This window comes from Phyllostomus discolor, chromosome 3 (assembly GCF_004126475.2).
Source record: "Phyllostomus discolor isolate MPI-MPIP mPhyDis1 chromosome 3, mPhyDis1.pri.v3, whole genome shotgun sequence".
Classification (NCBI taxonomy): Eukaryota; Metazoa; Chordata; class Mammalia; order Chiroptera; family Phyllostomidae; genus Phyllostomus; species Phyllostomus discolor.
The window spans coordinates 123,797,876-124,086,233 of record NC_040905.2 but is presented as its reverse complement, the minus strand read 5'-3'; the positions used below and the strand labels follow the sequence as shown (position 1 = coordinate 124,086,233).

The window sequence follows — 288,358 nt, the reverse complement described above, 5'->3', positions numbered from 1 at the left end:
GCTGTGGACCCAAGTGCTGATAACATTCTTCTCCTTTTATTGCACCTTTCTTTAAAAATTTAAAATAAAAGCTTGGTGACAGGTACAGTCAGCTCTAGGCTATGGGTTCACCTTGCGAACTGCCTGGCAGTGGACCCAGAGCACTGTCTGTCTCTGTTTTCTCCCTGCCCAGATTGGCCTGTGCTCAGTGACCTCGATAACAAGGCTCCCCGATATCATGACCATCTGGACAACCACCGGGTGAGTGGAGAGGGAAGAAAGGGCAGGGCAGGTAGGAGTGCACTTAGTCTGGTGGTAACTGAGGGTGAATGTGCAGGTACAGAGGTGGGAAGCCCAGGTCTGCTCCAGGCACTGCCAAGAGGACATGGGGAGGAGTTGGGGGATACAGGTAAATCTCAGCCTCCTGCCCAAGGCAGCAGTATTTTTGGAAAGAGCTGGATCCATTCCCCTTCCTGGAGGTGGTTAGAGAGGAGGGAATCCAAGTCAACAACAGTGTGACCTTCTGGTAACTGCCGGGCTCAGCCCTGAGCTGGTTTGGCCACCTATATGTGGACAGTTATGTTGGGGGGAAGGGGCTATGCCATGTTCAGACTTGTCACTGACAGCACAATCAGCTGCGATGCTCTCAGGTTGGATAAACAGAACAGGTTCTTGGAGCTTCTGGGTGACCCAGTGGTAAGAAACTGAAAGCGTCATATTTGCATTCAGGCAAATACATCATGGTGTCAAGTTTAAAATTCTTGGGAATTTTAAAAACAGACTTTATAGAAATGTCACACTTGCCTAGACCATAAGTGCATCATCAGATGGTCCCAAAGGTTCAAGTTTACTCTTGATTACTTTGCAGAATTCTTAAGGGGAAGGAAAAAATAATAGTATTATTGTGGGCAAATGCTATATTGAAGGTTTGATATTCTCAGTTTATCCTGACAATAACCTACAACCTATAAGGTAGTTTTTTTTTTTTTAAGATTTTATTTATTTATTTATTTTCAGAGAGATAGGAAGGGAGGGAGAAAGAGAGGAAGAGAAACATCAATGTGTGGTTGCCTCTCATGTTGCCCCCACACCAGGGACCTGGCCTGCAACCCAGGCATGTGCCCTGACTGGAATTGAACCAGTGACCTTTTGGTTCACAGGCCAGCGCTCAATCCACTGAGCCATACCAGCCAGGGCCTAGGAGGTAGATTTTTAAAATTCCTTTCATAGTAAATTTATTCTAGAATTAGAATTTATTCTAGAATTAGAATAAATTTAAGAATTTCAGGATAGCTCATCCATTCTTATAGTTGAAAAGAAAAGGTACAAAGGATTGGCACAACAAAATGTCTCGCTCTTGCCTGTCCCTCAGCCACTGGCTCCTTCTCCCCAATATTACCACTTATGGGGCAGGACTCGTATTATTCGTGATTTAGAGATGAGGACACTGAGGCACACAGAGGTTGAGCCACTTGCTCCTGGTCCCTTAGTGATGGAGCCAAGATTCAAGCCCACCCTCTGACTGCTGCCCTTTGCTTCTGTTCCCCACCTCTGAGTGGGTAGTCCCCCCATTACTCAGATGGGGAGAACGAGGCTTGGAAAGGTTGGCTGCCTCGCCCAGGGACCCAGAGCTGGGGGTTGTATGAAACCCTCTGTTGCTCAGCTTGGTCTTGATTCCAGAGGGAGGGATGGGGTGGGGGAGGGTGGCTCAAGGTCTTGCAGTAGGGGAGGTGCAAGGATCAGGCTGTCTGGAGCTTCTGAGTAAAGCCTGCAGTCCATTTTCAAAAACAGCCTTTCATTCCACTCCCCGAACAGTTGGGTGATCTATAAATAATACCTCAGTTTTAAAAATTGAAAAAAAAATCAAATAATAGCCTTTCAGCTCACATAGAGTAAAGGCCTTGGGGAAGGCTGGGAGGGGAGTTTGTAGGGCTTGTAGGGTGGAGGATCCCACCAAAACAGGGACCAGGGATTCCATTGTGTATGGTTACAGTGACCCAGGTTTCACTTTTAAGCTAGTGATCCCAAGCTTCTTTTAAAAAGTATTTATATAAGTAGCCCTGGCTGGTGTGGCTCAGTGGATTGAGTGCCAGCTGTGAACCAAAAAGGTTGCCAGTTGGATTCCCCATCAGGGCACATGCCTGGGTTATGGGCCAGGTCCCTGGTTGGGAGTGCATGAGAGGCAACCAGTTGGTGTATCTCTTGTCTTATTTGCATGTTTGAAATACTTCTTAGTAGAATAAGGAAGGAAAATACTGAAAGTATTAGCTGAATAATGATGTAGGTGACATGCAGATATGGCCAGAACTCAACATTGGTAGACAAGTGATTGTAGTTTTAGAGGTTGTAAATTATATCACTTTTCCTTTCTAAACAGATCTCAGTTATAGAACAATAAAAAAATGCCCAGGTGACCTATGCAGTTTTGAGAAAGGGCTTAGTTATAGTAAATATCATTCCCAGTGCTGCATTTTTATCTATGGCTTATATCCCTTAAATCAGCCTTTTGTTTTTCTGCCCGTGCATTGTTGAGCTACACTTAACAATAGTGCCTACTGTGATCCCCACTATCACTTTCATCCTCATAGCCTTTGATGTAGGTGCTATAATGAATCCCCATAGCTAAGGAAACTGAAGCTCAGAGAGGGTGAGCAGCTGACGAATCACAGAGCTCAGATTTGAACCTGGGCACTCTGGCTCCCAAGCCCAAGCTCTTCATCACTACTTTCTACTGCTCCCTTGTCACCCAGCCAGCAAGGGCAAAAAGAGGAGAATATTAAATGAGATGATGGGACAAAGGAGAGAAAGCACATGGCTGGGATGTCCAGATGTCACCACCACCAGGTACTCAGAAGACCACTGAGACCCTCAGGCCATCTTTTCTCCACAGGACTCTGAGAAGAGTGGGGATAGCGGATACCCCAGTGAAAAGCGGGGTGAGCTGGATGACCCAGAGCCACATGAACACGTAAGAAACTCCTAGGAAACAAGACCAGAGTTTTCTGTCCCTCATTGTCTAGAAGATAGAGAGGTAGGGAAAATGAGAGTGGGTCATGAGAACGTGACAAGAAAAGATCACTTCAAATAAAGGTGAATGCACGGCAGGAGAAAAAGCAGGGTAATGGGGATCAGTAAGTGTAGTGGGGGAGGGAGTGGCTCCAACACAAGATTGAAAGTGGTTAAGCAGAGAGGATGCTGGGTAATAAGCCAGAATACTGCTGGTATGGGTGGGAGGGCCAGCTCTGGCTCAGGATCTGGCATTCTTAGGAGGACCCCCAAGATTTCTGAGGCACCTCCCACAGCATCCTGGTAAGGGTGGCCAAAGGCAGTGTCATAGCTATTTGAAGGTTTAGCCCTATGCCAAGTCAGTATCAAGGCCAGTCTTGCTGGAGTCCTCTGGTCTCAGCTTTGTTACTGCAAATAAAGACATGCGATGGGAGCTTTGGCTAGAGGAAGCACTTGGCCCAGTTTTCTGGGATCCTGTGCCTTTGAGTCAGTTCCACCTGTGCACACAGGGAGAGCAAGAGGAGAGCTATGGTTGCCCCAGCACATCAGGCCTGCCTATTACCCAGAATCCTCTCTGCTTGGCAGGCAGGGTTCCCCCTTTCCCTGGTGGGGGTCGGGCTGGTTACCTGAGAGGAGGGTCCGTGGGAGGCTGGATCAGTTTCCCAGGAGGAGGTTCTCGGCCAGACCAGTTTTGGGGAGGAAGAGATGCTCTTTGGGTCACTCTATTCTCTTTGTCTGTCAGGGCCACTCAAGTGGTAACCGGAGGTATGAGTTGGATGAAGACAGCCTGGGAAGCTCCGGACAGGTAGTGCTCCTGAGGAACCCTTGTAATGCTTTGTGCTTGCCTCTCCAGGCTGCTTTTGTTTCTCCTCCCTCATGTCTGCACCCTATCCATATGCTTCACATCTCCAAAAGGAAGATTTCTTAAAGGAGCCAATCCCCTTGGCAAATAATTTTTGAGCCTTTGCCCTGGGTGGGAAGATGGGGGACCTTTGGGGAGGATTAGGGATGTCAAGATCACCTGTCTTGCAGGGGAGATTAAAACAACCATAGCTCACATGTTAAAGTCCTGCCAATGTAGGTACCTTGTAATATTAACTTACTTCTGACAGCCACCCAATGAGATAGGCTAATGTTACTCACCCCCATTTTACATAGGAGAAAATGGGGGTCTTGAGCAACTTTCCCCAGGTTACCAGTTAGTATTTCCAACAAGCATCTCAGGTGATCATCACCACCTCCCAGGTGTGGGAAGAACCAGCCCTTAGGAACACTGTATTCTTCTCTAGTTGGTTCTGACACACAGCTGCACCTCTCACCTTCCAGCCTGCGCTAAAGCAAGTTGCTTTCCCGCCTGCAATGTCCTTCCTCCCACTATGGTCATATCTCCTCCAAGCCTGCCTACTCTCCTGGACTGGATCCCAGTTGCACCTCCAGCACGTGCTCTTCTTTGATCACCTCAGTAGGCTTGACTCCAGCTCCCTTAGAATGGACTATGTGTCACGTGTTATTCCTCGGCTGGGTCAAGGGCTCAGCGTGGAATGGGGCAGGGTTGTTCAACCGTCAACATCCTGAGCTGGGCCATCTTTTGCTGTGGGGGCTACCTTGTGTGTTGTAGGAGGTTTGGGGCACACACAGCTGCCTGGCCCTGTCCTGTGAGAGCCTTTAAATAGGGGTGTGTATCTGGGAGACATTTCTTAAAGCACACAATTGATGCCCAGAGGAAAGCAAATGGACTTGTTGTAAGGTCTAAAGTCAGACATTTTGTGCCTTGTGAAGAGTTGGCCAATGGACAGCTTAGGGTCCAACCTCCCCAACCACATCCAGATTGATAAATGAGGGAAACACTTCTTTGAACTGCTGTGGTCTGTTCTGCTAGCTTTTGTGTCCTGTTGCTGTCATTGTCCCTCAGCAACATGAGCTGATAGAATTTGACACCATAGGGTTCACTGCCCACCTTGCTAACCAGGCTTGTGTAGTAGAACTTACTGACAGCTGGTGACAGTATGACCATCCCCAGCCCCTGGCTTCTCTGGCCTGGAAACTCACCATGCCTGGTTCTCTCCCTTCAGGTCTGTGTGGAGAAGTGGAATCTTCTCAACTCTTCCCGTCTCCACCTGCCGAGGCCTTCGGCTGTGGCCCTGGAAGTGCAAAGGCTTAACGCTCTGGACCTTGAAAAGAAAATTGGGAAGTCCATTTTGGGGAAGGTATCAGTGATGTCTGTTTCAGAGCCCTTTCTGCGTTAACCCAGCTCTCACCTCCTCCACTCATTGCTTTCTCCTGCAGGCTGGGTGGGGGCCCTTGAGTGCAACTTTGGTCTCCCAGACTGCCCAACCAACACCCAAGTTTATGTGGCAGGTCCATCTGGCCATGGTGCGCTACCATGAGGGTGGGCGCTTCTGTGAGAAGGACGAAGACTGGGACCGAGAGTCGGCCATCTTCCACTTGGAGCGTGCAGCTGACCTGGGCGAGCTAGAGGCCATAGTGGGCCTGGGACTCATGTACTCACAGCTGCCCCACCACATCCTGGCTGATGTCTCTCTGAAGGTGAGGGGGGCCTGGCACCCAGCCAGGTGGCCTTCGTCAGCCCACCATTCCCCCAGTCCTGGGGGGTTTATGCTTGTCACAGACAGTTCCTGTAGGGGCCAGGTACTCCTAAGTGAGGTGAAATTGGTAGAATTGGTCTCTGCCTTTGGGGAATGAGTGGAAGGCGACAGTCCCATTTCTATGTAATTATGACAGTTGTAATGGAAGAAGCAGAAGAGGTGATGGAAATGAATGAGGGAGGGCCCTAACTGGGGTTTCCATTGAAGAAACAATGCCTGCTTCTTCAAAGCTGGTTTCGGTGGTATCCTTAAGGACTAAAAAAAAGCCCAGCACACAGTAGGTGCTCAGTATTTATTAGTGAAATCAATGAATAAAGAGATGTCTAAGTTAGACATAAAGGCTGAATGGTATTGTGAGAAGGGAACAGTTCAGGCAGAGGGAACAGCATGTGTTTAGTCCCAGAGGCGACAGATAGGATGGCTGATCTGAGGACAGGAGGCGATCAGATCAGTGTGACCAGTACCACTAGAGCACAGGGCATATGGTGGTGGTGTAGGAGATGAGGCTGAATCTGGGTCTGAAACAGCAGGATGTGGATGTGTGGGGAAATCCCTGGTCCATGCACACAGTGAGGAAAGGACTGAGTCCACAGGTCCTGGCTGGGCCTGTGAAATATGATCTTCCCCTTAGAGAAGCTGAGAGGCCCTCCCAAGCATGTAGCCCCAGTGTATCTGTTCCCATCCTCTGTATCACATGGGCCAGGGTCGTGGATGGACAGGTGGCTGGGCAAGGCTGGGCTCAGCCTGGGCCCAGGGTACCAGCACTCCTCAGTGGGCCAGTGGGTAGGGGTCTTGGATCAGAAGAAGGTGAAGACACTCCAAAGTACTTTATTTAACTTTTTAAACAAGTATCACATTTATGTGATTATACTTTTTTTTTTTCTTTAAAAGCTTAGTTTGTTGTATAGAATTCCAAAGTCTATTAGTTTCCTAGGGCTTCCTTAACAAATGACCACAAACTGGGTGGCTTAAAACAACAGAAATTTATTCCCTCACAGTTCTGGAAACTAAAAGTCCAAACTAAGGTGTCTGCAGGGCTGTGCTCCCTCCTTCTCTCTTCTGGCTTCTAGGGTGTGCTGACAGCTGCAGTGTCCCTTGGCTTTTATTGGTTTGGCCAAAAAGTCCGTATTTTTTTTTTCATAAAATATGACACATTTTCTATTTTCTGAATAATTTTATAGATTGGGATATTTTGAGTAGGTCAACTATCTCCAGTGTGGTATAACTTTTGATTGTTCTCAGTCAATGTCTCAGTTTGATCACTATCAACTTCAACTGGTCTACCCAACTGTGGAGCATCGTCCAGTGAGAAATCTCTAGTACAAAACTCCTCAAACCACTTTTGACCCATTGGATCAGTCATAGCACCTTCTCTATATATTGCACAAATCTTTTTTGCATTTCAGTTGCGTTTTTACCTTTTGTGAAATAGTAAAGCATAATATGCCAAAAATATTGCTTATTCCATCTTCAATATTAAAATGGCTACACAAAAATTTACCAATTTTGATGTTTTTTTTTTTAAATGCATGCTAACATGACAGCTGTTACAGTAAGTTAAAGACAACTAAGTGCTACTAAAGCAATTTTATAGAAAAAAAACAAATGAACTTTTGGCCAACCCAACAGATTTCATCTCTCCAATCTCCATATCTGCCTTCACATGGCCTCTGTCCATTCCCATCTCTGTCTCTTCTCCTCTTATAAAGACACCAGTCATGTGGGGTTTAGGAACCTCTGTACTCCAGGGTGAGCTCATCTTAATTATTAACATCTTAACATCTGAAAATATCCTATTTCCAAATCAGGTCCAATTTTGAAGTTCTGGGTGGGCATGAATTGGGAGGGATACTGTTTAACTCAGTACAAAGAGTTTCCTTACAAGCAAAATATAACCAAAGACACTGAAATAGAGAACAGGCTGACAGTGACCACAGGGGAGAGAAGAGGGAATTTCAGGGGACAATGGGAAGGGTTCACGGGAACAAATTTAAAGGACACATGGACAAAAACTAGGGGGAGGGTGGTAATGGGAGGGAAGTGGGGAGGGTTGGGAGGGTGAGCTGGATTGGGAGTAAAAGGGAGAAAACTGTACTTGAACAATGATTAAAATAAAATTAAAAAAAGAAAAAAGAAATTGTATTCATACAATATTCATGAAAGTACACAAATCTTGTTAATCAGGTAGCAATGCAGTCTTCTCTACATTTATCCAAAAAAATCGAAAACTATGCTCCCTCAAAAAATGTATGAGTACACAAATCGTTACAGCAGCTTTATTCCTAATCACCAAAACTTGCAAACAACCCAAATGTCCTACAGCTAGCTATTGAATGAGATACATCCATACAGTGGAATACTATTCAAACATAAAGAGAAAGTAGCAAAGTACTGATATATGAAGCAACATGGATGACTCTCAAGTGCATTATGCTAAGTGGAAGGAACTAGATTCAAAAGCATGCATATTGTCTGGTTCCATTTATATGATAAACACAAAACAAAAACAAACAAACAAAAAAAAAGAGTTTCCTTACACCAGCACAGAGTATTTTCACCCTGTTTTTTTCTTTAGTTAGCATACCACACACACTCACCTGGACCTAGGTTTTCTCACTGGACAGCATCCGTGGACATTTTTCCTCAGTACTATAAAGCATCCTCATTCTTTTCAACAGCGGTATAATGTCCCATTACATGGGTGCCACCTGCTTTATTTAACCTTTGCTCTGTTGATGGACACTTGGGTTTGTTCCATTCTTTGGATATCACAGAAACTGCTGCAGTGATTAGCCTTGTGCACATGAAGTTGAACTTCATAAAACTACTATTTTTGTAGGTCAGGAAAAGTAGATTATTGACAGTGTCATATGATTTAGTCATGTAGATTATTTGGCATGTGGGCAAGAGATAATCCACAGCCATTTTTTTTCCTGTTTTAGATGGTGAGGGGTAGGCTTGGTTCTGGGAGGGGATTTTGAGACTGATGACTTGTCTATCTCCTACCTCCTTGCTCCTTGACAACAGTAATGAATATTGCTTATTCAACCAGTGGTGTGCCAATAAGTGTTTACCAGTTGACTCTTGGGGGTGGGGAGGAAATGCATGCACATATATATACACTAAATTTATTATAAATTTTACTGATATAAAGAATGTGGAGCACTAGGGTGGTGAACATACAATACAATATACAGATGATGTATTATAGAATTGTACACCTGAAACTTACATAATTTTATTAACCAGTGTCACCCCAGTAAATTCAATTTAAAAAAGACTGGAGCGGCCCTGGCTGGCGAATCTCAGTGGATTGAGCATGGGCTGCAAACCAAAGTGTCGCAGGTTCGATTCCCAGTCAGGGTACATGCCTGGGTTGCAGGCCATGACCCCCAGCAACTGCACATTGATGTTTCTCTCTCTCTTTCTCCCTCCCTCCCCTCTCTGAGAATAAATAAAATCTTTTAAAAAAAGACCGGAGCATACAATTTACAAACAATGATAAATATACTCTTTATTGTAAATTCCATATAGTCAGTTGATTCTCACAGATTGCTTTCACTACTTACTGTGGGACTTTATATCTGTTACCCACTTATGGCTGCAATTGTTGGAGGTGTGATGTTTTGACATAAATATTGGTCATTGTAAATATTGGTTGATACTTTCATTTACTTGAGTAAGATGGAGGTGAAATAAGGAAGACCTCTGTCAGAACTGGAACTTCATTTATTTGCCACTGATGTGAGCAATTTCATTGCTGGTAATACCAAAAAACCTTTCTTCAATTTCCTGTGTTAATCACAGTATAATGGCTACAGACACAACATACTTTTAAGTTAATCTGCATTAGGAATATTTTTTCATCTCTTTTTCAACAAAGACAATCAAATCTCGATCTGTAGCATTTTCTGCTTTCTGTGGTGTAAGGCTCCTGCTGTGGCCATTTTCACAGTACCAATATGACATCACTGAACATGGAATTGGGAAAAGACCAGTGGTTCTCAACTAATCATTTCTCCCTTTCTGTCTCCAGGGAACACTTAGCAATATCTGGAGACATTTTTGGTTGTCACAACTCTGGGAGTACAACTGGCATCTAATGGGTAGAGACCAGGGAGGCTGCTAACACCCTGCAAGGCTCAGGACTGCCCCACAGCACAGAATAATCTGATTTAAAACGTCAGTGGTACTGAGGCTGAGAAGCCCTGCAGAGGGTAGAATTAATCTCAAGAGTATAGGTAATAAGTAACAAAGAGTAAAATATTTAGAAAGTGGTGAGCTTTGAGTAATTGTTACCATTCCTATAATTTTAAGTTATCAAAATTTCATTTTTAATAATAGCTTGTGGAATTCCTGGAAATTTCAGTCGGTTCTCTTGACCTGTAGAGCCAGCTCCAGCAGGCCACTGCACCTGTCACAGAGCTCGGCCCAGTGAGGACGCTCAGAGGCTTTGAGGCCTGAATGAAGGAAATCTGGGCCCAGGGTGAGTGGTAGGGCCAGGACCAGCAGATACCCCTCTCTCAGAGGCCCCTGGTAGATCTCCTTGTGATCTCAGACTGTATATACCACTGCAGCCTAGGACCTACTTTGTAAGGAGACTCGGAAGCAATTCCGGTTTCCTCAACTGCAGGCATCCCACAGGCCTTGCTGTTGTGTACAGACTGTGGCAGCTTCCCCTAGCAGGAATGTGGTTGGATAGAATGTTGCGGCTAGGGCAGGGCAGACAGGAAAGAAGTGAACCGAGTTCCAGCAGGCTTATGGCTTAGCAAGGAAAACAGTGGCCTTGTGTCCTGAGAAGCTGCTGTGCTCTAGAAAGCTTATCTCCCACTTTCCCCGATGCCTTCATTTTGGGGGCCTTTTCTGTTGTTTTGTGAAGACATGCATCCCTCTCATGTTTGTTGACTATCTTCTATACTCTGGACACTGTCCTAGCTCCTTATTCATGACAGCAAGCTTTTCAGGCGGGGAAGGGTATAGTACAGGTAACAACAAATGAAAATGTCCAGCAAAATTAAAATAACTAACCTTTACAGAGCACGTCCTGTGCCAAGTATTATTCAGAACTGCTGAGAAGAAAATATGACAGGGAATGTGATCACTAGTGACTGGACAGAGTTTGTATTAGGACATAGTTTCCAGCTGCAGGGAAGGCTGGGAAATGTAGTCTCTTGCTTGTCAGCCATGTGCCAATGAAGTATGGTGGGCAAGAATGGATATGGGGGACAGCTGGTAGTCTTTGCCACACTTCTCAAAGGTTGAAAAGGAACTAATAGGCTGATGTGAGGGCTTTGGATTGGTCTCTGAGTAAGATAGGATGTCTTGGAGCTACTTTGACAGAGTAATATGACCTGACTGGGGCTTCAGAGGCATCTTTCTGGCTGCTGCTATGGAATAGGTCTTGGTGGAACAATGGAAGCTGGTGGGAATGCAGCCACTATGGAAAATAGCCGGGCAGCTCTCAACTTACATATGACCCAGCAGTTCTACTCCAAGGTGTACACCCAAGAGAATAAAAACATACATCCCCACAAAAAAAACCTGTACATAAATTTTCACAGCAGCATAAATCTAAAAAGCAGAAAAAACAAATGTCCATCAACTGATAACTGATGATTGGATAAAGGAAATGTGGTATAGCCACATAACGGAATGTTATTTGGCCATAAAAAGAATGAAGCACCGATATATGCTACAACATAAATGAACCTTGAAAACTTTATGGTGGGTAAAAGAAGCCAGCCACATTTTGTATGACTACATTTATGTTCAATGTCCACAATAGGGAAATCCCTAGAAACAGATAGTAGATGAGTGGTTGCCTAGGGTTGTGTCGGATGGAGCAATTTGGAGGTGACAATTAAGGAGTATGGTGTTTTGGTTGTTTGAAATTATTACAGTGATGATTGCACATTTTGTGAATATATACTAAAAACTATTGAATTGTACACTTTCAAGGTCGTGAATTATATGGTATGTGAATTATATCTCAATAAAACTACTAAATTTTTTTTAAAGAGTGGATATAGAAAGCCTCCAACTGTTGGAGGCAGAAGATGATGTGGCTCTTTGGAAGAATCAGAGTAGACAGAGGACAATGAGCAAGAGAGAGCTAAGCTTTCCATTTCCCCCTCCTGATGGGAATCCAAGGAACTCATTGCACGAAATGCAATTCTACAGTAGTCCCAGTCTAGAGCTCTCCAAACAATTCAAGAAAAGGGGAGAAGATTTATCAGTGAGACCTCACAGCCCCTCCAACCTCATTCCCTTTTCTTTTCTCCTCTCTGGTTCATATTGACAGGAGACAGAAGAAAATAAAATCAAAGGATTTGATTACTTACTGAAGGCAGCTGAAGCTGGCGACAGGCAGTCCATGATCCATGTGGCACGAGCTTTTGACACTGGCAAGAACCTCAGTCCAGACAGGTACTGTGGCCTCCACTCATGTGGAGCTGGTGGGAACCTGGGCTGCAGGTGGGAGCTTCCCCCTCCAGTATCAGTACTGACCTGGGTTTCAGGCTGGGCTCCCCACTGAGTTCCAGTCCAGTGACCATGGGCAAATTATTTTTACCTCCATGGCCTCAGTTTCTTCATTGTGTAAAATGGGAATAACAGAACCTGCATCCTAGGATTGTTGTGTGACGGTTAAATGAGGTGATGCCTGTAATTCTCACTGTGCCTGACATGTAAGTCACAAAATACATGGCAGCCACCTTTCAGCATTGGGTAGAGAGTGGTTGTTCCTAGATATTAGGGTAATGGGTGATTAGAATTTACTCTTCCTACTTTTATTTTTGTTATTTTTCACTTCCGTGGGGGAGAGGAGGGAAGGAAGCAAGCTCTGGGGTGAGCCCAGGCCTGGTGTGAGTTTTCCAGAGTGGCTTTGGGACACCTGAAGGCTCTGCAAGTACTAACTCTTTTCCAGTTATCGCTCAGTCTGAAATGCCAGGAGTGGGAGGAGGAGTGGGAGTGGGAGGAGGAGAGGATGGCCCAACCTCATCTCATCTCCTTGGCTTGGTAGTGGGATATCCCAGAAGTCCAGACTGAGCAGAGGACAGTTGGGGGAATTGACCCATTGCTGACCCTCTTTGGTTCCCCTTAGATCTCAGCTACCCACTGCTGTCCTCAGGAGTTTGTGGCTTTCTAGAAGGGAGCAGGGTGAGCACATTCATCATCTAAACCTCCAGGGTTGGAGCAGCCTGGCAGTTCTCTCCTTTGGGTCAGGATCTCACCTTCCTCTCACTGGGTTTAGAAGGAAAGTCAAGATAGTGGCTCTGTCATATCAAGCTTTTAGGGTCTAAAACATATGGACATGTGACATCCTGCCTGTACGTATCATGCAAAAGGTATCAGACACTTACTGTACCATTCCCTTATATTTGGACCACTCTTTCACTGAGAATAAGAATTGGGACTTCTGTGTATCTGTAGTCCAGAGCTTCACATAGGGCCTGTCTCAGTATTGTTGGCTGAATGAACCAACACATGTCTTTGGACAGGCAGGGCAGGAATGTTTGGCCCCTATTTTATGGATGAGTAAACTAGTTCTGAGAAGTGAAGGGACATGCCCATGGTCAAAGATCTGGTAGTGGCAAAGCTAAAACCTAGGTCTTCTCACCTCACCTCCAGTGGACTATTTACATGGCCGGCTTCATAGTGGACTCAGAATTATACTGGTACAGAGGGGAGGTAAACAACAAAGACACAATGTGATTGTGTCAGATCAAATGCCAGAGTAGATGGTTCCCACGGAGTGTAGTGGGGAAGCACAGCGTGGGCAGGGGTTGCTGGACCTAGGCACCTAAAAATCTTTGCTCTGTGTGTTTCCATGTACTTTGTCTCCTTTTTCTTTGACATGATAATTTCTTATTGATTTGTAAGAATTTTTAACATATTAATGCTAAGAACTATTTGGCATATGAGTTGCCTTAAAACATTTTTTTAAAGATAACTACCATAGATGTGGGGGGACAGGGGATGGCACATGTGCCACTCAATGACAGTTGTTCACCAGGTTTGGAGATACATTGATTTTTAATATTTATGTAGTTAAATCTATCAAAGATTTTTTTAAAGATTTTATTTATTTACTTCTTAGAGAGAGGGAAGAGAAGGAGAGAGGGAGAGAAACATCAGTGTGGGAGAGATACTATGTGCAAGAGTCAATGTGTGAAGTTGCCTCAGGCACACCTCCAACTGGGGAACTGGCCCACAACCCAGGCATGTGCCCTGACTGGGAATCGAACCTGTGACCTTTTGGTTCACAGGCTGTTGCTCAATGCACTGAGCCACACCAGCCAGGGCTATCAAAGTTTTTCCTTTTTTTTTTTTTTAAGTTTCTACTATAGTCGTTTTCTTATTCTTCTTCCTCATTCCAAGCAGCTCCAGCTTCTTCCATTCAGGGAGTATTGAGGGCCACTCCGGGTAAGGCAGGGCCCCAGGTAGACCCAAACTTGCATGTAAGGGGTTTCCACCTTCTCAGAAGTTACCACCTAGTAGGGCAAGGAAAAGTCATTGCAAATTCCAAAGCAGGGATGGGCACCCTAACTACTGGTTGTGGAGTCAATTGGGGTTGGCAGTGGGTGGGAGAGACTAGGCCCTTCCCCTCTTTTCCACTTAATAGTTTCAGGGCAGTTCTGTTTTGCCCTTCAAGACCAGGAAGGGTCAGAGGTAAAAGGGGTAAAATCTAGTTTAGTGGCTTCCGGACAAAGGTTAAAACCTTAGTTTATTAGGTGTGCCACCAAAAATTTTCAAAAGATCTTGTCTTCTATTAAAAAAAAAAAAATGGAATTAGAGTTAGCCCCTCAAGGCTTTCACAACTGCCTATGTGTTTACTCTCATTGGTCCCTGCCTTCCTGGGGCTTTCATTCTCTTTGGGGGGACTGTAATCAACAGTGAAGAAGAAAACAGAATTACAAATTAAAGCAATTGTAAGAAATCGGATATTTGGGGATGGCTTCTCTGAAGAGGTGACATATGAGCAGAGGTTGGAGGGATGAGGAGCCAGGTATGGAAAGAGGGGGAAAGAACATTCCAAGCAGACAGAGCAGCAGCAAAGGCCCAGGAGCAGACAGTAGCTGACATGTCTGGGAACGGAGAGCCTAGCATGGGGGGAGATTAGCAGGAGCTAGGACCAAGGGCTGAGGTGGGTTAGGTAGGGCCTTGGAGGAGAGGACAGCAAGTCAGTGTAGCTGTGTGCCCTGGAATACCTTCATGAGATCCATTCTTATCTGCATCTCTCTTTGCTCTTTCCTGATGTACTGTAAATACTTACATTCCTGGTAATGGAGTCAGCATATACCCAAAGAGAAAGAGCCGCTGCCCTGTTTGTTTTATATTGTGTGTTTACCTTTGGTTGGAACCTGTGTGTGTCCTTGGTGGTTTGGCCTTTCACATGCTATAGCAGGAAAAAGAGGAGGGGCTAGAGGGGCAGAGCCAGAGAGGGAGCCAGCTCTTCCTGGGGAAGCCCCGCATTGTGCTAGAGATACCCAGAGCCTACTGTATGGGCCTAGCATGAGATGGGGTACAAGATTGCTATTCCTTCAGCTGATTCTGGAAGCCTTGTCACAGCCCACCACTGCTGCCCACCCTTCCCCACCCTGGCTACCCCTGCCACCTCCTCTCTTATCCAAGTCAGAGGATGGATTGACCGGGATACCAGCTACTGCTAATGCTGGCCCACAGGGTGCTATCTTGTTCAAACTGGGAAAATGCCTCTCTTCCTCAAAATGCTCTGTTTTCATAATTGGAAAATTGTTGTAATATACCAATTTTATTAGGTAAAGCTAAAGACTGCTATCTCAGTAAATGTAAAAATATACAGTGTAAACAATGACCCCTAGCTGTGGTGGCATTGGGTGCTGTGGGTCGTGTTTCATAGGTAGTGGTCTCCTGGGATTGCTGACTTGCTCCTCCTGATGGTGGGTCTTTTCTCTCCTGCCCAGTTGTCATGGTAGCCTCCTTCTTTCCTCTTTATCTCTTGCTAAGGTCCCAAGACTGGCCAGAGGCTCTGCACTGGTATAACACCGCCCTGGACACAACAGACTGTGATGAGGGCGGTGAGTATGATGGGATGCAAGATGAGCCCCGGTACGTGCTGCTGGCCAGGGAAGCTGCGATGCTGTCTGAGGGCGGCTTTGGGCTGGAGAAGGACCCACAGAGATCAGGTAGGGCCCGGCAGACCTGCCCCTGCTGTGGAATAGGGCTGGACAGGGAGGAACATAATTCCTATCCCACTGGGAATTATGACAAAAGGGGGAAAGATTCATATGGACCATGTATTTTGCCAGGCAGGATACCCATATGGTGCTGGCTTAGTAAGGGGCTTCATGGAGCTAGTGTGCAGATGAACATTTTTATTTTAATGGTTATATATTAGGGGCTTGGGTTTTGGGTGTTTTTTTTTAATAAAAAAACTTGAGGACTGCCAGTCAAGATGGAGGTATAGCTAAACAAGGCTTTCCTCCTCTCACAACCTCAGCAAAAATCACAACTAGACTACAAAACAACTATTTCACAGAATCATCAGAAAATTGGAAGTCTGACAACTGAGGAATTAAAGAAGTCACATTCATCCAGACCGGTAGGAAGGGCAGAGACACAAACAGATGCGGAGATGCGGGACAGGCAGTCCCAAACCTACATGTGGTGGATAAAAATCAGGAGGGGTACCTCGAGAGTGAGGGATACCAACCCACACCAGACCACCCAGCCCAAGGTTCCAGTGCCATGAAGATAAGTCTCCATAACTTCTGCCTGTAAAAACCAGTGAGGGTTGGGAAAGCAGAAGAAACTGCGGGATTCTCAAGGATGTCCTCTTAAAGGGCCTTCAATGGGCTTAGAACTTATGCAGACTCACTTTCTTTGGGCTCTAGCACAGGGGCAGCAGCTGGAAGGGCACCAGTGGCATACAGGGAGAAATTGAGCTTGGTATCAGGGCAAGTTCTGGGGGACAACTTCCTCCTGTACAAAATTCCAGAGGCCAACCAGTGGCATTGTCTCCATTCTGAGCACTCCCTCACACAGAGCCACAGAGTGGGGATACCACGTTGGCGACTCTAGCAATCTGATTGACACAGGTTTCCCTGCCCAAGCAATTACCTAAGATTCCCCCATCCAACTTACCATTGCACTGTTCTACAATAGGCCACACTACTAAGACAGGGAGTGAAAGCTCTATCTAATACATAGGAAAAAAACCACAGAGAGGATGCCAAAATGAAGAGACAAAGAAATATGGCCCAAATGATCAAAACTCCAGAAAAAGAATTAAATAAAATGGAGATAAGTAATCTAACAGATGCAGAGTTCAAAACACTAGTTATTAGAATGCTCAAGGAACTCATTGGGTACTTCAACAGCATAAAAAAGACCCAGGCTGAAATGAAGCTTAAACTAAGTGAAATAAAGAAAAAATTACAGGGAACAAACAGTGGAATGTATTAGGCCAAGAATCAAATCAATGATTTGTAACATAAGGAAGAAAAAAATATTCAATCAGAAAAGCAAGAAGAAAAAAGAATCCAAAAATATGAGGATAGTGTGAGCAGCCTCAGGGACAATTTCAAGTATTCCAACATTTGCATCATAGGGGTACCAGAAGGAGAAGAAGAAGAGCAACAAATTAAAAACTTATTTGAAAAATAATGAAAGAAAACTTTCCTAATTTGGTGAAGGAAATAGACATATAAGTCCAGGAAGCACCAAGAGTCCCAAACAAGATGGACCCAAAGAGGACCACCCCAAGGCACATCATAATTAAAATGTCAAAGGTTAAAGATAAAGAGAGGATCTTAAAAGCAGCAGCAAAAGAAAAGGAGTTCCCATAAGACTATCGGCAGATTTTTCAAAAGAATCCTTACCAGCAAGAAGGGATTGGCAGGAAATATTCAAAGTGATGAAAAGCAAGGGCCTACAACCTAGATTACTCTATTCAGCAAAGCTGTTGTTTAGAGTGGAAGGGCAGATAAAGTGTTTCCCAAACAAGGTAAAGCTAAAGTTCATCATCACCAAACCATTAATACATGAAAAGTTGAAGAGACTTATTTAAGAAAAAGAAGATCAAAACAATGATCATTAATATTATAATAAATTCACAACTATCAACAACTGAATCTAAAAAAACAAAGTAAGCAAACAAGCAGAACAGGAACTGACTCATAGATATGGAGATCATTTGGAGGGTTATTAGTCGGGAGGCAGAAGAGGAAGAATAGGGGAAAAGATGCAGGGTTTAAGTACAAATTGGTAGGTACAGAATGGACAGGAGATGTTAAGAACAGTGTAGGAAATGGAGTATCTAAAGAACTTCCTGTATTTTGCCTTGAGTAGTGCTCACTTTTTTTGCTCAAATATTTGAGTGAAAAATGAGGATGTGCATTATGCATAGGTAGTGCTAATTCCACACTATATTAATGGTTTTAACTCTTTTACTTATGCTTATGTATTAAAAGTATAAGTCTAGAAAGCAATAACAATATCCGTATGTTAAAAATAAATGCTAAAATTTCTTTATATGCAAAAACAAGTATCTAAATATAAATACAAACTAATTGAATTAAAAAATTAAATGAAGTTTTTTCCCTGAAAGTTTGGGCCAAAAACATGGGTGTGTATTACACATGGCAAAGTGCAGTCTATTCGTGACCCATGGACATGAACTAAGTGGAGGATTGCTGGAGGGAATGGGGAGTACTGGGTGGAGGGAGGGAAAGGGGGGGAAATTGGGGCAACTGTAATAGCATAATCAATAAAATATATTTAAAAAATGATAAAATATTCTCCAGTGGAAAAAAATGAGCTTACATATTTTTAAATATTTAATTTTTTTTAGAGAAAGGGAGGGAGAAAGAAAGCGAGAGAAACATCAATGTGTGGTTGCTTCTCAAGCGCCACCAACTGGGGATCTGGCCCACAACTCAGGCATGTGCCCTGTCTGGGAATTGAACCAGTTACTCTTTGGTTTGCAGGCCAGCGTTCAGTCCACTGAGCCACACCAGCCAGGGCTTGAGCTTACATTTTCATAACCTAAAATTCACTATTTTAAAATGTACAAGTTCAGTGGTGTTTAGCATCTTCACAATGTTGCCTAACCATCACCATTATCTCATTGCAGAATATTTTACCACACCAGAAAGAAAACCAGTCCTTTTTAGCAATGATTTCTTATTTCACCCCTCTTCATTCCTGGAAACCACTAACCTACTTTTTTTGTCTTTGTGTATATACCTGTTCTGGACATTTCATTAGATGGAATCATGTAGCCTTTTGTGTCTAGCTTCTTTCATGGAGCATACTTTCAAGATTCATCCATGCTGTAGCATTCCTTTTTAGTCAAATAATATTCCATTGTATAGATATACCACTTTCTATTTATCCATTCAACAGCTGATGCACACATGAGATATTTTTCTTCTGTTACATAATAAGCATACTGAACTCTTTATTTCACTGGTATGTATGGCATCAGGCTGTTTAAAAGTTTTTCTTAAGGTTATATTAAAAAATTAAGCAAATAACATAATTCTGTAATTCCAAAAGCTCTGAAAACCATGTGTTCATGTGGCACAAATTCATTTGATGGCCAGACCTATCCTGAACTGACATGTGGCTGTTTATAATCTTTCACACATTCCCCAAATAATCCTGCAAAGTCCTTGGCCTCATTATAATTGGCTCCAATGGAATCATCCACCCACCCCTAAGCCAGTCACAGATGCTCATTGAAATGGCTTACTCTGATGGGTATGCCTAAGTCTGTCTGGTGGAGAATGGGGAGGGCACTTTGATTGGCCAGACTTTAATTACTTGTCCATCCAGAGCCCACCCAGGTCATGTGAAGGGAGAGGACATTAGGAGTAGGTTGGATGCTGTTTCCAGAGAGGGTGGGGGGCACTGGGCTGGCTAAAACACCAGGTGGTTAAGCTGTTTGTGCCCCACTTTGCTATCTTTCAGGTGACTTGTACACCCGGGCTGCAGAGGCAGCGATGGAAGCCATGAAGGGCCGGCTGGCCAACCAGTACTACGAGAAGGCGGAGGAGGCATGGGCCCAGATGGAGGAGTGACGTGTCAGGAAAATCCCTGTCTCTGTGGGCCAGTCCCAAGCAAAAGGATAAGGGAAAAAGATCTACTGAGTTACAGAAGAGTTAGGGGTTGTTTTGGGGAAATGGGCAAGTATTTTTAGTGTGTTGTAAATCGACTTTTTTATGTCATTTTTTGACTTTTGAAAATGTCTTTGCAATCAGCAGACACTATAGCTGTCCCCTGGGACAGGATTTTGCAGGGGCAGGGATTGAAAAAGCAGCCTAATGAACCAGTATATCGTTTTGAGGTTCTTTTGTATTTTTGTCATGAAATGTAAGAAAGTGGTTTTCTGCCTTGGAATACATTGAAGCTTTGCTCACTGATGCTTTCAGGCTGGACTAGGCCCACAGAACCCGTGTTTCCTGAGTTGGATGGGGAATGTATTGCTGCATATAAGCTCTCCATGGGGTTGTGTATTGTCATGACTTAGTGCAAAGCCTCCCTGCTCAGCATTTGAAAGCATACATGGCATCATTCCATGAATATGAGATGGTACAACGCCCTGGCTGCTTCTGCCACAGAGGAGGGATGCACACTGACTGTTTTCTCATCTTTTAGTTTAATTTTCTTCCTGAAAAGCAACTGACTTCCTAGAATACCACCAAATTCCACTTTTAAACATGCTTTCCACAAACGGCTTTACAAAACAGGTTTGGTGTTTGTATACATGTTTACTACCTCTGACTCCTCTGCCAGCTAGTGTGGAAGTGGGTGTGCCTCAAGAGTTTTACATGGAAGGACAGTGGTTTGGCATGGTAAAGCCTCTCCTCCAAGTAGAAATCTCAATAGCAACATCCACAACATGACTCAAGTACCCCTTGTATAGGACTTCTTCATGTTTTCTTAGTGTCTGATGTTCCACCCTCGTCCTTGGCATTTTTGCTTGAAGCCAGGCTGATTTCCTTGTAATTCACAGCAGGATGCTTTCAGCAGCAGCCCATTGGGATGCATTTACCATGTTTGAGAATGAGAGGGCAAGAACTAACTCTAAACATTCATTAATTCTAGTAGTTTCCACTAGGCCAGGCTATGGCTAATTGCACATAATGAGCTTTTTCTTAAAAGAAATTCAATTAATACCAGTGTGATTCAGTTGGTATTTCAAATATAGCAAAACAGACTGCTTTGATCAACCCCAAGTGATTAAGTAGCTTCTCTTTCTTTGTGTAAAATCAGAGTGTGACATACAAACTATCCTTATTTGTTCATTGAAAGAGGTCCTTGCTGTGGAGCTGTGAACCTGTGCAAGCATTAGGTTCCAAAGTCCAAAATATGCCCTAAAGGGAAAAATATCAGGCAGAGCTAAAAAAAAAATCACCCTTGAGAAGTCCTTCAGAGTATCTATAAATGACAGTATCCCTTATTTGTATGTGGACTCTTCACAGCCAGTTTCCTCTAGAAGTTGGAAGTGATCATTCTTTCTATTTGTGATAAATCAGGTAGTTTTTGTTTTAAACCAGTGCATACAGTTAAATTATGTATGTTAAATGTAAGCTACGAGCAAATTATTGTGACTTTTCAAAGTAATCAAGCCTCAAATAATCTATGCTTTTTTGTTGTCATTAATTCAGCCAGCCTGCTGTCTCTCTCTGGGACTTTATTAGGCACATCATTTGTTCCCTGACTATCTATCTTATTTCTTAGTTATAAGAAATAGCATAAGTGCTTTTCTTTAACATAGGGATTGGCAAACTTTTTTGTCAAGAGCCAGAAAGTAAGTAGTTCAGGCTCTGTGGGCTATATGGTCTCTGCAGTGGCTCAGCTTTGCCATGGTAAAGCAGAAGCAGCCATGGACAACACCTAAACGAGTGGGCATGGCTGATGTTCCAATAAATCTTTACTACAAAAGCAGATGGCCTGCCTGGGCTGCAGTTTTCCAACCTCTGCTCTAATCCTTGACTGAGAGTGTTTGTATTAAGCTGTGGGTATGAGCTATCTCAATTTTCTGGCCTCTAGAGCTCAGACATACCATGCAGTGGCACAGAGTAGGCATTCAATAAATGTGTGAACAAATGGAAAGCCACCCTTAGTCATGGCACCTCTTCTTTGTAGCTCTGGTTCCTCCAGCCAGTCAATGACTCATGGTCTGAATTGGCTTGAAGTACCACCCCCGAATTTCCACACACCCATGTGACCTTAATGCCAGCAGCTGGTACCCTAATGATCTAGATGTAGAGTTAAGCAAATGCTTCTTTAAGGACCATTGAGAATAAAATAATCTGTAGGATGTTGAGATCCTTCTGAGCCAACAAAAGGACTTACTCCACCTTCAGAACCTGGTTTTGTGCCTTCTAAAGTTTGTCAGAGCATCTTCTTTCTCCACAAATGCTGAGTATGCAGTCCTACCTGCTCCCCCATACATACAAAATAACCAGGACAGTCCAGACCCAACTGGGAAAATATCAAAGACTGTCTTCAACTCTTCAAGTGCAAGAAGTACGTGAAAGTCTGGGAGATTAGATAAGAAGAATTAGAGATTTCATCTGGTACCTTCAATCACAGATATAGAAATTGAGGTTCAGAAAGGTAGAATCTTTTACAGGGATAGTGCTGGTTAGCCACTAAGCTAGAGTTGAGATTTGAGAACTGCTGTTATTTAGAGGATCCTGGGAATAAAGTTTAAAGTTAAACTGGACTGTAATGTCCCTTTCAGTTTTGCTGTAAGTGGGGGCTGGGGGGAGGCTAATGTGAAAAGGAAAAAAATCCTGAACTTTGGTGCATCGGCATATTCCTCTTCCCTCCCCCTCCCTCTGAGGCTCTGTGGGAATTTATCATGAAATGCCACCTTCATGATCCAGCCAGATAAACTACACTTTTGCTATTTTATTAACTTCTTTCCCCTCCCCCACCCCTACACTTTTGTTTGCAGTACTCGACATGTTTTACCAATTAACAAATGTTTACACAAGTATATGCAGCTTGTATGGGGGAAAGGAGACAAAATATGCATATTATCTGTGTGGATTTGTGCCTATTATTCATGTTTCTAGTTTCTGGCATAACCATTAGAGAAGGTGGGCACTGGATGGGCCCCAGAGAAGTGACTTTTGGTATAGATTTATTTTTGTATATGTATCAAATTTCATTTCATGTTTCAAATAAAATGGTTTCTTTCCTTCCAGTCTCAAATTCAAATGTCTCCTGGTAGCAAACAAATGGAGGCAGAGCTGAACTGGAGGGTCCCATATGAAAGGGACAACTGTGATTCAGCTCCAAATCATGGTTGCCATGGAGAATGTGGGACCAGTATTGCCCCATTTTCTGGTTTTTCAAGAGCTGTTGAAAATTGGATTTTTTTTAATTTCTTTTTTTTTTAAAGATTTTATTTATTTATTTTTTAGAGACGGAAGGAGAGGGGGAGAGAGAGAGAGAGAGAGAGACATCAATGTGTGGTTGCTGGGGGCCATGGCCTGCAACCTAGGCATGTGCCCTGACTGGGAATCGAACCTGCAATGCCTGGTTCGCAGCCCGCACTAAATCCACTGAGCTACACCAGCTAGGGTGAAAATTGGATTTTTTTAGTGCAGGGTCTTCTGATTTTTAACATTACTAATCAGTTCTGAATTTTTAAAAAAGCCTTCTAGATTGCCCTGGCCAATGTGGCTCAGTTGGTTGGAGTGTCATCCTGTAACCAAAAGGTTGCATGTTCTAGTTCCCATCAGGGCATTTACCTAGGTTGCGGGTTGGATCCCCAGTCCCAGTGCCTGTGTGAAACAGCCTATGGGTGCTTCTCCCTTGCACCGATGTGTCTCGCTCTTCCTTCTCTCTAAAAGCAACGAAAAAGGTGCCTGTGGGTGAGGATTAAAAAAAAAAAAGCTGCCTGGCTGGTGTGGCTCCGTGAATTGAGTGCCAGCCTGCGGACTGAAAGTGTGCCGGTTGGATTCCCTGTTAGGGCACATGCCTGGGTTGTGGGCTAGGTCCCGGGTTGGGGGCGTGTGAGAGACAACCAATAGATGTACCTCTCACACGTGACGTTTCTCTCTTTCTCCCTTCCCCACTTTCTAAAAATAAATAACTACAATCTTTAAAAATAAAAAAACCCTTCTAGATTTGGCCCTATTCTCTCCCTCTGCTATAGATAAAGTATGTGAGCCTCTTTTTTTTTTAATTTTTCTCAGCTATAAAACAGAAAGAATAATCTTTACCATTACAGAGTTGTCATCAACTTCAAAGAAGAGTATGCATATTAAAGATGTTTTGTCATCCAAAGCTTAAGAAAAGCTTGGCTATAGGTATGATCATTTGGTTTCAAGCAGATGATTTTTTAATTTTAATAAATTTGAACATTAGTGTAGCTGTGAGGGTAGGTTGAAGACACATAATTACATGACAAGAGATTGTGTTAATGCCATAAGTCCAAGAGGATGAAGACAAAGAGGCATCAACAGCAACAAAGTTTTGGATGCTGGAAAGCAGATGAACTATAATTGAATTAGAAATGTCTTCAAGAAGACTGAATCCGAGGTCAGCAGCAAGGAAATCTGACAAATAATACAGTTTTCATCACTGAAGAACCCCCCAAAACCTGAGGCATTGGCAAGAGAAACTGTCTTCATTCCAGAAGGAGAAATGAAATGGAGCTAAAACTCTAGGGTCAGTCGAAAGACTATTAAAGCATCTGCCCTAACTGGTGTGGCTCATGTTACTGAGACCCAAGTCAGGGGCTCCCCTTCTTGGTTCTTGCCTTGCTCTCAAGAGAATTTAAGCGAGAGGCAACACGTATAGTGGAAATGAAATAGCAAGTTTATTTATGAAATACCTTGAGCAGAAAGGCTACAAGTGGGCACAGCTAATCTGAGTGCCCAACTATTTGGGCTTCAGGAGTTATATATATACTTTAGCTAGCTTCTAGTTACCCCTCCTTCTCCCCCTTCTAGACCTTGGGGTCAATATACAGTTACGAGTGTTTTCTTTCTCAGCTAGTAAAGGTTTTCTGTCTTAGTAAAATTGCTACAGAGGCTCCCTTTCCCAGCACAGGGTCTCATGGACTCCCCTCCTGCTGCTCTATTTTTGCTTGTGATGTTCAGAACGCCTGGCTATCTCATTGGACTAGACTCAGGACTGCTCAATTAATGCATGAGACATGTCTCCCTCCCCTTCCTGCCCTGGTTTACTATCCGGCCTAACAGCTCAGTTGGCTGGGCATCATTTGGCAAAGCAAAAGGTATTTGGTTCAATTCCAGGGCAGGGCATGTGCCTGAGTTGCAGGTTTGGTCCCTGGTGGGGGTGCCTACAAGGGGCAAACAATCAATGTTTCTCACATCAATGTTTCCCTCCCTCTTTTTCTCTCTCTCTTCCCCTCTCTCTAAAAATAAATTCTTTTTTTAAAAAAAGTTAAAGAGACTATTAAAGCATCAAATTACTAGACCTGCCCCCTGTAGAGTCAGCCAGCCTGCTGCCTCTCCATCAGCCTCAAGAAGCTGGGACATCACGCACATTAGAAGCCACTGTACTTTGTAACTTTCGAAGGGTTAAGTGGAAGTTTCCATTTGGGATTTAGAGGTTCCCCCAAATTTTTCCCCCGTGCTCCCAGGCACTGGTAACCTGACTTTGACCTTCCTGACAGAAGACCAACGATTGAAGAAATCTCTAGGGAATCTTACCAGCCTAAGATAAAAGACTGAAAGATGCCTCCTGTTAATGAAACAGGCTGGTCAGAGCACCTCACAGATTTCTCAGCCACCAAGTCCTACTCATGCCTACAGAAACTCCCCATTCTTGGGAGAGCCCAATTCTTAAACTTGAAAAAATAGCCAGCCAAATGTCCATGTGTAAGAAAAACATTTCATATAAAGCAACAGAAGAAAATGTCTTGGAGGACTCCACTCAGGAAGAACAGAACTGTAAAGATCAAGGTTATTAATTCCTTAGGTAGAATAGGGCACCCATGGACTCACAGAGCAAAAGTGCTCTTGCAAATGAAAGGTACCCACAAAAATGAGTAATGATATGAAGGTTGGAAAATAGTTGAGGAAATCTCCCAGGAAAAAAAAATATGAAAAATAGAGAAAATTCTCAGAGTCGGAGGAATAGGAAACCTTGGCTGCACAGTGGAGCAGTTTTCATTGTTTTTCTCTTTACTTTGTGGAGAAATTAGCCCAACAGCCCAAGATGATTTATGTGTAGCCTTTTAATGACCTTTCCTTGGCCTTCTAAAATTTGGGACCAGAATTCTAAGCTGTTAGTTTCATAGGAAAAATTTTCATATGGCCTTTTTTTAAAATCCTCAACCGAGGATATGGTTTTTATTGATTTTAGAGAGAAACTTCTACGTAAGACATACACTGATCAGTCACCACCAGGATCAAACCTGCAATCTAGGTGCATGCTCTGAATTGGACTTGCATGTAGACATAGATATCATTTTTTCTAAATTATATTTACCATATGTTGATTAAAATGTAAATAAATGTAACAGTCCTACCACTATGCAAATCATTTAGCAGTGAGCAAACATTTTCACTGTAATATAATGAGGGTTCCAAAAAGATTGGGTATTTGTCTTTCTACCTTGACATACTTATCAGTATTTAAGGTCACCAGAAGGAACTCAGACTGGTTGGGTCTGGGTTTGTTTTTTTCCTAAAATGAATGAATAAAAGAATTTATTGAACCCTGGCTGGTGTACCTCAGTGGATTGAGTGCAGGCCTGTGAACCAAAGGGTCATGGTTCGATTCCCAGTTAGGTCACATGACTGGGTTGCAGGCCAGGTCCCCAGCAGGGGGCACATGAGAGGCAAACACACATTGATGTTTCTCTTCCTCTCATCCCTTCCCCCCTCTCTCTAAAAAAAATAATAAACTCCTTTTAAAAAGAGAGAAATTGATCGGTTTCCTCTTACACACCCTCAATCAGAGACCTAGCCCACAATGTGGGTATATACCCTAACTGGGAATCAAACCAGTAACCTTCCAGTTCACAGGTCCATGGCTCAACCCCTGGAGCCACACCAGCCAGGGTTCTGCTTGTTTTTCTTTTATAGTACATATATTTCTTTCTGACTTCATGCACAACTTTAGTTTTCCCCATTATGAGTATAAGCTAAATCAATTCCAAAGAATCAGAGCTATTAATATTAAGTAGTATCTGTTGAAAAAGGGTATAATAGTCTTAATTAAAACAAAAAAAAAGTTGCTTTAAAAAAAAAGTCTAGGAATCTAACTTATAAATTTGAGAAAGAACAAAGAACCAGAGGGGAGAGAATCTTTTTTAAAAATTCAAGAACCCTCCTCCTCGGAACTAAAAGATGTGTATTTCCAAAACAAAAGGGCCCATCAAGTACCAAGCCAATGGATAAAATTAGACCTATGCTAAGATTCTTCTCACAAAATTTCAGAACACTGAGAACAAGAAAAAGGTCCTAGAAGCTTCCAGAGGGAAAGAACCAGTTTAATGCAAAGGATGGAGAATCAGAATGACTTCAGGCATCTCAAGAGTAACACTGGAAGTTGGAAGCTGCCTTCTAAATTCAGAGGAAAATGCTTTCTTTAACCTACAATTTAAGTTCAAACTATTAATCAAATAAGTATCAGGGTAGAATAACGACATTTTTAGACATGTAAAGTCTCAAAAAAGTAATCTCTCCTGTATTGTTTCTCCAGAAGATACTGGAGGATTTGCTGCCAAAAGAGGGCCAGTATGGGGAGAGTAGACTAACAAGAAATGCATATCATCCAGAAGAGTGAGGCCTAGCCTGTTGCCCAGATGAGGGTGAAGGGTGATGCCTTAAACCTAGAGTTTACTGCCTCTGCCAGGAGGGTTTAGGAGAAATGTCTTCCAAGAAGCTGAAGTCATACATATTTCATGTATATACTGTGTCCACCAATTTGAAAATTGAATTAGGGACGAATTCCTAGAAATTAGGTAAGTATTTTCAAAAGACAATTGTTAAAAATAGACAAGCCCTGACTGTGTGGTTCAGGTAGTTGTGTGTCATCCTGCAAAGCAAAAGGTCACTAGTTTGATAGCTGGACAGGGCACATGCCTGGGTTGTGGGCTGGTCCCCGGTTAAGGGTGTGTGAGAGGCAACCAATTGATGTTTCTCTCACTCTCTTCTCCTCTCTCTATAAATAAATGAGTGAATGAATGACTAAATAAATAAATAAATAAAATCTTTTAAAAATTCAATTATGTCTTAGATTCAATAAAACACAATGCTCAATACATGTATTACTAATGAATTTTTAACTTAGCAAATTCAGTATTTTTAATTCTTAGTATTTTAAATTCTTAATTTGATAATTTTATCAAAGTTGTACATGTGTCTAGTATCAATTCTACAAAGCTTGTTATCAAAATGACCAGTATGCCTACTGCTTCCACCCCAGGCAACCACTTCCAACAGTTAGCTGGTTCTTTGGTATTTATCTTCATATGTCTAAACAATCTGCTTATGTTGCTTTTTTATTTTCCTTTCAATTTTAGGCATTATCTATTGATTTCTATTAGGAAATATAAGAATTTAACTCTACCCACTCCACCTCCACCATCATAAACATTCCCATTACCCCAACCCTACTCACAGAGTTATACTGCAATTTCATTTGAGCAATAATCAGTAAATGCTATTCCCTAAGCTTGATCTTAGCTATATACTCAACTATAATTATTTTTCCTTTTCTGGAAAGTTTTGTCTACTTTATAAAACATGTTTTTATTATTTTTTAGAGGGGAAGAAGGGAGAGAGAAAGAGAGAGAGGTGTGAGAAAGAAACTTCAGTTGGTTGTCTCTCATGTAACCAGTGACCTTTCAATTTTCTGGATGACACCCAACCCACCGAGCCACACTAGTCAGGACCACAATTGAGCTTAAGACGAACCATTTATTTTATGTATTAATTAAAAAACTGAAAATAGCCTTGGCCAGTGTGGCTTTGTTGGTTGGTGCATTGTCCTGTACACTAAAACGTTGGGGGCTCAATCCCCAGTTAGGGTGCATATGGGAAGTTGTCCAATCAATGTTTCTCTTTCACACCTATGTTTCTCTCTATTTCTCTCCTTTCCTCTCTCTCCAGAATAAAAAAAATTTTTTAAATATATTGTGTTGACTATGCTATTACAGCTGTCTCATTTTTTTCTCCCCTTGATTCCCCTCCGACCCTGCACCACCCCTTCCACCATCATTCACCCACCTTAGTTCATGTCCATGGGTCATACATATAAGTTCTTTGACTTCTCCATTTCTCATACAAATGGTAGGTCTATTTTGTTCCTATACTATTCTTAACCTCCCCCTGTCTATTTTGTACCTTCCATTCATGCTTCTTATTTCCTGTACCTTTTCCCCCTTTCTCTCCTCTCCCCCTCCCCACTGATAACCCTCCATGTGATCTCTATTTCTGTGAATCTTCCTGTTCTAGTTTGTGCAGTTCATTTTTGTTTATTTTTAGGTTTGTTTGTTGATAGTTGTGAGTTTGTTGTCATTTTACTGTTCATATTTTTTTATCATCTTCTTTTTCTTAGACAAATCCCTTTAACGTTTCATATAATAAGGGCTTGGTGATGATGAACTCCTTTAACTTGACCTTATCTGGGAAGCACTTTGTCTGCCCTTCCATTCTAAATGAAAGCTTTGCTGGATAGAGTAATCTTGGATGTAGGTCCTTGCCTTTCATGACTTGGAATACTTCTTTCCAGCCCCTCCTTGCCTGCAAGGTTTCTTTTGAGAAATCAGCTGATTGTCTTATGGGAACTTTTTTATAGGTAACTCTCTCCTTTTCTCTTGCTGCATTTCAGATTTTCTCCTTATCTTTAATCTTGGGTAATGTAATTATGGTGTGCCTTAGTGTGTGTGCTTCCTTGGGTCCAACTTTTTGGGACTCTCTGAGCTTCCTGTACTTCCTGGACTTCCTGGCAGTCTATTTTCCTTTGCCAGAGTGGGGAAGTTCTCCTTTATTATTTGTTCAAATAACTTTTCCACTTGTTGCTCTTCCTCTTCTCCGTCTGGCACCCCTATGATTTGGGTGTTGGAATGTTTAAAGTTGTCCCAGAGGTTCCTCAACCTGTCTTATTTTTTTTTTTTTGAATTCTTGTTTCTTCTTTCTGTTCTGGTGGAATGTTTATTTCTTCCTTCTGCTCCAAACCATTGATTTGAGTCCCCGTTTCCTTCCGTTCACTGTTGGTTATCTGTACATCTTCCTTTGTTTCACTTTTTATAACCCTCACTTTTTCCTCTATTTTGTGACTGTACTCAACCTTTTCTGTGAGCATCCTGATTACCAGTTTTTTGAACTCTGCATCTAATAGGTTGTCTATCTCTTTGTCACTTAGTTCTATTTTTTTTCTGGATCTTTGATCTGTTCTTTCATTTGGGCCATATTTCTTTGTCTGTGTGTGCCTTTTATGTAGTAAGGGGCAGATCCTTAGATATTTGCTAAGGCGGTACAACCCAGGTCACTGCATTGTGATGCTATATGTGGGGGAGTGGTCAAGAGGGAACACTGCTGCTTGCTCATCTCCCCTTTGATTTTCAATCACTTTCCCTGCTACCCACAAGCAAATTGGGCCCTTCTGGTGCTGGGTTCCCAGGTGGGTGGGTTTTTGCACCTTCTAGAACCCTGTGGATCTCTCCAATAAACTCTCCTGTGAGGCTGGGAGTTTCTTCTGCCGCCTAAACCCCCACAGCTTTTTTCACTCAGAAGTTTTGAGGCTTTATTCCCCCGTGCTGGGACCCAGGGTTGCATGGTCTGTCTCACTCTCCTGTTCTTCCTCTCAGTTTATCTGCACACAAATGTGGGACCACCTCACCTGGTCCACCAGCTGCCACCTTGCCACAGTCCTCTCCACCGCAGCTGTCTGTCTCTGCCCCTCCTAGCGGTCTGGATGAATATTTCTTCTTTAACTCCTTGGTTGTCAGACTTCCATACAGTTTAATTTTCTGGCAGTTCTGGTTATTTTTGTTTTTAAATTTGTTGTTGTCATTCTTTTGGTTGTATGAGGAGGCCAGGTGTACCTACCTACCTCTCCATCTTGGCTTGAAGTCCCTCCATGAACATAATTTGGGGGGAGGTATAATAATCCCATGTATAATGTGCACAAAAATGTGGGTGTGCAGTATACATAGCAAATAAACATATTTGTTTAATAAACTGAAAATAAACTGTATGCTATTGATCATAAGATACAGGTCAATTTTAGAGATACTGAAATGTGGGGGAAAATGTGTCTTAGAAACAATGATACATAGGAGACTTCTGGCAAGATGGAGGCATAGGTGGACGCACCGTACCTCCATGCACAACCAAGATTAGAACAACAACAATTTAGAGACAGAATAACACCCAGAACTGACAGAGAATTTATCTGAATGGAAGTAGGACAGCCAAGAAGTTGAAGTAGACCCGTTCATCCAGACCGGTAGGAGAGGCTGAGAGGAGGAGCAGGTGCGCGGAGATCGGGAAGAACTGGGCACATAAGGCAACTGGGAGCACGTAAGCATTCCGGGACGCGCAAGATCGCAGCGGTGGACCCTGAGTACACAAGCAGCGACTGGCAGACCCAGTGAGGCGGCATTGTGGACCAGGGCAGAGCGCGCAACCCAGGATCCCAGAGAAGGGACTGAGATCCCAGGAGAACGGAACTGCCGCCATTGTTCCCCCTCGCCCCCACATACAACTTCACAATCTAGTGACTGGGGTGCCCAGCCCAGGTGAACACCTAAGGCTCCGCCCCTCACTCTAACAGGAGCGACCAGACCAAAACAAAAGAAAAAAAGAGAGAGAGAGAGAGAGAGAGAGATCTCAAACAGAAAAACATATCAATGCCCCAGGGCTCATCCTTTTGAGTGACTAAGAGATAGCCAATCTATCAGATGCACAGTTCAAAACACTGGTGATCAGGAAGCTCACAGATTGGTTGATTTGGGGCACAAATTAGATGAAAAAATGCAGGTTACCATAAAAGAGATGAAGGAAGATGCACAGAAAACCAATAGTGAAGGGAAGGAAACTGGGACTCAAAACAATAGAGTGGACCAGAAAGAAGCAAGAAACAACCAAGCAGGAAAGCATGAAGAAATAAGAATTCAAAAAAACGAGGAGAAGCTTAGGAACCTCCAGGACATCTTTGAACGTTCCAACATCCGAATTATAGGGGTACCAGGAAGGGAAGAGGAAAAGCAAAAGATTGAGCACGTATTTGAACAAATAATAAAGGAGAACTTCCCCATTCTGGCAAAGGAAATAGACTTCCAAGAAATCCAGGAAGCTCAGAGAGCCCCAAAGAAGTTGGACCCAAGGAGAAACACACCAAGGCACATGATAATTATTACATTAGCCAAGGTAAAAATGAAGGAGAGAATCCTAGAAGCAGCAAGAGGTAAGGGGACAGTCACCTACAAAGGAGTTCCCATCAGACTGTCAGCTGATTTCTCCAAAGAGACCTTACAGGCAAGAAGGGGCTGGAAAGAAGTATTCCAAGTCATGAAAAGCAAGGACCTACATCCCAGATTGCTCTATCCAGCAAAGCTCTCACTTAGAATGGAAGGGTAGATAAAGTGCTTCTCAGATAAGGTCAAGTTAAAGGAGCTCATCATCACCAAACCCTTATTTTATGAAATGCTAAAGGGACTTATCTAAGAAAAGAAGATAAAGAAAAAACATGTACAGTAAAATGACAGCAAACTCACAATTATTAACAACCACACCTAAAGCAAAACCAAAAGAAACTAAGCAAACAACTAGAACAGGAACAGAACCACAGAAATGGAGATCACATTGGAGGATTAGCAACAGGGGAGTGGGAGGAGGAGAGAGGGGGGAAAGGTACAGAGAATAAGTAGCATAGAAGGTAGGTTGAAAATAGATAGGGGGAGGGTAAGAATAGTATGGGAAATGTAGAAGCTAAAGAACTTATAAGTATGACACATGGACATGACTAAAGAGGGGGGATATGGGTGGAAGAGGGTGTACAGTGGGGAGGGGAGTGAAGGGGGGAAAATGGGACAACTGTAATAGCATAATCAATAAAATATATTAAAAAAAGAAACAATAATATATAGTATGTCAAACATTGGCCTAGGCATATACAATTATTTCTAACCCTGCAACAAACCTTGTTATTATTGTGACCATTTTACAAATGAAGCTTAAAGGGTCCCATATGGAAAGCATTTGACAGGAATGTTTTTTCATTAATCAAAGAGGAAAGTTGCAGGTTTGAATACCACATATCATCATAGTTCCAACATAATGCCAATGGATGCATTATTCCCAGGACCTACAACCACCTTCTGAAGACACCAGGAGTTTGTTTGCAGCGCTAAGATTTAAAGAAATTGATGGAGGGTGCCACCAGTCACGGAGCCTGTTGCTTAACTGGACTCAGCAGGTCTCATTGACATCTGACAACTTAGATGGAACTTTGAGTGGACAAGGTGTAATAAGATGATAAAATGACCCAGTTTACCCGGGAACGTCCTAGTTCATGTCTTTGAATTAAGCATTTGTTCCAGGAATAAAGAATGCTGGTAACCCTGCTAAGGGTGTGTGGTCTGCACACAGCTAAAGTGTGTCTCCTCTGCAAGAACAAATTTCCTTTGGGGGTGGCCTAGGTGATCATGTGGGTTTCTTGGTTGCAGGTAACAGAAATCAAGGCTGGTTAATTTTATCAAATAAGCCATTTTGGGGGAAGGAAGTAGTTTACAGAATGGAAGGTAAAAGTGAAAGAATTAGGCCTTAGAAAAGGAGGTGCCAGGGCAAGTGTGGAGGTCTATGTAGGAAGTGGAAGATCACAAACAGACTGGAAGTTCTCTTCATGGCTCTGCTATTGGGCTAAATCCTCGGGTGTCCAGATTCAGACCAGGACAAAGCCTCTGACTGGCCATATTTGGATCGTGTGCCTGCCCCCTTAGTGCTTTAATTGACAGTTTCTCTAGGACCACAGGAATGTTTCCTGAAAGTAAAAATCAGTATTGTTAATAGAAAATGGGGGAAAAGCTTCTGGGAAGGCAAAAATAAGATTTCCACCCAGAGAGAGTATTCCTTTTAGAAAGGTAAAGGAGATGGAAGAAAATTTTTAGATGTTTTTGTTGCAAAATTTGATTACAATCTTGTTGCAGTGTAAACCCTCCTGGAAGGAATTCAAAGATTCACATTTGATAGGGACATTTAAAAAAATATTTTTTATTACAGTCTCACCTACATAGAATAAATTGCACAATCTTAAGCATACAGCTTGATGAATTTTTGAACATTTGTAACACCCCCAGAAAGCTCTCTCAGGTCCCCTCTCAAGCAATATGCCCCCACCTTGCCCTGCACAAGATAACAACTCTTCTGATCCTTATCTTGGTAGAGATATTTTATAAGACAAGAGAATGATTAAATTAAAAGAAAAAGAAAAGAATGTGTTACAATGTCCCAACAGCCTAGCGGCCTCACAGCAACAATCCTTCCACCCTTTTCTAAATCCAATTATAATCCAATAAAAGCTCAAGGCCCCCACCCCTCAATGCTGGTGTAACTCTCCATACTACGTCCCTCTCCTTTCTTGGAGAGCAAATAAAAACTTTATTCTCTACACTTTGTTCTCTTTGTGAATTCTTTCACATCCAGCATCACCAACCACCCTAATACAATTCACCAACATGTACAGTTCTTCCCGGTACTAGAGCACCATGACTAGATCAATGAATGTTTCCATTGATCTCAAGGACTAATTCCTCATTCAGCCTTAAACCCTGTCCCCCACAATACCTGTCCTGTATCCCCAATAGATGGCTACTTCTGTATCTTAAAAAATTCCTTTAAAAGCAACAAAGTCTCCTAGTACAGTGAAATCTTTGCATATCAACACTTACGGTGAAAGTAAATGGAGAAATAAAACAGTTTAAGAAAGAACTGAAGAGAAGGAGAAATATGGAGTGCCCAAATGTTAGGGTGTATGCCAACTGGAGATTACCCAGAAACTTCAATGCAACATCTTCTTGTTCTTTTTAAAAAATTTTTTGCATGTAACCATTTAATATAAACAACTTAAATGTCCATTTTCATAGCATGTAGTAGGTTAAATCTGTATGTGTCATAATAGATCTCAAAAATGTAAGGTTTAAGTAGAAAAACAAGCTGTAGAATGATATTGGTGCAATGTAGGACTGTTGATGTAAATGAAAAACATATAAAAGACCATACTATACATTATACATATATACACATGGAAGTATAAGAAATGGGTTGGAAAGATACACACCAAATTTATGACAATAGTTATAACTAGGGGAGGATGTTTGAGAAGAGGGCTTTCTATTTGTAATGGTCTAATATAATTTTAATGGATTTTTAGGAGGATAACATTCATATCATTACCTGTGTAACTTTAAATAAAAAGTATACACATAGGAAAAGAATTGGTGGTGAGAATATGGATGATTATTTTTCTTTGTACTTTTTCTGTATTTTAAATATCTATATACATCAACATGGGCAGACATTTTTAAATAATAGGAGTGATTATTTTTAAAGAATAGGGTGGAAACAGCCAATTACATAATAGTATGAAAATGTTTATGTAAAAAACCATACTCAGTAAAAACAGAACATCTATTTTCTACAGACACATATATCCATATGAATATATCCATGTAAATTCACAGCAAAAGATAAAGAAGGACATATACTATGCTGATAATAATGGTTACCTTTGTGGAGGGGCTTAGTTAGGATCGGGGTCCAAGGTTTTAATATTTTGCAATAATTCACGGATTATTTGTGCCCAGACCCTTTCGAACTCCTGGAGTTTGCGGGAGCGGGGGCGATTACTGACAGAATCCATCATTTCTCCTTGAGATTCTTACCCGAGTTATGTGGGTTAACCTCAAGTCTCCAGGTTAAACACCCTACTCAGAATACAGATTCTTAAACTGCTTTTCGCTCTAAAACTCATTTGGAACAAGTCCGGGCTTAAAAGTCTGAGCAAATATTTTCTTTTAATTACTTGGCATATTCTATTTGCATCAAAATTAAGTAAAAATACATATTACACTGTAGTGAAATTACATTGCAATTTCTTCTAAAGTCGCTAAGTAGCTCTCTGTAGAGATCCAGCGGCATTGCGGTAGCGTGGCCGAGCGGTCTAAGGCGCTGGATTAAGGCTCCAGTCTCTTCGGGGGCGTGGGTTCGAATCCCACCGCTGCCACAAACAGACCTTTTTGCTGCCTTCGCACCACGCTTTTTCGTCATTTTCCGGATACATCAGCGCCCTCTACCGCCGTAAGTATCGGACAGGTCCACGCGGAAGAGACGGTAAAGGGGGTGGGTCCAAGCTCGTGGGTGCAAGGCATTCTGGGTAAAAGGAAGCGTGAGGCCCAATCCCGCTCCCCCCACGTGTCCGCCAGAGTTTCTCCACCAGCAACATGGCTGCTGCCTGAACGGAGAAGTCGGGGGCCGCCACTTCTGCACACTACGGGAACCTGGGCGTTTGCCGCCGCCCGAGCGCGGCCGCCGCGCAGAGGTGAGTGCCGATGTGTCAAGCCCCCTGTGCACGAGCCTCCGTGGACTGGCGAGATGGGTTGGGGCTGGGTCGCCGAGTAGGCCGAGAGGCCCGCGCTGAGCTCTTGGGCTTGGGGCCGCCCGGGTTTCGGGCTAGAGTACGGTCAACCTGCCCCAGTAGACCCAGCCGGCCGCGCACTCTGACTTCGGCCTGGGAGTCTGGGAGGACGCGGCCGCTAGCGGTGACTCAGGGTCCAGCTCCCATGCCCTGTCTGGCCCGGACCTCCAACGGGAGCACCAGCCCGGAGGTAGCCGGTGTCCCGCCGTGGCAGCCCTAGGCTGTCGCTGTGTGGGGGCCTGACCACCCACATGGGAGGCTCTGGGCCGCGGCTCGCCCCGATGGCAGGGGGAGGGTACCAGACCGCAGTCCTTGAGCAGGTTCACATCAGCCCCGCCCGGCTCGGATTCTGTGTTCTCTTTCTCCGGACACCGCTCGGCGTTCACAGGGAGCCCGCTGAGCACTTAGGCTACAAGTTAAATATGGACGGTCCTTCTCTTCTGCCTGCTCCGAAGTCTCAGCAGTGGCTCCAGTTCTTCATCTGTGAAATGGGTTCATACACCTATCCTGCCTCCTGGGGGTGTGGTGGAGCGGAATAGAGTAAGACCGGCGAAAGGAGCCCCAGCGTGCTGTTTGTGATACTTTGCTACGTCTCAGACCCTTTTAACGACGGAAGAAAACAGATTGCCAAGTAGTAACAGATTTTAGACGGGTTACATTTATTACAGTAAGACTAAAGTCCTTATTGTGGTCCTCTGGAGGCCTGTATTTGTTATCAGCGTTTCAGAGATGAAAATTAGTGGGGGTTACCAAGATGTGGCTGTTCCAGGTGCGGCACGGTGTTCAGCAGCAAACGCGAGGTTTGAACATGTGCAGTTCTGCTCTGGAGTCCAGGCTTTTGCCCACTGTACCATGCTGACTGTTCTTAAGCAGGAGTGCAGTGCAGTAGGTTTGAAAGAGAATAAGGATATTTGACATCAGCTAGACCCAGGTTTCTGTACTGGCTCTGCCGTTCTCCAGTGCTGTGACCTTGGCGAGTTACTCTCTGAGCCCCAGTTTCCTCATTTCTTATTTGAGGATGATAAATTTAAAAACTTTAAAAAAAGGTTAATTGATTTTTAGAGAGAGGAAGAAAGAGAGAGAAAGAGAAACATCGATTTGTTGCTCCACTTAGTTATGCATTCATTGTTGATTCTTGTATGTGCCCTGACTGGGGATTGAACCTGCAACCTTGGCAAATGACCCAACCATCACTCTAACCAAGTGAGCTAGCTGGCCAGGAGTGGAATGATAAATCTTGATTTATAGGGTTATTGAGACAATTAAATGAGATTTTATGTGAACTCCATAGAGAAGGGACTGACTTTCATTTAGGGCTAATTAGTTCTTGTCTCCTAGGCCAACTCTGCCTTTAACCAAGTTGGAAACAGGAGACTCAGAGAAGGGAGATACCTGTTTTAGGGGCATAGAGCCAACTAGAAACCTTGCCTTGACACTGTTGGCCCTGGGTCTTGGGGCCCTCTCCCCTTTTAGTGTATTGTCTTTTGTTAACTCAGACCTCTCCGACTCCCTTTAGTAGCTGGAGAACTTTTGAAGTTGCTTCTGCTTTTCTGATTGGTTGACAGGTTGGATTCCTGGGTACAGCATAGATGGACCCAGCTGTGGACCTCTGCTCTGGACCTCCTCTTAGCTCCACCTGATATCCTTGCCCCCTTTCCATTTGTTGAGCTAGTCACCGTTGGGGGAAGTTTCCTGTGCCCAAGGCCATGGAGCCACTGCCATAGTACCCTATGGCCACAGGACACCCTGTTGAGGCCCAGGTGGACACTGTTGTTGTGGCACAGCTTGGCTTCTGGTGGCTAGAAGCCTGCTCCCGCCTGGGTCACAGCCCTTGTCCTCAAGAGACCATGAGGCCCAAACCATGAGTCCAGCCCTTTGGTGGGGGCTGAGTTAGGTTTTCTGGGTTCAGGTTTTGTGAGTCCCTCCTTTCATGTACTCAATTGCTCAGTTATTCTTTGTATTATATTACCATATTTTGCTGTATAATGACCACTTTTTTTGCCCAAATTTTTGAGGGAAAAATAAGGGTGTGCATTATACATTATACATGGTTAGTGCCCGAAATACCTTGTATCTGTTCTTGTGTTTTGTAATTATTGTTACATAAGACTTTTTGTACCCTAGTATGTTCAAAAGTAAATGCTAAGATAACTTTATGATAAAAACCTAATATCTAAATATAAATAAATCAAAATTGAATTAAGAAATTAAAATGAAAGATTTTTTTCCTGAAAGATTGGGCCAAAAATGTGGGTGCGCATTATACATGGCAAAAATACAATATGTCTACTTCATGCTGGGCACTGTTCCACGTATTGGGAGAACAGTGTGAATTTAAAAAAAGAGACACAGAATAATCCTTTAACAACTTGATGAAATACATGTATTATAATTCTCTCCACTTTCTGGTTGAAGCACAGAGGCCCTGATGAAGTTTATATTCTACTGCAAAAGATAGACAACACATAAGCAAATACACTAGGTAGTTCCAGGTTGTAAGAAGAACCACAAATGATATAGAACAGGGAGGGGTGGTAGTGACTGGGAAGGGGTTTGGGGTGGGGATGCTGTAAGATGGGGTGGTCAGGGAACTTTTCTCCTCCTGGTGACTACCTGGCCAAGTGAATGATGAGGGAAAGGCAGGTTAAAATCATGCAGGGCCTTGGGGCCACGGAAGGGAGCTTGGATTTTGTTTTGTGTGACAGTTGAAGGGTTTTCGGCAGGGGGAGGGATGATGTGATTTACTTTTTTTTTTTTTACAAGTACTACTCTGGCTTTTTCTGGGAAGATTGGAGGTAAGAAGGAGGGGCAATAGGAACACATGATGAAGCAGTACTTTTAAAACTGCAGGTCAAGATATATAAGTGAGATGTGAAATCAACGTGGGATATTAATCAGCATTTTTAATTTTAATGAGCAAGGGTAGAGAGCCTCACGTGGAATAGGGACAATTATGGTTGTTAAACCTTCTTTAATTTGTTACGTGATTATATATATGTTCTGGGTCATTTATATGAAATAGATTTCTTACTATAGATCTTAGGCTGAAAACTTTGAAAGCCACTGAGTTGGATGGGATGATGGAAGGGTGAAGGAAGGTGAAAACTCCTGCTTTTACCCAATCAGATGTCCTACCTGGAGGGACCTGGAGGGAGGTTCTCCTGTGTAACTGAGGCAAGGCCAACAGAGCCCAACAATGGTTGAGAAAGCCTGTGATTGGGAATGATTGCATCTTGGTTAACTCCCAGGCCACACCTGCAAGTCCCCAGTCTTTCAGTTGTCTACAGAGCCAGCTGAAGAGAAGGTAGGTACTTGACATCTGTGACATTTGGCACCCAGTGCAAACGGGTGGGGTCCTTGGCCCTCCCATCCATTGCCCCCTGTCTGGGACTTAGAAAGTACCTACAGCTGTCAATTTGGGACTCCTGGTTTTCACCCAGACTTCTATCACCTAACTTGTGGCCTGCTTCCCTTTTGTCTGGCTTTTTATCTCCCACCCTAAGATTGTCCTCTACCCAGATTCTTGGGTGCTCCTTATTAAATAACATTCCTGTGATTCATTTATTCAGACAACAAATACGTGTTGAGTGTCTGCTCTGTGCTAGGCACTGGGGGTACAGCAAGACACAGAATAGACCAAAATCTCTGCCTTCCTGGAGCCTTACAGCTTAGTGACAGTGGGGTGTGGGGACAGCTAATAAATACAGAGCTATAAACTGTCACAGTAGTGATATATGCTGTGGAGAAAACCAGAGCAGGGAAGGGGCAGGGTGCAGTTTTGAATTGGGTGAACAGGGAAGGTCTTAGTGATGAGGTAACATTTGAGCAAAAACAAGAAAAATGAAGTAGGAAGCCATGCTGTTATCAGGTGGTAGAGAGTTACCAAGCCTCAGAAGCACAGCAGGAGGAGACAGGAGAAGAAGGAGACCTGTGGGCAGTGAGGCCTGAGAAGTAAAGGCAGGGAGGAAGTTTGCTTCTCGCCACTTGGGATGGTAAAGACTAGCTTTTATTCTGAGTGAGATGGGAGGCCTTTGAAGATGGAGGAGTGACATGATCTGACTTGGTTTTCAAAAGCATCACTGGCTGAGGGTTTGAGCAAAGATTGTTTGGGACAAGGGTGGAAACAGGGAGAGCATGAGGCTATGGCTATAACACAGACTGGAGATGAGCAGGCTGGAGTGGTAGGCAGCAGTGGAAGTGGCCAGGTCCCAGACACACTTTGAAGGTAGGTAGAACTGATAGGATTTGCCAGTGTGGATTGAAACAAAGAGACTCACCAAAGATGATGCCAGCATTTGGCCTGAGCAGCCTGAGTTCAGAACATGTATCTGGAATAAGAGATGATTTCATATGATGGCTGGGACAAGGGTCTTAGATGACATAGAATTCTATGGTGAAGGTATTATGTTCATTTACATATTACATAGTTTAAGTGTTAAGTAGATAAGACAAAGATTGTGCTGGTCTTACCCAAAAGTAGAGGTCTTGGGGACTGCTGAGATCTGAGGGTACCTCTGTGCCTTGCTAACCATCTCCTCCCTTTGGGCATATGGAGGGTCAGCCCAGCTGAATGACTCACCCTCCATCATGGAGACTTCAGCCTTCCCTCTCCCGGGTACTTTAAGTGCTTCTTGTTGCTGGAATCCCTCCTTTGCTCTCATTGCTCCTCCAAATCCTTCTATCTTTTAAGGCCAAGTCCTAACACCCACTCCCCAGCAGAAAGGTTCTTCCCCTCCCTCCTCTGAATAGAGCTGCTGTTGCCTAAAGCCCCGTGGCCTGGCTCTGAAACCCAGCGAGTCCTCGTGGTTGTTGTGTGGCTTTGGGTAAAACACATAGAGATGTCTGTGAGTTCCAGTCTACTCTTCATGAAATGGGGATAGTCAAGTCCTTTCACAGGATTATTAAATATACTGGAGAAAGTATTGAAGAGGATTGTTTTTATACACACATAAAACTACCACAGAGAGGAGAGTTATCTCACTTTGAGTTGGGCTTGAAGTCAACTTGAAAATCAAATATCAGACAAGTTCACCTTAAAAGTCTTGGGACTGTCTGCTGTTTCTGTTTGACATCTGAGTCTTTTTACATTTATTTTTATTTTTCAATTACAGTTGACCTTCAGTATTATTTTATATTAGTTTCAGGTGTCCAGCATGGTGATTAGACATTTATATAATCTACAAAGTGACCCCCCTAAGAAGTCTAGTACCACTGGCACCAGACATAGTTATTACAATATTATTGACTATATTCCCTATGCTGTACTTGGTATCTCTGTGACTGTTTTGTAAACGCCAGCTTGTACTTCTTAATCCCTTCACCTTTTTCATACATTCCTCCTCCCTTTACCCCTCCCCTTTGGTCACCATGCCTTGGTCATCTGTTTCTCTGAGTCTGTTTCTATTGTGTTTATTTGCTTTGTTTTTTAGATTCTACATGTAAGTGAAATCATAATGGTATTTCTCTTTCTCTGACTTATATCACTTAGTATATCACTTAGCCTCTAGGTTCATTCCATTTTTTTCATAAATGGCAAGATTTTATGCCTTTTTATGGGCAAGTAACATTCCATTGTATATACTCATATGTACTACATCTTCTTTGTCCGATCATGTATTGATGGATACCTAGGTTATGGTCATATCTTAGCTATTGTAAATAATGCTGCAATGAATAAAGGGGTGCATATATCTTTTCAAATTAATGTTTTGGATTTCTTCAAATAAATATCCAGAAGTGGGATTGCTGAGTCATATGGTAGCTCTGGTTTTGACTTTTTGAGGATGAAAGGCCTCCAAACTGTTCTCCATAGTGGCTGCACCAATTTTCAATCCTACCAACAGTATGTGAGGGTTCACTTTTCTCCACAGCCTTGCCATCATTTATTGTTTGGTTGATTTGATGATGATAGCCATTCTGACAGGTGTGAGGTATTAGCTCATTGTGGTTTTAACTTGCATTTCCCTGATGACTAGTGACGCTGAGCATCTTTTTATATGCCTGTTGGCCATTTGTATATCTTCTTTGGAGAAATGTCTATTTGGGTCCTCTGCCTATTTTTAAACTTCGCTTGTTTTTTTTGGTGTTAAGCTTGTATGAATTCTTTATATATATTTTGGATATTAATTTCTTACTGGATGTATTGGTGAAAATCATACACCATTTGGTAGGTTTTTTCATTTTCTTGATGGTTTCCTTTACTGTGCAAAAATTTTTTAGTTTGATATAGTCTTATTTGTTTATATTTTCTTTTGTTTCCCTTGCCTGAGGAGACATAGCCAAAAAAAAATATCACTAAGAGCGACGTTTTATGGGTTTGGGTCTTAAATTTAAGTTTCAATCGATTTTGAGTTTATTCTTGTATATGGTATAAGAAGGTAGTCCAGTTTCATTCTTTTGCATGTGTCTGTTTAGTTTTTCCAACACCATTGATTAAAGAGACAGTCTTTATCCCATTGTATATTCTTACCTCTTTTGTCATAGATTAATTGGCCATATAGGCATGGGTTTATTTCTGGACTCTCTCATTTGTTCCAGTGATCGGTGTATGATTTTATGCTAGTTCATGCTGTTTTGATTACTATAGCCTTATAGTATAGTTTGGTATCAGACAGCATGATAACTACAGCTTCGTTCTTTTTTAAGATTGCTGTGACTATTCAGGGTCTTTTGTAGTTCCATATAACTTTTTGGATTATTTGTTCTAGTTCTGTGAAAAACACCATTGGTATTTTGATAGCAGTTGCATTGAATCGATAGATTTCTTTTGGTAGTGTGGACATTTTAATGATGTTAATTCCTCCTACCCATGAACATGGTATATGCTTCCATTTATTTGTATCTTTTTTTATTTTTTCCTTTAACATCTTTTTAAAATAAATTTGTGCTTTTTTAAAACAAAAGATCTTATTTATTTTTTAGAGAAAAAGAGGGAGAGAAACATTGATGTGTGAGAGAACATTAATGGTTGCCTCTCACACACCCCCAACTAGGGACCTAGTCTGCAACCCAGACATGTGCCCTGATTGGGAATCGAACTGGTGACTTTTTGGTTTGCAAGTCTGTGCTCAGCCCACTGGGCCACATGAGCCAGGGCCGTCTTATAATTTTCTGAGTATTTATCGATTGTAGAGAGAGAGACATCGATTTGTTGTACCACTTATTTATGCATTCATTGGTTGCTTCTAGTCTGTGCTCTGACTGGGGATTTAACCTTTAACCTTAGCATATTGGGATGACACGCTAACAAACTGAGCTACTTGGCCAGGTCCTAGGATTGTTTTCTTTCTTTTTTTTTCAGTACTTACCCGAGGATATGTTTATTGATTTTAGAGAAAGAGGAAGGAGGAGAGAGAGAGAAACAGAGAAACATCAGTCATTTGCTTTTTTGTATGCAGGGATCAAACCTGCAACCCAGGTATGTTTCCTGACCGGGAACTGAACTTAACCTTTGGGTGCACAGGACAGTGCTCAAACCAACTGAGTACACTGGGCCAGGGCTAGGATTGTTTTCTTAATTTCTTTTTCTGATAATTCATTAATGGTGTATAAAAATGGAACCAATTTCTGAATATTAATTTTGTATTCTATTACTTTACTGAATTGGTGGAATCTTTAGGATCCACTGTAGATTGTCATATCTGCAGAATGACAGTTTTACTTCTTTTCAGTTCATATGCCTTTTTTAAATTTTTTTCTGGTCTGATTAGGCCTTCCAATACCACGTTGAATAAAAGTGGTTAAAGCGGACAGCTTGGCCTTGTTCCTGATTTGAAGAAAAATGCTTTTAGATTTTCCTCATTGAGTATTATGTTAGCTGTGGATTTGTCATATCTGACCTTTATCATGTCGAGGTATGTTCCCCCTTCCCACTTTGATGAGTGTTTTTATTATAAATGGACGCTGGATTTTGTCAAGTGCTATTTATGTTTTTATCCTTCAGTTTGTTTGTGGTTATCATGTTAATTTATTTGTGGATATTGTACCAACCTTGCCTCCCAGGAATAAATCCTACTTGATCATGGTATATGATCTTTTTAATGCATTGATGGATTTGGTTTGCTAGTATATTGTTGAGTGTTTTTGCATGTACGTTCATTTGGGATTTTGGCCTATAATGTTTTTCTTTGTAGTGTCTTTATCTGGTTTTGGAATCAGAGTAATACTGGCTTTGTAAGATGAGCTTGGGAGGCTTCCCTCCTCTTGAATTTTGTGGAATAGTTAGAGAAGTGTAGGTATTAATTCTTCTTTGAATATTTTGTAAAATTTTCTGATGATTTCTAGGCAAGGACTTTTGTTGGGAGTTTTATTACTGATTTGATTTTTTAAAAAACTTTATTTTTTTAAATTATAGTTTATTGATTATGCTAACACATTCTCCTGATGTTTGCCCCTTAGCACCACTCCCTCAGGAAATCCACCCATCACGTCCATGGGTCATGTGTATAAGTTCTTTGGCTACTCCATTTCCTATACTGTACTTTACATCCCCGTGGCTATTCTGTAACCACCTATTTTTACTACTTTTTTTTTTTAAGATTTTATTTATGTATTTTTAGAGAGGGGAAGGGAGGGGGAGAGAAACATTGATGTATGGTTGCCTCTTGTGCACCCCACACTGGGGACCTGGCCCACAACCTAGACATGTACCTTGACTGGGAATTGAACCAGCAACCCTTTAGTTAGCAGCCTGCGCTCAATCCAGTGAGCCACACCAGCCAGGGCTATTTGTACTTCTTAATTCCCTCACCTCTTCACCCATTCTCCTGAACCTGCCTCCTATCTGGCAACCATCTGATAAGTAACTTCTGCTGCTGCTTTTAAGATTCTCTCTTTATCTTTAACCTTGGGCATTTTAATTATGATGTGTCATGGAGTAGGACTCTTTGAGTCCATCTTTTTTGGGACTCTGGGCTTCCTGGACTTGCATGTCTATTTCCAATTTCTTGCTCTTTAACTTCTTCTGGCAACCCTGTGATGGAAATGTTGGAATGCTTGAAGTTGCCCCAGAGGCTGTTGATACTATCCTCAATTTTTTTGGATTGTTTTTTGGTCTTGTTCTGTGAACTTGTTTTTTTCTTCCTTATGTTCTAAATCATTGATTTGATTCTCTGCTTCATTGACTCTACTTTTGTTTCCCTGTAAATTGTTCTTTATTTCAATTAGCATATCCATAGTTTCTGAGGGGATCTTTTTTAGGCTGCTGAGGTCCTCACAGAGTTCCTTGAGCATCCTTATAACCAGTGTTTTGAACTGCATCTGATGAATTATGTATCTCTACTTAGTTTAGCTCTTTTTCTGGAGTTTTGATCTGTTCTATCATTTGGGCCATATCTCCTTGTCTCCTCATTTTGGCAGCCTCCCTGTGCTTGTTTCTGTGTATTAGGTAGAGCTGCTTTGACTCTATGTCTTGGTAGTGTGGCCTAATGTATTAGGTGTCCTGCAGGGTCCAGTGTCACAGCTGTCCCTATCACTTAAGTTGGGTACTCAAGATGTGCTCTTTGTGTGGGCCAGGTATGTGCCCTTCTCTTGTAGTTGAGCCTTGGTTGCTACTGGCAAGTCAGTGGGAGGGATTTACCCAGGTCAGTTGCAAGGATTGATTGGGATCTCTGGCCACCAATCTCTGCCCTCTCTGGAGGATCAGCTGTGCCAGGGGCAAGGAGGTGGTACTGTTCCGATGTGATCTGCAGCTGTCCAGTGGGTGCACTGGCACTGGGGTTTCCTAGGTGGTGCAGGCCAAGGTCAGCCCCCACCTGTGTTTTGCCCAAGGCACCTTGCCTGAGATATAAAGCAGGGTTGTCAAACTCATTTTCACCAAGGGCCACATCAGCCTCCCAGTTGCCTTCAAAGGACCAAATGTAATTTTAGGACTGTATAAATGTAACTACTCCTTAACAGTTAAGCGAGAGCTTGGTGCAGGTGCCAGGCTGGATAAAACAAGGTGGAGGGCCAGAATTGCCCCACGGGCCTTGTGTTTGCCACCTGTGCTATAAAGCAATCTGAGATGGCTGCTACTTGTGCTGGGCTTAGAGATTCCCAGGCAAAGCCAAGCTGTAAACATAGGCTGGTTGCTGCTAGTGCCAGGCCTGTGATCCACTGAGGCCAGCTGTTGCTTGTTTGATAGTAAGTTGTGAAGCATGAGCCAAAACCAGCCTGGGTACCCATAAGTTGGGTGGGGCAGAGCCTCTGCAAAATCCAAGGCTGGTCAAACAGTGTTAGCCAGGTTGATGGAGTTGCTGATATGGCACCAGCTTACTGGCTCTGTAGCAGGGAGGGTTTAGCAAAAGGACAATGATACCAGATACTTCAGTTTCTCCCTGTACACTACTGGTGCCACTCAAGCTGCTACCCTGGTGCTGGAGCTCAGAGGAAGTGAGTCTGAGTAGGTGAGTCCATGTGTGGGTTCTTTAAAAGGAACTGCTTGGGGTTCAAAAGTTTCTTCCACTGACACAATCCCTGCTGGTTTTTGCAGCCAGAAGTTGTGGAGCCGTATCTTCCTGGCACTGAAACACTGGGCTGGGGGGACTGGTGTGTCTGGGACTCCTTGCCCTCAAGATATCCCTCCCAAATTTTTATGTACCATACATGGGTATGTGACCAGCCTGTTCCTCGTCTATGCCCCTCCCACCGGTCTGGATGGATGGCTGTGGTTTGTTTAATTCTGTGGTTGTCAGATTTCCCTTTAACTCAATTCCTGGCAGTTCTGAGTGATATTTGTTCTGTATTTTAATTGTAATTTTGATATGGTTGTGAGAAGAGGAGAGCTGTATTTGACTTTGCCACTATCTTGACCAGAAGTCCTGATTTGATTTTGTTAAGTAGTTATCAGTCTGTTTACATTTTCTTTTCTTGAGTCAATGTTGGGAGATTGTACATTTTAGGAATTTATTATCCATTTCTTCCAGGTTGAACCAAATGTTGGTTGTCATAGTTATTTGTTGTGTCTCCTCTTTAATTTGTTTTAATTTATTTCCCCCTTTTAAAAAAATTAATTTGGTTAAAGCTTTATTCACTTTGTTTATCATTTCAAAGGACCAGGTCTCAATTTCTTTGATCTTTTGTGTTTTTTAGACTATTTCATTTATTTCTTCTCTGGTTTTTATTATTTCCTTCCTTCTACTCACTTTGGACTTTTTTTTCTTCCTTTTTTTTTTAAGTTCTGCAGATATATGATTAGATTGTTTATTTGAGGTTTTTCTTGTTTCTTTAAGTAGACCTTGAATTTTTTGTTTCTTGAAGTAGGCTGTGAATTTTCCCCTTAGAACTGCTTTTGTTGTGTCCAGTAGATTAAAGGTGATTGTGTTTTCATTAGTCTCAAGGTATTTTGATATCCTCCTTTATGTTGTTATTAACCCATTCATTGTTTAATAGTGTGTTATTTAGCCTCCATGTGTTTCTGTGTTTTTTTTTTTTTTTTTGGTTTTTTGTTTTTCAGTTTTCTTGTAATTGATTTCTAGTTTCATACCATTATGATTAGAAAAGGTGCTTGATATGATTTTTGTCATGTTATATTTATTGAAACTTGTTTTGTAGCCTGGCATGGTCTATTGTGGAAAATGTTTCAAGTGCACTTGAAAAGAATGTATATTTGACTGCTTTGGGGTGAAATATCCTACAAATATCAATTAAGCCTATTTTGCCCACTGTGTCACTTAAGGCCACTGTTGCCCTGTTCATTTTCTGTCTGTATGATCTATCCATTAATGTCAGTGGGGTTTTTAAGTCCCTTATGACTTTTTTATGGTCAGTCTCTCCCTTTATATCCATCAATATTTGCTGTATATATTTTGGGGGCCCAGTTGGGGACATACATGTTTATAAGAATTATGTCCTCTGGTTGCATTAATCCCTTTGTTATGAAATGCCCCTCTTTGTCTCTTGTTACAGAAAAGACAAAGATCCCTTGTTTTACAGTCTGTTTTGTCTGATATATGTATTGCTTATTGCTACCCCAGTTTTTCCCCCTCATTTGCTTGAAGTATCTTTTTCCTTCTCTTTACTTTCAGTCTCTGTTGTGTGTTTTGATCTAAAGTGGGTCTCTTAACAGGCAGCATATGTATGGGTCTTATTATTTTTAATCCATTCAGCTACCCTGTGTCTTTTCATTATAGCATTTAATCTATTTACATTTAAAGCAATTACTGATAGTTATGTAGTTATTGCCATTCTATTATTTTCTGATTGTGTAGTTCTTCTCTGTTCCCTTCTTGTTCTGTCTTCTATGTTGATGAGTTTCTGTAATGTGGACTCCTTTTTCTTTATTTCTTGTACAGTGGTACTTTGGTACTTGTTAATTCGTTCTAGAAGTCATGATGAGTGCCAAAACCAGTGTGTCCTGAACAGTGAAGCACTTTGTCTTGCAGGGCGGTGTCGTGACTCACACAAGCTCTAGTAAGTGTGATGAGTCCTGAGCAAGCACCTACTGCTGAAACATTTTTTTTCTTGTCAAAACGCAACAAATAAAAGGTTTGACAAATTCTGAAGCTGGCTAGTACTGAGATGTGACTGTGTGTCTCTTGTAGGTTTTTGGTTCATGGTTATGAGGTACTTCATATATATCAAGGTATGTTTATAGAAGTCTGTTTAAGTTGAGAGTCACTTAAGTTCAAACACATTCCAAAATTACTACAATTTTTACTCTTCCCCTCTACGTTTATGTTTTAGTCTCTATTTTTTACTTCTTTTGTGTGTTTCTCTTAATTTATTGTTGTAATTACATATGATCTTACTAATTTTGTCTTTTAACCTTGGTACTAGTTTTATAGTTGGTTGAATCAACTGCTTTTCTTGTGTTGGCCAAAGAGTCCATTTCATTTTTTCCATAAAATAAAAAGACCCTTTTTTTTTTCATTTTCAGTAGTAACTATTGATTTGGATATTTTGAGTATGTGGGCTATCTCCTGTGTGATATAATGTTAATTATTCTCAATTAATGTATCAATTTGATTACTACCAACTTCAACTTCTCTGCCCTACTCTGGAGCATCCTCCAGCAAGAAATCTCTAATGTGAAACTTCACAAACCACTTCTGGCACGTTAGATTAGTCACAGCACCTTCTCTATACACTGCACAAACCTTTTTTTTTGCATTTCAGTTGAAGTTTTACCTTTCTTGAAATAATAAAGTATAATATGCAGAAAATGTTTTGTATTTTCTTCCATCTTCAATATTAAAATGGCTGCACAAAAATTCACTGATTTTGATAAGTTCTTTTTTAATGCCTACTGATAGGACAGCTGTCACAATACAATCTAACAAAATTGTTTCAAATGAAGTTAAAGTCAATTAAGTACTACTAGACCCATCTTATGGGGGGGGCGGACAAATGAATTGTTTGGCCAACCCAATACTATGTGTTTGCCTTTGTCAATAGGCAGTTTTCCCACCTATATTTTCTTACTCATATTTCTTATGTTTTCTTTTCTACTTAAAGAAGTCCCTTTAACATTTCTTGCGATACTAGTTTAATGGTGAACTCCTTCAGTTTTTTCTTGTCTGGGAAGCTCTTTACCTCTTTTTTGATTCCAAGTGATAATGTTTGTTGGGTAGAGTAGTCTTGGTTGTAGTTCTTTTCTTTTTTATAACTTAGAATATTTCATACCAATTCCTTCTGGTCTGCAAAGTTTCTGTTGAGAAATTAGCTGACAGTCTTGTGGGATTCCCCTTGTACATAACTAACTGCTTTCCTATTGCTGTTTTTTTTTAGATTCTCACTTTGTCTTTAACCTTTGGCATTTTCATTATTATGTTTCTTGGTGTGGACCTGTTTGGGTCTCTGCACTTTCTGGGCTTGTATGTCTTATTTCCTTGGACAGGTTAGGGAAGCTTTCCATTATTATTTCTTCAAATAGTTTTTCAGCCCTTGCTGTCTTCTTGGGATCTTAATGTTGTCCCATGGGTCCCTTAAACTATTGTCATTTTTAAAAAATCTGGACTCTTTTTCTTGTTGCTGTTTTAATTGGGTGTTTTCTACTACCTTGTCTTCCAAATCGCTGATTTGATTCTCTGCTTCATCTAATATGCTGTTGATTCCTTCTTTATTTCAGATACTGTATTCTTCATTTTAGACTTTTTCATGTTTTCTATCTCTGTGTAAGTTCTGAGTTCATCTATTAATACTTTTCTCCTACGTTCATTGAGCATCCTTATAACCAGTGTTTTGAACTCTGCATCTGATAGATTGCTTGCCTCCATTTTGTTTAGTACATGTTCTGTAGTTTTGTTTGTTCTTTTATTTTGGTCATGTTTCTTTGTTGCTTTATTTTGGCTGTGTGTTTGTGTCTGTGTACTAGGTAGAGCTACCACATCTCCCAGTTATAGTGTCCTAATGTAGTATGTGTTTTGTGGAGCCCAGTGGTGCAGTTGTCTTGGTCACCTGAGCCTGGTGCTCCAGGAGTGTCCCTTGTGTGGTTGTGTGTGTCCTCCTATTGTAGTTGAGCTTTTATTGCTGTTGGTACATCAGTGGGTAGAATGGACCCTCAGGCTAACAGGCTCTGACAGCTGAACATGACTTTAGCTGACAAGCTGTTGTTCAGGTGTTGACCCCACAGAATGAGATTTGCTTTAGTGGGGCTCTGTGCCTGCCTAGTTCATCCTTCAGATATGTTGTTTGTGGAGCTATTTGGGTAGTGCTCTGCTGTTGTCTGAAGCTGGCCACTGGGTTTGTTGATTCTGGGGGCTTCTTAGGAGGGCTCTAGTATAGGCTGAGGTGTGCACTGTTTGTGAGTGGCTTGGCGTCCCTTGGTAGAAGCTACAAAGTGATCTGCTTTTGGTTGCCGGTTGTGCTGAGTTTGGTGGTGCTTGAGAGAGGCTATGCCGAGAAGCCAGGCTGGCTGCCTCTAATGCCTATCTTGGGACCCTTTGGTAGGTGCCATGATTTGAGCTGAGGCCTACTGCCACTTGTGCTGGGCTTGTGGCCTTTTGGTTGAAGCTATACTCCAAGTCAATACCGAATGTAGCTTATGCCAGGTTTAGGGCCACATGATGGGAGTTACAATGCAAGCTGAGACCAATTACTGCTTGTGCTGGGCTTGAAGACACTTAGTAAGAGGTATGGGGCACACCGAGGCCAGCTGCCACTTGTTTGAGCTTTGTGGACCTTGGAGAGATTTTAAGAAAGTCCTTAGCATGAGCTTAAGGCAGGCTGCTTCTGTGAAGGAGCCACTGAAAGAGGCTCTGGCTGGGTATCTGTGTTGGGTGGAGCAGGGTCTCAGGGAATCACCTCTGTGGGGTGAAAGATGTTTGTTAGGTCAATGGAGAGCCTAGATTTAACAGTATGCTGTGTCTTGGCTGGGTTGGGGAGGGCTCAACAAAGAAACAGTGGCACCTGCCAGCACTTTTGTCCCTGGAGAGAACCACCCCTAACTGCTCCTCTAGCCCTTGTCCTGAAGCTAGTCAGTTCAGGTTCCTTCTTTATGTCCCTGGCACTTTTTGAGCTGCTACCCCAGTGATTAAGACCAGAGCAAGTGTGTTTATAAGTTTGTGCTCGGCCCTTTAACAGTACAACTGGGTTTCCAGCAGCCCTTCATCTCACCTGCTGATGGAGACTGCTGATTTTCTCAGCCAGCTGTTGTGGGGGCTTTCTTCCCAGCACTAGTGCTATGGGCTGGGGAGTTTGGTGTGTGGCCAAGACGCCTTGCTCCTCAGGGGAGAGCTCTGCAGCCAAGCTATCCTTTCCAGTTCTTCACCTCCACATGTGGGTGTGGGACCAACCTGTTTTGGTCTCTGCCCCTCCTCGATGTAGCTTCGTTATATCCTTAGTTGTGAGAGTTCTTTTCAGATCGTCTTCAGGTGGTTTTCAAGGGTGGTGGTTCTGTAATTTAGTTGTAATTGTGATGTAGCTGTGGGAGGAGTGGTTTCCTACTCCACCATCTTGACTGGAAATCTCTGACTCTTTTTTTAAAACCTCCCCATGGCTTCTAGTTAGTTCTGGAGTGTTGTGAACATGGCTGTGGGTCAGCCAGCCTCCATTCTCCTGCTTGGTGGTGAATTCTTTGTCAGTGGTCAAAAAAACCCTTAAAACTGGTCATTCTTTCCCACAGGTACAACCTATTGTTTGGTTGTTTCTCTCTTTGGGGGGAGCTGTGGATTATGTAATTGGTCATCCTCTGTTGACTTCAGGGTACATGTAGAAAGAAGATCAACTTCTGTTTGTCTCAGGCTTCTCCCTCCCAGAGCAGCATCTGTCACTGAATGAGCACTGCGGAGTGACGGCTGAACAACCAACTGACAGGCCAAGTCTTTCGCTATTCCTTACAGGCTGAGTCTGAGGATCTCACAGCTGGCTCCCCCCTAGTATGGCCAATGAAGAGGACGACCCAGTCATACAGGAGGTAACTGCTGCTCCCCACCCTCTGCCCGGGCTGCCAAGGAAAAGTGCCTGTTCCCAGGATTGCAGGCAGTGGGGCTGGGTTCCTTCCATCCTTCCTCAGGCCAGCCTGGGAGCTTCTTTTTCCAGGTACCTGCCTGGCTGAGCCTCTTGCTCCCTTCAGATCTCTGATCCAGCATCTCCTTGTCAGAACAGCTCCCCTGACCACTCTTGTGCTCATGTGGCATTCTCCTCTTGCACACTGCCCCTGTTCCCACAACACTCTAGGCCCTTATGTTGGACTTGCCTTGCACTTGGCCACAATACTTACTAGACATAATTCTTCTTCCGTTAGAATGTAAACCTGTGAAAGCAGAGCTTTTATTCTGTTTACTGTGTCCACAAAGCTGGGTTCAGTTCCTTGGACATGATATGTAGTTAGTAGGATAATTTGTTGAATTAATGAATGAGTCTTACATTTCCCCTTTACCTTACTCATTCAGCAGTTATTTACTGAACCCATATGGGGCTGTGGCAACAGTGAGGAGAGGCAGTGTTCTTATCCCCCTTTCCAGGCAGATTAGGATCTCTGGGGAGAGACTGAGAAGGAAGGAGTCTTAAGAAGCAGACAGTGGGGAAGGCAGTTTCAGATCAGAACACATTCTAGAGTCTCTGGGCCTTTGCACATGCTGTTCCTCCCACTAGAAGGCCCCTCACACAAGCCTCCCCTGTGCCTGATGACCATTCACTAGTCCTTGAGGCCTGGATGTGGCAGAGTACATGGTTCCTATGAAGAGTTGGGAAGCAGGAAGGTCAACTACCGCATGTTGGGGCAGGGTGGTTAGTGTTGAGAGGAAAGGAAGTAAGGCTGGTCAGTCTCCGAGGGGCTTGTAGACCACCCTAGACAGAGTGATAGGTTGATCCAGACTCCATGGTGGAAGGCACTTGGAAGACACTTTTCCTGTCTCCTCTGCATCATAAAAGCATTTACTCCAGCTCCAGGATGCTGCCTGGTCTGGGCAACCCAGGGAAGAGGCATTTTATTGGATTACTGTGAACCTTGGTTAGGGGGCCAGCTGGACCCTTGTACTGGCCCCCTGAGAGCTATAGGGAGGGGGGCCCTGGATATATCCAGATTGGAGACTCGGTTCCATTTTGTTTTGGCAGTAGCTGAGCTCTTCCCTCGATCCAGGATTGCTTTGGGGCCACTACCCCTCATGCGAGCAGGGCAGGTCAGGCTCAGGGTTCTTTGTCCTAGTTAAGTCTTCTTCCCTTGTTCCCAGATCGATGTCTACTTGGCCAAAAGTCTGGCAGAGAAGCTGTATCTGTTTCAGGTAATTGTGGGACCTGAAGATAAAGAGGGGAAAGCAGGTGTTGGTGGGGTGGTGGAAATGCAATGAGTGGGGCCCGGGAATAATGGGAGACCTCAGAGTGTGTGATGGGACAGTTCTTTTTATTCTTGTGGGTGGGTTACATAGTTTGTCATTTCCAAGGCAGGAAACTGAGGCAGCCATGAAAGAATAAGCCCATAGCATGGACATACGCACACCACTTTTTCCTTATGCATGCCTCTTGATGGGTATTGGGTTGTTTCCACTTTTTGACTCTTAGGAATAACGAATGCTGCTGTGAACATTCCTGTACAAGTGTTTGGGTAGATACGTGTTTTCATTGCTCGTGGGCGAGTCCCTAGGAATGGGTTTGCTGTGTCACATGGAAATTCAGCATTTTGAGGAACTGCCAGACTGTTTTGTACCATTTTGCATTCTTAACAGTTAGGTTATTGTTTTAAGTATTTTTTGTCCACGGCAGCAGCAGTGCTCCAAGCATGTGCTTGGGACGAGGGCTGCTGCCTATCCCCTAGGCTCTGCTTTTATAGGTTTTGGGGCTGGAGGCCCTCGTTTGGGACTTCTGCACCTGTTTCCCAGACTATACAGTGATGATGGGACTGGTGCTGGTGGCAGTGACCTCATGCATATTCAGGGTGTGCCATGCTTTGTGTGGTGAGGCTATGCGTGCTGGATGGAGGCGAGGAGCTTGCCCAAGTTCATAAGAAGCTAGTGGCAGAGTTAGGACCGGAACTTGGGCTGTCTGATTGCAGAATCTGTGCCCTTCAGCAGCACTCTTTCTGGCCCAGGCCCTTTGCAGGGGCTCTGGCCAGATGGGCTGTGCTCCAGCCTGGGCTGCAGGCCATTCCCACACCTATACTCCAGGTTCCTGCCCCGGGCTCAGCCCAGGAAGTATGGAAGGGCCACTGTGCTACTACTGACGTGAGCTTTTAGGAAACAACCATTTCCCTGGCTAAAATGTAGCTGACCTAATATGGCTCCCAGAGGAACACTAACTTCTTATACTGCCATACCTCTCTCTGCAGGCTCACTCCCAAGGCTGTCATGGTGCTTTTTGAAAGTTGTTCTAAACCTTGCCTCATCTACCCGCCCAGTAGCATGCAGACTTTTCCCTGTCTTTAACTTTCTGTAATGGGAAAGTCACACAGAAGCAAAAGGGGAGAAACTGGGATAATGAACTCCTATGTGACCTCGTCTGGCTTCAGCGATGAGTAGCTCTTAGCCAGTCTTGTTTTCCCTCTTTGTTCCCTCGTGGTCTGTTTCCCTTGTCCTCTCCTACCTGGTGGCCTGCAGACTGGTAGTTTGACCTCTGACCTCACTTTTGACTCCCATGGCAATTGTTCTGTGGGTGCCAGAGCCCATGGGGTGATGTGTGTGGGCCTTTGGGTTCCTGAGGCTTGGGCATGTCCCTTGAAAGTCAGAGACATCTAAAAGTTCTTCGGAAGGAGGCTGGGTGGAGACCAGGGGTCTCTGGGCTTGGTGGGGGTGCGGTGACAGTGGGGCTTCTTGGCCAGAGTTCCCTGAGTGGCTCTGGTTGGGGCTGGGCAAGGTGCACTGATGGCTCCCTTGCCTTCCCTAGTACCCTGTGCGTCCAGCCTCGATGACCTATGATGACATTCCACACCTCTCAGCCAAGATCAAGCCCAAGCAGCAGAAGGTGGGGCTGCCCTCTGTGTTGGAAGTGAGCGGTTTGGGTGGGAGCTGGTGGAGGTGAGGAGATGAGCCATTTGGTGACTGTAAGCTCAAAGAAGGAGTGAATGGAGTTAAGAGAACCAACAACTTGTAGAGCCTTGAAAGCTGAGATAGGAAGGAGTTTCCAGAAATAAAGAGGGTGAACAGCTCCAGAGAGGCCGGGAAAAGTGAGATTCCAGTTATCGAATGGCACTGGGGGCTCATGTTCACAGGTACATGGTGGGGGCCATTGTGAAGCAGGCCTAGTGTGTGACATCCAGTGCTTTGAAGGGGTGGGATGGTGGGGAGTAGGATAGCTCTGAGACGTGGCGCTGGGGTGGCTGCAGCACTAGGCCCATTGCCACAGAGACATGTCCTTCCAGTATTACCAGTGCCACTGACTTTTCAAGAGAAAGTGGAAGTAAGATTTTTATGAGAAACCTCTTGATTTATAATCCCAGATACAGATCTCTAGGAGTGGAGCTTGGGAGAAGGGGCAGACAAAACTATTACACAAAAAAACTACGCTGGCCTTTTCTGTTGGAATTGGCTGTTGTGTTCTGTGGTGTAGACTGAAGCCTAGATGCCCCTGGGGAGGGACATATGTCTATTCTACTTTGGGGTAGGGCCAGGATTGGCGTGGTTGGGGGTCCTCATAGCTGGTGGGGGGGTGCTTCCTACCTCTAGGTAGAGCTTGAGATGGCCATCGACACACTAAACCCCAACTACTGCCGCAGCAAAGGGGAGCAGATCGCGCTGAACGTGGACGGTGCCTGCGCAGACGAGACCAGCACATACTCCTCGTGAGTCCACAGCCCCAAGCTTCCAGCCTCACTGTGTTCCAAAGTGAGCCTTACAAATGCCTTAAAGACACTGAGGCCTTATGCGCTATGGCTGGGCTCCCCATAAGCATTCACATTGGAGCAGCTGGGCCTAGTGCAGACCCTTCCCTGCAGGACACATCTTCTGGAAAAGGCTCCTCCTACCAAGTTCTTCCCAGGCCCCTTGAGAAGAACAGGGGCTCTCACCTCCTGCTTGTCTCTTGGGGCCCATACAACTTTGGGTTCTGTTGCTCCAGTTTCCCTCCTGCAGCACACATGGCCGGTCCTGTGGGCTTGGTCCCTGGCTGTTGGGTTTCAGAAGGTATCTGGGATGGAGGGGCTATGCCTACCAGGCCTGGGTTAGGCACTTCCTCCCCTGGACACCTTTTCTCCCTGTGCTCTTAGGAAGCTGATGGATAAGCAGACATTCTCCTCCTCCCAGACCACCAGTAACACATCCCGCTATGCTGCTGCACTCTACAGGCAAGGTACCTCTGCTGGGCACCCTGGGCTGCTGTGGTACATGGAGTCTAATGGCGGAGGGAAGTAGGGCAGAGGCTGGGATGGGGAGAGGCCTGCCCTAGTCTGGTGTCCATCTCCTCCCCCAAATGTTAGACACCTGCAGGGCCAGGCAGCTTGTGCAAATAACGGTTGTAAGTTGACCAGAGTTGACTATCTTGAGGGACTTCTGACTAGTCGTTGCTCGTTCTGATAGGGACGGAGCTCCAAAGTCATTGTCTTCCTGGGATACAGACATACACAGCATAACTTTTGAGACAGGTGGTAGATTCATGTTTTAAAAACAAGGTGCTTATGACCCAGCAATTTCCTTCCTACACAGCATCTACCCAAGGGAAATGAAAGCTACATCCACATCAAAATTTGTACACAGACGTTCACAGCAGCATTATTCATGATAGCAAAAAAAAGAACATCCAACTGTCTGCCCATGAGCTGATGCCTGGATGACAATGTAGTGTAGCCACTTAGTAGACTCTTAGTCACCTCAAAGAGTGTGAGATAGATATATGTTTCACAGATGAGCCTGGAGAGCAGTGGGCCACTGAAAGTGGCAATTCATAAAGGCCATGCTTTGTGATTCCATCCCTATAAAGTGTCCAGAACAAACCAATCCACAGAGACAGAAAGCAGAGGAGTGGTTGCTAGGGGCTGTGGGAAGGACTCAGGATGCATATGGAGCTTTTGGGGGCATAATGAAACATTCTTAAATTGATTGTGGTACTGGTTGTACAATTCTAAATTGTTAGAGTATATTGAATTTTATGGCTTAAGTGGGTGTATTGTATCACGTGTGAGTTATATCTCAAAGCTGTTTCAAAGTACAAGGTCCTGGAAATATATGTAGAGCTTATGAAGTAATAAATGAAATAAATTTGAGCATTTAGGAAACAGAATAGAATCAAAAGGAGCATCAAGTAATTATCTTTAACACCACGTTCTGGCAGCCAGACCATTCATGTATTTACTCCTTATCTGGAATATTCTTCTACTTCCGGGGTCCAGAAAGGTTTCACAGAGCCCTAGCCTCCAATTTCTTCTCTTTGAAGCCCACATTCATCTGTAAAATTGATTTTGTGCACTACCTCCTAGGGCATGGTCTGGTTCACAGGGAAATGCCATGACCTTCATCAGAGACTGTATAGAGACTCTCCTTCACCTCAAGAGCTACTTCCCTGGCCACATTTGCAGTAGCTGACTTCTTAATGGGATGGGTGGGATTCTGGCAAGAAGAGGTGGGAGGATGAGAGAGGGAGGCAGTGAGGGTGGTCCAGCCAAGGCCTGGCTGGGAAAGAACATGTATGTTTGTGGATTACTTGCCTGCTGCTGTCAGAGCAAGCAGCTGGAGGGAGGGCAGTGGGACGAGGGTCAGGAGAGCCTTGAATGCATGTGGAGTAGGGTTTCCAGGCAGGCTTTAAAGAAGTGCCTTTGAGTCTGGATTTGTGTTCTGACCCAGTTGTGTGTTTGCTGTATCCAGCAGGGCCAGTTGGGTCATCCCAGTGGTGCCAAGGCTCTAGGATCAGAGGTGGGAGGTGGTTTGGCATTGGGTCAAGGTCTTCGGGGAGTCTGGGACCCTAGGTGACTGACTGCCATGAGCCAGGCTGGGTGGGTTGGCTAATTCCTAGAGTCATGTCCAAGTGCTTCTTCCTTTGTCAGGTGAGCTCCACCTGACGCCTTTACATGGCATCCTGCAGCTGCGGCCCAGCTTCTCCTATCTGGATAAGGCAGATGCCAAGCACCGAGAGAGGGAGGCAGCCAATGAGGGTGAGGTCTGACCCCTGCCCCCCAACGCTGTTGTCTGTCTGTGACTTGGCAAGATGGGTTGGTCATGGGGAAAGTATTAAACAGATGGATTGTAGACTTGGGAGGATCCTTGGTCTCTACCCATTGGGTATCAATAGTACTCACCCCCCAAAATGTCTCTGTGTGTTTCCAAATGTCCCCTGGGGTGGGGGTGAGGGCAAAATTGCACCAACTTGAGAACCACTGACATGCATCTACCTGCATCTAGAAGGAAAATTCACAGACACTGCTGCTTGGGGCCTCCATGGGATAGGGGCGAGAGTGGGAAACGGGGGCTCCACTAGAGGCTGCAAGCAGGTTTGGTTTTTTTTTGCTGCAGGGGACTCTTCGCAGGACGAGGCAGAAGAAGATGTGAAGCAGATCACGGTGAGCTCCAGCCCAAGAGGGAGTGTTAGCGGGGAGGCAGCAGGGCTGGTTTTGAGGCTCAGTGGTCTAGAGAGAGAGCGCGCACGAGAGTCTGTGTAGAATGTGTGCTCTGTGTGAAACAGATGCAGAAACTGTGTGTTCTTCAGAGCCTTCCTGCTGGGCTGCCCAGAGAGATAGCCTTACCTCTGCCCAGCCGACCTGTCCCAGCTGTAAATAGGGTGGTGGCCCCAGGTGTGTGTGAAACATGGGATCCTGGCTCTGCCTGGAATTGCTGGGAAGAGCAAGCCATGGCCCAAGGGTTCAGGGGCCCAGTACACACACAGACATTGCCTGTGCCCTGACACCCTTGCTTTAACAGGGCCACAGCCCCGTGTTAACTAACTGTATGATTCTGTCTCTTAAGCAGTGCATATTTGAAAAATTCCTATCTTAATAGTTGTTCCTGTGTTTTAAAGATTGTTAGAAGAATATTGACCTTCCATGTATGGCTTATAAAGTTTCTCCCACTTAAGTATCTTTAGATTAAAATGATTTAAGTATTTTAAAAAATACTGCACAAATGATGTGGACAGTACATAGTGTGGCTAAAGTTATGAATGTTTGCATGTCCTTGAAGACTTGGTGAATTCTGGCATAACCAATGTGGGGGACCCATCTGTTCTCTCAGTAGCTTATTGGATGACCTTAGATAACTCTTTCCCTTCTTGAGGACTCTGCCCCCCCCCCCTTTTTTTTTAATGTATTTCTTTGTAGAGACAGGGGGAAAGGAGGGAGAAAGGCAAAGAAATATCAGTTGGTTGCCTGTCACATGTGCCCCAACTAGGGGCTGAACTCGCAACCCAAGCAGTTACCCTGACCAGCAATAAAACCAGCGACCTTTCGCTTTGCTGAACGATGTCCAACCAACTGAGTCACACAGGCCAGGGTGCTCTGGCCCTTTTAGCAAGCCAATCTTAGGTCTGTGTGTCTTCAAGGCCCCCTATAGAGTCCCTGAATTCTAGAATCTATTCACAGAGAGGTGACTGGAGGCTTGGCTCCATCTGAACTCTAAGCAACAGATACCAGATCTAAATGGCACAGGTGAAAAAATGGAATGTATTGATTCTTATTTCTGAAAAATTGAGGGGTAGCTTTAGGTATGGCTGAAATTAGGTACTCAGAGCCTGTCATTGAGACCCGATTTCTCCATCTCTAGGTTTTGTTTTTTTCTTTGGCATCTGTCTTAGGCAAGGTGTCTGTCCCCAGTGGTAGAGGAGTTGTGCCAGCTCCAGGCTTACCTCCTAAGACCCCATGGGAAAAGAAATTTCTTCCCATTGCTTCTAAGTAAAGTTTCAGACTGGACTCATTGTTTTGGCCAACCCTGAACCAGGCCCTGTGGCTAAGAGGATTTGGTGTACAAGTTGTCCAGGTCTGAGTTACCTGCCCACTCCTATAGCTGGGAATGTGTGTTTGTGGGGGAGGGTTTTTAGGTAGGAACTAAAGGAGAACTGGTTTTTTTTCACAGGAAAATGTAGGTGCAGCCACCAGTGAGTAGAAACAGATTGGGCGTTAGGCAGGCAGGACCCTGAGAAAGCTGTTTCCTAGCCTGTGTTCGCAGGTCACAGAGTGGGACATGGTTAAAACTGAATAAAAGACCTGTGTCAGGAAATGAGGGGAAGGTGGGAGTGGAAATTGTCCCAGATGTGGGGTCCTCTGGCCTCCTGGTGGGGCTGAGGCCTGAGGCCATGCTACCTCCCACCCCCCAGGTGCGGTTCTCTAGACCTGAGTCAGAGCAGGCTCGCCAGCGCCGTGTGCAGTCCTATGAGTTCCTGCAGAAGAAGCATGCTGAGGAGCCCTGGGTCCACCTGCACTACTACAGCCTGAGGGTGAGCTGGGTCCTCAGGCTGCTGTTGACCCTCTGAGCATGGGGTCCTGGGGGAAGAGCCCAGTGCTCAGGAAGTGTGACAGTGTGGCCTCACTGTCGCACCTCTGCCTTACTTCATTTGTGGCCACTTGATAACACCACAGGGAAAGGAGGTTAAGTCTGGTGGGCAGTGTGTCCTCCACGCTAACTGATCCACTCTGCACTCCAGAGGAAGGCTGTGTGAGGTGGGGGTGGGTCTGCTTCTCCTGGTTTTGGGTGCAGCCCCAGGCTCTCCCCGGCATGAACATCTTGCTGGGCTCAGAGTGAGGTTGGGGTTTAGTTACATATTTTTTGTGCACTGTGGGCCCTCAACTCAAGCACTCTCCATTTGGTGCTCTGTAGAGGACCTGCCGTCTTTCACATGACTGGAGTCACTGTGTTACCTGCTAAGGGTGATTTTTACTGTGCTTGCTTTTCACCTCATGCATTGACTTGAGACCCCAGTTCCTGAATACGTATGGAGGGAGAGAAGCAATTGAATATTAGCTCCCAACACACCACAGGCTAGGGTCCCCAGCATTTTACTTGGGGTGGAGTCCTGATTTTCTGGAACTTTCCTGGGAGAGAGATGTGTTGACAGAGGCTTGCTTGATTCAGGGCCAGACTCAGACTTCCAGAAGCTCTGCTATTTCCTAGGGTGTGTGACCTTAGGCAAGTTACCTCATCTCTTTGAATCTCTTTCTTATGGGAATAATAGTAGGACCTAACTTGGTAGCATTATTTTGAGGGTAGGTGAGTTGGTATACATACAGCCATTGGTACAGAACTTGGCGCACAGTAGGTGCTCACTGAATGTCAGCTGTCATTTTCATTATGGCTCCTAATGCCCCTGTGTCCCAGACAGGGCATTGAGCGCAGTGTTGGGGCTGTGTGGCCATAAAGCCTGGAAGGTAGTTGGTTGAGGCCATATCACAGGCCTGGAATAGCAAACCTACTAGATTGCATGTGATCCTGTGGCCAGTGTTGGGTGGCTGGAACACAGTGATGCAGGGGTGACAACTGGAAGGCAGAGGGAGTGGGGCTGCCAGGCCTGGGGCTTCAGCTGAGGGTTCCCCCCACCTCTCCCAACAGGACAGCCGTTCTGAGCATGAGCGCCAGTACTTGCTGTGCCAGGGCTCCAACGGGGTTGAGAACACGGAGCTTGTCAAGTCACCCAGGTGAGCCTGGCTGGGACCGACACTGGTGTGGGTCCTCCCTTGGGACTGCGGCCCCTTCTGTAGCCTGGGGGAGGGCTGTGGGAGCAGCGGCCCCATGTCAAAGAGATTGGTCCTCCTTTCTGTAGCTGGGGGCGGGTGGGGATGGGCCTCTCGCTGACTGGTGGCAAGGAGGCTTCAACCTGGGAACAGCATGGGTTCACGGGCACAGTGGGTTGGAGATGCCCTGGGGCTACTGACCCTGCCTTCTCCCCTCTTCCACAGTGACTACCTCATGATGTTGATGCCACCCAGCCAGGAGGAGGAGAAGTGAGTAAAGGTGGCTGGACAATCCTCCATGGCTCCCTGCCTGCTGCCTCTGACACAATGCTTTTATTTCTAACAGAGACAAACCTGTGGCCCCTAGCAACGTCCTGTCCATGGCCCAGCTGCGCACCCTGCCCCTGGCCGATCAGATCAAGATCCTGATGAAGAATGGTGGGTGCTTTGTGTGCTCATCATACCCTCCACCTCCTAAGTCTGAGACAGACTGCAGACCAAGTTAGAGGCCAGAGGCTCTCTGTACCCGAACAGCCTGGCTTCTCATCTGTGTCCTGGTCTGTGAAGGACACTCTCCAGCAGACTGGTGTCCCTCAGGGGTCAGCCTTTCCACGCCACCCTCATTACTCCCCTGCTGTGTGATCTTGGGCAGGTCACTCATTTTCCTGACCCTTAGCTTGCTAGATAAGATGGGACTAAGGTAGCTCCTGGAGGCTGGGAGGGTTCAGAGAGGTATGGGCTAATGCCGAGCCCTGCATGTGGATATAAGGTGCTTAAACACATTCACTTGCACTGTATTGTGGTGCCCACACAGCAGGGACTGGGCTTTTTCTTGGAGAATTTTGGAGGGTCAGAACATGTAGGGACCTGTAGCTAGTGACTGGGAGACCTGAGCCTTGACCCCTCTGAGCTGAGTCCTAGGCCCTGGGCTCTTCTGGGGTTCACTCAGGGATCTCTGGGGCCTGAGCAGAGGGAAGCTCCCTGCTGTGCCTGGGCCTTCCCCAGGCCTTACCCTGCTTACCTGGGCAGGGGGCTCAGGTACTTGGGGTGAACAGAGAACAATGTTTAAGTGCATGGACTTTGGACCAGTCTGGGGTCCAGTCCTGGCTCTGCCACTTACTAGCCAGATGATCATGAGGGAGATTTGAAACCTCTGGGCATGAGTAGAAGGCGGTGTGCCTCCTGGCACCCAGTTCCTCATAGGCATTTCCTCCAGGGTCCAATGGGCTATCATTTTACTGGTATCCTGGTTGTCATGCATGTGCTGGGCTTGCTGTTTGAACTTGACATTGCAGAACTGGTAGGGGGCAGAGGACAGCCCAGGGCTCTTCTTCCCTTGCCTGACTTCCCTTTTCTGCATCCTCAGTGAAGGTTATGCCTTTTGCCAACTTGATGAGCCTCCTGGGCCCCTCCATCGACTCCGTGGCTGTTTTACGTGGCATCCAGAAGGTGGCAATGTTAGTCCAAGGAAACTGGGTGGTAAAGAGGTAAGACTGGCCCTAGCCCCTCAATGGGAGCACTTGACCCACTTAAGTGTAATGTGATTGCTGATACTTGGGGTATCTACTGTCATGCTTTCTATTTATCCTGCCTACACTGCATTTTATATTTATTCTTACCTTCTGGATTCTTTCATTGTTCCTTTTTTCCTGTTAATTTAGAAGTTACCCTTTCTTAATTGCTTTAGTGATTCCCTACAGATTTCAGCATGCATTCATGACTTGTCTCAGTTTATATTAATTGCTACTTTTTACCCTTATCCAGGATAATTCAAAGAACTCAGAATGTTTTAGGTATATCTTCCAACGCACTTGCTATTGTATTTGTATATTATATTCTCTGCTTTAAGTCCCACAAGACATTGTATTATCTGGTCAGTATTCTTTTCTGTGTCTCTGAGTTTCTGTCTGGGGTATTTCCTTCTATTAAAGAGTGTCATGGCATTTCTTTTAATGAAGTCTGCAGGGGGTGAATTTCCTTGGCATTTGTTTACCTGGAAGTGTCTCTTTCAGCTTGGTTCCAAAGGGTATTTTCTACTGGGTGTAAATTCTAGGTAGAGCATTTGAAGGAATTCTACTTTTGTGTCCTTCTGGCTGCTTTTAAGATTTTCCCTTGTTTTGGCTTTCCACAGTTCACTGAGATGTGTCTGAGTGAGAATTTTTTTTTGTTTTGGATGAGCATTGTCACAGGTCACTGATCTTGAATTTTCAGTAGTTTCTCTTTTCCTAGGATTCCTCCACTAGTCTGTCTGTCTCCTACACCAGACTGTCAGTTTCAAGGCGGTAGGGACTCCCCTGCTTCCCTTGTACTCAGTATAATGCCTGGCTCAGGGGAGACCCCTGGTAAATACAGTGCAGTTGTCTTTTTATGTGCATTTGAATTACATTAGTTCTAAGTGGTATAATATAAAGTACTCACTTTTTTAGGAAAGATTTTACTTATTTATTTTTAGAGAGAGGGGAAAGGAGGAAAATAGGGAGAGAAATATTGATGTGCAAGAGAAAACATCAGTTGCCTCTCACACGCCACCCCCAACTGGGGACCTGGCCAACAACCCAGGCAAGTGTCCTGACCAGCAATTGAAACCACATCCTTCTGGTTCTCAGATTGGCACTCAGTCTGCTGATCCACACTGAGCTAAAATACTCGCTTGTAATTAGGTATGGTCTAAGATGAAAAATCTGTCAAAAAATGAATTGTTACAGATTTTTAAGTAATTCACTGTAAAAAGTCCATCATTTCCTAGTTGGTTAGCTAAGTAAATTGTAAAGTATATTTGTGTCTGGGCCACATGGTGGTGCCTTTCCACTGGAAGCACAGGCTTCATGTACCTACCTAGTTGGTGTCTTTAATTATAGAAGACCTTTGAGATGGCACATCATTCATTAGATGGGGCCCTGTGTGTATTTATGCCATGTGTGAACAAGATCCAGGTGCTATCCCATTATATACCAGGACACTGTCCCAAATCCTGGCAGTGAGACTCCCACAGCTGGGGTTGGAGCTTTGCCCAGTGCCTTGTGCTCCTGGTGTTGCTGGTGGTCTGTCCCTGTGACCTGAAGGTAGGGCTTCCTGGACGTTTCATATTATTTAGGTCCTGCTGTGGTCTCTGCCCTGACACTGCCCTCACTGCCACACCAAAGCCTGTAATGCCCCTTCCTTGCCCTGTCCTTTGGGTCCCTGTGAGGAGATGATGCAAAGTTCGTGTATTTGTTCAGTGTGTCTCATTGCTTGTCCTTTGCCCCATGGGGCACTGTCATTCAGACATTGTCCCTGTCCTCAGATTTGAGAGGCAAGAACGGGCACATTGAATATAGAGGTCAAGGGCCTGGGTTACATTCATTTAACACCTGCTTAGCAGCTACCTCCTCTCCCTGTGGTAGCAATGAATAACATAGATCAGGTCCCTGTCCCCAAAGAGTTTTTATGGGAAGGGGGTGGACACAGAGCTTGACCTTCAAGGATGACTTGTAGTTGGTGGCCAGGTAGGATTGGGGTGGGAGGGCTATGGGGCAACAGGGGCAGAGGCCCCAATGGTGTGGGGTGTCTGGGGGTAGTATATGTGTTCCTGGACAAGGGGACTGTGGTTGTGCTGTGAAAATGCGTGTAGTAAGCCTCAGAGCCTGTTCATTCACCTATGGGCTGTGAAGTTCTCTGAGCCTAGTGCTGGCCCCATTCTCTCAAGGATTCAACCCACCTTGTGTTCAGGGCCTGTCCAGGTCCCAGCCCCCTGCCCTGCAACCCCCCCTCCACCACCAGTCTGTCTTGGGCTTGCACCTGCTTTCCATGTGGGACCTACTGGTTTCCCAGAAGCCTGGGCTGGCCATGTCTGTTTTTGAGCCCCTGGGGCCTTCATGGCTGTTCAGTGGGCCTTGAGGCTGGGCCAGTTGTAAGTGGGGGGGTGTCAGGTAGGGGTTGTGAGGGTTTGTGAGGTGTTTGTGAGGAGGGAGCTCCTCTCCTACATACGTTCACAAGAACCAGGCTCCTGGGGGACAGCATGGGCTCTGAGGGGGGTTGTCAGGCCCAGGCCTGCACTACCCCATATTGGAAAGAGACCTGGGCTTTCACTTGGAGCCTGGGCATGGGACTGGAGTCAGATGGGGCTGAAGACAGGGGCTGACCTGCCACCCCTACTCTCATTGGCAGTGACATCCTGTACCCCAAGGACTCTTCCAGTCCTCACAGTGGTGTGCCCGCCGAGGTGCTCTGCAGGGGCCGAGACTTTGTTGTAAGTGCCCAGGCTGTCTTACCTCCAGGGTTGTGGGGGAGGTGGCCATGGGAGGGGGGTGGGGACAGCACAGGGATTCTAGGACTTTGGCTCTGGGCAAAGGGCAAGTATGTGTGGGCAGGGTGGGAGGCTCTGGACTCTGCCTTTCTCCTTCCTCCTCTTGGAATCCTGGAGTCTTGGCTTCATATGAACCTTTGAGTTTCTCTCGCTGGGAGTTGAAAATTGGTGCCTCATGAGTAGATTCTGTCCAAGAAGCATTTTTTATTTGGCTTGAGTAGTATTTTTGATTTGGCTGTTGATTTTTACAAATCAAAGTTACGATGCAGACCAGATTTTCTAGCTCATTATGAATAATTGGAGAGTCTGGTATGACTGACCCACAGCCCTGAACCGCACTGACTTTGGACAGGCTGACAATTCTCAGTTTACAGAGTGCTGGTCATGTCTGCTTCTGTTGTGCGTGTTCTCATTGTTGCCATTGGCTTTTGCAACTCCAGAGCTAGGTCATCCTTCCATTCCACCACCCACCTGCTCCTTGCCCATATCCAGAACTTCAGTCCCTGCCTCACAGTATTCTCAGATTTGCTCAGTCTGTCTCCTTAGAGCGCCCACCGTGGCTGTGGTGTGCAGGCCTGGTGACACAGGGCATCCTTAAGCTGAAGACTGTGTCTGTGGTTTCTTTTTTTCTGACTTGCCCAGCTCCTTGGTAGTCACTCTCCAGGGGCCTGCCTGTGTGCTTTATCTTTGTCCCTGGGGGTCAGAGTGCAGTGTGTATTCACTCCCAGGTTCGCTCATCCTGCACTTAAACCATTTGCCCCTCACTGCCTGTCAGCCCTTCTCTGTTCATGCAGATGCCGTCTAGTCTGGGTGCCTGGAAGAGGGGCTGGTCGAATCGGAGTTGTAGGTGACAAATGGGCAAGACATCCCTGACCAGGAAGTCTTTGCGGTCTAGGTAGAGGTGGGTGGGGTCCAGCTATCCTCCTGAAGGAGACAACCCTGGGGGTCCTTAACAAGCAAGAAAAACAGGGGCTTGGAGTTGATGTGGCTGCCCATGGCCAGACCCACACCCAAGTCTGCCTGACCCCAGGCACCCAGGACAGTGGCCTAGGTTCAGGGGAAAGTCTCAGCAGCACCATCTCTCCTTCCTGGAAACATGCTTCTTTTTCCCTTAGATGTGGAAGTTCACGCAGAGCCGGTGGGTGGTAAGGAAAGAGGTGGCAACAGTGACAAAAGTAAGTGATGTCAATCTGGAGGGAGGGGTGGGCTGTGCTGTCAGAAGCTAGCCAACCTCACCCTTGCCCCACCCCCAGCTTTGTGCAGAGGATGTGAAGGATTTTCTGGAACACATGGCCGTGGTGAGGATCAACAGAGGCTGGGAATTCGTCCTGCCACCTGATGGGGAGTTCATCAAGAAGCACCCAGATGTGGTCCAGCGGCAGCACATGCTGTGGGCAGGTGTCCAGGCCAAGTAAGGACTCACTGGGTGTGGGTCAGATTTGGGGCCACATGCCCCCCTCCCACTCAGGTGGACACTGCTAACTGACCCCAGAATCCCAGTGGGGGCCTGACATAGCCACTCCCTGCTGGTCACAGTGTTGTGGGGGGCAGAATCTTGGCATGTCTGTCATGTGGAGGGAGTGGAGCCCTCAGGAGCAAGAGCCTGGGTGGATGGGCCTGTGCCCTGTAGGCAGGGCTGCCAGAGTTCCCAGCATACGGTGTCTGGCAGGATGGTCTACGTGATGGGGACACAGTTTAGGATTAAGTGTTTACTCTTCTTTTCAGATTAGAAAAAGTCTATAACCTTGTGAATGAAACCATGCCAAAGAAGCTGGATGGACAATCAGGTGTGCAGGCTATTGGCTGGGCAGGCCCTTACCTGACAATGGGCTCAGCGGGACTTGGCCTGGGGACAGGGTGTGTGGGACAAAGGGTGTCTTCCCTTCCCACTGACCTCACCGCAGGGACTGAGCACTTCTGTACTCAGGATGGTTAGGTCCCAGGCTCCTGAGACCTGCTTGCTCTCTTGGGTTGCCAGGAGATGGGGGGCAGGGAGGACAAGAGAAATTGGTAGGAGCTCATCACTAACTCATCCTGGCTTAGATGTCTGCACGTGGGAAGCTGATTTTCCCAGTTCTTTCTTCCCTCACTACTGGGGTAGCTAAACCCTTTTAGGTAAGGTTGGGGTAAGACAAGGATGGGCCACTTGCTACAGCCCCAGCGGGCCTGCATTGTTCCTTTGCCCTAGCTCTAGACAGCAGGATGTCCCTTGTTGGGATGGAAGAGATTGGCCTTGGGGCAGAGGGGCAGAGGGGCTGTGGGCCTTTGTCTCAGGACCTCCACTGGCCAATCTCTGTGTCTTCCTAAGCAGCCCTCCTCTCCTCACAGGACCTGCAGGGCTGGTCTCTGGGGACCAGCGGGTCCAAGTAGCCAAGAGCAGGGCCCAGCAGAACTCAATGTTACTGGCACAGGAGCTGCAACAGAGGAAAGAGCAGGTCTGGGCATCTGGAGCCCTGCCTGGTGTGCGGATCAAGGAAGAGCCCCTGAGTGAGGAGGGAGAGGAAGAAGAGGAAGGCGAGCCCATGGACACTGCCCCCAGTGGTGACCACCACAGCAGGCTGACCAATGGGCTGCCTGCTGGGCGGGTTGCAGGTGGGGACAGTTTCAATGGGCTCCCATCCCCCGGCTGCGCTAGCACCCCGGTGGCCCAGGAGCTGCGGACCTTCGTGGAAGCCACCTTCCAGAGACAATTTGTGCTCACACTGAGCGAGCTGAAGCGCCTCTTCAACCTGCACTTGGCTAGCCTGCCCCCAGGCCACACACTCTTCAGTGGCATCTCAGACCGAATGCTTCAGGACACAGTGCTGGCTGCTGGCTGCAAGCAGATACTGGTGCCTGTAAGTGGGGCCTGTGCTTGGGGGTAACAACACATGGCTACCCTCTGCCCTGGGGTGAGGGTAGATGGCAGAAAGAAGCCAAAGAGAGGAGTTGAGTTGCTCTGGAGTGGCCCGAGTACTGCCAGCACGAGGTTGGGGATTTGAGAAGACCACTGACCTGGGTTGGAATCTTGGCTCTCATTGGGTGGCCTTGAGTGACCTTGGGCCGGCCAGCCTTGGGCTCTGCACTTTCTTCTAAAGTGGGCGGACATTTTTCTGTCAGTGGACTTGGGTAAAGGCCAAGCACCACTGTCTGCACCTCAGTTCACTCGTCGTCAGCTCTGTCATTTTTAGGATGATTTCTAGTATCATTCATTTTTGCAGCCCAGGGTTGAGGGGACTGAGTTTCAGAGAAGTGAAGTGAACCTGTTGAGTGGTCAAATGCTTAGGAAGTGACAGAGCTGGATTCTGAATGTCAGCATAATGGCTCCAGCTCTTAAGTCCTTTCTGCTTCAGCTAAGATGAGCTGAGCTCTTCACCCGAGTCCCCAGCTTGTACCTGGGTCCTGGAGGGCCTGCCTGTCCATAGGGGCTACGTTAGCATTTCTGGGGCCAGGCCTCTTGTCCTGCTGTTGGTGGGGCCCCAGAGTGCAGGTAATGTATGAGCAGAGCATGTGTTGGAGACCATTTCCTTAGCTCAGGGTGGAGTGCACCAGGCTGTGGCCTTAGGGAAGCTGTGCTGGTTACTCTTTCCATCCAGGCTCTACCCAGGCCTGGCAGCAAACGGGGTGAGGTGAACTGCTGCCACCTCTTAACAAGGGAGCATTGATGTTAGCAGTCCAAGGTCGGAAGATCTGCAGCCTTGGGTGAGCTGAGGAAAAGGTGCATCCCTGGGTATGCGAGGAATAGAAACTAGAATAAGAGGCCCTGCGCTGGATGCCAGGCTGGTTGGGCTGTTGCAGGAGGATTGGCTCTCATGGCAGGGAGCCTCCTTGGTGAGGTCTCTTACAGAAGGTACTGGGGTTTGGGGCCCTGCCCTATTTGGAGGCCCTGCTCCTTGACCACCTGGCAAATGGATCCAGTTACCTGCAGGATCACCTTTCTCTGAGCTTGGCCTGGCAGGAGAGGGGCACCTGCCTGATGTTGGTCAGGCTGTCCTAGGCAGCAGGAGAGAATAAGGTGAGGGATACCCTGCTTCAGCGCCCAGGACCTGGTGTTGCTACACTCCTTCCTCCTGGTTGGGTCGGTGTCTGGGGGACACTGGCCCTCTCTGCAGCTTGCCTGTTGCCTTCCCTCCCTGTGATCCTGATGTGGGGACCAGATCACGGTGATATGTGAGGTGGAAGAGACCTCAGGTCTGTCCAGCCTCGTGTTTTTACACAAGGGAGCTGAGGCCCAGGGAAAGTGAATAGACTTTCACAGACTTGTTTAGCTTCTTGTTCTGCTACTTAATAGCTGTGTGACCACGGGGCAGAGAGTAAACCTCTCTGATCTGGACTATTCTCATGTACATTGGGGGCATAACACTTCACTAACACCTAGGTTTTTAATGATCAAATGAGACTATATGTAGGGTAGTAACCATTACTGTTACCTGTGTTGTGGCACCAAGACTGGAACCCACTGTGCCAGGTGCCGTCTTCCTTGCTCCCCATCCCTAGGCACCCACCTTCACCTGGGACACCTTCGGTCCTTACCAAACCCAGAGCAGTGGGTTGCTTGGGAGGTGGGTAGGCCCACAAACCCACGACTGACACAGCTCTTGTAGGAAGGGACTGAGAGGACCCCAGATGCCCCAAGGAGTTTTGAGAGAGGCTTCTTAGGACATATCTGAGGGTTGGTATTTGGGGAAGGAGAACACTGATGTTAAAGCAGAGAGGTGAGTTAATGGGAAAAACAGAAGAGCCCACATCCCCACCTTAATGAACACACTGTGGACTTCAAGCCAGATGTGTCACGTTTCTGTCATTGCAGCCCTCTGAGGCCCTTAAGGGGGTGGCTGGTGTCTTCCCAGAGAGGGGAGATGGGGCAAGGAGGGTGGGTCCACGTGGTAAAGACAGAGACCAGCTCACGCCTGGGTCTTGCTTAGTTTCCCCCACAGACAGCTGCTTCCCCGGATGAGCAGAAGGTGTTTGCCCTCTGGGAATCTGGAGACATAAGTGATCAGGTGAGAAAACTTTTGCTGCTGGGAGGTGTTCCTGTAGGGGTGAGGCCTTTGGGGGACCTGGGGTGCAGTCTTGGTTCAGATTTTCCAGCCCCTCCCAATTCTAAATATTCTGTCAAATATTCTGTTTGCTGTCAGATAGGCTGGAGGTACCAGTAGTTTGAGCCCAAATCAGTGGCTCCCAAATGCCAATCTCTGAGCCAGCTGTGTGAAAATCGCCTTTTAAAAAACATGTTGAGTCCCAGAACTGACTCTAGACATTGAATTCAGTTCATCAGGAATGGGGTAGCATCCTAGGTACTTAAATTTCTTACAGAGCTTCCTGGATGATTCTGATGTCCAGCTGGCTGGCAGACTGCGATGGACCCCATCACTCAGGGGGCCTCTGGCAGTAGGGATCACTAGGTTTCCTTCCAGGTCTTGGGTGCTGGATTTTTAAGTTATAGAAATTGATCATTTTCCTGTAGAAATTGGAAGTGCCATGGGGGTCCAGTGAACAAAAGGTCAATTAAACCAGTAGACTGTAATTGTACAATCATGAACCCTGAGGTCCAGAAGTTTTCCCTGAATCATGAAGATTAAGGTTTAATTGCTAAAACTCCAAAGACGTGGGGGGAAGGGAGTCAGCAAGAGCCCCTCTGAGCTCTTGGTCCCTTGTGGGGGGCTTTGGTGGACCCTGGGTAGACAGCAGTCTGGAATGGTCTTCCTGAGCAACCTTATGTGCTCTGCCCACAGTAGGCGGCATTTGGGTTTCCTACTCCTGAAATACTCTGATAATTGAAAGTAGTAAGTGCATATTTCAAAATCCAGTAAGACAAAGCTTTATAGGAAACTGTCTCCTGCCCTGCCTGACCTGATTTCCTCTCCTTAGATGCTATTGCTTTAAACTACCAAAAGATACCACCAAAAGAGTATACTTCCATTTAATATATATATAAAATATAAAAATATATTTGTACTTATATATGTTATAAGTAATATATATATATATATATATAATATGTACTTATACTTTTGTTAGATATATCAACCTGACATTATCTATGGGCTTCCCTTGGCAGTAGGTGAGGACAGTTAGTTCTCAGCTGTGTTGGGAGAATATAGTTCTATCAGGTCTCAATGCTTATAGCATCATGGTAGAGGCAAATACCAGTACTGCACTCTACTTACATTGCTCTTTTATGCTACTTTTTGTTTCCACTTGCATGGTTTCCTGAACACAGATAACAACGATAATACTGTTGTTGAGTCCGATTCCTGGGGAGCCTCTCCAGCAGGACTGGCTTGTGAAATCTTGTGTCTTCCTCCTTGATTCATTTCAGCTTCTAAGGGGCATAGGAGTTGTTTGTATTCTGTCATGTCTTAAAATGGCAACCTTTTGTCCTTAAGTATTGTTTATCTGGAGCTACAATTTTAGAGGGTAAATCATATTCCCTCTGAATTTTAAGATATTTTCCATTGGATTCAGGATTTTAGAGTTGCCCAATGACATTCTGTCCCTTGGTCTTTTAAATTGGACCCAATCAATCCTTCCCTTTATCCCAAACTTAAAGGTTTTTTTCTTTATTCTGTATTATACATTAGCATAATTCCAGGTGAACCATGGGGTGGGTCAGTAATGTACTAGACGGGTCATTCTTAGGAAGTTATGTGATAGATTTGATAATTTACCTGTTTTTTGCTATTATTTCAGAAATCTTAAGTCGTACATTGGACATCCTGGATCAAATTTTCTCTCTCATTGAACACCTTTTCTGCCTTTGAGAGGGATTTCAGCCACCTTCTATCCTATTTAATTTTTATTTGGGGGTATAATGCCATGTTATATCAGTGTGCCAACACTCAGCCATGCACTCCTTCCTTACCCCTTTCTCTGTCTTCATGTAGTTTAGGTGGTGGCTTTACCCACCTGCTACATCAGCACTCTCTCCTATTTATTATGCAAGAGTATGTCTAAACTGCATGTGCTCTGCCAACTGTTTACCAGCTCTTTCAGGCATATGCCATTATTTTTATTCTTCATTTTCGGGGGGTCTTGAGAGGACAAATTGCTGGACATGTCCATCTTTAACCAGAATCCCTCAGCAAGGACTTTTATCACAGACTGCAGTGTGAAGTTAGGGTCATAGCTTTAGATTTCTTGTTTGGAGATTGCTTCCCAAAATAACGTGTTTTTGCTACTAAAGCATCGACAGGTTTTGCTTGAAATTTTCTCCAAAAATTACCGAGTACGCCGGAACATGATCCAGTCTCGGTTGACTCAAGAGTGTGGAGAAGATCTAAGTAAACAGGAGGTGGATAAAGTGCTAAAGGTACGTCCGTTTTGTGTATAACAACATCCAGAATCTTAGATGGAGGTGGGCAGTGTGTGGATAGGGCTCTAGTCTGGTGCCTTTCTTGCTACTCTGTGAATATTTACTCAGGTCTTCAGAAACTGGTAATGATTGGCATTGGTGTGGGGTGGGGGGTCTGTGCAGAAGGACTAAAGTAAGTAAGATGTAGTCTCCACTTTCAAAAAGTGTGGTCTAGTGGGTCATCTTTGCCCTTTACAGTCCTGACTTCACTCCTCCTTTGAATCTTATACCATTTTCTTGATTTCTGCCATAGCCACATTAACTCCTATACTACTTAACTTTCATTAGAATTAATTTCATGTTCTACTGAATTAATTTCAGTAAAATATATTAATTCAAAGCAATTAATATATCCTTTTTAAGCATTTTTTATTGATTGATTTGAGAGAAATAGACAAACATCAATCTGTTCTTCCACTTATTTAGGCATTCATTGGTTGATTCTTGTATGTGCTCTGACCAGGGATTGAACCCTCAACCATAGCATATGTGGACAGCTCTGTAGCCAGCGGAGCTACCTGGCCAGGGGTAATACATCCCTTTTTAAACTATATTTATTTGTTCAGTATATTGAAGTCCTTAAGTGTACTGCTACTTAAATGCTTTCGTGATATGACCATGCTCCAGATACCATATTGACCGTGTTCCAATACTATATTGGAACACGGAAAGCTGGTGACAGTCACCTTATATTCCAATCTAGTGTCTTAACATCCAAGGCTATATATAGTGACACTATTTTTGAAGCACCTTTGTTCTGGTCAGCTTATTCACAGTTTTTGTATTTTGTGTTTATAAAGTACATTCATTTGTAGTTCCTCACTCTTAAGACCCCAGTGAGGAGAGGAAGAGGGTCCTGAGGCCCAAACACTGAAGGAACTAGGCAGTTCTTGATTTCCTATTTGTGTTCTGTCCATTGCTAGGCCACGTGAAATTCTGCACAGAATGTAGTAGCTACCTTTTCTGCGGAAATCTGCCCTTAACATGTTTCTCTCTCTCTCCATAGGACTGCTGTGTAAGCTATGGTGGCATGTGGTACCTTAAAGGGACGGTACAGTCTTGACATTTGTCACAAACTATTACCCCAGCGAATCTAAGCCCCAGGAAGGACAGCAGAGCCAGTAGAGGTGGAAGTAGAGTCTCAGATGCCTCAGAAGACACAGAGCAAGAGGTACTGACCATCTGGTGTCCTGTGGCATTGTACTGTCCAGCAGACAGAGGGGACCCTACTCAGCCAGTGGTAGGATCACCTAAAAGTTGCATCGCTCCCGGAAGAAACCATTGGGACCTTCTTTGCAGTATAAGTTGAAATTCCTGATGTATGTTGCTTATTATTTGGTTTCATTCTCATACTAGAGTGTATTCTGACATGGGCAGGATGATGAAAATCATGATTTAATATTTTATTTTCCAAATGTAATGCCAACAAAGGTCTAAGTTATGTTTACAAGATGAAGAAAACCTCAAGGTTTTTAATATTTAAAATGCCTAGAAGCCAATATTTAGTCTTTGATTATCTCTCTGCTAAGACTTCTGCCAATTTCATTAAACCAAATTGAATTGTTTTATTGTTGGGTTTCTGTAACCACTTTACTTGTAAAACAACCTACTGTATGTAGCAGTCTCAACTGTTTACATGAACCATAGCAAAAAAATCAGAATCAAATCCATCTATTCTTAATGTTTGCAGAAGGATGCAAACAAAATCAGGTAAGTATGGAACAATGTATAAGTAAAGTTATCACACTTTGATGTAAAAAATTTATATTTTGTGTATTTTTAAAATAAATGTTAACACTAACCTAGCCTCACAGTGCTGCTGTCTTTACCTGGATACGGGAAGGAGTGTTGTCCCTGTGCTGGGTGTGTGTGTGTATGTGTGTGTTGGGGGGGGTGGAAGGGAGAGCTTAGGGAGCAGCACAGCTCAGCACAGCTGTGCCATTACACATACAAAGGTTTTTTAGTAGGCACATTCAGATAGTGAAAAGAAATCATTTAAATGTAATATTTTATTTAGTCCAATATGGCTAAAACATTAACATGTAATAAAATTTTTCAGTGTTTTTTTTTTTATTAAATTTTTAAAATCTGATACCTTACAATATTCTCAGTATACTAGCCACAATTGAAGTGCCCAGTTGCCATAAGTGGCGACCTTATTGGACAGCGCAGTCCCAAAAGATTATGAAAAAGTAAGAAGAGTAAGTTGTGTTGGGCAAGATGTGAAATTTGGTTACCTAAAGCCTTTTCCATGATTATATTTGGGGCACCAGCCACCCCGTCTGAAGGGGTGTCCAACCCACAGCCTGCGGGCCACATGCAGCCCAGAATGGCTAGGAATGCAGCCCAAAACAAAATCATAAATTCACTTTAAACTTTTTTTCTTTGCTCATCAAGTTTTCCTTAGTGTTTGTGTATTTAACGTGTGGCCCAAGACAACTCTTCTTCCAAAGTGTCAAAGTTTGGATACCTCATAGCCTCAGACGGCCTGTGCATCTCCCTGCCCCAACCATCAAAAAAGAAAAAAAAAAATCTAATATTTGGTAACATAGTTTAACAGGTTGATTGTAAATTATGCTCTTAGTTCTAGTTGTTTACATACATGAGGCTGAAAGGAGTACAAAATTACTCAACTTACTCTAGAGTATGTCCAGCCATTTTTAGCGCATTACAAAGGGGAGATGCCTTGTGGTGCAGCAGAAACAGCACAACTTTAGAGCAAAACACAGGATGCCGTGCTTAGGCCTACCCTTAAATAGTTACACTGATAGACATAGAGGGGTGCATTAAACATTGGATTCAAACTGAAAAATAAACACGAAACATAGGAAATAAGTGGAAAGCAAAAGTTGAGGTAAAAATATAAAATATGTCAATGAACACAGTGAAAATGACACAGACCCAAAAAGATGGTGAAATGGAAAATGTTACAGAGGAATTAGACAATTTATAAGCAAAATATGAAGTATTAAAACTTGCTAGATCCATGGCTGGTGTAGATCGAGCGCAGGCCTACAAACCAAAGGGTCGCCAGTTCAATTCCCGATCAGAGCACATGCCTGAGTTGTAGGCCAGGTCCCCAGTAGGAGGCACGTGAGAGGCAACCGCACACTGATGTTTCTTTTTCTCCTTCCCTTCCCCTCTCTAAAAGTAAATAAAATCTTAAAGAAACAAACTGGCGGCCCTGGCTGGCATAGCTCAATGTATTGAGCGCAGGCTTCGAACCAAAGTGCCATGGGTTCAATTCCCAGTTAGGGTACATGCCTGGGTTGCAGGCCATGACCCCCAGCAATTGCACATTAATGTTTCTCTCTCTCTTCCTTCCCTCTCTAAAAATAAATAAAATCTTAAAAAAAAATTGGCTAGGAAGAAAACTGCAATAGACCAATTCTTAGAGAATCAAAAACCCAGGTAACTCAGATGAATTATGTCAAATCTTTAAAATATAAACAACAAGGCTTAAACTTTAGTGTATAACAAGCCTCCAAATTCTTAGGAAGCACTGATTAAAAACCTGATAAGGGCAGCGTGATATGAATAAAAATTGTAATAGTGAATTTCAGGGGCACATTAAATAATTACCATATTCCATCTCTGTAAGGGTGATCATACTAAACAACTACTGAAACAAATGCAAGGGTGATGGCAAGGTATCGACTAACAGCTCACACTATGAACAGACCTATTGAAGGAAACCACCGTCTGAGGGATCAAAAATGTACAATTCATTCCAGATACAAGTTCTTAAATAAATATATATATATATCTGATCTTATTTTAAGATTTTAACTATTTCTAGAGAGGGAAAGGGAAGGAGAAAAAGAGAGAAACATCAAGGTGTGGTTGTCTCTTGTGCGTCCCCAGCTGGGGACCTGACCCACAACCCAGGCATGTGCTCTGGGAACTGAACCAGCAACCCTTTGGTTCACAGTCCCATACTCAATCCAGAACGACACCAGCCAGGGCAACAGATTCTTCATAAAAGTGCTTAAATAATGGAAAACTAACATTGTAAATCAAACATCGGACATACTTCTTAGGGTTGAGACAGACATGTTTACTCATCATACTATTCTGGGGTTACTGGTTAGAGCAGTTAGACAAGAATAAGGAAAACTATAAAAAATAAAGGGTCAAAATTAACATTTTTCAGATATATCAATAGAATCAACTAAAAGCCATTCTCAGTTCAAGATAGCTGAAATCATAACTTCTATATACAAATAGTTAGAAATGATCTTAACTTGCAACATCCAAGAGGTGAGCCTTTTAAAATGTATAGGGCCTAAGTGATAAAATTTGAAAATCTGATCAGAGAAAATCATTTGAACAAATAGGAAGGCATAAACCCATGTTTCTGGATCCAAGTCTCTGTATCATAGTCTGTTCTCAATTTAGCCTATTTAATTTGATTGCAACAAAAGTAACAATATTTCTCTGAGAACCTGTTAAAACTAATTTTAAAGTGCATATTGGAAAAAAATGCAAAATAATCCAGGAAAATCGTGAAGAAGCAATGAGAGTAACTTCCCCTTGCCAGTTAAGAAAGTACAATGTCAAGCTATATAGCAACTAATTGTCATAGATGCATGCAAATGAGATCCTAGAACAAGTTCAAATTCATGTAGAAATTTAATACTATTTCAAGTGTTGGGGAATAGATTTAAAATGACATTTAAGATGATTCTGGGAAGATGGTTGAACAGGAAGCACTACAAATCTGTTTCTCCACCTAGACAATTGCATTGACAGAATCCATCTGATATAACTGAACCCAAGTCCATGAAGGTTTGCAACTTTTCAGGGGAAAACTTGGACTGTCAATGCTGTTACTTTTCTTCAATTTCAGCTCATAGCACAGTAGCAATTACCCATTCCCACCCCCAGTCACATCCCTGGAGCAGCTTGCACCACATTGTAGGCAGGGATCTTGTATCGGGAGAGGACTCTGCTTCAATACAGCCACTTGTGCTCTGATTACTGATTCTAAGGACAGGTACACACAAGGTGGGCAGCCATTGTACTTCCCCTGATTGCTGCAAGCTCCTACCCCTATGCGATACCAGTGGATTTAAGAGTCTTGCATGCCACCATCCATGATTTTTCACATTTTCCCCTTTGGGGATCCAGACATTAAACAATAGCAGGGGTCTTCCAGTCAAGATGGGGGTGTAGGCAGACATGGCTCACCTCCTCATACAACCATGTCAAAATTACAACTAAAATACAGAACCATCAGAACTGTCAGAAATTAAGTTGAATGGAAATCTGAAAACTATGGAATTAAAGAAACTACAACCATCTAGACAGCCACAAAAAGCCAGGCTGGTGCCATATCTGAGACTCCATCAACTCGACTAACACTTTGCCCCACCTTGAATATCCTGACTCCGCCTCATCCAACTTATGGGCCCACCCAAGCTGGTTTTCCATATAAACGGTTGGTCCTGGCCCATGCTTCACAACTTCCTAAATCTACTCAAGTGACAGCCAGACTCAGTGACCCCCAGCTCCCATACCACTTCTAAGCAGATGCAGGCCTGGCACTAGCAGCATCCAGCTTAGATTGACAGCATAGCTTCACCTGGGAATATCCAAGCCCAGCACAAGTAGCAGCCATCTCAGACTGCTTTATAGTTTAGGCAGGGTAGCCCTGGGCAAAACACAGGTAAGGGATGACCTTGGCCCTCACCACCCAGTAAACCTCAGAGCTGTGAACCCAGTGGACAGCTACAGATCACATTTGAACACCACCACCCTGCCCCAGCACAGCTGATCCTTTGGGAAGGGCTGAGGTTGGTGGTCAGTGGTCACAGCCAGACCTTGCAGCTGACTGGCCTGGGTAAATACCCCCATTGATCTGCCAACAGCAATCAAGGCTTAACTAAAAGGTGAGGGTATACTCATCTCACAAAGGCACGGTTGGAGTACCCATCTTGGGTGACAGCAGAGGCTGTGCCCCTGGACCCTATAGGATACCTGCCACATTAGGCCACACTACCAAGACATGGAGTCAAAGCAGCTCTACCTAATACGTAGATACAAACACAGGTAAGCTGCCAGAATGAGACAAAGAAACATGGCCCAAATGAAAGAACTGATCAAAACTCCAGACAGAAGAACTAAATGAAATGGAGATAAACAATCCATCAGATGCAGTGTTCAAAAAACTGGTTTTAAGGATGCTCAAGGAACTTAGGATCTCAACAGCATAAAAAAGATTCCATCAGAAACTAAAAATACACTAATTGAAATAAAGAACAATTTATAGGGAAACAACAGTAGACTGGATGAAGCCAAGAATCAAATCAATGATTTGGAACATAAGGAAGCAAAAAACAACCAATCAGAACAAGAAAAAAGGGGTCCCCCCCTAAAAATGAGGATAGTATAAGCAGCCTCTGGGACAACTTCCAGCATTCTAACATTTGCATCATAGGGGCACCAGAAGGAGAAAAGAAAGTAAAAAATTGGAATCTATTTGAAAAAATGAAAGAAAACTTCCCCAGTTTGGCAAAGGAAATAGACATGCAAGTCCAGCAAGCACAGAGAACCTGAAACAAGATGGATGCAAAGAAGCTGTCTCTAAGACACATCATAATTAAAATGCTGAAGGTTAAAGATAAAAAGAGAATCTTAAAAGCAGCAAGAGAAAAGCAGGTAATTACTTATAGAGAATTCCCATAAGACTGTCAGCTCATTTCTGAAAAGAAATTTGGCATGCTAGAAGGGACTGGAAAGAAAAGCAGGGACCTATAGCCAAGATTGCTCTATCCATTAAAGCTATCATGTAGGATTGAAGGGCAGATAAAGAGCTTCCCAGACAAGAAAAAAACTAAAGTAGTTTATCATTACTGAACCATTATTATATGAAATGTTAAAGGGACTCATTTAAGAAAAAGAAGATCAAGACTATGAACAATAAAATGGCAATAAATACATCTCTATCAATAATTGAATGTAAAAAACAAACTAAGCAAACAAGAAGAACAGAGAAAGAATCATTGATATGGAGAGCCAGATGGGAAGAGGGTGTGGGGGAAATGGGTGAAGAGGTGGGAGGAGTGGGGGGAGGAAATGCAGACATCTGTAATTGAACAACAATAGAATAATTTTTAAAAAAGAAGAAGTACAAATAGGCGGTAACATAATGGCCATGGGGATGTAAATTACAGTATAGGAAATGGAGTAGCCAGAGAAATTATACACATGACCCATGGACATGAACAGTGGTGGGAGGGATTGTCTGAAGGGAGTGATGGGTTCTGTGTGGAGGGCAGAAAGTGGGGAAAAATTTGGATAACTGTAATAGCATAATCACAAAATATAATTAAAAACCAAAAATATATTTTAAAATGCATATATGGGGAAAATTAGAAAGTGCTCATGCATGCCAAGTTAAAGGCCCAGAAAAGACAGAGAAGACCTTAAGTTTTACACTCAGGTACCCTCAGCATAGGCACAGACTACAACTAGTGAAGAAACAAAAACAAGTCCCCCTACCCCAGCAAACCCCAGGAAAAGGGAACAATTTGATTTCCAGAGTTACTCCATTATTAGAGTCAAATGCCCAGTGTTCAACAACAACAAAAAAAATCACAAGACATAGAAAAACAGGAACATACGGCTCATTCAGAAGAAAAAAACAGAAAATGTTCCTAAAAGACACAGGGGCACATATACTTGACAGACTTCAAGACAGCCATTTTAAAGATACTCAACTAAAGGAAGATGTGGACAAAGTTGAGAAAACAATGTGTGAACAAAAAAGGAATATATCTCTCTATCTATATCTATCTATCTATCTATCTATCTATCATCTTTAGGTCTGAAAAGAAACCAAGAAGTTCTGAAGCTGAAAAGAAAATTAAAAATTCACTAGAGGGATTCAAAGGCAAATTCAAGCAGGCAGAAGAATCAGTGTACTTGAAAACAGGACAGTGGAAATTGAGTCAGAAACGGAGAAAAAAGATTGAAATGAACAGAGCCTGAGAGACCTGTGGGCCACCATCAAATGAAAAACTATATCAGGGGAGTCCCAGAGGAAAGGACAAAGGGGCAGAGAGACCTATCTGAAGAAATACTAGCTAAAAACATCTGAAACGTCATGAAAAATAGGAATATAATGGACTTCCGGCAAGATGGAGGCATAGGTGGATGCACCGTACTTCCACCCACAACCAAGATTAGAACAACAACAATTTAGAGACAGATAACACCCAGAACTAACAGAATTTATCTGAATGGAAGTCAGCCAAGAAGTTGAAGTAGACCCGTTCATCCAGACTGGTAGGAGGGGCGGATAGGAGCAGCCGGGCGAGGGTTGCAGCACGGGTCGCAGAGCAGAGAGCAGTGAGCAGTGGGTGCATAAGGCAACTGGGAGCATGTAAGGCATCCAGGGCGCGCAGGATTGCGGCGGGGGAGGGGGGGGGACCCTGAGTATGCGAGTGGCAGCTGGCGGACCCAGTGAGACGGCAATTGTGGACCGACCTGGACAGAGCGTGCAGCCCAAGATCCCAGGGAAGGGACTGTGGTCCCAGGAGAGCAGATCTGCCGCCATTGTTCCCCCCACCCCCACATACTACATCACAATCTAGTGACTGGGGTGCCCAGCCCCGTTGAACACCTAAGGCTCTGCCCGTCACTGTAACAGGAGTGACCAGACAAAAAAAAAAAAAAAGAGAGAGAGAGCGAGAGAGAGATATGTCTCAAACAGACAAACAGATCAATGCCCCAGGGCTCATCCTTTGGAGCAACCAAGAGATAGCCAATCTATCAGATGCACAGTTCAAAACACTGGTGATCAGGAAGCTCACAGAATTGGTTGATTTTGGGTGCAAATTACATGAAAAAAAGCAGGTTACCATAAAAGAGATGAAGGAAGATGCACGGAGAACCAATAATGATGGGAAGGAAACTGGGACTCAAAACAATAGAGTGGACCAGAAGGAAGAAAAAAATAACCAAACAGGAAAGAATGAAGAATGAAGAATTTAAAAAAAAAAAAACAAGGAGAAGCTTAGGAACCTCCAGGACATGTTTAAACATTTCAACATCTGAATTATAGGGGTACCAGAAGGGGAAGAGAAAAAGCAACAGATTGAACACGTATTTGAACAGATAATAAAGGAGAACTTCCCCATTCTGGCAAAGGAAATAGACTTCCAAGAAGTCCAAGAAGCTCAGAGAGCCCGAAAGAAGTTGGACCCAAGGAGAAACACACCAAGGCACATCATAATTACATTAGCCAAGGTAAAAATGAAGGAGAGAATTCTAGAAGCAGCAAGAGATAAGGGGACAGTCACCTACAAAGGAGTTCCCATCAGACTGTCAGCTGATTTCTCCAAAGAGACCTTACAGGCAAGAAGGGGCTGGAAAGAAGTATTCCAAGTCATGAAAGACAAGGACCTATATCCCAGATTGCTCTATCCAGCAAAGCTTTCATTTAGAATGGAAGGGCAGATAAAGTGCTTCCCAGATAAGGTCAAGTTAAAGGAGTTCATCATCACCAAGCCCTTATTTTATGAAATGTTAAAGGGACTTATCTAAGAAAAGAAGATAAAGAAAAAACATGTACAGTAAAATGACAGCAAACTCACAATTATTAACAACCACACCTAAAGCAAAACCAAAAGAAACTAAGCAAACAACTAGAACAGGAACAGAACCACAGAAATGGAGATCACATGGAGGGTTAGCAACAGGGGAGTGGGAGGAGGAGAGAGGGGGGAAAGGTACAGAGAATAAGTAGCATAGAAGGTAGGTTGAAAATAGATAGGGGGAGGGTAAGAATAGTATGGGAAATGTAGAAGCTAAAGAACTTATAAGTATGACACATGGACATGACTAAAGAGGGGGGATATGGGTGGGAGAGGGTATACAGGGTGGAGGGGAGTGAAGGGGGGAAAATGGAACAACTGTAATAGCATAATCAATAAAATATATTTTAAAAAGCAAAAACAAAATAGGAATATAAAACAACCAAGGAGCTCAATAAACTCCAACATAAGTACACTCAGAGACACACTGAAATACATTATGATCAAACTTTCAAAAGCCAAGCATAACTTCCTGACAGCAGCAAGGAAAGTGAATCATCACATACAAGGGATCTACAATAAGCTAACAGATTTCTCACTGGAACATTTTGAGGCCAGAAGGCAGCAGGCCAATATATTCAAAGAAAAAAATTCAACCAAGAACCCTATGCCCAGCAAAACTGTCCTTCAAAAGTGAGGGAGAAATTTAGACATTACCAGATAATAGAAGCTGAGGGAATTCAGGGCCATTAGCCCTGAAAGAAAGGCTCAAGGGAGTCCTTCAAGGTGAAACCAAAGGACACTAAACAGTAACTTGAAGTCATATAAAGATTTATTGAGACAAATATTTCAATTAAGGTAAACACATGGAAAATTAATTATAAAAGGAAGTATTATTAACAATAGTGTGTAACAGTATTTTTTGGTTTCTACAATTATTAGTGCAAAAAGTAGTATTACTGCAACTTTGATCAGTAACTCCAAATCTTGTTTTCTACATAATTTAAAAGATAGATGTATTTAAAAATTATCAGTTTATGTTTTGGGGCACACAATATATAAGAGGTGATTTTGTGACATCAAGAATGAAAGGGATGGGGATAGAGCTGTGAAGGATCAGAGTTTTTATGTTACCTAAGTTAAGCTATTATCAATTCAAATTAATGTTGTAACTTTAGGATGTTAAATGTAATCCCCAGGGTAACCACAAAAAAATAGCTTTAGAAAATGCACACAAGGAAATAAGAAATTTAATCATTTTACTAAAAAAATAAAATAAATACAAGGAAGACATAAAGCAAGAAATAAAGGACAAAAAAGCTATGAGGCACATAGAACAATGACAGAAGTCCCTCCTCATCAGTAATTACTTGAGATGTTAATAGATTAAACTTTCCAATCAAAAGACAAATGGGTAGAGTGGATAAAAACACATGATCCAACTAGATGCTGTGTATGCGAGACTTGGTATCTAAAGACACAAACAGATTGAAAGGATGGAAAAAGATACCCCATGGAAACAGTAAGCAAAAGGAAGGAGGTGTATTTATACTAACATTAGACAAAATAGACTTTAAATCAACAAAGGTTACAAGAGACGACCATAAAAGGGTCAATACAGCAAAAAGATAAAACAATTGTAAACATTTGTGCATCTCACGAGAGACATTAAAATATATGAAGCAAAAACTGACAGAAAATGAGAAACAGACATTCTATAATAATAGTTGAAGACTTTAATACCCCACTCACAATAATGGACAGAGCTGCCAGAAAGTAATTACGGAAACAGAGGCTTAATACGATAAATCAGCTAGACCTAACAGTCATGCACTGCATTGCATAACTATGTTTCAGTCAATGTTAGACTATGTATACAACAGTGGCTCCTTAAGATTATGAATGATTATAAAGCAAAAATTTGTTTCCAATGCTGAAAGAAAAAGCTGGACCTTTCCTTGGTGTTGAATTTACTGCTAAGCACTGAGTGGCTTAATTAGATGAGGTCCACAGGCTGCCCTCATGGCTGGGGCTCCAGAGTTGGTGAAGAAGCAAGGAGAGAGGCCTGGGAAGGAGGGGAGCCTATGCACTCACACCCATCCCTGCACAAACACACACACTCATGTCCACAAACTCACTTCCCTCTGTTTCTCTCTTTCTTCTGAGTCACTTCTCTCCCTCTCCTTTCTTCTCTCTGTGTTTTATTACTTTTCAAGTTTCATCTCTGGGTGTCTTTTGACCTCTATGCTCCTTTTCTCTTCTTTTCTTTCTTTCTTCCTCCCTCCCTCCTCCTGATGTCTATTCTTCCTCCAGCAGCACGTCCCTCCACAGTCCTTTCCTCATCTATTCAAGGCATGTGCTCACACACACTTTAGCTTTTATATCTTGTTTTTACTATACTTTTTCTATTATACTTACCATTGTGTGATACTTACAATTGCCTACAATATTCATACAGTAACATGTTGTACAGGCCTGTAGACCAGGAGCAATAGGCTGCACCATATAGCCTAGGTGTGTAGTAGGTTATACCACCTAGGTTTGTGTAATACACTCTATGATGTGTGCACAGTTATGAAATTACCTAACAGTGCAGTTCTCAGAATTTATCACAATTGTTAAGTGACAGATGACTATGACACATTACCTGATAACAGAATATACATTTTCCTTAAGTGCATGTGGGAAATTTTCCAGGAGAGGTCATGTGTTAGGATACAAATTAAGTCTCAAGAGATTAAAAAAACAGTTATCTTAATGGCTATCTAGATTACTTACTATAAAGCCCATCTATGTAACATACTTCTACAACTTTAGTTTTAAACCTTTTTAAAAATATATTTTATTGATTATGCTGTTACACTTTTATGAATTTTTGCCCCTTTTCCACCTCCACCTGGTGCCCCCATTCCCTCCAATGATTCTCCCCCCGCCTTAGTTCATGTCCATGGGTCGCTCATATAACTTCTTTGGCTTCTCCATTTCCTATACTATTCTTAACATAACCCTGTCTATTTTGTACTGACCAATTATGTTTCTTTTTAAAAAGATTTTATTTATTTTTAGACAGAGGGGAAAGAAGGAAGAAAGAGAAGAAGAGAAACATCAGTCGATTGCCTCTCACATGTATCATCAACTAGGAACCTAGCCTGCAACCCAGGCATGTGCCCTGGCTGGGAATCAGACCAGACTTTTCAGTTCTCAGGCAGGCATTCAATCCACTGAACCATACAAACTGGGGAAGCCAATTATATTTCTTAATCCTTGCGCCATTTTCCCCATTTGCCCCCTTCTCCCTCCCAGCTGATAACCCTCCAAATGATCGCCATACTAATGATTCTGTTCCTGTTCTTGTTTGCTTAGTTTGTTTTTTTTTTTTTAGATTCAGTTGTTGGTAGCCATGAATTTATTGCCATTTTAATGTTCATAGTTTTGATCTTTTTCTTATAAGTCCTTTTAAACATTTCATGTAGTAATGTCCTAGTGATGATGAACTCTGTTACCTTTACCTTGTCTGGGAAGCACTTTATCTGCCCTTCCATTCTAAATGATAGCTTTGCTGGGTAGAGTAATCTTGGCTGTAGGTCCTCACTTTTCATCAATTTGAATATTTCCTGCCTGTTCCTCCTTGCCTGCAAAGTTTCTTTGGAGAAATCAGCTGACAGTCTTATGGGAACTCCTTCGTAGGTAACTCTCTGCTTTTCTCTTGCCGCTTTTAAGATTTTCTCTTTATCTTTAATCTTTGATATTTTAATTATGGCATGTCTTGGTGTGGTCCTCTTCAGGTTCAACTTGCTTGGGACTCACTATGCTTCTTGAACTTGTGGGTCTATTTCCTTTACAAAATTAGGGAAGCTTTCTTTCATTATTTTTTTTCAAGTAAGTTTTCAATTTCTTGCTCCATCTCTTTTCCTTCTCGCACACCTATGACTCAGATGTTGGTACATTGGAGGTGTCCCAGAGGCTGCTTATATTATCCTTTTTTTTAAAAAATATATTTTTTTCTTCTTGCTATTCTGGTTGAATGCTCATTTCTTCCTTATGTTCCAGTCCTGATTTGGATCCTGGCTTCATCCCATCAACTGTTTGTTCCCTGTAGTTTTTGTTTGTTTGTTTGTTTTGTTTTGTTTTTTATTACACTTAGTGTAACCTTCATTTCTTCCTCGGCCTTTTTCATGTTGTTGCCATACTCAGTGAGTTCTTTGAGCATCCTGATCACCAGTGTTTTGAACTCTGTCTCTAATAGGTCGGTTATCTCCATTTTGTTTACTTCTTTTTCTAGGGTCTTATTCTCTCCTTTCATTGGGTCATATTGTCTTTGTCTCCTCAATTTGACAGCCTCCCTATATTTGTTTCTGTCTATTAGGTAGAGCTGCTTTGACTCTCTGCTTTTGTATCATGGTCTATTGTAGAAAAGACACCTGTAAATTGTGTGGGATTGAGCCTTAGACAATCCCCAGGTCAAGGAAAACCACTTCACCACTTTCTTGCTCTGTGTTAGGGGAGGGCTCAGAGAAGTCATTACTACTGCCTGGCTTCTGGAGGTTTGCTTGGCACTCACCCTGTTACCAGTCACTTCACTTACTCCCTGTATGTGACTGGTGTCCTTCCAACTCTTGCCCTGTGCTGAATCCCAGAGGGGGCAGGTCTGAGTACATTCCTAAGTTCCTGTGGACTCTTTAGGCAGAGTTCCTGAAAATCTGGCAGTTTCTTCTGCTTCCCTAACCTCCACTGGTTTTTTACAGCCAGAGGGCTATGGGGATTTATCTTCTTGGAGCTCAAACCCTCAACTGTGTGGTCTGGCCTGGGGCTGGGATTGCTTACCTCCCAACATATTCTGCCCAATTTTTATCTACCACCCAAGAATGTGGGAACTGCCCATTTCACCACCGTTGCCTCTCTGCACCACTTGCCCATTTCCACATCATCTGCCCCTCCTACACGTCTGGATGAATATGACTTCATTAAATCTTTGGTTGTTGAACTTCCATACAGCACAATTTTCTCATGGTTCTGGGTGTTATTTGTTTTGACGTTAGTTGCAATTTTTTCTGTGGTTGCACAAGGTGAAGTGTGTTCACTGCACTTCCATCTTGACCAGGAATCTCATTTTATTTTTTTCCCTCTCCATCCATCATTTTATTCAAAGCCATTGTCTTGAGCTCTGCCATCCCAAGGAGATCCAACATGAACTCAGTGTGTTATAAATTAACCATGGCAGGGCATCACCCCAGGAGCCCAGGCAACTGGATGCAGACCCTCCACAGTCTGCCTCTGATTCTTAGTTTGCTGGGATCTGTCACAGTCCCTGGCTATGCAGCCTGCTCATCCTGGGATCACAGCCTGCAGTTCCTTGTCTTTCTGTCAGTACATCAGAGCTCAGCTGTATTCTGAATAATCCTCCTCCACATAGTTAGAGGGGAACCAGTCAATCCAGTCGTAGATCTCCCCTTACCACCAGCCTTGTTGTCCCCTCTTGTTAAGGATCTTGACAATGTCACCCTCCTTGAAGTTCAGCTGTGATTGGTCCTGGGCACAGAAGTCATAGCAGACCTTGACTGTGCCAAAATACTTGGTGCTCCCTTGTGCTGGTTTGCTGATGGCTCTCCTCTCAGGCTCCTTGAAGGGGAGCTTCAGGGTGGTGTCCAGTGACTTGAGCAATCCTTTAGGGAATTCTTCTGGTAAAACTCCACCAGCTCCATCAGCCCTCGAAAAGCCTTCTTTTCTGTATCCAGTACAGTCCTTCTGCTGTCATGATTTTAAAGTGCTTGGCTTCAACATTATACTTAATGCTGATGGCATATTCTTCTGCTGTGTCCTTCACCCCTCTTGCCACACCAAGAATGTCCTGTCCAAGCAGTTGGTGAGGGTACTTTCTTCTGCGTCCAGCCTGCCTCCATGGGGTCCATGTACCAGAGATGAACAGACAGGTCCTGGGGGAGGGGCCATGCACATAGGGCTTGACCCTGTTATAGGGAATCCAGCCAACTTCATTTGTAGCTGTATTCCTGCCTCCCACCATTTCTGTTCCACCTTGGCCTTGGGGAGTTCCATGATGTCTCCAGGGTTGAGCCATAGAAAAGGGCCAATGGGTCCTGAAGGGGGAGGAATCCCATAGTACTCTTGGCAAACCTCCATCTTGGGCAGTCCCAGCTCATTCCTCTTTTTGTCCTGAGCCCAGTGATATAGCCTATCCTTCTTCATAGTTCCAGAAAATCTTTGCCCATGGTGGCCACAAGGGAGGGGCTCTCCCCAAACACTCTTTGTGTGCAGTGTGCCCAACACCAGTGACAACAGTAGCCCTGATAGAAAGTTCCTCTCAGCAGTATCTGGCAAGCCTTGCAGGATGTAGTCTCCTTGAAGGAAAACATCTGGAAGTCATGCCCGTTGGCTGTGGCAGGGTAGATGTTGGAGATGGCCATCTCAAACTGTTCCATCTACTTCCTCAGCTCTCATGTCTTGAAGAACAGCTCATAGCCCTGAGCACCTTGGTCTTCGATCAGGAGAAACACATGAGTCAACTTCTTGTTGTCATGGTCTCCCGAAGAGTCATCATGAACCTGGAAGCTGTGTAGGTTCACAAAGTCCTTGAATTTGTAGGAGTTCCCTCAGCACTTACAGATGAGCAGAACTCTGTTCAGCAGGAAGGTGTACCTGTCCATCTTGGAGTAGTGTTCCACAGTGGTGATCTTGAGTTCCCCATTGATCTTGGGCCAGCCATAGTGGGCCAGGAACTGGTCCCAGTTCTCAATAGACAGCTGGAAGTTGGTGATCTGCTGCAGGGTCTCATTGTCCCTCTTGACCTCATTCATGCACTGTGCGAGGTCCCTCATTGCATCCAGGGCCACCAAAGGTTCTCCTTCTCCATTGCATCCTGTGTGTGTTTCACCAGCTCCTGGAGAAGAAGGTGGTAGTTGAGCACCCACTGCATCAGCACCATCAGCAGGTCCCACAAGGTGAACCTCCCATTGTTTGCTTGCTGAAAACATTCCTCTAGCTTCATTTGCACATCCACTGGGTACAGGCCACATGGTCCAGGTGCTTGCTGGCTGACTCCACCTGGATGTGGTAGTGGCCATAGATGAAGAACCTCTCCTTGTATTTGATGAAGACCTGGTAGAGGGTTGGTGTGCCAGTTGTGCCAGGGCTTCCTTTATCTCCTTTAGGAAGTGAGTGTGTACACGATGCAGGTCCTCAGTGTTTATGAAGAGGGTCACTATGTCGTCAGGTTTGAGGAACCATTGCAGGAGCTTCATGAAGTGCTGTTGGATGGAGCACAGTGTGTTTGTGTACTTCTCTGTCTGCTGGATCTCTCTCAGGCAGCATCACCACTAGTTGTACTCTGTCATTTTGGGTGGCATGGGCATGGGCTCTGTGCACTTGAGGTCCTCCTAGATCTCGTCACCCTCTTCCTTTTTGTTCTCCACACAGTCATATAGATCCTCATCATCCTCCACGGTGTCATCAATCGGGTTGGACAGGCCACTGTAAATATCTTCAACCCCCACACTCTCCTCCTCAGTGGGGAAGGACATGACCCCCTTGTTCTGTGCAATCAGGGTCCAGGACAGGGCAGACAGGGTGTAGATGACCTTCCCCAAACCCTGCACTCTGAAGAGGTCAAAGACCTCAAAGAGCTCACTCCTCTTAAGGCCAAACTTCTCAAAGCAGGTAGACAAGAAGGTGAAGATATTGTTAAGGCACAGGAACTGGGACATCTGGGAGTGCAGGTTGACCTTGCTGTAAGTTGATGGCATGGGGCAGCAGAATGTTAAGCAGCTGGCAGAGAAGGACCACATCCCCTCATTTTAAATCTTTAGATGAATATTTTTTTATTTTATTTTTATTGTTGGAACTATTACAAATGTCCCTATTTTCCCTACATCACCGCCTCCACCCAGTGCCCTTCACTGACTGTAACAGGGTAAAGTTAGAAATCAATAATAAAACTGGAAATTTAATAAAATCATAAAAATTAAGTAAAACACTTTTAAATAGGCAATGATGGATCAAAGAAGAATTCACAGGGGAAATTAGAAAATACTTGAGATGGGGACTTCCGGCAAGATGGAGGAATAGGTGGTCGCACCGTACCGCCTCGTACAACCAAGATTAGAAAACCAATAATTTACAACAATAATTTACTATCAGAATAACACCCAGATCTGGCAGAGGATTTATCTGAATGGAAGTCGGGCAGCCAAGAAGTTGAAGTAGACGCCTTCATCCGGACTGGTAGGAGAAGACGAGCCGGCGGGCGCGGGGCTGGCTCGGGTCGGCGGCGGAGGTCGGGGAAGGTTGGCGCGAATCGGTGCAAAAAGCCATCGGGTGCGTAAGAAGGCAACGGTGATCCCTGAGTACGCAAGCTGCGGCTGGCAGACCCAGAGGGGCAGCGATTGTGGACCAGGGCAGAACTCGCGGCCCGGAAGCCCAAACAAGGGTCTGAGTCCAGGGGAACGGAACTACCGCCATTGTTTTCTCCTGCCCCGCTCCCGCCCCGCCCCCACATATAACGTCACAATCTAGCGACCGGGGTGCCCAGCCCCGGAGAGCACCTAAGGCTCCGCCCCCCACCGTAAAAAGAGCAACCAGACCGGGAAAAAAAAAAAAGGAGAGACAGGGGGAAAAAAAAACCATGTTTTCAACAGAACAAATCAGTCCCCCAGGACTCATCCTTTTGAGCGACCAAGAATTAGCCAATCTATCAGATGTGCAGTTCAAAACACTGGTGATCAGAAAGCTCACAGAACTGGTTGATTTTGGATGAAATTTAGATGAAAGAATGCAGAGTACCATGAAACAGATGCAGGAAGACACGCGGAGGAGAGCCAATAGTGAAAGGAAGGAATATGAGTCTCAAAACAATACAGTGGACCAGAAGGAAGATAGAATCAACCAAGCAGGAAAGCATGATGAAATAAGAATTCAAAAAATTGAGGAAAAGATTAAGAGCATCCAAGACACCTTTAAACATTCCAATATCCGAATTATAGGGGTACCAGAATCAGAAGGGGAAAAGCAACAGATTGAGCACATATTTGAACAAATAATAAAGGAGAACTTCCCCAATCTGGCAAAGGGAACAGTCTTCCAAGAAATCCAAGAAGCTCAGAGAGCCCCAAAGAAGTTGGACCCAAGAAGAAACACACCAAGGCACATCATAATTACATTAGCCAAGGTAAAAACGAAGGAGAGAATCCTAGAAGCAGCAAGAGGTAAGGAGACAGTAACCTACAAAGGAGTTCCCATCAGACTGTCAGCTGATTTCTCCAAAGAGACCTTACAGGCAAGAAGAGGCTGGAAAGAAATATTCCAAGTCATGAAAGACAAGGACCTACATCCCAGATTGCTCTATCCAGCAAAGCTCTCATTTAGAATGGAAGGGCAGATAAGGTGCTTCTCAGATAAGGTCAAGTTAAAGGAGTTCATCATCACCAAGCCCTTATTTTATGAAATGCTAAAGGGACTTATCTAAGAAAAGAAGATAAAGAAAAGACATCTATAGTAAAAGGACAGCAAACTCACAAATATCAACAACCACACCTAAAGCAAAACCAAAAGAAACTAAGTAAACAATTAGAACAGGAACAGAACCACAGAAATGGAGGGCACATGGAGGGTTAGCAGCAGGAGGGTGGGAAGAGGAGAGAGGGGGAAAAGGTATAGAGAATTAGTAGCATAGAATGTAGGTTGAAAATAGATAGGGGGAGGGCAGGAATAGTACGGGAAATGTAGAAACTAAAGAACTCATAAGTATGACACATGGACATGAACTAAAGGGGGAAATGTGGGTGGGAGGGGGGTACAGGGTGGAGGGGAGAGAAGGGGGGAAATGGGACAACTGTAATAGCATAATCAATAAAATATATTTAAAAAATAAAGGAAAAAAAAAAGAAAATACTTGAGATGAATGAAAATGAAAACACAACAACCAAAACAAATAACAAAAAGCAGAGCTAAAGGGGGAATTTATAGTTTTAAATGCTTATATTTAAAAAGAAAGATATAAGCCCTGACTGGTGTGGCTCAGTTTGTTGGGGGTCATCCTGCAAAGCAAGGCACCACTGGTTTGATCTGAGGTTAGGACACATGCCTGGCCTGCTGTCTTGGTCCTCTGTCAGGGTGCATGCAGGAGGCCTCCAATCGATGTTTCTTTCCCTCTCTTTTTCACTCCTTTCCTCATTCTAAAAAAAAATAAAATATTTTTAAAATAAACAGAAAGATAAAATCTACCACCTAATTTAACAATTTAAGAAATTAGAAGAAGAACTAAACCCAAAGCTAGCAGAAGTAAGGAAATAATAAAGTTTAGAAATTAGATCAATGAAATAGAAGATAGAAAAATAGGGAAAAATCAATGAAGCCAAAAGTTTTTCTTTGAAAATGTCAACAAAGTTAACAAATCTTTAGTTATCTGGAATAGGGAAAAAAGAGAGAAGATTCAAATTATTATAATCAGAAATGAAAGTGGGGACATTGATACCAATTCTACAGAAATAAAAAAAAGACTGTGAGAGAGTACTATAAACAATTACATGCTAAATTGGATAACCTAGATGAAATGGACAAATTCCTAGAAACACAAAATCTACCAATTCTAAATCACAAAGAAATAGAAAATCTGAATAGACCTATAACTAGTAACAACACTGAATCAGTAAAAGAAAAAAAAAATCTCCCAACAAAGAACATCACTGGACCTGATGGCTTCACCCATGAATTTGACCATATATTTAAACAACAACTAATACCAATCAGTCTGTAAATAGAACAAATCAAGGAAACACTTCCTCTCTCAGTCTATAAGGCCAGCATTAAACTGACATTAAAGCCAGAAAAAGAAACTGCAAGAAAATGACAGGTTTACATCCCTTATGTACTAATGAATAAAATTTGCAGAATATTAAAAAAAATATATACCATGACCAAGTGGGATTTATTCCTGGAATACAAAGATGGCTCAGCATATGAAAACCAATCAATGTAATATGCCACATCAACACAATGAAGAAGGAAAAGCACATAATTATTTCAATTGATTCAGAGAAAGTATTGGACAAAATTCAATAACTTTTATAATAAAAACACTCATCAAACTAGGAACAGAAGGTAATAAAAGCCATAAGTAAAAAATGCAGCGAACATCATGCTGAATATTGAAAGACTAAAAACAATTCACCTAAGATCAGGAACAATGCAAAGACACTCACTTTAATCACGTTTACTTAACATAGTACTGGAAGTTCTAGCCAGAGCAATAGGGAAAAAAAATCCAAATTGGGAAAGAAGAAATAAAATAACCTGTTGGCAGATGATATACATAGAAAACTAAAGATACCACTTAAAAAACTATTAGAAGAAATGAATTTAGCAAAGTAACAGGAGAAAAAGTCAACACACAAGAAGTTGTATTTCTATACCCTAAAAATGAACAATCTGAGAAGGAAATTACACAAACAATTCTATTAACAATAGTGTCAAAAAAATACTTACACTTAGAATTTAACCAAGAAGGTAAAAGACTCATGCAACAAAAACTACAAAAATTATTGAAATTAAGAAAGAAAGAAATAAAGGAAAATACATATCATGTTCATGAATTGGAAGATTTATTACTAAAATGTCAATATCACCAAAGGAGATCTACAGAGTCAATGCAACACTATAAAAATTCCAATTACATTTTTTGCAGAAATAGCAAAACCAATCCTAAAATTCCTATGGAATATTAAGGGATCCAAATAGACAAAACAATCTTTTTTAGAATTATATTATATTGGCCTTGGCTGGTGTGGCTCAATGGATTGAGTGCCAGTCTGCAAACCAAAGGGTTGCTGGTTTGATTCCCAGTCAGAGCACATACCTGGGTTGTGGGCCAGGACCCCAGTTGGGGACATGCAAGAGGCAATCACACTTTGATGTTTCTTTCCCTCTCTTTCTTCCTCCCTTCCCCTATTTCTAAAAATAAGCAAATAAAATATTTTTTAAAATTCTATTTTAATTGGTTGGCCAAGATGGAGGTGTAAAGGTCGATACACTTTACCTCCTCCACAACCAAAATAAGGACAACTTAAAAATAAAATAACAACCAGAACTGACAGAAAATTGAACTGTATGGAAGTCTGACAACCAAAGACTTAAAATAGACACATTCACCCAGACCAGTAGGTGGGGTGGAGTCCAGCAGCTGGGTGGAGAGGAGTCCCAGCACAAAAAGCGGTGGTATCGGATATGCAAGATGGAAGTGGGTGGATGCTGGGTGAGCAGGCAGCAGAAGGCAGACCTTGGGCCCAGGGTAGCAATGGGCAGACACAGTGAGGCAGCTATTGTGAAGCGAGGCATGGGGTGCAAGGCAGCTAGTTGACTGGGTGGTCCCACATTTGCACGCAGATAAACCAGGCAAGGCTGGGGAGCAAGAGAGACTGCGAAACTCAGGGTCCTAGGGCTGGGAAATAAAGCCTCAATGCACAGATTGGGGACACCTGTGGGGGTTGAGGCCCAGGGAGAGACTCCTAGCCTCACAAGAGAGTGCATTGGAGAGACCCACAGGGTCCTAGAACGTGCACAAGCCCACCCACATGGGAATCAGCACCAGAAAGGCCCAGTTTGCTTGGGGGAAGTGGCGGCAGGGACTGAAGTCTGGCAGAGAGCAGAGCAAGCCCCATTGTTCCCTCTCGAACCCCGCCCCGACATGCAACATCACAACCCAGTGGACTGGGCTACCCCACCCTGGTGAGCACCTAAGGCTCCACCCCTTATACATAATAGGTACAACCAGACCAAAAAAGAAAGAAAGAAAGAAAGAAAGAAAGAAAGAAAGAAAGAAAGAAAGAAAGAAAGAAAGAAAGAAAGAAAGGCCTGAATGGAAGATCAGATCAAAGCCCCAGAGCAAATACTTTTAAACGATGAAGAGATAGCCAACCTATCCGATGCACAGTTCAAAGCACTGGTGATCAGGATGTTCACAGAATTGGTTAAATTTGGTTGCAGATTAGATGAAAAAATGAAGGCGATGCTACGTGAAATGAAGGAAAATGCACAGGGAACCAATAGTGATGGGAAGGAAACTGGGACTCAAATCAATGGAGTAGACAAGAAGGAAGAAAGGAACAACCAAACAGAAAAGAATGAAGAAACAAGAATTTTTTAAAAATGAGGAGAGGCATAAGAACCTCCAGGACATCTTGAAATGTTCCACCTTCCAAATTATAGGGGCACCAGAAGGGGAAGAGGAAGAGCAACGAGTGGAAAACTTATTTGAACAAATAATAAAGAACTTCCCCAATCTGGCAAAGGAAATAGACGTCCAGGAAGTCCAGGAAGCTCAGAGAGTCCCAAAGAACTTGACCCCAAGGAAGCACACACAAAGGCACATCATAATTACATTAGACAAGATTGAAGAGAAGGAGAGACTCTTAAAAGCAGCAAGACAAAACAACAGAGTTGCCTATAAAGGAGTTCCCATCAGACTGTCAGCTGATTGCTCAAAAGAGACCTTGCAGGCCAGAAAGGGCTGGAAAGAAGTATTCCAAGTCATGAAAAGCAAGGACCTACATCCAAGATTACTGCACCCTGCACAGCTATCATTTAGAATGGAAGGGCAGATAAAATGCTTCCCAGATAATGTCAAGTTAAAGGAGCTCATCATCACCAAACCCTTATTATATGAAATGTTAAAGGGACTTATCTAAGAAAAAGATGATCAAAAACATGTACAGTAAAATGACAGAAAACTCACAATTATTAACAACCACACCTAAAACAAAAACAAAAACAAAGTAAGCAAACAACTAGAACAGGAACAGAACCACAGAAATGGAGATCACATGGAGGGTTAGCAACAGGGGAGTGGGAGGAGAAGAGAGGGGGAAAAGGTACAGAGAATATATAGCATAGATGGTAGATAGAAAAGAGACAGATGGAGGGTAAGCGTCCCATGGGAAATGTAGAAGCTAAAGAACTTATGACACATGGACATGAACTAAAGAGGGAGAATGTGGGTGGGAGAGGGTGTGCAGGGCGGAGGGGAGTGAAGGGGGAGGAATGGGACAACTGCCACATTTGTGATTAGTTCTTTGGTTTCTACATTTCCTATACTATTCTTAACTTTCCCCTGTCTATTTTGTACCTACCATTTATGCTACTTATTCCCTGTACCTTTTTCCCCATTCTCCCCACTCCACCTCCCTGCTAATAACACACCATGTGATCTCCATTTCTGAGATTCTGTTCCTATTCTAGTTATTTGTTCAGTTTGTTTTTGGTTTTTTTGGGTTAGTTGATGGTTGTGAGTTTGTGGTTATTTTATTGCCCATATTTTTTTATCATTTTCTTTTTCTTAGATAAGTCCCTTTAACATTTCATATAATAAGGGCTTGATGATGATGAAATCCTTTAACTTGACTTTATCTTTTTATTTTTGACTTTATTTGCCCTTCCATTCTAAATGATAGCTGTGCAGGGTGCAGTAATCTTGGATGTAGGTCCTTGCTTTTCATGACTTGGAATACTTCTTTCCAGCCCTTTCTGGCCTGCAAGGTCTCTTTTGAGCAATCAGCTGACAGTCTGATGGGAACTCCTTTATAGGCAACTCTGTTGTTTTGTCTTGCTGCTTTTAAGAGTCTCTCCTTCTCTTCAATCTTGTCTAATGTAATTATGATGTGCCTTTGTGTGTGCTTCCTTGGGGTCAAGTTCTTTGGGACTCTCTGAGCTTCCTGGACTTCCTGGACGTCTATTTCCTTTGCCAGATTGGGGAAGTTCTTTATTATTTGTTCAAATAAGTTTCCACTCGTTGCTCTTCCTCTTCCCCTTCTGGTGCCCCTATAATTTGGAAGGTGGAACATTTCAAGATGTCCTGGAGGTTCTTATGCCTCTCCTCATTTTTAAAAAATTCTTGTTTCTTCATTCTTTCTGTTTGGTTGTTCCTTTCTTCCTTCTTGTCTACTCCATTGATTTGAGTCCCAGTTTCCTTCCCATCACTATTGGTTCCCTGTGCATTTTCCTTCATTTCACGTAGCATCGCCTTCATTTTTCATCTAATTTGCAACCAAATTTAACCAATTCTGTGAACATCCTGATCACCAGTGCTTGAACTGTGCATCGGATAGGTTGGCTATCTCTTCATCGTTTAAAAGTATTTGCTCTGGGGCTTTGATCTGATCTTCCATTCAGGCCTTTCTTTCTTTCTTCTTTCTTTCTTTCTTTCTTTCTTTCTTTCTTTCTTCTTTCTTTTTCTTTCTTTCTTCTTTCTTTCTTTCTTTCTTTTTTTTTTTGGTCTGGGTTGTACCTATTATGTATAAGGGGTGGAGCCTTAGGTGCTCACCAGGGTGGGGTAGCCCAGTCCACTGGGTTGTGATGTTGCATGTCGGGGCGGGGTTCGAGAGGGAACAATGGGGCTTGCTCTGCTCTCTGCCAGACTTCAGTCCCTGCCACCACTTCCCCCAAGCAAACTGGGCCTTTCTGGTGCTGATTCCCATGTGGGTGGGCTTGTGCACGTTCTAGGACCCTGTGGGTCTCTCCAATGCACTCTCCTGTGAGGCTGGGAGTCTCTCCCTGCACCCCCACAGGTGTTTTCAATAAGTGTCCCGGAGGTTCTATTTCCTGGTACTGGGACCCTGGGTTTCGAGGGTCTGTCTCACTGCCCAATTTCACCTGGTTTATCTGCGCATGAATGTGGGATCACCGGACAGCCAGGCACCTTGTGCGTAGTTCCTTGCTTCACAGTTGCTGCTTGTCTGGTCTGCCCCCAGGGTCTGCCTGCTGTGGTCTTGCACCCGGGATGCCTTACAAGCCTGGTGCCACCACTTTTTGTGCTGGGACCCCCTCTTTGCCCGGTTGCTCTACTCTGCTGCCCTTTCTACTGGTCTGGATGAATGTGTGTATTTTAGCTCCATGGTTGTCGGACTTCCATACAGTTCAATTCTCTGTCAGATCTGGTTGTTATCTTATTTTTTAAATTGTTGCTGACCTTATTTTGGTTGTGTGAGGAGGCACAGTGTGTCTACCTACGCCTCCATCTTGGCTGGAAGTCCTTTCTTCCTGGTTTTTGTTTATAGCTTGTTTCCTTTTTCATGCTGTTACAGTTCTCACTCAGTTCCCTGTAGTTTGTCTGTGAGTTCCTTGAGCATCTTATAAGCATTATTTTGAATTCTATATCTGATAGTTTGGTTACCATCCATTTAGTTTAGCTCTTTTAGTGGGGAGTCGTCCATTCCTTTTGATTTCAGTATGTGTTTGTTTTTTTTTTGTCTCCCCCATTTTAGGTGACTCTTTTTTGTTTGTTTTTGCACTTCCTGATGTTTCACTTTACTAACTGTCTTTGTAGGATGAACTTCTATGGTAGGAATTTCTACAGGGTTCAGTGCTGTAATCTCTTTGATCTTCTTGTCTGGACACTCTAGGTTTACCCTTTCCCTTTCTTCTCTTCTTCTGTTTGTGTGAGCTTTCTTGTTGTACTTGGGTTTTTACCTTTTGGTGTTCCTTTGTTGGTGTTTCTGTCCTCCCAGCAGGTATACTGATGTTCACAGCTCTCACCTATTCTTGTATGTGACCAGTGGCAGGAGGTAGGCAAAATGGATTAAGATAGCAGGAGAGTATTTTATGGGATTTAAAGTACCAGCAAGTAGATAAGCGATACGAGATTCTTTGGGTAAGTATAGTGTTAACTGTGATATTTCATCTGACCAGCCAATTTTTATAAAAGGTAATAGAGAGATAACACTCATGTTATAAGGAAGGAGGATTGTGAGCTGAATCCAGAAAACAGAGTGCTTGTGCGAGGTTAGATGATGAGATATACTGAGAGTAAAGGATAGAAAGTAGGCATAGTATGAGACAGAATAGAGTTAACCACAACAATAATAATGCTCAGGATTGAAATGAAGTGGGCTAAGATCAGGGAGGGTTGTTGTGTAGTATGTACAATTGTATGGAACAACAATTATTTACAATAGTACTGGAACAACAATAATATGACATGAACTTTGTGATTTGGATAACCAGAATAGAAAGTACCTAATCAACAGTAGTGTTATTGGCACATGAGTAAAGTAAGAGGAGGAAAAAATAAATACAATAAGGAGGAGAATAAGGAAAACCAGTCAAATGATGCAACTAAACAGGGAAATAAAATGAGGAAACTAAACATAAGAGAAATAAAAGAAAATACTAATAAAAGTGGTAAAAAATAATGAAAAAATTATAATAATATACATAAACAATAAAATGCCAGCTCTACAGGATAGCAAAGTGACATTTGTCTCAGTTCCTCAATTTTGGGAGTTTAGCCTTGTGCTCCCCCTTTGGATCTGTCTCTGGACCCTTTGTAACTCCATGTCTTATTGTCTCACTTGGGGGGGAAGAAAAAAAAAGGGAAAAAAAGAGAGGAATGAAAAAGAAAAATATATTTTTTAAGACTTTATTTATTTATTTTAGAGAGGACAGGGAGGGAGGGAGGGAGGGAGGGGAAAGAGAGAGAGAGCGAGAGAGAGAGAGAGAGATAACATCAATGTGCGGTTGTTGGGGGTCATGGCCTGCCAACCAGGCATGTTACCCTGGCTGGGAATCGAACCTGCGACCTTTGGTTCGCAGCCTGCGCTCAATCCACTGAGCTACATTAGCCAGGGCGAAAAAGAAAAATATTGATAATAGCCCTGGCTGGTATAACTCAGTGGATTGAGTGCCGACCTGTGAATGCAAGGGTTGCCAGTTGGATTCCTGGTCGGGGCACATGCGTGGGTTGCGGGCCAGGTCCCCAGTTGGGGGGCGCATGAGAGGCAACCACACATTGATGTTTCTCTCCCTCTTTCTCCCTTGCTTCCCCTGTTTTAAAATAAATAAATCTGTTAAAAATAAAATAAATAAAATCTTTTTAAAAATGGTATAAATACTTTGAAAAAGAAAAAAGAAAAATATTAATAATAATAAGCCTCTTGCTGACTTTAAAGCTATTCCAGGCAGTTTCTGCTGGTCTTCCTAGATGCCACAGGAAGATTGGTGCTGAGCTTTGCTTTTCTCGTTTCCTATGGTTTGAGAGGATGGGGACCAAGTCTGTGCTGCAATATTCACAGTGGCCCCAGCCTCTGGCCCAGCTCATTAGTACACTGCCAGGTTCAAGTCAGCCACTCAGTCTCTGGCACACAGCAGGAGTGGAATGTCGAACACACTGTTCCACTCAGCCTCTGGCATGCACAACTCAAATCACCCTTCTGGGGACCCAGCTGCTGCTCACGAGTTCCTCACAAAGCAGCTGCCCACCGCTCATTCACAAGTGCATGACTTTTCATGCAGCCCAACTTTCCAACCAGTCCCAGAGACTACCCAAGTCAGAGTCCACATGGCCCAAGTCCTCCCTTCTCCAGTAGTTTGCCCGGCACCCCAGTTTCTCTGGTGCTGGTGTCTACAGTCCCAGTGGATGTGTACCACCTCTGTGTGTCTCCCACTTTCTCTCTATTCCCCACAGTGAGTTCCACACATTCAGGTCCCTCCTAGTGCCTGGCTGCCCTCCCTGCTCTGGTAGGGGAGGGAGCTGGGTGATCTAACTCTCCTCCTTGGAATCCTATGGCAGGCGTCTAGCCAAGGGGCGGCCAAATGCCTAGGACATGTGCAGATTCCAGGGACCTACTGTCCCAGCACATTTCCCCACTGTCAGTTTTTCAATGTCCTCTGCAATTTTTGGCCTCCAAACTTCATATAAGCTGGGAATTCCACTGACTGTTCACTCTGTTTCCTCAGAAGATCCGCTAAATGTTCCAGCTGGGCACAGGGAGAACTGGGCTCTGCTCCCGCCCTACCCAACATCTTCTCACAATCTCTATGTAAACCAAATCTTGTGTATTCACTGAAGGATCTCCAACTTCCATCACAGGTTTTGGCCTGCATCCATCCCAAAGGGGAAATGACTTCAAAGGGACAAACTGAAAGTAAGAGAGTTCAAACACAAGGTATCTACAGCCCCTACGGTGTTGAGAAAACGCTTGCTCTGACTACCTTGCTCTTCTAGTCTTCATTTCCTCTGTAACAGTAGAGAAAAAACTGTTTGTACTTCTTAATCCTCGCAGCTCTTCAGCCATTCCCTAACACCCCTCTCCTGTCTGGAAAACCATCAAAATGCTCTATGTATCCATGTTCTGATCTGGTCTTGTTTGCTTTGTTTTTTAAATTCAGTTGTTGATAATATGTTTTATTGTCATTTCATTGTTTTTATAGTTTTGATCTTCTTTTCTCAAATAAGAACCTTTAACATACATATAATGCTGGTTTGGTAATGGTGAAACTCTTTTAGCTTTTCCTTGTTTGGAAGCACGTTTCTCTGCCCTTTGCAACTAAATGATAGTTTTTTTTCCGGGTAGCATAATTTTGTCTGTATGTTCTCACTTTGTTCATGACTTTGGATATTTCTGCCAGTCCCTTCTAGCATGTGAAAGTTTCTATTGAGAAATCAGCTGACAGTCTTATGGGAATTCCCCCTGTAGTTTGCTTTTTTCACTTGCTGCTCTTAAGATCCTCTTATCTTTAACCTTTGGCATTGTAATTATGATTTGTCTTAGAGAGGGCCTCTTTGTATCCATCTTGTTTGGGATTCTGGGCTTCATGGATTTGCATGTCTATTTCCTTCACCAAATTACAGAAGTTTTCTTTCATTGTTTTTTCAACTAGATTTCCAATTTATTGCTCTTTCTGTTCTCCTTCTGTGAGAAGGCACCCCAGTGAGGCGAAGCCAAACTGTGAGCCTAGGCTAGTTGTTGCCAGTGCCAGGCTTGGGGCCACTCAGCAAGAGGTAGGGGTGCTGGGGGCTAATTGATGCTGGCCGTTGCTTGTTTGAGAGGATTTAGAAAGTTATGAATCATGAGCCAAGGCCAGCCATTCTTAGGGAAAAACTACTGTTAATAGATTGGATAGGCCCATAAGTTGGATGTGATGGAGCCTCAGGGGATCACCATCACAGGGCAAACAGTGTTAGGCAGGTTCAAGATATGGCACCAGCATGCCAGCTCTGCGGCTCTGTGGGGGGAGAGTCAGAAAAAGGACAATGACCTCTGCCCACTTTTTTGTCTGGGAGAATGCTGTCCCCCAGCTCTCACCTTGATGTCAGACACTTCATTTCCTCACTCTATGTCACTGGTGCCTTTCAAGCTGCTACCCTAGTGCTGGATCTCAGATGGAGTGAGTCTGAGGAAGTCTGTGTGGGGGTTATTTAAGAGCAACTGCTTGTAACTCCACAAGCTTCTTCCATTGACTCAATCCCTGTTGGTTTTTGCAGCTAGAAGTAATGGGGACTCATTTTCCTGGCACAGGAACCCTGGGCTGGTTGGCCTGGTATGGGGCTGAAACTCCTCACTCCTGAGTTATTACTCTCAATTTTTTTATCCACCACATGTGGATGTGGGACAAGCCTGTTCCGTATTTCTGCCCCTCCTCCCAGCTTAGATGGATGTGGTTCCTTTAATTCCATGATTGTCAGACTTCCATTCAACTTGATTTCTGATAGCTCTGAGTGATGGTTGTTCTAGTTTAGTTGTAATTTTGATGTGGTTGTGCTAGGCAGTCTGTGTACCTATACCTCCATTTTGACTGGAAGTCCAAAACAATCTTTTTGAAATTTATTAAAATTTTTAAATTTTTAATAGGGTTTATTTATTTATTTTTAGAGAGAGAGTTGAAGAGAGGGAAACATCAATGTGTGGTTGTCTCTCATGCACCCCCCACTGGGGACCTAGGTATGTGCCCTGACTGGGAATAAAACTGGCAACCCTTTGGTATGCCAGAGGCACTTAATTAATCCAGAGCCACAGCAGCAGGGCTAAATTTCTTTTTTTTAAAAGATTTTATTTACTTATATTGAGAGAAAGGGGAAGGGAAAAAGGGAGGGAAACATTGACAGTAGCCTCTCTCCCATGTACCCTGACTGGAGACTGACCCACACCCTACGCAGGTGCCCTGACCAGGAATGAAACCAGAGACCTTTTGCTTTGCAGAATGATGCCCAACCAACTGAGCTACTGTAGTCTGGTGAAAAACAATCTGGAAAAAGAAAAACAAAACTGGAGGACTCACATTCTTTTTTTAAAAACATATTACAAAGCTACAATAACAAAAACACTGTGGTATTGGCATACAGACCAATGGAATAGTATAGGGAGGCCATATATAAGCCCTTACATATATTGCCAAATTATTTTTGACAAGGCTCCCAAGACCATTCAATGGGGGAAATAACAGTCTTTTCAACAAACGATGGTGGGAAAACTGGATATCCACATAGTAAAGAATGAAGTTGGACCCTTACTTAACATCATATAAAAAAACTAACTCAAAGTGGATCAAGGACCTCAATATAAGACCTAAAACAATGAAACTCTTATAATTAAAAAGTTTATTCATGAAAAAGACACTATCAACAGAGTAAAAAGGCAACCCACAGAATGGAGGAAAATATTTACCAATCATATTATCCGATAATGGATTAATATCCAGACTATATAGAGAACTAAAACTCAACAAGAAAACAACCTGATTCAAAAATGGGCAAAGGATTTGAACAGACATTTATCAAAAGACAACATACAAATTGCCAATAAGTACATGAAAATATGTTCAACAGCACTAATCATTAGGGAAATGGAAATCAAAACTTCAATGAGATACCATCTCATACCCATTACAATGGCTACTATCAAAAAAACCCAGAAAATGTGTTGGCAAAGATGTGGTGAAATGAGAATCCACGTGCACTGTTGGTGGGAATGTAAGGTGGTGCAGCCACTGTGGAAAACATCATGGAGATTTCTAAAAAAATTAAAAATAGAACTACCATATTGAAGAAATATTTGGACACATGTTCACAATAGCATTCATCACAACAGCTAAAACATGGAAGCAACTCAAGTATCTGCCGATGGATGAATAAACAATACGTAGTATATACATACAATGGAATATTATTCAGCCTTAAAAGAAAATTCTGCAACATGCTACAACATGGGTGAAACACAAGGTCATTATGCTAAGTGAAATAAAGCAATCACAAAAAAACAAAAACTGTTTTATTCCACTTCTATGAGGTACTTAGAGTAGCCAAATTTATAAAGACAGAAAGTACAATGGTGGTTGCCATGCAGTGGGTGAAGCAGAGAATGGGGAGTTACTGTTTAATGGGGGAAGAATTTCAATTTTAAAGATGAAGAGAATTATGGGGATGGATGGTGGTAATGGTTCACAAAAATGTGAATGTATTTACTACCACTGAACTGTACACTTAAAGATAATTAATTTGGCCTTGGCTGGTGTGGCTCAGTGGATTGAGTGATGACCTGTGAACCAAAGCATTGCCAGTTTGACTGTCAGTCAGGGCACATGCCTACCTTGTGGGCCAGATCCCCAGTAGGGGGTGCATTAGAGGAAACCACACACTGATATTTCTTGCCCTCGCTTTCCCCTCTAAAAATAAATATTTAAAAAGATAATTAAGATTGTTATACTATGTATATTTTTACCATAAGAAATACAAGAAATGAATTCAGATGGATCAAAGAATTGTCAAGACAAAAAGGAACAAAGATTGTTATTTTGTTAGATTCTTTTCATAGTAGCAAAGACTAGACACAATCAACCCACCAGGGAGTATGTGTGTGTATGTATACTGGAATACTATCCAGCTATCATAAAGAATGTAGATGGTCAGATAAATATATATGATTTCAAAGATACACAGTTTAGTAAAAATGGCAGATGCAGCAAGTGCTGATAGTATACTCTTCTTTGTTTAAACTATGGGTCATATACATACTTGTGTAGTAATGTATACATAGAATATTTTGGAATATATAAGAAATATAACTAGTTGATTCTGGGGAGGAGATGGGTTGGGAGGTCAGGGAAAATAACTAACTTTACAAACTCTTTGAAAAATACCTTAACCCACATTTTTAAAACTTAAATAATCCAAAAGCAAAACTAATTTAGATTCAATGGTCATTTAATGTTTGAATATTGAAAGGTTTCTTTCCTATAATAGAATGAGCAAGTGTTTTGAGAATCAACTAGTCAGATGCTATTAATTCAAAATCAAGTCTGATACTCCTAAAATAGTGAAAAATTAGAGTATATAAATTCAAAAATGTTTTAAAATCATATAGTAATGTTAACCAACACTTATCCACCTGAGAATTGGTGCTATTACACAATCCCAAGAACCTATTTAAACAAAATGGAAAAAAGAACCACTACCAAATCTTCCTAAAGATATTGTTGGGAGAAAAAAAGAGTGGATAATTGGTTATAACAGTGAAATGGCTTAAGCTTAAATTAATAAGCAATAGATCCATTTGTTCATTTTCACAGGCAGCTTTATTTGGTTTTTAGAAAAATATATACAATTACTGGATCCTCAGCTCTCTTAAATAGTTTTAAATTAACATATGCAAGTATGCAAGTTCAAGGAAACTATTTCCACAGTTGGAACGCCAATACTGTTCAATAAAGCAGTAGACAGGAATTCTGGCAGTCAAGTCCAACCATTGACAGGAGCAGCAGGAACTGAGCAGGTCATTTGGGTCAGATAGCACAGGAGAGGTTGGTCCCCTTTGTTTGAATTTTAAGAAAAGAAAAGATGTGTGTATTTAGCTATCCTAACCACTGTACTTTGCGCGTAGATGTTTGGATGTAGGGTGGAGGCCGTTGGAGCCCACAGGCTAACTCTGTTCAAGCAGAGCTCACCTTTCAGGGGTGTATTCAGTGGGTTTAGATCTGTTAGGATTACCTGTCACAGTCAACTGGTAGCAATCAAAACTCAAAGTTGTGGAATATTTGTTAATACTGTTTCTTTGGATCAGACCTTTACTGTCTCCTGAATGTTCTCGTTAATGAATTCAAAGTATCCAACACGGTTTGTGAAGACTGTTCAAGTGGCAGCTGACTTCCACAGCTTCAAGAAGTTAAGCACAAAGGCAGCAGGGAGTGCCTCAGCTTAGTTTCAACCTCACTTTTTCCAGGATATGCTATGCACTGCATATAAATAACTGCATCCTATGGAAACTCCAGGCCTACCTGTCTAGGAGCACAATTCGGCCCCCACTGCTTCTGGGGCTTCTCATGAAATGGCAGCCTAATCAGTGCACCAGCCAGAGGCCAGTTTGTCATACTACTTCCCGAGGGGCTTAAAGGGAACTGGGTTAGGGAACTGATACCAGGAGCCATCATCCTCTCCTTGCTGTACACACACACTTGCTAAGTAGGCAAAGCGTGCTGAGCAGCTTCAGGCTTTGGGCTCTACAAACATATGTCTGATTGGGGGAGGGGTAATGGGAGACAGGAAATGAGCAGGGGAGCTGGAAGCCCACTAGGAAGGAGAGGGGAGAGTGCGAAATTTCGTTCTCTGCTCCTGGATCTCCTGCTTAGTCTTTTGGATGCAGTTGAATATCTCCTTAAAAAGCGCTTTATATTCAGGAGGCGGTGTGCTGCTGGGGGAACAGGCAAGCTCGGGGGTGCCAGTGATGGTCAGATCCCTGGCAGCTGGGTCCCTGGCTGGAGCCCTGGCAGTCTGCACAGCTTTGTGGGACAGTGAGTCCCCCTCCTGCTGGCATTTCCGCAGCAGCTCCTCATACTTGGCCTTCAGGGCACTATACTGAGTGTCCACTTCATGCAGCAGGGACACACCCCTCTGCTTCACAGCCTTGGCCCTTCGGATGCAGGTCTCCTCATGGCCCTTCACAATATCACCACCTGCCAAGCTACTGAGCACCGTTTCACTGCTGCTGCGCTTGAGGGGCCTACGCTGGGTCTCCGGCACGGTTAGCAGCATCTCCTCCAGCAGGCTCTGGTCAGGTTCCTTGAAAGGGACCAACAGGGAGTCTGGCACCAGCTTCTCAACCCCATTCATGAAGGGACGCTCCGACTGCAGCACCCTCCGCATTTCAGCCACCTCAGCCTCCAGCTCCAGCGCCCGGGCCCGGTAATCGCTAGCGGCCCCCAGCTGCTGCTGCAGCTCATCATTCTCCTTCAGCACAAGCTCATACTCTTCTTCCAGGCCTCCCCGCCTCTGCCGCTCCAGGCTCAGCTGTGTTTGCAGTGTCCTCACTGCATTCTTCAAGTGCTTGTTTTCCTCTTCCTCGGGGCTTGGATGACTTGGCAAGGAAGTGATCTTCTCTGCAAACACGTGGTCATACACGAAGTGTCTACAAAAAAATATGGAAAGAACATATTACACAGGTGACAGAGAACGAAGAGCAGAAGAGTAGTGATTTTTTTTCAACTAAATGTTTTCAAGGAGCTGTAACAGGGACTGAATTTTTGCCTATTCCTCACTACAGCAGTGGCTAAAATTGTGTGAGGTGGGCAAATAAAACATGTTTGAAACAAAATTTTTAAGACTAATTTTTCTTAAACATTGAAAGTGCTCCAGAACACCCACTCCCAAGACCCAGCAAACAGAGATAGTCAACTGCTATCTCTCCAAGGAGTGGGAGTAGCCCAGAGGTCCCCAACCTTGGTTAGATTAGACTCTCCAGGGTAGTCCTAAAAATTATTGACTCCTGGGTCCCCCCACCCTTGGGACCTAGCTGGTTTGCCACCTGGATTTGGGGGTTTCCCAAGCTCTCCATGTGGTTTATAACATGCAGCCAAGGCTGAGAACCATCGCTGCAGTGATTTTTAACCAGGAAAGCACATCAGAATCACCTAGCAGCTTTTTACCCACACCCAGAGATTCTGATGTAGGCCTGAAGGAATCCCTTGTATTGCAGTTGAAAAACTGCACAGGTGAGCTGAAGAACCAATAAACCCAAGGGTGAGACCCAGCAAACACAGGCCTCTCTCCTGTTCAGGGTCCTGTGTGACAATGTGCTCACCTGCCTCTCACAGGATGGAGAGCCCCATGAGGGAAAGCAGGAACTGTCTGTTCTCCTCACTACTTTTCATGTCCAGCACAGCACCTGACACACAGCAGGTGCTCAATGAATAGTACTTAAATAGAAATTCAATCTCATAACTAAATTATAAAGGCATTTTTGCAGGCACAAAAACCATTCACCGGGATTTTTGTTTTACTGCAATTTCAATTTTTTCTTCATTCTAATGTGAAATACAACCCCCAAATTTGTGGTCTATCAGAAGTGCTGCATTTTATTTTAAACAAATTTAAACACATTAAGAGCATAGAAATAAATGCTCCTAAGACTTTAGAAAATGAGTTTTTCATGGAATTACTAATACCCAAGAACTGTATAATTTGCATGTTTAAGTGGTTTTGCTCAAACCACTGGTGATCTAATAGCCAAGTGGCATTTCTTAAATGTACTTTGAAGCTACAGGAATGCAGATGGCATGTGTGTAGAGACACCTCCACCAGGACATGCTACAGAAGGTGGGCTCTTACTGGCGCAGGTCATAGAGCTCTTTCAGACACGAGAAGCTGGGTGCTGACTTCTGGTCACATTTCCCCTGGCTCCTCTTCCCTTGGCTAGATGACTTCAACTCCTCCACTTGGCTCTGGAGGTGATCGATGTTGGCTTGCAGGCACTCGATTGTTTCAGTCAGACTGTGAGGGATGATAGACAGAGGCTGATTGCTACTTGTCATATGAAATTGAGGGCACTGCAGTGAGGAGAGATTAGTTCTCAGCCACTCAAACTGGGCTTTCTTAATTGGAAAAGATTGCTACCTAATCTCTATTCTTCATAAAGAATTAAATTAAACCTTACCCCATACTGACCCAAACCCGCAACAGCCATGATCTATTCTACTTTATACTCAATGACTCCTGCCCAGGGCTTCCTTGATGGATTGTAGAAAGTTTACCTCAGAATCTTCTGCTGTGAGGCCTTGCTGTCAGCAACAAGCTTTTGGTTTGTTTCTTCCAGTTCTCTTGCTGTGACATCTAACTGCTCATAAACTTTCGCATGCTGCTCATTCATCTGTCGCAGAAGCTCCACCTGCTTGGTCAGGTACTGTAAGAGAAGGTGGTTATGTATGATCAGTTACACACTAAACAGATGAGACACCTGCTGCCTTTCAGCACCACTGGGTGTCATGCAACACAATTCTGACATGAACTTCCTGGCATTAGTGACCCCACAGATCATGAGGGTTCAGTCCCACAAAAATGCTCGCACTTTAGATGCCAGTTGCAAGTCCCAGGGGCTGCCTGTGCTTTCAGCTAACTGGCTATACTTTGGGGGTTCCCATGACCTCCCCTCAGGTTCAATAATTTGCTACAAGAACTCACAGAACTCAGGAAATTGCTTTACTTACATTTACTGGTTTATTTATAAAGGAATCAAGCCCTGGCTGGCATAGCTCAGTGGATTGAGTGCGGGCTGCAAACCAAAGTGTCGCAGGTTTGATTCCCAGTCAGGGCACATACCTGGGTTGCAGGCCATGGTCCCCAGCAACCGCACATTGATGTTTCTCTCTCTTTCTCCCTCCCTTCCCTCTCTAAAAATAAATAAAGTAAAATAAAGAAATATTTTTTTAAAAAAGGAATCAACTCAGGAACAACCAACTGGAAGAGATGTACTGGGCAAGATGTGGGGCTGGATGTGTGGCAGAGCTTCCATGCCCTCTCCAGACGTACTACTCTCCCACACATCAGTGTGTTCACCAACCCAGAAACTCCCTCGGCCTCGTTTCAGTTTTATTGAAGCCTCAGTATAAAGGTATGACTGATTAAATAATCACCAGTCTCTAGTCCCTGTTCCCTTCCCAGAGGCTGGAGCTGGGTTGAGAGTTCTAGCTTTCTTCTGGCAACCAGTCCATATCCTATCCTATTTCAGGGGTTTTATGAGCTATATGTCAGGAACTGGAGACAAAGAATAAATATGTAATTTTTATTATACCCACAATAGCACAGGTTAATTTAGTGAAGAGAAGACTTTAAATCCTAACTGAACTGCCTGTCCTAATAGCAGGTAAGTACAAGTCATGCTTTATATGCTTAGTTTCCCCAGTGCTCACCAACACCCTGTGTGTCAGTGAGGTTGGGCAAACCCTACAAAGCACGTAACACACATAAAATTCATATCCAACAGGGAAAGCCAGTGAGAAATGACAATCCCACAAGAGAAAAAATATGGAACATACAATCAATGTTTAAGCAAAAGTTTCATGTTTTACAGAAAGAAGAAAGCCTGAAGTGGAGGATTTCAGATGATTTTCACTTGAAAAATGTTTTTTTTCTCTAAGTGAGCCTTTGTGGAAAAAAATGGGGGTGGGGGATAAGGCATATTATTAATTTAACTGCAAAGAGATATTTTAGTTTATAATTCAAAGGCTCTTGTTATTTTTAATTCTGTGAGAATGTTATCACCATAATCCTTATTTATGAAAAATTTGCCAGATTATTTTGGTGCTGCTAATACTGCTTTCTAAATGGTCGAGGACAGAGAAGTATCACAATAATGCCTCAGTGTTAAGTTACTTTGATTTCCTACTTGGTTCTACCTGAAGACACTGAAATAGTATATATAACTTTAAAAACACTTTTCTTGAGGCTTTTAGAAAAAATCCTCACCTGAGGATATGTTTATTGATTTTAGAGAGAGAGAAACATTGATGTGAGAATCACTGATCAGTTGCCTCTTTGTATGCGCCCCAATCAGGGATTCAACCTGCAACCTAGGTATATGCCCTGGATCAAACCCACAAACTTTTGGTGTATGGGATGATGCTTCAACCAATTGAACCACCCAGCCAGGGCTTCCTGAGGCTTTTTACACAACTATACAAGCATTTGCAAAACTAACCAACTCTTCAAATAGTGGGATAAACAATCCCAATGAGCTCTTTAAACAGTAGTGTGGCAGAGCTGAAAAAACACACACAGCCTGTTCTTCAACTCTGGTCACATAACTTGGGAGCAATGTGTTGAGTAAACAGCTCTCATAACTTCATCTTTCTCATCTAAATTCTTAGGGTCAAAAGTGTTTCAGAAAATTCTTTAAACTTTAGAAAGACTACATGGCACAATCCACCCACACGCTTTATAACACCCCAGTGAGGTCTGGTAGCACCCTGTAATTAAGCATTACTATTTCTGCATCTAAAAGTATGAATAATATTGATTATAAACAGTCTCACATCAGTTTAGATCAGGGTTTGCTGCCCCCCCCACAATTTTTGCTGTAAACTTAAGAAAAAAAAAATCTTGTTTTATAAGCCTTGAATTTGGAATTGAACAAAAGAGGTTGTAGACCAGTTTGCACCTAGTTTGTAGGTGCTAATGAAATGAGGTAAGCAGCACAGCACATGGCCCCTGTGAAGTCTGTTCTTATTCTTCACTCCCTCAGCCCCTCCAGCTCTCCTGGTCCCTGGAACACCAACCATTGAGTCTCTTGGGGGAAGCCTTTTCAGAACTGCAGGAGGGTGCCCTTAGTCTTGTCCTCTGACTAGCAATGTCATAGCAGATTCCTGTATAGGAATGTGTTAATCTCTTAGGAATACTAGAAAAAAGGTTTAGAATCACAGGAAAATATATAATGGTTGCAGAAATTTTCCAAGCTACTTTATATCAAGTATTAGGTCTAAAGTGCTCTTTGGGACCGATCCACAACAACATAAAAGGCTAATCCATGGCCATACACTAAATATTAATTTACAACAGGAGCTGTTCCTGCCCAGAAACTGAAATATTCCTGTCCTCTGTAGGACAGACCTACACACCTGCCCCATAGAGGGCAGGTGAGAGGCCAGTTCCCACAGAAGCCTTTGGGTGGGTGAAGGCTCAGAAAAAAGAGATGGCCTGATGGGAGGCAGTGACATAGTAGCCAAAAACACAAGCTTTGGGATAAGAACTTGCTTTGAGGTCCCACCTTGCCATTTCTAACTGGCTGACATTTAGCAAGTAACTTTTTCTAAGGTGAGATTAATTTATCTACCTTATGAGTGCTGTGAGATTAACAGATGTAAAGGGTTCAGCATGGTATCTGGCATACAAAAAACTGCTCAATAAGACAATAAGAGGTAGCTATTGTTATCTTTATCTACAGTTCCATTTTTCAAACTTTACATATGGTAAGATTCATCTGAGGATTTACTGAAGTACATATAGGAACCTGGGCCCTTTCCCTTAGAATTCTCATTCAGTGAGATTGGGGTAAAGCCAAGATTCTGCATTTTTAGCCAAAAATCAGGTGATGATAGTACAAATGGTCCATGGATCACACTTATCAGAGAAAGGCTGATCTTGGAAGTAGAAAACCCTGGAAGTCTCCCCTTCCTCGGTGTCTTTCTCCTGGGTCTGGGAGATAGAAGCTTTCACTTGGATAAACAATAATTCTTAAACTTAATCTTACCATTTCCCTCTTAGTTTAGTTGCAGCTATTCACTAAGATTGGGCTATACATTAACTGTATCACAGCAGCATTCCCACCATGTTATATTTTTATATGTTTTTAGAATCATAATCCCCTGAAATTACATACCAGTTACCTTAACCTCGAGAGCTTCTTCCTAAATTCTCAGTCCACCCAAATACAGACTCTCTACAGATGGCTAATCTTATCTATTACATTTTAAAACTTTCTTTTTTTAAAGTATTTTTTATTGATTATGCTATTACAGTTTTCCCAATTTTTCCCCCTTTATCCTCCCTCCGCCCTGCCCTCCCCAACCCTCCAGCATCCACCACCCCCCCTTAGGTCATGTCCATGGGTTGTACATATAAGTTCTTTGAGTCCTCTGTTTCCTATACCATTTTTTACCTCTTCCCATCTATTTTATGCCTACTAATTATGCTTCTTCTTCCCTATACCTTTCCCCCGCCTTCCCCCTCTCCACTGAACTCCTTCTGTGTGATGTCCATTTCTCTGATTCTGTTCCTGTTCTGGTTGTTTGCTTAGTTTTTGTTTGCATTGTTTTTCTTTTCTTTTAGGTTCATTTGTTGATAGTTGTGAGTTTGTTGTCATTTTACTGTTCATATTTTTGATCTTCATTTTCTTAGATAAGTCCCTTTAATGTTTCATATAATAAGGGCTTGGTGATGGTGAAATCCTTTAACTTGACCTTATCTGGGAAGCACTTTAGCTGCCCTTCCATTCTAAATGATAGCTTTGCTCGATAGAGTAATCTTGGATGTAGTTCCTTGCCTTTCATGGCTTCGAATACTTCTTTCCAGCCCCTTCTTGCCTGTAAGGCTTCTTTTGAGAAATCAGCTGATAGCTTTATGGGAACTCTTTTGTAGGTAATTGTCTCCTTCTCTCCTGCTGCTTTTAGGATCTTCTTTTTGTGTTTAGTCTTGGGTAACTTAACGATGATGTGCCTTGGTGTGTTCCTCTTCGGGTCCAACTTCTTTGGGACTCTCTGGGCTTCCTGGAAGTCTATTTCCTTTGCCAGATCGGGGAACTTTTCCTTCATTATTTGTTCAAATGAGTTTTCAACTTCTTGCTCTTGCTCTTCTCCCTCTCGCACCCCTATGATTTGGATGTTGGAATGTTTCAGGTTGTCCCAAAGAATCCTCAGCCTCTCTTCATTTTTTTTGGATTCTTGTTTCTTCTTTCTGATCCAGTTGGATGTTTATTTCTTCCTTTTGTTCCAAATCGTTGCTTTGAACCCTGGTTTCTTTCTTGTCACTGTTGGTTCCCTGAAATATTTTGCTTTATTTCATTTTGGGTATCTTTCATTTCTCGACCAAGTTCAATCAGTTCTGTGAGCATTTTGATTACCAGGGCTTTAAATTCTCCATCAGATAGGCTGACAATCTCCTCTAATCTCCTCCTTAGTCCTGAGGTTTTGCTTTGTTCTTTCATTTGGGCCATATTTCTTTGCCTTGATGCAGCTGGTAGGTTGTAAGGGGGTGGGGCCTTAGGTATTCACTCAGGCAGGGCAACCCTCTTTGTTGCTTTGGGGGCTGCCTGGCGGGGAGGGGCCAGCGAGGGAACAATGCAGCTTGCCTGCTTGTCTCTAGCACACTTTCCAACAGGCTCTCCTGTCAGACTGGAAGTATCTTCCACTGCAGCAACCTCAGCCTTAGCCCAGAGTCAGCCTGAGTTCCAGTTTTCCCCTTAAGTCAGTCCCTCCCCCACAGCTCTGCTGAGCTAGGCAGCCAGCCTCAGCCACCTTGTTGTGGTTTTTCTGAGTTGCCCAAAAGGTCCACCTTTCCAGTCTGGCTGATTTTTTCTTTAATTCCTTGGTTGTTCGAGTTCCATGCAGTTTGATTTTCTGGCACTTTTGGTTGTTTATTGGTTTTAGAATGGTTGTTGTCCTCCTTTTGGTTGTGTGAGGAAGCAAAGGGTTTCTATCTACGCCTTCATCTTAGCCGGAACTCCTTAAAACTTTCTATGAATAACTTCAAACATGTATAAATGCAGAGAAAATGGCTTAATAAACCCCCATCTACATATCATCCAGTTTCAATAATTATCAATAGTCAACCTTGTTTCATCTCTCCCACATTCTGCATCTTCAATCATTTTTAAAGCAAATCTATCTAATTTCAGCATACATATTTACATATTTCTAAAAAATAATACTTTTCATTTTTAACCACAATTCCAATTATACCTACAAAAAAATCCCCAATAATTCTTTAATGTTATCTCTTTTGTTTCAGTGTTAATACTGCCCCAACTGTATCTTAAATGGGTTTACCAGCTTCATCTGTTAGCTACTGTCTTTCTTATTTCATACTCCAGGGTATGTTCACCCTAAAATTTTGGGGATGCCTCACTCCCTGTCCCTCCTCCTTCGAGGCCTTTACCCTACTCTCCCCACTCCCACTGGCACCATTTAATCCAGCAGTTAACCTAGGATCCATGGATAGAATTGAGAGGCCCTTGCAAACTTGGGGAAAGTTACATCTTCATCTTCATTAATTTCTAATTGAAATTTAGCATATCCTTCAATTATGAATGGTGGCAACAAACCACCACAAGTAGGAAGGGTATTTAGGTGTTCATCACCAATAGAAATCATAGATATTTCCATATCTCACTATAGTGGTTGCAGCCATCACTATTTGAAATTACAGTAATTTTTAGATTGCCATTAGAGCTTGATATTTAATGTACTTCATAATGAAACACCTATATTACTAACCACACATTTATTTTTTCAATATTTTGATAGGCATTCAATAACAGATTCCCTGTGTAATTCTATGTATGCTAAGTGGAACATTACAAACCTTAGTACACATCCAAAGAGTTGTATGGCACAAAAATAGTCAATAGCCCTGATTACCCTTTAGGTCTCTGTTCAAACAACCTATTCCAAAGCCTTTTCAGACGTCTTCTCCCAAGGCACCCAATTAATTTCCCTCAAAACACTTAACACAATAATAAACAACTGAACTACTTACTTGTTAATGTCATAGTCTTTCTAACACTCTTCTCATATATTTGGTCAATTTAGCACAATTCTTGATGCATAGTAGGGACCTAAAAAATACTGCCTGAATGGCCATTTCTAGACCTCTGTTCACAACAGCTTGTGCTTTGCAAAACTCAGCTGCGACGTGTCCAGGGACTGGACTCAAAGGTTTTGAGAAGGGCTTTAGTTTTAGCCCTCATGGGAAAAGGCCCTATTAGCCACTAATTCTCTCTCCTCTCACCCCATTTACAGATTATTTCTCTGTATTTATTCCCCTGACATTGATACTCCCCAGTAATCTGAAAGACAGTAATTTATAATTCCTACCAGCTATTATGTGGGTCTCAAGTTGCTGCCCCTTCTTCAAGAGATAATGCTCAAATTAGAGTTGTGGCCAATATATAGGAAACAAGTCAATATGCAACTAAGCACAAAGAGGCTATGTGAAAAACTATAGTAAGTCCCCCTCGTTTGCTATGTAAAAGCCTGTGATAACCCTGGCCAGGTAGCTCAGTTGTTAGAGCGTCATCCCAATATGCCAAAATTGTGGGTTTGATCCCAGGCTCAGGGCACCTACAAGAAGCAACAAATGAAAGCACAAATAAGTGGGACAACAAATTGATGTTTCTCTCTCTCTCTCTCCCTCCTTCTAAATCAATCAATTAATAAAAAAACTAAAATAAGTAAATAAAGCAAGCAAGCCAGCCTGTGACAAAAACACAATAAAACCATTTAGGAAGCCTTTGTGATATTTTGGTCTCATAGGACTTGGCTTTAAGAGATAATCCACAGAATGGCAAGGAGCTTGTTTTCATATGGTAGGAGTTTAATCTTATTATTATTAAAACTAATTAGAAAACCTTTCACTTCTCCAAGAATTTGTGATAGGTTACCTAGCAGAGTAGTCCTAATTGATCAGCAACTTAAAACAGAAATTATTAAATCTCTCAGCAAGTACTGATTTAAAGTCTATAGAATCAGAACTCTATACAGGCTTGATTTTTGAAACTTCAAATTATTAGCTTATTTCTACCCTTCATTTAAAAGTACATATATATGCTTCAAATGTCCTGGTTTCCTCAATTCAGAATCTCTGATACACAGTCTCAAATGAATCTGACCGGACTGCCAAGTTCCTAAAATTCAAGTGCTAAAAAGACTTTATGTACAGAAGTATTTGCCATATTCAGCAAGGGAAAGGGAGAAACTTAAGCAGACAGTGAGAGGAGAACATGGGGTAGCAAAAATGTCAAGAGTATCAAAGTTTAAGTGCCTTGAGTTATCTCACATGTCTTGAAATTTGCACAGAAGGTCACTTCAACTATGAGCACAAGGTTTATGTTATGCACAAAAGCTATAAATAGGTCATCTTTACAACTGAGGCAAACTGTTTGAGAAAGAAAGGCCAACCGGATTAAGTTAAAACCTATTTGCAATTGCAGAACCCTGACCTGGAACCTGGGGGAAGATACACACAACCCAAACTAAAAATGCCTAAGGAATGGAATGGAAATTTGGCTTTTATGCAGTGTTGGGATTATCCTTATATTAAGGATTAAGCCCAAGTCCTCTCAATTTAGTATCAAAATGAACTCCCACAATACTGAAGAAATATTTTCTATTACCTTTGAAAAACCTCTTTACCCTGATTAAAATATTATTTACCCTGTAGGAAATTTAAGGGGAAAAAAGCATGAATGTGAAAATAACAACCACCTCTAATCTCACTATTAAAAACTTGGCTTGTTTTAACATCTGTTTTCCAGTACTAGAAAAGATTTTTTTTATGAATTAAGATTATTTTATTACTAAAATTCTTAACACACGAATAAACTGCAGCAATTTGTACTGTCATATATATGTGTGTGTACACACACATACACACACACTCTCTCTTCCCCTCAGAACATCCCTGTTCCAATGTCAGGCAAGCATGCTTATCACTGTTATACATGGAGTGAATGGGATCTGAGAGGTAATTCACATGACTAAAGCCTGTAGCTATCTGATATAGAATGAAGGGTTTAACCTTGAATCTTCTGAGCCCAGAGCTCCTTCCACAGAGGTGGAGACCCATGGTTTAGGAATTATTGAAAATGCACTGTAAACTAATTATCTCTGTTAAGATACTGATTTCAACAAGTATTTATTGATTATCTACTACGTGTGAAAGACAATGAATAAAAACAGCAACAGTCTTCAATGTTGCCATGGGAAATAGAGTAGGTGGGGCAGAGAAGAATAAAACAAATAAGTGTAATATATAGTAGAATATTGATAAATGTAGTAAAGGAAGCATAAAATGCTTTACAATTTCCAAAGATATGAGTTCTTAAAAGGATACCTTAAAAGGCCAGATTATTTTGTTCTTTCAAAATTTTTAAAATTATTTTTCAATTACAGTTTACTTTCAATATTATTTTGTATTGGCTTCAGGTATACAGATCAGTAGTTAGACAATCATATACTCGACAAAGTGTTCCTAACAGGATATTTCCAGTACACACCTGGTACCACACACAGTTATTACAATACTGTTGACTGTAATCCCTATGCTGTACTTTACATCCCCATGACTATTTTGTAACTACCAATTTGTACTTCTTAATCCCTTCACCTATTTCACCCAGTCCTTCAACTTCTCTCTCCCATCTAGCAACCATCTATCTATGAGCCTGTTTCAATTTTGTTTGTTCATTTTTTCCTTTTGAAACTGCTTTATCATTTTTTATTGCTATTCTATTACAGTTGTCCCAACTTTTCCCCCTTTGCCCTCCTCCCTCAATCCCACTCCCCACTCCCACAGTCAGTCCCCACACTGTTGTCCATGTCCATGGGTCATTTATACATGTTCTTTGTCTAGTCCCTTCTCCTTCTTTCCACTGTCATCCCCCTTCTCTCTCTCTTCTGGCTGCTGTCAGTCTGTTCCATGTTTCCATACCTGTGGTTCTATTTTGTACATTAGTTTACTTTTTATTCTGTTCTTCAGATTCCACACATAAGTGAAGTCAAATGGGATTTGTCTTTTCTCTGACTGACTTATTTCACTGAGCATAATATCCTCTAGGTGTATATATAGGTGCTGTCACAAAAGGTACAATTTCATTTGTTTTATAGGCCAGACTACTTTGAGTGGGAGGTTTAGTTTCTGTGGGGATAACGAAGGTTCCAAGAAGAGAAGCAACACAAATACAAGACTGTATGGCTTGTATAATTGTTGGCACTTTAGGAGAATCTGTTTTTTTTCTGAGGGTGTCAGATCTCATTACTCTTCAAAGCTTCTTTCTTCCCTCTCACCTAGAGAAAATTTTTGCTCTGGATTCTTGAAAAATTAGCTGCTCAGATTAACACTAAATAAAAGTGACATAAGCTATAGGCATCTCTAAAGTCAATCATTACTTTTCATAGTTTAATTTTCTTACATTAAAAATGATGTCTAACATAAATAACACTGATCAATTTTTAAAAATATTTTATTTATTTATTTTTAGAGAAAGGGAAGGGAGGGAGAAAGAGAGGGAGAGAAACATCAATGTGTGGTTGCCTCTCATGCACCCCACACTAGGGACCTGGCCTGCAACCCAGGCATGTGCCCTGACTGGGAATCAAATCAGCAATGCTTTGGTTTGCAGGCCTGTGCTCAATCCACTGAGCCACACCAGCCAGGGCTGATCAATTTTTATGAGGACTACTTGAAAATTGACAATCTTTGAAAGCATACTTGTAGTTCTATTTAGAAAATACCCTTTGACAACTAGTTTCCTAGTTGTCTATTTCCATAATGAGTCACAGGTTGGGGGATTTTATCCTAGTATTTTCACAAGTTTTGCACTATTTTTTCATTCTTCATGAGTAGTGTGTTCCAAGACCACTTTTCTGAAATGTCTCACTTAAAATTTCTGTGGGTTGAGGGGATATATGTTGACTTTGGCTTTCAGCTATATTTTTTTCTAAATTTTAAAAATAATCATATATTACATTTCTAGTCAGGAAAACTCCCAATAACCATTCTGAAAAGTTAGTTTAAAACTTGAATAAGTGATTACATACATGTAAAATTCAAAAACAGGCTAACCTAATCTAGGATGTTAGACTTCTGGTCAGAGGGAGTGGTGACTGGAACAGCTGATAAAATTCCCATTTCTTATCTGGGTGTTGGATGCATGTGTATGTTTATAAAAATTCATCGAACTATATACTAAGGATTTGTGCTTTTTCTCTGTATGTATATTTTAATAAAAAATGTAGGAAAAAATTGACATAAGGTTTGAATTAAGAAAAAAGTCCTTATAAAATTTAGGGGCTCCTAAATGTTGAAGTGATCAGAGGCACATGATACAAGGGTCATCTTTTTGTAGGGAATAGGCTTTGTCTGCCTGGGTACTTTTACATAAGAATCAGGCCTCTTTTTTTTCAGACTATTAGTGAGAACTTAAAGTTCTATGTTGTGATTTTTAAGTCATCCCAGGCACAGATGTGAATCAAACAGGCAGTAAGGCTGGTCTCTGGGAGTCCTCTGGCTGCTACGTGGGCTTAGCAAGCACTGCCATTTTATCTCCTCATTTCATTCCATCTCTACTGACTTTCATGAAACAATTTATAAAAAGAAGGAAAGAAGAATGCCAACTATAATGGCAGAGAAGAAATCTAGAACAATGTTGTTCTTATCCAAAAAAAAAAAAAACCCCAAAAAACCAGCTTTGGATAAATTGTAGACTATTGAACACTTGCATCTATGATCCAGTGTACCACATGCTCTATTATAGAAAAGAGAGATTCAGAAAATACTGTGATCACTTTCTCCCACAGCCACATAAATTACAAGTAAGTTATAGAACAACCACCCTTGAGAACCATCTGAAGACTAGCTGAGGAGACTGCCTATAACTAAGGATATAAATAAGCCACATCAAGACTGGTAGGAGGGCCAGAAACTCAAAACAGACTGGTCACACACCCAGATGTGGCGGCTGAGAATCAAGACAAATATCTCACCTGTGGAGGTCCCTCCTAAGGAACAAGGGGTCCCAGCCCCATACCAGGCTCCTCAGCCTGGAGCACCAATACCAGGAGTCCCCACAATAGCTGGCTGTGAAAATCAGCAAGGCTTCCATCTAGGTAAAATGAAGGGCTCCTGGAAACCAACCTGTACTCTTAAAGGGCAGAGCACAGACTCACTTACTCATAAACACTTGCCCTTCAGCTCCAGAGAAGGGGTAGCAGCTAAAAAAGCACCAGGACATATGAGCAGGAACTGAATGGTCTGGCTTCAGGGTGAAGACTTTGGAGGGGCAGCTTTTTCCAAGACAAAAATGCTGGCACAGGCCACTGTTCCTTTGTTGAGTCCTCCACCTACAGAGCCAGAGGCAGGCACAAAATCTGTCTTCAGTCTGGCTAACACCGCTCACCCCACCCCAAATACAAATGAAGAATATAAATGGTGATTCCCTCAGAACCCACTCCACCCAACTTGTATGCCCAGCCTGAGCCTCTTTCAGCAGCGGTTCCTCACAAGCAACCAGCCTTGGACTGTGCTGTGGACTCTCCTAAAATCTCTCAAAGGTTCACAAAACCAAACAAGCAGTGGATGACCTTGATGTGCCCTGTACTTTTGGCTAAGCATGCCCACGCCTGGCACAAGTGGCAGCTGGCCTTGGTTTACAGATGAGCCTCTCTCAGGAGCCTCCAAAAACCAGCACAGGCAGCTAATTACTGCAGATCATTTTGTATCTCCTACCAGGATGGTCCAGGCTAGACACAGGCAGTAGCTGACCTGGGCCTACAGTGAAAGTCCACCCAAGAGGCCCCAGAACCAGCACACCCAGTGGCTGGCTTCAGAACACAGCAGGGCACCAACCAACCAGAGCCCAGATACAGCAAATCCCCCTCTGGCAGGGGTGGTCAGCCCCCACACAACAGCTCATCCATCGTACCCATTGTGAGTCCTCAGCCAGTCAGCCTGAGGGTCAACCCCACCCACTGAAGTGCTAATAGCAGTTAAGGTTCAATTACAACACAACCCACACAAGGCACACCCTGGAGCACTAGACTCAGGTGACCAGGAAGACTGTGCCACTGGCTCCCACAAGACACTATGTAAGGTCACCCTGCCAAGATGGGAGATGTGGCAGATCAACCTATACATAGGAACAAACTTTGGGAGGCAGCCAAAATGGGGAGACAAAGAATCATGTCTAAAATGAAAGAACAGGACAAAACTCCAGAAAAAGAACTAAACAAAATGGAAGCAAGCAATCTACGAGATACAGAGTTCAAAATGCTGGTTATAAAAATTTTCAGTGAACTTATGGGAAGAACAGATAAACTCAGTGATAGAAACCATAAAAAAGGATGAGTCAGAAATGAAGAATACAATATCTGAAATGAAGAACATACTAGAAGGAATCAATAATATATTAGATGAAGTAGGAGATCAAGTCAGCAATTTGGAAGACAAGGTAGTAGAATACACAAAATTGGAACAGCAAAAAAAAAATTTAAAAGATAAGGATAGGTTAGGGACCTCTGGGACAATATCAAACATAACAACATTCACATCATACTGGTACCAGAAGGAAAAGAGAGAGCAAGGAATTGAGAACCTATTTGAAGACCTAGCAGTGAAAAACTTTCCTAACCTGGTGAAGAAAACATACATAAAAGCCCAGGAAGCACAAAGAAAACCAAACAAGATGAATCCAAAGAGGCCCACACCAACACACATCATAATCAAACCGGCAAAGGTTAAAGACAGAGAGAGAATCTTAAAAACAGCAAGAGAAAAGCAGTTAGATATGTACAAGGAACTCCCATAAGACTGTTAGCTGATTTCTCAACAGAAACCTGCAGCTGATTTCTCAACTGGCACAAAACAGGCAAACTGGAGAAAAGCAATGTCCTACAGCCAAGACTACTCCACCCAGAAAAGTTATACTTTAGAATTAAAGGAGAGACAATGAGCTTTCCAGAAAAGAAAAAGCTAAAGGAGTTTATCGCCACCAAAGGAATGTTACAAGAAATGTTAAAGGAACTTCTTCAAGATGAAGAAAAGATAAAAAATATGAACAATAAAATTGCAATAATGATGTACCTATGGACAATCCCTTTCAACATAAATGGATTAAGTGCTCCAATCAAAAGACATTGGGTGGTTGAATTGATAAGAAAACATGACCCTTACATGTGTTACCTAGAAGAGAACTGCAGCTCAAAGGACACAGACTGCAAGTAAAGGAATGGAAAAATATATTTTATGCAAATGGAAACAAACAAACAAACAAACAAACAAAAACCCCAGGGCAGCAATACTAATGTCAGACAAATAGACTTTAAAACAAAGGCTATAACAAGAGAATAAGAACAACATAATGATAAAGGGATCCATACAACAGGAGGATATAACCCTTGTAAACGTTTATGCACCCTACGGAGAAGCAGCTAAATACATAAAGCAAATATTGATGGACATAAAGGGAGAGATGGACAGTAACAGTAAAACTAGGGGACTTTAACACCCCATTGACTTCAATGGATAGATCATCCAGACAGAAACTCAACAAGGTAACAACAGCCCTTAATGACATACTAAAGCAGATGAATTTAATTGATATTTTTAGAACATTTCACCTCAAAGCAGGAGAATATATATTCTTTTTAAGCGCACATGGAACATTTTCTAGGATAGAACACATTAGGTCACAAAGCAAGGCTCAATAAATTTTAAAAGACTGAAATAATATCAAGCATCTTCCATCACAATGGTATGAAACTGGAAATAAATTATAAGGAGAAAACTGAAAAAAACATGAACACATGAAGGCAACATAACATACTACTTAACAATGAATGGGTTAACAATGAGATCAAGGGAGAAATCAAAAGATACCTTGAGACAAATGAAAAGGAAAACATAACTCCCAAAACCTATGGGATACAGCCAAAGCAGAGCAGAATTCATAGCAATACAGCCCTACCTCAAGAAACAAGACAAATCTCAAATAAGCAAGCTAACCATACACCTAAAAAACTACAAAAAGAACAAATAAAACAAACAAAGCCAAAGTGAATAGAAATTGGTAAACTTTTAAAAAAAGAAAAAAAAAGACAAGGACCCAAATAAAGAAAGCCAGAAATGAGAGAAAACTGACAATCCACACTGAAATACAAAAAAATTATTTAAAAATACTATGAATAATTATTGCCAATATAATGGACATCTTGGAAGAAATGAATATGTTTCTAGAAACATGCAATCTTCCAAGACTAAATCAAGAAGAAACAGAAAATCCAAACAAATTGGTAACAACTAATGAAACCAAATCTCTAATCAAAACGTTACCATCAAACAAAAGTCCTGAACCAGATGCCTTCACAGGTGAATTTTACCAAATATACAAGTTTACCTATTCTCCTCAAACCATTTCAAAAAACTGAAGAGGAAGGAAGGCTCCCAAGCTTACTTCAGGAAGCCAGGATTGCTCTGACTGCAAAACCAGATGAAGACATTACAAAAAAAGAAAATTATAGGCCTATACCTTTGATGAATATACATGCAAGAATCCTTAACAAAAATATTAGTAAATGAGTTCAGTAATATACCAAAAAAAATCAAACACCAAAATCATGTGGGATTTATCCTGGGATGCAACATTGGTATTGGGTTGGCCAAAAAATTCATTTATATTTTTCTGTACAATGGCTCCAGTAGTGCTTACTTGGTTTTCTTTAACCTCGTTTGAAACATTGTTAGATTGTATTGTGACAACTGTCACATCAGTGTGCACTTAAAACAGAATCTTATCAAAATTGGTGAATTTTTATGTAGCCACTTTAATATTTAAGATGGAAGAAGATACACAACATTTTCAGTGTATTATGCTTTATTATTGCAAGAAAGGTAAGGCGCAAAAAAAAAAAGATTTGTGCAGTGTATGGAGAAGGTGCTATGACTGATCAAATGTTTCAAAAGTGGTTTGTGAAGCTTCTTGGTACTACTGACTTTTTGGCCAAGTAATTCTTTGCTGTGGGGCTGTCTTACACATTAAAAGATATTTAGCAGCACCTTTGGCCCCTACCCATTAGAAGCCAATAGTGGGAGTTAGATGACATACTCAAGATATCCAAATCAATCAAGTTATTGGTGAAAATGACAAATGTGTTTTTTATTTTACAGAAAAAAACATAATGGACTTTTTGGCCAACCCAATACAATATCTGCAAGTCAATTAACATTATACACAATATAAACAAACTGAAGAATAAAAAAATCGTATTATAGTATCAATAGATGAAGAAATGGCATTTGACAAAATCCAGCATCCATTTATGATAAAAACTCTCAGCCAGTGGGAATGGAGGTAACAAACCACAGCATAATTACATTACCCAAGATTAAAGAGAAGGAGAGTTTCTTAAAAGCAGCAAGAGAAAAGAAGAGAGTTACCTACAAAGGAGTTCCCATAAGACCATCAGCTGATTTTTCAAAAGAACCTTTGCAGGTAAGAAGGCGCTAGACAGAAGTATTCAAAGTCATGAAAGGCAAGGACCTACATACAAGATTGCTCTATCCAGCAAAGCTTTCATTTAGAATGGAAGGGCAGATCAAGTGCTTCTCAGATAAGGTTAAGTTAAAGGAGTTCATCATCACCAAGCTTTTATTACATGAAATGTTAAAGGCACTTATCTAAGAAAAAGAAGACAAAAATATGAACAGTAAAATGACAACAAACTCACAACTATCAACAACCGAACCTCAAAAAACAAGAACAAAAACATGCCCTGGCTGGTGTGGCTGAGCGGATTGAGTGCTGGCCTGAGAACCAAAAGGTTGCAGGTTCAATTCCCAGTTAGGGACATGCCTGGGTTGTGCGCCAGGTCCCCAGCTGGGGTGTGAGAGAATCTGATGTTTCTCTCCTTCTCTTTCTCCCTTCCTCCCCCCCTATAAAACTACATAAATAAAATCTTAAAAAACAAACACTAAACAAACAGCTAGAACAGGAACAGAATCAGAGAGACTGAGATAACAAGGAATGATATCAGTGGGGAGGGAATGGGGGGAGAATGGAGGAAAAAGTACAGGGAATAAGAAGCATAAATGGTAGGTACAAAATAGACAGGGGGAGGGTAAGAATCATATAGGTAATGGAGAAGCCAAAGAACTTATATGTATGACCCATGGACATGAACTATGAACTAAGAGGGGAGGGAATGCTGGAGGGAATGGGGGTACCAGGCGGAGGGGCATAAAGAGGAGAAAGAAAAGAATGGGATAACTGTAATAGTATAATTAAAATATACTTAAAAAATAATATTGTAATAACTATGTATGTTGTCCGGTGGGTAAAAGACTTATTGGTGATGTCTTTGTTAAGTTATATAAATGACTAATCACTATGCTGCATACCTGAAACTAATACAATATTGTATGTGAATTGCAATTGAAATATTTTTTTAAGAAAAAGAAAAGAGGTTCATGAAAATGTTTTTGGAAGTACTATACACTAAATTTACTTGAATAGCTCATACATGTACTTAATTTTATGTTTATTTAATCATTAAGGTCTAAGCTGGATATTTCATTTTCATTACACTTTGCAATATCTCATGGAAGACATGAGATGATGGAGTGTTATTTGCAGATTTGGAGAATCAAAAGACATTTGGAATTTTTCAGAATGTCAATCATGTTTTATCTGTTTAACTATCCTCAATGCCACAGAAAACAAAGGTAGAGAGACAAGTTACTTGGATCATAAAACTATTATTTGTGATCTCCTATAGGAATAAATAGGCATCGTTCTATTAATTATGCAAATATTTGGACTATTTTCCATCTATACTTGGGAGATTTGCCAAAATACCAGTAATAGTATTCAGTTATAATGGTTTACAGGTACTTTCATAAAAAAACATCAATCCACCCTGCCTAATGTGGCTCAGTGGTTGGAGCATTGTCCTGTAAACTGAAAGGTTGTGGGTTTGAGTCCTGGTCAGGGCACATGCCTAGGTTGCAGGTTCCATCCCTGGGGCACATGTGGCAGGCAACCTATCCATGTTTCTCTGTCACACTGATGTTTCTTTCTCTTTCCCTCTACCCACCCCCCACACTTCTTCTCTCTCTCTCAAATCAAGAAATATGTCCTTAGGTGAGGATAAAAAAACCATCAATCCAATGTATTGAGACTATGAAAATACAAATACAAATAAATATATATCACAGTATATAATGTATTCATGTTTATGCACTAGGTTCTCAGTGTGAAATCTTCCAATGATCTGAAAAACAGTCTATGAGCCAAAGTAGAAATGTTACTTAAACATGTGTGACATTGGGCTAGTTCATATTTCTAAAACATTTGTTTTTTTTTTCATTTTTCAATTTCTGTGAAACTGTGAAAGTAATTAAATTCATTTCATGTATGGCATGTCCTATGCTCTTTTGATGTTGAATGTATGCAATTATAAAAACAGTAGCTGATGATTTCAGTATCATTACAAGATGTACCTTCCTAGAACTATAAAACTGTATTTCAGTCACATCAGTGGCTATATTCATAAATCCTGATGAAGATTATTATATGTACTTTAATTATAGCTATGATATAAAATTAAGGATATAGAGATTATAAATTTATCTTACTTTTGATGATAGGTTTATTTGTATTGAAAAACTGAAATTTGTGTAACTTTGATTACTTTGAAGTAAGGACTGTTTGAATTCTACTTGTTTGAATTTCCAGCACCAGGTTCAGTATGTTGATATAATCAGAGCTCGGTAAGTTCTTATTACTCTTCTAAGGTCTTTTACATTTTTTTGCACATGGACACAAGCTGGTTCTACTGTGTCATCTGGGGCAGGGATAGGAGTTAGGGCAGAAGAGAAGGGTAGATGCAAGCAAGAAGTTTCAACGGTATGAGTAGTTTTTTTTTCTTAAGATGGATGGTGGATACATGGGTGTTCATTGTATTTATTTTCTTATACCTCTTTGCATAATTCACTTTTAAAAGAAAACAGTAAAAACTAAGTATAATATTCACAGCTTTATTTTGTTTCACAGACTGGCAAATACTGGATCATTTACTCCAATATACCTCACCAAAAGTGCAGAGAGAAATGTGTTGAGAAAGCCTAACAAAAGCTGAAATCAACCTCTCTGCCCTCTCTGATGGTTTTTCTTCTCAATGAAGTCTGTGTTAGAAATTAAACATTATTTTAATTGCAAGTGTCATCGTAGCAGAATATGATTGGTATAACAGTAGTAACATGCCACACCTCCAAGTGTAACTCTTCTACTGAGTAAATTACCTCAATTTCCTGTAACTGCTCCTGATTGGTTGTATACATCTGCTGAAGAGAATCCTCCAACTCTGTGTTCCGATTCAGTAATGTCTTCCCAAGCTCAGCAGCAAGTTGGAGATCTAGAACAAGTGAAGAATGCAAATGATTTCACTTCAATATTTTATGTAACCCAGTCCTTATAAATGAACCAAAATCCAACCCAACATAGAAAGTTTAAGTCAGAGCCCTGAGGAAGATGGAATGGCCCTGTAGGAAACCTGAATCCTACTTAAGATCCAGTTGAACTAGGGCCCTCTACTTGAAATGTGCTCTCTTATGTACTCCTACTTGTGAGACATGAAGAAGACTGATGTACTTTATGGAGATGTACTCATTAGTCCAGGAATGATTGTTCAGCATTGTGACTTCTAAGATCATAATTATTTGCTAATGAACTGAATTTATTAATATCTTGATCATTTACTTCTTTTTTGGATGGAGCCTAGACCAATGTACACACAGATATTTAATAGTCTCTAAAGTTCCTAAGAAATCTGACTATTGTAAATGTGTTAATGTATTATTGCAACTGTCAAAGCAAAGTTTGTTTTTATAGGCCCTGGCCCCCAAAGGAGAATAAAACTTACTAGGTCAAAAAATACATCTGTCATATGAATATTGTTCTAGGTCTTTCATTTTTTTCTACTTCTCTCATGCCCTTCTTCAAGATGAGCAAACCAGACAAGCAGCACAGCTATAGTTTTTGAGGTAATCACATGTCAGTAGCTCATACAATACTTTGATGTAGCACAGAATCATATTTCTATTTTAAACCTCATTTTTCATCTCTTAGGCATAAATGCACATAAGACAGGATCTGTCTGTACACAATCCCAGAAACAAAAATTTAATGATACCAAAAATTACACTAGTTCTAACAGTTAACTGAAGTCACTATCTGCATAGTAAACTTCATAGAGATCCTTTAATATGGTAGGAAATGCACTCAACTGAGTACAATATAGGGCTTTCAAGCATCCTACACTTAGTATTCTTGTTTAGGGACAATGTGATTGTAAAATCAAATGAAATAATACAGAAGGAAGTACTTTACAAACTAAGTTGCAATACAAAGGCAAAGAATGAATGTGTTTATTGCTGGGCACTCTGCTAAGCTTTGGCCACAGAAGGGTAAATGTAATGGATGAAGTTCCTGCTTCTCTAGATTAATGGTGAAGCCAGACAGCAAGCATGTAGATAAACTTGCAAACTGATAAACATTCTTCATACATATATGCATTCATACACTCAATAATACCAGTGAGGAACATAGTGAGGAAATAACATGGAATCATTACAGTCAAGCTGCTAAATTACTATAGTCAAGTAGGCTCAGGCCTGAGGAAAAAAGATTCTGTTCTTTTTAAACCAGCCTAGGAACTTAAACTTTTGACCTTTTCAGTCCTGAGTCAATGCCTGGATCTCACCAGCTGATTACCCTATGAAGGACTAAGGAAACAATGTTCACATATCCAGGCCACCTGACATCCATTATCCAGTCTACCAGTCATCCAGAGGATGACCATCTGGGACCAATCCAAAGGCTAAGAATGCAGGACTCATTTTTCTCAAGAATATATTTTTTTACTGTAAGAACTCTAAGAACTCTTAGCTTTTCTTTCATCTTCAGAACATTCTGGGTATTGTCTAGTTATGTTTTCCATTTGTGAACCCTAAGACATTTGAATAAATCTTTATCATTATTTCTAGCAATGGGTCTACATTTCTTTAGTTCATTTGACACAAGGTACCATCCTGAATATTGAGGCTGTAAGAACGAATTTAGCTAAAAAAATTCCCTACCCACATGGAGCTTATATTCTATTGGGAGAAATAGCATGAGAAGATATATGACAGCAGGAAGTGCTAAAGAGAAAAAATAAAATAAAGAAGGGGAATAGAAGAGTATGGGTGTGGAAATTTGAGATTTAATAATGTAATGAGGATAACAGAACTAAGATATGAGGAAATAGAATAAATGACCATGTAGATCTACCTAGGCAACCAACATTCCAGGCAGAGGCAAAACAGGGTCTCCTAGGAGGAAGCATCACTAGAGCTAATAAGGACATCAATGAAGCCAAAACAAAGTGTGTGTGTGTGTGTGTGTGTGTGTGTGTGTAGGGAGGAGGGGGATGATGGGGGAAGTAGAAGACAAATCACAAATCAGAGGGCTCCAAGATTGGCCAGCTTGTGTAGGACCCAACTAAGGAGGTCAAGGTTTTGCTGAGTGAAATGTAACTCAGTGACAGGATCATTCTGGCTGCTATATAAGCAGAGGGGAAGGGACAAAGGTGAAAGCAAGGTGACAAATGGATACTGAAATCAACTGGGTGAGAGATGATGGTGGCTTGGACTAGGGTGGCAGAGATAGAGATGGAGAGAAGGATAGGGTTCTGGATATATTTTCAAAGTAGAGCTAAAAGAAGGATAGGATTCTGGATATATTTTGAAAGTAGAGCCAACTGGATGTAGTGTGAGATAAAAAAAAGGAAAAAAATGGATTCAGTGATAATAAACAAAGGAACTACTTTAGAAAGGGTAGTCACAAGAAAAATCACTCTGAGGAGACATTTAGCTAAAGCTTGGATCTCACCATGTAAAAGCCAGACAGAGATAATACAACAGGAGAGAACTTGGCATATCCTACAGCTCAACCAAAAGCTGGTGTGATAGAAACATTGGGGAAGAGTATGGGATGGGGTGAAGTTGGAGAAGTAGGCAGTGATTGTATCATAATAAGATTTTATAGGCCATGGTAAAGAAAGTTTGACTTTTATTCTAAGTATATGGGAAGTAATTTTACTTAATGTAATACAAATATTTATCATAAAAAAGTATTTGTTACAAAAACAGGGAACCCTCACTATATGACTTTTAAACTTAATTTTTAGAAATTGACAAATAAGGTTTACATCTATTCATTACTACCAATATTAAAACTCAACCTAAAATAAGTGGTAACAGAAAAGCAATACATTTTGTCAGTGGTGCTATTCATTCCAGTGTATAATTAGTATTCTACTTAGTTGGTTTTCCCTCATTAGGAAAAAAACACAGCAGCAAAATCGACCATAGACCACTCCAGCTCATATTAAACATTTTACTCCCATTCGAAATAAATCAGTGTAGTGCGGATAGACAGGTCTTAAAATACATTCCCTCATGATTTAAATATTAATAATGCCCATTAATGTACTAAAGACTCCAGATAACAAGTCTATGAAATAACATCTTGTATTCAAAAGACATAGAACCTTTACAAACAGCTCAAATCATGTGAGACATTTGTCTTTATGTGTTTTCAAGGTATTTAGCCCAGTTTTTCAGATGAGACAACTTTAAGCACAAAGGTGCTAACTGACCTGATCAAGTCTACACAAGTCACAGGTAAAATAGAAACTCCTGCCACCAGGTTCTAACTCTCACTCTCACCACCATTCTCTATTTTATTATCCACATCTACACAGCTTTAAGACTATTGACAGGGGTGTCCACACATTTCTTTAAGGTAGAGAGTACTGATTTCCCTAGTCGAGGTACTTAATCTTTTTGCTTGTTTTCACAGATGGCAAAGAGAAACTAGAGTTGAACTGCCTGGCTTTTACTGCCTGCTCTGTCAAACAAAGTACATACAACCCTAGGCAAGTTAATACCTTGTTTGCACTAAGTGAAAATGGAACTATGTACAGCTAAAGATGTTCTAGAAGTAATTTTGTACTCATAATGTAAGTAATGTGTATACACAGTGCCACATAGAAGCCACTACACCGTATTAGAGACAAAGCCTACAAACATGACCTAGACATTACTTAAATCTTGCCTGGCTTGTTTTAAAGTTGAGTAATTCATCACTGGGAATGACCAGAGACTCACCAAAGATGCTTGTAACTAGCAGTCAAAACCTGAATCAAGACTAACTTCAGACCACCCTTACCTACTTCCATTCTGTTATGGAACCACCTGTGCTACTTCATACACAGCCAGGAACAGCTCTCCTGCTGCTTCAGAAAGAGAGACGCCAAGTAAAGCATTCTTCCAGTCAACAGCAACCAGAAAGAACTTGGGACTTGTCCTCTCTCAGCCCTTATTTCCAGTTAAACAAAGCCCAACCTTGCTCAGTAACCTCAATCCTCAAGCCTCAGTCTCTTACATATTTCATAGGCTGTTTAGGATAGAATTCTAGCAAGACAAATTTCAACTACAAGGAAGCGCCTGTTAAGTCACACTGTATAAAAGGATATTACTTCATCTGTTAGTTTAAGGACAAGGGTCCTTTTTTGGTCTTCAAAAAAAGTTCATTTCCTGTCATGTAGTATACGGCTTCCATAACCAAATAGAGCCAAATGCTGGCAGTAAGCCCAAGAAGGTTTTCTAAATAATTAGTGGGGGGAATGGGAGACTATTGAATGTTCTTTGTTATTGTTTTTAAGTAAGGCACAAAAGAAAAGGAAACAAAACAGTTTTGAAGCCCTATGTACCTATTCATCTACTTTCCAATAAGGATTTTCATTAAGAGGTTGTCTTTTCTAAACCCTATTGAATTGGCCTAGGCAGCACTAAAAATACTACAGATTTACTACAGGCTTGAGAACCACAACCTAGCAATACCTTCATGTTTAATATTCTTTCACTAATCAGCCTTTGCAAATGATAATCCATTTTAACACTGGACACTATTAGCTTTAAACAAACACTTCACTCAGCCCTATGCTTAGGCAGAAAAAATTAGCTCCAGCAGCCAGAGTGAATTTTTAGAAGGGTCTGTCTTCCAGAATTTGGAAAACTTTAGATTTCACTGCTATTATAATTTTCTTATTTTCCTCACTTTTTTCAAAATCATGAGGACAATATATTCCCATGTTAGCTGTGGTCTGTAGCTGTAATTCAATACTATTAAGGCTGAAAGCTTTTCCTCTTACAAAGTCAAGTGTGTGATTTGGTGATGCTTCTGTGTAATTCCTGTTGCCAATGTTACTATAATCGGGAAAGTAAAAAACTTGAATGTAAACAGCAAGAAAAATGATGATGTCAATTTTAATGGCCCTCCAAACAGTGATTCAGCAAGTTAGTTACTCACTAGGAAAATATACTCATCTTGAAAAGGAGCAGGAATTTTAGGATTCCTTTAAGCTAAGCTTTCACTTGCTGACCCATGCAGTGGAAACCTGAATCCTTATTCTAAACTTGCACAACTCAGCAAAGACAATTATAATAGCAGCTGATCTAAAAGAAAATCCAGTCTCTGAAGTCTTTTCACCTTGCTCTCAGGGGCACATTTCAAAGCAAGCGCCACCATTACCTATACAGAAGGCTCCTGCTGTCCCAGAAAGGATCATACCCACAGAGACCATCATCAGTATTCTTCCATGCCAACTCAGCCCTCTGACAAAAGACAATCTCTTCATCAAAGTGTTTTGTAAAAGCAAAAGGTTTTCTCTTGCCTTTATATGTTTCTAAGAAGGTATGAATAGTAGACCAGAGCCTTCTGAGGTTCAATATTTTTCAGCAATTTTAATTTAAAAAAGAATGCCCCAGCAAACTTTGATACCAAAAAAAAAAATCAATCTACCTAAATAATGCTTCTATTGATAAAGGAAAAAAGACCTTATAGTTCTAAGACTTAGAGAACGGGATATTAAAAAGTTGTTTTGGTAGCTCTCTTCAAACGAGGCTTGTTCAGTAACATTAATACAGGCAGATCTCAAAGATATTATGAGTTTGGTTCCAGACCACTGTAATAAAGCAAGTATCCCAATAAAGCCAGTCATAATCTTTTTGCTGGTGGAAAGTCTTGCCTTCTTTTAAAAAACAAAACAGCTGTGTAGTGCACTGAAGTGAAGTGCAATAAAACAAGGTCTGCCCAAAGTGAGGATATTAACAGATGAATAGACAGATGTCTGTACTTGATAAAATTCCACTACATTTGCTTATCAATGTGTTTAACAGGATAGGCATATTCATAAGTTACGATCATTGGAATTTCAATCTATTCCTACCCCACAAACTTGGTTACAACATATATGGTTATGTCAAAGTCCACTGTAATAAACCGATGTAAAAGACCTTTGAGAAGCACAGAAGAAATTCCAAATGCAAACTAGCATTAAGGATGTTCAGATCTGTGTTCTTTAAGGTTTCATTAACTTGAACACCTGATGACTTCCTTCTGATCAGAGGTTAGAGAATTCTATGTGTAACCCCAACAAGTTGCATTTGCTTCTTAAGTAGACTGACATATTACAAATGGCTGCTCCTAGCAACCTCCCACAGGAGAAACTGCAGTGTGGACTAATGTACCTGAGAGAAGAGAACTATGAAAACAGTAATCCTGGATGAGTGCCTCAGTTCAGTCCAACAAATACTAAAATTGAGCTTCTATTATGTGCTATGTATTATGCTAGATTGAAAACCAAAAAACAAGCCTGTACAGATCTATGCTTCTTAAAGGCAGGGAAGAAAAATATTTAGCTTTTATTATGCAAACTGCTTACTTTATTATAAGGAAATGTTGCAACTGCACAATGGTTGTCACATTAGTCCTGGAGAAAGTATCAAACTAGGCCATCAATCCTTATGGGGAATTCTGAAAACAGGCTTGTTAAAATGTAAGCCAAATTTGTCTTGTGGACATAGAAAACATAATGGCCAACACTGCACAGCAGCTGTTAAATAGCTTCTACTACACAAGTAGTAGAAGTAGTAGTAATGGTGAACTACTTTGGTTTAAGTGACTGTCCTGTCCACAGCATATTGATTTAAGAAATCACCTTTCCCTTCCCCCAAAGAGATGTTTGTTTTATTTTCCTTTACTAAGTGTGAGTCCTTCAACCCTACATTCCCTCCCCCACCAAGTTCAATGGTTATCATGGTCATTTAATAAGTATGTAAATGAAATGTTAATCTTTAGTGCGAGTTAAAGTTGAAAAAGTTGATTTATACAGAACTGCAGAAAAGGAAGACTGAAAAAAGTTTCTGAGGATTATTCAGGGCAGTGGTTAAGAAAGTTTGTTCTGAGCCCTGGCTGGTGTAGCTCAGTGGATTGAGCGCGGGCTGGGAACCAAAGTGTCCCAGGTTCGATTCCCAGCCAGGGTACATTCCTGGGTTGCAGGCCATAACCCCCAGCAACCGCACATTAATGTTTCTCTCTCTCTCTCTCTCTCTATCTCCATCCCTTCCCTCTCTAAAAAATATATAAAATAAAATATTAAAAAAAATAAATAAATAAAATTTCATCTGATATTTATAAAAAAAAAAAAAAAAGAAAGTTTGTTCTGTAGTTTGGAGTGGAATCCTAGCTCCCCCAATAGCACTATCTACTTCTACCTCCATAGCTGTTGGGAGGATTAAATGACATAGGTGTTAAGGGCCAGTCAGTGCCTGGCACACAAAAAGCGTCCCCCAATAGTAGGTTCCTGCCATTAATATGCAAAATAAGGGGGACCTGTCTCCAAATTGAAGTCTGTCTAAGCTTCTTGGCTGGAGACACAGCATCAGCAAGTTTTTAACCGACAAGCTAGAGTTCAGAGTGAGGGAAGAGGCAAAGGGAGAAACGCCCTCAAGTCATTTCAGGGCTGGTGAACTGTGCCTAAACAATTCTTCCCGCAACAGTCTAACATGTCACTGAAGAAGCTCTATGCCGGTGGCAACGAAGAGACAGGGTTGGGACAGCGACTGTGACTCCACATTCTGAGAGTTCTCCCTCTCTTAACTCCAGGGAAGTCACTTGGTCGTTTTGCCCCCGCCTCCCCGCTTTGCTCACTTGGAAAATGGGGCTAACAACAACAACAACAACAACAACAACAACAACAACAAAAGTTACCCTCCCGCCCCCACCATGTGTGCCCAGGGATTGGCACAGGTCCTGCACAGCGCACCGCCACCCATACCACCAGCGCAGATCCTACCCAGAGGAGCCTGGTTGTTTAGAAGCTGGAAAATGTGGGGACGATGACCCGGAAGCGCAGCAGACGGTATCGGCGCAGAGCTAGCGGTTCACGCGCGCTATGGTGATGGTAACACTGCACAGGTGCCCGCCGGCCCAGCGCAGAGCCTCGCGCGGAGGTGGGCAGGTTGCAGCTAGCCCCCACTCCAGGTGAGCCCGGCACTGCCCAGCACCTGGCCGTCCTTGGGTCGCAAGCAAACGCAACCTGTCATTCACCGCCCTGAGCCTCACCGGCAGGCCGCCCACCCGCTGCCCACAGCCTCACCTTGCTGGAGGTCCTGGTGGTCGTACCACGACGAGTCTTCCTCCTTCATCTCGAACTCCTCCACCAGGTTTTCCGCCAGCATCTCGTCTGGTTCTCCCGGGGGCCAGCGGCCCCCGCCGCCTCCGTCCCTCTTCAGCCACTGCCCCGGGCGCTCCGCTGGCCCCTCCGCCTTGCGGCCAGACCCGCCCTCGGGCGGGATACTCCGCCGAGTAGCCTGTCCAGAGCCGCCTGCCAGCTCGCCTCGTGCCTCCCAACAGCCCAACGGACAGCAATCAGGCCAGACAGCCCAGCCGGCTCTCGGAGTCGGTTCCTCGAGCCGCAACAAGGCCCAACGTGGCACTTCTGCAGAGCCCTCCCCGACCGGGTCTGCTATTCAAACCCCCGGCGATCCCTTGGCCAATCGAGAGCGGGCCCCTGGTCGAGCGGCAGCTAGTTCGTCCAATCGCATCTCAGTACAGGGTCGTGTACCTTCCAGTCTAAGGGCAAGAAGCCAATGGAAACTCTGGAGGAAATAAAGAGGGCAGGGAAAAGCGTTGAGTAACCCAAGGCCCCTCCCCCTTCTCCGCGTTTAGTTGTGGTAGGATCAAGCTCCATAGACTGCGTTTGGAGTTGGCGCTTCTGCAGTGGTTGTCTGGCCTGGGGGACAGCCAGCCAACTGTCAGGCTTTGTGGGCAGGAAGGCGGGGATCCGAGGGATCCGGATCGTGGCTGTTGTCCTGGGTCGTCTGTCTTGCAGTCGGGAGTGCCGAGGGTGCCGGGAACCTGAGATCTTCGTCTCCGTAGGCCTTCTGGTCTTTTTGACTCCCAGATTCTCTCTCCTTGATGAGGGAAAGTTAAGGCGGTGGGTCGGGAGTTTAGGGCTGCCACACATTTTCTCCTTGACGTCTGGGAATTGTACTCGCTCCTGTTAAAACGGGGGGCCCCAGACCCACTTGAGAACCTGGGGACGCAGAGGATGCAGTGGAAGCTATCTCCTTAGAAAAAAATTGTAAGCAACTTTGCATTAGACTTTTAAAAGGTTCAGAGGCCCCAAGTTAAGCCTCTGCAGTCATGACATTGCACCTGGAGAGAAGAGAATGTAAGAGCTCTCTTTTAGAGCAGAATGCCAACAAATACATGTGGAAAGAATAATGGTGTTAGAAGGTAATAATCATAATAAAAGAGGAATGGTAAACTTACAAATCCCTTTCTGCTGAATCCAGGTATCCTGAAAGGCAACTTATTACTGATCTACTTTTGCTAGGTTAAAAAAATAAGAAAGCTAGGTCCCATATAAAGTCGTTGCTGCTCTATTGTCGATATTCTTGTAGAGACATTAGTCCAGACCAAAAGAAAAGAAAACCATCTTAATTTCAGAGTTACTACAGCTAAAGCTCTTTGGAAAGAGAGATGGTTGGATGTAGAATTTGCTGGTGGTGATTTGTGGAATCTGAAGGGCTAGAATCATGAATCTGATCTTCCAAAATTGAAAGTGCTAGCTTTTTTTCATTATGGCAAATAGCTCATTTTGACCCCAGATCAAAAGGGAAAGTGTATTGAAATATTCTTTTAACATTCTCTTTCAGAAGTATCTGGAGAATGAAAGTTATTGATAGTTTGAAATGACCAAAAAAAAAAGTCACACTCCCTGGCAGGGTAGTTCAGTTGTTTAGAGTGTAGTTCAATGCGCCAAGGTTGCAGGTTACATCCTGGGTCAAGGCACAGAAGAAGCAACCAATAAATGCATAAATAAATGTAACAACAAATCGATCTCCTTCTCAAATCAATACATTTTTTTAATAAAGCCATGCTTTCTGCCTTTTGATATTAGTTCTTTTTAAAGGGCGCTATTGAGGGAAAGTTTTGTTTGCTTTTTCCTGGAAAAGCTTGGATAAAAACTGCATTAAAAAAAGATGTTAACTTTCAATGTTAAAAGCCCTGCCTTGGAGGGGTCACCAACATTCTTTTGGAGTCTACTTAGTTATAGCCTACAAGTAATCATGAGTAACCTCTTCAGCAACATAAATATTTGGTTTAGTAGTAGGTTAGTGAATAACAACCCTGATGGTATTTAGTGCCCCTGCCTAGCCTAATCATGGCACCATTTTGCTACTTTTAAACTCTTTGTGTCCATGGCTTGGTGGTTCAGTTGGTTGGAACATCCTCTGATGCACCAAAATGTGGTGGGTTCAATATCCGGTTAGGGCACATAACTAGCCTGTGGGTTCAATCTCTGGTCAGGGCATGTATGGGAGGCAATCCATTGATGTTTCTCTGTTGCTCCCTTCCTCTCTCTCTAAAATCAATAAAAATAGCTTCAAGTGAGGATTTTTTAAAAACTATAAACTCTGTGGTAAAGAGGAATCAGAAATCCTTTGTCCTTGGTTGCAAAGATAAAATATTCTTGTTCTGTGGTTTGTTGCTATAGTAAAATCAGGTAAGGGGAGTCTTTGGATAGCAGTAGTAGTTCAGAAAAAAATTGTAACTGGTGATTTTCAGTTAGATACTTACAAAAATAAGTATTTACTCGGATGACAATAATCTAAGTCAAAGTATTGATAGTTCTTTTGCAGGTTGAAATAAGGAAGATTTTACTTCCTCCTCTCAACTATATAAACAAAGAGAAGTCCAGGTTGTAGAGTTTTCATAATATTATTAAAACCTTATAATCACATGTTTTAGACACAATGGGTGCTTAAATTCTTTTTTAAAAAAATTGATCTCAACTTATGTCCCTTTACAAAATTTTGAGTATCTAAACCCCTGCCTTCTGACTTAATGATGGATCAGTTGATAGGGTGTGGTGTGCTTCTTGTTTTAGCATGCCTGAAATGAAACTAAGGAAAAGAAGAGTGTCTAGATTTTGGTGGGCTAAATTTGAATCTTGGATTTTGTTTTTTCTGACTCCCTTGTTTTTGGCCCTCTTAGTAATCTAGTGACCTCCAACCTCAATCTTTCTTCTCACTTATATACGTAACACCCAAGAGTAAGGTCTTCAGTAGTTAGCTTTTACAAATCTGAAAATTTATCCTGAAAGCAAAAAATGTTAGCTGGTGTCCACATAATAGTACTAGTGTACTTCAAGTGTTTTGACACTGCCTAATGACAAAAAAAAATCAGATTTGTATTTTCTCATTACTGCAGAATCTACAACCATTGTAAGAATATTAGTACACATACAGGCAAAATATTCTTCATTCAGTCTGTAGACAATGCATGGTTTGCATATGGATTTTTTAAAAAAAATTATTTATTTTTAGAGAGAAGAGAAGGTAAGGGAAAAGAGAGAGAGAGAAACATCTATCAGTTTCCTATCATACACATCCCATCTTGGGGCCAAAACTACAACCCAGGCATGTACCCTAACCAGGAATTGAAATGGTGAACTTTCGATTAGTGGGACAATGCCTAACCCACTGAGCCACACTGGATGGGGCTGCATCTGGGTTTAATAACCCCTTTCAATAATTAGAGAGCCCTACTTCCCATAGCATTGGAATCATTCTTACATTCTTACCCAATGCAAAGTGAAGCTCAGGGATTTAGATATTTGATCATTTGAGCCAAATGCCCTCTCCCCACTTCAAATTTGCCCTTCATTCCCTAAAAGAGTGGGCAATACAGAATACAGCATATGCTTATTTCCCAAGGCTTATTCAAGCAAGTTACAGCTGTCAAGTTATCTGAATATTTGTCTGTTTTCTGATTCAGTAGAGTGTGGAGACTTGGCCAATGTCCTAGTGAGGCAGGAATGAAACAGGAAAGTCATGATGGTCTCTTAAAGTTATCATCAAGATGAAAAGGCAGATGAATGTGTACTTATATGCAGCTTGATCAACTGTTTCCTGTTTTCTAGTCAGGTGAATCAAGTCACTAAAAGCGTAAGACAAGAGGCCAGATTTAAGAGGAGATGTTAATCAGAGCAAGGACCAGAATGTGTTTTTACCTATATCCATCCTAGGTATGTCATTTGGGCCAAAGTTATAGTCTGTCAGGAAAAAGAAAAATAAATTTTTCCAATGCAAGTCTGTACTACTGAATGGAGTACTTTATACTAAAATGAAGGGCTTGCTTCTATTCCTTCTCTTTAACTTTAACTAAAGGATGTCACCTCATTATTCCTTTTTGGTTGCACACTCCAGAGTTGGGAGGATAATAATGTCATAAATACCTTTCCCTGGCCACAAAATAAGTGTGTCTGAACTCTTGGAGAAATCTTGCTTTTATAAATCAGAAGATAGATTAAAAATATATTCAAGGAGAGTCATAACTATATGCAAATTAGGGTTCCTGGCAACATCTAAACCAAATGAGTGAGTAAATAGGAATAAAGTGTTAAATCTGGTTCTGTATTGACAGCTAGGGGGGTTGGACTGTGAACTAAAATTAACTAGTGTCCAGTGGAATTGTGCAAACCATTAGCTATTGTATGCAAACATTGAATTTCAAACACCCCCCCTTTTTTAAACAAAAGGAAGAAATCTGCATGGAAAATGACACTTTTAAGTACCAAGTCCATTGCTTGGGCATGTTCTATGATAACATTAGGAACTGAAATGCTAAATTCTGTCTTCAGTTTCTACTATGTGAAGTTTTTTTTACATCTGCATAAGAGTTCAGAAGTAGACTTCTGGCCAAGATGGAGGCATAGGTAGACACACTGTGCCTCCTTGCACAACCAAGATAGGGACAACAATTTAGAAACATAGTAACAACCAGAACTGACAGGAAATTGAACTGTATGGAAGTCAGACAATGAAGGAATTAAAATAGACATGTTCATCCACACCAGTAGGAGGGGCGGAGTCAGGCAGCTGGGTGCGGTGTGGGTTGGCGGTGCAGAGAGCAGAGAGTGTTGGGACCAGGTGAGTAAGGCATCCAGGGTGCACAAGACCGCAGTGGACGGACCCTGGGTGCGCAAGTAGTAGCTGGCAGATCCCGGCCAAGGGGTGGCAACCCGCAGACCCAGCGAGGTGGCGATTGTCAAGCAAGGCACTACACACAACCCAGGATTCCAGCGCTGGGAAATAGAGCCTTGAGGCACTGATTGAAAACACCTGTGGGGGGGTTGAGGCAGTGGGAGAGACTCCTAGACTCACAGGAGAGGTTGTTGGAAAGCCCCATGGGGTGCACAAGCCCACCCACATAAGAATTGGCACTCAAGGAGCCCAGTTTGCTCGTGGAAAGCGGTGGAAAGGACTGAGAGCAGAAGAGACTGTGATGGAGAGCGAAGCAAGCTCCATTGTTCCCTCTCAGACCCCACCCCCACATACAGCTCACAACCCAGTGATTGGGATGTCCCGCTCTAGTCAACACCTAAGGCTCCGCCCCTCATATGTAACAGGTACGACCAGACCAAAGAAAAAAAAAAAGATGGCTCAAACAGAAGAACAAATGAAATCCCCAGAACAAGTAATTGGTTTTAAGCGACCAAGAGATAGCCAACCTGTCAGATACATAGTTCAAAGCATTAGTGATCAGGTTGCTCACAAAACTGGTTGATTTTGGTTGCAAATTAGATGAAAAAAAAAATGAAGGCTACGCTAAGTGAAATGAAGAAAATGCATAGGGAACCAATAGTGATGGAATGAAAGCTGGGTCTCACATCAATGGAGTGGACCAGAAGGAAGAAACAAACATACAATCAGAAAAAAAGGAAGAAATAAGAATTCAAAAAAATGAGGAGAGGCTTAGGAACCTCCAGGACATCTTTAAACATTTCAACATCCGAATTATAGGGGTACCAGAAGGAGAAGAGGAAGAGCAACAAGTGGAAAACTTATTTGAACAAATAATAAAGGAGAACTTCCCCATTCTGGTAAAGGAAATAAATGTCCAGGAAGTCCAAGAAGCTCAGAGAGTCCCAAAGAAGTTGGACCCGAGGAGGAACACACCAAGGCACATCATAATCACATTAGCCAAGGTAAAAATGAAGGAGAGAATCCTAGAAGCAGCAGGAGATAAAGGGACAGTCACCTACAAAGAAGTTCCCATCAGACTGTCAGCTGATTGCTCAAAAGAGACCTTACAGGCAAGAAGGGGCTGAAAGAAGTATTCCAAGTCATGAAAGGCAAGGAACTACATGCAAGATTGCTCTATCCAGCAAAGCTATCATTTAGAATGGAGGGGCAGATGAAGCACTTCTCCAATAGGTCAAGTTAAGGAGTTCATCATCACCAAGCCCTTAGTATATGAAATGTTAAAGGGACTTATCTAAGAAAAAGAAGGCTAAAAACATGTACAGTAAAATGACAGCAAACTCACAATTATTAACAACCACACCTAAAACAAAAACAAGAACAAACTAAGCAAACAATTAGAACAGGAACAGAACCACAGAAATGGAGATCACATGGAGGGTTAGCCACAGGGGAGTGGGAGGAGGAGAGAGGGGGAAAAGGTACAGAGAATAAGTAGCATAGATGGTAGGTAGAAAATAGACAAGGGGAGGGTAAGAATAGTATGGGAAATGTAGAAGCTAAAGAACTTATGACACATAGGCATGAACTGAAGGGGGGGAATATGTGTGGGAGGGGTTGTTCAGGATGGAGGGGAATGAAGGTAGGGTAATGGGACAACTGTAATAGCATAATCAATAAAATATATTTTAAAAAAGAGTTCAGAAGTAGCCTTTTACCAAACCAAAATGAGAGGGAGCCCTTCTTGTCCCTTCATCTAGGATAGTCTCTCTTTCTCACAGTTGTTCATTACTGTGATTCTCCAAAGAGTTGATTTCTCACATAGGTGAAAGACATTCTAGGTCAAGGTTATCCATGTCCAGGTTCTTTTGTGTGAGGGCAGAGAGAGATTTGTAAAGGATTGCCATTTCAGACATAAAAGCTATAGAGTTTAAAAGGGATATGCTTTGGTTATCTGAAAAAATTAGTAATGTGGAGCACTTATACAATCATTGTTAAGATATTCTATGTCTTGGAAAGTCCCATGATATTCACAAGTTCTATTGTAACACAGTTCATGGTCTTCGATAGCAACAATGATATTTTAACCTTAATGAAATTATGTGAAACTAGACCATGGTGTATATACCATTCTTTGCTGAGGCATGACCCTGTGTACCTTGTGGAGAGGCCATCTAGCATAACTACTGAAAGTATAGACTCAGTGCTTTTCATCTGCTTTGACTCAAACCTGCTCTGTCACTTACTAGCTTGGCAAGTTGCCTAACTTTTCTGGCCCTCAGTTTCCTCATTTGTAAAGTAGAAATAATAATTTTACCTGCTTCTTAGAATTGTTTAAGAGTTTAATAAAATAATTCAGGTAAACACTGGTACATGATGCCTAAAACACGAAGTGAATGCACACTGGCTTTTTGAGTGGTATTAGCAGTTATTATTCTGTCAGCAGGCACACCCCCTGTTAGTTTTCATAGTAATAAGCTTTCATTAATCATCAGCTTTGCTTTTTTTCACATTAAGTAAACATCCAGAGGTCCTTTTCATCATTATGAATTACATTAAAATAATACTATGTTTTTTTTCCTTGTAGATAATTTTAATGATCTGCAACACACTTAATGGCCTGACTGCATATTTTCACAATAACTTGAAGGCTGACTGCTGTTCCAGTCGTCACAGTTGTGTTTTGTGTGGTGCCACTTTATATGCAATAGTCTCCCTGCTTCCTTGATTTCCATGGAAATACTATCACAAAGGTGACTGGCTCAGTGGACTTCACCTGGTGGTATTATTATATGCTTTTGACAGCATGTTTACCTTTGTTTTTCAAGCCCAGTGTGCTCTGTTTGTTGAGATTTTCACTAGACACAAAAGTCAGCTTCAGTTTGTTAAAATTAACCAAATGGCCACACTGATACAGGATCTACCAGCATCCTTGTCTGTGGCCTCATCTGATAACATGGAAATTTTGCTGATAACATTGCTGTTGTCCTTGCCATCCTTGCTGTTGCCATCCTTTGTACTGACATGTACCACATGTGTCACTTTGAATCTAAAGGAAGCCCCAAGAAAAACCTTTTCTCAGAAAGTAAACTGGATCCACACTAGATATCTGTCATCTCACTGAAGAGACAAATCCTGACCCAGAAGAACTTTTGCCTCTTTCTGATAATGAATTTCTCCCACACCTTTCATTAAACCTTCTTCAGTAACTTCATGTTATTTTTGTAGAGGATCTCATTCCCAAGGAGGTTCTACTTTCTTTCATGAGGAGTGTCATGTTTGAGGCAGGCTTTATCTGCCCACAGGTATGTGATGATTCTTCACATAGCTTCTTGCAGGGATCGAAAACTTAAAACTCTTACCTGCCTGAGGAAATGAAGAACCTGACTATATCAGTAGTTTGAAAAAAATGACATCATTTATTAAGAGACAAACATTCAGAGCCCTAGACATTATACAAGATTCAGAGGAAAAACAATGGAAATAGAAATGAAGGGGAAAATGAGAGGTGAGCAATGTGATTATTTAAACATTTGAGTTTTTGAGTTTATATACCCTTGAGCATTCTCATTTAAGCCTCAGCAGTGCTATAGAAGAAAATAAGTGGCTTTCTGTGAATGTGTAATTTTACTTTTGGCCCTGGTATTTAAAATTCTTATGACCTTTACTGTGATGAAGAGTTACTCAAGAATTATTAAAGCCAGATTTCCAAAACCCTTGGCTCAAAGACTGAGTCCTGGAATTTCAGAGTGCTATTAAAATTCCATGGTCATTACCATTATGGTAGATGGTGTGCCCACCTTCAAAAATTATACCAGCCTGCTGTTTATTACACTGGGGAGCAGGTGAATCAAAATGCTCCCCTTAATCTAAGTATATCCTCCAATATTATTACTTAACCTACCCACAATATGGGTTTTTTTATACTTTCATAATTAAATAAGTAAAATCTGTTATATATACTCTTCAAATAAGTCATTCTAAATAGATGAGTTTTTACTGTTATTCAAAAATATTTAAACCCTGTGGGATAGAAAATATTTCTAAAATATAAGTGTTATCACACTTTGTTAGGCAAAGTATACAGGACAGATTTGTCTTTCTGCCATTAGCTCAGGCCCTTTATTGTAGTGTGCTTACTGTATATACCTTAATAGTGATAACTCACATGTAATTGAGTGCTTACTAGTGCCAAGTGCATTGTACACATAATCTCAAGTAATTCTCAGACCACCTTGAAGGAAAGACCTCTTCTATCTTATCATTACAAATAAGAAAAGGAGGCTCTGCAATTCAGAGCTGTGTACTTTAAGACTCATGTCTCTCAAGTACTGTTTTTACATGGTTTATTTCACAGAGTATACCAAGTAGAAAATCCTTTTTGGCTTTACGGAGTATACCAAGTAGAATATCATTTTCAGTTTAGACTGTATAGTCCCCAGGTACAGTGTGTGTGTGTAAGAGAAGTGATACTCTCACTTCAGGGCAGTTTGAGAGTTGTCCCAGCTATTTGCTTCTATGTTCAATGAACCACAATGAAGCTGTTTGAGCTCCTGTCTCTTCCAGATTCTAAGCTGTCTACATCTTCCCACTTTTTAATCACTACTTCCCTATAGTATCCTCTCTTCTCCAGGCAAAAAAAAAAATTGTAAAGTCATATATAAAATAATTTTAAAAAGAGTAGATATATTTTTAAAATAGCTTCATTGAGATATGATATACATACCATACAATTCATCCATTTAAAGTATGCAATTCAGTGGGTTCTTAGTATATTTACATATGTGTTCAATCATCACTACACTCAATTTTAAAACATTTTAATCACCTAAAAATATACCATAACCCTTTAACTATTGCCCTACTATTTGCCTATCTCTTTCCTTAGCTATAAGCAACCATTTCCTACTTTCTGTCTTTATAGAATTCCATGTTTTAGACTTTAATATGAGTGGAATCATATAAATGTGTTTTTTTTTGTGACTGGCTTCTTTCACTTAACACAGTGTTTTTAAGGTCCACACATATTACAACATGTGTCAGTACTTTATTCCTTTTACAGCCAAATAATCATCCACTGTGTGGATATATATTCTTTGTTTATCCATTCATCAGTTGATGAGCATTTGGGTTGTTAACACATGTTGGCTATTAAGGAATAATATTTCTGTGAACCTTAACATACAAGTTTTTGCATGAACATATATTTTTATTTCTTTTGGGTATGTACCTAGGAGTGTAATATCTGTGTCATATGGTAAATGTTTCACATTTTGAGACAGACTGTTTTCCAAAGTGGCTGCACCATTGTACATTTCCACCAATAATGACAAAGATTCCAGTTTCTTCAAATCTTTACCAACACTTGCTATTATCTCTTTTTGATTTTAGCCATTCTTATGTGCATGAATAACATCTCATTGTGGTCTCGATTTGCATTTCCTTGATGACTAATGATGTTGTTGAGTATCTTTACTTTTTCTATTGGCCATTTGTGTATGCTCTTTGGAGAAATATCTATTCATCACATTTGTCCAGTTTTTAATTGGGTTATTTGTCTTTTTATTATTCAGTTGTAATAGTTCTTTGCATATTTTGATATGATTTTTTATCAAATATATTATTGGAAATTTTTCTCTATTCTGTGGGCTGTCTTTTTATTTTTTTGATAATATTGGAAAATGTGAGCCCTACTACTTTGTTCTTGTTTTTCAAGATTGTTTTGGCTATTCTGGGTCCCTTGCATTTCCATGTGCATTTCAGAATTATCTTGTCAATGAATCTGTAGATCACTTGGGGGTAGTATTGCTATTTAATAAGTTACAGAAACTCCCATGTCATGTATAAATCTACTTTTTAAAAATAGTTGTGTTGGGGCTAAATTTCATTAGTATTCCATAATTGAATTTTACTGAAATATCTGAGGCTATTTCCAGTAGTTTTCTATTATACACAATGCTGACAGGTTTTTTTAAAAAAGATTTTATTATTTATTTTTAGAGAGATGGGAAGGGAGGGAGAAAAAGAAGGAGAGAAATATTGATCAGATTGTCTATCATACATGCCCCAACTGGGATCTGAACCTGAAACCCAGGCATGTGTCCTGACTGGGATTGAACTGGTGACCTTTCACTTTGAAGGATGACACCCAGCCAACTTAGCCACACTGGCTAGCACAATGCTGACAGTTTTAATACAGGCTTCTGGTCTTATTTTTCATGCTTTAATAATACTTGGAAAAATATTAGAGTTGAAAAATAGGCAGTTATTTTTTGGTTACAGTTTTATTGAACTATGATTGATGCCTTAGTAGCTGTACATATTTAAACTGTACATCTTGTTACATTTTGACATATATATGCACCATGAAGCCATCGCCACAATTAAGGTAGTTAACATATCCATTACTCTCAAAGTCTCTCTGTGCCTCTTTGTAATCCCTTCTATAGCCTTTCCCAACCTCCCTCAACCCCAAATAACCACCTACTTGCTTTCTCTCACAATAGTTTGCATTTTCTAGATTTTTATATAAATGAATAATACAGTATGCAATGTTTTTTTGGTCTGGATTCTTTTAGTGTGTTGTTGTGCATATTCATGTTTCATTCCTTGCTATTTCTGAATAGGATGTCATTGTATGGATATAAGACAATTTGCTATTTATTCACTTTGAGATGGACATTTGGAGTGTTTCCAGCTTCATAGCTATTGCAAAGAAAGGTGCTGTGAACATTTGTTTTTTGGAGGACATATGCTTTCCTGTAGATCAATACCTAAGAATGGAATGGCTGGATTGCATGATAGGTATATGTTTAACTTTTAAAGATGATGCCAAATTGTTTTCCAAAGTGGTTGAGCCATTTTACATTCCTACCATTAGTGTATGTGTTCCAATTGCTCCACATTCTCACCAGTGCTTATGATCAACCTTTTTAGTTTTAGCATACTAGTAGTTTTAGCACACTAGTAGATACTAGTAGAGATAGTATTTTACTGTGGTTTTGATTTGCATCTTCCTGATGATTACTAATGATGTTGAGCATCTTTTCATATGCTTACTTGCCATCCATATATATTTTTTGTGAATTGTTTCTTCAAATCTTTTGACTATTTTTTTTCACAGAGTTGTACATCCTCATATTTTTGAATTGTAAGAATTCTTGATATATTTTAGATACCAGGCCTTTGTTGATTGGATGGTCAGCATATATTTTCTTCTGAGTCAACTCTTGGCTAGTAATTCTTTTTTTTTTCTTTTTTCTTTTCTTTCTCTCTTTTTTAAAATTTTATTTTATTTTATTGATTATGCTATTACAGTTGTCCCATTACCCTACCTTCATTCCCCTCCATCCTGAACAACCCCTCCCACACATATTCCCCCCCTTTAGTTCATGTCCATGTGTCATAAGTTCTTTAGCTTCTACATTTCCCATACTATTCTTACCCTCCCCTTGTCTATTTTCTACCTACCATCTATGCTACTTATTCTCTGTACCTTTTCCCCCTCTCTCCTCCTCCCACTCCCCTGTGGCTAACCCTCCATGTGATCTCCATTTCTGTGGTTCTGTTCCTGTTCTAATTGTTTGCTTAGTTTGTTCTTGTTTTTGTTTTAGGTGTGGTTGTTAATAATTGTGAGTTTGCTGTCATTTTACTATACATGTTTTTAGCCTTCTTTTTCTTAGATAAGTCCCTTTAACATTTCATATACTAAGGGCTTGGTGATGATGAACTCCTTTAACTTGACCTTATTGGAGAAGTGCTTCATCTGCCCCTCCATTCTAAATGATAGCTTTGCTGGATAGAGCAATCTTGCATGTAGTTCCTTGCCTTTCATGACTTGGAATACTTCTTTCCAGCCCCTTCTTGCCTGTAAGGTCTCTTTTGAGCAATCAGCTGACAGTCTGATGGGAACTTCTTTGTAGGTGACTGTCCCTTTATCTCCTGCTGCTTCTAGGATTCTCTCCTTCATTTTTACCTTGGCTAATGTGATTATGATGTGCCTTGGTGTGTTCGTCCTCGGGTCCACTTCTTTGGGACTCTCTGAGCTCCTGGACTTCCTGGACATTTATTTCCTTTACCAGAATGGGGAAGTTCTCCTTTATTATTTGTTCAAATAAGTTTTCCACTTGTTGCTCTTCCTCTTCTCCTTCTGGTACCCCTATAATTCGGATGTTGAAATGTTTAAAGATGTCCTGGAGGTTCCTAAGCCTCTCCTCATTTTTCTGAATTCTTGTTTCTTCATTCTTTTCTGTTTGGTGTTTCTTTCTTCCTTCTGGTCCACTCCATTGATTTGAGTCCCAGTTTGCTTCCCATCACTATTGGTTCCCTATGCATTTTCCTTGATTTCACTTAGTGTAGCCTTCATTATTTCGTCTAATTTGCGACCAAAATCAACCACTTCTGTGAGCATCCTGATCAGTGCTTTGAACTGTGCTTCTCATAGGTTGGCTATCTCTTCATCACTTAAAAGTATTTGCTCTGGGGCTTTAATTTGTTCTTCTGTTTGAGCCATTTGTGTGTGTGTGTGTGTTGTCACGCTTGTTATATATGAGGGGCAGAGCCTCAGGTGTTAACCAGGGTGGGGCAACCCAGGTTCCTGGGTTGTGATGCTGTCTATGGGAGCAGGGTGGGAGAGGAGACAAGGATGCTTGCTCTGCTCTCTCTCAGATTTCAGCCCTTTCTGTTGCTTCCTGAAAGCAAATTGGGCCCGTCTGGTGCTGATTCCCATGTGGGTGGACTTGTGTACATTCTAGGACCCTGTGGGTCTCTCCAAGGAACTCTCTGGTGAGGCTGGGAGTCTCTCCCACTGCCTCAACTCCCACAGGTGTTTTCAAGCAGTGTTTTGAGGCTTTATTTCCTGTTGCTGGGACCCTGGGCTGTGTGGTTTGTCTCACTCCCCAGCTTCACCTGGTTCGTTTGCATGAGAATGTGGGACTGCTTGGTCAGCCAGCCACCCTTCATGCCTCACTGGGCCTGCCAGTCGCTGCCTGTGCGCCTGGTCCATCAGCCACTGCCTTGTGTGCCAGGGTCCACAAGCCACCCTTTTTTTTTTTTGCTGCAACCCCTCTCCTCCTGGCATCTGAATCTGTCTGGCAACCCAACTCTGCCCCCACTACTGGAGTGGATGAATGTGTTTAACTCCTGGGTTGTTGGACTTCCATACAGTTCAATTTTCTGTCAGTTCTGGTTGTTGTTTTTTTGTTTCTAAATTTTTGTTGTCCTTAATTTGGTTGTGCGAGGAGGCACAGTGTGTCTACCTACACCTCCATCTTGGCCGGAACACCTGGCTATTAAATTTTAAGGGAAATATGGCCAAAAGATTTCAACCACCCTTTTTCTCAATCCCTCCACGAACATATAGATAGCTGTTTATCTCAATTTAAACATTATTATAAAGTAGAAATTAAGTTGCCTGAAGTTTATTTTTAATTTCTAGAGAAGTGACACTTGTATAAATTATTGGGTAAAAAATAACATGAAATCTGTTGTTAATGTTATGTAATTGGCTGTCACTCAAAATGTTGGAAATAGTAATGAAGGGTAAGCACTGTATTTTCATTTTCTCAGGCTGTCTTCTCAGTGGCTTTCTTTAGGAGGAGCTGAATAAATAAAAGGAGAAAAGAATTAACAAGTGCTCTTTCTAATAACAGTTTCAATACATTTGTGACTTCCACATTCCACTCTCCTCAGGGAGGCATACTAGTAAATGGGTCAAGAGCTTGGGGCCTGTTGGAGAGGGAAGAGTCTGGCTCCCCTCTGACTAGCTGGGAGACCCTGGGTAAGTTACTCAACCTCTCTGTGCCTTAGTTTCCTCACTTACAAAATGAGAATAAAAATAGTGCCTAACTAGTGGAATTATAATGATGATTACATGAATTAAAACATAAAAAGTACCCAAAATGATTCCTGGCACAAAAGAAACACTCTAGAAGTGTTAGCCCTTACTATTAAGACTCAATGCAGCAAATATTGATTACACTCATTATGTGAATGTAACTGCCTCTGTCTCTCTTAATTTAGGCTTATTTGCCATAAGCTGTCCAACATTTATGCTAAAATACATTATTAATGAGGTCCTCTCAGTAAACATGAATGGAGAGCCAAAATCATGTTTGTAGAAGGCTTTATTTTAGTAAAGAAAAAGCAGTCCCTTTCATGAGTTTTGTTAGGTTACTCATCATTTGTTCTTATCTTTTTACATATGGGACACAAAACTAATAACTAGCAATTGTTAAGTATCTTACATTTGAGTGTATGGTAGTAAGAGAACACACACTTGTGTGTGACTGAGAGATATAGAGTAAATGACTCTTAGGTGGAATAAGTTGAACATACAACTGATAACATGGCAAAGCTGGCCTTCAAACTTAGGAACATATGATTTCAAAATCTTGCTTTCTTCACTCTGCCACCTATTTCTTACATTATTAACTTCTTATACTGTTTATTTATGTATTAGAGATTGAGAACAAGAAGCTCTGCCTCAATATGTGAGATGTGTAATTGTACAATATTATTATATGTCAAGGGGACTTGCTGGGGTGTTTTATGTACTTTCTCCTACAAAGCTCTAAGAAATGCCTTGGATTACACTGGTCACTGAGCCATTGCTTTTAGAATCCAGAAAAACAGCTCTTGTTCCTTGAAAGTAGGGAAGTAAGCCAAAAAAAATCACCCAGGGAAGAAAACTCTTATGTGTATTAAGAAACATTTGTATTCTAGTTATATCATTCAGAATTCTCTTCTAATTGTAATATATGTACATTTGGTTAGTGAAAACTTGTCAGAGCTAAACAATGTAGTTTTTATTGAAAATGGAGTGTTTTCTAATCTTTGTTAATAATGTACATATGTGTATTTAGCACACACTTTGCAGTCTAGAACAATGAACTTTTTCATTGGTAGCAAGAAATGTAGAAAAAATGTATCTGAGCTCTCAAAACAAGTCTGTTAGAATTATGAAAATATGTAAGATCAGGCAGGTAACAAAAACAGAAGAAATATAGGTAGAATCATACAGTGTTGATTATCTCTGGTGCTTGATTTTAGGGTAAAAAGTACATTTCGGACTTACAGTATAGTAACAAGAATAGTGAAATATTTGTTCATTTGTTCGATGAATGTTTATCTCCGGTGTGTTAGTTGGATTCTGAATTTTTATCTCAAATTTAAAATCTGGATTTATTTTAGGTTTGAGTTGGACCTTTCACATTACCATAAAGCAATGCTTTCATATGGTCAGTTTTAGTAAAATCTCTTCATGTTAGTGTGAAAATGAAAGTGTCAGAAACTGTAGGAAATAATAGCTGTTTTTGTTATTTATAGGATATTATTATCTTTAGTCAATTTTTATGAGTAATAGCATTTCTAACCATGATAGACAGTATTAGCTCTGTGTTTCAGCTGATGTGATAATTCAGAAGCAATTTTATTTTTTTGCTGAAAACAATTATTTTGTCATCAGCAAGAATGAGTAGAATTCATGGGGTTCCATTTTAACATGATGTCAGTGTGTTTCCATTTCAGTGCCTTGTACTTATGAGCCAGTCCTGGCTGAAGAAGTTTGGTTACTATAAAATTATTTTAATTTCTTTCTACCTGGAAGGAGCAGCCTCCATTGTTATGTTACTTCTGGGACAGTGATACTATTACTTTTTGGCTGTTTATCTCGCTGTTATCATGTAAGTAAATGACAGCGTCAGTCCCAAACTTACACCAGGCCTTACCATCCACCCTTTCAAGCACTGAAGCCTCTTCAGTCTGAACTGTGTTTAATATTTGTTTCTAGCAGAGGCAGTGTACCTTTCTGCCTAATCATTTGAATGTTAACAGCTGTTTTGAAGAGATTTGATACACTAGACTTTGTGGTAAAATTAAGTGCATCATTAACCCATTGAAGTGCATCATTTTATTAAATGTTGCTACCAGATAAGGATCTTGCCTCCAAAACATGTTCTTCGCCCCTGTTGGGAAATGGCTCTGCTATCTGTTTGCCCAGGTCAGACACTGTGAAGTGTCTTTGTGTTCTTTTTCTTCTTTGTCCCCTACATCCAATATGCTACCAAATATCAGTAGTTTTATCTCCCTAATATGCTTTGGGTCCATTCTTTCTCTGTTCTCATTGACATTCCTTTAGCTCAGTCCTCCACATCTCTTCCATGGACTACTATGGTTTCCAACGTGGTCCCTTGCCTCTTGTCTCCAGTCCCTCTGACCTCTTCTTCCATATTGCTTTTAAAATACCATGTCATTCCTTTGCCTAACAATCTTAAGTGGCTTATTGCTTTCAGGATAGATTCCAAATGATGACCTGTGAGGTCGTCTGTTATGTTGACACTATTAACCACTTCACTCTCATTTCCTATTATTCACACTGTACTCCATACCATACAGAAATACTTAGTTGTTTTTTGTTCAAACACCTCCAAGTCTAACCTGCAACGTTCTGTGTCTGCAAAGTTCATGAGTGTTTCTTGCCCTGCTTTCTCCTAGTGTTTGCTTAGGCTGAGTGCAGCTCAGACATATTCTTCTCTGGAAAGGCTTCCTTGGCTTCCTTGTCTGGATCAGGTGTCTCTCAGTGCCCTCTCTTATCTCTGCTGTGGCATTTACCCCTGCCTGTGACTGTATATGGCCCCCATTGGACTGAGTTTGTTGTGAATAGGACCTGGTTTCTCAGTTTCTGCAAATAGTTAATCCTTAAAAAAATGTGTTCTGGGGCCCTGGCTGGTGTGGCTCAGTTGGTGGAACATTGTCTTGTAAACTGAAATGTTGCAAGTTCATATCCTGGTCAGGACACATAGCTAGGTTGCAGGTTCAGTTCCTGGTTGGGGTGGGGTTGAGGCAACTGACTGATGTTTCTCTCTCACATCAATATTTCTCACTCCCTCTCTGTCTTCCTCCCTTCCCCTCTCTCTAAAATCAATAAGCATGTCCTTGGGTGAGGATAAAGTAATAGTAATAATAATAATACAAAATTTTAAATGTGTTTTGGGTGAATAAAATAAGAAGTTCTACTCCAGGTGCCTACTGGAATAATTTGAGAATATTTTTATAAAGACTTATTTGTGTTTAAAACAAATTAGTAGTGGAGAGTATAGTAATTAGCTCAAAGGATTGGATCTCTGTCAAACTTCAAGACATTAGAACCCCACATAGATAACGATTTTATGTCTATAATAGTGGTCCTGGCTATCTCAAATTTAAAGTGACACTTTTATAGTAATTTTTAGAATGAAAATATTTTGCTTTTTTAAAAATTTAAGCTATGTCCCATTGTCATTATCCTATCATAATTGAAACACTAACCATTTACAGTTTTTAATTTATCCTTTTCTAAATATCCAGAGAAAATGTCATATGATATTTGCTTTTCTCTGACTGGCTTATTTCACTTAGCATAGTACTCTCTAGGTCCATCTATGCTGTTGCAAAAGATAAGATTTCCTTCTTTTTTAATGGCCATATGATCTCACTTATGTGGAATATAATAAATAAAGTAAACTGATGAACAAAATGGAAACAGAGGCATGGACACAAGACATAGACTAACAGCTGCCATAGGGGATGAGGGAAGTGCATGAAAGAAGGTAAATGAATTAGCCAAAGAACATATGTGAGTAACCCATAGACAGAGACAAAAGTGTGGTGATAGCCAGAGGGAATGGGAGTGGGGACTGGGTGGAGGTGGGAAAAGGGGGGAAAAAAGGGACATCTGTAACTGTATCAAAAATAAAAATAGATGAAAACAGTTTCAGCCAGGGTGGAGGCGTAGGTAAAAAACCCTTTGCTTCCTCCCACAACCAAAAGGAGGACAACAACCATTCTAAAACCAATAAACAACCAAAAGTGCCAGAAAATCAAACTGCATGGAACTCGAACAACCAAGGAATTAAAGAAAAAAATCAGCCAGACTGGTAAGGTGGACCTTTTGGGCAACTCAGAAAAACCACAACAAGGTGGCTGAGGCTGGCTGCCTAGCTCAGCAGAGCTGTGGGGGAGGGACTGACTTAAGGGGAAAACTGGAACTCAGAGCTGACTCTGGGCTAAGGCTGAGGTTGCTGCAGTGGAAGATACTTCCAGTCTGACAGGAGAGCCTGTTGGAAAGTGTGCTAGAGACAAGCAGGCAAGCTGCATTGTTCCCTCGCTGGCCCCTCCCCGCCAGGCAGCCCCCAAAGCAACAAAGAGGGTTGCCCTGCCTGAGTGAATACCTAAGGCCCCACCCCCTTACAACCTACTAGCTGCATCAAGGCAAAGAAATATGGCCCAAATGAAAGAACAAAGCAAAACCTCAGGACTAAGGAGGAGATTAGAGGAGATTGCCAGCCTATCTGATGGAGAATTTAAAGCCCTGGTAATCAAAATGCTCACAGAACTGATTGAACTTGGTCGAGAAATGAAAGATACCCAAAATGAAATAAAGCAAAATATTTCAGGGAACCAACAGTGACAAGAAAGAAACCAGGGTTCAAAGCAATGATTTGGAACAAAAGGAAGAAATAAACATCCAACTGGATCAGAAAGAAGAAACAAGAATCCAAAACAATTGAAGAGAGGCTGAGGATTCTTTGGGACAACCTGAAACATTCCAACATCCAAATCATAGGGGTGCGAGAGGGAGAAGAGCAAGAGCAAGAAGTTAAAAACTCATTTGAACAAATAATGAAGGAAAAGTTCCCCGATCTGGCAAAGGAAATAGACTTACAGGAAGCCCAGGGAGTCCCAAAGAAGTTGGACCCGAAGAGGAACACACCAAGGCACATCATCGTTAAGTTACCCAAGACTAAACACAAAAAGAAGATCCTAAAAGCAGCAGGAGAGAAGGAGACAATTACCTACAAAAGAGTTCCCATAAAGCTATCAGCTGATTTCTCAAAAGAAGCCTTACAGGCAAGAAGGGGCTGGAAAGAAGTATTCGAAGCCATGAAAGGCAAGGAACTACATCCAAGATTACTCTATCGAGCAAAGCTATCATTTAGAATGGAAGGGCAGCTAAAGTGCTTCCCAGATAAGGTCAAGTTAAAGGATTTCACCATCACCAAGCCCTTATTATATGAAACACTAAAGGGACTTATCTAAGAAAATGAAGATCAAAAATATGAACAGTAAAATGACAACAAACTCACAACTATCAACAAATGAACCTAAAAGAAAAGAAAAACAATGCAAACAAAAACTAAGCAAACAACCAGAACAGGAACAGAATCAGAGAAATGGACATCACACAGAAGGAGTTCAGTGGAGAGGGGGAAGGGCAGGGGGAAGGTATAGGGAAGAAGAAGCATAATTAGTAGGCATAAAATAGACAGGGGGAGATAAAAAATGGTATAGGAAACAGAGGACTCAAAGAACCTATATGTACAACCCATGGATATAAACTAAGGGGGTGGGGGGGAATGCTGGAGGGTTGGGAGGGTAGGGTGGAGGAGGGATTAAGGGGGGTAAATTGGGAAAACTGTAATAACATAATGAATAAAAATACTTAGAAATAAATAAAAATAAAGTTAAAAAATAAAAAAAGTCAGATGAATTTCCCTGACATGTTTTGTTTTTTAAAATCTGTTCATAATTTAAGCAGATTAAATAATTAGATAGTCATTTGGCAATGAGGACAAAGCATAAAATCCAGTTTTAAAATTCCAAGAAACACTACTTCATTTTTTTAAAAAATTATAAATTAACTTCCAGTCAAGATAGTGGCGTAGGCAGACATGGCTTACCTCTTTGCACAGCCACATCGGTATTATAACTAAAACATAGAACAACTATCACTCAGAGCTGTCAAAAATTGAGTTGAATGGAAGTCTGGCAACTAAAGAATTAAAGAAACCGCGTCCATCCATCCAGACTGAGCCAGCAAGCTGGTGCCACATTGGAAACTCCATCAACCTGGCTAACACTGTTTGACCTGCCTTGGAGATGTCCAGAGACTTCAGCTTTCCCAAATATGGGTCCAACCAACCTCCTTCCATATGAATGATATGAATGGCTAGCCTTGGCTCATTTTTCAAAACTTCCTAAATCCTATCAAACAAGCAACAACCAGACTCAGTGAGCCCCAAGCCCAGCACTGGCAGCAGCCAACCTAGGTTCACAGCTTGGCTTTGCCTGGGATTCTCCAAACCCAGCATAAGTAGCAACCATCAAATATTGCTTTATACCTCAGGCAGGCTGGTCCTAGGCAAAACATAGGTGGGGTATGACCTTGGCTTGCACCTCTTGGGAAACTAGGGCCAGTGCACCCAGTGGACAGCTACAGACCATTTCAGAATGTTACAGAACAGACCCAGGGGGTGGGTGTGAATGATATACTATTACTCAATGGACCTACCCTTGTGCTCTGCTCCCCCCACCCCTTCCTAGGTTTGCCTTGCTTGCTGCCAGGGAAAGACATTTCTCAATGCCAGAGATTGGTGAAAAGGAAAGGAATTATTTATTTAAAAAGTTATACAGACTTAGAGCAATGATTTAATGCCTTCATTAAAATACTAAAGTCCTTTAGAATACCCTCAAACACACACAGTCCTTCCTTCTCCCTCTATCCAGTCCTGGGTACCATATCCCAGGAAAAGTAGAAGTCTGTGGTTCAGGCAGCCACTCAGTTCCGGCACCATCAGCTGTGTCGCCACTGCGATCTCCATCAATCCAAAACCATGTGGCACCTTCTCAAAGCCCACTGGTAAGAGTCCTTTCATCCGTTTTTCTTGCCATCAAGGCCTCTCCTGCTTCCTAAGCCATGTGGCAAAGGGGAGCACCCCAAAGCTGCACAGTCCCAACTTTTGCCAAAGCCATGTGGTCCCAAAAACCTGCTTGGCTACTGCACCTGGGTTTAAATCCCAGCCCCAATTCTTCTTCTGCAGCCCCATTTGTGAATGTTCCCACAATCATTTATAGCTGCCAGCATTCCCATATTCTTCCAGCTTTACTGGGCTACCATGGTAAGTCTGGGCTGGTATGGCCCCATGGCACTGAGTCAATCATCTGCAAGCTTTTATGCAGATGCTGTACCCAGAAGGAGGTACCTCTCAGTTACATCATGGGTTGAAGTCACTCCCATCCCGCTGGCTCAAAGCATGGCCATTGCTATATAAAGTATCTATGAAACTAGTTAAAGGTTACAGATATGTTAAATGACCGTTGTAGAGGTTATCTGCAAAACTGTTGCTATTCAAAACAACTCTCAATGGCTCTGCTCCATGCATCCCATCCCCCAGCTCAGAGTTGTGGGGATGAGGACATCCTATGTACATATATTTTTTCTAATATTTCCTGGACACCCTGAGTTCTGGACCCCATTACAAATGCCCACTTGCCCACACCCCCTTGGCTGTACCCTGTTACAAGAGCACCACCACCATACCCCTGCACAGCTGATCCTCTAGGGAGGGTGGAGGTTGGTGGTAAGTGGTCACAGCCAATCCTTGCAGCTGACTGGCCTGGGTAAATCCCTCCCATTGGTCGGCCAACAGCAACCGAGGCTCAACTAAAAGAGGAGGGTGTACTCAGCCTACACGAAAGGTACATTTTAAGTACCCAATCTGGGTGATAAGTGAAAGGATAAAGCCAGCTCCATTTGCTATTATGGTACCATTTGCCTAGCTGGCCTATGACCTTGTTAAACATGACTACCATTTTACTCTTCTAAGCTTATGTCCCCAGGACTGGAAATTACTGGAAAGCAAGAACAGAACTAACTGTTCCCTACAACCACAGGCAGAATATACCATTGGAACAAATGGCAGCCTTCTATTACAGTGCCCCAAGAGCCCAGGGGCCATACAACAGCAATCCCCCATCCTTTTTTAATCCTTTTATAATCCAATAAAAGTTCAAAGCTACCACCCCTCAGTGCTGGTGTATCTCTCCACACCATACCCCTCTCATCTTGCAGAATGAATAAAAACTTTATTCTCTACACTTTATTCTCTTTGTGAATTCTCTCACAGCCTGCATCATGGATCACCCTAACAATAGGGGAGGCTGTACCACTGGACCTCACAGGACACCTACTACATTAGGCCACACTACCAAGACACAGAGTCAAAGCAGTCCTACCTAATACATAAACAAACACAGAAAGGCTGCCAAAATGAGGAGACAAAGAAACATGGCCCAAATGAGAGAATAGATCAAAACTCCACAAAAAGACTTAAATTAAATACAAATAAGCAATCTATTAGATGCAAAGTTCCAAACACTGGTCATAGGGATGCTCAAGCAGCTTAGTGAGCACCTCAGCAACATAAAAAAGATCCCATTAGAAATGAAGGATACACTAATTGAAATAAAGAAAAATTTACAGGGAAACAGTAGACTGGATGAAGCCAAGAATCAATCAATGATTTGGAACATAATGAAGAAAAAAACAATCAATCAGAACAGGAAAAAAAAGAATCCAAAATAAATGAGGATTGTATAAGTAGCCTCTGGCACAAATTAAAGTAGTACAACATTTGCATTATAGGGTTCCAGAAGGTGAAGAGAATGAGCAAGATAGTAGGAATCAACTGGAGGATATTATGCTAAGTGAAGTAAGCCAAGCAGTGAAAGACAAATACCATATGATCTCACCTATAAGTGGAACCTAATTAAGAAAATGAACAAATGAGCAAAATAGAACCAAAAATGTGGAAATAAAGAACAACCTGACAATGTCCAGAGGGGAAGGGGCAAGGGGTATAACGAGGGAGAAAAGGGAAAGGGTCAAGTCAAGGAACATGTATAAGGGACCTATGGATGAGGACAATGGGGTGGGGATTGACTGTGGGAGTAGGGAGTGGGAAGAGCATGAAAGAGCAACAGTGGGAAAAATTGGGACCATGTAACTGAGCAACAATAAAAAAATTAATAAATAATGAAAGACAACTTCCCAATAGGTGAAAAAAATGAACATGGAAGTGCAGGGAGCACAGAGAGTCCCAAACAACATGGATGCAAACAGGCCCACACCAGGACAAATCATAATTAAAATGTCAAAGCTTAAAATAAAAAAAGAATCTTTTTAAAAATATATTTTACTGATTATGCTATTACAGTTGTCCAATTTTCCCCCTTTTATTCCCCTCCACCCTTCACACCCCCTCCCATTCACATTGCCCCCCTTTAACTCATGTCCATGGGTCATACATATAAGTTCTTTGGCATCTGAATTTCCTATACTATTCTTAACCTCCCCCTGTCTATTTTCTACCTACCATTTATGCTACTTATTCTCTGTACCTTTTCCCCCTCTTTCCTCACCCACTCCCCTACTGATAACCGTCCATATGATCTCCATTTCTGTGATTCTGTTCCTGTTCTAGTTGTTTGCTTAGTTTTCTTGTTTTTGTTTTAGGTGTGGTTGTTAATAACTGTGAGTTTGTTGTCATTTGACTATTCATATTTTTAATCTTATTTTCCTTAGATAAATCCCTTTAACATTTCATATACTAAGGGCTGGGTGATGATGAAATCCTTTAACTTGACCTTATCTGGGAAGCACTTTATCTGCCCTTCCATTCTAAATGAAAGCTTTGCTGGATAGAGCAATCTTGGATGTAGGTCCTTGCCTTTCATAACTTGGAATACTTCTTTCCAGCCCCTTCTTGCCTGTAAGGTCTCCCTTGAGAAATCAGCTGACAGTCTGATGGAAACTCCTTTGTAAGTAACTGCCTCCTTTTCTCTTGCTACTTCTAACATTCTCTCCTTCATTTTAATCTTGGCTAATGTAATCATGATGTGCCTTGGTGTATGTTTACTTGGGTCCAACTTCTTTGGGACTCTCTGAGCTTCCTGGACTTCCTGGAAGTCTATTTCCTTTGCCACATTGGGGAAGTTCTCCATTATTTGTTCAAATGAGTTTTTTTTTTTTAAATATATTTTATTGATTATGCTATTACAGTTGTCCCATTTCCCCCCTTCTCTCCCCTCCACCCTGTACCTCCCTCCCACCCACATTTCCCCCTTTAGTTCATGTCCATGTGTCATACTTATGAGTTCTTTAGTTTCTACATTTCCCGTACTATTCTTGCCCTCCCCCTATCTATTTTCAACCTACATTCTATGCTACTTATTCTCTATACCTTTTCCCCCTCTCTCCTCCTCCCACCCTCCTGCTGCTAACCCTCCATGTGCCCTCCATTTCTGTGGTTCTGTTCCTGTTCTAATTGTTTACTTAGTTTCTTTTGGTTTTGCTTTAGGTGTGGTTGTTAATATTTGTGAGTTTGCTGTCCTTTTACTATACATGTCTTTTCTTTATCTTCTTTTCTTAGATAAGTCCCTTTAGCATTTCATAAAATAAGGGCTTGGTGATGATGAACTCCTTTAACTTGACCTTATCTGAGAAGCACTTTATCTGCCCTTCCATTCTAAATGAGAGCTTTGCTGGATAGAGCAATCTGGGATGTAGGTCCTTGTCTTTCATGACTTGGAATATTTCTTTCCAGCCCCTTCTTGCCTGTAAGGTCTCTTTGGAGAAATCAGCTGACAGTCTGATGGGAACTCCTTTGTAGGTTACTGTCCCCTTACCTCTTGCTGCTTCTAGGATTCTCTCCTTCGTTTTTACCTTGGCTAATGTAATTATGATGTGCCTTGGTGTGTTTCTTCTTGGGTCCAACTTCTTTGGGGCTCTCTGAGATTCTTGGACTTCTTGGAAGACTGTTCCCTTTGCCAGATTGGGGAAGTTCTCCTTTATTATTTGTTCAAATATGTGCTCAATCTGTTGCTTTTCCCCTTCCGATTCTGGTACCCCTATAATTCGGATATTGGAACGTTTAAAGGTGTCTTGGATGCTCTTAATCTTTTCCTCAATTTTTTGAATTCTTATTTCATCATGCTTTCCTGCTTGGTTGATTCTATCTTCCTTCTGGTCCACTGTATTGTTTTGAGACTCAGATTCCTTCCTTTCACTATTGGCTCTCCTCCGCGTGTCTTCCTGCATCTGTTTTATGGTAATCTGCATTCTTTCATCTAAATTTCGTCCAAAATCAACCAGTTCTGTGAGCTTTCTGATCACCAGTGTTTTGAACTGCGCATCTGATAGATTGGCTAATTCTTGGTCACTCAAAAGGATGAGTCCTGGGGGACTGATCTGCTCTGTTGAAAACATATTTTTTTTTTCCCGTCTCTCCTTTTTTTTTTTTCGGTCTGGTCGCTCTTGTTACGGTGGGGGGGCGAAGCCTTAGGTGTTCACCAGGGCTGGGCACCCCAGTCGCTAGATTGTGACGTTATATGTGGGGGCGGGGTGGGGCGGGAGCGGGAGCGGGGTGGGAGCAAACAATGGCGGTAGTTCCGTTCCCCTGGACTCAGACCGTTGTCTGGGCTTCTGGGCCGCGAGTTCTGCCCTGGTCCACGATCGCTACCCCTCTGGGTCTGCCAGCCGCAGCTTGCGTACTCAGGGATCGCCGCTGCCTTCTTGCGCCCCCGGATGGCTTTTGCGCCGATTCGCGCCAAACCTTCCCCCGACCTCCGCGCGCCGCCGACCCGAGCCAGCCCCGCGCCCACCCGGCTCGTCTTCTCCTACCAGTCCGGATGAACGCGTCTACTTCAACTTCTTGGCTGCCCGACTTCCATTCAGATAAATCCTCTGCTGGATCTGGGTGTTATTCTGATAGTAAATTATTGTTGTAAATTATTGGTTTTCTAATCTTGGTTGTACGAGGAGGTACGGTGCATCCACCTATTCCTCCATCTTGCCGGAAGTGTCAAATGAGTTTTCAATTTCTTGCTCTTCCTCTTCTCCTTCTTGTACCCCTATGATTTGGATGTTGGAACATTTAAAGATGTCCTGGAGGTTCCTAAGCCTCTCCTCATTTCTTTGAATTCTCATTTTTTTCATTGTTTTCTGGTTGAATGTTTCCTTCTTCCCTCAGGTCCACATCATTGATTTGAGTCCCAGTTTCCTTCCCATCACTGTTGGTCCCCTGTACATTTTCCTTTATTTCACTTAGCATGGCCTTCATTTTTCATCTAATTTGAGACCAAATTCAACCAATTCTGTGAGCATCCTGATTATCAGTGTTTTGAACTGTGCTTCTCATAGGTTGTCTATCTCTTTGTTGCTTAGTTGCGTTTGTTCTGGAGTTTTTATCTGTTCTTTTATTTGGGATATATATATAAAATATATATATATATTTTTAGAGACAATATATATATATAGTCTCTAAAAGCCTGTTATGTGGTAAGGGGCAGAGCCTTAGGTTTTAACCAGGGTGGGGCAACCCACATTGCTGGGTTGTGATGCTGTATGTGGGGGAGGGGTCTAAGAGAGAACAATGGCACTTGCTTTGCTCTCTGATGGTTTCCAGTCACTTCCCCCACTACCCACAATCAAATTGGGCTCTTCTGGTGCTGATTCCTGGGTGGGTGGGTTTGTGTATGTTCTAGAACCCTGTGAGTCTCTTAATCCAGCTCTCCTGTGATGCTGGGAGTTTCTCCTGACTGCTGTCTCAACCCCCAGAAGTGTTTTCAATCAGAAGTTTGAGGCTTTATTTCCCCACACTGGAGCCCTGGGTTGCACGATCTGTCTGGCTCCCCAGTTGTTCCTCCTAGTTTATCTGCACATGAATGTTGGACTGCCTGCTCCACCAGCCACCACCTCGCTTAATTTGCCAGCTGCCACTTTGCCAGCCAGCTGCAGCCTTGCCCGCCCCACTGCACAATCTGCCACCTCACTGGGTCCGCCAGCCACTGCCTTGCTGTCACCACTGGGCTGCCCGTCTCTGCCCCACCTACTGGTCTGAATAAATGTTTCTTTTTTGACTCCTTGGTTGTCGGACTTCCATACAATTCAATTTTCTGTCAGTTCTGGTTGGTTTTTGTTTTTAAATTGTTGTTGTCCTTCTGTTGGTTGTGCGAGGAGGCCCCGTGTGTCTACCTACACCTCCATCTTGGCTGGAAGTCTCAGAATTTTTTTTTTAATATTTTTTAAAAGATTTATTTATTTATTTATTTATTTTTAGGGAGGGAAGACAGGGTGGGCGAGAGAGAGAGAGGGAGGGAGAGAGAGAGAGAGAAACATCAATGTGCGGTTGCTGGGGGTTATGGCCTGCAACCCAGGAATGTACCCTGGCTGGGAATCGAACCTGGGACACTTTGGTTCCCAGCCCGTGCTCAATCCACTGAGCTACGCCAGCCAGGGCTAGAATTTTTTTTATCGTTGTTCAAGTACACTTGTCTCCATCCCCCTCAATACCCCCCAACCCAGCCATCCCACCTCCCATCCCTGATCCTACCCAACCTAGGTTTTGTCCATGTATTCTTCATAGCTGTTCCTGAAAACCATTTCCCCCTTCCCCCCATTATCCCCTCCCACTTCCCCTCTGGTTACTGCCAGTTTGATCTCAGTTTCAATGTCTCTGGTTATGTTTTACTTGATTGTTTGTTTTGTTGATTAGTTTCCACTTATAGGTGAGATCATATGGTATTTGTCTTTCTCCACCTGGCTTATTTCACTTAGCACTGGTCAGAATGGCCATCATAAACAAATCAACAAACAACAAGCATTGAAGAGTATGTGGAGGAAAGGGAACCCCAGTGCACTGTTGGTGGGAATGCAGACTGGTGCAGCCACTGTGGAAAACAGTATGAAATTTCCTCAGAAAACTAAAAATGGAATTGCCTTTTGACCTGGCAATTCCACTGCTGGAATTATATCCTAAAGAGAGACTCTTAAAAGCAGCAAGAGAAAAGAAGTTATTTACCTACAGGGGAATCCCCATAAGACTGTTAGCTGATTTCTCAAAAGAAACTTTGCAGGCTAGAATGGGTTGGCAATAAATATTGAAAGCCATGAAAAAGCAGGGCCCTACAGCTAAGATTGCTCTATCCAGCAAAGCCATCATTTAAGCGACTCCCAGATAAAGTGCTTCCCAGACAAGCTAAAGGAGTTCATCATCACCAAACCATTATTATATGAAACATTAAAGGGACTTATTTAAGAAAAAGAAGATCAAAACTATGAATAATAAAATGGCAAAAAATACTAATCTATCAACAATTGAATCTAAAAATCAAACTAAGCAAACAACAATAGAGACAGGATCATGGATACAGAGAGTGTTTTGATGGGTGCCAGATGCAATGGTGGAGTAGGGGAATGGGTGAAGAGGTGAGGGGATTAAGAGTACAAACTGGTTGTTACAGAGTAGCCATGGGGATGTAAAATACAGTATAGGAAATGGAGTAACCAAAGAACTTATACTCATGACACATGGACATGAACGGTGGTCCTGCCCAATGGGCCTGAGGGAATGGAGAAGTGCTGTGTCAAGGGGCAGCAAAGGAGGAAAATCAGGACAATTGCAATAGCATAATGAATAAAATATCACTTAAAATTATATGTTCATAGATATATAATATTTGGGCTGCATATAAGTGTGTGCCTAATATATTTTTATTTTATAGTTCTGTTCACTTTTTTCCTTGCAAAGCCAGTGTTAACTTTCACTTGATGTTTGTGTTTTAAACAAAATCTGTGCTTCCTAGTTATAAAATTTTCATGTGTGTATTTTAAAATTGTTTCTAGGGTGATTAGGCAAGCTTCCTTTTACTTGTTTAACCTGCCACTAGCTGGTATGTTTGATGCAGATTTACTGAAGTTCAACCAACAGTGAGTAATTTATTCAAATATGAGCTACAAGAAATATTGCATGGAAGTAGGACCTATGAGAGTGTCTATATATCAGTTATATTGCCACTGCAAATCACACATCTGAGAGATGATCATAAGAGCATCATAGGGAATCAGAGAGCAGAACATAATAGGATATTCAGAATTGTCTCCCTGCTTGTGAAAGTACATGATTTTTTATCCCTCAGGTTCACACAGCCAGTGCTGCAACAGGGATAAATCTCAGAAACCAAAGTAATATTTCAGATAGTTTTGTCCTGTAACTGCAATATGCACTATTACACTGGATAAAACAAAATGACCTTTGCTTGTGACACTGCAAGAATTAAAATTAAAAATCAAGTTTCATTTTTTCTTTTCTACTTGAAAAAGTAGAAGCTGATAAGGAGGGGTTATGTTTTTGGTGGGTCTATAAGTGTTTTAGGTCAGCTATAACATTGATTCGACTGGCAAAAATTTTCTGATACTGTGCCTAATTTCATGGGAGAGGCATGTATTTTTAAGATGGGCACATTATTAGCTCTGTAGAAACATTTAGACTAAATGGCCTTTTTATTATTATATTTTACTGATTATGATATTACAGTTGTCCTGATTTTTCCTCCTTTGCTCTCCTCCACACAACAACCACTACTCTCTTAGGCAATCCCCACAACATTGTTCATGACCATGGTCACTTGTATAAATTCTGTGGCTACTCCACTTTCTATGCTGCACTTACATCCCCATGGCTATTCTGTAACTACCTATTTGTACTTACCAACTCCTTCACCTCTTCAACCATTCCCCCACAACCCCCTCCCATCTAGCAACGATGAAAATGGTCTCTGTATCAATAATTCTGTCTTATGCTATTTGTCTTTGCTTTGTGTGTTTTTAAATTTAACTGTTGATCGATACATATTTATTGCCATTTTATTGTTCATAGTTTTGATCTCTTTTTCTTAAATAGCCCCTTTAACATTTCATGCAACAATGGTTTGGTGAAGATGAACTCCTCTAGTTTTCTTTTGTCTGGGAAGTTCTTTATCTGCTCTTCCATTCCAAATGATACCTTTGCTGGGTAGAGCAATCTCGGCTGTAGGTCCTTGCTTTTCATGACTTTGAATATTTCTTGCCAATCCCTTCTAGTCTGCAAAGTTTCTTTTGAGAAATCAGCTGACAGTCTTACAGGAATTCTCTTGCAGGTAACTGACTTCTTTTCTCTTGCTGCTTTTAACATTATTTCTTTATCTTTAAACTTTGGCATTTTAATTATGATGTGTCTTAGAGTGGGCCTCTATGCATCCATCTTGCTTGGGACACTCTGTGTTTCATAGACTTACATATCTATTTCTTTCACTAAATTGGGAATGTTTTCTTTCATTACTGTATTTGTTTGTTTATTTAGTTGTTGTTCAATTACAGATGTCTCAGTTGTCCTCCAATTGCTCTCCCCTGCCCCGCCCATGTCCCCTGCTCCAATAGTCAATCCACATCCCATTGTCTCTGTCCATGGATCCTTTATACATGTTCCTTGACTTGACCCTTCTCCTTCATTCCCCCATAATTCCCCTCTTCCTGCCCCTCTGGTCACTGCCAGTATGTTCTTTATTTCCATGTCTCTGGTTCTCTTTTGCTCTTTTATTTGTTTTGTTGATTAGGATCCACTTATAGGTGAGATCATATGGTATTTATCTTTCACTGCCTTGCTTATTTCACTTAGCAAAATACTGTCCAGTTAATTTCCACTTTCTTGCTCTTTCTTTTTGCATTCTGCCACCCCTATAATGTGAATGTTGGACTTCTTGAAGTTGTCCCAGATGCTGCCTAATTATCTTAATTTTTTTGGATTCTTTTTTCTTCTTGTCATTCTGATTGGCTGTTTTTTGCTTCCTTGTGTTCCAAATCATTGATTTGATTCTTTGCTTCATCCCCTCTACTGTTGTTTCCCTGTAAACTGTTCTTTATTTCAATCACTGTAGTCTTCCTTTCTGACTAGATCTTTTTATGCTACTGAGGTTCTCACTAAGCTCCTTGAACATCCATCCTTATAACCAGTGTTTTGAACTCTGCATCTGATAGATTATCTCATCTTCATTTTATTAGATCTTTTTGTGGAGTTCTGATCTGTTCTTTCATTTGGGCCATGTTTCTTTGTCTCCTTGTTTTAGAGCCTCCTTGTATTTATTTCTGTGTATGAGGTAGACTTGCTATGACTCTGTGACTTGGTAGTATGTCCTAATGTAGTAGGTGTCCTGCAGGGTCCAGTGGCACAGCCTCCCCTATCAGCCAAGCTGGATACCTGAAGTGCACCCTTTGTGTAAGCTTAGTACAGACCCTTCTTGTAGTTTAGCCTTGACAACTGTTGGCCAGTCAATGGGAGGGATTTATACTAGCCAGTCAGATCAACAATTGGCTGTGACCAATGGCCACCAACCTCTGTCCTCTGTGGAGAGTCAGTTGTGTGGGGGCTGGGTAGTGGTGCTCTGAAATGGCCTGTAGGTATCCACTGGGCTTGCTGGCCCTGGAGTTTCCCAGGAGGTGCAGGCCAAGGTCATCCCCCACCTGTGTTTAGCCTGGGTCCACCCTGCCTGAGCTATAACACAATCTGAGATGGCTGCCTCTTTTGCTGGGTTTGGAGATTCTCAGGTGAAGCCAAACTGTGAATATAAATTGGCTTTTGCTAGTGCCAGGCCTGGGGGCCCTTAGCAAGAGGTATGGGGGACTGGGTCTCACTGAAGCTGACTGTTGCTTGTTTGAGAGGATTCAGGAAGTTGTGAGGCCTAAACCAAGATGAACCATTTACATGGGAAAGAAGCTTGGGTGGGCTGTAAGTTGGGTGGGGCAGAGTCTAAGGGGATCTCCAGGGCAGGGCAAACAGTATAAGCCAGGTCAATGGAGTCTCAGAGGCTGAACCAGCCAGCCTGCTCTGTGACTCTGTGGGGGCGGGGGGTGGGGGGAAGGGTTCAGTAAAGGGGCAATGGTTTCTGCTTGCCTTGAAGACAAACTCATCAGTTTCTCCCTGTATGCCCCTGGTGCCTTTCAAGCTACTACCTTGGTGCTAGAGCTCATTAGGAGTGAATCTGAGTAAGTCCATGTGTGGGTTCTTTAAGAGGTACTGCTTGAGACTCCAGAAGTCTCTTTCTCTGACTCATTCCCCACTGGTTTTTGCAGCCATAAACTATGGGGACTTATATTCCTGGGAGCATGGGGTAGGGGTTGGAGTACTTGTTCCCAAGATATCCCTCCGGAATTTTTATCCACCACACATGGATGTGGGCCCAGCCTGTTCTGCATCTCCACCCCTCCTACTAATCTGGACAGATATGGTTCCTTTAATTCAGTAGTTATCAGACCTCTATTTACTTGCTTTCTCCCAGTTTTGAGTGATGGCTCTATTACAACCCTTGTTGTAATTTTGATGTGGTTATGCCAGGAGGTGAGTCATGTCCACCTATGCCACTGTCTTGACCAAAATTTCCTTTTTCTGTATTAAAGATTTTATTTATTTATTTTTAGAGAGAGGGTGAAAGGAGGGAAAAGTAGAGGGAAAGAAACATTGAAGTGAGAGAGAAACATTGATCTGTTGCCTCTCACACACCCCCAACCAGGGACCCTGGCCCAAAATGCCAACATGTGCCCTGACTGGGAATTGAACTGGCAACTTTTCGGTTTGGAGGCTGGTGCTCAATCCACTGAGCCACACTAGCCAGGGCTCTTTTTTTTTGTTTGTCTGTTTAGATGCAACTTACATGGAGGAAAGATTTGCGAGTCCAGTTGCTTGATTTCCTCTTTATAAAATTTCTATAAAATTTCAGGGGGTTATTGCTAAGTCATATTTGCCATGATGAGCAAGATGGTTCCTTACGGTTCAGAACCATGTCTGTGACCCTAGTGCCCAGAAAAGTGACTGGCTGAAATCACTTTTAAAAAATGAATAAACTAACACACAGTAACTTCAGTAAACATAATATAACTCTCAAATGATTTTTTAATTTGTGTGGGTATAAATAAATAAAATGTCTCAAACAAAAAGGGAGGAGCATAATTTACCAAATGCACTGCTTATTCAAGGCTCATATCAGTCTTGTTGGTAAGTATTATTGACTCAACAATATTCTTTGATTGCCTACTATTTGTCTGACACTGTGATAAAAGTTGGGAATACAATACAGCAGGTCCTGTACAGAGTCTTCAGATCACCTGATGCTCTTCATTCCTCTAAATCACACTCTCTATGTGCAGACTCCTGACACTCTGGCTATTCTTGAGGACCCATGATTTTCTGCTCCCATAAGTTGTACTCTTACCACAAATGAGCACTTTTTGTTTCAAATCTGTTTACATCAGACGCCCTTGTTATTATAATTACAACATTTACTTACACTTACATTTTATAAAGTTAGGAAATATAAGTGTGGAATGAAAGTTATTTCTATATGATTTCTGGTCAAGGTGTTGGTATAGGTAAGCATGGCTCACCTCTCTTCACACAACCACATCAAAATTACAACTAAATTATAGAACAACCACCACTCAAAATGGTCAAAAGTTGAATTTAATAGAAGTCTGACAACTAGGGAATCCACATGCATCCAGACTGGTAGGAGGGGTGGAGATGTGGAACAGGCTCATACAATACCCATGTTTGGTGAATTAAATTTGGGAGGAATATTTTGGGAATGAGGAGTCCCAGCCCCATACCAGGCCCCTTAGCCCAAGTCTCCAGTGTTAGGAAGATAAGTACCCATAAATTCTGGATCCAAAACCCAGCAGGGATTGAGTCAGTAGAAGAAACTTCTGGTGTCCTAAGCAATTTATCTTAGAACTCACACATGGACTTATACAGACTCAAACCTTGTGAGCTCTAGCACCATGGCAGCAGCTTGAAAGGCACCAGTGGCATACAGGGAGAAACTGAAGTGTCCGGCATCAACTCAAGAGCTGGGGGGCAGCTTTATCCTAGACAGAAAGGCAGGCAAAGGATATTGACCCTTTTCTAAACCCTCCCCTCAAAGAGCCACAGAGCCAGCAGTCTGGTGCCATATCTGAGACTCCATCACCCTGGCTAACACTGTTTTCCCCACCTTGGAGATCCCCTCAGACTGAGTCCCACCCAACTTACAGTCCCACACAAGCTGTTAACAGAAACTCTTCCATAAAAATGGCTCATCTTGGCTCATGCTTCACAACTTCCTAAATTCTCTCAAACAAACAATATCTGGCCTTAATTAGCCACCAGCTCCTGTACAACTTGCTAAGTGGTCCCTGGCCTGGCAATGGCAATAGCCAGTTTAGATTCACAGCTTGGCTTTGCCTGGGATTCTCCAAGTGCAGCAGAATAGGCAGACATCTCAGATTGCTTTATAGCTCAGGCAGAGTGGCCCCAGACTAAATACAGGTGGGGGATGACCTTGGCCTGCACCTCCTGGGAAACCCCAGAGCCTACATACACAGTAGACAGCTACAGACCTTTTCAGAGCACCACTACCCAGCCCCTGCACAACTGATTCTCCACAGAGGGCAGAGGTTGGTGGTCAGTGGTCACAGCCTGGCCTTGTAGCTGACTGTCTGTCGTAAATCACTCCCATTGACATACCAACAGCACTCAAGGTTCAACTACAAAAGGAGGGTGTACTCTGCCCACAAAAATGACACATTTTGAGTACCAGCTTGGCTGATAGGGGAGGCTGTGCCACTGGACCCTGCAGGACACCTACTACATTAGGACATACTGCCAAGTCACAGAGTCATAGCAGCTCTACTTAATACATAGAAACAAGCATAGGAAGGCTGCCAAAATGAGGAGACAAAAAATGGTCCAAATAAAAGAACAGATCAAAACTCTACAAAAAGAACTAAACCAAATGGAGATAAGCAATCTATCAGATGCAGAGTTCAAAACATTGGTTATAAGGATAGATGCTCAAGGAGCTTAGTGAGGACCTTAGCAGCATAAAAGAAAGAAGACTACAGTAACTGAAATAAAGAGCAGTTTACAGGGAAACAACAGTAGAGGGGATGAAGCAAAGAATCAAATCAATAACTTGGAACATAGGAAGCAAAAAACAACCAAACAGAACAAAAAGAAGAAAGGGGATTGTTCTCAATTTTAATGTCTCTGGTTATATTTTGCTTGCTTATTTGTTTCATTGATTCAGTTCCACTTATAGTGGAGATCATATGATATTTGTTTTTCACTGCCTGGATTATTTCACTTAGCATAATGCTCTCCAGATCCATCCATGCTATCACAAAGGGTAGGCGTTCCTTCTTTCTTTCTGCTGCGTAGTATTCTGCCATGTAAATGTACCACAGTTTTTTGATCTATTCACTTACTGATGGATAGTAAGTTAAACTTTTAAAAACTTTTCACAAGTATAATTTTATATTTTTATATATTACCCAAATTCTAAGCCCAGTGTGGGCATGAGGAAAGGGTCTACTATGGAAAATAATTATAGGGGTTTTTTTATGTAAGAAATGATTATGATTTTAACTCAAAATCTAAAAAAAAGAAGAAGAAAAGGGAATCCACAAAAACCAAGGATAATGTAGGCAGCCTCTAGGACAACTTTTAGTGTTCCAACACATGCATCCTAGTGGTGCCTGAAGGAGAAGAGAAAGAACAAGGAATTGAAAATCTATTTGAAAAAATAATGAAATAAAACTTCTTTAATTTGGTGAAGAAAATAAACATGCAAGTCCAGGAAGCACAGAGAGTGTCAAACAAGATGGATGCAAAGAGGCCCACACCAAGCCATGTCATAATTAAAGTGCCAAAGGTTAAAGATAAAGAGAAAATCTTAAAAGCAGCAAGATAAAAGAAGTTAGTTACCTACAAGGGAATTCCCATAAGACTGTCAGCTGATTTCTCAGGAGAAACTTTTTATACTAGAAGGGACTGGCAAGAAATATCAAAGTCAAGAAAAGCTGGGACCTACAGCCAAGATTACTCTATTCAGCACAGCTATTCCTCAACAAGAAAAATCTAAAGAAGTTCATCATCACCAAGCCATTAGTATATGAAATGTTAAAGAGACTTATTTAAGAAATAGTAGAACATCCAAACTATGAACAATAAATAAATACATTTTTAAATAAGTATTTATCAAGAATTGAATCTAGGAACTTCCAGCCAAGATGGAGGAGTAGGTAGATACACTGTGCCTCCTCACACAACCAAAAGGAGGACAACAAATTTAAAAACAATAAACAACCAGAACTGACAGAAAATTGAACTGTATGGAGGCCTGACAACCAAGGAGTTAAAGAAGAAACATTCACCCATACTAGTAGGAGGGGTGGAGACAGGCAGCCAGGACAAAGAGGAATCATGGCAAGGCAGCCACTGGAGGACCAGGGTGGGCAAGGTGGCAGCTGGCGGACTGGGCAGTCCCACATTTGTGCGCAGATAAACTGGAAGGAACAATTGGGGAGTGAGACAGACCATGCAACCCAGGGGTCCAGTATGGAGAAATAAAGCCTCAAAGCCTCTGACTAGAAAAACGTGTGGGGGTTGAGGCAGTGGGGGAAATTCCCACCCTCCCAAGAGAGTTTGTTGGAGAGATCCATAAGGTCCTAAAATGTGCATAAACCCACCTACCTTGGAATCAGCACCGGAAGGGCTCAATTTACTCGTGGGTAGTGGAGAAATGACTGAAAGTCGGCAGAGAGCTGAACAAGCAGCAGTGGACCCCTCTTGGACCACTCCCCCACATATAGCATCATGAAGCAGTAATGTGGGTTGCCTAGACCTGGCAAATACCTAAGGCTCTGTCCTTTAGTACATAACAGGCACACTGAGACAAAAAAGAAAGTGGACCAAATGAAAGAACAGTCCAAAAATTAAGGCTATGCTAAGTGAAATAAAGGAAAATGTACAGGGAACCAACAGTGATGGGAAGGAAACTGGGACTCAAATCAATAGTTTGGAGCAGAAGGAAGAAATAAACATTCAACCATAAAGGAATGAAGAAACGAGAATTCAAAAAAACTAGGAGAGGCTTAAGAACCTATGGGACAACTTGAAACACTCCAGCATTCCGGTCACAGGGGTGCCAGAAGAAAAGGAAGAGCAAGAAACTGAAAACTTACTTGAACAAATAATGAAGGAGAACTTCCCTAATCTGGCAAAGGAAATAGACTTCCAGGAAGTCCAGGAAACTCAGAGGGTCCCAAAGAAGTTGGACCCAAGTAAGCATACACCAAGGCACATCATGATTACGTTAGCCAAGATTAAAGATAAGGAGAGAATCTTAAAAGCAGCAAGAGAAAAGGAGAGAGTCACCTACAAAGGAGTTCCCATCAACTGTCAGCTGATTTCTCAAGAGAGACCTTACAGGCAAGAAGGGGCTGGAAAGTAGTATTCCAAGTTATGAAAGGCAAGGACCTACATCCAAGATTGCTCTATCCAGCAAAGCTTTCATTTAGAATGGAAGGGCAGATAAAGTGCTTCCCAGATAAGGTCAAGTTAAAGGATTTCATCATCACCCAGCCCTTAGTATATGAAATGTTAAAGGGACTTATCTAAGAAAAAGAGGAAGATCAAAAATATGAGCAGTAAAATGACAACCAGCTCACAACTATCAGCAACTGAACCTAAAACAAAAACAAAAACAAAAATGAACTGAGCAAACAACTAGAACAGGAACAGAATCTCAGAAATGGAGATCACATGGAGATTTATCAGTGGGGAAGAGGAGGGGGGAATGGAGGAAAAGGAACAGGGAATAAGTAGCATAAATGGTAGGTAGAAAATAGACAGGGGGAAATTAAAAATAGTACAGGAAATATAGAAACCAAATCAGATTGTACACCCTTGGACATGAATTAAGGTGTGGGGGAGAATGAGGGTGAGAGGGGTGTGCAGGGTGGAGGGGAATAAAAAAGGGAAAATGGAACAATTGTGATGGCATAATCAATAAAATATATAATAAAAACAATTGAATATAAAAAAATATGAAGCAAAGAAGAACAGAGTCAGAATTATGGATGCAGTGAGAATTTTGATGGTTGCCAGATGGGAGGAGGTTGTGGGGGAAAGGTGAAGAAGTGAAGAGATGAAGAAATACAAATAGGTAGTTACAGAATAGCCATGTGGATGTAAAGTACAGTATAGGAAGTGGAGTAGTCAAAGAACTTACACAAATGACCCATGGGCACAAACAATGCTGTGGAGATTGCCTGAGGGAGTGGTGGGTGCTGGGTGGAGAGTGAGAAAGGGAAAAATTGGGACAATTGGAATAGCATAACCAATAAAATATAATTTAAAAAGGAAGTTATTTTGATGAAAACTAAGTGGAATGCTTTAGAAAGACTTGATAAAAATAAGTTGAAAAATGAACTAGCATCAAATCTGATGATGAGAACTTTAAATGTTAAATGGTAAAGGTTTTCTGTGCCCAGATTATCTTGTAAACAACTTTAGTTTCTCCAATAACTGATGGTAAAAATTGTAAATCATGTAATATGAACTGTATACACCCCAGAAAGGTAGTACAAGCTTTCATTAGTGTACCTGTACTCAAGGATAAAAACCCAGAGAAAAGATTGATGAGTGATTTATTTGCTTTGGCCAACTGTCATCCTGGTCATGTCAGGTAAGAACTTAATAAAGTGAGGAAGAGCAGACATAGCTCTTGTCCTTGTGGCATTGGCAATCTGGTGGGGAGAGAGACAGCAATTATATTATTATATCATCATGTAATCATAATTATCCCCTATCACTAGGAAAATAAAACTCTTGGGTTAACTTTCCCGAGGGAGTATAACCAGCAGATTGAAGAACTGAGGATTATTCTCAAACTCTTACCTTCAAGTCAAACTTCTTCCTATTCTCTGGCCTCATCCTTTCTTTATTTTTTTCTTCCATTTATTCTTCTTTTTGCTTCTTAGTTGCAAGGTTTCTATCATTAGTTGAATTATGACAAGATTTCAGTTTATTTAGTACATTTGATTTATTTTATATGATATAACTTAATTATAAAAAATGATATGGCAGCGTTCTTACTAGAACACATTAAAGTAATCCTTGATGAAAGTGGGTCAAAAAGCCTTGAGGCACATTAATCTGTTTTCCCATCTTTAAAATAAGACTGATACTATCTTCCTAATGGGCTTGTTGTGGGGCATAATGAAGTATGGGGCTGCCCCAAAAGTCCATGTTTTTTTTTTCCATATGATGGCTCTAGTAGTGCTTAGATGTCTTTAACTTAATTCAAAATGATTTTGTTAGATTGTGTTGTGACACCTGTCATATCAGTGTGCATTTAAAAAAATCAGAATTGGTGAATTTTTGTGCAGCCACTTTAATATTGTAGATGGAAGAAGATATGCAATATTTTCAGCATATTATGCTTTATTATTTCAAGAAAGGTAAAAACACAACTGAAACACAAAAAAATATTTGTGCAGTGTGTGGAGAAGGTGCTGTGACTGATCAAAGGTTTCAAAAGTGGTTTTCAAGGTTTCTTGGTACTATTGATATTTTGGCCAAATAATTCTTTGCTGTGGGGCTGTCTTCTGTATTGGAAGATGTTTGGCAGCACCTCTGGCCTCTACTCACTAGAAGCCAATAGCAGGAGATAGCCTGTGTACTCAAAATCTCCAAATCAATAAAGTTATTGGTAAAAATGAAAAAAAGTGTGGCTTATTTTACAGAAAAAACCTAATGGACTTTTTTTCCTTTAAAAACTTAAAAAAAAATATTGTTGGTCAAGTACAGTTGTCTCGAATGGACTTTTTGACCAATCCAGTAATATATGTGGCACACTTACTGCAGTACAGGGTGCAGGTAGCTCTCAGTGAGCATTTAAGCGTTTAGTTATGTCTCCTGTTTAGATCTTAGTTTCTTCATTTAAACAGTTAGGTTCTTCTAGTTCTATAACCTCTTATGACTAAGGGGTTAATAAATATATAACGAATAGATAATAAATATATAATTAAGTCTTCCTTGAGTCTAAGACAGTAATAGAAATAGTATAGAGTCAAAGTGTGCTTAATAGACAAAAAAGTGCTTGATACATGTATATGTTCATGCATACATGTCATTTGTGTATGATATAGACCCATGCTACTTTTTCTGTTCTAGGTCACTCCTTTTCTCAATGGTTTTTGGCATCAATGCTTTGTTTACCAAACCTGCTCAGTCTTTAGCTCCCGTGATGATACTCTCTTGGTCAAACCAGTATGAATATGGAAACCCAAACAAAAGGTAAAGAAACCTTTAAATAATGTACAAGAAATTTGTATGCAAACTCAGTCTTTTACATTGATTAATAGGCAATTGTCTTGGACTTTGGGTATTGGTAGTCATTAACACATAGATCTTGAGTAAGTTATAGTAAAAAGTATTAATGTCAAAGGAACTTTAATTAGAGTATCTTTAAGGGTATTCTTTAAATTATGTATACTATAAATGTTTATGTAATTCACACTAAACTACATATTGGTGGCTTTATTCAAGTCTCATTCATTTCTCATTTTATTCTGCAAATGTTTCTGAAGGGCTACTATTATTGTTATTCGTCAGGTTCAAAGGCATAAGAGGTTCGAGATGAATAAGGAACCCCACAAACTGCCAAACACTGTGACAAGAACCCACCAGAAGCCCACCATAATAGGACATCATGGCAATCCAGAAAAGAGATCCTACTTTGACCTGCCCAGGCCCAGGGCCAGGGAGGGTTCTTGGGCTGAGTGTTGGAGGCTGAATTGGATGTCCCTCCTGATCATGGAAGAATGTCATTCCAGTAGAGGAAACATTATGGTGAATATCTGGAGAGAACTCTCAATAAGCTATTCATTTATTCACTTGACAGATTTTATTCAGAGTCTCCCACGTCCTAGGCTCTGTGACAGGGCCATGAACAGCAGTGAAATCTTGGCCCTCACAGAGCTTATGTTCTAGTGAGAGGCAGACAGATAAGAAATTAAATAAGTATAATACATAGTATATTAAATGGTGATAAGTCCTCTGGTGAAAAATAAAACAAGAAAGAGAATAGGAAGGGTTGGCAAGAGTGCATTTCTAAACAAGATGAGGGGGAAGGCCTGTTGAGGAGGTGACATTTGAAGGATAGAAGGAAGATGGGAGGAATCCACAGCAGCTCCCTGGGTGAGGTAGGGGGTGGTGATCAAGGTTCCTGGCAGAAAGCACAGCAAGTACAAAACCACTGAGATGCAGTGTGCCTGGCATTCTAGTCTGACAGGGATAGCCAATGTGGCTGGAACAGGGTGAAAAAGAGGGAGGCCAGATCTCATAGATCTTTGCAGCCCTGCTGTTATTGTTTTAGCTTCGTGGTGAGGTAGCAATAGTGAGGCAGTGGATGATTTGCTTATTTGTTTCTTTGATTTTATTTTTAGAGCAGTTTTAGGGTCACAGCAAAATTGAGCATCAAGTACACAGAGCTCCTATATATTCCCTGCCCTTCCAAATGCACAGCCTCCCCCATTATCAGCATCCCCCCACAGGAGCAGTGCATTTGTTATGACTGATGAGCCCACACTGACACATCACCATCACCAAAGTCCACAGTTTACATCTGAGTTCGCTCTAGGTGGTGTATACTCTGTGGGTTTGGACAAATGTATAATGACATGTATCCCCATTGTAGTGTCACACAAGTATTTTCCGTCCTAAACACCCTCTGTGCATGGCTGTGTTATCCCTCCTTCCCCCAGACCCTGGCAACCTCTGATCCTTTACTGTTTCCATAGCTTTGCTTCTTCCAGAACATCACATAGTTGGAATCACACAGTATGTATCCTTTTTAAATAGGTTTCCTTCACTTAGTCATATTCATTTCAGGTTCCTTTATGTCTTTTCATAAAGGAAACTGAAATGCCTTTTTTAATGCCTTGATAGCTGCTTTCTTTTTTGAATAATATTCCATTATCTGGATGTACCACAGTATTTACGCACCTACTGAAGGACATCTTGATTTCTTTGTGGTTTTGGCAACTATGAATGAAGCTGCTATAAACATCCCTGTGCAAGTTTTTGTGTGGACATAAGTTTTCAGCTCTTTTAGGTAAACACCAAAAAGTGCAATTAACAGATCATATGAAAAGTATTATTGTAATTTTTCATAAAGCTACCAATCTATCATTGTAATTGACTGTAGCATTTTGAATTCCCACCAGCAAAGAAATGAGAATTCTTGTTGCTCCATATACTCACCAGCATTTGGTGTTTTCAGTGTTCTGGATTTTGGCCATTCTGATAGGTATGCAGTGGTATCTCATTTTAATTTGCAGTTGCCCAATGACACGTGATATGGAACATCTTTTCATATGCCTATTCCATCTATATGTATGTCTTTGATCAGGCATCTGTTATGTCTTTTCCCATAGTTAAATTAGGTGGTTCATTTTCTTATTGTTGAGTTTTAAGATTCCTTTTTACATTTTGAATTATGGTCCTTTGTTAGATATGTCTTTTGCAAATATTTTCTCCTGATCCATGGCCTATCTTTTTATTCTCTTGATGGTCTTTAGCAGAGCAGAAGTTTTTAATTTTAAAGAAGTCTAACTTACCAATTATTTCTTTCATGAATTGTGACTTTGGTGTTGTATCTGAAAAGTCATTGCAATACCCAAGGTTATGTTGATTTTCTTCTATGTTATCTTCTGTGAGTTTTATAGTTTGTGTTTAACATTTAGTTCTGTGATCCATTCTGAGTTAATTTTTGTAAAGGGTATAAGGTCTGAGACTAGATTCATTTTCTGACATGTAACTGTCCAATCATTCCAACACTGTTTGTTGAAAAGACTATCTTTTCTCTGTTGTATTCACTTTGATCCTTTGTTAAAGATCAGTTGACTATATTTATGTGACACTGTTTCTGGCCTCTCCATTCTGTTCCATTGATCTATTTGTCTATTTGTTTGCCAATACCACACTGTCTTGATTACTGTGGCTTTGTAGTAAGTCTTGATATTAGGTAATGTCAGTCCACTGACTTTGTTCTTTTTCAATAGTGTGTTGGTTATTTTTGATATTTGCCTCTACCCTTTAGAATCAGTTTGTTGATATCCACAAAATAACCTGCTCAGGTTTTGATTGGGATTTCACTGAATCTATATATCAAGTTAGGAAGAACTAAAATTGTGACAATATTGAGTCTTCCTATCCATGAACATGGAACATCTCTCCATTTATTTAGTTCATTTTTTATTTCTTTCACCAGAGTTTTATAGTAGATTTTGTACATATTTTGTTAGATTTATGCCTAAGTATTTCATTTGGAGTGCTGATATGAATGGTATTTTATGGTAATGTAAATTAAAATGTTTTTAATTTCAAGTTCTACTTGTTCCTTTTAGGAAAGCAATTGACTTTTGTGTATTAACCTTGTATCCTTCAACCTTACTATAATTGTTTATTAGTTCCAGGAAGTTTTTTGGTTGTTGATTCTGTTGGATTGTCTACATTGACAGGGATTTATTTTTTAATGTTCTGCTTACAACTACACCCATTTTATTATGAATATTTTCAAATATACAAAAAAATTTAAAAAGTTGTACAGTAAAGGCCTATATACTTACCACCTAGATTCAACTATTTATATCTTGTTATATTGGTTTTGGCACACATTGGTCAATATCTTCATCCTGCTATCTATACATCAAGCCATCTTATATTTCCTCATAAATTTTTTATTCTATTTTTCCATTGCCATTTAGGCCCCTTATACTCCTCTACTCATCCCCCACCCCCACCCGCAATCATCACCCTGTTGTCCATATCCATGAGTCCTTTTACCTTTTTGCTTGATCCCTATACCCCCTAAACTGCACCCCCTCCATTGCGTGTTATCTGCTGTCCATCTATGAGTCTGTCTCTATTCTGCTTATTAGCTAAGTTTGTTCATTGGATACACATACGAGTGAAATGTTGTGGTATTTGTCTTTCTCTGACTGGCTTATTTCACTTAGCATAATGTTCTCCAGGTTCATCCATGCTGTCACAAAGGGTAAAATTTTTTCTTTTTTATGGCTGAGTATTATTCCATTGTGTAAATGTCCCATAGTTGTTTTATCCACTCATCTATTGATGGACACTTGGGCTGCTTCCATGTGTTGGTGATTGTAAATAATGCCGCAGTGAATATAGGGGTACTTACATTCTCTTGAATTAGTGTTTGGGTTTCTTCAGATAAATTCCCAGAAGTGGGATCACTGGGTCAAGAGGCAGATCTATTTTTAATTTTTTGAGGTATCTCCATACTGCTTTCCACAGTGGCTGCACCAATTGGAATTCCTACCAACAGTGCAAAAGGGTTGCCCTTTCTCCACAGCCTCAACAGCACTTGTTTATTTATTGATGATAGCCATTCTGATAGGTGTGAGGTGTTAGCTCATTGTGGTTTTAATTTGCATTTCTCTGATGATTAGTGACATTGAACATCTTTTCATATGTCTATTGGCCATCTGTATGTCCTTTTTGGAGAAGTGTCTATTCAGGGCCTTTGCCCATTTTTTAATTGGATTGTTTGGTTTTTGGTGTTGACTCTTATAAGTTTTTTATAAATTTTGGATACTAACCCCTTATCAGATGTATTGGCAAATATGTTTTCCCATTCAGTGGGTTGTCTTTTTATTTTGTTGATAGTTTCCTTTGCTGTGAAAAAGGTATTTAATTTGATGTAGTCCAGTTGTTTATTTTTTGTTTCCCATGCCTTAGGAGATATATTAGAAAAAATATTGTTGTGAACAATGTTCAAGATTTTGCTGCCTTTGTTTTCTTCTAGGATTTTTATGGTTTTGGGTCTAATATTTAAGCCTTTAATCCATTTTGAATTTATTCTTGTGTGTGGTGTAAGAAGGTGGTCTGGTTTCATTTTTCTGCAGGTATCTGTCCAATTTTCTCAGTACCATTTATTGAATAAACTCTCTTTAGCCCATTGTATGTACTTGCTTCCTCTCCTCATAACTTTTTGTTATGAAAATTTTCAAACACAAAAAAAGTTGGAAGAAAAATACACAGAAAATTCATAATTACTCCTTAGATTCAATAATTGTTAACATTGTGCCATGTTGGCTGTCTGTATATTCATGTGTATTTTATTCTCTGAATCATTTAAAGGTTAAGTTGCAAGACAAATAATGAGAAAAAGAAAAAGTTTAAGTTGCAGATATAGTGGCACATCATAGACCTTATGGTCTATATACACTTATAGTTTAGTTTACATCTCCTAGAAATAAAACACTTTTTGATTGGAGAGCTTTGAGCAGAGTAATGACCTGATTTAATTTACCATTTAAAAATGTATGTATGTATGTATTTTAGAGAAAGGGGAAGGGAGGGAGAAAGAGAGGGCAAGAAACATCTCATATGTGCCCTGACTGGGGACCAAACCCACAACCTAGGCATGTGATCTGACTGGGAATAGAACCAGCAAACCTTTGCTTTGTGGAACAATGCCCAACCAACTGAGCCACCTGGTCAGGGCTAACTTACATTTTAATAGCATCCTTCTGGCTGCTATGAGAGAATTAATTCAACAAAGGGAGTAAGACAGGGGAAACCTATCATTTAGGTTTATTGTGCTTGTTGACAGCCAGAGGGAGGTGGGGCTAGAAAAGTAATCAGGGGCCAATGAAAAGACCTTTATGTTACATTTTGATTTTTTCTTTTTTAAAGATTTTATTTATTTATTTTTTGAGAGATGGGGAGGGAGGGAGAAAGAGAGGGAGAGAAACAGCAATGTTCGAGAGATACATCAACCAGTTGCCTCTCACATGTACCCCCAACCAGGGATCTGGTCCACAAGCCAGGCATGTACTCTGACTGGGAGTCAAACCAGTGACCCTTTGGTTCACAGGCTAGTGTTCAATCCACTGAGCCACACCAGTCAGAGCACATTTCAATTTTCTTAATCCTGTGTATCAAGATTTCCCAAGTATGCATATTTTCTGTGCTATTTTTTATTTAATTTTTTAAAATTTATTTTAAATCACTAACTTAAAAAAACCTTAAGTGTCATAAGCGAAAGTATATGTGAAATCATTCATTTGGTGGGTTTCATTTTTTCTAACACAATTAAAGTACCTAACCATTAACAAAAAGAAATATTGTGTACCATCTGAAAATCATCATATGTACTACCAAAAGTACAGATGCTATACTTTGGGAAAGAGATCTGTAGGTAAAGGAAGTCATTGAAGATTTTTAAGCCTGGGGAAGACATAATCTGAATTTTGTTTATAACATTCTGGCAGTGGTATGAAACAGGGATTGGAGGGGAGGAAATGAAAGCTTACTCACCACCTCTTATGCAACAGGTGCTCAGAATAGAGATAAATGAAATAGGTTGCTACCACCAAGGAACTTATAGTCTAGTAAGGGAGACAGACATGAGGACAGAAAATTGCAGCATGAAGTAGAAGGTACTATTATTAGGATTATCTTATATGGCCCAAATGCAGGCATGATCAACACTGCCTCAGAAACTGAGTCCAGGAGACTTTACCCAGAAAAAGATGCTTCAGCCAGGTTTCAGTGAAGGTGTTAATCTTGTGAATGCAGATCGGAGGTACTCAAGAAAGAGGAACAGTATGCGTAAAGCATGGAAACATGAAATGATGGACATTCATTCAACAAACATTAACTGAACACTTACTATAAACCAGGTCCTGTGCTGAGCCCAGAGAACAAAGGGACTAAAGATGCAGTCCTAATTCTGAATAAACTCACAGTTAATTACAGTGAACATCATAGTGCTGTGTGGTCGGTGTTATTAATACAAATGAGTGTGGGATGCTGTGGGAGTGCATACTGCTGAGCCTGTAATTCACACTGGATGGTAAAGAGATGATCTATCAGATGAATTGTGAAAATTTGGCCAAGCTTGTGCAGGTACAGGCTGCATGAGATGAGGTGACATGCCTGTAGGAACTGCAAATGGTTTAGTGGAGTTTGAGATGTGTGGATTTGGTCCTAAAAGGAATGGAATATTAATTACTAACTCAAGGACTAATAATATCAGAATTGCCTTTGAAAAGATCTGCTTGTAGAGTGGAAAGTGGTTTGAAGGGAGGCTACGTGAATTGCAGTGAAAGAGCAGTTTTCACAGCTGAGTTGATTTCATATGAGAAATGCTAGGGTGGGCCTGAGCTAGAGCAGTATAACATGGAAGGCAGGGAGGAGACTGGTAACAAGAGAGAGTAAGGAATCAGAACCAATAGAAGTTGCTGATACTTGGTTATGGAGACATGACTCACAACTGGGTAACTGTGTGTTAAGAAATAATGTGAGTGTATGAAGGAAGTGACTTTGGACTATTTGGACAGCATTTTTTTTTTCTGTAGAATTTGAAGGAACTCTTTCTCCATTTACTAAGTGAGTGTTTTCCTCCTGCACTGGGGAAGTTGCTTGAAATTCAAGTGACATGAAAAACCTTAAGGTGTGCTGTGGAAGCAAACCCTAGTGCCTAAAAGGGGAGAGGAACACATTCTGGGGTGGGAAGGAATCAAAGCTCACTTACTAATTGATGTGAGAGCAATGGAGGAAGCAATGGTGCACCTGTGTTTCTGAAAATTTTCTTTGAGAACAGCGGCCTTTAAGGAATGGTACTCAACCTTGTTGCACATTAAAATTTCTTGGAGCTTGAAAAAGTCTTGATGCCCAGGCCACACTCTGGACCAATTTGATCAGTCTCTGGGGGTGAGATCCAGGAGTCAGTATTTTTAAAGCTCCCTAGCTTATTCTATTGTTCAGCTGGTGTGGAGAATATCAAGATTTACTTCCTTGGAAACAAAGGTCTAAGGACTGATTCTTGTTGACTTCAGCACAGATACATGGACAGCCACACACATTGGCAATCTAGTCTCATAAACTTAATCAGGGCATGCAAGTATCATTTCTCTTTGATACTTTGATGTCTGGCATCTGGTGGCCTCACATAACTAATGCTAATCTTAAGTGTCTGTCTGAAGTCCAGAGGCCAACTGTACACTCAGCAGGTTATGGTCAGATTATCAGAGAGTGCTTTGAGGTTTACCAGCATGACGAATTTAGCACAAATGTCTATTTGAAATAGATTTCATACTCATCCGTGAGTTTTCTAATAACTGATTAACTTATTAGATTACAACATGGAAGATTGTATAGGTCAGGGATATTGTCCTTCCTCCTGCCACTTTGGAAAGATGGTTTGTTATTCTTGATACAGTTCAGGTATGTTGTTCTAACAGTGTGAATCATTTTACTAAATTTAATAGATCTATATTTTTAATTGACCCAAGGAAATACTACTCACTAGCCTGTAAATGTAATGGTTAAATTAAGTTTCTTGTTAGTGGAGGTTCACAACTGAAGTGCTTGGTCAACAAAATCAATGTGTACTCTTCTAATTATAAGTAATAAGGTTCTTTGTGTAGTAATATTACAAACTGATTACCTTAGTTGTTTATACAGGTAGCTCCTATTTAAAAATTGCAACAGAATTGACTTCCAGACAAGATGGAGGTGTAGGTAGATACACTTTGCCTTCCCACACAACCAAAAGAAGGACAACAAACTAAAAAACAAATATAACCAGAACTGCCAGAAAATTGAATTGTATGGAATGCTGACAACCAAGGAGTTAAAGAAAAAAAATTCATCCAGACTGGTAGGAGGGACAGAGATGGACAGCTAGGGTGGAGAGGCCTCGCAGCAAGGCAGTGGGCTGGCAGAGTGGGTAGTCCCACATTTGCATGCAGATAAACCTGGAGGAACAACTGGAGAGTGAGACAGACAGCACAACCCAGACTTCCAGAGAGGGAAAATAAAGCCTCAAAGCCTCTGACTGAAAAAACCTATGGGGGTTGAGGCAGGAGGAGAAACTTCCAGCCTCACACGAGACTTTGTTGGAAAGACGCACAGGGTCCTAGAATGTACAAAAAATCACCTCCCTGGGAATCAGCACCAGAGGGCCCAATTTGCTTGTGGGTAGAGGAGGGAGTGACTGAAAGTCAATGGAAAGCTGAGTAAGTGGCATTGTTCCCTCTCAGATCCCTCTGCCACATATAGTGCCACAGTGCAGTGACATAGGTTGCTTAGCCCTGGCGAATACCTAGGGCTCTGTCCCTTACTACATAACAGGCATGGCAAGACAAAAAAAAAAAAAGGCCCAAATGAAAAAACAAATTAAAGCTCCAGAAAAAATACAGCTAAGTGATGAAGAGATAGCCAACCTATCAGATGCAGAATTTGAAACACTGGTAATCAGGATGCTCATAGGAATGGTTGAGTATGGTTGCAAAACAGAGGAAAAAGTGAAGGCTATGAAAAGTCAAATAAAGGAGAATGTACAAGTATTGGGAACTGCCCTGCCTGGTTTCAGAAACTGTAACCTCCCCGCCCCATCCCCCCACCTGTCATGGCAAAGGCTGAGTAGAGAGACCTTGGGACCATAAGCCACTAAGGAGACAAAGCTTATCATCTTGGCAGGGGCGCTGTCTCTGCCTCCTTTAATTCTCCCTGCTTGGCTCCAGGCAGATGACTGTTTAGCCAATGATGAGTAAGATTCCTCAAAGGAGAGATGACCTGAGACAGGCACAATTGCAAAGAGGTCCTCAGGGAAGGACTTGGGAAGGCTATAGAAAAAGGGGGTATGGACCCTAGCCCCTCGGCTTTGACATAGCCTGAGTCCTCATTCTGTCTGCAAGAAGTCTCCTAACCTCTTGGCTGCCTTCCCCTGCCTGACTTAAGCCTGAAACAATGCCAGAGGTGGGTGTGGCCCTATGCAGTTCCCTGGGGGTGATCAGGCCTAAGAAATAATGCATAAAATCCTGTGAAACCTGCTTTGCTAATACCCTCAATTTAAATGATAACAGTCCAAGTATAGATTGAGTTTGTTTTTCCAAAGTTTTATGGCCCTTTAGCTATCTGACCCTCCAGAATAAGCCCTCATAGTTCTTTGAGTGTTATCTATTGTTTGATCATTACTGCCTGACAATAAGTGATGAACTTTACCTGTATTCCTGTGCAAATTGAACTCAATAAAAGCCCATTGAAGAACAGGCTCCTGGCTCTTCTTTGAGAGATCAGCCACCTTTCCTCCCTAAGCAGATCATGTCTTGGTAGACTTATTCTCATCCATGGTGGCAGGGCAGGGTGCCCTGTGGGTGGAGTTCCGCCATATACAGGGAACCACCCCCCCCAGTGAAGGAAAGGAACCCAGGACTCAAATCAATGGTTTGGAACAAAAGGAAGAAATAAACATCCAACGGTAACAGAATGAAGAAACAAGAATTTGAAACAATGAAGAGAGGCTTAGGAACCTCTGGGACAACTTTAAATGTTCCAACCTCTGAATCATAGGGGTGCCAGAAGGAGAGAGGAAGAGCAAGAAATTGAAAACTTATTCAAAAATGTAATGAAGGAGAACTTCCTTAATATGGCAAAGGAAATAGACTTCCAGGAAGCCCACGAAGCTCAGAGTCCCAAAAAAGTTGGACCCAAGGAAGAACACACCAAAGTACATCATAATTACATTACCCAAGATTAAAGATAAGGAGAGAATCTTAAAAGCAGCAAGAGAAAAGGAGAGATTTACCAACAAAAGGAGTCCCCAGAAGTCTATCAGCTGATTTCTCAAAAGAAACCTTGCAGGCAAAAAGGGGCCGGGAAGAAGTATTTGAAGTCATGAAAGTCAAGGACCTACACCCAAGATTACTCTATGCAGCAAAAGTATCATTTAGAATGGAAGGGCAGCTAAAGTGCTTCCCAGATAAGGTCAAGTTAAAGGATTTCATCATCACCAAGCCCTTATTATATGAAATGTTAAAGGGACTTATGTAAGAAAAATAGGAAGATCAAAAATACAAACAGTAAAATGGCAACAAACTCACAACTATCAACAACTGAACCTAAAAATAACAAAACCAAAACCAAAAGGAAACTAAACAAACAACTAGAACAAGGACAGACTCACAGAAATGGAGATTACATGGAGGAATATCAACAGGGAATGGGAAGGGGAGAATAGGGGGAAAGGTACAGGGAATAAGAAGCATAAATGGTAGGTACAAAATAGACAGAGGGAGGTTAAGAATAGTACAGGAAATGGAGAAGCCAAAAGAACTTATATGTGTGACCCACAAACATGAACTAATGTGGGGGAATGATGGTGGGAAGGGGAGGGTACAGGGCACAGGGGAATAAAGGGGAGAAAAAATGGGACAAATGCAATAGCATAATCAATAAAATATATTAAAAATAACTAAAAAAAATAAAAATTGCATGTTAAAAATATATTTAAAATAACTAAAAAAAAATAAAAAACAAAATGTATACTTTTCACAAAAGAAAGAAACAGTGACAATGGAATTGTAGTACACTATAGAAAAGGAGCTACCCCTCCTATTTGGCCAACAAAGCATGCTTGCCTTTTTTTTTTTTTTTGTCAGCACTCATTTATAGAGTACCTGCTAGGTGTTAGCACCTAGCTGGGAATGGATATGCAAAGTCATATGCCAAGATGCCCTGGGGGCTTACCTGGCATTCATGGGTGGGGCAGCTGGAAAGTCCTGTACAATGAGCTAAGTCCAGGGTAGAAATAAGTACACAGAGCAAGAGGACTGCCAGCTACTTGCTAAGCTGCTTGTTATGGATGTAGGGCACTGCACTGACCCCATGTGGCAGCACTGCCTTGCAGTCCTGGCCAAATTCCTGCTTCTACACTTTTCCCAGGGGTTAAAATATTTATTTGTTGGGTTACAGCATCACATGTGGATACTTTTCAGGAAACATAAATAAAATCCATTACTTAAAAACATTCTCCTACACTCAATCTGCTATAAATACAAGTGTGTTTTTAAAATTTATGCATGCAGCTTTCCTTTTGCTTGTCTTTTGTCTGAAACCCTCACAATAGATACTTTCAAAATTGTATTTGCAACAAAAGTTTAGAAAGTGACTTTTCTCCTAATGACATAGTAAGCAATACTGTATTGAATTCCAGTAAAGAAGCATATACAAAATAAATTGTTTAAGGGTGAATAATTGACAAAATATAACCTTAAGGCTATTTAAGTAATGAAAATATTCTTGGTGTTTAATTATATGTAGTGAATCATTAATCATTGAAGATAAGTATTTTCCATAGAGATTTACTACAGTAAGAGCTTGGCAATTCTCAGGCAAGCATCTCTTCTGCTTGTTTAATGACTCCTGGTTCATATCAGGATTAATTTGGAGGTTTTATTTAGTGTTAAAGAGTAGGTTACCTAGACTAGAAATGAGCTAGTCTTATGTATTATATTTGGTGCTGGTGGGTTTGTTCTTTCTAAGTAACAATTCTATATCATCTTGTAGATTTTGCTGAAATGCTTATTGTGAATTTGTTTATTAATGTTTTTACATATTTTTGACCACTGGAGGCCATGGAAACAAAGAGCTGAAAGATCTAGAAATAGTTACCAGTTAGAACTTTGCATGTGTTCAGAACCTGACTTTTACCCTCCCCATCATCATGTACTGCAGAAGATAGAATTGCAAAAGTATACAACTTCTGGTCAAGATGGAGGCACAGGTAGACATGCTTCATCTCCTTGCACAACCATAAGAAGGATAACAACTAATCTCAAAAGAAAAAACACCCAAACTGCCAGAAATTCAAACTATATGGAAGACCAACAACCAAGGATTTAAAGAAGCCATGTCCATCCAGATGGGTAGGAGGGGTGGAGATGGGGAGCCAGGGCAGAGTGGTAGCAGTATGGCACCAGAGAAGTGGCAGTGATGAGGTGGTAGTGGTGGTGGCAACTGGTGGAACATATGGTCCTACATTCATGTGTGCAGGATAAAAATTGGGAGGGATACCTTGGGAGGCAGCAAGTCTAGCCCCAGGCCAGACCATGCAGTCCAGAGTTTCAGATCCAAAGAAATAAAGCCTTATAACTTCTGGCTATAAAAAACAGTAGAGGTTAGGGTGGCAGAAGAAACTGCTGGTCTCTCATGAGAGTCCATTTAAAGGGCCTGCACAGTCCTGGAACACATGCAAACCCACCCACTCTGGGAAACCACCAGGGCAACAGCTCGAAGGGTGCCCATCGCATATGGGGAGTGGGTGAAGTGACTGAAAATGAGGCAAATTCTGGGCAAACCTCCAGAAGCCACACAGCAGCACTGTCCCCTCTCTGACTCCCCTGCCATACATACACCACAAGTGGTGAAGTGGGTTGCCCTGCCCTGGAAAATACCTAAGACTCTGCCCCAGACACTTAACAAGTACACCAACACAAGGAGTCAAGGCAGCTCTACCTAATGCACAGAAACAAACACAGGGAGGCTGCTAAATTGAGGAGACAAAGAAATATGGCTCAAATGAAAGAACAGAACAAAACCCCAGAAATAGAACCAAACGAAATGGAGACAGCCAATCCATCAGATGCAGAGTTCAAAACACTGGTGAGAAGAATGCTCAGAGAACTCACTGAGTATGGCAAAAGCATAAGGCAAGAAATGAAGGCTACTATGTTGCTACCATTCAAGGCCGGACAGGTTCACATGGAATTTGGGCAGAGGAAGAAAATTCCGTGGAGCCGTGGAGGTGCCTGACATGCCTTTATTCATGGGTGGGGTGATCCATGCATGCTGCAACCCGTGTTTTGTGCCAGCAGGTAGTCCCAACTCCTTTATATACTAAGTGCACACAAAGCTGGCAGGATGCCAAGATATTATATAACAAAGCTTGATTCTGTGCATATGGGCCCATTCTCAAGGTATGTGAGTGCTGCTTGTCAGGCCTGGTGAGGGAGCCTGACTGACTCCATTTCCCCTGCAATCCACCCCTTCAGGGTTCCTCACCATACAGTCTATGTGAGGGTGTCTTCCATGAGGGTCCCTTGAAAGGACGGCAGAGCCCTGCACTCAACTGCTGCAACAGCAGTACAAACTGCAATAGCACACAACCAGAACACAAGTGCTGTCACTGAAGACAGCAAGGACCCACCACCACTCAGTAGTTAGGGATGCCCATAATCCCTTAACCTGTCAGGTGTTAGATAGCGCAGGTCTCAGAAGCTAATGCCAGTAGAGCTTAGGTAACATTGTGACAGACATCTGGAATGTACACACAGCATTCAGCCCCAACTAGGGCACATACCTTACCCTGTGATGCAGTAAGCACATCTTGGGCCATACGATTTTGTAAGGCTACTTTTCTTAATTGATACACTTCCTCATTTAAGAACCTTAAAGAATCATGTGTTGCATTCAGTGCATGAGCAGTGTGCAAAGCCAAAACAGTTAGCTCAGTCTCAGTGACTATAGACACAGATTGAGGAGAAAAAATAGCTAATGTGTAATACCACCAGGAAGTATGCTTTATCTGGTGTCACTCTTTAACCACTTCCCAACTGGATGGCTGGATTGCCAGAATTTTCTGAACTCAAAGGGCAGGCAAAGGGCCATCCCCAGGTACAACAGCCAGTCCAGTTTCAGGGCAGGTAAGGGCACTCATGTGAGCCAATACACTCAGAGGGACCCGGTGGGAGTTGCAGCCCATGCATCATTCCACACCCCCCAGAAATGCTTTAAAGTCTGAATCTGACACAGACCTGTCAGAGTTCAGCCCACCTGGGCTTGTCCTTCAAGGTTCTCAATGCGAAGGGGAGCTGGTCTGGATATCTCCATGGTTTCAGCCATGAGCCACCATGAGTCATCTCATGGAGTAGCTGCCTAATGTCCAGAGTAGTCATACTGCTGCTTTGTCCCAGCATAGATGTCAGTGAGGGTGTCTTCCATGAGGGTCCCTTGCATTCCAGTCCAGGTTGCATTCTACAAGGGATGTGCACTGTTCCACTTGTTTTGTAACCAAGTCCAATTTGAGACAGAAGCGGGAGAGATGCACCACTGGAGGACAGCAGACGTGCTCAGGGGGAGTTCAGTGCAGACCCAGCATGCTGACTGGTCAGCCACTGAGACGTAGGTATGAACCCAGTCCACTAAGGTGTTACTTTGCACCCTAAAGACAGAAAGACAGAGCAGTTATAGCCACCAACAATGGCAAAGTACAACACTCAGGCAATATACAAGCAAGTTTTTGGTCAGCTGATAAGATAGCAGCTGGCAAAGTGGACCTCCCTGGGTGCAAATACCATACCTTTCACACCTATAGCATCTACTTGCAACAAGAGTGGAGAACTCATAATGGGCCACATGGAAATCACAAGGTACCATGAAGAAGCACTTTGCCCTGGCTGGTGTAGCTCAGTGGATTGAGCGCGGGCTGGGAACCAAAGTGTCCCAGGTTCGATTCCCAGCTAGGGTACATTCCTGGGTTGCAGGCCATAACCCCCAGCAACCGCACATTGATGTTTCTCCTCTCTCCTCTCGTCTCTCTCTCTCTCTCTCTCTCTCTCTCTCTCTCGCTCTCTCTCCCTCTCTCTCCCCCTCCCTTCCTTCCCTAAAAATAAATAAATAAATAAAATCTTTTTTTTTTTTTTAAAAAGAAGCATTTCATGGTCTGCTGGCCTTGGATATGTCACCTTTAATATTGGGGGCTGAGCCCCAATCACCCAGGGCACTATTCATAAGTTTCTCTCTACCCTTGGCCCCAGGGGCAACAAGAACCACCCAACACATGTGGGAGGATTTTATTTCCCAAGGTCACATCCAAGTGGCTGTTTTCCCTCACTCCAGGCCCTCCAGAGTGGGCAAAAGAGTATTCCCCTGTTTTTCCATGCCTGGTTTTAGCAAAGCATCCTTAGTCCGTACCTGCAGCTGAATTGGAGCTGCAGTGTGGTGGAGTAATGCTTCCACCAGGGCTGCCCCCCCTTCAACTTGACTCCTCTTATTTAGAGTCTGGAGAACCATCCATAAACATTTTGTCCAGCCCCTCCAGCATAGGGATGGCAGCTACAGCTCACAGGCCCTGCTTTATGAGACCGTTGTACTGTTCATTTAATCTGGCAGCTTGAGGGTGATACGCCACATGGAACTTCCAGTCAACCTGCAGGTCTCAGGCCCATTGTTGAACCAGGACTCCAGTAAAATGCATCCTCCCCAAGCAGCACATAAACAAGGGTCACCCTTGTGACCCTTGTGACCCTTGCACAAAAACACTCCAGCACAGCGATTACCACTTTCTGATCCAGGAGCTATGCAGGGTAGTAGCTAAAAGTCCAGTAGCTCTGTCCACACATGTGATTGCATACCTATACACCTCTGAACTCGGCAGAGGCCTGACTACGCCAACCGCTATCAGGTCAGTGAGATGTATTCCTGCACCACCTGCCCAGTAGTTACCAGAGGCCTCTGGGGATGCTCTCATGAGCAAACAATACAGGTCTCACAAGCTTCCTGCACTTCTGCTAAGGTGACAGGTAAACCCTCAAGTTTTTATAGTGGAGGCGATGGTATAGCCACTGGACTACTTCTCTTTGCCGTTTCCAGCCAGTACACTTTGGCTGGCATGTCAGCCTCCTCATTCCCAGGGGAGCCAAGGGGTGCATGTCCGGTGACATGATGTACAGCGATTTGTTTCTGGTGGCCTAATTCCCAAAGGTCTTGCACAAGGCCTGCCCCACAATGGCCTATGCATAACCATCCATGTATTTGCCTGCCACGTAGAGATCCACAATGTCAGCCCCTGGTACACTGCCCAACTCTCTGTGCAAATAGTCAAGAGCAGTGCTTCACTGGCAGCCACGAGTCACATGGCATGAAGTTCTGCCCATTAGTCACTCTGACCTATGCCAGTGTCGAAACCATATAGTGCCTGTTTCTGGTTGCATTGCTACAGCAGTCCACCTGGCAGGTCTGATCCCTGCTGGACCCATCAGTGTACCATGCATCTGAAGGAATAGGTGCCTGCCCTCCATGGAAGGGGGCTAGCTTCCATTTGTCTATAGTGGCAGGGGCAGTAGATTTTTTACCTACATAGGTGACAGGGCGTAGCACCTCCTGCAATATGGCCCATAGGGGACTAGTGGACAGAGTACTCCTTTGTTGCAGATAAGCCCCCCACTTAGCCAACGTGGACATCTGAGCCACCCCAATATGAGGCTTGGCCATCCAGTCCCAGACCCACCCTTCAATGGGATACATGGTCCTTACTGTCACAGGGGCAGTTCCTGTTACAGCCTCCGTGGCCAGCAGGGCAGCATATACCACCACCAGTTGCTTTTCAGTCGGGGAGTACCTTACCTCTGCTCCCCACCATAGCTGGGACCAGAACCCAGGGGTTGATGTAGTTGTTCCAATAGCTGCCAAAAAACTCCACACAAAGCCTTTTTGTGTCCATGCACATGTAGCTCACAGGGTCTAGCAGGATCCAGAGCATGCAAGGCCTGAGCATATTTAATGGTGCACTTTGCTCATTAGAACACTTGTTCCAAGGTCTGGGTCCAGTCCCAGCTCACTCCGTTTTTTACCAAAACATACAAGGGAGGAACAACTTGAGTTAGGTGGGGCACACTCTCCAGTACTCCAGCAGGCCCAACAATTGTTGGAGCTGTTTCACAGTGGTTTGCAGCCACACTTTTTGGAGCACATCAATGCCCAGGATATACTCAGGAACAGAGGACACATACACTGTACACTCACGAGGGTGGGGCAGTCGCCCAATACCCAGGGAAGCAGCAAGGCCTTCACCTTTCCCAGTCCCCACCTGTCCCCTGTAGACTGGTTCTTTGGCCCTCTCCCTATTCAAATTTCCAAAGGATATTTCCTCCCTCTTTTCCGGAGGTTGGGACAGCCATATGGTCTTCCAGACGCCCAAGACGCCACCCGTCCACCCCTCGCACCCTCCCAGGTCACATCCCCAGGTTTTCTTTATTGCCTTCTTCTAGGGCCTCAGGAAACATTGTTCAGCTCGCAAACACAAGAGGTCGCTCTTAACAGCGAGACAGAGAGAGCTCAAGCTACCACCCTTCTTGCCTGCAGCTGCTTTTCCTCACCGCCTTCCCACAACAGCACACCAAAAGCAGAGCTTTCTGGGTGCCAGTGCCACTGCTGCTAGAGCACCAACCCCAGGCGCAGTCCTGTGGCCCAGTCACTCTCGCACATCTTGGTTCCAAGTCTGTGTAGGGTGGGGGAGGGGGAGGAGATACAAAAGCGGCAATTCCCCTCCTTTTCCTCCGAATTGTTCACTACTATTGGGGAGGGGATCGCCACGGTTGTGCTGTTCGGAAGTCTTCCTCCAGAGCGCAGATTCTGGCCACTGAAGCCTCGGCTGGGCATAGGAGTTCAGGTAACTTCACCACATCGCCAAGCACAGTCTCCTCTCCCTCAGCCTCCAAGGCTTCCATTCCCTCTTGGAGCTCTATGAACTTGCCGCCCTGAGAAGTGCAGTCCCTGCCTCAGCTCACAAAGCTGATGGAATACACCCAGCCCATCACCCCCACAGCCACCTGGGCACTCAGCTTCTCTAGGGTCTCCCTTCCCACCTGCAGGGACTTTACCATGTCAGATGTGCCACTAACATCTGGACAATTCTGTGGGGAGTCCACACTGCCAGGACCCTTGCCACCAGATACCACGTCCCAGTGACTAGCAGCACCCTTCCAGACATCCCTCCAAGGGGAGCAGAGGGCTCCATACTGCAACAAATCCTGCCCAAGGCACCAACTGGGTTGTGACCGTTCAAGGCCAGCCAGGTTCACATGGGTTTCTGGCAGAGGGAAGAAAATTGGCAGAGCCATGGGGGTGTTTGACATGACTTTATTCAAGAGTGGGGCAATCCATGCCGCTGCAAGCGGATGATGCACCAGGCAGGGAGTCCCAACTCCTTTATATACTAAGTGCACAGAAAGCCAACAGGGTGCCAAGATATTATATAACAAAGCGTGATTCCATGCATGTGGGCCCATTCTCAAGGTTATAGATATACGGCTTATTGGGCCTGGTGAGGGAGCCTGACTGACACATTTCTCCTATACCTACAGTAAGTGAAATAAAGAAAAATTCACAGGGAACCTACAGTGAAGGGAAGGAAGCCAGGGTTCAAATTCGCAATTTGGAACATAAGGAAGAAATAAATATTCAACTAGTATAGAAAGAAGAACAACAATTTTTAAAAATGAGGAGAGTATAAGAAGATTCTGGGACATCTCCAGAAGTGCCAACACCTGAATCATTGGGATGCCAGAAGGAGAACAGAAAGAGCAAGAAATTAAAAATTATTTGAAAAAAATAACGAAGAGAACTTTCCTAATTTGGTAAAGGAATAGACATGCAAGTCCAGGAAGCACAGAAGGTCCCAAACAAGATGGATGCAAAGAGGTCCACTCCAAGACACATCATAACTAGAATGCCCAAGGTTAAGGAGAGAGAATCTTAAAAGTGATAGGGGACTCAGGTGTTGGAAAATTTGGGTTAAGATAAATAGTTAATAAGCCTAGTAGGTAATGCATATGTTAAAGCTATATTCAGGAACTGCAGGTACAGCTCACCACTCCTGGGAAAGACAGCCAACCTCCTGGGGCACAGCTGGAGACATCCAAGCCATTTTGTTCCAGGGAGACACAGATGACCACCACCCCTGGGGACAGCTAACTGCCCAGGGTGAGAATGCTGCAGTTTTAAAGTCAAATTTTCCCTAAATTTCAAAACCCTTCACCACATTTTGTTCTCTGTTATAAAAAGGCTGGCTTGAAAGGAAATGTAAGATGGTCTGTTAGGGTACAAACCCACTGTCTTCTCAGATGGCCAGTTGTCTGAATAAAGGGCCCATAAAGATTCAACCCCTGTCTCTGCTTATTGAGACTGGTAGGTGACAGGTAGCCACAAACACTGGCTTTTCTGGTTTCAAAAGCAGCAAGAGAACAGCAGCAGAGTTACTTACAAAGGAGTTCCCATATGAATATCAATTGATTTCTCAAAGGAAACTTTGCAGGCTGAAAGAGACTGTGAATAACTATTCAAAGTCATGAAAAGCAAGGACTTACAACCTAGATTACTCTATCCAGCAAAGCTATCATTTGGAATGGAAGGAGAGATAAAGTGCTTCCTATACAAGGTAAAGCTTAAGGAGTTAATCATCGTCAAGCCCATATTATATGAAATATTAAAGGGACTTATTAAGAAAAAGAAGGAAATAAAAACTATGAACATTAAAATGATAGGAAACTCACAACTATCGACAACTAAAAAAACAAAAACAAACTAAGCAAACAACTAGAATGGGAACAGAACCAGAGAAATGGAGATCACATGAAGGGTTATTAGCTGGTAGGGGGAAGGGGGAGAATGAGGAGAAAGGTACAGGGATTAAGAAGCATAATTAGTAGGTACAAAATAGACAGAGGATACTAAGAATAGTATGGAAAATGGAGAAGCCAAAGAACTTACATGCATGACCCATGGACATGAGCTAAGGTGGGGATTGCTGGAGGGAGTAGGGTACTGAATGGAGGAGAGCAAAGGGGCAAAAATTGGGACAACCCTAATAGTATAATCAATGAAATGTACTTTAAAAAGTATACAAAATATTACAGCCAAAGAACTGTGTCCATATAAGCATTTACATTTGTTGAGATTGCTAGAATAATCAGTCTTTAACAAGAATCTTATATAATAAGCCCATTTGCTGGCTATAATGAACACTTGTGGCATTTCAAATTGTTAAAAACGTTTGGCCCAAAAGATGATGACTGAGGGCTAAATCAGTGCTAAATGTGATGTGAAGTTTTGTGGAGGGAATTCTACCCACGAGTTCAAAAGGCGACAATAATACAGATTCTGTATTTCAACACAAAAGTATCACTGATGTTTCTCCTCCATAACTCATTTCTCTTCTATAAATAGGGTCCTAACATTTTATTACAAAGGGACCACCTGAGGACAAGATTATGTCCAAAGGAGGAGATAACCTTAGGAGCTTGGGGGCAGGGAGAGAAATATTATACTGGTACTTTTTTCCATTTACTCTTTATGGTGGAAACATTAACAGTAGTCCCCAAACTCTGGTGAAGAGAAACAGGTATATAGGGAGTTAGATTCTTATATTTCTGTGCCAGCAATGTGATCGTACCAAGCTTTCAGTGTTTTTGTGACAGCCCATTCATTGCCTTTCCAGGAGAGTTACTGAATTAATTTTCACAGAGAGCATATGACTTTCTTCTTAATGAGTGATTTTTTTCTTCTGATAAATTTACATTTTCAATCTCATTTTCTCTCAGAGAGATTTTAGTTCAGATCCAGGTAAAAAGCTCAGCTCCAGACTTATTAGCTGTGGACCTTTGGATAGTTGAATTACCCTGGCTAAGCCATAGTGTCTACTTCAGGGGTATTGTGAAAATTAGTAGAAATGACAGAAAAATGTCAAACAGGGCCAGGCACATAGGAAGCTTGCAATACATGTTAGACTTTCATAATTGTTCAAGGGATTCATCAGGTTGACCCTAGAAAGGAGAAATTCCCTCTTTTTCCTTGAGGTACAAAAACTCTTGAGGATTCAAGTTTCCCAACTATAATTCAGAGAGCCTGTAGAGCCATGAAACCACATTTCTATTCCTCTGGTCATTTTCCATCTTGGACTCCTTTTCACCTCCATGGGAGTGCTCATACCAATTTGGGCAGCAATTTCATTGACAAGATTGTCTATTTTATACAAATGATACATTTCACTGGCTTCATCAGGAACAGCTTTATTAATTGTATACCTTTTGAAGTTTTATTGATAGTGGAAAAGGGGAGTGGAAAGGAGCCAGACTTTGTTTTAGTTTGTGATGTGGAAGGTCCTAAATGAAATAGTATTGGAGATGAGAGGATGAATAATATTTGCCTCACAGAGCTGAATTTGCAAATGGTTTAGCAGATGTGAGCTAAGACAAGAGGGAAAAGACACCAGACAGTAATATTTTAGAATATTAGAACCTGCAGATAGATATTTTTTCTCTTTTTGAATGTACAGCATTGTGAGAGAAAATTGTACAAAAATCTGTCTATGAGCAGAGTTGCAATTGTTATTATATAAGATATAATTAAATATATTTATTCTCTCTTTGCTTCTACTATTGATAGAATATAAGGATATTGTTGACATTTACTCTATATTGTAAATACCTCAAACAAAAAAACATGCAGTAAATATTTATTGAATGAATGAAATTATAAGCAGGGCTTAGGAATTATTTTTCTACCAGAGATTCATTCAGCAACTGTAGTTAAGTGCTCACTTTGGCAGCGCATATACTAAAACTGGAACAATATAGAGAAGACTGGCATGGCCCTGTACAAGGATGACATGCAAATTTGTGAAGAGTTCCATATTTTTACAAACCAGATACACTGATCTGAACAGTATTAAATGTTAAAAATTAAAAAAACAAACAAACGAACCTGTTCTTAGGGTTGCAATTGACATTCTGAAAGCTTAAACAACCAACTGGCCAGGAGATTCCTCCTGTCCAAGCAGAGTGAGTCATGGGCATCCCTCCAAATTAAAACATCTTAGGAGAAAGAGGAAATCTTAAGGAAACAACAAGAACGAAAGAAATTTTGAACAGTATCAAGTGATTCAACCATGTAGTAATAGAGAATGACCTTTGCTTTGGAGAATACAAAGCCCTTGAAGTGGTTGTGGCTTTGGTAGTAACAAGGTAAGTCTGCAAGCACTGGGCCTAGGCCACAATATGGTGGTTATCAAAGTGCCTTATCCATTTAAATGCTTATTTCCCCACCTCCCCTTGAACTTCTAACATAAAGCTTTCTCTTTGCAGCATAGTCTGTGTGCTCACATGAAGCTTTGCCTCTGCAGATACCACAGCTGCTCCCCATACCCCCACTTACCATAAAAAAAAAGGGAAAAACACTATTCTGTCTTGGAGATAGATAGTCTCCCAGAGAGAACTTCTGGTGGCTGGATGCCAATTTCTTGATATTTTTGAAACTGGAATCTGTTATAACTGGAGAATGCCAAAGGATAATGGGCTCCTGCTGATCACTAGACACTTGGATAAAATGTGCAGAGGTGCCTTGGCCAAGCAGACACCACTCTTTTCATAAAACACCAGACTTCTGACCACACATTGTAGTAATTCCATGACTAGCAACTCATGGCCATGGCTCTGTGGGGGATTTTCCCCCCTTCAAAGGTCTTGATCAGAACTCTGTGTTTGAAAAGAGTATAATTTAGGTGGCTTCAAAGTGAGACTTGGGTTTCTATTACTTCTTTGGCATTCCTTACCCACTTCTCCCATCTGGTCTGTCATGTGGTTTCAATCAGTGAATATCCAAAGGTGGTGAGAGCAGCATCGTGCTTGGGTGTACCTAGTACAACATCAAGTTCAAAAGTAAAATCATGACCTTGTCTTCTTATTTATGAAATCTGTGCTCAGCTGTTTCAAACCTCCTGTGTCCTAGTTAGTGGTGAGTTAGAAATCCTTTCACTGCCTGACTTTCACTGAATCCTTTCCCCATGTTGGTTCGAGACAGCTAATTTATGATAACTGAATATAAGTGACAATGGGAATGGTATACAATTCATGCCACTTTGGCTGAAAGTGACAGAAACAGGCTAGCTTAAACAGAAAAGGAACTTAGTTCATGTAACTGAAAGTCAGGCGGGGCTGGATCTAGATTGGTATTCAGGTGATGTCAGGAACCTCTTTCTCTGTCTCTGACCTTCCTTCTGTGTTGGGTGCATGCTTTTTACCACATGGCAGCAAGATAGCTCCAGGTTTATATGGACCTAACAGCCTAAGATGCTAGGATATGTATGTTTGCCCCTGCAGCACAGCAAAAGTCCCCAAGTAGCTTCTGAAAGTCTCCCTGTGAACCATGAGGCCTATCCCAGAGGTGTGGTTGTAGCCTGGGGCTGGAGTACTGTAACCAGGTCTGGGTGTGTACCTGATCTTGGGGTTGGGAATGGGGCAGACTCCACTGAGCCCTCAGGTCAGAGTCAGGCTTATTGTGGAAGAGGGGAAAGGATTTTTCTTAAAGGAAGGAATGCTGGGAAAACAAAACACCATGTGCCCTAGAATTGAGGTTTTCCATAGATAGTTTGGGTGGGGCAGCAGTGTAACCACATCTTGACAGCACCCTTGGGGCCTCTATTACTTCTAGGGTCTACAGTGAGTGTGTGTCAGATGGTTCAGCCCATGACCTAAGCCTCTGTGTTCATCTAGGATCCCAGGAAGTAGCAGCAGAGGAATAAGAAATGGGTAGGTCATAATCATTCACTTCTTGGACTGAGAAGAACTCAATGTGAAGGGTGCTCTTCTGGAGCAGTAGTGGAGGGATGGCCAAGCCTAACAGATACAGTCTAGTCCAGAGTATCAGTAACATTCCCAGCTCTGGATGTTAGAGAAGGAGATAGTGATGGGTGGAGGTTTTGTGCATGATTATAGGCAGAGGTCTTCTAGTTAACACCTAATTATCCTTCAGAACTCAGTTCAAATACCACTTGCCCAGAGAAGCCTCCCCTGGACCTGCCATCATTGACCTTTCACAGTATTATGTGATCCTATGTAAATAAACTTATAATTACCAGACTAGTTCCTGCACTCAGCGGTAAGCTCCACAGGGCTAGACCTCATCAGGTTTACCTACCACTGAATACCTGGTACGTGGCCCAGTGCCTAGCACGTTAGTAACCATGCAATGACTTATTTTAGATGAATGAGTGCTACAGAGGTTCAAATAATAGCAACTGGTTTTACTATGAAAATACAAACTATATTCTCTTCTTGTGTCCTATAGTTTGATCTTTTCTCTTATTTCCTAACCTGGCTGAATTAATGAGGTGCTATTTTAGAGAGCCCACGTAACCCCCCAAAATCTGCAGGTAATCAGGAGGCCATTTTACTGTGTATGATTGATTGATTGATTTTTCCCAAAATATGTGAAATAAATATATATGACTTAAATGGGGAAAAAAAAGACCTCTCTGGACTATAACTGAGAGCTAGGTTTAATGGTAATTCTTGGCAAGTAACCTGGACATGCTAATTGTGAATATTATTGTTAACCTTGGTTTCCTCTTGTAACCTCTAATTGTGTTGAATGGAAGTCAGTTTAGTAAAAAAATAGATGAAGGCTCAGCTTCCACTTTGTTTAAAACCTACTGGATGATAATTTCAAGACTAAAATATTGTGAGTATGTGGATGTACATGCATTGTGTCAATCCTCTGTCCTCCCATGTAGTCCTTTACCGTAACTGTATTACTTTCCCCAGGCATAGTAAATACAGTTTACATGTCAGTGTCCTCTGGTACAAGCAACTACAAGGTAGGGATTATTCAGTTATTGGAAAGAATCAAAATTATCTGATAAAATTTCTGTTATTTTAAAAATGGGTCCAATAGGTAGCAAAGATTTTCTGAAGCCTTTTGTTAAATAGCTTTGAAGTAAAAAGAAAAAAAACCACTGGAGAAACTATGTTTAAATTTTTTTTTTGGTAGTACAGTTTTGGACATTCATCGTGCTATGTTTAATTTGATTTGCCTGGTTCCACTGGGCATTGCAGTAACTCAGATTCTGGTTTGAAGTCCATTCTCTCTCCTTTTTTCCTGTCATCTCCTCCCTGCTCCGCTCTGGTTACTGTCAGTTTATTCCTAATGTCAATGTCTCTGGTTATATTTTGCTTGCTTGTTTCTTTTTTTGTTTAGGTTCCACTTACAGGTGAGACCATATGGTATTTGTCTTTCAATGCCTGGCTTACTTCACTTAGCATAATGCTTTGAAATTCCATCCATGCTATACTGAAGGGGGACAACTCCTTCCTTTCTGCTACATAGTATTCCATTGTGTAAATGTACCATAGTTTTTTGATCTACTCATTTACTGATAGGCACCAAGGTTGCTTCTAGCACTTGGCTCTTGCAAATTGTGCTGCTATGAATATTGGGGTGTGTAGGTTCTTTTGAATTAATGTTTCAGGATTCTTAGGGTGTAATCCTAGCAGTGGATTCTCTGGGTCAAAGGCAGTTCCATTTTTAGTTTTCTGAGGAAATTCCATACTGTTTTCCACAGAGGCTGCAACAGTCTGCATTCCCACTAATAATGTACTAGGGTTCCCTTTTCTCCACAACCTTGCCAGCATTTGTGTGTTGTTTTGTTTATAATGGCCATTTTCACTGGTGTGAAGTGGTATCCCATTATGGTTTTAATTTGCATTTCTCTGATGCCTAGTGATGCTGAATATCCTTTCATATGTATCTGGACCCTCTGTACATCCTTAGAGAAGTATCTGTTCAGGTCCTTTGCCCATTTTTTAATTGGATTGTGTTTCTTCCTGGAGTAGAGTCATGTGAGTTCCTTATATATTTTGGAGATCAAACCCTTGTCTAAGTTATCATTGGCAAATATATTTTCCCATAAGCTCATTTTTCTGATGTTTTCTTTAGCTATGCAGAAGGTTTTTTTTTTTTATTAAGTCCCATTCATTTATTCTTTCCATTATGTCCTTGCTCTAAGGGACATGTTCCTCAAAATATTGCTGTGGAGAATATCTGAGAATTTTTTGCCTATGTTCTCCTCTAGGAATTTTATGGTGTCATGACTTATATTTAAGTCTTTTATCCATCTTGAGTTTATTTTTGTGTATGGTGTAATTAAGTTGATGGTTGAATTTCTTTCTTTCCTTCCTTCTTTCTTTCTTTCTTTCTTTCTTTCTTTCTTTCTTTCTTTCTTTCTTTCTTTCTTTCTTTCTTTCTTTCTTTCTTTCTTTCTTTCTTTCCTCTTTCTTTCTTTCTTTTTTGCATGTAGCTGTCCTGATCTCCCAACACCAATTGTTGAACAGGCTATTTTTACTCCATTTTATTCTTTGTTGAATATTAATTAACCATAGAGACTTGGGTTTATTTCTGGGCTCTCTATTCTGTCTCATTGATCTATGAGTCTGTTCTTATGCCAGTACCAGACTGTTTTGATTACTATAGACTTGTAATATAGTTTGATGTCAAGTATTGTGATCCCTCGTACTCTGTTCTTCTTTGTCAAAATTGAGGTGGCTATTCAGGGTCATTTATGGTTCCACATAAATTTTTGAAATGATTGTTCTATATCTGTGAAATATGTAATTGGCACTTTCATAGGAATTGCATTGAATCTATAAATTGCTTTGGGTAGTATGGACATTTTGATGATGTCAATTCTTCCAATCCATGAAAATGGTACATGCTTACCTTTGTTTGTGTCTTCTTTAATTTCTTTCTTTAGTGTTGTGTAGTTTTCTGAGTACAGGCCTTTACCTCCTTGGTTAGGTTTATTCCTAGGTACTTTATTTTTCTTGTTGCTATAGCAAATGGGATTTTTATCCTGATTTCTGTTTCTGATATTTTGTTTTTGGTGTAAAAAATGACTTTTATTTATGAATATTGACTTTACATCCCACTGCTTTGCCTAATTCAGTTGTTAGGTAAAGTAGTTTTTTGGTGGAGCCTATAGGGTTTTCTATGTACACTATTATTGATGACAGTTTTTACTTCTTCCTTTCCAATTTGGATGCCTTTTATTTTTTTTCTTGTGTGATCACTGTGTCTAGGACTTCCAATACTATTTTGAGTGGAAGCGGTGAAAGTGGACATCCTTGTCTTGGTGCTGATGTAAGTGGGAAAGCTTTTAGATTTTGCCTATTGAGTATGATGTTGGCTGTAGGTATTTCATATATGGCCTTTATTATGTTGAGGTATTCTCCCTCTACTCCCACTTTGCTGAGTGTTTTTATCATAAATGGGTGCTTTACCTTATTAAATGCTTCTTCTGCATCTATTATGATCATGTAATTTTTGCCTTTCCTTTTGTTTATGTGATGTATTACATTAATTGATTTGTAAATATTGTGGCATTCTTGAATCCCTGGGATGAATCCCACTTGATCACGGTGTATGATCTTTTTGGTGTATTGTTGGACATGGTTTGCCAATGCTTTGTTGAAGATTTTAGCGTCTATGTCCGTCAGCAATATTGGCCTGAAGTTTACTTTCCTTATTGTGTTAATATCTGGTTTTGGAATTAGGATGATGCTGGCCTAATAAAAAGAGTTTGATAGTTTTCCCTCTTGTTGGAATTTTTTTTGGACACTTTGAGGAGGATCAGGGTTAGCTCTTCCATAAATATTTTTAAAAACTCTCCTGTGAAACCCTCCAGTTCAAGGCTTTTGGGTGACAGGAGTTTTTTGATTACTGCTTCAATTCCATTAGTTGTTATCAGTCTGTTCAGGCTTTCTGCTCCTTCTTGATTCAGTTTTGGAAGATATATGTTTCTAGGAGTTTGTCCCTTTCACCCAGGTTTTCAAGTTTCTTATCATATAGTTGTTCTTAGTAATTTCTTACAGGCCTTTGAATTTGTGGTATCAGTTGTAATCTGTCCTCTTTCATATCTGATTTTATTTACTTGGTTCCTCTTCCTTTTTTTCTTGATGAGTCTGGTTAAAGGCTTGTTGATTTTGTTTATCTTTTCAGAGAACCAGCTCTTGGATTTATTGATCCTTTGAATTGTTCTTTTAGTCTCCGTGTCATTTAAGTCTGCTCTGATCTGGATTACTTTGTTCCTTCTACTCTCTCTGGGATTTGTTTATTGTTGTTCCTATAGTTATTGTAGGTGTAGGGAAAGGTTGTTTATTTGAAATGTGTCTATCCTTTTTAGGTAGGCCTCTATTGCTATGAACTTCTCTCTCAGGAGGGCCTTTGCTGTGTCCCATAAGGTCTGGACTGTTGTCTGTTCATTTTCATTTGTTTCCAGAAACTTTTTGATTGCTTTCTTGATCTCATTGTTAACCCATTCATTTTTTAATAGCATGCTATTCAGCCTCCATGAGTTTGAATATTTTTGAATTTTTCCTTGAGGTTGGTTTCTAGTGTCCAGGTCTTGTGGTCCAAGCAAGAAAATGCTTGGTATGATTTCAGTTTCCTGAATTTGTTGAGGCTTGTTTTGTGTCCTATTGTGTGGTCTATCTTTGAAAATGTTCCATGTGCATTTGAAAAGAATATGCACTTTGCTTCTTTGGGATGAAATGTTCTATATATAAATCAAATAAGTCCATTTGATCTAATGCATCACTCTCAGTTCCACAACATCCTTGTTGATATTTTCTTTGGAAGATCTACCCATTGTTGACAGTGGGATGTTAAAATCCTCCGCCATAATTGCGTTGCTGTCAATATCTTTCTTGAAGTCCTCCAAGATTTTCCTTATATATTTGGGTGCTCCTATGTTGAGTGCATAAATGTTTATAATGTTTATGTGTTCTTGATGAATTCTTCCCTTGAGTATTATGAAGTGGCCTTCTATGTCTCTTTTTATGGCCTTTGTTTTGAAGTCTATTTTGTCAGATATAAGTATTACTACCTTGGCTTTTTTTTCCTGTCCATTTGCTTGGCATATTTTTTTCCAACCCTTCACTTTCAGTCTGTGCAGGCCTTTTGTTCTCAGTATGGTTTTAATTTGCATTTTCCTAATGACCAATAATGTAAAATATATTTACATGTACTTATTTTCCATCTGTATATCTTTCTTGGTATAATATCATTCAAATATTTCCCCATTTTTATTAGGTTGTTTGCTATCTTTTAATTGGTTGTGAGAGTTCTTTATACACTCCACATGCAAGTCTTTCATCAAATAGAAATTTTGCAAATATTATCTCCCACTCCATAGTTACCTCTTCATTCTCCTAAAAATGTCTTTCAAAGGTCAAAAGTATTAAAAAATTTTCAGCCCTGACTGCATGGCTCATGGTTGGAGCATTGTACAATGTGTTGAGTGGTCACCAGTTCAATTCCCAGTCAGGATACATGCATGCTTGGGTTGTGGGTTTGATCTTCAGTTGGGATGTGATGACAACCAATGGATGTCTTTCTCTCTGAAATCAGAAGAAACATGTACTCTGGTGAGGATTTTGAAAAAACTTTTTTCGGATTTATTGAGATATGACTGACAAATAAAAATTGTATATACATATTTAGGTTGTACAATGTGATTTTTAAGGGTGTACAATGGAATTATTTAATGTACATATACACTGTGAAATAAGTACCATAATGAAGTTAATTAACACATCCACCATCTCACAACTCTTTTTTTATGGTAAGAACACTTAAGGCCTACTGTCTTACCACATTTCAAATATACAATACAGTCATGCACTGCGTACATAATAAGGTTGTGTTCTGACAAATACATCTTTAGGTGATTTCATCCTGGTGCAAACATCATACAGTGTGCTCTTACACAAACCTAGATGTCAGAGCCTACTACACACCTAGGCTGTGTGGTAGAACCTATTGTTCCTGGGATACAGTTGTGTGCAGCATGTTACTACACAAAACAACACAAGATTGAATCAAGCACAAGAGAAAACGATGCCATCAAAAGATTTGGGATAGGTGAGGTTGCCGTTGGCGTAACACAGCATACTCTTACAACAAAGTTTTTTTTCTTAATCTTCACCTGAGAATATTTTTCATTTATCCTAGAGAGAGAGGGAGAGAAGGTAGGAGGGAGAGAGAGAGAGAAAGAAAGAGACAGAGACAGGGAGAGAAGGAGAGAAACACCTATTAGTTGCCTCCCACATGTGCTCTGAGGGCTCAAACCCACAATTTAGGCACATGCCCTGACTGGGAATCAAACTCAGAACTTTTTGGTATACCAGATGAGGCTCCAATAAACTGAAGCACCCAGTCATGGCACAAAGTTGTTTTTTAATAATTAGAAAGAGCACACTGTAAAACAATGAAAGAAAGTGCAGAATAGTAAATACATACACCGGTAACACAGTTGTTTATTATTAATATCAAGTGTTATGTACTGTACATAATTGTATGTGCTGTACTTTTATAACTTGTCTGTGAAATAGGTTTGTTTATACCAGCATCACCACAAACGTGTGACTAATGCATTGCACTATGCTTACCATGGCTCCAACTTCATTAGGTGAGAGAAAAATTTTCAGCTCCACTATGATTTTATGGATTATAACCATATATGCAATTTCTTGCAGACTAAAATATTGTTATACAGTGCAAGACTGTGTACAATAGAGAATTATTAACTATAGTCACCATACTGTATGTTAGATTCCCTCAAACTAACTTAATCATCTTATAACTGAAAGTTTTACCCTTTGACCAACCCTTTATTTCCCCCACCCCCATCCCCTGGCAACCACTCTTCTACTCTCTGGTTCTATGATTCAAGTGCTTTAAATTCCACTTATAAGTGAGATCACACAGCATTTGTCTTTCTGCGCCTGGCTTATTTCACTTAGCATAACACCCTCCAGGTTCAGCCATGTTGTAAATGACAGGATTTCCTTCTTCTTTATGGCTGAATAATGTTCATTTATCTTTTTCCTTTATCTAATTACCCATCAATAGACATATATTCTGTTTCCATACTTGGCTATTATGAATAATGCTGCAATGAATATGTGAGTACAGATATCTTTTTCCCCAGTTTTATTAGGCTATAATTGACATACTGCACTGTGCAAGTTTAAAACAGCATAATGTCTCAACTTATTACATTGTGAAATGATTACCACAATATGTTTAGTTAACATACATCTCCAATAGATATAAAATAGAAGAAGTAAAATGTTTTTCCTTGTGATATGAACTCTTAGGATCTACTCTCTTAATACATTTTCGAGGGGTCAGGCCAAATCATGGGGAGAAGGCAGGGAGCGGGGAGAAAACCCGCTGGAATTGAAGGTTAGAAGCAGCTTGTCCCCGCCACCCTGGGAAGGGAGCGGTCACCAGAGAAGGCAGCTAACCAGTCCGGGACTCAGTAGAAGTGACCGCGTACAGACCCGGTATGACTAGAGACTGTCCCCTCAGGCAACCCGTGGGCCTGAGCTGGTGCAACTGCAAACATGGCTGGCACTGGCCCTCATTGGTTGGAAAGCTAGACACGCCCACTGGCTTATGGCACGCATGGGATTCTGGGAGAGGATTTTCAGTGGAGCGCACCGGGAAGCACAAAGTCTGTCGGCTCTTTCTCATCCATGGCTAGCTTGGTCCACCACAGGGAACTTGAGTTCCTGAGACTGGCAGGTTCCCGGAGACCTTGTGGCCAGGCCCCAAGCCCCTACACCCCTCCCACACAGAAAATGGAAGAGCTACCTGAACTGTGACCAGGAACCTGGGGCAGTTAACTGCATTTCGTAAAGGATGGTACATTTTAGGATTAGGAAAAGGGATTTGAGGTGCATTCTTGAACTGGCAGAGGGTGGCAAGGCTATTTGTCTTTTGATATTTTAAAGGGAGTGGGGCCTGACACAGAAACCTGCAACTTTCCCAACAGTGTATAACCTTTAGATAAACGACCCCTTTCCTTTTCAACAAATGCCTGTCTCCAGAGTTGTGCCTCTACGGCAGCGAGCAATAGAACCTCACTGACTTTTGGAACAGCACTAGGCTGTCAAGTAACAATACCACACAACAATGTTAGCTATAGTAATCATGCTGTACATCACATCCCCAGTACTTATTTATCTCTTTTTAAAAGATTTTATTTATTTAGCTGTGCTTTGGGGGTTCCTGGAACTGGCAACGGGGAAATTGGTGGAAGTGCATGCCCTTTCTCAATCCCCGGAGCTTGCACCATGAGCCCTGAAAAGATGCAGGAGCTCTGCGGGGGCCCCGGAGCCTGGGAGCCCGCAGCAGTGTGCTCTGGAGAGCGTGCTTGGGAGCACCCAGGGTCCTGCAGGGGGAAGTTGGATTGGCTCTGGGGAGAACGCCCTGCTGGCCCTGGGGACAGCACCTTAGAGACTGAGTTTTGACTGGGAAGAGTGATAAGCATTCGAAAGGTCCCTCAGCCTGCGAGGCCAGCAAAACCAGAAAAACTGGTATGGCTAGTTAGAAAGCAACAAGAGGTGTTTTGGGTTTTTTTGTTGTTTTGTTTTGTTTTGTTTTTTGGCTGTTGTTGTTAGTTGATTGTTTGATTTTATCTTGTTTTTGTAAGTGACTTCTTATTTTTTAATTCTTATTATTTTTATATCTCTTAATTCCTTATGTTTCTCTACCTTTCATCCTAGTATTATTCCTTCCACTCCAAATTTATCTCTGCATTCCACCTTCTGCTTCCCCCTCCTTCTTTTTCTGAGCTTGCAAGTTACTGCAAATTTGTATTATCTTCTTCTCACTTTTCTCACATTTTTTATTTTAATGGTATTTTGGTATTCTTTTTCTTCCTGTATAATCTTCCCTGCTTGGCTGGTTATACTGTCATTTGATAGGTTCCCTCTGTTATCTCAGTCACAGTGTGTTGATAATTTACTATCCTTCATTTGTGTTCCATTAGTACACCTCTCAGGTTCTATACTCCTTATTCTTGTTATCTAGATTTCATAGATTCTGCCACATGATGTTGCTTTAATATTACTGTAAATAAGGCCTAGTTCATACAATTGTAAGTACAAGTCAACACCCCTACCTGATCTCAGCCCACTTAGCAATTTCCTGAATTAGATTATTGTGGGGATTGTCTCTATTATTTTACACACTACTCCTATTTACTAATATTTATTCCCACCCTACCTCAGAATCTGACCTCCCACAGCCTGACAGCTTTCTAGATCCAACTAACAATCCTTTTGTCCCCAATAAGAGTCTTATCTTCTTTCCATCCTTTCTAAAACGTGGCTAGTGGGGTGGAAGATCACAGTTAACACTATAAGTAGCCAAAGGATATCCCATCTCTTCTCTACTGGCTGATAATGTAAATATCATAGAATACTGTCTTGCTGTCTTAAACCATTTTGCCTTACTCCTCCAACTGATCACAAAAAAGAGTAGGGGGAAGCTCTAAACACCAGGATACATGAAGGAGACTGCACCACTGAATCTCACAGGTATTCTACCACAGAAATTCACACCATAATCACAGGCAACAAGAGCAGATCAATTTAAGAAACAGAGGCTAACAAGAAGAGTCTCATGAACAATGAGAAAACAAAGAAACATCCCCCAAATGAAGAGAAAGGAGGAAGCCTCAGAAAAAATGCTACATGAAATAGAGGCAACTCAACTATCAGATATTGAGTTCAAAACAATGGTTATAAGGAAGTTCAATGAACTCACAATGAGCTGTCAGAAACTAGAGGGGAGCTACAATGACCTCACTGCAAACTATATCAACATGAAAAAGGAAATAGAAACAATCAACAAGGGCCAAGAGGAAATGAGGAATACAATGTCTGAACTGAAGAACACAGTAGAAGGAATGAAAAGCAGGATCGATGAAGCAGAAGATCGGATTAGCGAGCTAGAGGACAAAGTAGAAAACAACACCCAGAAAGAGCAAGAAAAGGAAAAGAGGCTTAGAAAGAATGAAGAGGGATTAAGAGAAATGCAAGACAATATGAAATGTAATAATATCCGTATCATAGGGATACCAGAAGGAGAAAAAGAAGAGCAAGGGATAGAAAACTTATTTGAAAAAGTAATGAAGGAAAACTTCCCTAATTTGATGAGAGAAAAAGTCACACAAATCCAGGAAACACAGAGAGTCCCAATCAAGAGGAACCCAAAGAGGCCCACCTCAAGACACATCATAATGAAAATGGCAAAATTTCAACACAAAGGGAGAATATTAAAGGCAGCAAGGGAAAAACAGGAAGTGACATACAAGGGAGCCCCAATAAGGCTAACAGCTGACTTCTCAATGGAAACACTCCAAGCCAGAAGAGAATGGCAAGAAATATTCCAAGTAATGAGAACCAGAGGTCTGCAACCAAGGCTACTTTACCCAGCTAGGCTCTCAATCAAGATAGAAGGCCAAATAAGCTTCCCAGACAAAGGAAGTCTAAAAAAATGCACCTCCACCAAACCAGCTCTGCAAGAGATTCTAAAGGGACTGCATTAAGGAAAGGAAGGAAAAGACAGAGAGAGAGAGAGGAACACACATACATAAAAGGCAATGAATAAGTACCTATCAACAATAACCTTAAATGTAAATGGATTAAATGCTCCAATCAAAAGACATAGAATAGCTGAATGGATAAGAAAACAAGGCCCACACATATGCTGCCTACAAGAGACCCACCTCAGGATAAAAGACCTGCACAGGCTGAAAGTGAAGGGCTGGAAACAACTCTTCCAAGCAAATGGACAGGAAAAAAAGCCGGGGTAGCAATACTCATATCAGACAAAATAGGCTTCCAAAAAAGGGCCATAAAGAGAGACCCGGAAGGTCACTTCATAATACTTAAGGGAAGAATCCACCAAGAAGATATAAATATTGTAAATATATATGCACCCAACATAGGAGCACCCAAATACATAAAGAAAATCTTAGAGGACTTCAAGAAAGATATTGACAGCAACACAATTATAGTGGGGGATTTCAACACCCCATTGTCACAAATGGACAGATCTTCCAAACAAAATATCAACAAAGATATAGTGGCATTGAACAATACCCTAGATGAAATGGACTTAACTGATATATACAGAGCCCTCCATTCCAAAGAAGCCATATACACATTCTTTTCAAATGTACATGGAACATTTTCAAAGATTGACCACATGATGGGACACAAAACAAGCCTCAGCAATTTCAAGAAAATTGAAATTATATCAAGCATTTTCTCAGACCACAAGGGACTGAAGCTAGAAACCAACCCCAAGGAAAAAAACCCAAAACACTCAAAATCATGGAGATTAAATAGCATGCTATTAAACAATGAATGGGTCAAGAATGAAATTAGGGAAGAAATCAAAAGGTTTCAGGGAACAAATGAAAACGAACTCACAACAACCCAAAATTTATGGGACACAGCCAAGGCAATCCTGAGAGGGAAGTTCATAGCGATACAGGCCCAACTAAAAAAGTTAGAAACATTTCAAACAAACAACCTAGCCCTATGTCTACAAGAACTTGAGGAACAACAACAAAGACAGCTCAGAACAAGCAGAAGGAAGGAAATAACCAAGATCAGAGCAGAATTAAATGACATAGAGACTAAAAGCACAATTCTAAGGATCAATGAATCCAAGAGCTAGTTCTTTGAAAAGATAAACAAAATCGACAAGCCTTTAAGCAGACTCATCAAGAAAAAAAGAGAGAAGACCCAAATAAACACAATCAGAAATGAAAGAAGAGAGATTACAACAGGTAGCACAGAAATACAACCGATTGTAAGAAATTACTATGAAGAACTGTATGCCAAGAAATTTGAAAACCTAGGTGAAATGGACAAATTTCTAGAAAAACATAATCTTCCAAAACTCAGTGAAAAAGAAGAAGAAAGCCTGAGCAAACCAATAACAGCAAAAGAGATTGAAGCAGTAATCAAAAAACTCCAAACACACAAAAGCCCTGGACCAGATGGTTTCACAAGAGAATTCTACAAAGCATTTAAGGAAGAGCTAACCCCTATCCTTCACAGACTATCCCAAAAAATCTAAAAAGATGGGAGACTCCCAAACTTTTTTTATGAGGCCAACATCATCCTAATTCCAAAACCAGATAAAGACACAACAAAGAAAGAAAACTTCAGGCCAATATTGCTGATGAACATTGACACTAAAATCCTCAACAAAATACTGGCAAACCACATCCAACAATGCATTAGAAAGATCATACACCATGACCAAGTTGGATTCATTCCAGGGATGCAAGGATGGTACAATATTTGCAAATGAGTACATGTAATACATCACATAAACAAAAGCAAAGACAAAAACCACATGATCATATCAATAGATGCAGAAAAAGCATTTGATAAGGTACAGCACCCATTTATGATAAAAACACTCAGGAAAGTGGGAATAGAGGGCGCATTCCTCAACATAATAAAGAGACAATGAGAGGCCATATATGAGAGACCTACAGCCAACACTATACTCAATGGGCAAAAATTAAAATCTTTTCCACTAAGATCAGGAACAAGACAAGGATGTCCACTTTCACCACTTCTATTCAATATAGTACTGGAAGTTTTAGCCACAGCGATCAGACAAGAAGAAGAAATAAAAGGCATCAAAATCAGAAAGGAGGAAACAAAACTGTCACTGTTTGCAGATGACATGATAGTGTACACAGAAAACCTGAATAAAATGGAGTAAAAATAGCCTGTTCAACAATTGGTGTTGGGAGATCTGGACAGCTACATGCAAAAAATAAATAAATAAATAGAAAGAAAGAAAGAAAGAAAGAAAGAAAGAAAGAAAGAAAGAAAGAAATTCAGCCACCAACTTACACCATACACAAAAATAAACTCAAGATAGATAAAAGACGTAAATATAAGTCATGACACCATAAAATTCCTAGAGGAGAACATAGGCAGAAAAATCTCAGATATTTTCCACAGCAATATTTTGAAGAATATGTCCCTTAGAGCAAGGACATAATGGAAAGAGTAAACAATTGGGACTTCATAAAAATAAAAAGCTTCTGTATGGCTAAAGAAAACATTAGCAAACTGAAAAGGGCACCAACCATATGGGAAAATATATTTGCCAATAATACCTCAGACAAGGGTTTGATCACAATCCAATGAAAAATTTTGCCCATTTGTTCAGGCAAAGGACCTGAACAGACACTTCTCCAAGGAGGCCATACAGACGGCCCAGAAATATATGAAAGGGTGCTCATCACAATTAGCCATCAGGGAGATGTAAATTAAATCCACAATGAGATACCACTTGTCACTGGTCAGAATTACTATCACAAGCAAATCAACAAACAAGTGCTGGTGAGCTTGTGGAGAAAAGGGAACACTAGTACACTCTTGGGGGGAATGCAGACTGGCACAACCACTGTGGAAAACAGTATGGAAGTTCCTCAGAAAACTACAAATGGAACTGCCTTTTGACCCGGCAATTCCACTGCTGGGATTATACCCCAAGATTCCCAAAATACTAATGGCAATTCCACTGCTGGGATTATACCCCAAGATTCCCAAAATACTAATTCAAAAGAGATCCTATGCAACCCAATGCTCATAGCAGCACAATTTATAATAGTCTAGTGCTGGAAACAGCCTAAGTGTTCATCAGTAAATGAGTGCATTTAAAAACTATGGTACATTCACAAGATGGAATACTGCAGAGAGAAGGAACTCCCACCCTTCAGGACAGCATGGATGGAACTGGAGAGCATTATGCTAAGTGAAGTAAGCCAGGCATTGAAAGACAAATACCATATAGTCTCACCTATAAATGCAACCTAAGCAACAAAACAAAGAAGCGAACAAAATATAACCAGAGACATTGAAATTAATAACAAACAGATGGTGACAAGAAGGAAGGGTGGAGGAGGGTAATGGGGGAAAGAAGGGGAAGGGTCATTAAGGAACATGTATAAAGGACCCATGGACAGAGAGAAGAGGTATAAGATTGAGTGTGGGAAGTGGGTGTAGGTAGGGCAGAGGAGAGTAATGGGGGGATAGTGGGGACAACTGTAATTGAACAACAATAAAGTAAAAAAAAAAAAAAAGGAAAACTGAATATAACTAACCTAAGGCATTCTGTTTAAACTTGTAAGATATCTGAAAAGCAGAAATTTTACCTCTAATGTCATATATAGTTTTGGTTATATAGTGGACTGTCCTTGGAGGGAGAATAGCTTGGACTATATTCACAAATACTAAATGATACTTGAGTGAGATTCCTGAGAACCAACACCATACCCACCACCCATCCACCCACCCTATACCCCCACCTGTGAGGTAGGAGGAAGAAGGTGGAATATGAGTTTGTTGGCTGAGGAAAAAGTGGTCTTGTTGCCACTAACCTAATACCTAAAACTTTTTTTCAAAGGAGCATAGAAAACTAATGAACTTCAAAATAAATTCTTTATTGTAAAATAGCTGAATAGCTGCTTTCAGTATTGACTTTGTGACTTTGGAAAAAAGTGTTCTTGTTGAGGGGAAACTATGACTGGAGAGAAGCAACTGCAGGTTGCACAGTGCTTAGGTTCTGGTTACCTAATAGCCAAATGTCTTTCCTTCAGATTTAATGATCTGTGCATACATTCAGCCTAAGGAAGATCCAGCGCTAAGTTGTAAAATAGACCCACATTAGTTGTGCCTGTTAACAAATCAGAGTTTTCACCAGAGCAGGAAGAATGTTCTGTCTGATTTTCAGGTTGGTTGATTGCTCAGACATCCTGTTTCATAAATGTCTTCTTCCTCATTTTCAGACCAGTTGTATTAATGATTGTGTAAAAATAAAATAATGGTCTTCTTCTAGGTCAGCAGAGATGTGCTGGCCTAAAAGAAGTCTGATATACACACTGTTTAAGCCCACATATGTTTGTGTACATACATATTTTTTCTACTATAAAATATTGAAGTTTTAAAAGCTTGCTCATTGTATTGTTGCAATTACTCTTGCTTATTGCAATTTTTTCATGTACTTCATAGAAACCATAGTTTGAACATTTAATAGTCACAAAATAAGGTTTTATAGTTTCATCGTAAGTATATTGAAAACACAGTGGCATAATTACAGTTGCATAGAGAGGAAGCAGTCATTCATAGGACCCAACCCACGTACAGGCAGGAGATAGTGATTAAGAGGCCAAGAATAGGGATGGTTTGAAAATATATTTAAAATAAAATGAAAGATCTTTGAACCTTTGAAAATGTCCCAAAAAGTTAATGAAAACAACATCCTTCTCTTTTTCATCAGAGCTCTGACTCAGACCTGCTATGAGAGGAATCTTGTTGAGTTGAAATATGTACTTTTAAGTGGTTTAAACTATTATATTTCTTTTAAAGATCTTTGTAGGCAAACAGTAGTGTATAGGCACAGCATAAGCACATAGGTGACTGATTTTATAGTAAAATAAACTGAGGCACAGGGCAGGGAGGCAGTGTAAAGTGAAATTACAAATTTTCTTACGACATTATATTGAACTCTTGTTTGACGCCATTTCAACCAACAGGGGTTAGAAGGGGGCACTGCAGTAAAGAGGAATGTTGTAACTCAGAAGCTCTCCATCTTAGCAAGCAGATGTCACAACAGGGCAGCGAAGCCAAACTTCCTCAGGTCAGCTTTCCTTGAACAGCACCCCACCCCCCTATCACCACTCCGCCCCTACAGTTAAGTCTCTCTGGTATTAATTCTTGTAACAATATGTGATTCCTTCTAGAACTCAGCAGTCTGTAATTGTGTATTCTTTGTGATTGCTTGGAAGGTTGCCTCCCTTCCAGAGAGTACCTGTGTGAAACTGACACATTGTGTTTATTTTGCTTTCCATTCCATTTAGTCCAATGGCTGGTGTGCTCTATGTACTGAGTAAACATTTATTGACTATGTGAAAATGGCAATTCTTTGTCTTTATGTTATTCCTGACACAAACTGAAACAGATATGAGATTGCCATTGGAGGGAAACCGTGGGGTTCAGAGGCTTCTAAGCAGGTGAGATGGCTGTGGCTAGCATGTCAAAGGGGAAAGACTTTCCTACTAGAAAGATAGGCATCCCTGACAAATACATGGCTTGAGTTTGCTGCCTGATTTTGTGATTTTAGGGTTGAAAGTTGGATAGTTTTGTATTTTAGATTCCTTTCTCCTACTCTCATCCTCACTCTGGTAGTTCTAGTCTCAGGAAGCGGTCTGGGAATAGATACATTATGAGGAGGGACTATCCTTTAGGGCTCTAAGGGAATGCTTTATGGAAAAAAAGCTTTGCAGAGACCACAGTAACATTAGGACTGTGTATCCCTATTATGATGACATTTGTTAATGTTTTTACACTTATTGAAGCTTTCACAACATCTGAGTCTCAGACAGAAAGCATGCAATTCAGAATAATGGTCCTAAGTTTGTAGATGAGAAAAGAATGGCTCAGAAGGGACTGATTTACCTAAGTCATAGTGAAAACAAGAGCAACCTAACATTTTTGAGAGCTCATTCTGTGTTGAGGCACTAAACTGTCTACATTTAGAATATATTGTTTAATCCTCACCACATCTCTATGAGATAGGTAACCATTATTATTATCATTCACATTTTACAGATGAAGAGACTGAAACCTAGAGGTCATTTGCCACACATTGCATAACCAAGCACAGAGTCAGGCATCAAACCCAGCAGTCTGTCTCATCAGCTCAGAGGAATAAACCCAATGAGTAGCATTGGGAGAGCTGCAGTAGATACACTGTTGCTACTACTATAGGTCCTCCAACCAGCTGGTTCAATTCTGCTACTTTATGTTGCCATTTAAAAAAAACCTGTTTGCAGTTTCACCTTAGCTTAGAATTTATCACAGACTATAGTGATATAATTGCATATAATTGAAATTACATCATCCAAGTCCAGAGAAGAATCTCTTAAATTTGCTAACTAAAAAAACATTGTTGAATACATTTACTGATTTATTTTTTAGAGGTGGCCGTTGCTTAATAACCATAAGAACACATTTATTGGATATATTGAGGAAAAATTGTACTTTTTTCTGACACTCTATAACACATTGTTAAGAAGTATAAAAATGACCCTGGTTGGTATGGCTCAGTGGATTGAACAGTAGCCTGCAAATCAAAGGTCTGTTGGTTCGATTGCCAGTGTGCTTTGCGGGCCACATTCCCGGTGGCAGGTGGGTGAGAGGCCACTACACAGTGATGTTTCTCTACCTCTCTTTCTCCCTCCCTTCTCCTCTCTCTAGAAATAAAGTCTTTAAAAAAAGTATAAAAATGTAAGTCCATGAAAACGTGTAATTATATGAGATCTTTTAGGTTGTTATTTTTAAAAAGATTTATTTATTTATTTATTTTAGAGATGGGAAAGAGGGAGAGAAATATGGGTGTTTGAGAGGAGCATCAATTAGTATTGGTTGCCTCTCACATGCCCCCAATCAGGGATCTGGCCCACAATCTAGGCATATGCCCTGACCAAGAATTGAACTAGCAACCTATTGGCTTGTGGGACAATGCCCCAACCCATAAAGCCACACCAGTCAAGGCTAAATTGTTATTTCTTCCAGGAGATGACAATGACTGATAGTGACTGGCACATTCTTTGCCCCTCTAGAGATCCAAGTCTCTCTCCCTATGGCTTCTCTTTATACTCTACTTCGTAATTGAAAAGAAACATGAAAATTACCATAATATGTAGCCAATAAATTACAATCAAAGCTTCTTTGTCTAGGTGAGGAAAGTGGTCCAGCCAAGATTCTGGGCCTGTGCACAGAGTTGGGACCCAAGCCACACAGAGTTCAGTGCAGAGGGTGTTAGTCTCTGAGTATCATTGCTGCATTTCAAAGCCACATTGGAAAGGAAGTGACTCATATTTGTTTTGTGTGATCTCTGCATCTTCCCTGTGTTCATGATGGATAACAGAGGTTTTAATATGCTGTAGTGACAGTCTAGTCAATGAGGAAGGAGGCAGTTCTGGAAGGCAATCTCAACTTCTCGCTTAGTATATGTACTCTTGCTGTTTTCCCTTCCTCATTTGTAATTCAGGAGGCTCTCTGAGAGAGATAACAAGGCTTCTTAGATGGATGGAAGGGCAAGGGGCTGGGATACCAGGTTCTATGAAAAGGTCTGGTATTGAATTTGCTCATTTGATCACACTGTACTTCGGTTTCTTTCTGGACTTGCTAAATGCAAATTACATGTATTTGAGTATTTGGTGGTTAATTAAGAGCATTGTAATGTGTGAGTGATTTATTTTCCAGACATTGCTGCTCATGTACAAAGTGAAAATCTTTTCCTTTGAGATGGTAGGCTCTGTGGCAGTCAGCTGACCTCAATCCTTCACACTGTAGCAGCTATTTAGTTGCTTCTTGCTCACGTTAAACGTTTTGTAGTCTCTGAGCTGCAGATTGTCAGGCTTATAGTTGGGGAAGTACACCTATTTGTCTCAAAGCTTTGTCTTTATAAATGAAATATGTCAGTGTTTATATATATATATATATATACTCTTGCTGCTTTCACCACCTTCCCCACCCACGCCCTGTGTATTGTTTGTTTGTGTTTTGTTTTGGCCAGAGCTGTTTATTATCTGTGACAAGTCCCCAGGGGACAGGAGGAAGAGGTGACATAACAAACAAATTGAATTATTGATTGCTACTACAGTTTCCTTTTTGAGATTTGGGCCAGAACCATTAGAGGTTTGAAACTAGGTTTAGTAAGATGCGGCTGTTTGGGGTTTTGTCAGGAAGCAGTCAGGGAGTATACGGAAAGAAAGAACACAAAGTACCCTCCCCCTTTCCTGCACCATTCTTTTTTTTTGTTGTTGTTGTTACAGCCTATGCCAGATTAGGCAACAAGATGTCCATGTTATGCTAAAGGTGCCAAGCTGAGATTCTTAGAAGCTAATAAGAATGTTGTGGATGAGAAACGACTTCGTTCTGTATCATATATTGCTGTTCATAAATGACAGCCTTTGAAGTGCAACATTGGAATTAACAGAAAGGTTGATTTTTCTTTCGAACTGATAAATATATATACACATATACAGTATATATACATATATACATATATACATACATACTATATATACAACATATACAATTTACATATATACTGTGTATATATTTATACACACACACATACATATTCTTTCTAGTGTGACGGGACATAGCTGAGCAGTAGCTATTCTTAGGTAGAAGCTGACCAGCAGCCATTTCCAGATAAGCAGTTATCTCAAGGTCGCACATTAACCCCCGTTTTAGCAGCTGCACTCCTTCCCTCCTCCTTCTGCCTGTGTAACAAGCATGTAAAGGAGGCTCCAGCTTGAGCTCACTGCTCAGAATTTGGGGTTTTTCTCCTCTGAGCCTGCATGCCATGATAAAGGATCGTGCTTCACCATCTCTCCTGCGTGTGTTATTTTCTGCAACATTTTGGTTTCCCTGACTGGGAAATGACTCACGCAAAGCAGGCATTTTGCCTCCGGTGAAGACGACTGGGGGCTAGGCAGGGGAGCCCTGTTGCAGGGGGAAGGAGCACGTGCCCCGTTGTTTTCGGCTTCCTGGGGCAGAGACTCCCATGCTGCATCCCAGACTGCTCTAAGACCCGGGCGGGAAGGGGAGAGATGAAACCACAAATTGTTTGGAGGCGCCAAGTTGGAATCGGTAAGTGCCCCAGGGACCGGACCCAGAGACCAGAGAGAGGCTGTTCACCTCTCAACTGGAAAAAATTCAGAATCTGAGCCAAGGCTCAGGACCATCAGACTCCTACTTGGGGGAGGAACGTTGTAAACTCCGTGTGACTGTGTGTGTGAATGTATCTGTGACTCCATGAGCCGGCCAGCCTTACGGAGTCTGATTGGGCCCTCACCTGTGGTTCCTGGGTCGGTCATACGGCATAACGGCTGGGAAGATAACCCGAACGACTACACGGGGCAGCCTTAGCTAAGATGGAACCCACAAGCCCCAAGAGGGGCGAGGCCAGGTGGGTGGACCCTGAGGTTCTCTTCCCTTGTCTGTCAGCGCCGATAGGGAGAACTCATCATGGGGGGGGGGGGGTTCTGCCACAGTACTATATTGCATGCATTTGGAGATTGGACAGCAAGCCATGTGGGTACGCCGCCATTTTGGGTAAAATGGAAGAACGAGCCACATGAGTGCCCCACCGTGGAGGGTGGGGTGTGCATGGTTGTCATCATCTTGGATGGTGGGTCATGTGAGAGCCCCTCCATCTGGAACTGGGCAAGGTGCCAGGCTAAGGGGCTGTCTTCAGATTATAGGCTGTATGCTGCTTCTGTGTGGGCACCACATCAGTCTGGTTCCCTGTGTAACTGGTTCTGATAAGAATGGCTCTGGTTCTGAAGAACAGGAACTGAGGTCCGAGGGTGAATATCTGACCTATAGGGTGTTTGCAGGGTCTGAGCTTCAGAAAACTGCAGGATGTCCCTGCAAATCTAGGGAATTTTAGTGGAAGGTACCTGCAGTGCCAGGGACTTTCGGCTGCCACATGCTGAGTTTAAGTATAGTCCTTCTCAGTGTGGGAAAGGAACCAGGATTAAAAGAGAATGATGGTTAAATCTGAATGAGTAAAATTATGCATGAAGAATGCAAAGTTTTAAACCTGGGGTAAAGGAAACCTCAACTATTTGTTTTCAGGTTTTGTGGGAAAAGAGCAAATTTCTGACATTGGCGTTGTTTCTGATCAGAAACCCTCTGTACTTGAAGACCTGTTTAAGGTCCCTGTAAGACCTAAGAAAGGTCACCTGTAACCGGTTGGGGAGAATGCCTTTGCCACTTGGGAACCAGGAAGGGTCATTTGGGGCTGATGAGTGCTTCAGCCAGAGGCAAAGCAGCATGTCTCTGCCAAAAGACCGGGCCTGAAGGAGCATGTCTGTGAGGCAACCATGGACGCATTGGTGCAAGACAATGCCCCTACCTATGTGTTGTTCTGGAACTCTGTGTTTTGGATTTTGCTCTGTGTCTGCTCTAAAAAGGAAATTGAAGATTCCAGGGAAGGTTGAAACTTCACACTCTGTAGGAAAGTAAATTAAAAATACTATATATTTGAAGAAGGTCCGTGGGAAATTGCAAAAATAAATGGAAAAGTAAAAGTTTTAGGAAGAAATTACATGGTGTTAGTTAATAATAGAAGTATAAGGCATGGAGATGCAATCTTGGTGGATATCAGAAGCTGTATGAAAGAAAGAATAGAGGGTTTGTAAGTGTTGCAGAATGTCTGGAAGTGAAGGTTTTGAGAAGCCCAGTGGATATCAGAAGGGAAAAGATTTTCCTTCAGGCTTTGCATTTTTCTCCCTACCTGATCCCTCCAGAATTTGGCATTCTGAAGGAATGAGTGAAGACATAAGGTTTCTTTGCATAAAACTGATAAGACCAGTCACTAATAGTGATTTTGTTAATCAAGACTTGACTGGAATGTCACACCTGAAGGAAGCATGTATGGATTCTGGTAGTCACCACAAAGCCCTGGGAAACTGGGATTGACTTGCAAAGTTAGCGTAAGCCCACGAGAAAAGCCTGGTACTTTGGCTGGCTGTGCGGTTCATGGCAGTCTTTCCAGGGAAGGAACGAAGGTTGCTTCATGAAGTGGCCAAAAAGGAACCTGTGGGCACAATGGAAGCCTCAAAGATCTGAGTGAAACAACTGGTATGGGGTGAAGCCAAATGGCAGATGTGTGGTTCTGCTTCTGTGCCTGAGGGGTGGACTGAGAAGTCAGTCTAAAGGTTCCCTGTGTGAGTTCCAACAAAGCGAAATTAAAGATCATAAGTGATCCAGGCTGCTCTTGGTGTGTTTATGCAAACAAACAGTCAAAATGAAAAGTGGAACTCAAAGTAGTTCCTTTAATAACAGTGAGGGTGATCTTAAGGAGAAAAATTGTGGTTCAAGGAAAATCACAATGCTCAGTATTGGACACCAGAATGATGCAGCTAACTGTCTTGAAAGCATCTTTTTGTTTGAAAGTTGAAACTGGTTTTGTAATATCATCAAAGATATACAATTTACAGGTATGGAGAACCTGTCAAATTGCCATTGCTAAATGTCATTGCAGGAAAGACCTTGCAATTGAATGTCTTTCCAAAAGACAGTCTCACAGGCACAGAGACTGGTTTGGGGGACTATTGTGTGAATTAACCTGTGTGTTCTTCTGTTTCATAGGACGTATGCCTATGACTTCATTACCTGAGTGATTGGTTGCAATATAGGCCTCACTTAAGGAGCCCATTCTTCATCATCACCCCCTGAAACTCAACAGTTTGGCTGAACTAAGTGGTTGGGTTGGTGAGTGGTTCGGGTGATCTGTGGGCTTCACTTTACAACTGATTTTCCCTTTTCTGTCTTGATGGCTTGGACAGGAAGGGCTCAGATATCTGAAAGGAGGGAAATCCTAATATATTCCCCTCAGCCCGAGTGAAATATAATGGGCCACAAGAGTTTTGGATAGGTGTGGCATGCCTTGTACACTTTCCTCCAGATAAGCCATTCTTTACTTAAGTTCCTGCCTTTGTCATTTAGTGGTTATGATTTAATTGTGCCTTCCAACTCTCCAAATCTGTAATCTCCAGAATATGACCAGGATGCCAATGGTCCAGTAATGCCAGTCTTTGGACACCAAGCCTGCGACCTTCTGGTGACAGCCAGCTGACCAGGATTCTGTAAGGTCCTTCGCCTTACAGGAAGGATTCCCTCCATGCTGCACCCCCTCTCCCCCTTCAGGGCACCCCTGACCCATGGGTAGGTAGGACAACGTCCATTCCAGCTGGAAGTAGTTACAAGAAGATAAGACCTTCATCCATTGTCCTTTAAAGGAATTTAAAGTGGGTGTATATCTGCAATGAAAAATTGTTGCAGGGTGCAGCCAAGAGAGGGACCCCAAATGGGCATTTAAAATGGGGTCCAGATCTCAAGGCACCCAGGAGATATTTTAAGATGTCTCACCCCTTCCCCCCTAGGTGTGAGTTGGGGGAGGGACACACAGAGCAAGAACATGCAGGGCTGTTTTGTACAGCAACAGCTTTACAGCTAATTCATGGCATAGTCATTTGACATACCTATAGCCTTCGGCTGGCACTTAGGTATGCTAAATAGCTGTGGTCTGCTCTGGGCCAGGGAGATAAAGAAAGACTCTCCCTACCCAAGATGTGACTAGAGGCAGGTCCCCCGAGTTACAGTGCCTGCATGGGAGCTCAGAGAAATTGGCTCCATAAATATGGGCCACACCTGCCCAGACCCATAATGGCAGCTGGATGGGAGTGGGTACTGGCCAGTTCCAGGATCTGCAGGCTGTCATCGAAGCAGGCATCACCCTCTACCGGTCGTCCCGAAACCCATACACCCTCCTAGCCAACTTCTCCCAACAGCAACATGTTTACCTGCCTTAATCTGAAGGATGCCTTCTCCTGCATTCCTGTGGCACCTTCTAGCCAACCCATTTTTGCCTTTGAATGGAAAGATCCGCACACAGTGGTCAAGACTCAGTTGACCTGGACTGAACTGCCCCAGGGTTTGAGAACTCCCCAACCTTATTTGGGGAAGCCCTAGCAGGAGACCTGAAGCCCCTCACTAAGGGGGGCCAGACCTGACAATTCTGCAGGTACATGGACAACCTCCTCCTGGTGGCCCATCCAGGAACTGTGCTGTGAGGGAATGCACACGCTGCTGAAGCACCTGGTTGAATTAAGGAAAGAACACCAGAAGCACATCCTGAACACACTCCTATTCTTCACATCAAGTTGCAGAGGGCACGCACTGTGTATCTGAAGTGCCCCCACAGCCGTCTGTGCAGTCCTCTGTCATGGCCCTTCACAGTGCTCCATCGGGTTCACCTGCCCCAGCAGCCTACGAGCTTCCTCGGGGTTCTGGTGCGTCACCCAGCACAACACTCAGCGACCAGGCTTGTCGGAAGTACTCACGGTATGATCAGGGGTGCGGACAGAAATGAAACCTTAGCTAAATTCTACCAAAAAACTGGACTTCCCTGGGCAGGACTTACTGCCACTAGCATTTCCTAGTTGGCAGGAGTCACCCCTTGGATCCACTACAACCGGACCAAAACAGCAGCAGATCCCGAGGACCCGAGAACTAGCCCTGCGCCTAGAATGCCCACTCTGAGGCACCGGAGGACGCCAGCCCAGTAAGAAGACACCAAGGAATGGACTCATTGTTTTGCAGGGTACCTGACTTTAATTGGCACCTTTGCAGGAGGCATTGGGAATTGGACTGGTGACTATGACCCCTGCGGAATAGAATCCCATGAAGCGGATCACCCTAGGAATAGTTTATCTCTGTTGTCTCTGCATTTGGTTTATGGTATGCTTTGCTTAACAAATGCAGCCCCTGTCTCAGCCCAGCCTGCAAATGTAATACCCCGGGCATAGGATTATGCTCAGCAGTAGAGTGGTCTCTGGCTATCTCCCAGGTCAGCTTTCAGCTCCTCCACTGACATGCCATTGGGTTGCGTTCAGCACAGCAATCCCTCTGTACTTGGGGAGGGAAGGTATACCGGACTGGAGTGATATCCAGGACCATAGGGATACCAGACCTGGAGGTGTCAGGCGTATGGGACCCTGCATTCTCTGGACCTTGGTCCAGCACCTGGGGCCACAGTGACTCGTAGGGCAGCCGGCAAAGTGTTAGCTCTCCAATGGTACCAACACCAGTATCAGCAGTTGCAACCCTCCCAAGGACCTCAGCCATATAGCCAGGTATATAGTGATGCTAAAGGGATAGAAAACACCTTATAGCATCAAGGGGGGAATGTGACAGGACATAGCTGAGCAGTAGCTATTCTTAGGTAGGAGCTGACCAGCAGCCATTCCCAGATAAGCAGTTATCTCAAGGTCGTACACTAACCCCGGTTTTAGCAGCTGCACTCCTTCCGCTCCTCCTTCTGCCTGTGTAACAAGCATATAAAGGAAACTCCAGCTTGAGCTCATTGCTCAGAATTTGGGGTTTCTCCTCTGAGCCCGCATGCATAATAAAGGATCGTGCTTGGCCATCTCTCCAAGTGTGAGGTATTTTCCGCAACTCTAGTGCAGTTAAATTGAAACCATTTTCTAATAAACCTAGGAGGATGTTAGCGTTAGGGAATCCATGAACTGTGTCACTCCTTAGTTGCACGCTGGGTAGCAGCAGAATTCAGGCACAGGAACACGGAAAACCCTTCAGTTTTGAAAGGTTGCTAGGTCTCCCCGAGCTATAAAGGATCAAAGAAACATCCGGGGTAAATACTGCTCCCAGAACTTAGTTCGACTTAAGAGTGTTGTGCTCAACTTCCGTCTGTTAGTTGCAGCCGGAGACACTAATTTGGGGTCTCCATTTTTGGACAGGATCAACAGTACATTGAAACATCACTTGCAGATGCCCCAGTTGAAGCAGCTCCCAACAAAGGCAGCGCTTTTACTGATACCTCTTAGAAGCCGGTTGTAAATGGTCTGGCTTGGGGGACCAGGTGGAGTGGTATCCTTTCCCCAATTCCTGTCTGGTTTGCAGCCCTGGCAAATAAGGATGGACACCCCTGGGTCTGGCTTGTGGGCTCCTAATGTAAATACGAAGCCACGTAGCTGAGCCAGTAACAGCTAACAACTGGCAGCGTCAGTCTCCAAGACTGGGTCTGAGGGTTGGGAGAGAGGAGACTCCGCTCCATAGGCCGAGCCGATTTGCACAACCAGGTGAAAGTCGATCGGAGTTGGGGATGAGCAGCCCAGAGGTAACCACTAAGGCAAGGAAAGACCAGAAGTCCTGCCTGGTAGCACCACCTTAGACGGACCGGGAGATTTCAGTTACCCTCTTCGGAAGGGATCGCACCTGCCCTAAAAAAAATTAAAACGACCCCCCCCCCCACCCCCCACCCACATTTCCCGGAGTACAGGAGGAGACCGAGTACGTGGCAGCGCTCCAGGAGAGTGCGCGCTCCCCTTGTTCCGCTTCCCCCGCCCGTCCGGCTGTCTGATTGGGCGGAAAGGACGCGTCCCCGGCAGTACGCGCTCCCCTGCTTGTTTGTGCTTCGGCTGAAACTCGCGCCGGCGGCTGCGGCCGTTCCGTGGCAGGAAAGGAAAGAGAGGCGGGAAGGCTGCGCGCAGCCGCCCCTCTACTCTCCCGCCTCAGGCCCCGGCCCGCAGGGGCTAAATGGACAAGTAGGACAAGATGTCTCGAGCCCGGGCGGCGGCGGCAGCCCGAGCGGAGGCGCGTCCTGCTCCTCACCTCGGCCGCCGGCAGTGATCGGACTCAGCGGCCGCTGCCCTGATGAGACTATTGGCGGGCTGGCTGTGCCTCAGCCTGGCGTCCGTGTGGCTGGCGCCGGAGGATGTGGACGCTGCGGAGCCCGCTCAACCCGATCCTGTACGTGAACATGACGAGCGCCCCGGTGGGCCGGCGGCGCCAGCGGCGGCAGGAAGGAAAACCACCAGGTACCGTCCTGGCCCGCGGGGCGGGGGCGTGGCGGCCGGGCCTTGCGGCGCTTGGCGGCCATTGTGAGGGGCCGTGGCCTCGGCCCAGCGAAAAGTTTCCCTGCCGGACGCTCGGCGGAGGGTGCCTTTCGTTCTCTCCCCGGCTGCTGAGATCCCTTGTATCCCCGCCGCAGGCCGAACGTGGGCGCCCCCAGACCCCGCATTGTTCCCGGCGCCCCAGGCGGTTGCTGCAGACTCTCGACCATCTCGGCCCCCAGCGGTGGGCACTCGTTTGGCACCAGGTCTGAGTATAAACGAGCAGACCGAGCCCGTCACGTCGCACACTCTCCATACCCCCGAAGAGCCGGCCTCTCTATTTGTCTGGTTGAACCTGTGATCATACAAAGGGTCACACAGAATGTAACAGTGCCTTGCCACTCAACTCTCCACGCGTATTCGGGTATCATTTGTCCGAAGCACAAACTATTTGACAGGCCCTTGCACCCACCCCACCCAGCTTCCGCCTCCTACCTGAGAGAACAACTCCAAACTGGGGTGTTGTCTGACCAGAAAGATGTGGTGGGAACGGAGGAGATGGAAGCTTTTACTGGCAGGTTTACGTAGTGGGGCCGGCTTGGCCACTTAGCTTTGTGCTGTTCAAAGAAATATGTGCAGGCCAGCTGTGGAATTAAGGGTGAGAGATATTTCATGTTTGACCGTACTGTAATTTACAGTTTACATTCATTGAAGAGGCTTTTGACCTCTGCCAGAGTGTTGGCTCGTAATAGCTAGCATTTATAGTAGTTTGCCTTTCCAGAGAGCAGAATCCAATTCTTAGTCCCCATTTTGTGTCTCATTATTTTCATAGATTTATCATTTTCCTATGTTGCTTTTCTCGTTATGTATGCCAGGTGTTCAGTGAGTTTACACTTAGATTGATTTCATGCGTTTTAATGATAATAAAGAATTATCTAAGGAGGTAAAAGAATTTACTTAGAAAAGTAGCATTTAGTTCTTACATAGGAAATATTTACACTGGCCATTTTTTCTACGTTTAAAGGAAATCATAAATTTCCATAATCCTTTTATATATATATATTTTAAGGTTTATTTATTTATTTTTAGAGAGGGAAGTGAGGGAGATAGAGAGAAACATCAGTGTGCCGTTGCTGGGGGTTATGGCCTGCAACCCAGGCAATGTACCCTGGCTGGGAATCGAACCTGGACACTTTGGTTCACAGCCGTGCGCTCAATCCACTGAGCTATGCCAGCCAGGGCAAATTTCTGTAATCTTTTTGGTAATCCCACAGCTATTGCAATTTGTTAGGTAATAACACTTATGATACTGTGAGGAGTGTGCATAAAGCTATGTGGGTGATCTTAAGTTGTAAATGACATTCTTTGCTATGGATTAATTACTCACACTAGTCATTTTTAGATAAACAACTCTGAAGTAGTGTAGTGATAATGTACAATTGCCAAAATGTCACATTTCCATATGGACACAGTGGTGTAAATGAATTAAGAAGTCATTTTCAGCAGGTGGTAGAACATGGTTCTGGGTAGGGTAAAAAGGAGGCTTATTTCCGTTGAAGTGAAATTATGGGTGAGTGAGTCTCTTAGCTGTAGATGTTCTAACACTTGTGACTACCTCTTCTGCAGCACACTTAATATGTCTTCAATGCTCATAAAGTTGGGCATATTTTAAAAATTGAAAAACTGTAAACTCTTTGATTTTTATGGAACCTGGGTAGAATTATAGCTGTAGATACAGCCTTAGAATATCTCCTAACAGAGGTTACTTTCTGATGGTATATGTTTTTAAAGCTGCATCTGTCAGATTCTAAGGAAAATTAATACTGGTTTCAGATATCTCATTTACTTCATTATGCTTCGGGGATATTTAGGTGTGTATGTTTATGTGAATGTGTTTGTGTGTGGGTGTATGTGTGCTTTGTGTGTGTTTCAACCAGTTGCACTAATAATTTGGTAGTTAATTTCTCCAAGGTGAAGACTAATTTGGTGATTTCGAAATAGTTAGAGGGAGATACATCTCTTTTCCTTAGAATAATCAATCCAGACATTTTGAGATGATATAGTCACATTATGAAAGTGTCCACAAATAAGGTTAAAATGGGCAAAAGAAATGTGTATAGAAACCACAGTGAGGTTAGGTAAAATAGGAGACTGTCTTCTTTGCTTTATATGGGGTGGGGCAAAAGTAGGTTTATAATTGTGAGTATGGGGAACAGTTTATTTTTCTATTATTATTTATTAATAATTGTATTCTGTACAAACATCTGTAACCTACTTTTGCCCCAACCTGTATTCCAGGATCTTGGATTTGCTTTACAAACTTTGTTGCTTGTGAAATAGCAACTCTAATGGTTCCCCTCACCCCATCAAATTAATAGTTTTCCACAAGGTCTGGTGTTCAGTTGAGTATGTGGGTTCCATAGCCAGACACATCTGATTCTTTTGGAGTTGCATGAAAATAGGATTATGGATTTGATTGCCCTATACTTAGCACAGCTTTCCTTATGGTTATTTTATTAAGAAGTTATGGTGGAAGATTCTATGGTTAAAATAATTCTCCACCACTTTGGCACTTGGGCAATGTCTATTCATTAACAATTGCTATTTAGTAACTATAGCCTACAGATGCAAGCTTCCTTTGAGCTAAACCAGCTTTAAAACTATTGTAGTAGCACCATTTTTGTAACTTGGTTTGGTGTGCTGGCTTCAAAACTAAGATTCTGTTTCACTTTGGAAAAGAGAAGCGGGATCAGCTTTTAGAGCAGGGATGTATTTGGTGGGCTGTTGCGGCCACCGACCGGCAGTGACCTCGGAACGCTGCAGATGGCTTGTCGAAACATGAGAAAAACATACACAGAGACAACTGAGTCCTGTGGAGAAACAGGGACGAAATGGCCACTCTCTAGTGGGGATTGCCTCGTTCCCCCACCCGAGCAGGCTTTTATTGTGTTCATTTGCATAAGAATTCAGGTAAAGCTCATTGCTCATTGCCAGGAAGTAAGGATCGAACAACAGATAACAAGGAGCTCTGAGGGCCTATTTTGAGTCAGGGTCAAAGAGCTGTAAAACTTTAAGGAACAGAGTTACTTCTTCCTTGGACCCTTATCATTCAGTTGAGAGCATTCTAAACAAAGCAGGTTTCACAGGATTTTACATATTCTTTCTTAGGCCTGATCACCAGGGGAACCCGCCCTTTCCAGCACAGAGCGGCACCACCCTGTCATTGTTTCAGGCTTAGGTGGAGCAAGGGAACTAAGGCAACCAAGAGATAAGGAAATTTTCTCACAGACAATGAAGACTCAGGCTTTGTCAAAGCTGAGGGGCAAGGGTCCATCACCCCCTTTTGCTGTAGCCCTCAAAGTCCTTCCTTGGGGGCCTCCCATGTGATCGTGCCTGTCTTAGGTCATTCCCCCCTTGGGGAATCTTACCTGTCATTGGCTAACCAACCTAGCATTGGGGGCCAGTTATAGATGAAGCAAAAGGAGCAGAAGCAGTGCTCCTGCCAGGGAGATAAGCCTATCTCCTTGGTGGCTTATGGTTCCAAGGTTGTTCCCTCAGCCTTAGCCTTGGTGGGGGTTACAGCTTCTGATATCAGGCAGGGCGGTTCCTAACAGTGGGCCAAATTGGGTTCACTGACTTTTTTTGTACAGCATGTGAAGTAAATTACATGTTTAAGTAGTTGCAAAAAATTGCATTATTTTGTAACGTGAAAATTTCTTATATGAAATTCAGATTTCAGTGTCAACAAAACAGTTTTGTTGGAACAGAGCCACCACATTCATTTGCCTGTTGTCTGTGAGTCCTTCCAGCCTATGTCAGCAGAGTAATAGTTGCTACTTGGTGACCTGCAAACCTGAAATATTTACTATCTGGTCCTTTACAGCATTTTCTCCAGAGAAAAATTTAGATTTCTTAATCAGCACATTCTTAATCTCAGTTTCAAGGTGGGTAGATTGATGCATTGGGGAGAGATAATTTATGTTATTTTTCTGTATTGGCAGACTTGGGCCTTCAAAAGAAAGTAGCAACAAAAACTTTGGATCTAGTCTTTTCTATGCATTATACCTAGTACTTTACATTGATGCAACTATTGAAACTTGAAAGAACTCGTAGGCCTCACTAACTAGGTTCCCGGTAATAACAGTCATTCAATAGCATCTTAATTGGTGTAATGAAAAAAGAATTGTTACAGAACTCCCTAGAAACAAGACAGGACATTTTCTCCAGATGATTTACTGCATGGCTTTTTACAAGCACAAGCAACATTCAGTATCTGCAGTTATTAAGGTGTAACCTCCAATTGCATGTGTCTGTTTGAATTATTTTTTTACCTTCTTATATAAGCTCGGGACTGTGCTATGCCACAAGTGATGATGGATTAAAGATAGAATTACTATATGTGGGGTTTTTTTCCCAAATGGAAAAATACTTGGACAGCACAGCCAGAGGTCAGAGGTTGTGCTAAAGGACAGATTTGGTCTCCTGACTCCCCATTTATCTGTGGAGGTGGACTGAAGTTGGGCATGAGTTAACAGTGCTCAAGGCAGTCAGCCAAACAGATGGACTCGTGTCTTCCTCTGAACTACCTTCGAGAGTCTGGAGGCCTTTGCAGCTGAATACTAGAGATTTTGAAGAGTTCTTTCCTTATAACCTGTGCTGAAACCCTAAACAAGTGCTTGCTTCAGTTTCCTGGAACTGAACTGCTATTTCTCTCCTTCTGTATATACCAGGGGCCTTTATGTGCCCTAGGAGACCTTCAAAAGCCAACTCTGTAGAGATATTGACCTCAAAACACTATCTGAGATTTGTGAGTTAAACAAGGACGGTAACTTCCAGTAAAAGACTGTTGTTTAGACCCTATGAAGCTTTGTTCACACCTCAGGATTATAAAATACTAACAGTATTTGAAATGAAGGTGGACAATTATTTATGAAATCAAAGCTGAAGCAACTTAATCTAATCTGTATAAATTGTTCCCGTGCATGGATGTGAGGGTACCTTGTTACTTCACACATTAAAATCTCAGCTAAAGAGCTTATTGGGTTGGTTTGTATCATTAGAAAAATAATGAGTGGTTTGCCTGTTTATGCCTGTGCTGTGTTTAGATGCATGAAGGTGTCATTGGTGAAATGTGTGCACTGATTTGGTTGCACTGCAGAAACTTAGAATGTAGCTTTTGAATCTTTAGCTGTCAAGGTCAGTGTCATTGGGCTTGATCTGACTACTCCCTGTAGTAGAAAAGATTCTGTGTTCATGGGCCCCATCAGTGGAGCCATTCTGATGGTTTTTAGTGGCCCTGAATGTCTCAGGTCTTTGGTTGCTTACTGCTTTTAAGAATGACTGTGTGCCCAGACCCACAGTGTGGTTTTTAGGCATTCCCTTGAACTTTAGTTTTCTCTGACCAAATTTGTGGATCTTGGACAGCAAGTTCCCAGGAAGAAAATCTGCAGTTATTGGGCTACTGTTGTGTTGTGTGCACTTTAAATATATTATCCCTTCTAATCCTCATGACAACTCTGGGAAGTAAGTGGTTCACCCCCCACTTTACAGATAGAAGGTTGAAGCTAAGAGAGATGAGACGTGATCAAAAGTATAGTTCATCTATGGCAGAGTTGGGTTTTGAGCCCTGGTCTATCTCCTTTTTTCCCTGCTAGTTCACAATACCACTCCAGGGAAACCTGTGAAATAGGCTGCCTTCTCAATAGGAGATGGCCCCTACTTCTGTGGTCCTCTGTATGGATGGTGAATTATGTAGAGGTGTGCCAAAACACTAGTCAAGAGTTATTTGCAGTTTGAGTTAAACAAGGGTGGGACAACTGTTCCAAATACTGGCATTCATCCAGTTTGTATGCTTTTCATCAAGTTTAATATGGGGCGGGGGAAAGACCTTACCTGTGGTGTTTTTTTTTTTTTTTCTGTCACCAACTAATTCTTCAGTTCTCTGATATCAACTAGATGTCCTATACTAATGACTGGAGTTAGTGTCAGTTCACATGTTTAAGGGCTCAGTCCCACAAGATTGCCCTCACTTTAGATGCTCGCTGCCAGTCATGGTCCACTTGGCTACAAATTCTGAGATTCCCCTCAGGTTAGATAATTTGCTGGAAAGACTCACATAGAGTTTAAGATAACACTTTACTTGTGTTTACTGGTTTATTATAAAGGATACAACTCAGGTACTGCCAAAGAGGAGGAGACACAGAGGGCCAGGGTTAGGGGTGGGGACTAACACAGACCTTTCATGCCCTCTCCCGGTGCACCACCCTCCCAGCACATCAGTGTGTTCAGCAGCATGTATGCCCAGAATCCTATTGTTTAAGAGTTTTATGAAAGCTTCATGATTAGGTGTGATTTAATTCACTGGCCTTTAGTTATTGAACTCAGTCTTCAGCCCCTCACCCCTTTCTGAAGGTATGAGCTGGGCTGAAAGTTTCACTCTCTATCTATTTAGCTTACAGAAGTTATTCTTATCACTCAAGAGGTTTTAGGGACTCTGTGCCTAGAACTGAGGATAAAGGCCAAATATTTACTTATTATATCACATTACCAAAAATCAGGAAGTTGTTTTTTAAAATAATTTTCTAGTTCTGCTAATGTGCTCAAGTCCTTTATATTTGGAATAAAAGACTGTTATATCATACAACTCATATTTGACTGATTGAGGAACTCCAAAAAATAATTTCAAAAAAGTTTTATCTATATCCTTCAGTCTGATAAGAAAAGATAATTTTATAGGAATATTGCATTTCTGCTTTGAAAGAATGATTCACCCATTCAAGATTATGTAAAGAGTAGGAGATGCTCATGGACATAATGCAGTCTTTAAGAGAGGACCTAATACTCCATTACTTTGATTAATGTCACCCAATATATGTGCAGACCTTCTGTCATGTACTGATTTGGCTGTTTATTGTTTGGCTAATTATTTGCATCTTTGCAGTCTTGTGCTGTCATTTTTAGAAGATGTATGTTTAGTTATCACATCCTACTTTATACTTGGCATCAGCAGATGATTGCATTACTCTGGGTTGATTAGTTTGGTATTCAAAAGATTTACTTATTCTTTAGATTAAACAAAATTTGAGTGGGCTTTAAAGGAAGATGCTAATATGAGGCATTTTCATGTACTGTGGTCTTCAGCTGGAGTCCAGCCTGGTACATAGTCCTTCCAATGTGAAAATTTAACAGGCATAATACTTTGATCTTATCTGTGCACCTTTGTCTTTGTGGTCTTTGAGGAGCACACATTCAAAGAATTCATCTGCTTGAAAGTGCACATGAACCCACAAACAGGTCACCTTTTGCTGTGAGCTCATTGCACCTTTTCATTGAAGCTGGGTTGCCTCAGAGGCAACTTCAGGGAGATTGCCAAGGGTTGCAGTGGCTCCCTGGATGATGCTCTCTAGTCAGCATCTTACCTTAAGGGCAAGGTGGCTGCTCATTTAAGGCCTGAAGGTCCTGGGCAAGATCATAACCCATTACTTGTTTTCACTTTGTTTCTGATTCTCCCTCTGGACCCTAAATTCCCTAGACCACTGGTAAGTTTAGATAGTTAAGAAACACTACCAGAAGTCAGAACAATGATATATTCTCAGTAAACCCATCTACGGTTCTTAAGCAGTGGTGATTTTGGCTCTCAGGGACGTTGGCAATGTCTGGAACATTTTGGCTTGTCACAACTAGGGGAGTGCTACTAGTATCTGATGGGTAGATGCCAGGGCTGCTGCTAAACATCCTGCAGTGCACAGGACAGCCTAATGACAAAGATTATCCAGGCCCAGATGTCAGTAGTGTTGAGAAACCTTGTTCTATAATAATTTACTTGCTATCTAGATCAGGTTATCTTTTCTGTAAATAAATCCAGTCCAGTTTAATTGGGCAGAAGAAGCCTGCTTTTCTTTTGTGAAAGTGAATCTTAAGCAGACACGCTGGGTAGAGGTGAAGAGAAGCGTCTTTTAAGAAACTGCTTTTAAAAGAAGCTTCTTATAAAACAACAACATCTGTTGAACAGGAACTTAAATCAGCTGGAGTTGCTCAGGGACCCCAGGCTTCCCATTATTCAGAAGTAAATGGGGTGCCTGGTAAAAAGTAGGTGCTCAGTCAGTGTCCTCCTTTTTGCTTGTTCATGGTAATACAATTTGTGGTGGGTGGATAGATTTAACCACTGTTTGCAGAACTGGATTCAAGAAAGGCCTTGCAAAACCCTTGGAGATTTAAAAGTTGACAGAAGCCCAGTGACAGCTGGTTTATCCTTAGGTTCCCTCCAGGATTTGCTAGACACTCCAAATTCTGTTAGACTGCCCATGCTTTTTTAAAAAGAGATTATTTATTTATTATTTATTTTTAGAGAGAGGGGAAGGAAAGGAGAAAGGGAGAGGAACATCAGTGTGTAGTTGCCTCTCACATACCCCACATTGGCAACCTAGGCATGTGCCCTGACTGGGAATTGAGCCCCTTTTGGTTCACAGACCCATGCTCATCCAACTGAGCTACCCCAGCCAGAGCAGGGTGCCTATAATTTTTAGCAATTCATTTGATGAACATTTATTATTATTCTGAATCTGTGCCAGGTGCTGAAGTCAATCATCATCCTTATTTTATGAAACTTTAGGTCTGCCTTGGAAAGTTGACACTGAATATGCAAGTAATTAGCTGTTCAGTTTACTGGTCCTAAATGTCACTGAAGAGACATATGGGCTATATGAGAGGGTATTAGAATGGGCGGGGGGCAACCAAGTCTAGAAGTTCAAGGGAAACATAGTTGAAGAAACATTTAGGCACAGGTCAAGTTAACCAGGTGAAGAGGGAATGAGTTGGGGTGGTAAGAAGTGTAGAGGACAGAGCAAATACCATGTGAGACAGCTGTGGGAAAGGAGCCTTCCAGAAAGAAGTGTAGGGTCTTGTGACATAGGGGCCAGGTGTTAATGGGTTGGTAGGGACTCATGAGATGAGGCTGTGGCAGAATGGACAAATTGCATAGTGCCTCATAAGCCAGACTGAGCATTTTGGATTTTATCCTGAGACTTCTGTAAACTAGGAAAGTGACATGATCAGATTTGCACTAAAAAGTTGCATTTTTAAAGAACTTTGCTTGATCACTTAAAAGTTCAAACCACTTTTAATTTCTGGAACATCAGAATCTAGATTTGTGTGTATTTAAAAAAAACAGATTTAGGCCCTGGCTGGTGTAGCTCAGTGGATCGAGCACAAGCCTGGAAATCAGAGGGTCGCTGATTCGATTCCCAGTCAGGGCCACATGCCTAGGTTGCAGGCCAGTTCCCTAGTTGAGGGGCACATGAGAGGCAACCACACGTTGCTGTTTCTCTCCCTCTCTTTCTCCTTCCCCCTCCCCTCTCTCTAAAAATAAATAAAATCTTAAAAAAACAAGACTCAACTTTAAAAAAAATTTAAAAAACAGCTTTGTTGAGATATACTTCATGTACCATAAAATCCATTCTTTTAAAATATCCAATTTATTGGTTTTTAGTAGTGCGTGTTCAGAGTTGTGCCACCATCACAACTCTAACTTCAGAATATTTCCATCACTTCAAAAAGAAACCCACTAGCAGACAACTTCCCATGGTTTCCTCCCATCACCCCTTAGTACTCACAATCTAATTTCTGTCTCTGGATCTTTCTATTTTAGATAATTCATGTAAATGAAATTGTATAGTTTGTGGCCTTTTGTGACTGGATTATTTCACTTAGCATAATGTTTTCAAAGTTTATCCATGTTGTTGCATGAATCTGTCTTTCCTTTTTATGGCAGAATAGTATATATACTCTTATATCTATTCATTAGTTGATGGTCATTTGGGTTTTTACCACATTTTGGTGATTATGAAGAATGCTGCCATGGAGTTAACAGTTTGTTATCATGCAAATAGTCAGGAGAAACATGGACTTTCAACCTTTATCTTTAAAGAGAGGGCTTTGGTCTTTATTCTGTATACATTTTGTTCAGTAAGCCATTTCTTTTCTAAAAGATGTGCGTGGCAGTAAAGGTTCAACCCGTGTATTAATGTTGATGAGTTGAGAGAAATACTGTTAAAAATGTGGGTTTTTCTTTTAGCATTTGAAAACAATGCTTGCAGTTAACATTGCCACGTATTGCTTAGTTTTACAAGTCAGAGTCCATTGTCGTTCCAGTTTTCCACTTACAAATGGATGCCAAAGAATTCTTAGCCCTTTGGTTTCACCTGAATGACTTCTAGTCCACATTAATATAATGTACCTGATTGCCTGTTACCAAGGAGATGACTTTCATCTTGATTAGTAACTTCAGAGAATGAAAAATAAATGTCAGAGTGGCATTAGTATTACAGAGTTCAGAATGTGCATTAGGAGGTCACAAGTATTAAAAAATGGTTTATGACCTGCACGGGGCATACCTTGAGGTATAGTGAGTATTAAGAACTAGTTAATGATTAAGGATGAACATTTTTAGATGAAGGAAAAAGTATAAGCAGTGAATGTAAGAAGCTTCAGAGCTTGTCATATACTTGTAAAAATAAAATTAGTCTTTAGGTTCAAGCAGTTTTGGTAGCAATGTTTAAATGATAAATTAAAACAAATCAATCAACAATTGGAAGGATTTGGTTTATCTAGTTTAGGGTACAGGATTTGTATAAAGATTAGTCAATCTTTGAAATTTTAATGTACCTGTTTGCTTATTTTGTACTGGTTTATAACTACGCAAGATTTTACCCACATTTAGTAAGCTTAGGATGACTAGAAAATTGGTCTACCAATAGTGTCAGTGGTTGTGGGACACCTACTGCTGATACAGAGTCATATTTGTTAAGGGGAAACAAGTTGCTTTTGGCTCCTTACTGGGAAAAATTGATTTTTTTAAGAAAATAATTGATTAATAGTAACTGACTGGCTGTATGGTTTCATCATTGTACTTCATGGGCTTAGTCTTTTTTTAAGAATTGTATTTTACTCATTATGCTATTATAGTCATCCTGATTTTTACCCCTTTGCCCCCTCAACCCAGTACCCCCCACTCCCTCAGACAATCCCCACACCATTTTTCATGTCCATGGGTCATACATTTAAGTTCTTTGGCTACTCCATTTCCTATACTATATGTTACATTCCCCTGGCTATTCTGTAACTACCTATTTATACTTCTTAATCCCCTCACCTCTTTATCCATTCCCCCAAATGCCCCTCCCATCTGGCAACCATCAAAACACCCTCCATATCTATGATTCTGACTCTGTTCTTTGCTTAGTTTGTTTTTTAGATTCAATTATTGATAGATATGTATTTTTGCCATTTTATTGTTCATAGTTTTGATCTTTTCCTGAAATAAGTCCCTTTAACATTTCATATGATAATGGTTTGGTGATGATGGACTCCTTTAATTTTTTTTCTTGTCTAGGAAGCTCTTTATCTGCCCTTTGATTACAAATGATAGCTTTGCTGGGTAGAGCAATCTTGGCTGTAGGTCCCTGCTTTTTATGACTTTGAATATTTCTTGCCAATCCCTTCTAGCCTGAAAGGTTTCTTTTTTTAAGAAAGATTTTATTTTTTTTTAGACAGAGGGGGAAGGAGGGACAAAGGGAGAGGAAAATCAATGTGTGGTTGCCTCTCCTGCACCTCCTACCAAGGACCTGGCCTGCAAGTGAGGCATGTTGCCTGACTGGGAATCAAAGCAGTGGCCCTTTGGTTCACAGGCCAGTACCCAGTCCATTTAGCCACACCAGCCAGGGCCAAAGTTTCTTTTGAGAAATCATCTGACAGTCTTAGGAGAAATCCCCTGTAGGTAACTAACTACTTTGTTCTTGCTGTTTTTAAGGTTCTCTCTTTATCTTTATAAGCTTTGGCATTTTAATTATGATGTGTCTTGGAGGGGACCTCTTTGCATCCATCTTGTTTGGGACCCTCTCAGCTTCCTAGACCTGAATGTCTACTTCCTTCACCAAATTAGGGAAGTTTTCTTTCAACATTTTTTCCAATAGATTTCCAGTTTTTTGCTCTTTCTCTTCTCCTTCTGGCACCCCTATGATGTGAATGTTGGACCTCTTGAAGTTATCCCAGAGGCTATTTATACTGTCCTCATTTTTTTTGGATTCTTTTTTCTTGTTGTTCTGATTGGTTGTTATTTGCTTCCTTATGTTCCAAATCATTGATTTGATTCTCTGCTTCATCCACTCTCTGTTGTTTCCCTGTAAATTGTTCTTTATTTAAATGAATGTGTCCTTTGTTTCTGACTGGATCTTTTTTATGCTGTTGAGGTCCTTACTAAGTTCCTTGAGCATCCTTATAACCAGTATTTTGAACTCTGCATCTGACAGATTGCTTATCTCTATTTCATTTAGCTCTTTTTCTGGAGTTTTGATCTGTTTTATTTGTTTGTTTGTTTGTGCCATGTTTCTTTGTCTCCTCATTTTGACAGCCTCCCTGTGTTTGTTTCTGTGTATTATATTAGGTCAAGCTGCTTTGACTCCATGTCTTGGTAGTGTGGTCTAATATAGTAGGTGTCCTGTAGGGTTTAGTGACACACCCTCCCCTTTCACCCAAACTGGGTATTCAAGGTATGCCCTCTTTATGGGCTGAGTATACTCTTCTCTTTCAGTTGAGCCTTGGTTGCTGTTGGCAGATCAGTAGGAGGGATTACCCAGGCCAGTCAGCTGCAAGGACCAGCTGTGACCTCTTACCACCAACCTGCACCTTCTGTGGAGAAAGAGCTGTACAGGGGCAGAGTGGTGGTGCTCCAGCATGGTCTGTCGCTGTCCACTGGGTATGCTGGCTCTGGGGTTTCCCAAGTGGTACAGGCCAAGGTCAGCCCCGCCCCTTGTTTTGCTCAGGGCTGCCCTTCCTGAGCTATAAAGCAATCTGAGATGGCTGCTACTTGTGCTGGGCTTAGAGATTCCCAGGCAAAGCCAGGCTGTGAACCTAGGCTGGCTGCTGCCGGTGCTGGACCTGGGGCTCACTAAGGCCAGCTGTTGTTTGTTTGAGAGGATTTAGGAAGTTGTGAAGCTTGAGCCAAGACCATTTTCCTTTTCCATTCATATGGCTTAGGTGGGCCTGTAAGTTGGGTGATGTGGAATCCCTGGGGATCTCCAGGGCAGGTCAAACAGTGTTAGGCAGGCTGAAGGAGTCTCGGATATGGCACCAGTTTGCTGGTCCTGTGGCTCTGTGTGGGGAGGGTTTAGATAAAGAATAATGGCCTCAACTCACCTTGATGCCAGACACTTCAGTTTCTCCCTGTATGTCCGTGATGCCTTTCAAGCTGCTACCCTGGTGCTGGAGCTCAGAGGGAGTGAGTCTGAGTAGGTCAGTCCATGTGTGGTTTCTTTAAGAGGAACTGCTTGGGGCTCCAGAAGTTTCCTCCACTGACTCAATCCCTGCTGGGTTTTGTAGCCAGAAGTTTTGGGGACTCATTTTTCTGGCACTGGATCCCAGGGCTTGGGGGGGGGCCTGGTGTGGGACTGGGACTCCTCACTCTGGAGATATCCCTCCCGAATTTTTATCCACCACACGTGTCTGTGGGATCAGACTGCTCTCCGTCTGTGCCTCTCCTACCAGTCTGGATGGATGTAGTTTCTTTAATTCCATAGTTGTCAGACTTCTATTCGACTAGATTTCTAATAGTTCTGAGTGATAGTTATTTTATATTTTAGTTTTAATTTTGATGTGGTTTTGTGAAGATGTGAGTCCCATCTGCCTACACTGCCATCTTGACTGGGCTTACTCTTATTTATCAGGCAGTGTTACAGGGAGCTTATTGCTGTTATTGTTGGGTTCTCCTGTGGTTTGGCTCCTATAATGAAGATTTGCCTGAATTATCATGTTTAATCCTCTCAGTAGCAGGATAGAAACTAGTAACATTTCTAGTCTACAAGTGAGTGAATAGGGGCTCAGAGATTAAGTGACTTGTCTGAGCTCACACAAGAATGTCAGAGCCAGAACATTAATTGTGGGGCTGACAGTACAGCTGATGTACCTTTCAGTCTACTTTCTTTCCCCTTTCTCTGGTTCACTGTACCTAAATGGAAATGGAAAACATTTATTGTGGAAGATTAAATTTCTCTCACAGTGAAGGTTCTTGAATTTTGTTCTAAAATGTGTATTCTGGTTATAGCCTATTTCTAGAAATCCGGTTCTTAGCATATTATCACTTTGTCTTCTGATTGATTGCAGTATGACCTTAGGTAACTTCTTAATTTTTCTCAAGTGCAGTTTGCCCTGTATGTAAGAATGTTATATGACCTGATAAAGCACACCTCAGTATTTTAAAGGTCTGTATATAGTTTATAGGAAGACAGGCAGCTTAATCTGGTCGCTGGAGTGTTAAATTTTACTGCTTATTCTGACATTTATTTATTTGGTGGTTTTGAGTTAAATCATTGCATTATATGACTTTTGTTTTTTTAACCTAAAAACAAGGTTAATAATGCTGTTTATGGCCCTTTTCTTAAGGTTTTTGTTGTTGTTAAGATTTTATTTATTTGCGTTTAGACAGAGGAGAAGGGAGGAAGAAAGAAAGGGAGAGAAACATCAATGTGTGGTTGTCTCTAGCATGCCCCGTACCGGGGAACCTGGCCTGCAGCCCAGGCATGTGTCCTGACTGGGAATCAAACCAGCGACCCTTGGGTTCACAGGCCAACGCTTTGTCCACTGAGTGACACCAGCCAGGGCTGGTTATAGCCTTCTTATGTTGCATCTTAGTGAAGGAGAGGCCAGCAGAGCTTTCCTATATCTGAAGGTCCATAGGGCACTGTGACTGAGTATTGGGCTAGGGTCAGATCACCTGGAATGTCCTTGGCTCTGTCACGTACTAAGCTGCGTAATTTGAATGCCTCTCCCCCATCCCCACTCTCTTCCTACTTCAAGGGTTACAAGACTTAAATGAGAAATTACCTATGAAGAAGTGTTTTATACTTTATAGGTATGAATATAAGGGAGGATGATTATCCTCAAAGTGCTATTGTTACAGAACACAACAAGGGGGGCCTGGGATGATATACTATTATTGAAAGAAGGCCCCGGGTCCGTTATGTCTGCTGCCAGAGGAAAGATGTCTCTCAATGTCAGAGATTCGTGAAAAGGAAAGGAAATGTTTATTTAATGCTATACAGACTTAAAGTAGTGACCTAATGTCTTCACCAAAATCCCAAAGTCCCTTAAAACACCCTCAAACAGACACAGTCCTTCCTTCCTTCCCCCTTTGCCCAGTCCAGAGTACCATATCTCAGGAAAGGAAATAGAAGTCCATGGCTCAGGCAGTCCTCTGGTTCTTCCCAGTTAGACCTCCATCTCGACTGGGAGACCTCCCTGGGTTCCCGGCACCCTCAGCTGAGTCGCCAGGATCTCTGCTAAAACCAGGTGGTAGTTCCCCCTTCTAAAGCTGTGGGGGTCCCCACTCTGGCACAGGCACGTGGTCTTCTCTCCCAGGGCCACGGGAGTCTTCACTCTGCTAAAGCTGTGTGGTTCTCTCTCCAATGGCCGTGATCTTCTCTGCACCTCCACAGCCACATGGTTCTCTCTCTCTCAGGGCTGCACATGGTTCTCCTCCTCAGGGCTGCGCATGGTTCGTCTCCAATGGCTGGCTACACATGGCTCTTCTTCTCAGGGCTGCGCATGACTCTCCTCCTCAATGGCCGCCAAATCTGGGTTTTAAATCCCCGTGGCCAATCTTCCTCTGCAGCCTCATTTCCGACTCCTCCCACACTCGGCTTCACATGCCAGAACTCGTGTCCTTCCAGCTTTACTGGGCTGCCATCATGAGTCTGGGCAGGCGTGGCCCCATGTCCTGGAGCCAATCGTCTCTGAACTCCCATGCAGGCGCTGTAACGCAGGGGACCCGCCCCCCCCCCCCCCCAGTTACATCTGGGTGGGGAAGTTACTTCCATTCCCCTGGCTTAGAGCTGATCACAGCTACTTAACATATCTGTGCAACCAGTCAAAGGTTATAGATATGCCAAACGACCACGCCAGAGCTTAGCTGCAAGGCTGTTGCTATGCTAAACAGCTCTCAATGGCCCTGCTCCATTTGTCCCTTCCCCCAACCCACACCCTGGGCGGGGGGGGATGGAGACATCCCAAAATCTCCTGGACACCTTAAGTTTTGGACCCCATTTCAAATGCCTATTTGGGGCCCCCCCCTCTTGGCTGCACCCTGTAACACTATGAGATTATAATATTTGGAAATCTTAGATTTAACTCAGTCTTCTGTGTTTGTTTTTGGACTTCTCAGATAACACTTGAGTTGTATGTTTTCATTTTTCTTCTTCTTTTTTTTTTTTTTTTAGTGGTATGTGTGCAACAGAGAGAAACTATGTGAATCACTCCAGGCTGTGTTTGTTCAGAGTTACCTCGATCAAGGAACACAGATCTTCTTAAACAACAGCATTGAGAAGTCGGGCTGGCTGTTCATACAATTATACCACTCCTTTGTGTCATCTGTTTTTAGTCTGTTTATGTCTAGAACATCTATCAATGGGTAAGTGAATCTTGGATTTTTTTTTAACCCATAGGTTTAAAAAAGGAAAATGTAAAATAAAAGAAATCTCGTTCTGGACGTTGACTATCTCGGCTGTGACAACACTTAACTTCTAGAGCAGAGGTAGCAAACACAAGGCCTGTGGGCCAAATCTGGTCCTCCACCTTGTTTCTACCTGGCAGCAGTGCTGAGTTATCTAACTGTTAAGGAGTAGTTACATTTATACAGTCCTAAGATTACATTTGGCCCTTTGAAGGCAACTGCGAGGCTGGTGTGGTCTCCCCAATGAAAATGAGTTCAACACCCCTGTGCTAGAGGAAATCTTTGGTGGTAGATCCAGTGTCTTAGCTGTCTGTGCTTAGGCTTTTTAAGTTCACCATAACTTGATAAATAGCCTCATTAATCTTAGTCTGCATTTCTCTGATGGGAAGTACTTAGAGCAATGCTTCCCAACTTTGATGTCTGTAGGAATCACCAGAGGATCTGGTTAAAATGCAGATTCAGAGTCAGTGGGATTAGGGTGGGGCCCAAGATTCTGCATTTTAAACAGGTGATACTGTTGCTGCTGCTGATTTAGCAGAGGGAGTAGCAAGATACTTGACCCCAAACCCTTAACAGAGATGGACTGAGGAGTAAGGTCCCAGGAGCAAATTTTGGGAGGATCTATTTCAACCCAGCAGTGGGTAATGGCTTGTTTTGAGTGAAGACTCCTGTATCTGTTCTTAGATGTCTAGGCTCACCAGACTTTTATAAACTTACTATGGAATTCTTTATCCCTTGAGTGGTTCTCTCACTGAAATCTATGGAAAAAGCTCTAGGAATATTTTTTATCTCTTAGCCACATTTTCAAGCATCCCAAGGCCCAAGAATCCAGAATGCCAAAGAGGAAAGCAGCAGGACTCAGTACTTTACAAGCCTGTTGGGACCACTAAAAGCCACTGGTTTGGAGCCAGTGTCTACTGAATGTCTGTATCCCCAGTTTGTCATTTGTTCCTTAAATATATTTTCCGGTACTATGAGCCATTTCTCAAGATTTCTTACTTGATTTTTTTCATTGCTTATGTGAAATTGGTTAAAGTTTGCTTCAGCAAACAGTTATTTTTGTGTTGGTAGTTGAATTTATACAACTCAGTCTGATATTTTGTTTCTAAAATTGGCTGTATTGAATTTCTGCCCTATTCCATTTATTTTTTATTGAACAGCAGGCAAGTCACTGTAGCAATGATTTTTAACCTTTTTGGGGCTCTATACCTCTTTGAAAGCAATAAAAAGTAGGAACCCTTTCTTCATGGTCCTTACATTTAACATTTTGCATAAAATTCAGGGAGATTTCAAACTCTGAGCTACTTGCCCCTATCTCTACCCCATTGGACCCTGTTTAAAATTCTCTGCTGGGGAATTGCACAGTTTATTCAAAGAGAGGCAGTACAGTTAATAAATCCCTTTTGGCTTTCCTTGTCTATAGCTCTCCACCTTTTTTTTTTTTTTTTTAACCTTTATCTCCTCTCCACCTCCCCCACCCAACAAAAACAAAAACATCTCTTGTCCTGTGTCCTTATTCTCAGCTGAAAGCTTACTTTTGAGCCCATTGGCACATTCATGGCAGTGATAGATTATTACCATGAATGAGCATCTCTTACAGATGTAATTACTACGGCATCTTCTTGAAGTAAGATGGTAAGATGCTTATTAGACTTGCTATGTGATGGAAGGGAAAGGCTAAGTAAGGGCATACTTGATAGGTGTTTTGGCATTTATTTTATAAGGAGGATATTTTAAGGAGACATACCTGCTCTGCAGACTCTGAATCTGGAAGGAACTTAGATTGTGGCCAGAGAATCTAGGATGGTGATTCAACACTTGAAAAAAAATCACATGGACATCACTAACTTTGGTAATTAAAGGCAAATTAGAGAGTCAGACCTCTCCATGGTATATGTTTGCTGGAAGCTTTGTATTGAGGTAGGTCAGTGTCTTAGCATTTTAAGTGAGATAGTTCTTCATTGTGTGGGACTCTCCCACACATTGCAGGAAATCTGACTTTTCTGGTCTTGCCCACTAAGCCATTGTGACTACCGCATACTCTCCTACCTACTACCAATGACTCTTAGAGAACAAAGTTGGTCTTGGCAGAGAAACACTGGGCTCAATGAATTTTGATTTATTTTTTGACAGTTTTAATCTTTTTGTGGAGCCTCAGTTGGTCACGGTCTTTGGAAGCAGGACAGTGCTTCTCTCTCTGGTGCCTTGAGATGTAGACCAGTGAGATGACCTCCTGAGCTCTGACCTCAGATGACCTCTAACTCTAGAATTTTATGATGATCCTGTCAAGGTTTGTTACATCCCAAGGAGATGGCTAGGGAAGCATGTTATTTTATAACTGGAAAACTTGAAGCCAAAGAATTATTTTGCAACTGACTTTTGGTCCTATGACAAGTTAGCACCAACACTTGCCACATGCATCTCTAGCCATGCTGCCTATGACTTTGTAACCTCCTTGCTCTGACTTATGCCTATGTGAAACTTTGTATAGCTTTTTCGGTGAGTCTAGTTCCTTTTACTCAGGTTGGCTTTCTATAGCCTGTTTTCCCACATGAACATACAGACAAGTGGGTCTTGAAAACAACTTGTCTTTCCAAGATAAAATTTTCTCTGGTTAGCAGTTATTGTGAACTGCATCATGTTTCCTCTCTGAGTCTCCCAGCCCTACCTTTTTAACATTTCTCTGGGTTGGGAGATTTACTGTTAATACATTATTAGATTTGGTTAAACTCTCCTATGGCATTCATTAGTGGGCAAAGTGGAGGAGAAGTTTGTTATATGAACTCCATAGTTAAAATTTTTTCCTGAAACTGGTCTTATCAGGAGCACCAAGTTGCACACATCTTTCTAGTCCCTGTATAACAAATGTATTGTACCTTAGAATTATTACCAGAAAATGGCAGTCCAGTGCAGATTTTCCTGCCATTTCCTAGACCAGTGGTTTTCAGACTAGTTCCCAGGGTCCGAGGAGGAAGCTCCCAGGAAGCTCTCAGGAATACAGAAAGGCCTTCCATGGGTAGGCACACCTCCAAGGCTCCAATCCAGCAGGAGCTCCCTGTGTCATTCTGTACTTAAAGAAATGTGAGAGTCTGTGCTATAGACAAATGATTTAAGAGCTCGAAAACCTGTCCTAAATGGGAGTGCAATCATTTCCACATGATGCTTCTGTGAGACTTTGTATGACCTCTACCTTCTTTTCCAGGGGTCCTCTTCGATTTCCCTTTTAACTCTTCTCAGTCTCTATTTTTCAAAGGCATCCATATGTTTGAGTGTTTTTAAACAAAATATATTTTATTTGTGCTACTATAGTTGTCCCAATTTTCCTCCCTCCAACCAGATACTCCCATTCCCTCAGGTCATCCCTACACTGTTGTCCATGTCTATAGGTCATGCAATAAGTTCTTGGTTACTATATTCCCTGTGCTATACTTTACATCCCTATGACTATTCTGTAACAACCAATTTGTACTTCTTAACCCCTTCACCTTTTTTGCCTATCCCTCTAACCCATCTGGCAACCATGAAAACATTCTTTGTATGTATGATTCTGTTTCTGTTCTACTAGTTTGTTTATTTTGTGTTTTATATTCAACTGTTAATATGAATGTATTGCCATTTCATTGTTTGTGTTTTTGATCTTAAAGAAGACCCTTTAACATTTCATATAACACTTGTTTGGTGGTAATGGATTCCTTTAGCTTTTTCCTGTAGGGGAAGCTCTTTATCTGCCCTTCCATTCTAAATGATGACGTTGCTGGGTAGAGTAATCTTGATTGTAGGTCCTTGCTTTTCATGACTTTGAATATGTCTTGCCAATCCCTTCAAGCCTGCACAGTTTCTTTTTAGAAATTGGCTGACAGTCTTATGGGAGCTCCCTTGTAGGTAACTAGCTTCTTTTCTCTTGCTGCTTTGAAAATTTTCTCTTTATTTTTAAGCTTTTGCATTTTAATTATGATGTGTCTTGGTGTGGGCCTCTTTGGGTTCATCTTGTTTGGACTCTGTGCTTCCTGGACTTGCATGTCTATTTTCTTCATCAAATTAGGGGAATTTTCTTTCATTATTTTTTCAAATAGGTTTTCAGTTTCTTGTTCTCTTCTCCTTCCAATATGCCATGATACGAATGTTGGTATGCTTGAAGTTGTCCTAGAAGCTCTTTAACACTATCCTTATTTTTTTGGATTTTTTTTTCTTCTTGCTGTACTGATTGGGTGTTTTTTGCCTCCTTATATTCCAGATTGCTTAGTGAGATTTGATTCTTGGCTTCATCCATGCTACTGTTCATTCCCTGTAGATTGTTCTTTATTTCTTTTTTTTTTTTAAGATTTTCACTTTTCTTTTTCTTTTTAAGATTTCATTTATTTATTTTTAGAGAGGGAAGGGAGGGAGAAAGAGAGAGAGAGAAACATCAATGTGCGGTTGCTGGGGGTCATGGCCTGTAACCCAGGCATGTACCCTGACTGGGAATCGAACCTGCGACACTTTGGTTCGCAGCCTGTGCTCAATCCACTGAGCCACGCCAGCCAGGGCTGATTGTTCTTTATTTCAATTAGTGTGCCCTTCTTTTCTGACTGGATCTTTTTTGTGATGTTGAGGTCCTTACCAAGTTCTTTGAGCATCCTTATAACCAGTGTTTTGAACTCTGCATCTGATAGATTGTGTATCTCCATTTTGCTTAGTTATTTTTCTGGAGTTTTGTTCTGTTTTTTCATTTGGACCAGGTTTCTTTGTCTTCTTATTTAGAGAGCTTCCCTGTGTTGGTTTCTATGTATTAGGTAGAGTTGCTACAACTCTTGGGGGTGCCTGGGTGAGGCTAAGCTGTGAACCAAGGCTAGCTGCTGCTAGTGCCAGGCCTGGGACAACTTAGCAAGAGGTACAGGGCTCACTGAGACCAGATGTTGCTTGTTTTGTACAATTTAGACAAATCTGAAGCATGAGCCAAGACAAACCATTTGTATGGAAAAAGCCACTGAAAACAGCTTGGGTAGACCTGAAAATTGTGTGGGTTGGGCATCAGGGAATCACCAGGGTTGGGCAAATAGTATGAGCCAGGTTAATGGAGTCTCAGATGTGGCACCCATCTGCCACCTTTCTGAGGGGAGAGCTCAGAAAAAGAAAAACAGACTCTGTCAGCACTCTGTCTGGGAGAACGTTTCCCCAAACTCTGATCCTGATGCAGCATGATTCAGTTCCTCCTTGTATTTCTAGTGCTTTTCAGTCTTCTGTCTCAGTCCTGGAGCTCAGAGCTAGTGAGTCTGAGTAAGTCTGTGTGCAGGCCCTTTAAGAGGAACTGCCCAGGACTCCAAAAGTTTCTGTCTTCTGCAGCCTCAGTCCTTGTCCAGACGTCATGGCAACTTCTCTTGCCAGCAGTGGAACCCTGGGCTGGGGGGCCTGGTGTGGGGCTGGGACCCCTCACTTTTGAGATATTTCTCCCAATTTTTATCTGCCACACTTGGGTGTGGGACCAGTTCATTCTGTGTCTCTGTCCCTCCTACCAGTGTTGAAGTGGTTGCTTCTTTAATTCTGTGGTTGTAGGACTCCCATTTAGCGTGATTTCTGGTGGTTCTGAATGATGATTGTTCTGTAGTTTAGGTGTGATTTTCATGTCGTTATGCGAAGAGGCAAGCCTTGTTTACCTACGCCTCCATCTTGACCAGAAGATATTGTTTGAGTGTTTTTAGGATCTTTAGAAATAATAAGACCTAGCCAATTGTATAACAAATACATTGATATGAGTATGAATCTACTTTCTTAATGCAAATGAGCTTATATCACAAGGACCACTCTTTTCTTTCTTAAAACTCTATTATACTAAAACTTTTTTCTCTTACCCATTGTTTAGTTTTGTAAAGGCTTTTGCCCCCATATTTGGTTTTTCTGCTTAGTGTTATTGGCTAGTGTTGTGGCCGATTCTGTTGGTCTGTCATCTGATAAATATATTCTATGTTACTCTTTCCATCTTTCCTTCCTATTTTGAGATAAATTCTTCACATTCACCTTTTCTCGTTTATTTATCTTCCCTCCCCTCTCATTCTTTTCCTCTTTCATCTTTTATTCCTGTTTTTGTTCTACTTCTTTTGGGGTATTACTTGCAACTTCAAAGACAAATAATGCTATCTGGAGGTATTTCCTTGTTTTATTAACTTTGCTTTTTAGTCATATAAGTCATATAAAATATTACATGTATTTTAATCACATAATCATGTAAACTAAACATTTTGTAAGTTCAAAAAGCTGTTGGTGCTGAGTCACCAAAGTCACCCTGTATATGTATATGAGCTGTGCTTATCTCATATTGACTCATCCATTTGTGTCCTCTTTTTTTGCTCAGGTTGCTAGGAAGAGGCTCAATGTTTGTGTTTTCACCAGATCAGTTTCAGAAACTGCTTAAAATTAATCCAGACTGGAAGACCCATAGACTTCTTGATTTGGGTGCTGGAGATGGAGAAGTCACAAAAATCATGAGCCCTCATTTTGAAGAAATTTATGCCACTGAGCTGTCTGAAACTATGATATGGCAGCTTCAGAAGAAGAAATACAGGTATAATTTTTAGACATGGTTTGGTGTATATTTTTTGGTTTTAGATGTATTTCTTTTTGAGAGCGTATTATTTAAAGGATATGAATCAGAAACACTTTTCTGTGGTTAGAAACTAAAAAAGAGAAAACTTTCCATATTATAGATAAGTGGGAATTGAGAGAGATCATCTTTCCTTGGCAGTATTTTTCTGGACTGTTGGGAGGAAAAGAGCAGATAGGAGACAACTTGGTAAGAGGAGATCAGACATAGGGACTTGTTATAGGAGAATTATGTCTGTATGATGTTGAACTAAGTGATATGTAAGATCCCTCTTCACTCCAGCAATCTGTCTCTGATAAAATCCTGGTGGGTCTGTATGGTAATACTTGAAACATATTCCTTCAATTAGAAATTAATTCACCATTTCAAATCATGGAATGCTTGACTTTTGTTATAATAGAGGCTTAAGTTATGCTGAATTCCTAATCTGAATCTCCCCCACTTTGAAAAACATCTGTGTTTTGAAAGTAGGTATGGGAAGGAAAGTGTTCTTGAGCAGACCTCATGATATTTTTAGAATTTTGTAGGTTATCTCTACTGTATCTGCTCAGCATTATCAAAGACTTGTTTACCAGAGATCCTTTTACTGTCTGTTTTTCCCCATCTATTGTAACATGCACCATGTACTACATTCTGATTGCTATAACTAAACAGGAGTGAAGAAGTTATAAAATTGGCTAATAGAGACTCTTGATAGCTCATATACAATCTCCCCCTTTCTATGGATAAAACATTGTAAAGCACTAGAAATGTTCTTTGAGAAAAGAGAGGGTGAGGGGAGAGAGGGAGAGATTGAGGGTTAAGAGTGGTGTGGTAACTATGCTCTTCATGGGACTTCTGGCCAAGATGGAGGCGTGGGTAGACACATTGTCTGCTTGCACAACCAAAAGAGGGACGACAACAAATTTAAAAACAAAAAAAAAAACAACCAGAACTGACAGAAAATCGAATTGTATGGAAGTCCGACAACCAAGGAGTTAAAGAAGAAACATTCATCCAGACTGGTAGGAGGGGCAGAGGTGGGCAGCCAAGTGGAAAGGACTTGTAGCAAGGCAGCAGTTGGCAGACCCCTTGAGGTGGCGGATTGAGGACTCGGTGTTCCCATAGTCACGTGCAGATAAACTGGGAGGAAGAACTGGGGAGCAAGATAGACCATGCAACCTGGAGTTCAAGTGTGGGGAAATAAAACCTCAACCCTCTGATTGAAAACACCAGCGGGGGTTGAGGCAACAGCAGGGAAACTCTCAGCCTCACAGGAGAGTTCATTGGAGAGACCCACAGGGTCCTAGAATGTACACATGCCCACCCACCCGGGAATCAGCACCAGAAGGACCCAATTTGATTGTGGGTAGCAGGGTAAGTGACTGAAAACTGGCAGAGAGCAGAGCAAGTGGTATTGTTCCTTCTCAAACCCCTCCCCCACATATAATGTCACATCGCAGTGACTTGGGTTGCCCTGCCTTGGTGAACTCCTAAGGCTCCGCCCCTTGCTATCTAACAGGTGTGCCAGGACAAAAAAAATGGTCCAAATGAAGGAACAGATCAAAGCTTCAGAAAAAATACAACTAAGCAGCAAAGAGATAGGCAGCCTATCGGATATACAGTTCAAAACACTGGTAATCAGGATGCTCACAGAATTGATTGATTTTGTTCGCAAATTAGATGAAAAAATGAAGGCTATGCTAAGTGAAATAAAGGAAAATGTACAGGGAACCAACAGTGATGGGAAGGAAACTGGGACTCAAATCAACAGTGTGGATCAGAAGGAAGAAATAAACATTCAATCAGAAAAGAATGAAGAAACAAGAATTCAAAAAAATGAGGAGAGGCTTAGGAACCTCCAGGACATCTTGAAATGTTCCAACATCCAAATCATAGGGTACCCGAAGGAGAAGAGGAAGAGGAAGAAATTGAAAACTTACTTGAACAAATAATAAAGGAGTACTTCCCCAATCTGGCAAAGAAAACAGACTTCCAGGAAGTCCAGGAAGCTCAGAGAGTCCCAAAGAAGTTGGACCCAAGGAGGAGCACACATCATAATTACATTAGCCAAGATTAAAATGAAGGAGAGAATCTTAAAAGCAGCAAGAGAAAAGGAGACAGTTACCTCCAAAGGAGTTCCCATCAGTCTGTCAGCTGATTTCTCAAAAGAGACCTTATAGGCAAGAAGGGGCTGGAAAGAAGTATTCAAGTCATGAAAGACAAGGACCTACATCCAAGATTACTCTCTCCAGCAAAACTATCATTCAGAATGGAAGGGCAGATAAAGTGCTTCCCAGATAAGGTCAAGTTAAAGGAGTTCATCATCACCAAGCCCTTATTATATTAAAGGTTAAAGGGACTTATCTAAGAAAAGGAAGATAAAAATATGAACAGTAAAATGACAACAGACTCACAATTACTAATAACCTAACCAAAAACAAAAACAAACTAAGCAAACAACTAGAACAGGAACAGAATCACAGAAATGGAGATCACATGGAGGGTTGTGGGTGGAGGGAGAGGGGGAAAATGTACAGAGTAGATGGTAGGTAGAAGATAGACAGGGGGATGTTAATATTATAGGAAATGTAGAAGCCAAAGAACTTACATATATGACCCATGGACATGAACTAAAGGGGGGGAATGCGGGTGGGAGCGGGTGCACAGCATGGAAGGGAATAGGAGGGAAAATGGGACAACTATAATAACATAATCAATAAAACATTTAAAAATTTAAAAATATTAGCAAGTAAAAAAAACTATGCTCTTCATGAACTTACAGTTTTAATGGAATGTTCTATGCTTTTTCTTCTATAAATTGTGCAGATATGAAGATCCCAGAGTATGAAATAATCTCTCTCTCGGGAACACATATGCTCAAAAGGCTATAGGTTATAAATGGAAATTATCTGTATTATGCCTAGCCATTCTTAAAAATAAGAGGGACCCTAGGAGTAGAAAACATAAATATCTATTTTATGATTAAATACCAGTGAATGTAGAAAGTATGACTCTTCATTCATTAACTGATGTTCAAGCATTTGATACTCTAGTTTTATAATAATTTTTATCACCATGTCATCATACTTATAAAATACATGATTAGCTCTTATAAAGAAAATTTTTTGATTTGAGATTTGGAAATAGGTGAAATGCTAAATTTAAAGACATATGGTAGCTATTTTTCTCTTGCCTGGCCCTTTTATTTCTGGAAATATAGATTATAAATGAAGATTTTAATGTACTTTGATTTAGAAGACAAAGTTAAGAGACTTACAGGCATCTGAGTTTTTCTTTTTGTTGTTTGTTTGTTTGTTTTGCATCTCAGTTATTTTAAAGATGATTTTAAGGGAGTTTTGTATCAATCCAGTTCCCTCTGATATTTCCAGAGTGCTCGGTATAATGAATGGCAGAATACAGGGTTTCCAGTATGATGTCATCAGCTGCTTGAATTTGCTGGACGCCTGTGATCAGCCCCTGACTTTGTTGAAGGATATCAGAAGTGTCTTGGAGCCACTAGGGGCAGGGTCATCCTGGCCCTGGTCTTACCCTTATCATCCCTATGTGGAAAAATGGTGAGTGTGATCAGTAGCCTCTTCTTCACCGACGGTGTTTATTGCTACTTGTGATTCTGTTTCTTAGAATAGCCTGGAATTTTAAAGAATACAGTTTACCCATGGAAAATACCTACTTGATGAATGTTCATCTCAGTGTGGGTTTTAGGGAACTCTGGAAGGACTAGAGTTCCCTAAAACCCACACTGGTAATAATTAGTGCTCAGTGGGGTCTGCCCACTCCAAATGAAAAGCCTAACATGGGCCCATCTTTAGTGCTTTTAAATGGAGCTTGCACCATTATTTATTAATTTATAGCTGGGTCAGAAGTAAATGATGCTTTTTAATCTACCTATATTATACTTGCTGAATGTCATAGCTGTTTTGTATTTTACATCTTTTGTCCCAGACTCTCACAATGATAAATGCTGTTATCTATTTTGCCCTTTTGTGTTCCAGCATGTATCATTTCTTTGTGTTAACATTTGGTTTTGTGATTGTGTGGACTTGCTCTTCAGCAATGTTGAATGAAGAATATAGTAGAAGAAATGGTTTGATTTCTTATTCATATTTATTTACTTAGGCTTCTGGCAGTATCACATTGACTCATAGTTTTAGCTGATATGCTTTTCATTTCAGGTCATTTTGAAAGTTATGACTTTAAACCTTTTTTTTGCATTTTTGTAAGTTAATGTACTATAATATAAAATTATTAATTATATAAGTAGTACATGTTAATATTTTAAAATCTTTAGTTTTTTAAAGTTTTACTGCCTAGCTCAGCCTGAGGTTCAGAAACTGTAAGTGCTGCCCTAGTTGGGTGGCTCAGTCCGTTGGAGTGTTGTTTTGTACACTGTAAGGTTGTAGATTCCATCCCTGGTTATGGCATGTACAGGAAGCAACTGATTAATGTTAGTCTCTCACATCAATGTTTTTCTCTCTGTGTGTCTTAAATAATTTTTTACCTTGGGTGGTGTAGGTCAGTGGATTGAGTGCTGGCCTGCAAACCAAAGGGTCGCCGCTTCGATTCCCAGTCTATGGCAAATGCTTGGGTTGTAGGCTAGGTCCCCAGTAGGGGGTTTGCATTCTCTTCTCTCTTTCTCTTTCCCTTCCCCTCTTTCTAAAATTAAATAAAGAAAATCTTGAAAAAAAAATCTGTTTTTAAAAACCTCTAGGAGCTTGCAGACATTTAAAAAAATTTTTTTAATCCTCACTGAAGATATAGTTTTAAATTGATTTGTAGAATTTTAGAGAGGGGGAGGAAAGGAAAAAAGAGCTGTGTGGTGGGGGGAGAGAGAGAGAGAGAAAGACAGAGACATCATCGTGAGAGAGAAACATTTATTCCTTGCCTTCCATACGTGACTGGATGAGGGATCAAACCTGTAACCTAGGTATGTGCCCTGACCAGGAATGGAGCCCACAGCCTTTTGGCATACAGGATGAGGCTCCAACCAACTGAACCACCCTGTCAGGGCAGCTTGCAGGCATTTTTAAGAAATCCATGAATATTTTATAAGCATTGTGGTCAGTGACTATCTGTGAAAATCTGTACCCTAAGGAATAAATGTTTATGTTTGCTTATGGCCATGGATTTGTGTTTCCACTTACTTGCTCCTTCACTTCTTCTTGTCTTTATTTTTTCCCCCTCAGGTTTTAGTGTCTTGATATTTAATGCTTGTTTTAACATTTACCAAATGGTTTTAGGTATCTGTTGATGATAGTCAAATGGGGATTTCTTTGGACATAGGAGAGTGGGAAAGAGTATAGACAGATATTCCCTATCTCATGTCTATTTTTACATTCTTGTTGAATTGTTTGTCATGGTAAAGAAGAACACTGCTTTAGGGTGAGTCCCTGTATATCATATATGTGTTTGTACAGTGGAAAACCCAGTAAGTGTCCTTCTTGATAATTCAGTGACCTGATCTTATTTCAGTGCTATTCTGGTATAATCAAGCCTTAGCTCTGTCTTTCTGCATTGGGGTCATGAGTCATCAGGTTGTAAGGTCCTGGTTTCCTGTGCCTTGTTGGGTAACCACATGGTAGAACTTTAATGCAACTTCCTGGCATAGTAGGAGGTGGAAAAGCAGGGGAAGAAACATAGTTTGACCATGATTTTTATATCCTTGTGTTTCTGACACTAAAAATTGAGGAGGTCACTTTGGACAACAGGGCGGTTTCCAGTAAGGATTGAAAACAAGCTCCTTAATGGCGGGTACACAGAGTTGTCTGCTGAGTCCAAGGAGTCTGCAGTGACACAGCACACCTGAGACAAGCAGCTTTGTTGCTGTGGGTTACCTGGAATGACCTATAAATTTTGTGCACTGCTCCTTGGTGCTCTATTATGGTTTTCTTTCTTTCTCTAAGTCACTGATTAGACCCTGATGGTTTCCAGGTGACACTGTGAGGAGTAGGATGTCCAAGGTGATCTTGCTGTGTGAATTCGTGAGTACTAGGCTGTTCTAAGGATAGCTGAATGTACTTTGCACACTTGGCTTAATTTATTTTTAACAAAAAGCAATTGTAGATTAAATGAGTCTTTCTGTAATTTTTTTCATTTGTCTTGAGTTCGAGCTACAATGATTTGTTACTTAGGTTAAATGCAAAATGTGCCTAATTTCAGTTTACTTGGTTTACTAACCCAGTTTTGGTTAGGAATTATAAATCCACTGAGAATTTCTAAAGCATCAAAAAAAATAAAAATTATGTAATCAAGAAAAGGAGAATTATATTGCAAACTGAAATTTAGTGATGCATAATTTTTTACAATTGTAAATTTTCATAAAAAGGTAATTCCGTGATAAAAAAGAGTTCCAGCAGTTTGTAAAGGGTATATAATGAATAGCTTTTCATCCTTTCCAGTTCCACAGTCTTGTTCAGGTTTATTGACTATTCCTCAAAGATAGTCTATGCATATATAAGCATATGTATACATGGAAAAAATGGATTATATAATTAAAGCTCATCATACATTCTTTGTTGCCACTTAAACATATCTAGGAGACTATTTCTTACCAACATATACAAGGCCTGTCCAGAAGGAATCCACCCATGTAATATGACAAATAGAGACATTTATTGAACAAAATACAAGAAACATTGTACATAGGACAATGATACCTCAGTCCCCTTCAGCATAGGCACCTTTGGACCTCACACAGTTCTCCCAATCACCATCAGCTGCTCCGTCATGTTTTCTTGAATCTCATTGATGGTCTGAAATCTCTTCCCTTTCAAAGGTGATTTTAGTTTGGGGAAAAGCCAGAAGTCACAGAGTGCCTTCTGGGCTGTAGGGGGACTGAATCACCTGGGTGATTTGATGTTTCACCAAAAAACTCTGCACAAGATGTAATGCATAAATGGATGTGTTGTTGTGATGAAACTGCCAGTCACCAGTTGCCAATAGCTTCGGCCTTCTGATCATCCGAATAGGTTCTTCTGCAGAGGAACACTCAATCTTAACACCAAAATTTGATGCAGATTGTTGCTCATCTTTGCTCTGTCATTTTGAATGCAACTACCACACAGTACACATGCTCACTCAGTGACATCTAACCACACCCTCCACTAACTAGTACAGTGCAGTTGTTGTTAATACATGCACATTCTAGTCCACTCTCCTTGGCAGCCAGGTTACATCCATGTCATGCAAACTGTTCTCGTTATATTACAGTGGCTGGACTTTTTCCAGATGGACCTCATATGTGTCTATGTCATTCTTGGACTTGTAAGCAGTGGTATGCTGGAGCTGGTTTTACTGGCTCCTGAGCGCTGGTTGGTATACTGGCAGGCCCTGGATGTAAATGTGGCCATTACTGCAGTTGACTGTGGTGCAAGTGCCCATACCATAGAAAACTGGTACACCACCACAGGTTGCTAGACATTTACCACCCCGCACACCACGGGGTGTGTCATAACCCCTTTAAGAAGCCCCTTTCAGACACTAGCAGTTTGCTTTATAAATAGTAGAGACGTGAGCATTCTTTTTAAAAAAATTTATTTATTTATTTATTTATTTATTAATTTTTAGAGAAAGGGGGTGGGGGAAGAAGGAGAGTGAGAGGAAGGAAAAGGGAATTGGCTGCTGAATACTCTATGCACAGAATAGTTTCATTTGTTTAAAAAGTATTTACTGAGTACCTACATGCTGGGGATACAGTGACAAAAAACACACATATAGTTAACCGTCATGGAGCTTACACTCTAGTGAAGAAGACAGACATTAAACAAATGGCATGTCATTGGTGATAAGTGTTGTGTAGGAAATAAACAACAAAAGTGTGAAACGGGCTTTTGAAATTGGGGGTTAGGTTTGAGTGCTGTAATCTTAAAGGGCATGCTTAGGGAGGGACCTCACTGAGAGGGTGTGACAAAGACCTGGAGTAAGCAAGGTAAAAGTTGTCTGGAGGATTCAGTTATAGGGCTGGAACTGCTAGCCTGTGATCCTAACACCATTTACTGAATCATCCTTTCCTCCATGCTTTGAAGTGCCACCTTTATCATAGACTAAAGTCCTGTTTGTGGTTCTGTGCTGTTTAGATTGATCTTTCATGTGTCAGTACCAAATGACTTTACTTACTGCAGTTCATCATGTGTTTTGATATTGTAGCACTCCTTGCCTTCTTCAGTCAGTGCCTGTTCAGACTGTTCTTGGCTCATTTATTAACAGATCAACTTTACCATTAGCTTATTTGGGTTCCCCTTATATTAAATTTATATCTTAATTTAGAGATTATTGAGCCTCCCTAGTCAATAATAGAATCTATCTTCCAACTGGGTCAGTTCTTTGTGTTCTTTAGTAACATGAAATTTTCTTCACAAAGGTCCAGCATAATTTTTGTTAGATTTATTCTCATGGGGTGTGTGGTGTGTGTGTGTGTGTGTGTGTGAGATAATTAAATAGAAAATTTCTCTTCTATCATATTTTTTTATTTTTATTTTTCCCCAGCTTTATCGAGGTATAATTGACAAGTAAAATTGTGTATATTTAGGGTACACAGCATAATGATTTTAGTATATGTATGCATTTTGTAAATGATTATCACTATCAAGTTAATTAACATATTACCTCATGTAGTTACCTTAGGAAATTTCATGTATACTATACAGTATCATTAAGTGTAGTCAACCTGCTATACATTAGATCTATAGAACTTACTCATCTCAAACTGGATGTTAGACTGGCATCTCCCCATTTCCTCCCTACCCAAGCCCCTGACAACTGTTATTCTTTTGTGTGGTTCTAGGAGTTTGGCTTGTTTAGATTCCATGTACAAGTGGGATCCTATGGTATTTGTATACTTCACTGAGCATAATGTCCTCCAGGTTTGTTCATGTTGTCACCAAGTGGGTCCTCCACTGTGTTATAGAATGAATACTATACATACACAAGCAGTTGATTTTTTACTTCTGTCTTACTGAATTATTTTAATGTTTCCAATTTTTTTTTATTGATTTTCTTGTGTTTAGATATGGTTTTGCTACTTTTCATTTTCAGACATTTTCTTTTGGTCTAGAATTGATAATTAATTCTAGAAAATGCTCATTAAAAACAGTGGATGTTTTTGTCTTGATTTTGACTTTAATGAAATGTTTCTATTTTAAATATGATGCTATCTTTTGGCTTGACGTTGCTGTTGTTTATCTTGAGATACATATTTTTTTAATCCTGTTTTCTTAAGAGCTTAAAAAATTAGGAGCCACTATTGAATATTTCACTTGTTGTTTTCAATATCTATACTGGTTTTTTTTTCCTTTGACTTATTAAATTAATAACACTTTTCTAGTATATATCCGCCTTTGCAGTTCTGGGCTTAGATGGAATAGTCTTGTAATGCATCACTAGATTGTTTTTACAAAAATTCTAAATTAAATTATTAGCATTAATATTGATAAATGATAGTTGGTCTGTATCTGGTCTTTCATTTAGTTGGAAGATACAATTTGTGCCATTTTTTCAATGTCAATGTTCTGCTGGCTTTGTAAAAACTAATTTGGAAGTTTTTTCTCTTATGCTCTGGAACAGTTTAAAAGACATGTTGTGGTTATCTCATCTTTGAAAGTTTAGTAGATTTCTCCTGTGATAACAGTGAGGCTGATACCAGTGAGGCCTGTGCTTTTGAAAGGTAGCCTTTGGCAACTTTCTCACTTTCTTCCAGGCTCATTGTTCTAGCTAAATTAGACACAGTAAATCTAAAAGCTCCTGTCAATCTAAATATAAGCAAGTCTCTGGCAGGATTGTTTCCTGGCAAGATCTTGGTCTTTGTAGGGCAACCTGTACTAGAAATGTAGATCAGCCCTTACTAACCTGGGCCTCTCATTAAGCTTAGTGTTTCATCTGTAAAACTGGGGCTAATACGTATTGTAAAGTATGTCATGAGGATTAAATAATTTCATGTGTAGGGTAGAGCCCTGCTGTGTCTGTCTCAGCACTGGTATTTGACACATCAGATTTATTTCATCCCATCTTCTTTTGTTACTTCATTTTTATTTGTGGCTTTATTGGTCATATCTGTTCTCAGTTCTTCAGTTTGAAATATTTGTTAATGTCCTTTAGATATGCCTGTGAAGCTCCTTTAACAATAAAAATAATAATTTGATGCCTTCTTTCCGCTTTTTAATTTCAGCTTCAAGTTTGCATTTTCCATTGGTTTATGTGACTTGATTCCAAAGAGACTTAACTATATGCCAGTTAGTCAGAGGTTCAGATTCTCTCAAGTCTTTTATAGCAGAGAGAAAGAAATGGCTTACTCTGAAAATCCTGTTACCATCTATTGGTATGTGGTTTAAGTGGTCATGGAAGGATTTGTAGACACTAGAACCATGTCTCTGTTTCCCTCTTTTAGTTCTTTTAGTAATATTCTGTTTTCATTATCATGGCAAACTCAAATCTAAACAGAAAGCTATAGCAGCGAATCTTTTCCAGCAAAATCTTTTCCAGCGAAAATTCTGAATACTCAGATAGTAGGAACATTAATATTGTTAGGAATTCAATAAATAGTCCTTATGGATAGGGGTGTGAGGGCTGGTGGCTAGGGAGTGAATGTGCTTCATATCTCAGTTGAAGTGTTGAAAAAATATTTTTATATAGAAACATTTTTAGTTGCATTCATATAATGGCATTTGAGAGCCTACTATGTACCAGACAGTGCTGGGCAGTGGAAATACAAAGATATAAATGAAAAATGTGCTTCTGGCCTTAAAATACTTACAGAATAGTACAGAAGGTAAATGTAAACAGACAATGGCAGGATAGTTGGATGATAAATATGACCAAGTACTATGGGTTTAAGAAAGACCCATTAACCCCTGGGGGAATAACTAAAGGTTTCACATGATAGGTGACTCTCAGGCTGTTCTGTTTCTGTGAGGCCTTTTACGAGGCAGAGGGAACAGTATATGCAGAAGCATGAGAGAGTAGACAGGGTGGAGTTGGGAAGGACACATTCAGCAGGACCCAAGGATAGTATCCAGAGGCCTTTGAGTAATAGTATTGTGTTCAATAAATATCGTTGGCTAGAAGGATGAATAAAAGAATGGACATTATGCACACATCAGGCACTCATATATGATTTGAGGGAGAATAACTACTTTCTTTGGGAGTGTGTATTCCAAATTTCTGCTGAAAAATCTTTAAAATGTAGTCCTTGTTTATAGTGGGTAAGGCTTATTCTCAATGAAATATCAATACTTGTTTATCTAAGGGATTTTGCCTGCCAGTTAGTTATGCAAAGAACAGTATATTTTCAGCACTGGAAGTACTAAAATATAATGCTTCTTAGAAATGAAAAGTAAGTGATCTAATTCAACATTTCTCTTCACCTGGATAGTGTTACTGCTTATTCTTTTGCCATCCTGTTTAGTAGTTCTTTTATTTCATCCAGGCTAGCAGTCTCAAAGTAAGGGTACACACCCCAGGGAGTACACAAGACAATTTATTTTGGGATATAGGAAGAAATATTAGCATTTCTAATTACAGTTGACTGTGTAACAATATGGGTTTGAACTGCATGGGTCCACTTATATGCAGATTTATTTTCAAGAATTGAAAATACACTGTAATATATTTTCTCTTAGAATTTCCTTAATATTTTCTTTTCTCAAGCTTACTTTATTGTAAGAATATAGTATATAATATATAACATACAAAATATGTGTTAATTGACTATCATAAGTAAGGCTTTTGGTCAAGAGTAGGCTATTAGTAGTTAAGTTTTGAGGAGTCAAAAGTTGTGTGTTTTGACTGCTTGGCAGAGAGAGGGAGTTGGTGCCCCTGACTCCTGCATTGTTCAGGTGTCAACTGTATATTCTTAGGCCAATTATTTAATTTCTATTTTGGTGTCTAACACGTATATACACATATACATGCGCACACATGTGTTATATTTATATACAACACATGTGTACACACACACACAAATAAAAAAAGGGGGGAGTTTACATGCTCCTCCCTTCTCTTTCCATTTTTTCCTGGCGTGTGTGACTAGACAGGTTGGAGATCACAGAATTTAATTCATCTGTGCAAAATGTTTTCTAAGGGACCTTCAAATATTTAAAAATTCTATCCGGGCTTTTTAAATAAGAATGTACCTCATTTAATGCCATTTTAAAAGAAACACTTTAATGAAGTAGAAATAATAGGTTGTAACTCATCTTTAGTAGTGAATGTGCACTTGTGAATATTTTAAATAGATTTTTTGTACTGAAATAACTTTCAAAGAACAAGCCATAGCATCTTTTCTTGGTGAGATGACAATGAGTTCCATAAACATTCTTCCTGGATCAGCCCTTTATCTGATACTTCCCTCCTAAGTTGGTTACAAATCACTATGGCAAAGACACTGTCAAGTATAGGATGTCACCCACTCCTTCCCTGGGGCTGTTGGGCATAATTCTGACATCTGGAGTCGGCTGTGGTGTATTTGTTCTGGGGTTTTCTCTGTTCAGCCTTCTGCTTTGGATTTTCTATATTTTAGCTACCATCTTCTTACTATGTTCTATTCTAGTCTCACTTTTTGTTGGCAGTGTAGTGTGAGTCATTTGTATACCCCAGCAGGAGACTGCACTGCACCATTGCCCATGGCAGTACTAAAGGAGATGATTTTTGCTCCAAGGTACTTTGCAAGATGATTTTTCTCTAGCTCAGGTTTTGACACTTTCTTCCCTCCCTCCCTCCCTCCCTTTCTCCCTTCCTCCCTCCCTCTCTCCCTCCTTCCTTTTCTTTCTCCCCCCTCCCTTCCATTTCTCTTCACCTGGATAGAGAAAGGATACTTCCACTCACAACTGAGGCATGTGGTGTGGCTTCAAATCAAGGTAATAGTCATCACACATCTCATATGTTGAATAAAACAAATAGAGGATGCATATTATAAAAACATAATTTTTTGAAAATGTTAGACTGCTTAGAATTCTTTTAGTGATTTAGGAGATTATTTACAGTTTGATTTCGTTTTAGAATTTTGGTAATTATCGTTAGTTGTAGTTTCCTTGTATTTCGGCATTCTTACTTGTAGCCAGTTGTCTTTTCCATTTATCTTTGATTATATTTTTAAGGCCCTGATGGGTGTATGTCCATTAACTTCTGGATTTTCAGGACTTAATTGAAAATTAAACCATTTCTATGGTTTTTCACAGTTGTCAAGTGCTCTTCTGTTTTCATAAGTGTTGTCTTTCTCCTGCAATAGTAAATATTTCAGTTTATGTAACCAGTGATGCCACGCTGAAAGCAACATACGAACTGCTGTACCATCTTGCATTCTGGGTGCTAAGTACTCACCCAGTAATCTTTTAGGTCTAGGTCAAGTTACCATTTTTCCTCTATTTAGAGTAAGATGTGGGAACTGAAAGTTAATTTTCTTGTTCAGATGCCTTTGTTAAGGGCCTGGCTTAGAACATGTTATAATTCTTCCAGGCCTATCACTAGGTCACTTACCTTTGCCTCTTTGCTGAAAAAGATGCCCCAGCCTCACTAAGAAGAATGTGAACAGGCATTTATAATTATTCAGAGTGGCATCTTAGGTAGTCAGACCACTTCTTTATGTATTTGTATATACGTTGAAGGATGAAACGACTGCTTAGATGATACTCTCTCCTGGATGAAAATTCTTTTTAAATGTTGATTTTAGAAACCACATCTCTTTCAGAAACAATACGTTTGCCGTTTTGGCTGCTGTTTAAGAAGAAAGTATCCTGAGTAGTACATAAGTTCATTATCTTGTATTATTTTAATTCAAATCTTAACGATCTGAATCCATGTTATGGAAACCAAGTATCTGTTCTACTAGCTCCAAAATCACATCCTGTTTGCAAAACCTGTTTACATAGGACTTTAAAGAGACACTGTTAGAAGATATTGTCAATGCATTCTTCCTACCACTCCAACCCCAAAGCCTGAAGAAATAGTCAACTTTTATTTTCATTAGCTATATCTTATCTTCTGTGAATTTATTTCTGCCCTATTAGCAACAAGTAATGTTTACTCTATAACTTGATCCACAAGTGTTTGCAACTTACATACAATGCTTACTCCTGCATACTATACAAAGCAGTCTTCAACCCACAAAAGCGGCCCTGTCTATACTGAAAGCATTGTCTGTGCCCAGTGTGCTTCTGAAAGAGTCCATGTCTCTGAGCTACCAGCCTGGTCTCTTTAATACTGTGTCAGATGTCTTTTGTGATGTATTTATCAAAACAGGTTATATATAAAGATTCATTGCATTTGTTCAAGTCCTCTTTTGAACTCTTCTACAGGAAACCATGATTATTGGTGGCTGTTGGCATCTTAGTTTTTTAGTCAAACATGCATTATGTCTACATGACATCTTTTTCATACTTTATACTTACAGGTTGTTGGCTCATTCCCACGTGTTTCTTATTATAAAGTTCTTGAGCAATTTCCTGAAAAATACGCCTAACACTCTTTTTCTGTAAATATAAATGAGAGAAAAAAAATGCCTCTGTCTTAGGACTAGAAGCGATAGATGTTGCATGTCACCAAGCTCCCTCTCCCCTCCTCCAGCGTACCTGCACCTACCTGTAACTGGTATTTTGAATATAGTAAGTAGAATTTATGGCTAAAAACTATCAAGTTTAAATCCCAGTTTAGCATTTGAGTTATCATTGAGTTTCTCAACAATAGGAAACAGTAGCTATTAGGGTTGAAAGTTACCATAATGCTCTCTGTTTCTTATACTGTTTCAGATTTGAAATAGTTACAACCAGCCACAATTCAAAGATATTTTACAAGCACTGGTATCTATACCTTTTGTGAATCTTCTGTTTCTTTGCTTCTTAGAGTGTTAGATTTTAACTGTCAAGAAGAAAAGGAAAGTCTTAAAAGACATTTTATGTACTCAAAACAATTGCGGCAGACATCTCCTACCATAAGATTGAAAGTTAATATTTAATGCTATACTGTAAGACTTAATAATTTTCATGCCACTTTTGAGATGCTTATAATAATAAAAAACTCAGACTGATATTGGTTGTTGGATTTATAGTAATCCTAATATACATACAAACCCTGCTTATAGCACATGAGCAGCCAGGAGATACTTTTAAAAGGCCTAACGTTTTTGAGAAAAGGTATTTTAGGGCGGCTTCTAATCCCTTTGTTCACCCCTGTTTTGCTCATTCTTAAACCTTTCTTCCCCCACCCCCAGCAGAAAGATAGCATATAAGATGGATGTAAAGAAGGGTTCCCTGTTCCCATATTACTGGATTTTAAAGAGAAGACATTATGTATTCTGGTCAGTAATAATTTGTGTGTTGAAAACATATGCTTTTTTCTATGACCTCTCCTGCAGGCATTGTTTCCTGCAGCTATGCAGGAAGATGTTAATTGGATGAGCTATTTCTGAGGCTCAAATGAGGAGAGGTAGGAATCCAGATGCAGGGGAATTTAACTTACTTTGGAGAGGATGATGAAGATCATCAGTACACCAGCAACATAGATGGAGAGCAGTGATAACAGAGCTATCAGGAGACCCTGTAGTTCCTTGCCTAGACCTTTCATTTCTTGTTAATTACAAAAACAGAGAAAGTCACAGTCACTATTGAAACTTATTACTGCAAGTATATATGTTTAAAGTTTAACTGAAACTATATTTTACAGGTGAAACATGCATGAACTTACTCTGCTTGACGATTCATAAAAATTTATTTTTGTCTTTTGATTCAAAAGACACTCAAGTATAACATATAGTTAAAGCCAGTTCAACAGTTTTTAAAATGTATTATACTAAAAATGTTGTTTTTACAGTTAAAGATTTTAAAAAATTCAATTTCCATAATGATAATAATTTTTATATAAAGCATTACTTAAAGTTAGGTAAACATTTTAAGATAGTTGTTCAAGGGTATTTGTGATTTCTTTTTTTAAATATTTTATTTATTTTTAGAGAGAGGGGGAGAGAGGCAGAGAAACATCAATGTGTGGTTGCCTCTTGTGCACCCCCAACTGGGTACCTGGCCCACAACTCAAGCATGTACTCTGATGGGGGGATCGATCCAGTGACCCTTTGGTTCATAGGACAGCACTCAATCTACTGAGCCACACTAGCCAGGGGTACTTTTATGATTTTTTTTGGTAGAAATAATGTACAGCATCACTAAGAGTATGTTTATGGAGTGAAGGAGATATTTCCCTGCATTTGTTAATGCTGACATTTATAACCTTGAGCCATTCAGTATATGTAGCTGAGTAGTGCATGACCTGAGAAGGCCATGTGCTGAGGATCTTAGTGCTCACTAGGCACTTGAAAGACAGGTGTTGTTCCATGTTTCCCTTCTCGCTAATAAAGTCTTGGAGGTAGAATTATTAAATCCATTTTCCCATTCTGATTTCTCCCTCCTTATAGGAAGTGTCCCGTGCTATATGTGGGGGTGGGTAACATGCTATGTCTTCAAGTACTTCATTATTTGAAGTACAAAATACAATTTGATTTGTAGTCTTCTGAATAACCTGAACTTTTAAACTAAATATCCCATAAATGCTTATTTTGTGAGCTCAGTTTATACAACAATACTTTTGTTCTGAAACTAACAGATCTGTAAAGCTTTAAAAAAATGTTTCAAGGGCTAAATTAGGAGTTCTACAGAAAATGCAGGAAATTTTTGTGTCTATATTGGTGATACTTTCATCTGTGCTCCTAAACAAAAATTTCTCTTAAAATGAGATTGCAGTTTTGGGACCTTTATCTTCTTCAAACACTTTTTTCTTTTGGCTAACATTTTTTTTTTTTTTATAGAAGACTAATGCAGTGAGCTATATGAATCTCCAAAGCGGTTGTGTTTTTGTTTTAATATCTGTAGCTAACATTTACCAAGTACTTGGTATAAGCCAGGCACCATGAAAAGTGCTTTATGTATATTAATTAATTTATGATTTATCTTACAGGAGAGAATCAAATAGGGTGAAATGGCAGTGGACTGTCAAAAGCCCCTGGGAACACTCCTAGTAATTGAAAGCGGGGATTCTAACACAGCAGAGCTCAGGCCCTCAAAGTCCTGTGTAAGTGAGTTCGCATTTCCATGATCTCAGTGCTCATCATATTGGAGTCCTTTTTAAGGGAAGAGATTAAAAAAAAAAGTCAAGGAGTTACTGTCCTCTCTTCCTTTCCCCAGAATTATGTGCAGCATTTTTCCTGAAATTTTAAAATTTAGTTTCTTAATATATAGGACTTAGGTTCAGTATCTTCACTTGAATGAAGAAATTGTCATGGTTTTAACAAATCTCAAGTAGCCATAGTCACTCCAGTCCCTTTCTCTTCTGTCCACCCAGAATGGTAGGGTCAGGTACACCGCTGTGGCTTCTGTTCAAATTTGTATTTATTCTCTGTAACACATATTTTTTCTGAGTCCAATTTATGATCACTTATGCACTCCTCCAGTGCTTTGTTCTAAATGTTGGAGTATCAGGCCAGTTCCTGAGAAAGCTGATGGTAACCATCACACATTTCCCTTTGGCCTCAGTATGTCACACCACCCACCATAATAGACAGAAAGGTCACCCTCACTAATAACATCTGGACTTGGGGAGAGAACATAATGCTCAACATACCCCCAACTTTGTGGAGGCTGGAGAGGGTGTCACAGTGGTTTTTTAATCAAACTGCATGTCAGCTTGTGCTAGGGTCATGGCCCTTCCCTGGCTAGAGTATTAACCAAGCAGAGTTCTGTCATAGTCTGTGTAAGTTGTGTAACACATTTAATTGACTGAGCAAATGCAGTGTACCACAGTACAGCCATGACCGACTAACCTGTCACCACCAGCACAGTCCCGGCTCCGGTTTGCTTGGCCCTCGGGTCCTGTGAACTGGAAAAAGCTATTCCACAGATGTAGATGGCACTGTCATTGGATGTCAACTTGTTGACTGTGAGGGAGACCTGGTTTTGTGCCAGGTCCTTCCTCACTGTAAATTTATCTGCCTCGCTTGTGCACCCATCCAAGCAGAGGGTCTCTGGCTGGTGAGCCCCATAGCGAAACCACAGGTTGCTGGGTTGCTTGTGGGGGCACTCCACTGTGGAGAAGGTGCAGAGCATGGTCACAGCCTTTTGAGTGTAGTCCACTTCGAGGACAGATGGTTGAGAGACAGAGATTGTACACTTGCCCGCAGCACCTGTGGGAGGAAGACAGCCTGTGCTTCTATCTTGCTAACATTTGTGGGCTCAGAACCTCCAAATTTCTTTTTCTAACCTTAACTCCCAGCTCAAACAAGACTACAAAATATAATAAGACATCGATGGTCCTCACTTTTCCTAACTCCCCATGTTTCTTGACCCTAACCTGCTGGTTCACAGTGATGTCTGGTTACGTGGGTACCTCAGAAAAGTTCCAGTGGGATCAGTCTTGGGACCAGAGGTGGCCACAGTTCCAGGTCAGAAGTTTAGAGTCCCCATGTTCACTCTCGGTGGACTGACAGGCTTTCCTGGGATCTTTCAGAGCCTGCGTCCTTATCTGTACCCCTGACCTCGCAGGACTCTTGTGTTCAGTGTGGTCCTGGGATCAAAGCCCTCATGCCAATGTTGCTTCTATGGCTGAGCCACCTGAGCAGTAGGCACTTGGGGGTTTTGCCTTGTGGGGGTTGGGATTGCTAGGAATTTATGGCAGTTCACAATTGTCCCTTTGTGAATCACTGTCCCTATGGGAAATAACTATAAAAGAAAGGTATGCACCTGGGGAAATGCCTCCTGAGTGGGCCATGTCTGGGCTAAGCAAACTGATTTCTCCTGCATCTTTATCACTGCTTTGTAGTCTTTGTAGCTTCTTCGATGAACAGTATCATGATAAACGGCACAGACTTGAGTTGGGATCCCAGCTCTGCCATCTCTATAGTCTGTGCCTCTCAGCTTCCTCATTAAATATAAGAATGGGGTAGTATTCTGCACCTTGTGGGGTCAGTGGGATGTTTGAAACCATTGATGTAGGAGGATTAACTTGTGTAACCCTACTAGTTCTGGGTTGTAGGAAGTACTGGGTTGGCCAAAAAGTTCATTACATTTTTTCCATACAATGGCTCTAGTAGTACTTAGTTGTCTCTAACTTCATTCCAAACAATTTGGTTAGATTCTGTGTGACAGCTGTCATGTCAGCGTGTACTTTAAAAACCTCATGAAAATTTGTGACTTTTTGTGCAGTCATTTTAATATTGAAGATAGAAGAAGATACACAACTTTTAGTGTGTAATGCTTTATTATTTCAAGAAAGGTAAAATGCAACTGAAATGCAGAAAAAAATTTGTGCAGTGTATGGATAAGATGCTGTGACTGATCAAATGTTTCAAAAGTGATTTGTGAAGTTTCTTGGTACTATTGACATTTTGTCCAAATAATTCTTTGATGTAGGACTGTCTTACACATTGGAAGATGTTCAGCAGCACCTCTGACCTCTACCCACTACAAGCCAATAGCAGGAGATAGCCAGTATACTCAAAATTTCCAAATTAATAAAGTTATTGGTGAAAATGAAAAATGTGTATTTTATTTTATGGGAAAAACACAATGGACTTTTTGGCCAACCCAATATTTAAGAACAGATAGAGAATTTCTGCTGCCTGTACCACTTTTCCTACTTCTACAGTGTTATATGCCCATTTCGAAGATAATTGTGGATGTCCCAGCAAGGTGTTAGCAGGGCTGGGACTGGACACCCAAGCCAGGGCCCTCTCCACCATGTCGTGCTGCTTTCCAAGTCACACACCTTGACCTTACCCTGGGCCTGTGAAGCTGGAATGCCACTCAGGTGTTTATGAATGGAAGTTCTGCCCTAATTTTTTTTTTTTTGCCAGTTTTTAGTTTGACTTCTACCTGGTTGTGTGTTTACAAATGGTCTTATTTGTGTGAGTCTGTAAATGAAATAGAAGAATTATCTAGCTGGCCTGATGCTTATGTTTCAGATGGGCTTTGTCACTTAACATTTTCTTACAGGTCTTGTGAGGCACATCTGTGCTCACCATATTTTAATTTTTATATTTGTACAACTCAAGATGAGCTGGAACTTTTTAGTGACTTGAGAAATATAAATCATGTGTGAGGGTTAGGTCACCTAGAGAAGACCAGCTGAGAGTACTGCTAAGCATCATAAATAGTCCCTCACGCTTCCTGCCCAGACTGCCACCTTAGAAGCCTAGACAAACACTTTATAGCGTGTAACGAATGATCGTTGTATCTTGGAAGTTTGAATTGGAATTGGGCCTGTCAAAACATAAGAATTAACCAACAATGTCTCAATTCCAAGTCCTCTGTCTGATGGAGTTCTTAAAAGAGAAGCTGGCTTTTAACACTTTCCTTGGAGAGCTAATGCCCCATGGTAAAAGAAATATTTGCAACTGTGGGGTTTTATGTCTCTGCCCGTTTCCCAGTTCTGCGAAATGAGTCTGCATGGGAGCAAACCAGTTGTAGGGTTTCCTATGAGAGCACAGACTTATGAGGAAGTGTCTGTTTCTTCCCCGCACCAGTTAGGCAACGTCTATCAAAAAAGAGAACTTTGGATAATATGTCACACCACAGCCTGCTCCTGTGAAGAATTTCTCTTTAAGAACTCTCATGTTCTGTAGGATTTTTTTAAAGCACAGAACCCTCTGAAAAGGTTGAAAGTTTATCTCCTTGGAGGAGGGGATTAAAAAAGGTTACTATTTTTAAAAACAAAACTAGAAAATACATGGAAAACTAATTTTTGACACTGAATAAAAGCCTTTTACAGACAATTTCAAACATGCAGAAGTAGTAGCAGGCTAGCTCAGTGAGCTCCCTGCCATTGCTGACTCCAGCCCCACTTTGCATCCTCCCCACTGGCTCAATCCTCCCCCCGGGCTCCTTCACTCCCATGGTGTTTTAGGGCAGATCCCAGACATTGCAGCAGCTTATCTTTCAGAGTACATCTTTAAAAGATCAGGATCCTTCTTTAAAATAACACTAGTTAAAAGTTTATAAAACTAATATGTATTTAATAGAAAAATACAGACTATTATTGAAAGTAGAAGTGAGAAATCACTCAGTTCTTTCACCCAAAATATCCACTGTTAAAATTTATGTATTTCACAGATGAAAAAATTAAGAGGTTTTGCTGCCTTCTCTGTTCTACAACCCAAATTTTGTGGGCAAATCTGAAATCAGTAGATTCATTAGAACTGTGATGAAATCATTAGAACTGTGAGGTGGGAAACACTTTCTTTTTCATGGATGAAAAACAGATGTAGGGAGAATTTAAAAATGGATTTATTATAGGATGGTTATTTTCTGGAAAGAAGCCATGACAACTTTTTTCCCAGATAATTACTGTCTAATTTACAGAAATTCGGCTTTTCAGAAGCATTGTTCTCTGAAAGTACTCAAGTATTGTTCAGTGCCTCTGTGTGCTGAGTAAGTTTGGGAACTCATCGTATGGAAAGTAAATTGTTGATGACTAGCACATGGGATTTTAGGAATATTTCAACCCTTTGGTGAGGTGCTATCTCTATGAAGCAGCATAATAGCAAAAGGAATTTTTCAGTGTTAACATGAAACTTTCTCAGCTATTCTTTCATCACCTATTTTCCTAGGGGAAAAGGAAACTTACCACTTTAGACAATTTCCATAATGTTTACATTTAAAAATTAATCTGTAGGGGCTTAAAATATAAATGCGTTAGGCAAAAACTAGCAGTTGATTTAAATAAAATGGAAGAGAGAAAGAGAGAAAAAAAAGAACCTTACCGACATAAAACAGAATCAGACTGATTTCCAGACTGAGAATGATCTTGACCGCGCTCACAGCCTCCATTTCTGTGTGTGTGTGTGGTGAGGAGTATGCATTTAAAGAGAGTTGGCTTTTTTTTTTTCCTCTTTTTAGAAAGGAAGAACTGAAGAGAGGAACTCTTATTAAGGAACCATGATCAGAAACTTTTTGAAATTGTGTAAATATTGTTTGTAACCCAGTTTCACCATTTAAAGTTGAGATTTTAGCCTATAGCATATTTCTAAATGTTCATATGATAATTTTTCCTTGGATTTTACAAATCCTCACAGACATTAGAAGGTTTGAGTGAGATTGTGATTTGTGCATATTCCCAGAAAGGAGTGTTGTTTGACATATAATTGATCCTTTAAAATTTCCAGAGCTGTCACCTCTGGTCCTGGGGCACCTACTGTGTGTGCTCAGTGCTGGGCCAGTAACTACTGAGAATGGAGAAGCAAAAGGAAGTGTCTTCATTTAGAGACAACGGGAAGATTAGTGAAGAATAATTGTATTGTAGCACAATGAAAAATAAGCTGTGTGCCATTAAGTAGTTGTGCCTGGTTTTGTGTGACCCCTTTTTGATGTTCTGTGAAACAGATGTATGGAATCTCTGTCATCTTATACCTTCCCCAGACCCCGTGCCACCCACTCTTGGAAGTTCTTCGTAAGCAGCAGAAAATGACTCTACTGAGTTAAGCAAAGGGGAACTTATGGAAAGGATTTGGGATAGGTGGTTACAGAGTCACTGGGAGTACTGGAGGGTCATATGTGGGGGCCGCAGCCAAGAAAAATGCCCCATATCACTCCATCAGACTTATCTGAAGCTGACAATACCACACCGAACACCAGATGTCCTGGTGTGGACCAGACTTTTTTAGTACTGCCCAGTGCTGGCCCAGCCAAGGCTCACTGCCACTGCTCCACCCCCAGAGAAGGAGCTTCAGGTCCCACTCCTGGGTCACTAGCTCTTCATCCCAGGGCTAGATGAGTGTGTCATCTCAGGCCAGATGTCTAGTGCCTTAGTGACAACAAAGGCTGGGGAAAGCTGCTTGCTTCCCAGGCTTTGCCTGCCACCAAGACTCTGGGACAAGATTCAGGTGCTGGGCCACTGAAAAGAATGAAAATCTTTCCACTATAATGTTTGTACTCTTGGCACCTGTCAGTTATATATTTTCTCATTTACACAAAGTAATTCCCAATCTGAATTTAGTAATATTTTTAGTATATGTGTGTTTATTTTATATCACCATAGTAAAGGTACCCTGTATTTATATGTACCGTTATCTGTGTGTATCTCTTTTTATAGTCAATACTTGGTGTGGATGTGAACTTGAAGACCTTATCATCCCCCTTCTCCCTCACCCACCTCCCCCACATTTGATGCTCATAGATGTGGAAATGACTGACATTGACTCCAGTCACTATTCTAAGACATGCTGGGGTGATTCATTCATTTTAGTGTTCTTCCTCTCTATGATCCTGGAGCTTAATGTTTATGAAATTGTTTTGGTAAGTTAGGAAGTGGATCAGCTTCTCTTGAAAAACACACTGATTATCTATTTTTATAAATTAAAGTCCTGCATTAACCTAGTTTTATTTTCAACCTCACAAACCTCTATAGTTAATAATGTTGCATAAGTTTATTACATTACTGTCTTTTTAGCACTTACCCAAAACCCTTTTTCAAATATCATGTGTTACTCCTTGCTTCAGTATTCTAGTATTTAATGAGCAGTTTTCCAAACCATTAGGGTGAAATCTGAAACTCTGCCAGAGAAGGTAATAGTACATACAGGCTTTGGGTCCAGATAAACCTGATATTACCTTTCTGCTCTGACACTCATTAGCCTTGTAAGCTTGGGCTCCTTTAGCCCTTTGAAGCCTGTACCTTTTCTCTGTCTACCTACCTCAGGGGTACCTGGCAGGTGAGTCATAAAAGCACACAGTGCTCGGCACAGAATCTTCCCTTCTTCCCTCTTTAAATAACTAGTATGTTCAAGAATTTAACTTAATGTTTTTATTTGTTTTAGTAGGTGGCAAGTGGGAGAAACCATCAGAAATTTTGGAAATCAAGGGACAGAACTGGGAAGAACAAGTGAATAGTCTGCCTGAAGTTTTCAGGAAAGCGGGTTTTGTTATTGAAGCTTTCACCAGACTGCCGTACCTGTGTGAAGGGGACATGTATAATGACTACTATGTTCTGGATGACGCTGTCTTTGTGCTCAAACCAGTGTAAACCTGTGGAGGCCACAGTCTGCAGAGTCTTCCTGGAAAGGGTCTGCGTTCTCCATTACATGAAGGGCGGACCTCTGGGGACTGTCGTTCTAAATATCATGTAGGAATTTAAAAAGCCAAAATACTAATTATTTCTTTGTAGTGTGTAAAATGAATGTTTTTTAAAAAACAAAAACCCAACTCTGAGGACTTTTATCAGTTCTTAATAATGCAGGTCTCACTCCAATTACGGAAGCTATTTTTTATACTTAATCGTAGCGGGGGACACCCCCCCATGTCCAAGCAATAGCCATGATTCCAAATGGAAACAATAGGTATGGATTGTTTTTTTAATAAAATGAAACTGGCAATAAAGGCATTCATTCAGCTGCAAATACAGTTTATAAGGTATAGCCACTGGTACTCTTTCATGTTTAGACATTCTTTCTGTCATTATTCAAGAAAATGTTTTTAATCATGCTAATAAACTTTTTTGGAAATGACTTTGGTATGAGGTTTGAGTTCATGTAAGGCTGTCCCCTAACACCACTTACTGCTTTGATTTCAGGGTTCCCCACATAGTAGTACTGTGTGAAAAATGCAATTGACTTGAACATGCGATGAAGAAAGGCTTCACATGAGAGGGCTGGGGGTTGTTACAAATTGTGAACACCAAGGCAGTCTAGACCAACCCTCAAAAGAATAACCTCATTCAGGTATAGTACTTCAGGGACTACCCACTCCCTAGTTTATGTTGCTTTGGGAAATGCAAAACACTGGGTTCTGACTTTGCAATAGCTAACATCCTACACTCAGAACTTTGTTGTTCTGGACAGTCTCAGGTTCTCAGAGTTGAAACATGTGGTTGTGTCTACCGAAAAAAAATGCAACCTGAAGATGTTTTCTTTCAACTTTTTACTCTATATTTGTATACCTCTTTCCCAGAGTTTGGTTCTTCCTGAAATCCTTGACTGAATTTATTATTTGCCAAGAGAATGGATTGATGGAGACGGTGTCAGACTTGTGCATTCTAGAATCTGTGAATGCTTCCAATCATTTATCCAGAAATGTGGCAGTATAGGAACTCATTAGCTGATCAATAACCATTGTGGATATTCCAAAGAGTAGAGCACTTAACCAAGAATCTAAAATCTTAGTAATAGCAGAGATGCCGATTTGAGATTGCAGTTATTAACAATACGTTATTTTGACAACTTTATTGTTTTTCAGCCAAGTGTTTCATTAAATATTCCCATTTATATGCTCATAGAAGTAATCAAATCAACACATTTACTGCAACAACTGGGTATAAAGGAGAATTAAAGCCTTGAGGAGAATTACTTTACTATTCATTAAGAATGGCACTCCTACATCCTCACACCAGTATCTACCATTGTTACTGTGTAGTTGTAATGAGTTTGGTTATGTGATTTATGCATAATTGTTGGTTCCTTTTAATTCTTTTTTCCAGAAATTCATGTAAGTGAAGAGCAAATACTTAGCACCCTATTTTGTAAAAATAGAAGGAGGAAATGACTAAACTTAATGTAGTTGTTGTACATTTGAGGTTTTCTTCTTTATGAACTGTCTGTAATAGTCAGGGGTTGCTATTTAGACTGTTGAGCGAGAGTGTAAGAGTGATGGATGTTCCAAAGCCAGGCTGCCCCAAAGTTTTTCATAATTTTGAGACTTAATTTGCAGATCTGTTAAAAAAAAAGAAACAAAACCTAAACTCTTTACTCAAAAATGCAGAGAAAACACATATATTTATGCATTTCACGGATAAAAATCTTTTCTTAAAATCTGAGGTTCTCTGAAGTTCAGCTTTTCAAAAGTGATGTTTTATGGTGAAAATTTAAACTAGCAAATCTGCTCACATTTCATAGCTGGTCCTAGAAGTCCTGGTGGTATGCCACCATTTCACTAGGTGGCAGTGTTGGTTATTCAGTGTCAATGGCTTTTTTTTTTCTTTTGTCCTAAATGGGATTAAGTTTTTTTCCCCAAAGTAAAATAAAGCTGTCTTCTTGTCTGCACCATTTCTTGTGTAAGTGCTTCACATCGAGTTCAGGTTATGCTAGAGAGATGAAGAGGTCTGTGTATGATCAAAGCAAGCTCTTTGACCCTAGGTCATGGAGAAAGGAAATGCAAGCTGCACCTTTGAATCCTAACCCCTTTTGCACCTGCGGCTGTAAGCCCCTCGGTACTTTAGACCACTGATTTCAAGAAGGAGGGAAAGAAGAGACAACACCCTTAGTCATTTATCCCTTGTGCAGAGGTAGTTAAAAGCCACAGTGTATTTTCTATGCTTCTGTAAGTCATACCAGTTTTTTCATAGTTGGCCTTTAACAGAAAAGAAGCTGGGTTGGGAAATAAAACTTCATTGTTTCAAGTCATCTTTCTAAGTAAAGCTTTGTTTTTACTTTGTTCTGAGTATAGTATTTAAATAGAATATAGTATTTAAGTGAAGCAAGGTGTTGGACCAATTGCTTCCCACCACTTGGTGACTGATGAAGTTTCATATCTTTTTTTCTCTAACAATTACAGCACATTGAACATGGTCTTCCAGAGGCTAAAGTGACCTACCACATTTGTGCAGGTACCTACAAACCCTTAAATAAATTTATATTTAGTGCTCCCATGTCACAGCTGGAAGTCAGTACAGTGAGTCAAGGCTATCTGATCTTTGTACTGCCTAGGAGTCCACTGAGCACAAAATTGGGTTCACTATTGACTCAAGAGGATGCTCACAAACTTACAATTCATTTATCAAAGGTATAAAATCGGACATTGTCAGAAGTTTACACTGTATCCACAATAGCAAACATTTGTGATCTAAGTGAAAAAAGGCACCCTTAAAAGGATCGTTAAGGAAATGGTACTGCAATATAATTCAACAGCCTGCCTTTTTGCAATTAGTGGATTATGAGAAAATAGCTAGGCAATAGTGAACAGTACGATAAAAATTTCACATCTATAGCTATCTGTATTGGCATTCACATTTTCCTGCTTGCTTGGTTAATTCTAATGTATTTGCATTTTCTTTGCCATCTATGTAGGAATTCTAACTTCATTTTTAGTTGTTTGCTTTTAAAAAATCATTTGTTTTTTATCTTGACATTTTTTTTCATTGCTTTCAGAGAGAGAGAGAGGGGGAGGGAGAGAGAAACACGGAGAGAGAGACACAGAGAGAGAGAAACATCAATTAGTTGCCGTCTTGTACGCACCCCCACTGGGGCTGGAACCTGCAACCTGGGTATGCAGTCTGGCCAGAAATTGAACCTGTCACTTTTTGGTCTGTGGGATGACACCCAACTAACAGCCACACCAGCCAGGGCTAAAGCTTATTTTAAAGTAAACTTTTATTTTGTAATAGTGTTAGATTTAGAGAAATCTTACAAAGGTAGTACAGATAGTTCCTGTATACGCTTTACCTAGTTTCTCTAATTTTAACATCTTATGTAGGTCATGGTATATATGTCAAAACTAAGAAGTTAACATTGGCACTTTAGTATTAAGTACACTAGAGGCTATTGGCCCATTTTTTTCATTAATAAACTTTTCTGTTCTAGGAGGCAATTCAGGACACCACATCCTGTTTAGTTGCTTTTAAAATTATTAGTTTATTGGCACAGTACCATTATTTGTTTGCCTTCCATTTTTTATTGTAATAAAATACGCATAAGATTACCGTCTTAACCATTTTCAGGTATATAGTTCAGTGATATTTAGTACATTCACAGTGTGCAGCCATCACCACCATCCATCTTTAGAACTCTCACCTGGAAAAACAAACCCCACTAAATACTAACTCCCATTCCCTCTTTCCTCAGCCTAAGGCACCATCACATCATTCTAGTTTTCTATGAATCTGACAACTAGGTTCTTTATGTAAGTGAAATCATATAATAATTGTCATTTTGCATCTGACTTATTTCACATAGCATGATGTTCCCATTTCTCAATTACAGTTGACATACAATATTATATTACTTTCAGGTGTACATCTCAGTGGTTAGACATTATGTAACTTTCTAAGTGATCATCCTGAGAAATCTCATATTCATTTGACCCCATGCATAGTTATTAGAATATTATTGACTATATTCCATATGTTGTACTTTACATCTGTGTGATTATTCTGTAACAACAAATTTGTACTTCTTAATCCCTTTACCTTTTTCATCCATCCCCCAAGTCCCCTCTCTAGCAACCATCAAAAATTTTCTCTGTGTCCTATGAGTCTGTTTCTGTTCTTTGTTTATTTTGGGGTGTTTTTTTTTTTTTAGATTCATTTGTTGAGTAGATATGTATTGCCATTTTACTGTTCATGTTTTTGATATTTTTTCTTAAAGAAGACCCTTTAACATTTCACATAATAATAGTTTGATGGTGATAAAGTCCTTCAATTTTTTCTTGTCTCTGAAGATCTTTGTCTGTCCTTCGATTCTAAATGATAGCTTTGCTGGGTAGAGTAATCTTGGTTGTAGGCCAACCAAGCTTTTCTTCACTTTGGATATTTCTTGCCAATCCCTTATAGCCTGCAAAGTTTCTGTTGAGCTCCCTTGTAAGTAACTAACTGCTTTTCTCTTGCTGCTTTCAAGATTCTCTCTTTGTCTTTAACCCTTTGCATTTTAATTAATATGTGTCTTGGTGTGGGCCTCTTTGGGTTCATTTTGTTTAGGACTCTGTAATTCCTGGAATTGTGTGTCTATTTACTGGGTTAGGAAAGTTTTCTGTCACCATTTTTCAAATAGATTTTCAATTTCTTGCTCTCTCTCTCTTCTCCTTCCTGCACCCCCATGATGTGAATATTGGTACGCTTGAAGTTGTCCCAGAGGCTTCTTACACTATATCTTTTTGGGATTTTTTTTCTCTTCTGATTGGGTGTTTTATGCTTCCTTGTATTTCAAATTGCTGATATTCCTTGTTATTCTTCATTTCAGTTAGTGTGCCCTTCATTTCTGACCATTCTTTTTTGTGGTTTCCATGTCCTTTTTTATGCTGTTGAAGTTCTCATTAAGTTCATTGAGCATCCTTATAACCAGTGTTTGAACTCTGCATCTAGTAGATGGCTTGTCCCCATTTTGTTTAGTTCTTTTTCTGGAGTTTTGTTCTGTTCTTTCATTTGGGACATGCTTCTTTGTCTCCTCATTTTGGCAGCCTCCTTGTGTTTGTTTCTATGTATTATGTAGAGCTATTATGTCTCCTGGGATTGATATAATGGGCTTATGTAATAGGTATCCTGTAGGGTCCAGTGGAACAGCCTACCCCATCACCTAAGCTGGCCTCTCAAGGTGCACCCCTTCCTCACCAATCCCCCACACTGTGTGGACTGTGTATATCCTCCTTTAGTATTTGAGCCTTGATCGTTTTTGGCTCGTCAAAGGGAGGGATTTACCTCCAGGCCAATTGATTGGAAGGACTGGCTGTGACCACGCACTACCATGGAGGATCAGCTATGCAGGGGCCTACTCCACAGAGCAGGAGTTTCTTCAGCAGGGCTCTGGTATCTGCTGAGTTGCCTCTTGGGTGTGCCACTGTGGAGGTGTTGGGTGGTGCTTTGACGTGGTGTGAAGTTGTCTACCTGGTGCTCTGGATCTGGGGCCTCCCAGAGGTGCAAGCCAAGGTCAGCTGCTTCCTGTGTTCTACCCAGAGCCACCTGGCATGAAACTAACAAAGCAATCTGCATATGGCTGCTACTTGTAGTGGGCTTGGAGGGGCTTAGGAGAGGCCAAGCTGTGAACCACCACCAGCTGCTGCTGGTGCCGGGTCTGGGACCACTTAGTGAGAGGTAAGTATCAAGACACACTTGAGTCTGGAGGCTGTTTGTTTGAAAGATTTTAGGAAAGTTTGAAGCCTTAGCCAAGACAGGCCTGTCTTATGCAAAAGTCATTGTGAACAGCTTGTGTGAGCCCTTAAGTTTGGTGAGGCATGGTCTCATGGAAATCACCAGGGTGGGACAAACAGTAATACCAGGTTGATGGAGTCTCTGGTATGGGACCACCTGCTGGCTCTGTTGGGGGAAGGCTCATCAAAGGAACAATGGCATTCTGCCAACACTTCTGTCCTGGGAGAAAGCTGCCTCTCAACTCATCCTGATGCCAATTAATTTCCCTCACTGCACGTCCCTGGTGCCTTTGAGCTGCTGCCCCAGCCCTGGAGCTCAGAAGGATTGAGTTCAGTTATCCATGTGTGGACCCTTTAAGAGGAACTGTCTGGACTCATTGTACTCAGCCATCATCTCCCCTGGTTTTCATAGCCAGAAGTTATGGGAACTTCTTAGCACTGGGCTGGGGTACCTGATATGAGGGTGGGACCTCCTTGCTCCTCAGGGGGTTTCTCTGAAGCCAGAATATCCTTGATTTTTATTTGCCTCATGTGGGTGTGGGACCAGTCTGTTTAGCATTTCTGCCTCTCTTACCAGTCTTGATGTGGATTCTCCTTTAAATCCCTTGTTGTAGAACTTCTGTTCAGCTAGATTTCAGGTGGTTCTGAATGATGACTGTTGTGTAGTTTAGTTGTAACTTTGATATGGTTGTAGGAGATGTTAACCTATACCACCATCATGACTGGAAGCCTTTCCTTCTTATGGCTAAAAAAAAATTCCATTTTATGTATAGACGGTATTTTGCTTATCTATCAATGGACACCTAGGTTACTTCCACCTTTTAGTTATTGTGAACACTGCTGCTATGAACATGGCTATACAAATATTTGAGTCACTGCTTTCACTCTTTTTGGGTATTTATTTACCCAGAAGTGGAATTGTTGGATCAGATGATAACTTTATGATTAATTTTTTGAGGAAGCTCTTCACTGTTTTTCACAGTGGTTTTACCATTTTACATCCCAACCAACAGTGTACAGGGTCCAATTTCTCCACATTATCACGACACTTGCTATTTTCTGTTTTTCTTTATGGTAGCTATTGTAATGGATGTGAGGTAGTGTCTCATTGTGCTTTAAATTTTTTTTTTATTTAATCATTGTTCAAGTACAGTTTTCTCCCTTTTACTCCCAGTCCAGCCCACCCACCCAACCCTTCCCATTACTACCCTCCCCCTAGTTTTTGTCCATGTGTCCTTTAAATTCGTTCCTGTAAACCCTTCCCATTCTCCCCTGAAATTCCCTCTTCTTTCCCCTTTGTTCACTGTCAGCCTGTTCTCTATTTCAGTGTCTTTGGTTATATTTTGCTTATTTCTTTGTTTTGTTGTTTAGGGTCCTGTTAAAGGTGAGATCATATGGTATTGGTCTTTCACTTCCTGGCTTATTTAGCTTAGCATAATGCTTTCTAGCTCCATCCAAGCTGTTGCAAAGGATAGGAGCTCCTTCTTTCTTTCTGCTGCATAGAATTCCATTGTGTAAATGTACCATAGTTTTTTGATCCATTCATTTACTGATGGGCATCTAGGTTGCTTCCAGTACTTAGCTATTGTAAATTGTGCTGCTATGAACATTGGGGTGCATAGGTTCTTTTGGATTGGTGTTTTAGTATTCTTAGGATAGAGTCCCAGCAGTGGAATTGCTGGGTCAAAAGACAGATCCATTTTTAGTTTCCTGAGGAAGTTCCATACTGCTTTCCATAGTGGTTGTACCAGTCTGCAGTCCCACCAACAGTGCACTAGGGATCCCTTTTCTCCACAACCTCTCCAACACTTGTTGCTTGTTGCTTTGTTTATGATGACCATTCTGACTGGTGTGAAGTGGTATCTCATTGTGGTTTTAATCTGCATCTCTCTGGTAGCTAGCGATATTGAACATCGTTTCATGTGTCTTTGGATTTTCTGTATGTCCTCCTTGGAGAAATGTCTGTTCAAGTCCTTTGCCCATTTTTTAATTGGGTTCCTTGTCTTCTTAGAGTGTAGTCATGTAAGTTCTTTATATATTTTGGAGATTAAACCCTTGTCTGAGGTTTCATTGGCAAATATGTTTTCCCATACAGTTGGTTCTCTTTTTATTTTGATACTGTTTTCTTTAGCTGTGCAGAAGCTTTTTGTTTGGATGAGGTCCCATTTGTTTATTCTTTCCTTTATGTCCCTTGCTCTAGGGGGCATGTCAGTAAAAAAGTTTCTTCGTGAAATATCTGAGATTTTCCTACCTACATTCTCCTCTAGGACTTTAATGGTGTCACAGTTTATATTTAAATCTTTTATCTACCTTGAATTTATTTTCATATAAGGTGTAAGTTGGTGCTTGAGTTTATTTTTTTTTTTGCACATAGCTGTCCGGTTTCTCCCAACACCATTGTTGAAGAGGCTATTTTTACTCCATTTTATGTTGCTGCCTCCTTTGTCAACTATCAGTTGACCATAGAGACTTGGGTTTATTTCTGGGCTCTCTGTTCTGTTCCATTGATCCATGTGCCTGCTTCTATGCCAGTACCAGGCTGTTTTGATTACAGTGGCCATGTATTGTAGTTTAGTGTCAGGTATTTGATCCCTCCTACTTTACTCTTCTTTCTCAAAATTGCAGCAGCTATTCGGGGTCATTTATGGTTCCATATAAATTTTCGAAGTGTTTGTTCTATGTCTGTGAAATAAGCCATTGGTATGTTAATAGGTATTGCATTGAATGTGCAAAATGCTTTGGGCAGTATGGACATTTTGATGATATTAATTCTTCCAATCCATGAACACGATATATGTTTCCATTTGTTTGTGTCTTCCTTGATTTCTTTCCTCAGTGTTATGTAGTTTTCTGAATGCAGGTCTTTTACCTCTTTGGTTAGGTTTATTCCTAGGTATTTTATTTTTCTTTTTGCTATATCAAATAGGATTTTTTTTCTTGATCTCTGCTTCTGCTGTTTCATTGTTGGTGTACAGAAATGCCTTTGATTTCTGGATATTGACTTTGTATCCCGCTGTTTTGCCAAATTCATTTATTAGGTCAAGCAATTTTTTTTGTGGAGTCTATAGGATTTTCTATGTACACTATGATGTCATCTGCAAACAGTGACAGTTTTGTTTCCTCCTTTCCTATTTGGATGCCTTTTATTTCTTTTTCTTGTCTGATCGCTGTGGCTAAAACTTCCAGTACTATATTGAATAGAAGTGGTGAAAGTGGACAGCCTTGCCTTGTTCCTGATCTTAGTGGAAAATATTTTAATTTTTGCCCATTGAGTATGGTGTTGGCTGTAGGTCTCTCATATATGGCCTTTATTATGTTGAGGAATGCTCCCTCTATTCCCACTTTCCTGAGTGTTTTTATCATAAATGGGTGCTGTACCTTATCAAATGCTTTTTCTGCATCTATTGATATGATCATGTGGTTTTTGTCTTTGCTTTTGTTTATGTGATGTATTACATGTACTCATTTGCGAACATTGTACCATCCTTGCATCCCTGGAATGAATCCCACTTGGTCATGGTGTATGGTCTTTTTAATGTATTGTTGGACGCAGTTTGCCAGTATTTTGTTGAGGATTTTAGCATCAATGTTCATCAGCGATATTGGCCTGAAGTTTTCTTTCTTTGTTGTGTCTTTATCTGGTTTTGGAATTAGGGTGATGTTGGCCTCATAAAAAAAGTTTGGGAGTCTCCCATCTTTTTAGATTTTTTGGGATAGTCTGTGAAGGATAGGGGTTAGCTCTTCCTTAAATGCTTTGTAGAATTCTCTTGTGAAACCATCTGGTCCAGGGCTTTTGTGTGTTTGGAGTTTTTTGATTACTGCTTCAATCTCTTTTGCTGTTATTGGTTTTCTCAGGCTTTCTTCTTCTTTTTCACTCAGTTTTGGAAGGTTATATTTTTTCTAGAAATTTGTCCATTTCACCTAGGTTTTCAAATTTCTTGGCATACAGTTCTTCATAGTAATTTCTTACAATCTGTTGTATTTCTGTGCTACCTGTTGTAATCTCTCCTCTTTCATTTCTGATTGTGTTTATTTGGGTCTTCTCTCTTTTTTTCTTGATGAGTCTGCTTAAAGGCTTGTGGATTTTGTTTATCTTTTCAAAGAACTAGCTCTTGGATTCATTGATCCTTAGAATTGTGCTTTTAGTCTCTGTCATTTAATTCTGCTCTGATCTTGGTTATTTCCTTCCTTCTGCTTGTTCTGAGCTGTCTTTGTTGTTGTTCCTTGAGTTCTTATAGAGACAGGGTTAGGTTGTTTGTTTGAAATGTTTCTAACTTTTTTAGTTGGGCCTGTATCGCTATGAACTTCCCTCTCAGGATTGCCTTGCCTGTATCCCATAAGTTTTGGGTTGTTGTGAGTTTGTTTTCATTTGTTCCCTGAAACTTTTTGATTTCTTCCCTAATTTCATTCTTGACACATTCATTGTTTAATATCATGCTATTTAATCTCCATGATTTTGAGTGATTTGGATTTTTTTCCTTGGGGTTGGTTTCTAGCTTCAGTCCCTTGTGGTCTGAGAAAATGCTTGATATAATTTCAATTTTCTTGAAATTGCTGAGGCTTGTTTTGTGTCCTATCATGTGGTCAATCTTTGAAAATGTTTCATGTACATTTGAAAAGAATGTGTATTTGGCTTCTTTGGAATGGAGGGCTCTGTGTATATCAGTTAAGTCCATTTCATCTAGGGTATTGTTCAATGCCACTATATCTTTGTTGATATTTTGTTTGAAAGATCTGTCCATTTGTGACAGTGGGGTGTTGAAATCCCCCACTATAACTGTGTTGCTGTCAATATCTTTCTTGAAGCCCTCTAAGATTTTCTTTATGTATTTGGGTGCTCCTATGTTGGGTGCATATATATTTACAATATTTATATCTTCTTGGTGGATTCTTCCCTTAAGTATTATGAAGTGACCTTCCGGGTCTCTCTTTATGGCCCTTTTTTGGAAGCCTATTTTGTCTGATATGAGTATTGCTACCCCAGCTTTTTTTTCCTGTCCATTTGCTTGGAAGAGTTGTTTCCAGCCCTTCACTTTCAGCCTGTGCAGGTCTTTTATCCTGAGGTGGGTCTCTTGTAGGCAGCATATGTGTGGGCCTTGTTTTCTTATCCATTCAGCTATTCTATGTCTTTTGATTGGAGCATTTAATCCATTTACATTTAAGGTTATTGTTGATAGGTACTTATTCATTGCCTTTTATGTATGTGTGTTCCTCTCTCTCTCTCTGTCTTTTCCTTCCTTTCCTTAATGCAGTCCCTTTAGAATCTCTTGCAGAGCTGGTTTGGTGGAGGTGCATTTTTTTAGACTTCCTTTGTCTGGGAAGCTTATTTGGCCTTCTATCTTGATTGAGAGCCTAGCTGGGTAAAGTAGCCTTGGTTGCAGACCTCTGGTTCTCATTACTTGGAATATTTCTTGCCATTCTCTTCTGGCTTGGAGTGTTTCCATTGAGAAGTCAGCTGTTAGCCTTATTGGGGCTCCCTTGTATGTCACTTCCTGTTTTTCCCTTGCTGCCTTTAATATTCTCTCTTTGTGTTGAAATTTTGCCATTTTCATTATGATGTGTCTTGAGGTGGGCCTCTTTGGGTTCCTCTTGATTGGGACTCTCTGTGTTTCCTGGATTTGTGTGCTGTTTCTCTTCATCAATTAGGGAAGTTTTCCTTCATTACTTTTTCAAATAAGTTTTTCTATCCCTTGCTCTTCTTTTTCTCCTTCTGGTTATCCCTATGATACGGATATTATTACATTTCATATTGTCTTGCATTTCTCTTAATCCCTCTTCATTCTTTTCTAAGCCTCTTTTCCTTTCTTGCTCTTTCTGAGTGTTGTTTCTACTTTGTCCTCTAGCTCGCTATCCGATCTTCTGCTTCATCGGTCCTGCTTTTCATTCCTCTACTGTATTCCTAATTTCCTCTTGGCCCTTGTTGATGGTTTCTATTTCCTTTTTCATATTGACATAGTTTGCAGTGAGATCGTTGTATCTTCCCTCTAGTTTCTGGTAGCTCATTGTGAATTCATTGAGCAACCTGATAACCATTGTTTTGAACTCAATATCTGATAGTTGAGTTGCCTCTATTTCATTTAGCATTCTTTCTGAGGCTTCCTCCTTTCCCTTCATTTGGGGATTGTTTCTTTGTTTTCTCATTGTTCGTGAGACTCTTCTTGTTAGCCTCTGTTTCTTAAATTGATCTGCTCTTGTTGCCTGTGATTATGGTGTGAATTTCTGTGGTAGAATACCTGTGAGATTCAGTGGTGCAGTCTCCTTCATGTAGCCTGGTGTTCACAGCTTCCCCCTACTCGTCTGGTTTTTCAATGTCCACCATAATTTTTGATGTCCTATTTTCAAAAATGTTTCCATAACCTAGGCCACTTGCTCTGTTCCTCTGTTGATCCCGGAGTTTCTCTCCCCTTATACAGAAAACAAAGGACAGGATGCCGGTAATCACATCACAGAAAAGGGATATTTGGAAATAAAGAGACAAAATGGTTGAACCGGTTACACTGGTCCTTGGATAGTTTAGCATGGTTTTCAGGAAGTTATTTTGTAGTTAATGTTTGCCACTGGGGATGTGCCCACAGCATGCAGAATGGTCTCCTTTAGAGTGGGCCAGAGAAGGAGGAGAAGCAGCAGCAGCAGCAGCAGCAGCAGCAGCTATTACTTGTTATGATTACTCTCATTGTGCTTTTGATTTTTCACTTCCCTAATATTTGTTTTTATAGTACACCTTGTATGGCACTGGGTTTCATTTACTAGTAATTTAGCTTGCTTTCTATGTCAAAAATCACTGAATTGGAGTCAGTGTTCACTGATACTAAAGTACTTTTGTTAAGCCATGAAATATTATACTTTTGGGGAATTAGAAGAATATTCTTACATAACTAGAACTTAAGATTTCCCTCTGGATTTTAGAGTCAGTCTACTGTATTCATGTGGATTAGATAGTATATTTTTCATTAAAAGTCCACTTTAAAAATACTTTTAATGCATGTGAAATGAAAAGTCAACATTCCCCTTACCCCCCACCAAAAAAATGACCGTATAAAATGGGAGTTTCTTGAGAGCTTTTTTGGAGGTTCTAGCAGGGGAGCGCAGCTACTTGTATGCCCTTAACTGAAGACTGGTCCTCTCTTCTAGCATGGGATGTTGTCCTCTTTGACCGAGT

The 288,358-nt window shown here is 41.4% G+C and overlaps 5 protein-coding genes, 2 non-coding genes and 2 pseudogenes across 8 annotated transcripts in view; 6 read left to right on the top strand and 3 right to left on the bottom strand.

Moving 5' to 3' along the window:
- Nucleotides 1–22,362, top strand: part of EEF2K (eukaryotic elongation factor 2 kinase) — a 68,129-nt gene extending 45,767 nt beyond the window's left edge. The window contains 8 exon segments of the mRNA XM_036021391.1: nt 173–240; nt 2,870–2,947; nt 3,728–3,790; nt 5,058–5,192; nt 5,344–5,532; nt 11,893–12,017; nt 15,579–15,757; nt 19,545–22,362. Coding sequence (XP_035877284.1) covers nt 173–240; nt 2,870–2,947; nt 3,728–3,790; nt 5,058–5,192; nt 5,344–5,532; nt 11,893–12,017; nt 15,579–15,757; nt 19,545–19,654 — 947 coding nt within the window. The 3' untranslated portion in view covers nt 19,655–22,362.
- Nucleotides 22,363–35,722: 13,360 nt separating this feature from the next.
- Nucleotides 35,723–35,804, top strand: TRNAL-AAG. Its single transcript has one exon. It is a non-coding gene; the product is annotated as a tRNA-Leu (tRNA).
- A 159-nt stretch (nt 35,805–35,963) lies between these two features.
- POLR3E (RNA polymerase III subunit E) lies at nt 35,964–75,573 on the top strand. Of its 2 annotated transcripts, XM_036021390.1 has the most exons (22): nt 35,975–36,119; nt 39,342–39,519; nt 52,475–52,548; nt 53,807–53,857; nt 55,452–55,529; nt 56,231–56,346; nt 56,770–56,852; nt 58,540–58,647; nt 59,006–59,052; nt 60,798–60,917; nt 62,027–62,112; nt 62,374–62,418; nt 62,495–62,586; nt 63,515–63,635; nt 66,295–66,376; nt 67,549–67,608; nt 67,687–67,844; nt 68,159–68,220; nt 68,762–69,270; nt 71,338–71,415; nt 73,599–73,724; nt 74,773–75,573. In XM_036021390.1, exons 3-22 carry the CDS (start codon nt 52,513–52,515, stop codon nt 74,827–74,829), a joined length of 2,115 nt encoding a protein of 704 aa, XP_035877283.1. In that variant the 5' UTR covers nt 35,975–36,119; nt 39,342–39,519; nt 52,475–52,512; the 3' UTR covers nt 74,830–75,573. The 2 variants fall into 2 exon arrangements, with proteins under 2 accessions (XP_028368328.1, XP_035877283.1); XM_028512527.2 differs by lacking the exon at nt 39,342–39,519 and having other exon boundaries at nt 35,964–36,119.
- Nucleotides 75,574–88,229: 12,656 nt separating this feature from the next.
- Nucleotides 88,230–91,084, bottom strand: LOC114504784 (annotated as a pseudogene).
- A 14,686-nt stretch (nt 91,085–105,770) lies between these two features.
- On the bottom strand, nt 105,771–137,516 carry CDR2 (cerebellar degeneration related protein 2). Its single transcript, XM_028529787.2, has 5 exons — nt 137,150–137,516; nt 128,907–129,019; nt 110,099–110,247; nt 109,677–109,838; nt 105,771–108,477 (listed from the first exon to the last, which is right to left on the bottom strand). The coding sequence occupies exons 1-5, from the start codon at nt 137,229–137,231 to the stop codon at nt 107,643–107,645; spliced, it is 1,341 nt and encodes a 446-aa protein (XP_028385588.1). The 5' UTR covers nt 137,232–137,516; the 3' UTR covers nt 105,771–107,642.
- A 4,083-nt stretch (nt 137,517–141,599) lies between these two features.
- Nucleotides 141,600–228,136, top strand: LOC114504874 (annotated as a pseudogene).
- On the top strand, nt 199,742–199,847 carry LOC114513854. Its single transcript, XR_003685881.1, has one exon. It is a non-coding gene; the product is annotated as a U6 spliceosomal RNA (small nuclear RNA).
- METTL9 (methyltransferase like 9) lies at nt 227,902–276,237 on the top strand. Its single transcript, XM_028512912.2, is given in 9 exon segments — nt 227,902–228,189; nt 228,191–228,261; nt 228,263–228,299; nt 244,580–244,770; nt 251,141–251,350; nt 254,761–254,885; nt 254,888–254,924; nt 264,697–264,703; nt 275,129–276,237. Coding segments are annotated over 9 exon segments (978 nt in total). The 5' UTR covers nt 227,902–228,135; the 3' UTR covers nt 275,375–276,237.
- On the bottom strand, nt 264,264–273,232 carry IGSF6 (immunoglobulin superfamily member 6). Its single transcript, XM_028512925.2, has 6 exons — nt 273,117–273,232; nt 269,184–269,543; nt 266,834–266,940; nt 266,186–266,233; nt 265,768–265,848; nt 264,264–264,599 (listed from the first exon to the last, which is right to left on the bottom strand). Exons 1-6 carry the CDS (start codon nt 273,181–273,183, stop codon nt 264,543–264,545), a joined length of 720 nt encoding a protein of 239 aa, XP_028368726.1. The 5' UTR covers nt 273,184–273,232; the 3' UTR covers nt 264,264–264,542.
- Nucleotides 276,238–288,358: the final 12,121 nt, after the last annotated feature.

Bases quoted from the DNA above. Each gene is read 5' to 3' on its own strand.
- POLR3E (XM_028512527.2), top strand. From the start codon at position 52,513: ATGGCCAATGAAGAGGACGACCCAGTCATACAGGAG. The intron at 52,549-53,806 runs GTAACTGCTGCT...CCTTGTTCCCAG, and splicing joins ACGACCCAGTCATACAGGAG to ATCGATGTCTACTTGGCCAA. The intron at 62,419-62,494 runs GTGAGTAAAGGT...TATTTCTAACAG, and splicing joins CCCAGCCAGGAGGAGGAGAA to AGACAAACCTGTGGCCCCTA.
- CDR2 (XM_028529787.2), bottom strand. From the start codon at position 137,231: ATGCTGGCGGAAAACCTGGTGGAGGAGTTCGAGATGAAGGAGGAAGAC. The intron at 109,839-110,098 runs GTAAACTTTCTA...CATCCCTCACAG, and splicing joins TCACAGCAGAAGATTCTGAG to TCTGACTGAAACAATCGAGT. The intron at 108,478-109,676 runs GTAAGAGCCCAC...ATTTTTTTGTAG, and splicing joins GAGCTCTATGACCTGCGCCA to ACACTTCGTGTATGACCACG.
- IGSF6 (XM_028512925.2), bottom strand. From the start codon at position 273,183: ATGGAGGCTGTGAGCGCGGTCAAGATCATTCTCAGTCTGGAAATCAGT. The intron at 266,941-269,183 runs GTTAGTCGGTCA...GTAATTAACAAG, and splicing joins GACTGTGCTGGTGGTGACAG to AAATGAAAGGTCTAGGCAAG. The intron at 264,600-265,767 runs GTAAGTATAAAG...TTACTATTGCAG, and splicing joins TGGGAATGAGCCAACAACCT to GAGAAAGACAACACTTATGA.